The sequence below is a fragment of the Lepeophtheirus salmonis genome, chromosome 1 (genome assembly GCF_016086655.4).
Source record: "Lepeophtheirus salmonis chromosome 1, UVic_Lsal_1.4, whole genome shotgun sequence".
In the NCBI taxonomy this organism is placed as follows: domain Eukaryota; kingdom Metazoa; phylum Arthropoda; class Copepoda; order Siphonostomatoida; family Caligidae; genus Lepeophtheirus; species Lepeophtheirus salmonis.
Genome location: NC_052131.2, coordinates 7,382,779 through 7,671,136, shown reverse-complemented (window position 1 = coordinate 7,671,136; position 288,358 = coordinate 7,382,779). Strand labels below are relative to the sequence as shown.

Below are 288,358 nucleotides of genomic sequence, written 5' to 3'. Positions count from 1 at the left end.
CTAATAATTTATGGTGTTTCCAAAAATAGAACCATTCAAAATATATTTTAAGCTATGAATATAGTTTGAGTAATTTTATGATCTAATAATTCTTTAACGATAAAATGCAATGCATCTCTTTTATTTTGATACAAATGACAATCTAAAGTTAACATTAATTGTTTTATAAGAATTATTTTCTTGTTGAATGTTGATATATTCCAAGAAAATAAGTTTAGAATTCGAGTTATCTTTGCCTAAATTTGAAAATGGTTGCTAACAAAGCCTCTCATCCAGATTCATACAAACTTAATACAATAGGCTTCTATAAATTGTAGAAATGCTATATGTATATAAAAATGTTAATTAAGCTGCAGACTTATTTTCAAAGGTTACTAATGAGTGACTATGTAAATGCTATTAACTGTAGTGTTCTTTATTTCAATTATTTGAACTTGAGGTGGCTGCGCCATCTTGCGGAATAAATACTTTGTTCAAGCTCTATTATAATAGCATATGATTCTTTTTTGGAATAAATATACTTGCGCATTCTTTCAAGCAGGTATCGCAAAACCTTTCATGCATAACATAAAACAAGTTATGGGTACATTTCTATTTAATGTATTTAATCGTCTTATGAATACCTATAAAGTATAGAAGCACCTTGTGGGTTTGTTAGAAAAATTTATTGATGAATTTAGCTGTAAGAAATTATGCCAAATTTTGTTTAGGATACCTAAGACCGTCTTAAATTAATGCAGGCTCCATACACCGTTTTTGAAGGTGGAGGGGTAGACTGTAGTTTGACATTTTTTTTTTTTGCTCTAAGTTCATCCTGTCCCTAGTGTCTGACAGCCTCTTTTTTATATATAAATTCATCAAATGTCCAGTTTATATGGGTTAAGTCGATTTTGAGGAAGTAAAAAGAATAAATGTCCGTCTTATAAAGAGAGCGTTTGGTCACTCTAATAATATACAGATTTAACATTTTCGATTTAAACAATTTGATTAGTATAGCAGCATCCCTTAATTTAGTAACCTAATTAGCTCAATTCAAGTTTATTTTGTAGGAAAAAATAATTTAGTTGATACTGTGAGATATTTTGATTCAGCCTGGTTAATGCCATATTACATTCAATGTTGCAAACTATTATTTTCACGATATTAAGACGGTTCGAGTAACAAAATTGGTAGGTGAACCTATATTTCGATACTTTTTAGACTATAAATACTATAAAATATATGGGATATGTAGCGCATATCGTCTTAAACACGGCAATATATCCCTTATATTATAATTTATATAGTATTTTTCATCAACTGTCAATTCTCTATTTATTTTTCCTTTATTGTGTTCTGAATGTTGATTGGATAAAATGAAATTAGCTGCTAGTTGGCTGTTAAGTGTTCCCTTCTATGAAATGAAGAATAGTGCCACAACAGTTGGTAAGAATTGAATTACTACTAACTAACTACTACTTTTTTCTGTTTCTGTTTAGACAAGAGGTCGCTGGATGCAATACATAATAAAACTTGTAAAATGAGAGTAAAAGTGAAAATAAAGAATGAAAAATATCTCAGTATAAAAAACAGAATATTCCATCGAAAAAAAAGAATGTATCTTTTTCAAAATATTACCAAACACCCTCCCTCCCTGCTTAAACTGACACTGATTAGTATCTCTTTTTTTTAACAAAGAAAATAGGTATATATTTATCCTTACTGGAAGGAGCTAGTAACTCAAAGCAAACTTATAATAAAAAATCATCTGCAAAGTTATGTGACAGTCTGTAAAAGAAATGGCGCATGCTGGGAATAAATTTTACAGCGCCCTCTATAATGAGTAACATACATCCATAGTTATTATTTTCATGTTATTTTGCTGCAAGACGGCGTCACTATTTGTTGCTTTGTTTATAAACTACTAATATAAGCAAACAACACTCAACCCTTACATATATCAAAAGGAAACAAGAGATTTGTGTAAAGAAAAAAGCAAAGTTTAGCGTTTAGAAAAGGATAAAACAGTTATTCCGTGTGTGTTTTCTTCTTTTTGTTCATTATTTAATAGGTTTCGCGGTGTTAACTTCTGACTCTGAAGTAAGCATTATTGCCTATTTTTGCTGTGAATTGTTTTAAAAATGCACAATAAAAAAGATATAGATGAGTTTATATATATTTAAAACATTTTCTCTGTACTAATGATATTTGTAATGTAGATGTTTCTCCTCTTTATAGCAGTAATTCCTTTTCTCACACAACAACCATATAAAAGAAAGCTGATATTAACAGGGATCTTAAATCCTTAATACCAAAAATCTTACTCCTTTCTTCTCTTCACGCTCTTACAAAAATCCCATCTCTACATAAGAAAAAACTTGAGCTTGAAGCACCTCTTGAGTCTCATCTCCAACTCTCGACCTGCACCCATCGATAAAAAAACCTCGTATGTCCATCCAAATTTTTTATAAGATTCCAGCTCTTATCTCAATCAACACCAATGTTGGGGCAATCGTATTTCAAGGTATTCCTGTATTATACTTTGAGTTCTTTTATCAATTTTTATGAAACACATTTAAATACAAGATGGGTCAAGTTAACATTTTTGGTCATGAGATGTTAATAAGATATTTTTTTCTTCTTCATAGATTATATTGACGACTAAGTGGGGATCGTATTCCTCGTGATCAATCCTTCTTCCATAAAGTGGTTACAAATGTATAATAATAAAATAATATATAATTAGGTCGGTTGTTATCAAAATAGTCTACCTTAATCACGCAATTCTTAATGTATATCAGCCATTCTCAGTTCTATAATTCTTTCTAGATAGGCTAAAAGAAAAGTAAAAATCTCAATACACACCTATTCGCAAAAATACCCACGATATTTTTTTACATTCCAATAACAATGGTTACTTGTAAAAAAACAAAACAACATAGCATGCCTCAAGTCATGCGCTTGAGTTGTGGAAGACATTGAAGGAGAATATAATCTACATATATATAACACACACACAAAAAAAAATAGTTTGTTTATGTCAGACACGTCGTTACCTTTATAGGATCTCGCAACCTTTCCTCTGGAAACAAACCAAAAAAAAAAAATATTCTCAACTATATCAATTATTAGTCAATAACTGACTATTGATGGGAATCGCTCATTATTGAATGTAAGCTACTACAAGTTCAAATAATCAACGTTCAAAAAGCAAAAAAATTGATTGCCGACAACCATTAATAGAGTCTAAATTTTTCTATTAGTGGGTAACACCACAGGCCTCCGGAGGAATATATTTTAGGGAGGGCATGGTTTTAGATTTTTTTTTTTTAAAATACAATTAAAAATCCATAGCTGTTTACAAAAATTAAATTTTTTGAATAAAAATTTCAAAAATCCATAATTATTATCAAAAAATAATTTTTTTTGGGAAAAATTTCTAAAATTGAATTAAAACTATTTAGAAAAAAATTCACAGAAAACTAATTTTTATAGATAAAGATTTTAAAAGTTTACAGCTGTTCACAAATTTTTTTTTTTTTAAATTAAAAAATTAGATGTAAATATTAAATTCTTTTTAAGACAAGACGAAATAAAAGAGAAAATGACGATGTCGGACGAAGACAATATTATGACGCAGACGAAACAATTACCTTATTTTCTAGAAAATAAATCCTTATAAAAATTTGTTTGTTAAACCTTATCTTCTCATCAAAAAATTTACTATTATAAAACAAAAATTTATTCTTTGGGAAGAGGGGAGATACCACCATTTCAGACACCCTTGCTGATATATTTCATATTCAAAAGATTTTTTTGATCAGTTCACAATGTATTGGTCTCCGAAATATCCTATACCCCGTCTCTTAATCTCTTTCTAAAAAATCAACTGTGTGTCATAAATGTATTACCCTTTATTATATCAATAATTATTTATCAAAATGTCCTCTTTCTGCGGCCACCATGGATTCCAGTCTAGGCGTTAATAAATTTCACAACTTGATGACATATCATACAAGTTTTTCTCAATGGAGGCCTTCACCATTGGAGTCGGGGACTTTGCAGGACATAAGTTTGGATGCCAGAATCGATGAGATTTTCCTTGCACCTAGCTTGATTTGTTATGGCCTGATGATCGGGTGTTGAGTATTGTTGCCAAAGTTAATAAATTTCTGGTTAGTTGACATCCAACATGGGCTTTACAGCCTCTTTCACACCGGTCAAGAAGACTTCAGTAACAGTCTTGTTGTGTCGGCTTGGAGAGGCATTCCCACTCTCAATAAGCCTCCTAACCTTACAGACAAGTTGAACAGAGCAATTCACAATGTCCACAACTTCCTTTACAGAGTGATAGGCGGGGATAAGATCTAATCTCTGTTGACCTTTTGCCTCAATTATCGTTGTTTATTGAAGTCGTCATTAAAAAGCTAAGATGTGAGACGTGACGTCACAATTTTGGCACGTTTGCGTATGCCATTTTATCTTTCTCTTTTTGGAGAAGTAAAGGTTGAGAGAGTCAATAGGATAATATCTGTGTTTTATTAATTTATATTCAAAACTATTTATAAATATAAACTTCACCTTGGTCATATGTATAACGTTTGACATATTTTTTTTTGGTGAGACACTATTTTAGGTGAATTTTTACTTAATTCAAGGAATCTTTTACGTGTGACATCCATGTAATTTGTCCATTTTTTTTGATTTATTATCAAAAATAATCATGATTTTTATGGATTTGGCATGAACCACTATTTGTACCATATTAAGTCACATCTTATCATTTGAGTGGAAGAGTAAATGTGGGTGACGAACGATCTAATAAAGCCAACAGTTTCAAATTGTTTTATTGTCGTGGAATATAATAAACTTGATTATAATACCAATACTAGGTAGTTAAACCTTTAAGTAATATTGAAGTTAACTTATTAAGTTATAATTGATTTTGTGAATCATTAACTTAATTATTCAAGTTATTAGATATAATTTCAACAGTTAATTAATTCTGAAGATAATCCGTACAGCTGATCCGTAAGGATATTAATCATTGATAATTTTCTTGAGTGATTAAGTCTATAATATAAAGAAGGTCTACCAAGTAATTACACGAATGAATCACTGGGCTGACATACTTTGCAATGTGAAAGATACATATGTTCACGCACGTGTTGGTTGATTCACTGGAGGATGAAAATATGTTCAATTTTGCAGTATTTGCAAATATGCGCGGGTTTTCATTTTATTTTATACTCTTCATTAATGATGTATCTAACTAACCTCAGTGAGGTTTTTTTTTGTGTACACTTAATATTCTACACTAAACATTTGGTATATAAACAATTTTAGGTATTGAAATCATAAGACTAGTAAAATTTTCAAATAACAAAAAATATTTTTTTATATAATATAGAAATATGAAATTTACAAAAAGTAACTGTAAATTAGTTACTTTTAACTAATCCATTGACATATTTTTATTTAAAATTATGAACAAAGTTTTGAATAGCCATCAAACTTTAAATCGATTATATTGTATAATAGATATATTCTCATAGGTATAATATACCCGCAAATTAAGTTATAAAAACAATTTTACTGTTGAGTCAATTTTTTTTTAATGCCTGAACAACAATAACACAAAAAATCAAATAATGAATTTCAATAATATTTAGGGGTTTGGCCGTTTTTGTGTTAAATCATCAGGCAATGTTGTATGATTTCAACACTTTTTGTTTTTGAATGCCTGAACAACAAAATATAGACACAAAAAAATCAAATAATGAATTTCAATAATATTTAGGGGTTTGGCCGTTTTTTGTGTTAAATCATCAGGCATTGTCGATTGATTTCAACACTTTTTGTTTTTGGCTCAAGGACTCCTAGTTGGTTTGAGTTGGTTTTAAAAAAAAATATCAAGCTTTTATAATTATTCTTTCATATTGAGGATATAATATTCAAGTACCTAACTATGTGTGAGTGTGTTCATGAAAATGGAAAGAAAGACTCCGGATTTATGGAGGAGTTATCTTCTATATTCCTAAAGCAAAGTGTTCCTCTGTGTCTACGCCTAATTATTCTGGACAATGACCGGTACTACCTCAAGTAAAATAATGTAAAAGAATAAACAGTCTGACGAAAATTGAAGCATTTGTTGTAACTGCCCCTATTTACTAAGTGTTTCATTTTTCCAAACTTAACGATGGATTTAGATAAAATCAAAACAACTAACCGCAAAATAGTTAATAATTCACGTTATATCATTTATCATAAAAAAAACAATGAAAAACTAACTTCATTATTACAAAAATAATGATCATAAAAAACTACTTTTACCCCTCAAAAACCGTTTTTATACAATATCTAGAAGAAAAGTTGACAAAACCCGTCCACAGGGGGAGGGTTGGAAGATTTGTACCCCTCCGCAAATGAAGGATTTTTTGCTTTTCAAGAAAATTTAATATTTTTAAATTAAATTAAATTTTTTTTTGTTTACAAAAAAATTAATTTTCTCTGAATAAATATGAGTTCTTGAAAATTTTCTACATAAACTTTAATATATATTTTTTTTGTGAACAGCAGTTAATTTTCGATTTAAAAAAAAAAATCAATTTTTTGTGAGCAACTATGAAATTTCTTTATTTTTAAAAAAAAAATTTTTTTTTTTTTTAAGAATAGCCATAAATTTTGAAATGTTTTTCAAAAGATGAAGTATTTGAAATTAAAAAAAACAACATTTGAAATTAAATTTTAGGAATTTTTTGTTGAAAAAATCACATTTTTTAAATTATTTTCCCAAAAAAGTTAATTTTTTGATTTTTTTATTCAAAAATAAGGCGTCTTGAAAATATAATCCTTCAGACGCATTTGCAAAAATTATTGATTTTTGCTCCAATAATCTTCCATATATCTTACAATTGTGATGTAAATTTTATGGTCGTAGCTTTTTGCATGTTCAAGATGAGGAGACTCTTGAAACCGTCCCGCTTTGCAACTGTGCTCGGTCTTCCCTACGTATTTGAAAATCATCTCTTTTTCATGATATATATTTCCATTGTCCAAAAACGAATGCCCAACATTACCTTTTTATACATAATTAATGCTATTACTATTTAGCAACATAGTTTTGTTATCCTCTTCTGACGTTATAAAATGGTTCTATAACCATAAGAACCCCAAACGCTCAACGACTTTTAAAAGAGAAAGCATTTTCTTGAAAATACCCAACAAATAGTTGTGTATTTGTCTTAAAATCCCTATTAATTATTATTTAAGAACAGTTACTAATTATTATTTACATTGAATTAATAATCTTTTTAATGACTGAGTATGAAATAAGATGAATTCTAAACGAAGACTTATATTAATTCATATAAAAATCCAAATCTTATATGATACATTTTTTGAATTCATAGTAAGTAGTGTAAGCTCCTTTAAATCATATTCATTCAACTTATAAAAATTCCTGAAAATATCCGAAAGGAAAAACCATTAAGTCTTTGTTTATTTCAAAAAGCTCCTCGTGACACTCCTATTAATATTTTACTAAGTGGATATTTCGCAATCAAATTTTTACTCTTATATTAATCACCGAGAGTTTATCTGTTCATACATTCTAAATATAGATCTTAATTGCTAATAATTTCAGTGTAGCATGGCTGCAGTGGGAACCAGGGGAGATGACATGTGAGTGACAATTGAGTGCTTTTACTGATGTCACAGATTACATCATAAACTAAAGCCACACCTCGTTGTTAAGAAAAATTTAAGGTGGATATGGAATTTTGAAAAAAAAATTCAAAAAAATAATTTTCTGTTAATACCTATGAATTTTTGATTTTTTTCCCCAAGAAATTTAATATTTTAAATATTTAAAAAAAATTTCAATATTTGTAATAAGAAAAAAAATCAAAAATCAAATTTTAAAGAATAATTGTTTTTTTATTTCAAATATTGAATTTAAAAAAAAAAATTCAAAAATTCATAGCTATTCACAGAAAATTAATTTTTTTTCAAAAAGGCATAATTATTTTTTTTGTTTATTTGTTTTTTTTAAGTTTTAAATTTGAATTTTTTTCTCAAAAATTTTATTTTTTGTGTCCATTTGATAATTTTTTAATGTTTTTTTGAAACAGTTAAAAAGATTTCGAGAACAAATATTCATTTTTGGAAACTAAAAAAAAAGTAAATATTTGAAAGTTAATTTTTGAATTTTTTTTCCAAAATTTTAATATTTCAAACAAAATTCGATTGAATCAAATTATTTAAAAATAAGTATAAAATTCTGTAGTGTTTTTCGAAAAAGTGTAACATTTGAAATTTTTTTCAAAAAAAAAATTGAACATTTTTTTTTGTGTAAGCAGCTGTAGATTTTGACTTTTTTTTCTGAAGCATAGGTGCAGTGTGCACCAGGGAAGTTTACATGTGAGTGACAATTGAGTGTTTTATTGACGTCACAGATTGCATCATAAACCAAAAAAACACCATGTTGTTGGGAGCCTAAATTTGATATATATTTATTAAATCAACTGGACATATTTTAAACAACCTTTTAAGTTACTTCATCAAAGTAATATAAAAATAAATAAGGAATGAACACTTTATTGAATAGCAAAAAATTAAAAAAACCCGGCAATATTTGAATTAAAATCGAAAAGGGTAATGAAAATGCAAATGTAATAATTAATTTATTTTACTTTAGCTCGTTACTAAAGCTCATCTAAAGTCAAATTCACTTTTGATATCAAGTACTTCCTATTTTTTTCTTTTTTAATATGAGTTGAATATAACGTCTGCGAGATGTAATTCATTTATACATAGCTTTTTTATACAATTATCTACAAATAGTATTTTTTTTTCTTTCTTCAATATGCCACACATGCTTCATTGTATTGTTATCTCTTAGATCAAGTATCTACACTCAAAAATTACTTACTGTCGGCTTAAATACATACATACAGACTTTGCTTTATTAATAAATATTAGATTGTATAATGACGTCAAAACATATCTCTTATACATATAATAGGATCTAATTTATAACATAGTAAGCTGGAAGATAATTTTTTTTAAAGGTAGTAAAGTTTTTAAATCATTTATTTATAAAAGGGAATCCTTTTGACATTGAAATACACGGTAATAATTTGCCGTTTTCCTTTATCTTAACTAAAAAAAGGTTTCGTAATTTTATAAAATTTGGTCTATTAGGACTCGAAGATGATTTGACTTAAGCAATACTGACGTCATGTGGAAACACCCAATCACAATAAAAAGTGAAACGTAAAAAATGGTGTTATCTAAATGTTACGGAAAAAATAACCATCCTCCTCTTTTATAGATGGTTCCAGGGTCTTTCTACAGTGTCTGTATCTGTTACACCCCCTACGAAATAATGGCGGAGAAAAAAATGGGTTGGTCTTTCATAATTAAAAAATTTAATTGACCTTTATAATAAAAAAACTATTCTAAAGATATATTTTTCCTAAAAAATCACGATATTAAATTTAATATGGACAAAAATTTCTTAAAAAAGGACTTAATGAGGCTTTATTTTTGTAAAAGGGTCATTTTAAAATCATATGAGAATTAAAACTTAAAGCCTTTATGAAGAAAGACCAAAAAAAAAAAATCCTTGATGTGGAGAGGAATCAGCCTCTTCAGTCCACCACTTGCAAACACTTCTGCACATTGATTGTATTTAAGTTATTTATTAAACATCACATTAATGACGTCATTAAAGTAAAAAAAAAATGTGATTTTTTATATTTGAGATGGGAAAAATGGGATGTCAGTAGAAAAAAATTAAAAAAAAAACACAAAACAACCTCGCAACATCCACCAGAAGAGTGACTTACAACAGTTATGTAGTGATGTCCTTGAATACATCTACAAGTTATTTCTTCGTGTATACTATATTATTAAAAGTGGGAATCAAAATACAGCGTTTAAGTGTCAACATTACACAACTGAAGCATGTGAGACAACTCAGTCACAAGAAATACAAATATTTCATATATTTTGGATTAAATAAAATATACTAATTTGACATTAAATAGATAATTACTATACTGTCTATGAATCAACAATACATACTTTAATATAAATATGTATTATCAGTTAGTTGTTTGTAGGAACAAAGAATAACATGTACACATTTGGTATATTATTATGTAGTTTATGTGAGTACTTAGTTATACTGAATAATTGGTTCATTTTAATATGGTTAGAATATTCATCTGAAATGTATGTATGTAGACTGTGTAATACCTACTAACAGAATATACCTTTATTACTATGAACAATGCTAATAGAAATACAAAGCTATACCTTAGCCTGTGTACCACGCTTTTTAATATTGACGTCATAGTGAATGAGTGGTTGCGTGTTTTGAGAAAATCATTTTTTCTTACCGAGCAGTCGATACGATACATTGAATTCAAAATTCTAGGAGTAGTGACGTCATATACTATGATTGATTGCGTGTTTTTCAAAATCCTCTCGTTTTGCCCAGTAGCCTGAACAATACATGAAATTGAAAATTTCAGCAAGTCCGACTACATGATGGTCTAGCCTTGTATTTTTATTAAGCTTTTCTCTGACATTGTAAACTTTATATTTGTAATTTAAAGAGTTCAAAGTAATCATGGGACCATTCAAAAAAATAATCTCGATTCTGATGCGATTCTTATAAAAATTACCGATGCCGATTCCTTAGTATTTTATATAATAATTCTAAAATACCATGTTAACATGGGCGTCCACAGGATTATATATTTATGTTACAGGATATGTGGAAAATCGGGGAAATTTGAAAAATGCCCAATACAGCGGACAATGTGCAAAATGCCCCGGTAATTTATAAAATTTTCAATAGAGTAGTAAATTTTCATTTTAACTTCATTTACATTGTCAGGTGAAATGATTGTTGGTAATTTGTTATTTAACAATTGATTGCAAGCAATTTGATCATTAATGATTTGATTAAGATAAAATTTCATTGCAAGCAATTTGATAATCTAGTGCAGGAATGCCAACCTGTGGATCGCTGACCAGATTGTAATCTGCCTAATGTTTAGGTGAGGCCAACTACTCCTTCTCCAGTAGTATTTTTTAGTATAATTGTCGCAATATCACCGAAATGCATATACTCCTGCTAATAAATAGAAACATCGGAAAATATTTAATGGTATCTCGTATTTTCTGAGACTCTACCAGGGTTACCAGTTTAGCTTTTTTAAGCAGTTTGGCCTTAAAAATGAAATTTAGCCTTTAACTAAATTTGGTCTAAAATTGAAAAAGAAAATGTATTTAATAGTTTGTTTTATATAGCCAAAGAAATTTAAATTAATAGTAAGGTCAGCACACCCTGGCCCACAGGTTACACTAGTGAAGCGCTTGTCCACAATTGTGATCAAAACCATTGCCACCCCTATCCTAAGTATAAAGGACCCCTTTAATATCCTAAGATACACCCCAGCTCAAGGGTTGTGCAAGTGAACCACTAGTCCAAGAGGTAGATTATTACCCATAGCTACCGCTTCCCAAGTATCAAAGACCCTTTTAATATCCTATAATACAACCCACTCATGTGTTGTGCTAGTGAAATGCTAGTCGAAAATGTGGGTCATTAGCCATCGCCACTGCCACATTGAGTATTAAGGACCAATGTGGATGTGCAATGGCTGATGACCCACATTTTCGACTAGCAGTTCACTAGCACAACACGTGAGTGGGTTGTCTCTATAATAGACCTGAGAACAAGGGTTGAACAAATGAACTTGTGTATGAAAATTTCCATCACACACAATCTCAGGAATCATATGAGACAGCAAATGGAGACATTCCTATGTTGTGATACGTGACAACAAGACAAGTAAGTTGGCTGATAAACAGTGGGTTGTTCAGTATGCAGAGAATCAACGCTTTCACTCTGGTATTGGGCGAACATCATACCAAGTATGTAATGTATAGCCATCCCATAAAGGTTGGACTTCAGGACTTATGTACGTTCATCCAATGAGTGTGAAATAGCCACGGAGTAGTTTCTATAATATATGTATGGAAATATAGAGTAGGAAAGAGAATAACGTTTGATGACATGAAACGGGTATTCCATCAACAATCTGTATCCGGAGAATAAAATTGTTCCATCTGGGACCTTAAATACAACGCTTCAGAACCTTCCAACGGCGCCATAGGGGGAAAGGAAGATGATTGAGGATATCAAATTGATATTACCCTCATATTGACAATCTGCTCAGGATGGCCAAGCGGAAGAGAGAGGAGCTAATTACAAGTAAGAAGAAAAAACAAACAGGAGGATGCAACTCTCATCAAGGCAGTTTAAGGAGGCTGAGGTAGCGTCAAAGTCCAAGTTTCAAGTATCGACCGTAGCAAAACTGATCCTCACTACGTCTTGGCTGTTCTCATCTATGTAGCAATTAACGGATAAAATGGATTTGGGACAAGAAATTATGTCTTAAAACAGCTATATGTAAGAAAGCAGTTTGAGTCTTGCAAGGAGTCATTCCTCAGTTTTGTTAAAGTTCCCAGAGAGAAGTAAGTTACATTGCAACTGAGTACATCAATTATATCGGATGGAAATCAACAAGGCTTTTTGTACATACTCCTAAAAATCTGCAAAGAAAGAATACTTCTGTAATACCAAATGTCATAATAGAACAACAAGCTGCAAAAGTAGATTCTTTAGTGAATGTGTTTATGCTTAGAATATATTAAGTAATATATATTTAAGTAAAAAATTATGTAATATTAGTTATGTTAGGTATGTTCAAATAGATGATTTTTTGAAATTATTACAATTGATGTTGAAAAGTATATTTAAATAAGTTTTTTGTTTATCTCTATTTCGTATGACGGTTATAAGCCACCACCAAAGTTAGACAAACCTTTACAGATCCCAACTAAGTATAATGCCAAAAAAAGTTCAATCCCTTGAGTGGTGTGAGTAGCAAAGGTTCTTGTGGCTCAATGAAGCGGGGAAGGGGGGAATAATGACTCATTTATGGCAGTGGGTAATGATCCACTTCTTGAACTTGCAGCTCCTTTACACAACCCATAGGTGGGGTGTATTATAGAATATTAGAAGGGGTCATCGATGCTCAGGGAGGCGGTAACAATGTATAATCATCCACCTTTTGGACCAGTGGTTCACTTATACAACCTGAGGGCCGGAGTGTATCATAGTATGTATATTAGAAGGGATCCTTGATACTCAGAATAGCAGCGGCAATAAGTTTTGATCCCCTTTGTGAACAAGCGATTCACTTGTGTAACCCGTAGGCCAGCGTGCATTTAAATATATCCGAAGAGGTCCTTGTTACTCAAGATAATGATGGTGATATGCTTTGATGCCCCTTACGGACCAATTATCCACCTGCTCAAACTTTTGGCCAAGATATTTTTTGCAAAATAAAATGGAGTCCCACGTGACAATTGTTATCATGGAATAGTTTGATTGAGGGAATACAATATATATTTCAATGAAAATACACAAGTGTCCTAATGATCCTTAATTCATCCTTAATGATGAAATAGCTTGCAATGAATTGTTCAATAACAAATTACTAAAAGTAATCTCATATGACAATGTAAATAAAGTTAAATTAAACATTGACCCCTCTATTGGAAATTTTATAGATTGCCCGGGCATTTTTTATATTGTCCGTACAATATATATATATATATAAATAAATTTGGGGGAGGGAGGTTGGTTTTGGGATTTAAATTAAGAAAATCGAAATTTAAATTTTTTTCAAAATCCACAACTATTCTCAAAAAATTTGAAAAATCCCCAACTATTCATAAAAAAATAACTTTTTTCAAGAAAAATACACAGCTGTTCACAAAAAATATAAATTTTTGGAAAAAAATTCAAATAATAATTAATTTTTTTGAAAAATAATTTCAAAAATATCCAAGTTGTTCTCCAAGCAATAAATTTTTTTCGAAAAAAAATTCAAAAATTAAATTTGTAATATAACATTTTTGGAAAAAAAATTTCAAAATTAAATTTCTTATTTAAATTTTCCTAGAAAAAATATTTAAATATTAAGTTTTTGGAGAAAAATTTCAAAAATACATTCTTATTTAGAAAAATTAAATTTTTGGAAAAAATTGGAAATATTAAATTTTCTAGTAATAAGCAAAAATTCCTTAATTTACGGGGGGTATTATTTTCATTGTATAGAAAAGTAAGAAATAGTTAAATATAATTTCAAATTAAACATTATTTTCCTAAGACCGAATCTGTTTCCAGAAAAACAGATGATTCTCGAAAACCGATTCATCGTCCCATCACTTGTTCAAGGTACTTGTTTAGTATTGGTAATTTTTGAGATGGAAGTTAAGGTTAGGGGGTTTCTCATTTACCAGGATTTTGTAATTGTGCAGATTCTGGGAAGCACACTTTCAAATTATGGGATCCCGTAAGTAAATAATAAATACTGCAAAATGAAAGTATTTCTTATTTTATTTTAAGTAGAAATAATATATTTTAAACTAGTCCTAACTATATTATGTTCTAAATTTCCAAGTCCTTCATTATTATTAGAGTTGAAATGTTAGTAACGAAAACATTAAAAAAAAAAAAAAAAAAAACAAGAAGAAGGCGGGAAAGAGACATAAAGTACTGCTGAGGAGAAAAGGAAGTACTCCTATCAAGAGGTGATATTTCTACATTTAGTACAGGGAAAATATTGTAATTATATATAAATTCATTTACACTTATTTTAATATACTTTTTTAAAACAATTTACACCAAAGATGGTCAAAAATTCTTCTTTCAGAGGAAGATGACATCACCAAGTCTACCGATTAAATAAGGAACAAAAAAGAAGAAAGAGTACAATTAACAACCGTTGTTCCGTAATTTTGTTTAAAGGTTGTTTTTTCATTACTAACTACTGAACTCTATTTATAATCACTAATGGTGCGCGTCTTGTTTTTTTTAGATCCAACAAGATTTCAGGATCCCAAAAGACAGCAGCACCGCGAGCCTCCCTTTTTTTCGGGAGGGGGATTAAGACACCACAAAAATTTTTGAAACCCTCTTCCAAATTTTTAATCTTTTATTAATACTAAATCTATTTATACAGGTAATTATGAAACGGTGATGATCATTTTCGTGCTAAGACCCCAGATGATGAAAGCTAGCATAACCACTGCCAAGATACTTGTGATGTATCATATCCTTAAATGGTGGTTTAATATTCTGTGTGGCTCTATTTCCTATTGTTATAGACCACCACCTTCGACGAGATCCTCAAAGAGCCACAAAAACTCGAGGAAATTGAAGATTCCCAAGTCTGATTTCAAGCCAATGCTCTAACTTTCCTGGATGCCGAGACCCGGCCCTCAGGCCCCACGAGATAAATCCCTTGGACTTTTACGTCTATAATGACTTTGAGAGCAATACTTTTGCCAAGTTTCATCCCTCCGTGAAGGCCTCGAATAGTATTATGGGTGAGCCCAAGGAGTTAGAATCTGTTCATGTCAGTAACGCCTGTCCCAGCTTCGTGTACAGAATGGAGCTTGTGGTGGGGCGACCAAACCCAATTAAATATAATTTTTATGCTTATATTTTTTTAATGAAGGTCGGCCATGTTACTTTCGTTATTGATCTGGATGAAGTAAAACTTTGTCGAGTTTGATCTGTAAGACCCCTTAATTTGTAATTTTTCTACAAGTTATAGAAAATCTAAATTTTATATTTTGGTTTAAGGGGGCAAAAAGCTACGGGTTGCCACTGGGTAGAAGGTGTTACATCTAAACCCTCTTGTCTGAAGGAAAGAGAGAACACACTAGATGAATGATGCCACATTTTTTATTTTTTTGGTTTGTGGTCAGGATTCATGACCAAGTTCTTTTACCTGTTATCATCAATTTAGTAGTTCTTAAACTAGTTAAGACCCATTATCCGTGACATCCCTAGTATGTAGTAGGTATATCATTCATATTATTTTGATGATTACTAATTCTATTCAAGTGTTTGAAACACCTTGGCTAACTAACTCTTTATATCATTTACTCATTCTTAATTTATTGTACTTAAAAAGAGATTTAGAGAGCAAAATATGCCTAGATTATTTATATGTAAGTCTTGTAGTTAGGTTTTTATACAAAAAAAAATTAAAAATAATAATAATTACTAGTGTTGAGACTTAGACCAGACTACGGTCTAAAACCTTACAGAGTGCAACAAGGAAATGTTCCACGGGATAAAAATTAATTTTTCAGCTTTTTTAAGGGTTCATGTGCAAGCAATGTTCCGAAACATGTGTTGTTTTTCTTGTACATTGTTTTGATCTGATCAAAATCGAACAAAATGAGTAAACAGGAATAAAAAAGGCCAAGGGTTTTGGATCTTCTTGACGAGGATGTTGATCCAAAAATAATTTCAAACATTATCACGTGACCGTGAGGACAGTTGGGCAAATCAGGGTTCAATTTTTTTCCCCACTCAATTCTGCCCTCTACTCTAATCAACTAGGCCGTTTGAAGTTGGCGATAGAACAGAAGCATTCGTGAATAGCAGACATCATCAAGACAACACTAGCACACACACGTCTTTTATTGGGAACTATTAGCTCCAGGAGCTCGGATGGGATGTTTTCATGCATAAACTCTACATTCCGGAACTAGCAATAAGTGACTAACACCTGTTCGTGTCTATGGGCAACGCACTTGTGTGTACAAATTTGGTCTCAATAGGGGTTTGTAAAAATTGATTGTCCATGTTTGTTTTCCAATATGTACAAGGGATTCTACGATAAGGGTTCGATTCTTGTTGGCAAGAAGTTTTCAAACTGAACAAGATATACTTGGCTTAAATCGGATGATTGTAAAACTTCTTATCAAACATTGAATTACAACCAAAAATATGAAATTATTTTTTCTCCAACCTATAATGAATGAACAAACAGCCATATAATGTATTTCATTTCATGATTCTATTTTAGTGGTCATTAAAAATGTTACAAAAATAGATTAATCTTCTATTAATAGGCGTAATTTCATAATCCATTCTTTTCTTGGGGCCCAAAAACAAAGTATGTACGCAAGTTTTGTTAATTCTTCTCTCCAGCACAATGTTCGCATTCGGTAAACATAATGTGCGTACTATATTATAGCTTCTTTTCCCAATATCTAAACTCCTCCTACCTCCGCATATACATTGTACGTGGCCCCTTGGCTTATCACATATATCATGCATATACACGTAATATTTAAGGGGATGAACAATGTATTTTCAAAAACTTTGTATATTATAGTCTTCAAACATAAACAACTGTCTATATGAAAATTAAGATGTTTTGTGATTTACTATATCTCTTATTAGTAGGAGGGAAAATTCCAGAAAAAAATTAAATTTTGAAGAGTTGTTGATGTTTGAAGATTATAATATGCAATGGTACACACATGATAAACGCGGTAACTTATCTTTATTCCTAACTTTTAAAATCCATTGTAATTTAATTAAATAGCACAAAAAATTCCCTCTCCTTTCCCCGAGAAAAAAAAGTTGTAAGAGTCAATATTTTCTGTAATCTATAATAAACATTTATAATTTATCTTAATATCTTAGGCATCATTGCAATACCTTAAAAGGACTAATGATGTATTCCTTTAAAAATATCATTTTGTCTAATTTTCTTAATTTATAAATCAAACTTGATTTTTTTAACTGTTGCAATCGTTAATGTAGAGTAGATTTTGCCGTAAAAGGGTTTAAGGTAAAGCCAAAATGTTAATTTTGCAAAACAATAACAAGTATTTTTCATTTGGTGGTTGACTTGCTCAGAACTTTTTATTATCAAAATTGCAATTTCATTTATTTAGGAAAAATTTCGAAATGACATTTTTTTATATTGAGGGATTGTTGAGGGGCTCTTATTAGTTACTTAAGTATCGGCGGTACTCGAATACGCCCCCAACATTCGGGGTACAAATCGACAATTCATAAAGTCTATGCCCCGTTTCCTCATAAATGTAGACGAAGTGGTTTGATACAAAATTGTTTTTATACGAAATGTCCTTATACGGAAATCTTTTATACGAATTGTCCTTATACGAATATGTTTTATACGAAGTTACCGTACACCATTAGGAACTACTCTATTATGGTGGGTTACCACATATATATGACGCATGTACACTGTGCAGGCATATTATAATCTTCAAACTCAATAACTCTCCCTGTCAAAATAAAAAGGTTCTTTGATTTAAAATGTTTCTTGTTTGGGTGAGAAAAAATACCTTTTTAATAAGCATGGCCCATATTTTATAATGACTTTTTTTGGGGGTATAGGGAAATGCAATAATATTATGAAGTTGCAAAAAACAAAGATAAAAAAACCAAACTCATAAATCATTATTATTGCAAATTAGAGTGCATATTTTATATCTTGTTTCAATATGCAGACAAGCAAAATTATCACCTTCTTGAGGTGCAGTTGCAAATATATAAATATGATTTATGACTTATGGGTAAGTAAATGGAATATAAATACTTCAAATATATTTAAACAGCGTTATCTCAATTATATAAAAGTCTACAAAGTATTTGTTTGTTAGCTGTTGATCAACGAGCACTTGTCCCTTATTAGTATGGATATAAACATTCACTCATTTTTAACTAGGATAAAAAAATTTGTACTAGCTATTATATCCCAGTTGCCACTAGCACTTTAAATATTTACAGTTGTACCCTTGGACAAATAAAAATGCGCGCATTTTTACATTTTCAATAAATAGTGTTGTTTTTTAATGATCCTTTAATTGCCAGATACAGTTGACCTGTTTAAGTATAAATATACATTATAGTATACTAGAAATGGGATTTGTGTAAGAGCGCTAGGAGAAGGCGGGAGCGAGACATATGGCTACTACCCTTGTTTATATCAGCTGCTTGTTATATGATTTTAGGGTGAGAAAATGAATTATTTATACAAAGAGGAGAACCTTTTACATTTAAAATAACATTAGTGTTTGGAAAATATTGTAGTTATTTATTTAAATTACTATATATTTAGTTTAATATGCATTTTTAAATCATATAAATCAGGAAAGGTAAGCGATAATTCTTCTTTTGGAAGGAGATGTGAACACACACACGAGCTATTAAATCATCAACTGTTTTCCTTTTCTAATTGCTATACTTAGTTTTCTGACCTAGGAATTGTCTATAAATTCCATATACACAAAGTATATTCCCTTTTCCAGGAACGACTGAGAAGCGAACCTACGTATATTGAGTGTAAGAGAATAATTTATCCCGAGCGCGTTGTCCATTGATCTTTGTCGTTCCTTAGTTGAACTACTGCGGCCAAATATTTCTTGATAATTAGTAGATAATATTCAATGTACTACCATATATATTTATGACTAAAATAATCACTCGGTAGAGTGCAAATCTCCGCTTATAATCACTTTAATTGCAAGTTATCTCTTTTTTTTTTGTCAAATAGTTATGGTCAATTATGTGTTTTTCACTTTCTCTGACATCTTGTTCACTAACAGATAAACGGAGGCGGTAACATAAACTCTGTTATAAATTCGTTGGCGAAGGTAAATAATAGTCTTCCAATGGAATGTCAGGGGCGTCCGCAGTACTATATTTTGGGGGAGACATGGTTTTTGGAATTTTTTTTAAAACTCATACCTATTCACACAATATTTCAAAAAATGATTTGGAAAAAAGTTTAAAAATTTGATTTCTAATATTAAATTTTGGAAAAATTTTCAAACGTCAAATTTTGTAAAAAAATTTCCAAAATCCTCAATTTTTCACAAGAAAGGTATTGTTTTTAAAAAATAAATTTTAACCTTAATTTTGTATAAAATTTTTTTATCCTGAGCAAAAAAATTTCTAGTAAAAAGCAGAAATTCTTTAATTTTTCTTTTTTTTTTTTTGGGGGGGGGGACCTACATTCCTATATTTTCACTTGATCTCGATTAAGAGGACTCATAAAAAATTAAATTTATCATATAAGGATCATATTTAATCTTGTGAAGCTGTGAATTTCACACCTATTTAATTAGTGGTTTAGGTTTTGTCGACTAGAACAATGATTATCAACTCGACTGAAATGGTGAGTTGGTTTTCAATTTGAAAGAAAAAAAAAATCTACTTTACATTTTAATGGATTGCCTTGACTTATATCACTAATCATTATCATAGTTAACTAGTGATCGGAATGTAAAACAAATTCACCGAAATGAAAAATAATATATATTTTTTTTCTAATTTATCTACTTGACGACTTAAGTTTTTTTTCTCAATCTAGCAGCCTAACTTCAGAACCTTAACAGAACCCACCGTTATTGTATCAAATTTTCTTCAAAAAAAACGGAATAAAGTCCCAAAATCAGTTAGTACTCAGTCAATTCTTAGCAAATATTGAATAGTTATTCAAAATTGTTAGACTAGTTCAGAGTTTAAGAAAAGGAATTTATAATTCAACCAAGAAATTTTTAGAACATTATTAAAGGGAAAAATCGACAATGGACAATAAAAATACATCTTTTATGTTAGGAAAGTACAAGCACCGGGATGGATTTTCAAGTTGGAGTGGAGTCATTTTATGGTGACGTCCTCAGGGATACCTGAAGGATCATTATTGAAAATGGACATTTGACAGCAGTATTTTTTTTTTTGTAAGATAGCACCGCGATTAGTAGTTTAATATTTTTTTTGTAAATACAATACTTTTCATTTAATGCCTATTTTATAGAAGCCTTTTACAATGATGTATTCCTCAAAGTGTTAAATAATTTATAGATCAAGCCAAATTAAAAAACATATCTGTTTTTAAGAAAACTATATGTTTATCCACATAAATTCTTGAAATTTTGAAAAATCATTTGAATTAATGATTCTTCACAAATACCCATAATTTGATTTAATGGGAGCGTCCAATTACGGAGCACTTTTTGTCATTCTGTTACAATAAAGCATAATTAATATTATTTGAACAATACTCAGGGAAATAAAACGTTCATTTTGCTCAACCATCCTTTTATTAAAATCAAGAAGAAGAAAAAAGGTTTTAAATTACTGTTTCGATGTGTACAGGGTAATATAGAATTACAGTTCCATCAAAAGTATAATTATTGTGTGATTATGGTTTTTTGTTAGAATAATATGTATTAATCCTTTTTTTACAGGTTTAATATTATCCTACAATTCATCAATATTGGATTCAATGTGATTGGCGAAGGTCCTCCTCTCTGACTTGCAGCTGGTACTCACAACATCTTCCGTGATATTTTCCCTTGCCAGCCTTTTCGGCTGCCACGAGGGAGTCCTTTTAAAATCCGGAAACTGCATTTCTCCCCCTTGACCATAAATTTACATTACTAAATCAAGAGGGTTAAGATCAAATGAAGATAAAGCCCAAAAGTTTTTGTTGGATGCCTCAATATTTCTGACTTGTTTGAATAAATTTCTATATTGATTTGTAAAAATATGACAATAAATGAGTGTGATACATTTTATAGTTGCAATCTGGAGAGTGATTTTTATTTATACAGTAAACATTTGCGATCTTGCTAGATACAGAGCAAAATCTCTGTTCATTTCCTTCATTTTCTAGCTAAAACAGATATTATCATGACAGCTAAGCTGTTCTTCTTGTTCTCCTGTTTTAATTTTAAGGCTTGATGACGTGGATGAACATTTGACCACGGTTTGAATGCCAAAAGTGTGAAAAAAATATTTATGGTAGAAAATAAGGATTGAGAATTATTTAATCAGTCTTTTTTAGGGTAAAAAATAGATTAAATGTAAAAAAAATAATGATAAAATATAGATTATGATTTTTTTTAGTTTCAATCCTGAATTTTGATTCGCTTAGACAAGAAATTTGAATTTGTGTCTGTTTAGTTGTTTCTCCCATAACATTTGTGCAATGACTGCTATGAAAATATTTTTCAATATATTCACACTTTTGATAAATGCCTGGCTTTAAGTAGGCATATCTACTAATATGAAGGGGCGGCAGACTTGATTTATATATCAATTTAATTAGCTTTAAATTGATACCTAATTTATAATTTTTTTTATAGAAACATTTAAAAAAATAGAAAAAATATTACTCGTACTCCATAATTTTATTGACATGGGGAAAAAATGCCGACTGGCATTGTCAAATGGATGGTATGTTAGGAGCTATATACTTGAAAATTTAATCATTTTTACCTAAAATAGTATTCTTTAGCCTATTGTGTTTAATTTTCTCGTAGCAGATGTAATATTTCCGATTTTGATTTTTTTTTTAGCAATTTACGAATTTTAAATATTATGCAAAATTTTGTATTACAAATGTCCGTAACAAAAATACGAAATGATGAATATTCGTGAACTACTTAATATTTCTGATTTTTTATTTATTTACAAAGCAACATAAACTCAATTTTTGAACAAAATATCCATGTTTTGGAACGTGTGATATTACGCACTCACATGACTAACAACTACTGTATTTTGACTAAATCAAGGTTCAATTTGTCACAAAACAACTTCAGGTTCTCAAAACCACAGGTGTTTGACTAATTGATTCATTTGTAGAACTTGAAAATGGTGAAGATGTATTTTTATTTCCGTCAGATTAAACATACCTATACGCAAATGAGTATATCTAAAAAAAAAAAACGATTGCATATTTTGTATTTCTGACTTCAGCTTTGAGTTACATAAAATTTTGGTTTAAAAACATGTATTACTTTTAAGAATTCACAGGTGAATATCTTCCAAATTTTGGCCCTGAAACTGGGGTCGAATCTTCAACTATGTCTTAAATACACGTACTTAAATATATATTGCCATTAGTGCACCATCTCGGATGATTTATATTTCCTGGATTTTTAAAAGCAATATCATCCAAAACATACCCTTCCGCTATAGCATGATAAATACATATTTTTGATTTTTACTGAATTCTATATTATTTATTTGTACTTTCCTCGGACACATTGCCTATATCTTCACACAAGATTATTTACATACTTGGAGAGGTATACAGAGAGTCGATGTGTGACGACCTGAGATCCAAAATATATATGATATATGCTGACAACACAAAGCTTGTTTGCCACTCAGAAGAGGCCAAACACTACCTCAGATAATTTCTGAATAATCCACATCTACTTTAATTCCACACTACGAATCTCACGTGTAATTTTGTTTCGTTTTTCGTTTTTGCATTTATCATTAAATTCTATCAAATAATTTTACTAATCTATTGTAAATCACAATTCCCCTTGATTATTTTATTTAATTTTATTAATGTTATCTCATTGAATTCTACCATTTTAAATAATTTCATTCTACCATAATATTTCATTAGATTTTATCATATTAATTTATTATGAGTCGAGAATATTGGGATTTTTTAGTTTTATTTGGAACCAAACAAATATAAATTATACTATTTCAAATGGCTTTTAAAGCAATAAAAGCAAAGAAGGAACATGTTTAGTAAGAATAGTCAAATAATTTCTACTATGATTTTTTCCTCTTGATTTATTGTTGATGCTATACAAATCTGTAAAATCTAGTTCAGTTGTCTATGCTAGTGGTTCTTAAATGTGAGTATTTGTAGAATCTTCAGAGGTTAGATGGTCAGATTGACAGAAATATATATTCATTTACTTCCAAAAATAAATAAATACTCTGTACAAGATCCGTGGCGGAAAACATATTTCGAAAGGGATACGTCTATGAAAAAAGATTGAGAAGTATAATAATTGATTAACTACCAAACTTCAAATTTTCAAATTACGTTGCAAATTAGGTTAAAAGAATAGGGAGGAAAAAAGTATATGAGGCATTGATATATCCATTCTTTGTATGGAGCTAAACACATTTTCTTGTGTATCCGAAATTCGGCATGTATGCTTATTTTTATGTATAACATTGAAAAATAACTAGTCATATTCGATTTTCTAACTTTTTGGGGTTCTTCCCACCCTAGAGTGTATATGCCTTCATAATAGGCTATTTTTTACCCTTTTTACTTTTTATACAGAGTAACGTCACACCTCACATTTTTTAAAACAAAAGATATCCCTCAAGATTTGCGATACTGCGTTATATCTTGAGTACATGTAATGAGATTCCTGCTTAGGTATAAGTATGTTGAAGAAATCCTCTCATCTGATACAAGCAGAGATTTTTTGTTTGTTGTTGTAATTTATGACATCATAATATTTAATGTTTATAAAAATATATTATTTTTTACGAGTCATAGATTTTCAATTAATATTTAATCGTTGATCAGTTGAGACGCTTGACTAGTCTCTATTTTATCATATTAATTCATCAAAAGAATGAATACAGTTTATATATTGAAGTAACCCTATGCCAAGTATGTATAGGCTCTTATAAACTGAGAGCTATATATATTAAGGATGTTACAAAATGCCAATTTACGGAGAGGAAAAATCTTGCAAGAAACATGCGCGGAAGTTTAAATTTTTGGGATTCTCGTATAAATACTGTATGTTTATTACTTAGATTGGGAAAATCAACTTGACATCTTTTATATTTTATGTAAATAAACTTTTAATCTTTCGCTCTGTTTGATTTTTTTTTAATCCGTTGTTTAGTTTAATTGTACTATTAGCTGAAAAATAAGTCATTTTAATATAGTCTTTTAAAATCCCAAATACAGTATGCTGGATTAAATAAACATTATAATAGAGTTTAAAACATTTATTTATTTAGTATATTGTAAAATTTCCAACAAATTTGTTCATTCGGCGTACATCAATTTTAACCTGACATTAGCACCTTACAATTTTTTTTTTTACTGCGTAATATGAAAGTTCTTCGTTTTAATTTTAATATATCTTTCCTTTCAATAACTATCATTTATTGTCTGAAGAGCGAGGGAAGATATTCATATGCTCGTATTGGATATTATACAATTCCATTGCAGATATTTAAAAGTATCATCTTTTGCACAATACTGTAATCTGTAGTTCATGAAAATTTCATTCCATTCTCTTAATATTTAAGAAAATTGTGATGTTTTATTCAAATATTAGATCACAGATTTTGGTGTAGCTTATAATATAAACATTGAGAAAAAAAGGCGTAAAATTTCGATGATAAATTGGTCATAATTTATTGATATTGAAGCTAGAGACATGATAAAGTCTTGAAACTGTCCTCAGTTTCTCTTATTTATATATTTATGCAATTATTGAGTTTATTCTTTCGTGGTTAAAAATAACATTTAAGCATAAAATACAAATTAAATACATTTGTATCACATAGAATAAGATAGCATTATTTTTATGAAAATTGAGTGTGGATAACAATTGTATTTTTTGACGAATTGTCGTCAACTTTTATCAACAAATTATACTGTTTAATCCTGTGGAAGCGTCTCAAGTTAAACTATAAAATTGATTGTAAAATAAAAGAATTAAAATTGATAAATTTTATTTAAAAGGGCTCAAAATAAGTTTCTTAAATCAAATAAATGTTATAAACTAAATTTAAATTCTTTGTTATCTTAACTCATACCACAAATTCGAAAAAAAAACACACTTTAATTGACGCAAATATGTCTATGCAGTATTTATATATTAATTAAAAAACATATTGGGATTTTCTTTTACTCTTAATTTTTCTTCAAAAATCGTTTTTATATTGACACACCATATTTACAGATCAAATTTGAAACATAAAAGTTGTATACGTTTAAAAGATTTATATTCAACAACACTTTGATGTTGACGAATGAACAACACGCACAGGAAATTTTTCCACCTAGCCCTCTAAAAGAGGCCTCATATACTACATACATAGCAACATTAGGTAATTTTGATGGTATTCAATCCTACACTCAAAATGAAACTTGAATGTTCCCCTGCACTCCTGGAATTTTTGGTTTAAAAAACCACAACACTCCTTTCAACTGATTGCAAATATGCAATCAGTTGAAAAAAAAATAAAAATAACGTAACTCTCACTTTTTTTTGTCTTTAATTTAAAAAATAAAAAAATTACCTTTCTGCTATAGGTGTATATTAGGTTGATTAATAAAAACAGACTATATCAGATAGTTTTTCCAGATATATTCTTGAGCTTCTTATACCAGAATGTAAATTTCAAAATCTAATCTCCTCTAAAACTAAAATTTAGGGTCTCCAGAAATAAAGGCATTCCGGACCAAAATGATTTTTTTAAATTACTATTTATTTTCTAATTACAAAAGAGTAATAATTAATTGGCAAAAGATCACACCCATAGTTCAAAAATGATAAAATAGAAAATCAATAATACTTTACTCATACTTATTTGGCCAGGGAAGCGGGCTCATAGGGAAGGAGAATGTTTGATATATACGAAATGCATACATAAGCCATGCCTACATATGTTTCATTCAAGCTGAAATTTGTATAAATTGATTTTCTGAGCCAATCATGAAATTATTTGGTTAGAGGCAAGTAATAAGGAGAAAATACTGTGTGTTATACATGATACATACCTACGTTATACAGTCAAATCGATATTAAATTAAGCAGTCAGGCAAGGAGAAACTAAAAAAAATACACGGCCTAGTTCAGATGTTCTCTTAAACCATATGTCCTATTTTGTAACAATTATAAATGTAAAAATCCGTATATGATCTCTGATGTTATGCTTAATAGAAGTGACTGTTAGACCAAGTTTGATAGTATGTTATTTCTTCGTAAACTATCACTCCATATTTTAGTAGAATAATATATTTTACGGGGAACTTTAATTTGAATTGTTCTGCTAAAAGTAGTTATAAAATAAAAAAATATTTATTTTCAGGTAGTTTGATGATTATAATGAAAGAAGAACAAGAAAGGATTTACAAAAAAAAATCGTTAATTTTCTTGACTTTCAAGACTTCTAAATATTCCATTTTCTTAGTTTTTTGATGACCACACTGATTTTTACTATCCAATATATAAATTTGTAAGAGGGTGAGATTTACAAAAAAATATATCATTTAGTGCTCACTACATATGGATTGACACCCTAATATAATATGTATTCATACTTTCGTTTTCTATCCATGCCTAGCCTTTTCTTCTTGGGATTCTACTGCGTAGTTGGACGCAACATATTAATATATTTTGTGAGTCTCCTACGATAATAACAACACGCCATTTTATTGCCATGGAAACACATATGTATTACTCTTTCTTTGTCCTAGGGGTATGGGTATAGTTAGTATGTATAGAATTACTGTATTTCATATGTGTGTGCCCGTGAGTGGAGCAACTGCGTATTTTGAGTTTACTCTGTTTTATTAGTCAGGATATATTTAAAAAAAGAGTTAACGGGCTGAGGGGGATGAAAGAAAGAAGAAGAATGAAACAAAATATATACGTCTTTTATTCTGTACAAGTTACAATTTGTACACTTTTCGTCTATTACACTACCCTTGTCCTTACTTAAATTGTATCACGAAATCTCTCATACAAAAAAAACAACAACAGATAAAAGGCCCAAAATCAGTTGGTAGTCAGCCAAATCTTCCCAGCTATGGAATTATTATTCAATATGATTGGGTATTGTTCACAGCTTAAAAGGAGCTAATACTTATTTAACGAATCACCGTTCAGAACACTGATAGCCGACAACAAAATATATTGTGTATTTTTGTGTTAGTGAATTAGTGGCGTGTAGAACGACGGTGATCTTGTATCACTCCCACTTCCGGACTGCTGGGTATCAAAAATGATTCCACCTGTCTTAAGTAATGTAAATTAGTAAATTTGCCAGCAAAACTATTTAAAAAAAAGATTAATGAACATTTTCAATTTCTTTTTAAAAAATAACATTAAATATTTATAAAGCTTGACGGGGGTATAGAACCTCCCTTTGCAAACTGCTTCTTTAAAAAGTTGATCCCACTCAAGTTTCCATAATATATTTTTTCCAACAAGAAAATGATGCTTGAGTTTGTTCTGTTTATAGGTACTACAAGAGAAGTATTCTCTTGCTAGAAAACATCAAAAGAATGAATTCCATTATGGCTGGGTACATGTTGGATGAACATGTAACAATTGGCAGGTGACAAAATGATTCCACCCTTCTCTGAAGTAGCATTAACTTTTTTAGTATAATTAAAAATACTCCAGCTCTAAAACTTCGTCGAAGCGTAGTGGTCACACACTTAAGCAAATAGTATTTTTGATAGGACTAAAGTTTGAACATTAGATTATATTTTACGGCGACGTCAAAATGGCATAAAAAATGATAGTATAGTTGTTTTAGTATTTTTTTCTATAAAACAAATATATTTTTTGAATGCCCTCTTTTTGTTTATATTTAGTGTTAGTGGAGTATGGCTGAGTACAACGGTGGTAGTCCGTCCCGGACTCCTGGCATCAAAAATGATCCCACCTGTCTACCCTTATAATCAATCACCCAACAATGTATCCTATAGTAGCATTTATCAGTGTTTAATAGCCAATAATAAATAGTCCTTCCAATCATTCCCCCCATATAAAATAGAGCAAATCCATTATTACAGCATAAACACTTTTTGTAACGATTTTTGTATAAAACATATATTTTTTGGGATGATCTTCTTTTAACCCTTTACCGCCATAAGTATCATATTTGATACATGAGTTTCCAAACCCTTATTTGAGCCGTTTGAAAACGTATTGACTGTAATTGTAAATATATAAGTCATCATTAAATAGAAAAAAAATACAAATTTTAAACTCTTGACTTTCCAATCATTCGAGTAGGATGACAGTTAATCCGCCTAGACCAATCGTTCTCTTTTACATTCTGCCTGGGATCTAGGGACTTTTGTTATAAATTTATGAAATATTTGGTCATCGACTTAAATAGAATAAGGAGGGACCGAATCCGAAATATATATTCTTAACAATAAAAAAAAAATCAACTAGATTGGGCACTCGTTAGAGTGCATACTTCTGCCTATGGTAATTTTTCATAGATTGATTTTTTTTGCTATACCAAGGGTTCTATTGAAATTTGAACACTTACTGATTCAATAATTAATGACAGTTGATTGATTGAAATCTATTCATATGTCGATAAATTATATCAAATTTGCATTCGTCAAACTCGAAGCAGTTGGGTGTTTCCAGAACCCCCGTCTACGCTGTCAGCAAGTCTGAAACGTTGAAGAGGAAGAAGAACGCTGTCAAAAAGGCCAAAATGGACCAAGAAGAGTTAAAGAAAACAGCCCAGGCCAATCCTGTCAAGTCATGAGGGCCTGTGCAAGAGATCTGGGCGTTTCACACCAGAGTATCTAGAGAGCTATCTAAAAAAAGCATGGAAAGAGGATTGTGAGAACGGAGATACCCCTTTTGACACCAACAATGAAAAAAAAAACAATTTTTTCCATTGTGAACTCTTTTGAATTCTTTTTTGACACTTTTGGGCCCTTTACAGGCCTGATACAAACCCACTTTGTATGTGGAAAGGAAGGCCTGCAATGTTGTCAACAAAATACCGAGGCCTTTAAAGCCACTATCAACCAGCACTGTGACACCATGACAGAGAAATACATCTACAGTGGGTGCCCGGCTTCCACCGCCTCCAAGAATACATAACTACCGCTAAGGGCGGCTACATTGATGATTAAAAGAGCTCAGACACACATCTATTTATAGTATTACTTTTGTCGAAATTCAATTGTTAATTAAAATTATATGTTGTTGACATTTAAAATTCAAAGTGTTCAGATTTTAATGTACCACTCGGTATAAAGCAACTTTATTAAACCTAAATTAGTAGAACTATTTGAGTTCTTTACTTCAATATGTTTTAAAGTTTTTGGTCGATTATGTATTTTTAATGTTTTTTTCTACCTTGACTTCTATAAAATTAATCGCCTGTTACTGTGATAATATTTAATTTTTGTATCAAGTCTGCTAAAAAACGATTTGTAACTTTTGCTGCAATCCTGGTGACTATCAATAAATAAACAGAGGACAAAACATAGCCTCTGTTTTACTTCGTTGGTGAAGCTACTAACACTTTAAAATATATATATATTGATTTCAAATTATGACCCCCTTTTCTCTAGTATAAGGCAAGTTTCTTCATTTTTGGGAATCAAAATATTAGTATTAATCGAAGAAGTGATAAAATAACGTGTTTGTAAGACAATGGCTAATCTAATATTTTAGGGAAAAAATCATTAATTTTGTTAATAAACATTGGAGCCACTTTTTATTTTTCAACAAATTATTAACAATCGTAGATTTCCTAACCGACGCAACTAGATAATATGGTCAAAGTCAGTAGCTCACTATATTAACATTTATTACTTTATTGTTGCAATTGATGAATGCATTTATTGTTTTTAAAAATATTGAAACTAAATAACTGATTTTTTAAATAATATTGTGGGGCCCCCCCCTCAAAAATAAAATATTTTGCTTATCACTAAAAAATTAAATATATTAATTTTTTTCCCTAAAAATTGAAATTTCTTTGTGAACAGCTGTGGATTTTGAATTTTTTCCCAAAAATTAAATTTTTTGTGAACAAATATATATCAAATTAAAATTGATTTTCAAATTTTTCTTTTTTTTGAATAGGTGTGGATTTGCAAATTTTCTTATAAGAAAATTTAATATTTAAAATTATTTTTGTCAATGGCTTTGTATTTTTGATATTTTTTTAGAAAAAGTTTATTATCTGAATTTATTTTCTCAAAAAATTCTTCTAATTTTTTTTTCTTTTCTTTTTTAATTTCCAAAAAACTCAACTTGCATCCAAAATATAATTCTGCAGACGCCCCGAATGTACTTAAGTACTGCCTACTAAGTATCAGTACCTGTGTTTCATTAATACTTAAGTATAAGTACTCAATTATTGGATTAAAGGACACTTAATTGTCCCCATCACTGCTACAGAGTTCAGACTATAGTTAATAATCCCATGTATCTGCCCACAAATTGTAATATGAAGACCATAATGCACATAAAAAAACTCAATTTAATAGTAGGCTATTTATATTTTTTTTACAATAACAATAAATTATGAATCTATCAATTTGTTAACGTACTACCTATGTTGTACGTTAACATAAAATCAATCATGAACAAAAAATAAGAAACAGAAAAAGTACACATTCATTTTTTTACTTCAAATATATTTACTGCTAAATATTTCATAGATATATTTAAGTAGGTTGTAGGATTTTAGGGTCGTCCGTAGGATCATATATATATTTTTTCCCATAAAAAATTTCAAAAGAGATTCAAATATTAATTATTATTTTTTTTTTAATTCACAATTATTTACAAAAAAATTGAATTGTATTGAAAAAAAACTCCAAAAATCAATATTGTCAAACATTTAAAATTTTTGGAAATTTTTTTCAAATATTTAAATATTACAATTTTTTCAAAAATCCAAAGATATTCACGAAAAATAAAAAAAATTGGTAAAACATTTCGAAAATACATAGCTATTCTCAAAATGTTATTTTTTCTTCAAAAATCTACAGCAATTCACAAAAAAATTCAAAAATCCATAGCTGCTGACAAAAAATTTCAAAAATCCTCGCCTATTTACAAGAAGTTAAATTATTAGGAAAATAATTTCAAATATTAAATTTTTACGAAAATAATTTCAAGTATTAAATTTTTAGTAAAATAATTTCCAAAATCTATAGCTAATCTCAAGAATTTAAATTTTTGTTGGAAAAAATTTCAAATATCCACAGTTGGTTAAAAAAAATTATTTAAAAAAAAATTCATATTAAATTTTCTTGTAAAAAGCAAAATTTCCTTAATTTGGGAAGACTACAGCCCCTCCAGCCCATCCCTTGCGGACGCCTCTGCTTGTACACGACATTTAGTTGACTTGAAACTGTTTCTAACATTCCTCCTTCCTCCCCCTTTTTTCCTTTTAATGCCGAAGGTAGAAGAGTACATATTATAAAAGTACTCTCATAACAGGCTCCAGGGAATAGTAGGTAATAAAAAAAATAATGGCTTTTTCAAAAACAACGCCATCTTTAAATTTTCCTCGCATAGCAAATAACGAAAAGGAATGTAACAGAAATTTACGACTACTTGTTACGTAATCAAGGAATGGTTTTTTTCAAATAAAAACCATTTAATTAAAATATTTATGCCTTACGTTCACTCAACATTTATGTTACTTCATGCGTTGGTAACTTGAGTTTGATTGTGTAGGACTATATATAGATATTTAACCTCCCAAATTTGAAAGGATACACTTTTGGTTTTTTTTTGAAGAGTCGGAGTAGGAGATTTTTTTTCTTAGAACAGAAACTGCAAAAAAGTACTAACCGTTAATATATTTTTATCATTTCTTTTCGCAATTTGACTTGTAAAATAAGTGTCGTTTAAACTTTTAGGCCCCTGGAGTCTATGTCAAGTAATTTTGAATGTAAAACCTTGAAAATTATTATTAAGATTTTTAACCGTTTTATCGTACAGAAATGGCATATGTGGAAAGTTAACGCAATAAAAATCTTGATCTATTATCAAGAAATGGAAAAAATGCCCAATTAATCATTTTTTACACCATGTATCTTGCATACAGCACAATATTGTATATACATATTTCGCTCAATTATTGACATTGTAATCAAACTTTTGGGAGGATTTAAGAACCCCAAGGATATGAGCTATTGGTTAAAATTTTCATTTGATTTATGAAACTCAATTTGGCCCCGATATGATCCCTTTTAAAGAAATTTTTTCATGAATTTTTGCTACTTTCAGTGCAATTTGTGAGGGTCCCAAAGAATATTTATTTTATATAATTTGACGAAAATTCGTCTAAGAACATAAATGTGGTTAATCTATACTCGATTACGAGAAAAATCCTTCTAGTTTAGTTTCGTGTAAATGAGTCAATCATAAAGTTCTTATGACACTACAGTTTCAAATGTGTATTAATTTATACTTGCCATATGATTAGTTTGGATGATTCCTTGATTTGTTTTTCTACGCTAAACATAGGTTTGAGTTAATAAATAAGCCTTAAAAATTTTACATTAAAAAAAAAAAATTTATTAACATAAAAATTTCTTACTTAACTAACACATGAAATGTTTTCTTACATTTTTAGCAAGATAATTATTGATTGGCTACATTGTCATGATAAATAAATAATTATAATCAAGTTTTTCAAGAAATAAACAGTCATAAATAGTTCATAAAAAAATGGGATTTTTTTTTTTAATTTTTAAAAAATATATAGTTCTTACAGGTATAAAGTAAATTAATTACATCTTATTTTATCAATTAACATAGTAAAGCAAACCCTTAATCTTAAACACATCCTTAAAGTTAACACATTAAATATTTATATAGATTGCTACATAGTTGTTTGAAAATAACATGTTCATTAAGAAAATACTTCATAAATTTGTAGAATAGATAGTAATGTCCTTTCATTTGAACTGTTTCTCAGTTATGTGTGAATCCACTCCTGAATATGCATCCCTTAAACCCATAATGCAATGGATACAGGAGGGAATGATGTTCTGGGGAAGATAGTATTAGTCTTCCTCAGTTATACGATCCTTCTTTGGATGGATCCGTGTTATCTTAGTTGTTTCATTAAAGACTTGTTTGCTCTTTTTGACATTGACGATTTCCTCCAGTACCTCATGGATGTTAAATGTGTTCGTATTGGATTTGGATTGAAGGAAGGGCCAAAAATCAAAAGAGGCCATAAATATATTTATAGCCATTTGTAAGGGCGAAAGTTCTTTAATGAAACTTCTTCTCACTGTGAGAGAGCGTAATCTCTTTGACAGTGGAGCCTTGGGCACTCAGTTCCTGGACAATCCTGGAGATGAAGTCATTTCTTCTATATGTGTTTAATCTTTGGCTGACTACAACCCTTACACACATGAAATACCAGGGAATAATTTCAGATGAAATGGAGATAAGATGCGGGTATTCTGACCATCATTTTTTCTCCAGCGAAAACTTCTCGCTCCCAAGGCTCCACTGTTCACTAATCTGTTGATAGAAGAGAAATAGATTTAATTATGAGTAATGAAATTATAAATTATTAGATTGTATATTATATTTGGAAAGAATGTAAGAGGAAAAGTCATTAATTTTTTGCTAATTATATATGGTATTATTTATTGCCAAAAAGGAGCCTCCCATAAAAAGTGTCAAAAAAAATAAATAGTTTGACAGTTGAGTATTTATATAAAATGTACATCAATATTTATTTATATTTATGTAGCTTAGGATAATTCTATTTTGACTTTCCAAAAAAAAAAAAAAAAAAGAGAGGACATTAATCACTTCAAACTTTGAAATGAATCAATTGAAAAACAAAGTTGTAATTTTGTGGTTTTTGTTCAAAAAAATGTATTTTGGATCTTTTTTTGATAAATTCATAACAATGTCCCTGGACAGGATATTTAGAGAGGATTTTCCCCTAAGTTATATAGTATTTAGTATGAATTCCATGTCACTAAAAAAATACACAACTCTTTAAAAAAGGATTATACTTACAATGAATACGACAACAACTGTTGTCGAAGGACGGACGACGATTTTGGAAGTAATGTTATTCAAATAAAAGTTTGAGGCATAGCGATACAAAATATATGCAGACAATACTTTGACTCATGTATTTGTATGTACTGCCTGTAAAATAAGCGAGAGTGTACACAGTAGACAACACATTCTACGAACATGAAGAACAACAACATACGCAGGCCTTTGTAAAGTATATATTCCCATTACTTTTATTTTTTATAGCTGTGATGAAGTATATGTATGCTTGAATGTTTGCATGTTCTGTACAAGATGCGAGGTTGTACAAGTTGTGACTTGTATAAGCAAATTGTACAAGTTGCAAGATCCAAAAAGTAGATAAATAGCCTTAAATTAGTGACGTACCGTGCCGAAATGTACTGTCCTGTCAAAAATCTGGTGTAAAAGTGGTTTCATCAAACAATCTTACTGATATCAGCTGGTGACATCATCATATATATTTCGATCATCTAGGATCCAATACGTATAGGAATAATAAATACATAACTAGGCCTAAATTAAGAATAACAACAAACTATTTTTATGTTTTAAAGATACTTAAAGTTTTATTTAATTAATTCCATTAGCAAACTGAGGTAAATTACAATAATATTAATGAAAATACTTCTTTATGGAGGTGTTTTAAAAACTTGGAACAAATTTTAAGGACTAATAATGAGGACTGGACTCAACTTAACTGATTTTAATTACTATATTAAGAACTTTAATGAAGAATTTAGAATACTCAGGGGTGGACTGGAGGGGCTGTATCCCCAGTCCAGCCCACCCCACCCCCAAATTAAGGATTTTTTACTTTTTTCAAGAAAATTTAGTATTTGAAATTTAATTTTTGATAAATAATTTTTAAAATTTAATTTTTGATAAATCATTTTTAAAATTTAATTTTCGATAAATCATTTTTAAAATTTATTTGAAAAAAAAATAAATATTTTTTCTGAAAATGTATGGATTTTTGAATTATTTTTTAAAATTTAATATTTGAAATTATAATTTTCAAAAGATATAGTTTTTGTGAATAGCTGTGAATTTTTGAATTAAAAAAAAATCCAAAAACAAAGGGCTCTTCCTCCCTGAAATATAATCCCGTGGACACCTCTGGAACTTGTGATGATAATAATTCAGTATTCCGTACATGGTGCATATATAAATGGTGCAATTTTTTACTTTTTAATTGAAAATGACTAATTGCTAAGATGAAAATGAAAAAAATTACAAGGAAGAATTTAGAGCTTACGTAAAAGAGGAATATTTCTTGATAGCCGATGCATTATAAATAGTTTAATTTTTGCTTTTTTTTAACTTACTAATAAATAAATACTATGTGGTACAAATTAAAGTTCAAATGTCTACACTCATATTACTCCTAAATTCATAAAAAATGCGTAATTTAAATAGATCAAAGTTAAATGATTCTATCAATTTATAGTTATTTAGGGTGACTAAACTTCCTCTTTTTAGTTAATGTCCGGGGCATCAAGGATATTAATTCATGAAGTGTCCAGTTTATAAGGACAAATAGGTCATGCCAAAAATTTAATTAAATACATTCAATTATATTTTGTAACAAACAGGAATATAAAATCCAAAATATATTGTGTAAAAACAAGCGAGATTCAAAATATTAAAAAAAAAAAACACACAAAATTTATTTTCATAAAGAAAAATTAAGAAAAAAAATAATAATTTATGCATAATTTTTTTTTTTTGAAAAGGAAATATGCTCGCCTTAAGTTTTTAATTAAAATAAGAGATGTAATAATCAGAAGTGGGCACTTGGACTGGAGACTTGCAACTCAACTTGATCTCAAAATCAAAGACTGCCTACTCGATTCGGACTCAAATTCTATTTTTATTACTACAGGAAAAGCCTTAACAATATAGACCCATTGTATATTATAATAATGGACATTAAATTAGCTATAAAGAAATCTCATTACTCTATTAAAAAATTCAAGGACTTGACCCTATGAGCAAAGACTTGACACTATACTTACAGTATAAGAGATTTTTCCTCATGTCTCATAATTAAAATGATTGATATTGTACTTTATGAAATAAGGCATATTAAAACATTAAAATTGCAACTTGTACAAGGCATACATATCATTTAAGACTCTTAAAAGAGTTGCTGGGTATGGAACGTTGTTATTTTATATAGTTATATATATATACATTCGTGTTGTTGTTTTTTTCCATCAAGGAGGGAGAGTGAGGCCTGCGTATAATGAAGAATAGTTTAATAGGTAAAATGAATATATAGGTTTTTTTATATGCTACAGGCTAACGGTGGTGCAGAAGACCCCCCCCTCCTTTTTTTACATTCTGTGTGTAGCATGACTATTTGTTAGCTTCTTCTTTCAAATAGTTTGTTACGTTAAAAAATTAATTATACACATCATCTTGAAAAATAATATATGTGAGTATTAGGGTTTCTCTCCCGGAATCCCATTCCCACGGGAGTTTGCACTTACAGGAAATTCCCGAGAAGTTGGTGGCCGGTCAATATAACAGCAAGTTAGAATGATTTTTCTCAAAAATGAGCTTTTACTATGTAAATTAAAATACGTTCTATTCAATATAAAATAATGCTTGTGAACTCTTCAACACAAAAGCAAACTGGAATGATTTTTTTCAAAATTGAGTCTGGATTACATTTGTATTCACAAACTATCTTCAATTTCATTATACAAATTATTTTTATTACTCCTTTGAATATGTGGCAAATATAGGGTCCAATATATGTCTCTAAAACCTAATAAAGGCTCTAAACTATAGTTAACATTATTGGGTGTCTTAACATGTCTCAGAAATTTATATATATGTCCTATAATTGATTGAAATAAAAAAAGTTGGGTGTATATATGATGTGATACAATATTTTGGGGGTTTCTTGTTTCATTGATTTTTGTTCAATATTATACATATATTTCTTTCTCCAAAATATTAAATTAAACATTGAATAAATATTAAATAAAGAAAGAATATAGTTACATATTATATTCTGGTGATATCCGAGTCGGGTTGTGTTTTTTAAAGTAGTAAAACCACCAACTCTACCAAAAAATTAGCTTGTTCATCATTTTTGTATTTTTGTTGTGGGTTGTGTCGGGTCCTTTACGGAATTCCAAACAAAGGGACGCACAGATACTAAAAAATCAATCCAGGCACTATTAGAGATAATGATAAAATGAGAATACATGAGTAAGACGTGTTTAGAATTCCTTTTTTTCTTTTTTAAGGATAAAAAGAAATATAGTACTTCAATTTCTTTGTATTTATTAAATACTATCAATATCCCGAAATTTAAATAAAAAGTCCTGGTAGACGGATTATTTTCAATTTCCTGGGAAACATACAATCCAAGTAAGCATATATATATATATATATATAATTAGAACGCACAGTTGTCTATCTATATCTATAAAACGACTACATACATACATGTAAAAAAAACACACAACCTTCAATTGCTTCTTTGATGAAAATGAAGGGAATAATTCACTTTCATTAGGACATTGAACGAAAGGAAAAGTGCTCAGTTCTCTCGTATTTTGTATATTTAACATACAGCTATACAATATACATATGACTTAGTTAAAATTAAACGGTTAACATTTAAAAAAGAACATGTTCATATTATATTAGTGTTGGGTTGCGCCTTTAAGACCGTTCTATATTTTGTTGGATCGAAATATATTTTTCAGTCATTTAAGGAAGTTTGGTTTATGTATATTGTCCCCCCCAAAAAAAAAAAGATACATTTTTTATAGATGTACTAGCGGTAGTACCCGGCATTGCCCGAAATTATTAGGTGTCGACGAAAGGATAACCTTTGCATTATCAATATGGAAGATAACACCTCAAGAAATCCTCAATGATACTCTACATTTTTAGGAACTCATTCGTACGTAATTACTCAATGGTTAGATTTTCTCACCACGAGAATGGAATAAAAGCTCACGCGAAAAATGCTTAGGATTTACAATTCATTATAATGTACTCTCTTGTTCTTTTTTAGTACATATAGTTTTAAGAAACATTCAAAAATGACTCTACGGAGTACAAACATGCCAACATACATGTAGATAAACTTTGCTTTATTAATATACAAGATAAACCTCAGGGAATTTTTTTTAATGATATGATTGACATGCTCAATTGCATTATTATTTCTAAGATCAAGTACCTACGCAGTCCTAAAATACAATCAAAAATTACTTTACGGAAAACATACAAGCAAACAGATATACTTTTGTTTTTTTGATATATATTGTTGATGACGTCATGTATACTTATAAGTTAGTACTATACATAGATAATTAACGTGGTCACCCTGACAATGTTCGGGAGGAAGGCCGGCTAGTTGTAATGACGTTTTATTAGATCTGCTGCATGCAGCCGTGAGGAAAATGTAATAAACACAAATCTTACTCTATATCAAGTATGTACCGAAATTCTGTTTAAGCTAAATAAAGTAATGTACGTTTCAATTTGCTCATTTCTCATGACGAAAAATTAGTTGCGTGAACGTAAAGGCTTTCATTTTCGACCCTTAGTGTCTTTCTAGAATAATAAATAAACAAAAATTGCAATCATCGAGTAGCTAAGGAAGAAAATCACTGCTCGCATTGATGCTGTCGACAAGATCAAAGATAATGGTGAACGTTTCTGTGTCTTCAAAAGTCTGGAATACAAAGTCAAGAACAATTACAATGTCACCAAGAACTTTTCCAATTGTCCTCAGAATACAAGGTCAAGTTCAGCATCTACTAAAGCCGTCATCCGTGCAATAAGGGCCAAAATTGAAACTGCTCACCGTTTTAAAATCCGTCAGATTACCAGGATTTAAATGTTGACAAAAATGCCGTGCGTTGCAATTGTGAGGTATGACCTACAGCTTAAATCAAGAGCCTGTACTAAAGTTCAAGGGCTGGTTGGTATCCCAACAATGCAAGAATAGACGCAAGAAAGTTATCATATTACTAAAAAGAGGCCAAAGTAATGTTTTGGTGTTTTCTAATGAAAAAATATTTACTGCGGATGCAATGTCAAACTCAAAAAGTACCTGCTTCAGTCTCAAGAGACTGAAGATGCAGAAGCATTCATTTGCTAAACTGGGATGACAAAACACTTTGCTTCTGCCATGATATTGGGTGCTGTGTGTTCTAACAGGAATATGTTTGCACCATTCATGGCAAAGGGGACTGTTGACACCACGCAGTATAATAACTTGCTGGCACACAAGGTATTTCCTGCCCTTAACATAACCTCTGGGATTGGCAACTGGTGCTAGACTCATGATGGGGCTCCTTGTCATTCAAGCATTGGTCACGCAAAAGTACATCATATTAGGATCCAAGGGATTTTAGTACAGCTAATTCGCCAAACATGAATCCCCTTGATTACTTTATGTGGAGCGCTGTGGAGTCCAAGGTATGTGCAGCCCACCACTCCAATGTTGATTCCCGGAAAGCCTCTGTGGCAGTAGAGTGGAATATCATGCCCAAGTCCACAGTGAAAAACATTTGTGATAATTTTAGATGCCGTAGTGAGGCTCATATTTCTACCAATGGAAGAATTTTTGAGAAAAATTCAAAAAATAACAGTTACAAACATAATTTTTTAATTAAATACATAATTTGTCCTCAATACTTGTTTTTGTATGAATACTTTTTTTGGTACAGACTTTAGATATATTTAGGATATAAAGGCTGGAATTACTCTTATGTCGATCTTCAATTATACTCTGCGTTCACAAAGGATTTACATCTTTAATTCCCGAGCAAAACCTCATCGTTACTCTTCGTTTGAGCACAGATATTAATTATTACTTTTAACTTAGATGCTTTGTCTTCAAGAATTCAATAATAATGGTAACAGCTTTGGAAAATATAAAACCTTGTATAGAATGCTAACTAAAAAAAAGCTCTTCCTTCTTCTAGGACATATTTTATACACTTCTGTATATCTGAATTACAGAGGGTGCAGTTACCGCATAATTTTCTACCAGCTGTTGCCAGGGACCAAGATATTTAATTCGGCCCTTAAAAGAAGATTAGTCAGATCGATTTTATAGATTAATTGTTGATGACGACATTTGTACTTCTAAATCAGTACAATAGATAAATATATTGGCAGATTGTATGAGGGCGCCGTTATAGCATGAGGCCATGCGTACTGTGATGGGGGGGGGGATCAAAGTATATATGATTGGGAGCATCATTCTCATTTTAAATTTGGTTCTTGAAAAAGTTCAGTTTAAGATTAGTCTCATTTTGAATTCATTGTACATAAAAAAAGTAAATTTGCAGGAGGAAAAGAGGGCAGTTGGTACCCCAATTTGGAAGCATAAATGACTTCATGAACTATTTATTTTCAAAATTGGTCTATATAAACTCTATATGACGACGTTACCTTTATTCTATCACGTAGCCTTTTCTAAGGAAATAACCCATAATAAGGCCCACAATCAGTTAGTATATGTTTGCCAATACTTTTAATTATGGAATTATTTTCCAATAATTGTTGAGACTGGTTAAAATCTTAACAGAGGCTAGTTATAATTCTGCCAATCAACGTTGTGAAGAACATTGATTTATTGAAAAGAAGCAGAGAAATCGACAGCGAACAACAAAACACACTGATTTTTGTGTTAGCACGATAGTGTCGTCATATAGGTAAACCAATTTTATATTTGATGACGTCATGAAAGTTTCCATATTTTGAACATCAGTACAATGACGTGATATGTATGACGTTTATGAGTAAAACTCGTATTATAGGGCGATGCAATGAGTAAAAAATTGCTCCACGATTAGAAAAAAATTAATTTCTTATACCTACGCTTTGGATTAATATACTTTAAATTGTACCGAAAATAATGATCGGTCTTAAGGTCGAGTATCAGCTCTAGTTCATAGATATGTACTTACATAGACCAAGGACTACTAGTCCTTATATAAACACATATAATGAATTAATTATGAAAAGCACACATACTTTTGCGTTGATGATGAGTGATTCTTATTGATTTATTATTTTAAAATGATATATTGTAAAAATATTTTTTAACCTTTAAATAAAACTATTACTATTAGTAAGATAGTTTTTTTAGTTGATATTCAACTTAACGATCAAAATCATAGGGGCATAAAATTTCTAACTTTATTATTTCTACGAATAAATTGTTTTTATTAGTGATGTACCGCAAGCTGAGTTTTGCTACTCGAGTATTTTTGAGTTCTAAATCAACACTCGAGGGATTACAAGCTATACTAGTTACTTGCTCTAACACTTTTTGACCGCCAGCAAGTTCGATAGCCACAAAATCATATTTATGTTCCATAGCTTACCTTAAAAACTGGATGAACTTATTTGAATTGTGGTCATATATGTAATTCAACATTTTATTTAATCAACACATCAATATTTTACTTTATGTAGTTGGGTTATAACCAAAATATTTTTACGGGCACTGATGCTCATTAATATGAATGTAGTTTTTTCTAATTGCTAATTTTATTTTTTTCATTACGAAGATTTAAACTCTGGTAATAATAAGATTCTGATTGTATACATCACTTTTCTTGACCAGCTCAGATTAAGCAAATTTATTTTTTGGTTGGACGCAAAACTTTTTGAATCCGAATAAAAAACTATAGTGTTTTGAAAACATTAATATGTGCATGGGGCGTAAGAGTACACAATGGACAATAATCAACATACTTCTACAATGTGTTGCCTATGGGAAAATATAAATTTTAAATTTGACAGAGAAAAAAAGTGAGTGTTTGACGAATTATAAGTTTTAAAGGAGTTTCAAGTAAAAACTCACCGTTAAGGAAGATGAAGAGATTATTTGTACACTATTTTTGTTTCCTTAATTCAACTCGAGTACCAAAAGACGAGGTTTTCTCGTAGCACACCACTAGGATTTATGGTTTAAGAAATAATCAAAGTGAGAACGATCAGAACATGACTTTGATAAAAAAAACAAAAAGTAACTATTTTTTCATTACAAATCATATTCCTTCGCATAAAAATATTCCATTCATTAACACTTAACAATTAGTGCAGGTATATTTCATTTGTTTTTCACGTGTCTGACTCAGGAACAAGTCAATGTACCTTTGTAGGTATGACTATTTGCTACCATCATACAATATTGAAATAACTGCAATCAAATGATTTATATCTAATTCTTCAATTCATGTAGGGGACAATCCCATATTTATACATTAATATCTTTTAACCTATGATCGAAAATAATTGATAAATATACATTTTGGAAGAATTTATAAGTCATTTGTGAATGGATAATGATAATTTTAGGACTAGTTTGGAGATTGAGCAAAAAATGAGCACTGTTCCATCTTTCTGTTCATTTTTGAACGGATGAAAGGGGTGAAAAATTGAACAAATAACGGAAAAAGTCAAATAAAGTTATACCACATCTTTCATTTGTATATGTCATATATACTTGTATATGTAGACAATATATTTCTAAAAACTTTGCATACTATAATCTTTAAATCTCCAACTCTCTCCCTTTCAAAATAGAGAGGTTTTGTGACTTAAAACATTTCTTGCTTGTAGGAGTAAAAATACTAAGATAAATTATATTTTGCAAGTACGAAAATTATTAACGTAGTATTTTCTCTTCCCAAAGAAAAAAACATTTTAAAACACAGAACCTCTTTATTTTGAAATGGATCATTGTTGTGGTTTAAAGATTATTATATACAAAGTTCTTTGAAATAAATTGCACGTGCACGCATGACAAATCTGGTAATTACAAAGGTTTCCTTTGAGGTGAACAGTACCCTTTTGGCAACAAGTTTTTTTAAGTCAGTGAATAATAACTAACAATTATGTTCTAATGGCAATAAAATTGGGCTTTTTATTGTTTCAGCATCAGTAATCAGTAAAAATGTAAACTTATCATAATTGGTTATTGTTTCTATGTCCTTTTTCATGTTCAAATTTTGCAATGGTTCGTTAGGGGGTGGGTGGGTAACTTATCACTCAACTGGTGGGGAAAACTGTAACTTATGAATATTGAATATACGTTCGTACATGCCGTTAATCGTTAACAATAAGAACATGATATAGGGGCGTACGTATGATTTTTTGAATTGAATTTGAAAATTCATATTTTTAAAAATTTTTTATTAAAGATCCCAAGTTTTTCTCATAAAATTATTTTTTTTTTGAAAAAAATTTAAAAAATTCACAGCTGTGAACAAAACATGGATTTAAAAAAAAAAAAAGTAAAAATTTATTCACAAAAAAATATTTTTTTTCTACTAAAATTAAATTTCATTTATAAAATTTTTAGAAACAAATTTCAATTATTAAATTCTTCAATAAAAAAAAAAAAAAAATTAGAACTATCCACAGAAAATTAAATTTTTTGGAAAAAAAGTTTGAAAAATTACATTTCAAATATAAACAATTATAATAAAAAGCAAAAATTCCTTAAATGGGGTGGAGGTGGCTAAATCCTTCCCAAACCCTCCGGAGGCCCCTGTGATAAAGTCGACTCAAACATTTCTCAAACTACATATTACCAAAAATAACAACTTGTCCATCACATATCATAATTTGTTATCTAAAGAACCTTCTTGTTTCTATGTGGGAGGCAATCCTCCTTTATACACTGAGGCTAAACAAGCAATGGATAACAAAGTTTTAAAACAAATATATAAAATTGTATATTTTTAAAATTTTTGTAAAAATTTCAATATTTGAAATGAAAAAAAAAAAAAAAAATCTTTTATTTTTTCAAATAAATTCCAAAATCCCAGCCCCCTTTTCCCCTAAAATATAATCCTGTGGACGCTCTTGATAGCAAAATCGTATTTTTTACCTATTATTTAAGATATGAATTAATCGAATCGGTATCCGTAGTTTTCACTAAAATTGCATCAGAATCGGTTTTATTATTCTTTATTTTTTGTATATATTGCAACCATTCGATAAAAAAGAAACACATTAAGGCACAAAAACAATTATTGGTTAACCAATTCTTTCCATTATTATAAATTATATTCTTCTTATTATTAATATAATTGCTTCAGCTTAAAAACAGCTATTTCAAATTTAAATCTTGTAAAACGTTCAAAATACCAATAAAAGGAAAATAAGAAAAAACAATGGCAGCTGACAGAAACATACAGTGTATTTTTTTGTTCTGGTTATATATGAATGTGTTGCAAGTTATTACCTTCTTGTATAACGCAACCTTTCCTCCAAAAATAATCAAAAAAAGGCCCATAAGAGTAATTTCAAGTTCAACCAATCAACTTTAGAGCACTATTAATAGGGAAAAAAGTAGAAAAAAACTACAGCTAAAAAAAAAGCAGTCCCTTGCCTTTTAAACTTCTTTAAGACTTCGACTCTACTTGCACTTTCAGTATAAGGAATCACAGATATTTAAAGACTGAGAACCACTGTATAAAAGTATATTTAACATTTTACATACTTTTAATCATAAAATATATCTTTCCGTTGGTTTTTCCAACACGAAAGGGATAATATATAATTGTTGTTTATTTTTATTTTTCAAATGGAGGAAAAAACTGGTTTTTTGACCATAATATATATATCAACTATTATTTTTATTACTGCCGTTATACACAGTAGGTTATTTTCTTACATTTTGTGAAGAAAAAAAATAACAACAACACAAAAATAAACAACATGTCCTCTACAATATATATATATATATATAAAATATAAGTTTGTGTCTTATATAAAAGTATCCCTCTCTGAGAGTGAAAAATTGCTGTAAAAATATACGCATCATCCCTGGAATAGTATAAACATTTTGTTCTATTTAGTTATTATAAGTACTAAGACAATTATTTTTTACGTTATTCTGTGTAGACTCAAAACCTCGTTGATGAATCTACTTATATAAGTACATATGGGATACTGGTGACAGTTGCAACACTTTTTGTTTATGGCTTAATTGCTTCCAACTGGTTTGACTTTGAATTGCCAAATTGTAAAACAACATACCTACATAGAGTCAAACAATAATAAAAATAACAATAGATTTTTAATTTTTTTTTTCGAAAAATTTAATGTTTAAAATTTAATTTTTAAAACTTTTAGTGAACAGCTGTGGTTTTTTAATATATTTTCCTCTACAAATTTAATTGATGATTTTTTGTGAATAACTATGGATTTTGATACATAATGTAATCCTCCAGACGCCTCTGCAGTTATGTATCTTCGAACAATACAACAAAAGTTGACAATAGTGGATAAATAATACAGTAAAGGACAAAATTTACGTGTGGGCAAACATGGGATAAAGAGAAGGAAACGGAAATACAGTAATGTGAAAAAAATATACATTTATGTTGCATGCATACATATAACTCATTAAGAAAGAGTCTTTTTCGTCTAGTATTTTTATAGCCAGTAATTCCTTCTTTGTTTATTACTCAACAGTCCAGGTTAGTTTAAATATCTTACCGTTCAATGTAGACTCATTTGGTAGCTATGCAATGATTTAATTTGCGAACCCTATCCAGGGATTTTTTGGGAAACATTTACATTGGAACTGAATATGCCCACTTAGTGCAGGTGATACGTTTAAATCAGAGTGATCTTGTTTGACTGTATCTATAAAAATTGGTTGAATCAAACTAAAGATTACACCAGTCAATAGTTTTTTCACTACTTGCAATTTAATACTACTCGACCAATGTTGCAATTGCCCTCATAACAAGGGACGGGTGCAACAGTTCAAAAAAATTGAGTTTGAGTTAAATTAAAACAATTAGAATAGATAATATTCTTTTATGAACTTATAAACATACTTTTCCTGATGTTGAGCCATCAAATCCTACGACAGATTTTCTAATTTGTCACCCCCCTTCTTTCAGTATTTTTTATATATTGGTCTGACCGTTTTTTTCCATTTAACGGACCAATTGTCCCGTCCTTCACTTCTACGGTCCAAGCTATCTTTAACTTTTTTTTTCTCCTTGCTAGTATTGAAAAAAATAAAAATGAAGAAAAGAATGAATAATTGTTAGAACGTATAATACTTGCTTTTTTTCGTTCTACTCACATAAAGATGAAATAACGTAGTTAGTAACTACGTTATTTCAACTATTGTAGTTGCCATAAAAGACCAATAAGGACCACCCCTATGACTGACAAATTTGTTTAAAACCGGAGGTTTATTTTTGACTGATCCATCACTACTGATCAGTACTATAGATCAGCTAAATTCACTCTCAAAAACTCTTGGGATTCTGCTCTAGCCAAAAAATATGGTTGATGTGAAGTGTAATTATATAGAATAATGGAAAAGAATAAACAATTCTAGAACAGTTGCAACAGATGTTGCAGTTGCTTTTATTCTTCAAAAACAGTTTTTATGCAATATCTCAAAGAAAATTTGACAAAATTGTAAATTTTTTGTTGCTATAATCAATATTATATTTTACAATTGTGTTAAATTTTATGGTGGGCACTTTTTTGATATTTGTGAAAAAGGGAGTGTTGTAACAGGCCCCCGTCTCCCCTAAAGAAATATCTACGTACTTATGTAAATATGTAGGCAAAATGATACAATCGTATAACCTGGATAATAGCTTTTTGAAGATTATAGAGGGCCCCTCATTCGGTACACTGGCTTTTACGTTATTTAGAAATAAATTTTTTGATACTTTCATAGTATTACCTATGTAGTATGTAGGGGCTTGAATTAACAAAGCCTCAGATCTTAAACGATTACTCAATAATAATGTACATAATCCTTCTTTTGTGAAAATAAGTGTTGAGTTCAAGTTTTACTTCAAATTGAAAAAAAAAACCCCAAAAAACTCATCTTTACTATTAGAGTTGACAATTTTTTTCTGAAATTTACTCCAACTAACTTGAAGTACATTAAGTACCTATAGTTAAAAAATCGATTATTTAATGGATTTTACTTAATTTATCTATATTTTTTTTCCCATTATCTTTCAAATACCATCCAACGTAAACCAATTTTACTTATATAATACTAAAGTCATCTATTGAGAAAATAATAGATTTAAGTTTAACAGACCAATTATATATTTTTTGGAAAATATGAATGTACTTGAAATCGTTCTATAAACATAATTTGTGGTAAAATTTCGAAGTCCTATTTAGTCCGTTCCTAAATTTTTTGATGTGCCCTAATCGGACACAAAACCTTGCACATAGAGCAATCTTTGAAAAATGACGCCGTCATATATATCTGCTAGTGGCGTTAGCATAAATCAATCTTCCTTAATTTTATTTTACCTGGTTCAGACTTGAATTATCCCTAAATTAAGAATATTTGCAAAACATTCAAGTTTTTTTAAAAATACTTCAAGTTTTATACAATTACTTCAGTAATTGAGGTATTTAACTATGATATTGGTGAAAATTAGTGAATTAGTTTTTCAATGTTCCCATTTCAAGTTTGAATATGACATGCTTAAGGATGTCAAAAATGTTTTTGACTTTACTCTAAGTCTTTCCAAAACTCGCTATGGTCATTTTTAAAATTTTGGTTAATTTTAGTGAGAGGTTGCCATAATATATATTGTTTAAAAATTACTCCAAGTCGAAAAAAATTACAACTTAACTTTTCTACTAATTACTCGAACTTTTTATTTGGAAAATTGGATTTTACTTGAACTCGGATCATAATCAAAATTTGAAACATTCAAATAATATTAATTAGCAAGGTTAATAGAAATACAAAGTTATACCATGACGCGTTCAACCACGCTTTTCTTATTGACGTCATAGTGTATTAGTGGTTGCGTGTTTTCTCAAAAACTGTTTTTCTTACCCAGTAGTCGGTATGATAAATTAAATTGAAAATTCTTGTAATAATGACGTCATAGACTATGAGTGGTTGCTTGTTTTGCCAAAATCTGCCTATCTTGCCCAGCAGTCCGTACGATACATCAAATTGAAAATTTCAGCAAGCCCAATCATAGGATGGTCTAATCTCTTTTTTCTATTTAGCTTGATGATTAGTAATTTTTTTTATATCTCAAAGTGACAATAAAAACAGAGAATAGTTGAATTTGCATTAAAAAGAAGGAGCCCCACATTCCATAATATTGTCAGATTCTCAAAAACTCAAACTCGACACAAAACTCACAAACTCTAACTGGATAGAACTGACAACTTTATACAAATTAAAAGAGGTTATTATCTTTAAATGAAAAAATATCTTCTCCCAACTAGTTATATATGCTTTTTACAATTTGTACATATTTTATGAATAATAATTTCCTTGAAATATACAAAAATTTTATTATTCATGGAATTACGCATGCTTATCCACTGTAAATTCTCCTTGGAAAATAGTCATTTTAAAATTAATGTTGTGACAACTCGACAAATTATTGACTACGTTCAATTTTTAATTACTCAACCTTAACAAATAATAATATTATCCAAATTATTAGCTTATGTCATAAAATTATTGCTTCAAAATCCACTCCTTATTTAATTTTCTGATCCTTTATAATTCATTTAATATTTTGACCAAACCTCATTTTTTGGTGTTCAAATTGTTAATATTTTATAAAAATTATCAACATCTTTAATGAGATAAATGATAATACATATAGGTATATAAAGATAGGTACTGCTAACATTAAATATTAGGCATCATAACCCAAACGAGTCTAAACAAGTTTTATTGACCATAGTTTTTCATCTGTATCTATATATAGTTTTTTTATCACTTTTTCCTTGCTATGTAGATCTTGTTTTCGAGATATCACAGATGACGTTAATGTATGACTCTACGTCTGCCGAATGAAAGTAGTAAGCAAGAATACAGAAAAAATTTATATATATGTATTTACGTATATGAAGGTAGATATTTTTTTAAGATTTATGAATATTTTATATTCAGTTGTTGAATTAGATTTCAGCTGTTTCACAAATTACAAAAGAAGACTGTTCATGAAAATGTACCGTAATGACAAAAGTTGAGAATTTGGTATAAATATATTTTATTTTATTCCACAAAACAAGAAAATAAGCATCAAACGTCAAAAAAAAAAAGAAGAAAAAAGGTCCTTCATAGACGAATTTTGATTTGAAAATCTATAAAATGTCGAAAAAATGACACTTTGATGTTGTTTCTTTAAAATTATCGATTTGAATCAAGTTATAGGATTTTTATCTTGTTTAGTATTATAGATGAAACATAGGTTTTCCAACAATGTTCTACCCATCTTTCTCTTACTTGCCTCTTGGTGTGAGTATTTTAGTTGCAAGCATGCTGCCAACAAATAAATATTCTCTTTTGGTACTGCGTATACCCCGCAATTTATTTTGACGTTTCTCTTCATTTTAACTTTTTAAATCTCATTTTTTGATACCAAGTATCAAATATATTTTTGTTGTTGATTTATGGCAAATAAGACACCCTATTTTACCAATTTATAATTTTTATAAAACTATCTATTAAACTCTATAAATATTACTTTTTATTTATCATTCTTCAATTTTTAGGGTTGATTTGTTTTTATTAAGAATATTTTTAAATTTTTTAAAGCCTGATATTTTTCATTTATTATTAATACTTATTTTCTTTTTTTCTGATTGGTTATGGACGGAGTAATTACAATTTTTCTTGCCAAAGAAGTAAAACATTTTATTACCCGTAATCGTCACACTTTTCATTAGTATTTGCTTATTTAGTCAATTTGAACACTAAATAGCGCATCAAATTGCAAAACATCGTCATAACAATCATAACAACGTATACTTATTTCAATAAATAATTTATATTTCAGTTGACATTAAGACTGCTTGCTTTGAAAATTCTTCTTAGCATGCGCTATTACTTTTTAAACAAGAAAATATAGACAGTAACATATATTTTCAATTTACTCATGTCATATTAAAAGGGTAAATTCATGGAGGCTATATTATAGCTATAGGTACTGTTTGATGTACAAATGTGTTTGCCGTAGAAAGTAAATATTGCCAAAACATGGTTTAAACGAGTATTTTAAAGAATTAATTTAATTGCAATTGATCTCCTGAGTTTTTTATCGTTGCCATTTATGAAAATCAGTGAATTGCTTCAATTTTTAATAAAATAAAAACTATTATTTCAATTCCTTCTCCTAATTTTAAATTTACAAAATTCTTAGAGCGGAATTAACTCCCTTGATAATAATGCTAAAGAATTAAAGTTGATACCATCAGATTTGGTGTTACAAAAAAATTATAAATTGATGTAGTTGGTCCTCATGGCGTAGTTGGAACTTGCGTATCCACCAACAATTAATTAGCTAATAGCCCAACACTATTAATTATAATATGATAAGATTGTGCATCTTTTGTATATAGTAAAATAAATCTTCTTCTATAACTGATTTATAAGACTTGTTTGCTTGCCTTTTGGAAAAAGGAAGTTAAATTGTCATACATAGATTTATGAGTAGAGTTGAATAGTTTGTAATGAAAGAACTCCCTTTAAAAAATGGATTAAGAAAAACCGTTGTTGCGTGTACTCTTCTTTTTTTCATTATTTAATCGGGCGTCGTGGTGTTATCTTCTCCCTCTGAAGTAAGAATTATCACCTATCTTTGGTGTAAATTGTTTTCAAAATGCATATTAAAATAAATATATATATGAATTTAAATATTAAGTATAATATATTCCCTTCACTAATGCATTTTAAAACAGTACTTTATCCCCCTCCCCCCCAAATCATATATTAGGCAGCTGATATTAACAAACTTCCTAATTCATTAGTACCATTTGTTTCAATCCCTCCTTTTTCTTACGTTCTTTTTTGCTCACAAACATTTCAAATCTATTTATGTGACGAGATGAAACGAAATGTGATTAAATTGGACGAACTGATTTATCTTTTCCTTTTTTTCCACATTTATTGGCTCAAGATACCTTTGACGACTCGACAGAAGTCGGATCCACACTACTATAAATATGTAATAACGACAAAATACCATTATTAACTTGGTTGATGAATACACACAAAGTCCTCCTCATATTCATTTCTTGATTGATACTAATACTATTAATTGTCTTTGAAGAATGTAGAGGAATAGGGCCGACGAATCGTGTCTCAATAAAAACTTTTTATATGTAGGCATACGAAGGAATTGCTTTAACTATTCATAATATATAATAATAATAAAACATAATATAAAAACAATAAAAAGAAGTGGGCTTGAATCCCTGGGTTTATTATTATTAAAACCATCCTCAAAAATAATACGTGAGTATTAACTATGTAAATTGTATGTTTGTTCTTAGAGTATAACCACAATTACTAGTACATAAATATGGTATTCCGCACGACATACTCCAACCAACAAAAATAGCAGTTCCATCAATGTATGTATTTGTCTTCATTAACATAATAATATCTTTAGCAGATTATTGTATATATAATGTACATATGTACCAAGTGGTACATTAAGATTATTTGAAAAATATCCAAAAATTAAAATATTTTAGAAAAAATTTCAGTTTTGGATTTGTTTTCATAAAAAGATATTCCCAAGAAATTGATTTTTATCGTTATTTTTTTAGAAAAACCCATAGCTTTTCTCAACAAATTAAACTTTTTGAAAAAAGAAAATTTTTTTACATCTGTTCACAAAATAATTTCAAATATTAAATTATAACTAAAAAAAAATTTATATTCCAAAATTAAAAAATCCACAGCTCTTTACTAAAAAAATTTTTTTTAAATCTCAAATATAAAATTTTTTGGAATTTTTTCTCGAAAATACACAGCTATTTACAAAAAATTAATTTTTTAGAAAAAAAAGTTTAAATATCGTATTAAAATCATCGATTTGAATGGAGTTAGAGGTTTTTTTATTTTTACGTATTATAGATAAAACATATATTTTTCGACAATAATTTAACAACTTTTCTCTAACTTGCTTCATTATATGAGAATTTTAGTTCCAAACATACCGCTAATAAATCAATATTGTCTTTTGTTACCGCGAATTATGCGCATTTATTTTGATGTTTTTTTCTTAATTTTTAGAACTAATATCTCGTTTTTTGATATCAAGTGTCAAATATATTATTATCAAATATACTTTCAGTAATCATTTATGCACCCTATTGTACCAATTATTTTGGACTACCAAAACTCTATTATGTAACTCTGAATACGACCTTTAATGATCTACATATATATGATTGATGTCAGTTTTTCAATTACTATTATTGACTTTTTATTAACATAAATAATAACTTTTCAATAATATTGCAATTTACATTAAAACCTTTGTAATATAAATAAAGGATTCACCACTAAATATTTAAGAAAAGTAATCATGTAAGATGGAATGAGACAAAGAAAAACAAAGAACATTTTAGTTTGTAGGAGAATTGGAACATGACGTCTAAGAAGTGTTATACATCTGCTATTGTTAAATACCTTGGCCCTTCTTCTGAATTTCCAAAATTAGATTTGCCAACTCTTCGGGACTTATAGAAATGCTGTCAGCTATAAAAATATAAATATGCTTAAATAAAGCAAATCAATCCTAGAAATTAAAGGAAGATAAATAAAATGTCATATTTTTATAGAGTTTAATAGACAGTTTTCGTAGTGCAAAATTATAAATTGTTAAAATGGGGTGTTTTATTTGGCATAAATGAAGACTGAAAGTATATTTGATAATAATATATTCAAACTTGGTATCAAAAAACGAGATTTGAGTTGTAAAAATGAAGAATAACATCAAAATAAATGCCCATAATTCGCGGTAACAAAAGACAATATTGATTTATTAGCCGTATGTTTGGAACTAAAATACTCATATAATGAAGCAAGTTAGAGAAAAGTAGTTAAATTATTGTTGAAAAATATATGTTTTATCTATAATACTTAAAAAAAATATAAAACCCGTAACTCTATTCAAATCAATAATTTTAAAGAACCAACATAGAAATTTCCTTTTTTTTGACATTTGACAGATTTTCAAATCAAAACCCGTCCAATAAGGATAACTTTTTTGGACGTTTGATGGTTATTTTCTTGTTCAGAGGGGAAAAATACAAAATAATAAATATCAGGCGATACTAAATTCCCAACTTTTGTTATATAGAATGTGAAAATAAAATTATTTTATTTTTATAACAATCATGAACCTTATCTTCATAATGTTGCTTAAGGGCAACATTTCGTAATTTTTTTCTATGACCAATTTTTTTTTCTTGGTTTATTTTTCTTATTCTCAAAACATTGAAAAAAAGGAAGAGAAAATTTCTTATTTCACCTACTTTTAATTCATGAGAGAAAGGGTTAAAGAATAGCATAAAATATCAAAAATCTTCATTAATTTGATTATCTTTATCAATGACAGAATATGAAATGATATGAATTCTAGACTAAGGTCCTCGTCATAAACTGATATAAAAATAAAAATCCTACTTCATATTTTTTTAAATTTCTGAATTACTTAGAATCAGCTCCTTTAAATCATCATCAATTGAATCATAGGAATAAATAAAAACATCCAAAAGGAGAGTACATCTTTATTTATTTCTGAACCCGAGTACATCTTTATTTATTTCTGAACCCGAGTACATCTACATTTATGAAACACTTTCAATATCAGATGACATCATTGTATCGATGTTTACAATTTGGAAACATAAATGATCTTATCATTTCTCCATATATAAAATACATAGAAGCAAATTTTTTAATTAAAAACTATTTTTATCATAAGAAATACTTTGTTAGAAAAAAATTATGACATAATCAACAATAAATATTTGCTTGAATAAACTTCTGACAGTTTAAAATACTCATTGTATTCCATGCTTCAAATTAAGTCCATGTAAGATCTAATAATTATAATTACAGTGTTTTTAATCTTTTTCGGCCTTTTATACCAACTTAATTTTTTATAAATACCTAAGTATATAAAAAATGCTGTTATATAGCAAAACTTTAGGATTTACACCATTAAATAGCTTAAATCAAAGTAGAAAATGATGTTCAGACATAGTGAATATGAGATTAGAATTAATATATAAGTACTAATATAGCTGATTTTTTTAAAATCGTGTCTACTTTTTATGATGTGAATTCTGTTTGATAACCTTTATAATATCAACTACGAGAATTATTCATTGTGTTGGTAAACTAAAAGTAATTAAACTTTATTAGTGGTGTTTTAACGATATCCTTAATGATTTTCTTATCAATTCTAGTACCCATTTTGTAACTATGTGTCAATATTTTATGTGGCATTATATCTATTAATAGAAAAGAACAAGCCTTTTCAATGCACCCAATTTGAAAAAAATAAAAAAAACCCACACAATTGATGAAAACACTATATAGTGCTTAAAACTAAAAAAAACAAAAAACTATTGACAATAGAATTATTAAATAATATAAAGAATAGAAACGTAGAAGGGGGAAAAGTAATGAAAAATGGCAATGTTAAAAAAATCGCACAATTCTTTTAAACTGACGTAGGTTATAAGAAAACACCTTTAGTGAATCCTGCAATATAACAAAAAGGTGTGTTGTGGGCTTTAATTTTTCTTTTGTATACCTGGTTCTATAAAAGAAAACAGTAAAAAGTTACTAGCCTTCATTCCTCTCTGCCATTATCTCTTAAACCTCTTACTCAGAGAATAAAGTAAAAGGGAACAGTCAAAATTCATATGACAAATTTTGTATGGTAAACAAAAAAAAAATAATGACTTAGACAAGAAATAATCTTGCGAACCTTATTTCATGATAAGATAAATAATATGTTGAAATCAAGCTATTTCAAGTATTACAGGATAACTGATGCAGATAAAAATATCTCTATATACCTGGTTTTGTTTATGTTTAAAGAAATAAAATGTACACTATATGTAGGTGTCTAAATATTTTTCTAGCCCTGTACAAAGTTATTTTCTGTTTGAGGATAATCAAAAAACTGATTTTGGCAAAATTAGATAACCCTCACGCAATTTTAAATTAGAAAACATTGAATTTTGGGGTTAAAATTGTACTTTTCATAATATATATTAACAGATGGCGCCCGCGTTGACAGAGGGGAATATAAACATAAAATGACGGTAGAAGGAAAGAGAAAGGGACAAAGGAAGAAAAGAGGAGGCTAGAAACAAGGAGAAGAAGGGAGGTTTAGAAAGGCAGAATGGAAATTATATATTATATCACTCAAAAGCAGCCTTTTGATGACTTCAGAGGCCTAAACAAATTTTATAAGAACATGTTTGTTTATTTTATACGTCTGCATGCTAAATTCCAGACTGATCTGTTAAAATTGTTTCGGATTTTATGTGTGATAACATCCAAAGACATCAGTAAAAGAAAATATTGTGCACCTTACCCTTAATAATTGATGTACGGGGTCAAAGATGGGTTCAATGATTTGCAGGTTCCTGTTTTATTGTACATGATACAAGATAAGGTTCCTCCTTTTTGTTCAAAAACTATAACACTTTAACATGACCTAAATTTTTGGTACCCGACAATTTTGCCTTAGTGGATATTTCGCCTTAATATATAAATAAATGAATTTGATAGGTCGTTACTGTATATTTTGGTAAAAATTGATGTTCCCTTTGATTTTTTAAAAGTCAAATATGAAATATTTATTACAAGTAACTACATTCAAAGCTTTTTTGTTGTTGTTGGAATTATACTCTTGTCTCATATTATGCTTTTTTGTCAATACATGTGTATTTTCTAATATTTTTTTATCCATCATTTCTAATGATAATTACTAACGGAGAAGTGATTACCAATTATTCTATTCAAACTGTTACCGTATTTTTGTTTTGTTTTATTTTTCTTATTATTATATTAATTTAATTACCTATTTTGTCTCAGGTTTGAATCCATTACATAGGGAGATTTTGTTGGTATATGCATGGAAATTTTTTGGGCTTGATTCTATTATTTTCTAGCAGAGAACAACCTTTTATTGTGTTTTATAGTAATACATATTACGTATTTCGATTAAAAAATTCCAAGGGAACATTGATTTTAACCAAAAATAACAAAAACGATATATAAATCTAATTTATTTATATTTTAAGGCATAATATCCTTGAAGCAAAGTGGCTTTACGGTACCAATCCACAAATACCACTAAGGCATCAAACCTGTCCAAAGTCTGTTTTTTGAATGTCCTCATTAGAAAATGTCTGTGTGCAAGGGAGACAAATATTAGCTCGCAAGAGGGACAATATAATTTAGATATACATAAATGTGCATCTATATTAGGAGTAATTTATTTCAAGTACACATAATATATTTGAAAAATAGATATCTACACCAAATTTGATAATGTCTATCTTGTAGTGTTGGATTTGAGTATTACTCGAATAAAAAAAAAATAAAAAAAATAGACTTGAATTAAGTAGACGTAGTATTTAAAATACTGGAATTTACACAAAACATCATTTAAGAAATTAAAATTCATTTAAACTGGACTAATTAAAACACAAAACATTATTATAATGTATAGGAACATTCAGAAACCATGTGGGCACTCAGAAATAAGGGAATAAGTGCTGAAATTCTGTCTATCCTCGTTTTAGGAGGGAGGGTATGGATTCAGGGGCGTCCACAGGATTATATATATACGTATTCATTTGTTTTTTATTGTTATTATTATTATTTTTGGGGGGGAGAGAGAGGGTTGCCTGTTTTGAAAAAAATTTCAAAAAATACATTTTTGGAAAAAAATTAAAGAATTAAATTTTTAGAAAATAATTCAAGAATTAAATTTTTGGAAAATATTTCAAGGATTAAATTTTTGGAAAATAATTCAAGAATTAAATTTTTCGAAAAAATTTTAAAAAAAATACAACTATTTACAAGAAATTGATCTTCTTGCAAAAACATTTCAAAATTCCATAGTTATTCTCAAAAAACTTCAAAAATCTTAAGCTTGTCAAATTTTTTGGAAATAAATTTAATTTCAAATATTAAATTAAAAAAAAAAATCAAATATTAAAGTAAAGAGAATACTCAAATATTAAATTAAAAAAAAACAAATATTAAATTTAAAAAAAAAAAATAAAAGATTAAATTTAAAAAAAAATCAAACATTAAATTTTCAAGTAAAAAGCAAAAATAAAAAAAAATTAATTGTGGGTGGGGGGTTCTGGGCACGATATGCTCCCATCCTCCCCTACGGACGGACTTCCTAAAACTAAGTAGATTTGAATAATTTGTGACAGAAATCTGAAAAAAGAAAAAGGAAAATCTTTTTTATTTTGAAAAAAGGGTGATCTTGCTAAATAAGATTATTTTAAAAATTTGTAATTAGATAACTTTTCTCAAAATTGTCTTTGATTACAATTAGAGTTGATATTATATTAAAAAGAAAAAACTCCTATTACATATACCCTATACATATGAACATATTAAGTGGCAAATTTCACAAACTTGAACTCGATGAAACTCATTTTTTTTACTTGAACCCATAGAATATATGTAATTAATATAAATAATAGAAAAAAATGTTTCTAAATGTTCTTTTCATTTTGTATAAAAATTATATGCATAATTTAATTATAATAATTAATGACGGATTAAATTATGTTTTCTTTGCATTTCATTATTTCTTTGATAATATAATTTATATTATATTTCAAAAATATGTGCACATCAGCATAAAACAGTCAAATTATTAAAGCATATTTTTTTATTTGAAATCGGCTACATAATTATGAAGGAATCGTTTCCCTGGAACAAGAATAACGCTAGCTGACATGAGCTTAAAACCATGACTTGAGTGTCGAAAGTACATTGTCAATTCAAATGCAAATTACTTGTCATAAGTGCTACTAAATTAGTTAATACTTGTATATTTGTTGTGTAAAAATTTGGTATGTTTAATCCGAATAATCTCCTTTTATTTGAACAGATTGGAAAGATTTTCTACTGCTAATGGTTTCTCCTACAGTATTACAGAGTGGGGACTTAAAAGTGTGCAATATCATTTAATGACGATTTCATCCTGTTATTTTTAAGTCCGAGGATTGACTACGCAATCAAGCGATAGCTAAAACAAAAAGAAAACAGTTTCATTTTCATTCCATATCTTTAAATTTAAAAATGTCAAAGCAACAACAAAAAAGACAACTCGTGTGCGGTCTTCTCTGTGCCGGTATCAGTGCGAGCAAGGTTGGAGAGACCGTTGGGATTTCCCTCCACACTGCTCTCACAATCAATAATTCAATTACAGCCCAATGAAGCCAAGAAAAGCCCAAACATATGCAGAACAATATGACTGACTTGTGGTATACCTCCATGTTACCTTATTCCAGTCTTGTCCTCAACCCTATGAATTTAACAGTTTGAGGTGTCGCGAGAATAATTCTGATACACTACTCAGCCAAATTTGGATTAGCTTCGAACTGCCATCATTACAGCGTGGTACGCCATGGACACGCCCTTCATAGTCAAAATCTGCCAATCTGTACATCCACTTCTCGAGGCTATTATTGCTTTTAAAGGAGGACATATTGAATACAAAATATAGTTAAATAAAGTATTTAAACATATTACAAATTTGTTTTGAGGTAACTTTTCTTGATACCACGAAAATCACATTTTTCATATTTTAGTCATGCTATTGCAAGAGATGTTGGGAATAAGTCGACACAACACTAAATTGTTTACACCTTAACAAGATATACTTCGAGTTCCAACCATCAATGTTGTTCAGAGCACTAATATAAGGCTAATCAAGAGTAGTACGTAGATAAATCAACATTTGACAACAACCTTGCAAATTTTCATGTTATACTGTGCCTGTAATAATTAAATACCTTGATATAAAAATGTTATAATTGCTAATTTTGTGTTTGTTCTTGATTCACAAACCATTTTTGGAACAGATCAGAAAATATCCTTATTGGAATATACATGTGCATTAAAAGACATAAATTAATCGTTTATAAATATGACATGCACTCAATTAAATTGTACTTATATGTAAATGTACCTATATTCAACTCTAAAACCACTTACGTATTTAATGTACCTAATATGCCTTTATCGTATTTGCCATAAATAAAATTTCAGTTACACGGATTATCAGGGATCCCTCGTGCAACGAGGCTTAAAAAAAATAACGGATTTTGCAAAACGTAGTATTTTGAATGATTCCAAAGCCACTCATTATGTGGAGTTTTCTGTCCATCACGTACATATACTTAAATTATGCTCACACATTCAAACACCCATGATCAAAAACTCACTAGAAATGGGACTTTTGTAGAACGTGAGGAGAATAAACCTTCCATTTTTCTCAATAAAAATCCCATATCTTACAATGACGTATGTCAAAAGATGTAAATAACACAGTAGACAATTTAAAACCTATCAGAATTGAAAGTGATTATTTTTTTTTCAATTCCCAACCTCGATTGTCAATAAGGAAATGAATAATATGGGGAAACATATTATTATTTCGATACTAATTAATAAATCTGTATATAAAAGAGAGATTGTGTGTGTGTATATGTCCTTTATGCGTTCCCACACCATTGAACCAAGAGTATTAAAAGTATTAAATTAAAGTATCCGAAAAAAACATTTCGGTTAATTTTAAGATGCGTTGGCAAATAATTTTTTGTCAATTACGTTTTTTTTTAACGGATAAAAGCTAATATTAATGGAATGGTTTGTGTAGCTTTTTTCCTTTGGTAGAGGGCGATGGAGCGTGTGTAGCTAAAGCTCAGTGCGTCATTATGGAGAAGAAAAGAAAAGAGGACTACATATCTTTATTATTAAAGTAAAGTTTGTCTGTCTTTTTGTGGCGCCATTACCCCCTCCTTTTGTAAAATTTTTATAGTTATCACAATAAAACAATTTCATTTTGTATTAAAAATTTTAAATGTCATAATTTTGGAACAAAAAATTATTTGTCAATATTGCCTTTTTCAAAAACTTCCTGTAGAACAATATGAAATCAAAAAAAACTTTATAAAACGAAAGAGGTGGGTAAGAATTTAAAAAAAGTGAACTTTGATAAAAAAAATATTTCGTCTATTTTACATGTTTTAGTTAGTGTTAAATTTTGATCTGGCTCCTAGACCTGTCTAAAGCAGATATAATTTTCATTAATTTTGCCCAATTTTAGTGGTACCAATCTTGTAGTAATATTCAATCTGCGAATAAAAATACGGATCAAGTTCTGTTTTTTGGTCTGGACCTAAATATCGGTCAAGAAAAAATCACTGAAGACTTAACTGGGGGATTATTTTCCAATACATATATTTTTTAAACATTGATTATTACATTTTTTGAAAAAAAAACTCAAAAAATCCACTGCAGTTCACAAAAAATTAAATTTTTTGGAAAAAAATTATAAATATTAAATTCTTAAAAAAAATTAAAAAATCTACAGTTGTTAAAAAAATATTTAATTTTTTGAAAAATAATTTCAAAAATGACACTTTTGGTAAAAAAATGAAAAAATTCAAAATGATTCGCAAAAAAATAAAATAAAATAAAATTCCAAAATGTTTATTTTAAATATTAAATTTTTTAACTTTTTTTTCACCTGAATAAAAAAGCTTCTTGTAAAAAGTTTAATTTTTAATTTTTTTTGGGTTGGGCTACATCCCCTCCAGCCAGCCCCCTGCAGACACCCCTGTCTTAACAAGTGTTTTAGTACTAACGTACTTTACACTACAGATTTAATATAACAAGGTTTTTTTCTTTTTTCCAAAATCTCTGTTATCTGGGAGCCTCCTTTATTTAATCCCACTTAATCGCATCTACCTACCAACTTCAATTGTAATCCTTTTGAATTCAATTGATTATTTAACTCATCTAATATGTATTCAACGCATTTTTTCTAGTGACTTTAAAATATGTTGTTTATAGGTCTTAAACTATATAATAAATTGTTTGAAAGCTATCAAACTGCGTTGGTGAGTCAACATAAAAGTAATCTTGAACGAAAACAAAAATTAAGAGAAAATCCAATTTTATTAGTTTGATTTCATATATACAGTATACATACATAAGTCCCAATATTTCATGAATTGAATTAATATATGAAGATTCTTATATTGACCCAATATGGATGTTCAAATAAAATCTCTCAATTGGTTATTTTTTTATTATTTTAAAGATCAGTTTTAGCTACTTTAAATGTAATTTGCAGTGGGTCCAAAGGTTGAATGAGAAAAAATTGCTACCAGAAAGTGACAAAATTCGTCTAAGAAAAACAGATGGTCATACTCAATTTTGAAAAAAGATTATTTAAACTTGTTTTTTGTTTTATGGGCCACAGTTAAAAGAATCACAAAAAACAGTAGAAACTAACTGAAAACAAGGTCGATGAAGAGCGTTTTTTTTCTTCATTATAAAACATTATTAAAATTAATAAACAATGATCACTTTTTGTAACTTGTGGAAAAATGAACACATTATAGCTAGCAACCCACATGATAGTTACCTATGTATGTATATGTCTACTTTACAAACAACAGGTGCTTATCAAATGTATTTAGAGAAAAGTACTTAGGTACTACATAGGTAGATACTCGTATACATATGTTTTGTCACCCAAGGTATATAGAAACAGACTATAATCGGAACTGTATCAATATATGTATATACATAATATAAAAAAATCCATACATACATTAAAACATTTGAAGTTCAAGGTAAGAGTTAACTAGTTTTTTTTTAAACATGGATAAGATGATTTACATAAACATGGGCTTCCCCTTCCTCGAAAAAAAAAATAACAACTGTTATTTAAATCTGAAATCCTCTATTTTGAGTTCTGAAACATGACTATATTTTTTGTTCACTCGAAACCTCGAATTTAAATATAAATTAATTAAAACTTATGCTAGGGATCACTAAGTAGAGTTATAAAAAATCTTACTCCCGGTATGTTTAAAAAAAGTAAACATAAAATGGACATACTAATTCTAAAAATTTGATTTCACTAATGAACACAAATCCCATTTCCTATTTCGATATATAGGTATGTATATACAGGAATTAAAACGATTTCGATCCTTAATTCTACTTTGATTCCAACAAGGAGTTAAACTTATAACTCCTAACGAATCATCAATGCTACTTTAAGTCATTCATGAGCTCACATAAATGTAATTACCTTATTCTTTGATGTTCTCTCTTAAAAGAAGAAGATTTGAAAAATAAAAAAACGTTTTTTAAATTACCAATTTCAAAAAAAAAAAAAAAAAAAAAATTATCTTTCTAAAGTTTTGTCATGCTGAGGTAACTTACCGTCAGAAAAAGTTAAAAGTTATTATATTGCTTTGTATCTTATAAATATGTAGAGACAGTTACTACATGATCAGAAAGATTCACTGGAAAAAAACAGCTGAAGCAAGAATATATTGTATTTTTGTTTAACCCAAAAAAAAAGACGAGTTCTGACTATAACATGAGCAAATTAACACAACATTCATAGTTTCAAGACGGTGCAAGGATTTCTAAGTCAGAAAAATAATTTGGTTGTGTACTTGAATACACATTATTAGAATGTTAAAAAATATGACCTTTCAGCAAGTAAAAAAACAACAACTATAAATTAACCATGTGACTCTGAGAATTTGAAAGGAGAGAAGCTTTGTTGGCATGATATTTTATTAGATTAGCTGTAAGTAGCTATGAGACAGCAAAAAAAAAAGGATGCGTACTTGTTCCACTCCATATTTAGCAAGGATATAGCCAGGAATGACTCCGATGTCAATTCTCAAAAATACTCCGGGTTCAACTAGGACATACTCTAATAATTTCCCCACAAATCCGTTGTCTTTCATGAGTACATGCACTGCATACTTAGATTTTCCAGGTTGTAACTAGAGAAAGTATTGCGCTCGTATAAGCTAATACATTTTTATAGCTCTATCCATTATAAAAATATAAGAGCTGTGATATATTGTTAAAGCTCAATTAAAAAATATTTAAATTGTACAATATTAATACTATGAAACAATCTGTAAACATTTGTTTGTGCCCTATTTATGTTATAATTATTTTGACTTTTGAATAATAATAAAAAGATGAATAGGCAATATAGCCCCAAAAACATGTTTTTGTTGCCTACCAATTGACTTTTTGTGATTCACTTGCTTTTGTTGGTTTATTATTTCTCATAAAATAAATAGTTGCTATATTTTTGTGCTGTATCTTTGAATACATATTTATACTATCTTAGAATGACACTATTTTTGGTGTTGGTAAGTATATAACAGTAGTGTAAAAAATATGGCCTGTCGGTATGTTAAAAAATCCCGCAAAATAATATAGTAATTCTGACAATTTGAAAAATGTTTGGGAGGAAAGAGCAATTGATCTTTTATGATATTTTATTAGATCAGGCACAATCATTCGTGAGAGGAAGGGGATTGACACAAATCCTTCTCTCAATCTAGTTAAGAAATGGACAGGAATGATCCCATTGTTAATGCTTCACTCATCTATGACACCAACACGGACTTACAACTCCCCAATTAATCATCAGTGTTACTCTCCATTATCCGTAGGCTCAACCACTTTATACTAAAATGTACCCTCCTCAAGAATTAAAAAATAACATCTGGTAGAATATTAGAGTGAGATAAAAAAACAAACCTGACTCCAAATTAAGTCGATTTCGTGCTTTTAACTTAATGGCTAGCATTACTGAAAATTCAGATTCTCCATCTGAATAAGTACTTGAAGTGCATTGTTACTGAGAATTAATCTTTGTGCGAATGTCACAAACTCTTCCAGATTACGGTTCCAAAATGTATCTTTTGTGATCAAATCAATATGTATAAGCTCCATAAACTCTTCTTGGAGGTCTTGAGAAAAATCATGCAAATTTAAAGAGAGCAGCAGTCAATAATATTATTTCTTGTAATCGTTATACATGTATACAACATTTTCTAAACAACCCTTAACTTTCGCATCTAGGGGACACCAGTATCCCATAAACTCAATGTTAGTTACTGCGTTTGTTTTTCAACCGAATATTTTTATTTTTTTTGCAGTTAAGATGTCAAACTAAACTTCCTATTTTATCATGATTAATCAAGTAGTGAGTTTTGAATATTTTATAAGTTACTGAATATCATCACTCTTTCACAATTCAAAAAACAACAACAGAAAAACGTAAGACCTTTTAACCCTAATAAAAAGGATCAGTTAATTAAATGTAGGTATATTGAGATGTCCATGTTTAAAATATTTTTAAGTTCTTATGTACACATACATCAAAAGTTATTTCAGTTTGAGAAACTGGTATCGTTTTGTGTGTGAAGCGAATTTTTTGGGTCAAATTATCAAGTGGTATATTATAGTTTTATTCTGTGTAAGATCCTTTGTGGTACTGATGTTATTTATATACATTTAGTCAAGGTGACTATATACTTTTATGATGCCGTCACAATGGAGTCAAGTTTAATTTTACTGACTAGTATTAAGTGTTAACTCATATTATTCCAAGAATTGTGTCTTCTTCCAGAGGTACTAGGCATATTTGTGCTGTGACAACCTGCACGAATCCATCATAAAATCTATCTACTATTTTTGTATATTTATTTGAAAATTTATGGATTTACCTATTTTTCATTAAGTACAACGTTTAATTTTTTTTATCGTAATCGTCAGAGGGTAAAAAATTACACATATAGTAATGTCTGATGAGAACATAAAGTACTATATTATGGATTAATACAATTTTTTATCGAATTTCCTCCTCTGTGACGTCATCAAAATAGCAAGTGAACAAAATCAAAAAAATATATTAACCCCACACTTTTGTATTAAGTTAAATTAAATATAGATGATAGAAAACAAAGCCAATGAAATGTATTTTCAAATAAATGGTCTTCTTACGACAACTTTACAATAAGCCTGAACAAAATATGTGTGTAGTGCATGATACGATAAATAAAAATAAAAAACTTGAATTTATGACTTGTGATATACCTTTATGCTTACTTAATGATAGAAATTGCTTCCAAAAATATCAACCGTAACATTTTTCAATAATTTATTGTAGAAAAGGATGAACTGATTGTTAATGAGGAAAAACTACTATATATTACAATATAGTATTCAATAGTTTCATAGATATAGTTGTTTTGTCGAATAGAATATAAAATAAAAGTACTCAAATCTATATTAATAAACCCAAGTTTATCTGTATGAATCTTTGAACCAAATGAAGGAATTTTTGATCCAAGACAGCAATGTAGATCTTGCAATTGTTTCACATATAGGATCGAACGTCTATACATCAGGGAACACTATAAATAGTGCTTTCTGATGTACATCGTAAACCTATTTTGATCTAAGGTCTAATAATTAAGTAGTATTAATAAATATTAGAGGTGGTTGCATGTATCATCGAGTATGTATGAAGAAGTCTAAAGTAGTTGGTTATCTTACTTCAACTAATCTATATTAGAGTCCTTATATTCATAGGGTATAAGCAAAAAGATATCCTCTAGAGCTCCCCTAGATTTTACCCCATCTTAAAAAAGACAATCAATTAAAATATTAGTAAATGAGAACATGCAAATAAAAAAACATTGATAAATGAGAACATGCAAATAAAAAAAAATTGATAAATGAGATCATTCATATGAAAATGTAAAATGAGAAAATTCGAATAAATACATATTATGAGTAAATTGAATTAAAACGTAAAATGAAATTGTTGTTTTTAAAATGAATGGTAAAATCCTTGGGGGAGAATCTAAAATAAGTTTTTATAAGCAAGGAGAATGTCCTGAATACCAAAAGCAGGCTTCAAACGGTGGACCGATACATTGTCGCACCGATGACTCAGGTTTGTTTTGAGTGTCCTGTCGGACTTGGACAATACTTTGAATGGACCACAGTACGTAGGAGATAAAGCTGGCTAGATCGGCCTCTTTATATAAACAACTGACTAAGTTTTATAAATGAACTTCAAGATATTTACAAGTCATATGGTTACATTGTAGCACAACAATGTCTAGTTCTACTATGTTGTTACCTTTATTGTATCACACAACCTTTTCTCCAAGAAGAAATAGACTTGAAATCATTTGTTAGTTAGCCAAATCATACTAATCGCCATTTATATCTTTATTACTCTGAGTTTATCATTGTCATAAATTGCTTATTAATAATTTATTCATAGTGTGACTATACGTTGGTATTCCTATATGATAGCCAAAGTTTCTCCATAGAAATAAGAAAATGGCCAATATATATGCATAAATACAACGCAGCAATCCTTTTGGAAACAATCGGAGCAAAAGTATAATATAACCTATTACTTCGTTTATTTATAAAAAGAATAAATTATGAAATATTTATTACACATCAAGGGAGACGAGGGATTCGACAGCTGACGATAAAATACATAGGGTATTTTTTTGCGGGCGAGGTAGCGCCGTACTACTCCAAAAAAATGACTAATATTAAACAAAAAAAAATTTTTTTTGTCCAACCGATGCCCCGTCCGCATGGTACAATTTTCAAAATGATGATATATCCTTTTGTTCAAAGTTTTGTGTTCACACGTGTAGGAAACTTGAATTATTTGAGCTGGTTAAAAATCTTGATGTATCTTAAGGTAATGTTATAAATACAGAAGAGAAAATAATCTCATTCGGCGTGTAAAAATAAACTCCTTTTGACTTGTATAATTTGCTTATGCAAATGACTTATGTATTGTGTGTGTGCAAGTTCCAAAGGTATAAATATTTTGCGTTTCCTCCGAAAATGTATCTGTGTACAGTATTTCAAACACACATAAATGTAAGTAAATTTAGCATTGTGGTATAATTTTATTTCCCAATATATCCCCCTTAATTTTTATATATTTTTGAATGCGTTCGGCACAAGCAATTAAATTATCTAAAGTCTGGACTGTACCTAGGCCCTGTTCTCAGCTCCTTTGCACTGCAGTGGTGGGACACTTCTTGAGTATGGTCTGTCTCCACATAGTATGAAGACGTCACAGTTTCTATTAGAGGTATAAAATGAAGCTCACTAAGAGCTGTGTAGCTCTTACGATCCCAGGCATGAATTTTCAAAGGAAACGTCACTTTCGGAGTTGGTACAACATCTTCCTTCTTGCAAGCCCAATGGCGATCAGTTTGACGATTGGGATGGTGAAGCAATTCAGTGGTGGACTTGTCAGAGAAAAAAACTATTCTCCAGTCATTTATTGAATATTTTTTCCTCTCACGACAAAAAAATGAGTTTTTTTTTTTTTGAATCTCTATGAGTTTTGGCTACATTTAAGGCCTGTACGGCAGTACCTTCTCCGATTCCTTCATGTGCTTGCAGACAGTCTCGCATGATACTGGATGCTCATCTGACGTCAATCTGGTTGCTAATTATCACAAGGGTTGACCTTTTTTCGTAAGAGTTTTGGCACTGATTATTACTCTCGAAAGTGTTTTCTTCCATCCAAGTCCACCCTTGTTCTCAAGGCTCTCCTGGAAAGGTGATAGTTCCACTACCTTTGAATGGTTCGGAACGAAAAGCCAAGGTCCCGAGAGATCTCAGCCTACCTTTTCCGGCCTCAAGTTTGCCAATGGGGCTGAGGAGTGCTCATTCACCATTCTGTGACATTATATTTTTGAATAGTAGTGTGTAAATTTCAATGAAAAAAAAAATGCATAAAGGTTGCTTCCTTACTTTAAATTTGGGTCGATACAGATAATTAGGAGTCTTGAAGCCCACGTGTTTTTTTTGGTTTTTTTTCCTTTTTCTTTCTTTTTAGACAAGTGGTAAATTAAAAAAGAAGACATCAATTTCTTGACATACTGTAGACTGTACCCAAGTCTAAACACTAGGAGTTATGCCTTTTAGGACAAGTTTGAATGATTAATAATACTCCAGTCTTCCCTAATTATTTTAATTCTTATTATTTAACGGTCTTGTATTTTTGTGAAATTAAGAATAATTTTAATATTTTACCTGTAAAATATTAGCTGCCTAACAACAATATTTAAAAGAATATCATGCTCAATATACATGCATAATGTTACGTGAAATGTGTTTTAAACGTTTTCGTGTAAATTATTACACTTAGTTATACTGCATATATCATTGAAGCACGTTTTTTCATATCACGCCCTTAACAATTAATACATTTAGGATGCTTTTTGTTGCCATAAAAAAAAGCCTGATTATGATATATATACATGCTGTTTACTTTTACTTTTTGATTCTTATTTCACTAATGAATGGGAGGCGAAAATATCGTTAAGGGCAGTTTATATTCTCACCCAGGAGCATCAGTATGATTTTTGCTTGTAGGCGTGTGACAGTATAAATTTGATGCTTTTGCGAGATTTTATTCTAGTTGGTTATCCAAAGATTGTTTCTATAAATCAAAGCTGCTATCATTAAAGCTTTAAAATAAAGTAACAAAATTAAGACCACATAATAAATATTTGTACAAGGTAATTTGTAACATTGAACATTATTCCATAACTTACTAAACAGCCTCCGAGAATTATCTCTTTTAGCTCAATTAATAAGGTAAATTCTGCGAAAGAAAGAAAAAAAGCATACGTCTATAAGGGAAGATAGCAACGCCATTTGTGATATCATAAAAGATGCATCTTACACGGGACATAGATATTCGTTAAACAAAAGGATTTACTCAAGCTAACAGGTGCGTCTTTTTACTTGAAAAAAAGGATAAATTCAAAAAAAAATTTTTGCTTCATATATACGAGGGTCATCTCAGGAGTTTCTGACCTAACAAATATACTATCCATTTTTCTTTACTTTTATTTTTCAACATAGTCTCTCTCAAGCATAACTCGGCGTTTTCCACTACAAAAAATTTGTTCACCAGACACTTTTTGTTTTTAGCTCAATTACTCCAAGTTTGATTGATTTAGACGCGTCAAATTTTAATATATCAACCCTTTATATATCGTCTATTGTTTGAATCTATTTAAAAGTTACACTTTTAATGAATATATAATTAATAATAATTCCATACTCATATTTGTCCACTTTCGCAAAAACCCTCACATCAGCTCACTTATACGACTGTTACACAACAACTGTGCGTCCAAAACGGCTGAAACTTTGGTTAGATTATCTCTTTATATCACGTCTAAAATTAGATTTTTTTCTTTTAAAATATACACTTGGTTTTACCAATTTTTTGATGACGTAATACGTTTGCAACACTGGAAGTTCATACGTAAGAAATTTACATATTTTCTTGTCTAATTAATTACATATTTCCAACTGCCTATAGGAAGTTTTTGATTCAACAATTTGTCGAGTGATTTAAATAAAAGATGTCAAATCTCATGTATCAAATATGATACGTAAAGGTATAAAATTAATGTTATAAACGAAGTGGCGAAACGATGATCACGATGTGTTTTTGTTTTTTTCAAATTAAGATGGTGGGACAAATACTTTTTTATCCACTAGAGAGGCTAATAGTACCATGAATATAACTATTTATCTTACTAAGCAAACTTTATAATTAATTAAGGAAGATAGTTCTCACAAAAACATAAATTTACGTTGTATTTTAATGTCAGCTGTCATGCTCATAATTCTCACCCAACTTATCAGTTCTTTAACGTTGATGTGTTGAATTAGATCTAGCCTTTAATAAGGTGTGAACGATTCTTAACTATTATTGAATACTAATTCCATAATTTTCTAATTACCGACCGACTTCGGTCCTTTTTTTCTGGTTTTCATTGGAGGAGAGGTTCTCAGGTAAAATAAGGGTAACAAGGTGTAAAAAGCTACGTCCTATTGAGTGGAATTTTTTCATTAAACCATAAAAATATATACTCAAGCTAACAGGTGTGTTCTACCACTTTATTTTATAGCTTTGAGTAGAATGACTTAATTGCATGACAACATGCATAAATTCTTATCTTTAAAGAAAAGGAAATGAAGTTAAATCATTAAAAAAAAGCAATCACATTGATACTGTTTGCACTCATACTAAGCATGATGTTGTTAGTGGCTCCCAATGTGCGACTGTATGTTTTTGTAGTCATATGCATATCCATGGATTAGGTTACAATGTATTTGCTAGTGTTAAGGCTTGGTCCAAGACGGAGTTTTTAAAAAGTTCGGAATTAATTAATATGAACTAATTTTTAAAGACAGATTTGGACCGATAGATCTGGCCAGACCACGATCTTAAACCGTAAACAAAAATTTAATCGTTTTTAAATCCTGTGCCGATTGTTTCTGTGTCAATCTATGGACCAATTTTCTACCCATTCCATATTTATGAGCTCTAAAAATATGATTTATGCTTCAAATTTAACGTTATATGTCGTTATTGTAGGTCGATGTCCACAACTTTAAAACTTACATGACGTCATGAACAATTCAATTATAGAATTAGTCATACACCAAATTTTAAATGAAAATGATCTAGAACGATTAAAAAAAAGAAAAAAGATAAGGCCTTTTAAGTTCATTTCACTAAAAATCATAACGGTCTAGGATTTTCGGACTGAAACCCAACACTAGTTGTTTTCCTTCAGACATATGTACATAGAAGAACTCAGACATAGTGGTGTGTCGGTTCTTATTTAGGAGAGAAGACGGAGTCCAGTTGAATTTAGTCTCGTTCCAGTCCAGTTCAGATCAATAATCTTAAAGAGCTCGGTCCTTGATGACATCACTCAAATTTATTGGCACATACATTTTTAAGGACTGATTCAGAGGCGTCTGCAGGATTATATATATATATATTTTTTTTTTTTTTTTTTTGGGGGAGGGGATCCATAGTTATTCATAAAAAAATTCCTCTTTTTTGTAAAAAGTTCAGAAATTATATATATAATTTTTTTTTTTCAATTTCCTTTTTACAAACCCGTAGCTATAAACAAAAAATTTAAAAAATCCTTTGCTTTTCACAAAACATTTGAAAAATTATATTTTTTTGGAAAAAATTTGAAAAAATCATAGATTTTAATAAGAAATTAAACTTTTTGTAAAAAATTTAGATAATACAATTTTTTGGAAAAAAAAAATCGATAAACCAGAGGTATTTAAAGATAACTTATTTTTTTGGAAATTTTTTAAGGTTTTTTGGAAAAAAATTACAAATATTAAATTATTTGCCTTGTTGCTCTGTTGCATAATTTGCCCGAACGGCACACAAAAAAAATCTAGTTAAAAGAACAAAATGTTTAATTTGGGATTGGTGGGCTACAGTCCCTCCATCCCATCTCCTGCGCTAGGAGTCTTAATACTGTGCTGGACCAAATATTTAAGGACCACCACAACACTACTCAGACATTTTTTTTTTTATAAAAAAGAAATAAAACAAAGACGTGTTTTGAGTTAGAGCTGCAAGACGAGAAAGAAGAAAGAGAAGTGCAACTTGAGGGGATGAAGAAAAGGAAGATTCCACGAGTCGTGCATAACCCACAGTTTATATATATTATATTTATACTACCTATGTATGAACCAAAATGCACAATTGTTGTATCTATATAAAATATTCCAGACCCGTTATTTTATTATTCTACTTGTATGTATCGTCTGTGGGTACATATTATGCATTGCACATGTAGGTACTATGAACCATAAAAAGAAGTAATATTAGCAAACAAAATTAACATTACAAATTCAAATCTTACAAAAAAAATATTCTTATTAATGTTAGAGCGTAGGATTTTTATGATAATAATGTCTACCCCTTATAAAAATACATCTGTATCTTTAATATAGTGTTAGTTTCGTCTGTAGTTTCTCGATTCGTCATATTTTCCTACATTTCATTTCGTACATTGTAGAATGACATCTCAACTCCACCATGTTTTGCCACATTTCGTATCGACTTCGTCCATGTTTTGTCAACATTTATTCTTTGTCAATTATGGTCACATTTTGTATTGACTTTACCATATTTGTCGCATTTCCTTCCCTATTTCTTTTCATTTTTTGACAATTCGTTAGGTTTTGTCTCGACTTCATAATTTTTAATCACAGTTCTCCTCGTCTTTGTCATGTTTTGAGGCATTTAGTATCCAATTCGTTTCGCCAAATTGTATATTTTGGAAACATTTTTTGCGATTCAGTTCAGTCATATTGCGCCTTTGTTACGTTTTAACACATTTAGTCTTGACATCGTTTCGTCATATTTCGTCTTTGCCTCGTTTTTAATCATCTAGTATCAATTAAATGATTCGCCATTTTAAGTTTCTACTTCGTTCTTCCCAATTTTGGGTCGACTTTGTTTCGTCTCATTTCCTTGTGTTTTGTCCAGAAGAAAAATAAAACTTTTAATAACGGTTTACTTTCATATAAGGCAATTTTTGTTTTTGTTTTTTTATTTATGTAAAGATCATTTTTGTATTGACCTCCATGTACAATTTGTCAAAAAAAATATTCAATTTTTCTCGTTTTTGTTTCCAAGCAACTAAGGGAAGGAGTTGAGAAGGGTAGGTTTATAATAAACGTACAAAAAAATCGTTGTGGCAACTAAATATATCATAAAAACAAAGAAAGCTATTCAAAAAATTTCATTCTGGTCATGATCTCTATGTTTTACTAACGAAACATTAAAAAATATAATCTTGTCATTGTTATACCAAAACAGTCCATGATGATAAAATTAACACTGTCTTACAATGACTTTTACTAATGAACTGTCAACAAATATACCATAATAAATAATGTAGACTTATAAAATGGAGAGTTTTAATATTGATTTGAAGCTAATTGAAAAAATCCTTGTAAATGTAAATGATAAACTTATATTTTGTTTTTAAATTAAGATACTTTTAAAATAAATATATTATGTTACGAAACAAAATTATGGAATAATTAACATCTATTCATCTAAATTAATCTATTGTGGTGAAAAATCCTTCAATGTATTTAATAAAAAAAAGTATACAAACATAAGGGCTCTATGCAAAAAAAAAAATCGCGAGTTTCCTCCTCTTCTTTCAACAGGTATAATTCATAATTAAATGCAACAATATAGCTATTCAGTTCAATGGAGAATATAATTTGTGGTTCAACCGATCAATGAAGAAGCTGAATTAGGTTATTTTCGCCTCCTCTATCTCTATGCAATGACAATACTTTGTTTAAAGACAAATGCATTAATTATAAGGGAGACTGAATACTTTTTGTTTTTGCTTCAATAACTCGATCAACTCTTTCTGACAGTGTGGTATTTTTCTTTGCTAAATAAATTCGTCATGAGTAACTCTGAGAGAATCTTCATCATGATGAAGCCTGATGACATCCACTATGGACTAGTTTGTGATATCATCAAGTGATTGGAACAAACTGGATTTTATCTCGTTGCTGTGAAATGTAAGCAGACAAGCGTGGAATACTTGAGGAAACACAATGCAAATATATCATCAAAACTCTTGGACTCTGTACGAGGAACCATACGTGCAGACTTTTACGTTCAAATTAGATATAATAATTATCATTGATCTGATACCGCCGCATTAGCAGAAAAGGACATTTCTCTTTGGTTTAGTCCTGATAAACTTGTCGGCTGGAACCCTACCATATCTTGGATTTACAAATCCAAATTTCGACAAACTTTAAATATTCATTTTGTTTTCATTAATTTTCTGTTAATAACTATGAAGATTTTAAATTTTTTCCGAAGACATTTATATTTTTCTGTGAACAGTTGTTGATTTTTGATTTTTGTTTGTGAATAGCTATGATTTTTCTTTTCAACATTCTTTATATAAATAAACCGGAGCAATTGCGTAAAAAATTACAGAAATAAACATTATAGTTTACACTTAATGCTCCGGGGCTGGAATTTTCAAAAATTATCAATCTTTGAAAAACAACAGTTAACATGCAAATTAAAAATTATGATCAATATTTGTTAAAAAATTTAAAACCCTTTTTAAAATACTTCAATGATTCCGTGAAGTTGATGGAAGGTACTGGATTTCTCCCCTGCAAAATTCCAAGACTCACATCCTCATTTAGGAAGAATTTTTGAAATTGCTTACAAAAATTTTCATAATTAGTGAATATTTGTAGATTTTTGAAAAAATTTAATAAATGAAATGTCTTTTTTGAATTTTTAAGAAAGCTGTTGATTTATTAAATTTTTTCCAAATAATTTAGTTTTTTGTTAACAATTGTTGATTTTTTGAAATTTTTTTACCAAAAGATTCTATTTTTTGTTTATAGCTATGGATTTTTGAAACTTTAAACAAAAAAATTCAGCCCCCCCCCTCAAAAAAAAAAAATATATATATATACACATATAATCTAGTATACGTATAAAGCTAGTCTACAGAATTCCATTCTATATATATTTGTCAGGTAAGTGAAGCTTACCTTTATGCAATTTCTAGTTAATTCTTTTTTATATAACATATTTATAAAAATATTATTTATACTTTAAATTGTTTTTTACAATTTTACGTTGTTTTTGAAAAAAAATATTAATACGTATTACTTTTACGAAGACTAACATTCTTATATTTTACTTGTAATAACTATTTCTTGGACATTTTGAGCTTTTGGTTGAAATAAATAAACATCAGTTACAGGGCACATCAAAAAAAAAGAAATCCATTGAGGCGACAAGGTGTGCAAAATACTCAAGCATACAATAGGAGTAGAAATGACGTCACAGTTGATTTTTAATAATATACATTTATTTTAATGGACTAAAATATTATTTGGTGACGTCTTAGGTTAGGGGCATCATCTGACCTTGGAGCATGATATCTGGCACTCAGAAAAAGTATGTGCTATGGACATCTAAGGATCTCATTGCGATTGGGATGACAATAATATATCACATGCATTAGAAGAGGTCAATTTGTATGTGAAAATATATTTGTATATATATTAAGTAAATAAGGAGATAATATGCCCTCAGAGTGTTATAACAGACATTTTAGTCGGTTTTTTGGTTTAAAATTGATGATATGACTATATGGTAAAGTGATATGTTTCATTTTGTCTGTTAAGTGGTAGAATCGTTTCCATGTATTGCAATGAAGTTGGATACAATATGATAACTCAGACTCAACTCTGACAAGATCCCAGGAAGATACGAAGGTATAGTAACTTAGAGTTGTCTGGTAATCTTTAAAATAACTTGAATTTGGGAAAGATGAACTCAACTACAACACAGGATATTACATGCAAATGAAGGACTGTTCTTTTAAAGGTGATTAGGTCATCTAAGGATGTATGTGTATTAAGTCAAGAAGAACATCATTATTTTCTCAATTGTCGTTGTATTTTAACATCGCCTTTAGTGTTTATGTTAATGTATAAAACAAGTTAGAGTTAAGAAGGTGATGTCATTAGACATATGTTTCATTAATTAAATTAAATAGAACTTAAATTATCAAGTATACAACTATAATAAAATGTTTATATTATATTTATCTATAATATATTTAAATAATAAAGATTAAATATTTTTAAGATATCAGATACCAACTATTTATTCGAGAGTTTATTAGGAAAATTTGTTTATTCGTCTTTTGCGAGGTGGATCCATATTTTTACATGGAACTTAACACAGTAATCTTTTTGAAAAATATTTTTCCAATTCAAGTATTTGTTTACCAACAAAATTGAACGAGAAGTATACGAAGAACTGTAAAAAAGAATGTTCTTAATTTCTTCTTAATCCGAAAAATTTAAGAAATCATCATTATCCCAAAATGAAAGTCATGACATTAGGATTCACGTTTCTTTTTAATGATTTCGTAGCTATTATTTTATTTGGTTACCTTTTTCCACGTCAATTTGATTTTTTTAATTTCCATGTTGCAAAATCTTATGGGAAAGTTGCTATGAACAGCGTTGTATTTTAATTTGAAATTTAAACTTTATTTTCGCAAGTTGTCGCTTAACAAGGAAAAATAATGGAAATTACTACATTAATCTCCCTTACTTTACTAATACACAAATCAAGTTATTGACTGTTTTAACTATTATCATAAGATTAATTATACTTAATTATTTATGTAAATAAGGTACAGCTTAATTCCTATTTTCTTAAACATCTGAAGCCTTATTTTATAATTTAAATTTGTCAATGAATAATTCAACTTTTCAAATATTAAAGCTACTCAAAAATTATACATGGTAAAATAATATTTGTATTACTATTTGGGTACACAAAAAAAATCTTTTGAAATCAAAAGAAATGCATTTCTTTTGATTTACACATATTATATGGGTACAAAGCTGATTAAAAGGTAGGCTACTTTACTCCTAAATAATCGCATTAAGTAAAATTATAAACATATTATACCATTGGATATTCAAATGGAACGAATGAAGTAAGAGAGTGTACCGAAAATTAGTTCGGTCCAACAAAAAATCTCGGTCTGGACAAGTCTCATACAAAAGTTCGGTCTAGATCGGTCCAAAGGCAAAGTTCCATCTCGATCGGTCCAAAAGAAAAGTTTGGTCTAATTTGGTCCCAAAAAAATCGGTCTATATGACCAGATAAATTATTTAGAACATGACATCATATGTATTTTCAAGTGCAATGACGTCATACGAAGTTTAAACAGATTGCTCGCATGAATAAATTTATGTTATATGTATGTATACAGTATTTGTTCTAGAACTTTATAAATTTTCAAGGTTATTCAGATATTTATTTTTTGTTAAATATAATGAATAAATCTATGACGGTCGCTCTAGAAAAAAAATGAAATTTGGTCTCTCATAATATATAGATGAGACCGAAAAAATTGGTCCAAAGGGTAAGACCAAAAAAAAATTGATGCATAAATTGAGACAGAAAAAAATCTGGCCAAAAGGGAAACCTAAAACATCGGTCCACGGTCTAGAAAAATATCGGTCCAGATCGGTCTAGAAAAAATTACTTAAGACCGAACCGAAAAAAAGGGTGCTGGACCGAGTCTCAACACTAGTAGCTAAGTATACCGTATATTCCGTTCTACCCTAGCTATTTGTGAAACAAATATCAAAATTTTCTCAGAAGTATCTGTCAAACCTGTCTCACCCAACCTCCATACCATGTGTTGCTTCCGGTTCCTCATCCTCGTTCTGTTGATAGTCGTAACTTCAACATAGTAAAACGGATGGCAGGAGGGACTATTGACAAATGTATAGCTATATACATTAAATAGGATATTAATAGAGTATACTTAGATAATGTCTACTATTTTATGTCACAGCGTAAAATTAACATTACCACAAGGAAATCAGATAATATTAAGTCCTAATAGGTAGTGGTTCCCAAACAGTGTGTTATGTATTTCATACTTCCTTTCTTGTTCTTATTTTCTTGTATGTTCTTTAGTGTAAAAAAACTGAACGTTTTTACGTAGTATAAATAGTCTCGTATTTGAAATAAAATACTATGGTTGTGTATTATATATAATGAAATGATCTTATAAATAAGTGTTCTTATTCCTCCAGAATTTCATCTTCTCATTTGTCTCTCGGTAAAAAGGATTCTCCACCTTATAAATAAGTTTGTGTCTCTAGCTTCAAGATTAAGGAAGTTATGACCAATTTATCATCGAAATTTGACCTCCTTTTTGTCGTAGCTGTGTTATGTTATAACCTATACCAAAAACGCTCGTTTGTCTGCAAGTATGATATTTTAACTGTGCCATCACAATTTTCCTTGGAGGAAGGAAGATAATTGAATGAAATTTTTATGAAGTTACAGGGTCAGGGACAAAATTGAAAGTCGATTTAGTCCTACGCAATTTTGGTTCTCTGCTATAATATGAAAATTGGTAATGGATGAATATCTTCCTGGATCATCCAAACAATTGGATGAGGGTACATGAAAAAAAAGATGTTCCCAATTAAGACAAAGTTTTCATCTTGTAAAAAGTGAAGGTTCATTTTCCCATGGACGAATTTTTTTAAAACCTTAAAAAGGGTGAACGGTATGTGTCCCAATAAAGGGTGCTTTTCAAAACCTCAATAATTTTTATTTGTCCATTTCTCCTGTGCTTTTGAAAACTATCTTGGAGATAAAATTTTTATTTGCTAGCGAATTTGGCTCGCACCTGTTGGAGCGGATCATGGCTGCTAAAAAGGAACCTATTTAAAAACCGCCATGGATTTGGTCCTTATGATAAATTAAATGTATTTTGATATCACTTTCTTGTTCTTATTTTCTTGTATGTTCTTTAAAAATAATAAAAGTACTGTGTTTTATCGTAGTTAAATGTCTTTATTGTGTAAATAAAAAGAACATTCGTTTTGTATTATAAAGAATACAGCATTCTTATAAATAGTTCAAATTACTCCATTAAAAAATTATTTGTCTTGATCAAATTGGACATCACCATATAAATAAGTATTAAGTCCTAATAGGCAATGGTTCCCAAACAGTGTATCTTGAAGCAAGTTCAAGTGTGCTGTACAATTTATGACAATCATACATTATTATAGTAAACAATATGATTTTTTGAATTAAAACATGTTTGTCATAAAATGTTTATTTGTCTTTTGGTGTGCAATGGGTACAAAAAGTTTGGGAACCACCGTCTTAGAGGACATGTAATTAAGAGGTATCGTGCAATTTCCTCCATAGTCTGGGAGCCTGCCAACTTCTGGACACATATGATTGTCAACTTCGGCATTAGTGGATGTTTTGATTTCAGATGCAAGTCCAAACTGGCTAAAAGCTGACTGTGCTTCTTCGTTTTTCTAGAGGAGCTTTAGTCGTCTTATTTCCCCCTTCCATTGAAGGACGATTTATAGTCACATCCCATTAAGGTGTGATAGCCAGGTGGTGATTTCAAGAATGTATCGTCAAGTGCTGCATGGATCTGAGTTATGACTGAGTGTTGTTGGTTTGTAATCCAACTTCAATACATATCTTAAATGAAGGGTCGTAAGAGGAACAACAGTCTACGCCAATTACTAGACAATCGGTGTCAGATGTGCGGATAACAATGTTTTTTTTTGGAGAAAGTATGGTTGGAAGATGGTAAAACATAGGACTATCTGGTTCTTCATGATCGCTGCACATCCCAGATTTTACACTTCTGACGAACTTCCTTTTACAACTTTGGAGCTGTAGCATTTATCTCCTGAATTAGCAAAGAGTGTTTTCTTGGGCGTTTCTGTTATGGTCCTGAGCATATGGTATGCAACAGAAGATGAAGCTCTTGAATCTCTCTAGCAGTCCTTGATTGATGGAGACAGTATTTTGTCAGAAGCAAAGTGAATAATATCCCCATCTGATGAAAGCATTCTCTTGAGAATAAAGTGAGATACTTCACCAAATCCTTCCTACATCTTCAGAGTTCATCTGAAGATGTAGGAAGAATAGTGTAACCATGATAGTTACATTAATTGTTGCTGGAGGGTTGTTGAAACTGGAGACTCAAGATACTTCATGCGTGCTGCATTGGGAGTTTTCTGCATTGTTCCATCTACATGACTAATTCACAGTGGAACTGGTGTAAGTTGATTACTTTAAAACTTAAATCCACACTATGCATGGCAAATGTCTTTGTAATTTTCATTTAAATATGTATCTATAAAGTTTATAATACACTGTGACACTGAAAACATAGTAAGATTGGGATTGTTTTAATATCCTGATAAAACATAATCAACATATTAAATTAATTTAAAGGGGCGGGGGTACTTTTTTGGAGGGGGTTGACTTAATTTTTGTGGACATAAATTGGTTATCAGTAGCCCTGAGATAGTAGTTTACATTGATGCAAGTTTTGCTTTATGTACCTCAAGTTGTGACCTTAGTTAAAAACTACAGGTTTCAAAATCTTAGTAAAAATTATCGGTGCTGAAGTCAACCCATACATAAAACATTAAATTGGTGAATATTATTATTCCACCAAAATCTGAAAAACGCCAATGATCATTAAAAATCTTAAAAAAATGATATGGGTCAGATAGATCTAAAGGACATAAAAATGAATCTTGGTCAAGCCAAAATTTTAATAAATTAGCTGATTCTAATTTAAATTTAGAATAAACCATAAGCTTGTTAAAGGCATTGAGACTCACTATTAAGCTTCAACGAGAGTTATCTTTCTTAGAAAAAAATTCCTGATAAAAAGGAAGGATAAATGTCATCCTTTTTTAACTGTCTCAATAGCTCCTCCAATACCTTATCTATGGCATTTTTACCTTCTGAACATATGGGAGGATTTACTCCTACATGTGAAAATGAGGGTTCCTTTGTGAAAAACTGTTGTTTATCACATCTTACAATAATATTGACAATAAATTCACTCTTTGTTATAATTGACCAGTAATGTAAACATAAGCTTATCCTACCCGTTGTCGGAAGTTGAAAAGACGAATTAAACAGGAATAAAAATCCCAACTCTGACAGAGTTAGAATTGCATTGCGTAAAGTTTCACTATTTAAAATGTAAGCGTATTAGAGATCATAGGCTCTTTGAAAAATTAATTACAAAGGACTTCCCTTACCCCTTCTATGGCCTCCTCTTGGTGTGTTTCTAAAATAGCTAGGGTAGAACGGAATTATAAATGTTTAGCTACGCTGTGATATAAAATTAGTCCTCTTTTCGTTCGTAGACGTAATTGTTCATCTCATAAATAAAATATTATGGCCATATAATATAATAACAAGGGACGGAACTACAAAAAAAATAAATAAACAAATACATTAGTCCTCATAACAAACATAAATATAACATATAATTTTTTCCCCCGAAATTTGGGTATTTTGAAAACTTTTCTCAAAATGACATCAATAATGATTTATAACAAGTTTTAACTGTAAGTTTTTGTTGGACGGGTAATTTTTTTTTTTTAAAGGTCATTTCATCAAATTCAGGTTTGACCCGAAATTTTTAATTTTTGGGTCAACCCCCACAAAAAAATTCCTTTGGTTGTGTCTGGAAAAATTATCTAAAAACACTTTATGCAATTAAATTAACTATAATTTTATAAACTATTTATAGTCAGGGACGTGAGCTCTTTTTTTGGAAAAATATCAAATTTTTGGAAAAAATTTCAAAAAATTAAACGTTAAATTCAAAAATCCCCAGCTGTTCACAAAAATTAAATTTCTGAGAAAAAAATTCAAAACCCACAGTAGTTCACAAAAAATTGATTTATTTTGAAAAAAATTACATATACTTTATTTTTTGAAACAAAATAAAAAATTAAATTTTCTAGTAAAAAGCAAAACATCCTTAATTTGGGTCCAGTCCACCCCCTACGGACGCCCCTGATAATATATATATCTGTATGTTGTGTACAAGTTGCAACTTGTATACGCAAATTGTACAAGTTGTAAATTCTTCGTCGGAAATGCATCATTTTATTACAGCATTGATCATTCTAATTACCAACTATACAATCAAATTATCATTTCATTTTGCCCTATTAAAATTACAAAGTTATGATGTATTTATGAGTAATTTAACTTTGGGTATTTAAATTTTATAATATGCCCCAGATTACTTATATTTTAGTAATTTGTATTAAAATAGTCACTAATTACTCCATTAATAGATTGATTATCTATGAAATATTCAAATACTAGTTGATCTTCATCTCAAGTAATCTAAATTCTTCATTATAAAAATTACTTATCTCATTTTTTGGTTGCAACAGTTATATTTAAGAAGAAGGATGTTTGACTCAAGTGGGAGAAAAATGAAGTGATACACTTCCAAGTATCTATAATTTCATGGATCAATCTAGACCGAATTTCATTACAGAACTGGACCAAACAGAATAAGTTCGGCCTAAAAAAATATATCGGCATATGAGCGGTCCAAGATTCCCAGATCAAAACCCAGCACTAATGACTATTGTAAGTATAAAGTATATATAATGACTGTTTAATTTTGTAAGTCGTTTGTCTTTTTATATCATTTAAATGTACAAATGTATTTTTTATAGATACAGTTATGATTTAGCAATAATACAAGCTCTTTATTCATATTTCTTTATGACTGATTCAATTGATGAGTGACACAGCAGTTCCTTTTTTTTATCTTTATAATGTTATTTTTTGCTCCGAGAGATTTAAATATCCTATTAGTTATATCAAATGTTATATTTCTTCTTGGGGTTTGATTTGTATTATCGTACTAACAATTAATTACTGATTTCACAAATTGCAACACCATTACAGACAAACCATATTGAGAGTTCATAATTGATATTTCTATTGAATAAAATGGACTAAGAAATTTTATCAAATATTTCCTGAAGCTATCATCCTTATTATTTCATTCATGTACAGGGAACATCTAAGCATAAAGTATTGACTAATGGGGATATAATAAAAAACAGGGAGTAACAAAGAGGGGTTACTTGCGAGTTATATACAGGGGTCTCCGTATAACTATATATTGAGGTAAACAAGATTTTTTTAGTAGTAATAAGTCCCCGTGCAACGCGAATTTCATAACGGGGATTTGTCTTGTTCCCAAAAACCGCGATAAGCGGAGACCCTCTGTGGACACTTGTTGGGCTCAGAGTAGAACTGAGGATTGACATTGTTGTAATTCCATATTCTATATACGGAGTGGGGTTTGTGCATATTTCCTTCATCCCACACCGGCTTGCAGTGTATATGTATATTAAAATGGCACGACAGCGAAGCGACTTTTCTCCCAAATATTATTCAAATTGTCTGGATTACCATGTTCATATTCGGTTTCTCCTATTTTTACATACTAGCAGATCATGTTATAGGCAACTTGTATTCATTACTCATTAGTAAAGTGCAGGACATTATTATTTTTAATATTCCTTTATTTCGCCAATTGAGTTACAGAGTATAAGTAAACATTATAATATTACAAATTGTGCAAACTCGTTGTTTTAAAGATAGCCAATGAAAAAATTAAGAAGATTTTATTAATAAAACTAAAACGATCTACTATAAATTCATTATAGGTAAACAGCTATTGTAAAAACTCTTTGTATACAACATTTTTCGTTGTGTTCTGGGCATTTGAACTAAATTTAATCAAAACTTTTTGGCACTCTTGAAATCACGACATATAAAATGTGAAAATACTGATTTTAGAAAATATAAAGCATTGTGATTTATTTATTGTCATTACCATTACTAACTTGCCATGTCCCTTCTTCAACCATAATGAAAATAAATATTAAGACTAACTCGTTAATTTTCTTCTTCCTTCATTTACCTTATTCCCTTATTTTAATTCATCTGTAGTATACGGTCTCCCCTTTTCCGTTAGTACAATAATTAGTTTTTAGGATTTTGAATTTTTTTATTGCATTTCCGAATCTACAACCCATACTTAAAAAAAAAAACTTTGAGACAAGGAAAATAGTTTTTTTTTATCAAAAAAATCAACATATTAGTGAAGAAACAAACTTACTCTCTGAAGCCCAGGAATTTGATTGGATTAGAATGAAACATAGCTTTATGTACGTACCTAATATTTCTTAACAACTTTATTCATGTCTAACGTCTGTATTTGTCTCCATTATTGAAGTTTTTGTCATTGTTTTTCCAAGCAGAACGAACGGAAATCAAACACACACATAAATTATTTTAATACTATGTATGATAACGGATAACTCCATCTGACCTAGGAATCTTCTTTTAAGTCTATTTACTTAAATGAAGATTTCCTTCTCTAGGATCCACTGAATCACAAACCTACACTCATTCAGATCAAAAGAATAATTTATACCAAGCACTTATTTTTAATTATTACACACTTCACAAAGGTTTCTTTGTCATTAAGGCTATAGATATATTGAGGTACAAATTATTCGCTCTGTTCCACCCAAGTCCAAAACTCTATTATCAGTATACATCCGGTTCCAAAAAATACTCAAATACCACTCCTATGGTACTTAAAGATCTTAATGTTTTGTCAGGGTATACACGCTCTACAAAATTTTTAAAACCACTTATCTTTACTATAATAGTTTATTATCTCAACAATTAATTATTCAAACAGTTATATAAATTGACTTCTTATGAAGAATATATGCTATAAAAAGCCACAGAGAGACTCCCCAAAGAGCCTCTGTTAGTCTTGCAAAATGAGAATTCATTGTTCCAATCACAAAATGAAATGGAAGCATATTCCAGGCTGTAGAGTGTCCCAAATAAAGAAGTATGGAGTTCATGCCTGAAATATTAAACCATCAATGGATTAGGATGATGAGTAAGGATATTAGCAATAAAAATAGACAACTATGGTTGTTCTTATACTAGGGGGAAATATTCAAAATCAGTCTAATTTATCAATTCATTATAATGAATCATCAAACTTATATTTTATTGTGTACAACAGAAATACAATATAGAACCATTAGTTTGTCGTTATTTTTTAAGCATATAGGGGGGAGAGTGAGGCTAACTGATAGAAAATTCCGTTTTGGGCGTATTATGCTCTATTTAGAAGTGATATTGAGACATTATATCTTTTTGCAAGGTTCAAAACAATATACAACTTTCTTACTAATTTTATACCATAGTGAATGATTAGTATTAATGTCAATTTTAATGTTGACAATTTTTTGTGTCAATTTGCCCTGAGTAGCATTGGAATGGAATTTCATTTTATAGAAAAAAATATCTGAAAGGATTTCTATATTATTTAAATATTCTTCCCTCCCCCCTTCCCCCTCTTTCCTCTTTTATTAATACCTTTCAAGTAGCCTGTGCCAAGGAGGGAATTTGAAATCCCATGAACTGTTTCTTCTTAATGTTTAGACCCCTCAGTGTGGGCAAGCGTTAGGTTATTCTTACATACATTATAATATAGCGCCTGTATACTATATGAAATGTATTATAACGAATTTTTCCGAAAAAAGTTGTAAGTAATAATTTCGTTGATAAAATACTCCTCAATAACTGGTTCATGTGTGCAAATATTCCAAAAATTACGTAATAAAATGTTTTGGAAATTCAAAATTCACGGATTTCATTTTTTTCATATTTTTATTTTATTGTGAATAAATTTAGAAATTTTTTTTATCTTTTTTTATCTTATTTATAAGTCAACCCCTTTTTTAGTCTTCTTGAGCTCCAAAAAACAATTTTTGTGTTTCGGGTATAGAATAAGCCCCCTTATATGTCCCCTCAAAAATAAGCACACCATGCACCCATGCCTATTTTCAGCCTCCTAGGCTCAACAGTGTGGGCACCCATAAAGGACACACGCACATAAACTGTATTATAAATATTATTCTGATTGCATATTTATTCTTTGAGACATTAGTTACACGATTGTTTTAAGAAATTTATCTTTTATTTCATAACTAATATAATGTAAAAAATCATCCTTAGTTTGTCACTAGGAAGAGGGGGGGATCGGGGAGTGAAGTACACGTATTCTTATAAAGAGTATTCCTTGTTTTAAGCTACTGCAATCTATCTTTGAACATTGTCGTGGTAATAATAAGCAAAGTACATCACATTATAAAATTTATATCAAGGATACGTAATTTCATAAAACTATCTTTAAATAAAATCGAGGAAAATTAGATATTTAAATTATTAATACCTCCATAAATAAAAGGTCCACCATTCCAAATATTCATCATATCAACAATGAAATACAAAATCGAAAGCAGTATGAATGCTAGTCCTGTTGTAATGAATACGTAGGAGAGGGACCTACGGAAGAAAGATAAAATAAATGTTAATTCGAAAAGAAATATATATATTAGATTAGTTCTTATGTTATATCTCTCGAAATGTTTGAGGGACATAGTCCAAAAATGTTGCTTTGTGTAAAAATGAAGAAATATAACATTTGAGGGATATTTATCAATATTTGAAAGTTGCACAGAGCCCTTGAAAGTTTCTAAATTTTGATAATTTTCAGAATAAATAGTATTTCTATGTAAAAATAGTCAAAATAAGACAAAATAACGCAACCTATAAATAATAACAATTTAAAATAAATATGTATCCTTTGAAAAATTCTTATAAAGTTTCCCGCAAAAGGATTATTTCTTTTTTTTTTTTTTTTTTAAAAACACATATTTTTTTCCTTCATTTAAAACTTATTTTAATATTTTTTAAAAGAATTTTTTATGAGGAAAAGGTGCTTTTTTTTGTTGAATATATCCTTTATGAAATCCACCATGAGATAATAGACACATGAATTAATCACGCATGCTGTTTCATAAAGGATTTGGACTAAAAATCATATTGATTCTATTTTTATCTTCCTTTTTTCAACCACTCACTCCAATTTATACTCACCTCAAGTGGAAATAAAAACTTTGCATAATTATTTTAAGTCACTGGAATTTTTAATACTATATTACTCCAGGATGGATAAATTATATTGTTCTTAGTAGAATACCTCTAAAGAAAATCAGAAGTATAATTAAAAACCTTATAATCACCTCATATCTTTTATGTCCTGTATTTATGTCATAAATCATTATTTTTAGTGTTACTCGTATAAGGACAAGAAAAAATTTAATGTTTTTCTAAAATATATATATATTTTTTGGTAAATATGCATTTTTCCGCCATGTGTAATTTTGCCGAGAACAGTTTCGCCTCTTGGGTATTTTGCCTCTATGACTTACTTGTCATCTTTTAATTTTTGTATCTAATAGATTCGAAAGTTAATATTATTTTTTATATTTGAAATGTAATTTCTTACATTTCTTCAAGTATCAGCTAAGATCATGACTATGAGTGAGTGAGATGAACTGGAGTCTGCATTATTATTATTACTTGGGGGCGTCGGGCTTTTTTGAAGGTTTTTTTAAAATGTTCTTTTCATTAGTGAGATGGAGTTGGTATAAGTAATCATAATAATATTACATTTAATCCATCTGACCTACGAATCTTTTTTGAAATTCCATATACATATTGTATATTTCTTTATATAGGAACGACGGGCCCACAAACCTACGTGCATTGAGTTTAAGCGAACAATAAGAGCGCGTTGTCCATAGCTAAACCATTTTTCAATTTTTGTCTTCAAAGATGCTACAAAACTTGTTAGAGTGAAAATTTTGGGATGCAACTAAATTTGTACGAATCTCTTTTTTTTCTCAAAATTATGACATTTAAAGTTTTTCATGCACAATAATTTTTTTAATGCTAATAACTATATAAAATCTACAAAAGTGGATGGCCCCTTTGCCTTATTTTTCTGGCGCCACTGGTAAGGTACTAATAGTTAATTAATCCTTTTGAAATACACTCAGATTTGTGACTCCTTACTTCTTCTTTCTTACAAACATGATTCCTTCTTTATTTCCCAACTTTTTTTTTAATCTATAGGTGATATACTATAGTAAATACAGTAAAGTTAGAACGTTTAATACAAAAGCATAATAAGGCAGCGAATATCTAATGTGGCAAAATCTCCAAGAGACGAAAATGTATTGGGCAAACTTACCTAGAATCTATTTTCTCAATTTGAAAAATACTTTAAAAAAATGCCCTCTAACATTGCGAAGCAAAATTAAATAGGAACCATCCTAAACTACAGAGTAGGTAGTAGTACAAACTTACCAAAGATTTTTATTGATTGGAATCCAACCATCATTCAATGTAAAGCCACATAGAGTACCTCCAAAAACCACAAACATCAATCCCCATGCGAGTAATCGGAATAATATCTGAGTTTTTGACTCATTTTTAAATGAAAGAATTATAAATCCACCTTGTGCACCCAAAAACACTTGAAAAGCTGATGTTAGAGTTCCTATGTATATTAAAAGGGTATATAAATATATAAGTTCAATATGATGCACCAACAATTCAATGGAAAGACCATTCATAACCATTACAATTTAATAATCTATTCATATCAAATTTATCGATGTAAGTAAGAATGAGGACAGTTTCAACACTTTTTGGAGTGGTTTGGCATAGACACGTCAAAATTAATATTAAATAACATTTATATTAATTATATTCAAATACAATCTGACAAATTTTGCAGATGCTCCAAAAACAAGGGGCAGTTGCAACAATTAAAATATTGAATTTATGTTAAAAATTAAGAAAATTAGACTGGAGAATATCCTATAACTTTTAAGGGTATTGAATAATTATTACTTTGAATATATTGCACCTGTAATAAATTCATTTAATTGGAACCTTAAGATACCAAGGCATTTAGACGCTGATATATAGTAGAAGTTTACCGGCAACTTCGCCTCTGACCTTGAACATAACTTAGAAATTGGACTCATGGGATTTTTGTGAAAAATATATAGTTTGTGTTTTTGGTCACAGGTCGCTAGTTGACGTTGTTGTTTAATGGATTTGAAGTTATTGTAAAGGTGCACTCCTAGCTTTTGCTGTAATTAGGTTTTAGGGTGGTTTTATCCACAGTTTTAAGCTAAAAAGTACCCAAGACAGACATAGTAAGTAGTAATTCACTCTGAGCATTTTTCTGTATAATTTTTCTATAAAAGGGGCAAATTTATGGTAAAAAGGTAGTGGTTGAGAAAGGATTAATTCCTATCCGGTAATTTTTTATGTGGACAATTGATTCAGAACTCGACGAATTTGCGTTGGAAATGTCCAGGTTACCTTGTAATTTTTCATTTTTTTTTGCATACTGGGAGGGAATATTTTCTACAACCCTAACAATGATTATGAATTTAATTTGAATGGATTTGTCAGTGTGCCACTCAATATGATACATGTATACACTATTTACCAAGAAATCCTTCGGGATCAAATGCATTTGATTCATAAACATGTTTTGCAGTAGGGTTTGAATAAATGTGGGATACTGTGAAAATGAGTCGGTCTATATATCCAGTGGCTCCTCCAATACAATTAGCTCTCGTTACGTTGAATAAATTTAATCCACCTGGCCCTAGATAACCTGTGAATTTAATTGAGTATAATTATATATGTAAAGTATTTATAGTCTATATTTCCATAATAAACGATATCTTTTAACGATTAAAATCTTTGTCACACAATGAATTTGTTTTTCTCTTACCTGTAGGACATCCTGGTACAGGAAAAAGGAATATAATCAAGGTGTGTAGTACCATGAGAAGTAAAGCAAATATCCATCTTGGCCATAAGTTGCTAATATCTCTTATTTTTCCACCTTCATCCTGTGTAAGTTACAGTTATAATATGTTACTTATAACTAAACTATCAAATTTAAATCACAATCAAATTTATTCAGGGTTGGAATAGTGTTCAAACTTTTCCGTTCATCATTGTTACTTATATCTAGTAATTCATTATGTTCTTAGCACCTTTTAGTGGGTAAAAATATTTTTGTAGCCAACGAAATATTGGAAAAAAATGATCTTCTGGTCATTTTTCCCCAACTTTATTGAACCTTTTGTGAATAGGTAAAATGTGTGTTTGATGCACAATAAAATGAAGCAAAGTAATGTATCCCATTTAAATATTTTTGACTATAAATTGTTTTTTTCAGTTTCGCCGCTCAAAAATGAATGGTGCTCATTTTCAGCTCAATATCCATTTTTGAATTTTATTAACAGATAAAATTACTTTCAACGAGAAATATCGGAACAAAAATGCTAAGGAGGATCCCACAATAAAATAACATATTCCAAATCTTTGAAGGACACCAGGAATTCGAATTTTATCCAAATCTATCCAACCTATAAATATATTTATCGAACTTAACATTTTAAGTGATATTCTTGTACTTATACTTCTACCTGCGTTTCCCCAAAATAAACCAAGAAAAAATAATACTACAGACCGTCGAGTTATGTCTTTTAAAGTTTGCATAAGACCAATTTTCCTTTTATTCAAACTCATCAAAGATATTGGAATACAAAACCCCATGATCCACATGAACCTATGGATATATTGTTCAATATAAGTTGAAAATTTATGATTTCATTTAAGTGAACAAAGTAAATTATAAAAGCTAAAACAGAATATTTATAAGCTTAACTCTGTACGTATATTTTGAAAACTGATTTACTATAACGTAGAAATAATTTTCTGCTATTTCCGAAAAATATAACATAAAAAATAAAATCAAGGCAAAATAATTTTAATCAACAGTAAATCTGGGTTACATTGTTATTTTTCGACAAATAATTGTAGTGTTTATCAAAAAATATTCTTATAAAAATCGAAAATCAATCGTCACAATGAAAGAATTTATAAATTAATAGATCTTATTTGAAAAGGGCTATATCGGGTACAAAGTAAGTCTCATAAGTCATATAAATGTTTTAAACTATATTAAACTACTGTTTTGTTTGGGTATCTTAATCCGTCTCAGAAATTTAAAAAAAAAAAAAAAAAAAAGATCTAAAACTGACCGAAATATGTCTATCAAACACTGGATTGTATTTAAATAAATTTATATGATGTAAAAAACATATTGGACTCTTTTTGAGGATTTTATTACAGATTATATTTGTGTTAATTCAACCTATTGGTGTGAATAACTATTAAAATGATTAATTATTACGAAGTACAGTTCACTGTACTTTTTTAAATCATAAGAGGTTCTGTAACAAACGATAATAAGCTCATTCGAGTAAACGAATTCTACAATAAAGTTACTATTTATTCCAAAAAATATTGAAATCATAATGTTATCAAAAAAAAAAAAATTATGAGATAATATTTAACTATATTATGATATATTCTTCTTTCAAGTAATAATAATCTTTTTTATAAAATTAAAACTTTATTACTTTTTTACACATTATATTAATAAAAAGGTATTGTATTAGCTTATTTAAGTAATTACTTTACTTTCAGTAGAGGCAACTCTATAAAAATTTATAATATATGAAATTGTACCAATAAAATATAGATACAATAGGCTATATTTTATATCTAAATTATCAAACAATACGATGTTTAAAAAATAATTGGTAGTTATAAAATATATTCGGTACATTCAATTCCAATACACGCAACCTTTTATCCATGATATCAGAGAGTGGCAAAGTTCAATTTGCGTACGTTCTAATTAAAATCTTGGGACAATAAACATTAGATAGTTTGAATTTTAAAATTTAATGATACCTGAAAGGAAAAGTAAAAAGTTTCAAATCAATAACAATGATTCCTTTCCCAGTTTTAACTGCCCTCATAGACTATCCAAAGTTGTAATCAAAACTCATGACTTGTTTTTGCTACCTTGGTTCAAGAACCAAGGGCATCTTCAGAGATCAAGGTCATCATAAATGAGACATATTGAGATTGACAGTTACTCAGAACCTAAGTAAAGAGAACCATGTCAATGGTTGGGTAAGGAGATGACCCTGCAGATCGAAGAGGTAGACATTCTAAACTTGAAGTTTATCGAGTTCATGGAGGTCATGGTGAATAAAGATAGTCGGGCTACATCTCATATAACCTTAATGCATCTCAAATAACTATTTTAAATTGCCTTTATGAATATCTTGGTCTGTAAAACGATGTAATAGATAGACACCAATAATTATTTCACCACAACACTATATCATATCAGAATGATATGTTTGGATATAGATATCCAAACGAATGCTGATACTTTTAATATTAAGGACTTGGCTCCTGTTGACTTCTGTTTGTTTTGTATAAAAAAAAGAGATTGGCATTTGGGTCTCTGCGGGAGGTAAGGAATAATGTGTCATTAAGAGTCAAGAAACGACCTTTTAGTAAAGGCTTCAAAAAATGGAAAAATCAGTGGAGCAAGGTTATTGAAAGAAAAATCTTATCATGTCTGCATCTATATTAATAAACAAATTATCGATTCATATCCATATGGTACTTCATTACTCTCATATTACAACGTTTTCTGCAGTCTTTTAGTTGTATATAGTAGTTTTTTATGTAAATATATGTCTTTGCACCACCAATATTACAAAAACATTATAATAATTAATTAAGTCAGCTTACCATGGAAAAGCAAGATCTGCTACGTAAAGTCCATTCCAAGTAGAATGCTCCATAAAATAATAATGACCACCTCCGTCATTGACAAAAATCATAAGTGCAATGGTGAGGCCCCTAAATACATCGAGTGATACAACTCTTTTTTTTCTACTTCTCACAACATTGTCTTCATTTTTTGAATCATTATTAGAGGCTTCCTTACCCTAAAGTAAGTAAATAAATAAAATGAGTGTAATATATATTAATAAAAGATGACTAATATACTTTCAGTTTCTTTTTAATCATATTGAAAAACCTTAATCCTATAAAATATAATGGAGTTCCAAGAAGAATCAGGATTATGTATAAATATAATGGAGAATATGAGTTTTTTGGTGTAATGATTTCCTCAAATTCAATGCACCCATCAGGAGATTCTTCTGTTAAGGCCAGATTATACTCACCGAATTCATTGAAAATAATATTGTCACGATCGCATATCTTAAACCTGTAATTAAAATAACTTATTTAAAAATGAAACTGTTTAGGATATAAAGGCATAAAAGATAGATAATAATGGCGTTAAAACATATTCAAATGCTGATAAGCTATAACAATGACCAGCCTTAGTTAATACAAGACCACAGTTTGCATTGAGTCAAAAACCAGATCTGTGTGGGGATAAGGAACATGACTTATAACTGAAACTAGAGCTGGCCTTAGCGTGAGAGATGCCTGGATCAAAAATAGGTAAATTGTGTTTCCTTTTTGAAAATTTGAATTTAATTTCTTTTCGTAAGACATTTTTTTCATTTTAAAAGAAAAAAACATACATTAGTAAATAAATTTAGAAAATTGCAGTTCCCTAAGGGCGCCCTGACAATGGCTTACAAGATAATTATGAAAATTGGAAATGGAGCGCAATGTAATGATGTTGTAACTTTAAAACTGGGTTTTTCTTCTATAGAGCGTTTTTAGGTGACGTCAGAATTGTTGATATCTGCCATTTTGGAAGCCTCAATACTCAACCAAGTTTTAGAACAAAAATGACAATTTTTTCATAAACATCAAGGAAAGTATGGAATTATTGGGTATCAAAAAAGGGACAAACATGGGGGGCACAAGTGTAAAAAAAGGGTTAAAAAAGCTAAAAGACTAATTCAAAAACTCATTCAAAATAGTCTTGCAACAGAAAAGATGGGTTTCTTTCATTGCTAGTGTCAAAAGTGGCCTCTCCACCCTCACAAGGGCACTTTCCATCCACTTTTTTGGAAGCTCTTTGGACTGGGCTGTTTTCCTTAAATCTCCTGGATCAAATTTGACCTTTTTAACAGACCCCTTCTTCCTCTCCAACGTTTTGGACTTGCTGACGGCGTAGACAGGGGTCCTGGAGACGCCCAACTGCTTGGAGTGCGTGAATAGAAATTTGTCGATCACGTTCAAGTATCATTTTCTCGACTTTATGCACCCCCAAAGCTCGAGTTTGTTTAATTTTGTAACTAATTGTTTATGCTCTAACATATCGGATTTGAATGGATTTCAATCACTCAACCTTCATTAATTATTGTATAGGTAGTTGTTTAGATTACAATGGTCTACCTGGTATTGCCTGGTGTATATAGCTGCCACTAATATCAATAGAAAGTATATAATTGCATCATTATATAATCTAATTTCTATGCTGTAGATAAAAATTAGCTATTACAATGGGAAAAATAAGATTTTAATTTTATCTAATTATCCTACTTTTCTCATCTCTAATCGATAAAAAAAAATACAAATCTAGCAATCTTTATAACATATTATTGATTTAGTTCAAAAATCAGTATTTATCATTTGCATCAAGCTGTATTCAATGCAAATATGAAGTCTGTTTTCTATTTCTTTTTAAATTTATTGGAAATTTGTCTATTTTATGAGTTAAAAATATCAAGTTTGAGCACTAGAGATGCCGTTGCCTTTAATCATGATGCAATTTATCACGGCATTTTTTTATACATAATCCTTTGATATATAATAATACTAGGCATTAGAGGGATATATTTTTGATAGTCAGTAAGGTTTTTAAGTCCTTTTATTTGTTGGTCCCATTTTACATACAAAAGTTCACTACTTACCTTAATATTAAGGAAAAAGGGATACTCATTGTAATAAAACTTTGTTGATTAAGTCCCCAAAATGGCAGACATCAACACTGCTGACGTCATGTAAAAACGTTCTTTACAATCTAATTGTTAACTTACGGATCTTCGTCTAGCTTAGAGAGATACATTGAGGATCCATCAAATCGGAAGCGAAGATCCCAAGGATATTGTGTAGAAAAAACTTGGATTTTTGATTCACCAGGTTTGAACTTTGAATATACTCATTGCTCATTGGGTGAACTCTTTAATTTAATATTACATATTTAATGCGAAGTAATATAATGCTTGAAAATTACAATTGAAGGAATGAGCAATGAATTATTCATTAGCAACTACTTCTTGGATTCTTTTCAGTGGACATCCATGACAATTTTTGTTGAGGGCGTAAAGGAATATTTTATTTTGGATCTCTTGAAGATGTGCTGATATATTGACGTAACATTCATCTATTTTTAGTTTAGAATATTCAAATACACTATTGTCCTTTGGCCTCTTATCAAAAAACATGTTATGGATGACAATGTTCGATAGTAACTAATGATTTAATAATGTTTCTTTCAATACTCAAAGTAAAATGATAAGAAAGTACGAGTGTCCTTCAGAAAAGGAGTTGTATTTATATAGGTGGGGATGCGTTGAAATATTACCTAGCCTGGTCATCGTGAAAGATCCCTCACTCCACTGTATTCTTACACCATCTTCTTTATATATACGTCATTTCTTATCATTAATTATGCTTTGTAATATCATTTTTTTAAATTGTGTTTTTTTTTTGTGGTCTGAAACTCACATTTATTATACAAAAGTTATTTAAGACAATTTGAGCATCCTAGTGTTAAGACTCGGTAATAAATCTTTTTTTTATCGATTAGGTTTGAAATGAGTATTTTTAGACCAATTTGAACCAATATTTCGGCCCAGACCGCAATCTCAGACCGTTGACCGAAGTTTAATTATTTTAAAATTGTTGCACAATTTTTTTAACCTCAATATATGGGATATCTATGGACCAATTTTCTTCCCTATCCTAATTTATGAGCTGTACAAAATTTACAATTTATGCAATAAATTTAACTTCATAAGACCTTACCTATTATAGGTCGATGTTCACAGTTTTGAAACAGGCATGGCGCCATCATTCATCTGTAGTATAGACCAAATTTAAAATGAGACTGATCGAGACTGCTTATTAATTTGGGACCAATATAGAACAAGTTTTTCTTTGAGACTAATCAAGACCGAACTTTTTAAAAATATAGAATTATATTCTTCCCCTAAAAATCATAACAGCCTCAGAAGGGTAAGGATTGTCTGACTGAAACCCAATTTCTAGTGTTAACCCGTTAACGCACAGAAAGATTTTTTAAACATTATTGAATGAACCTTTTTTATTTAGCTAATATACGTGTAAAGAAGAGATACAATTATTTAGGTCCAAACATGGCGTCCTTTGGCATAAAAAAAACACTGTGTTAATATAATTACATTAGGCAGATTTATATAAATTTTAAACATATTTTCTATGATCTATAATTTTTCAATACAAAATCTTTAACCATCTGAAGAATTTTTTTAAATATTTAAGTATAACAATAGAAAAGTATTCCAAATGCATTTAATTGAATTTGCTCAAAATTTGTGAATAATTCAACTTAATGTCCGGAAAAAGACATTTACGAAAAAAATGATTGAGTAGACAAAAATCGACATGAACTACAGTAGATATTATTATTAACTTTTATTATTCATCACAGATACTCTTTGAACTATATAAAATATGATAGTACTTTACACATTCAAATCAAGAGGATTAACTTAATCTTGCATTGATTTAGATATATAGATAATTGTTGTTTTCAATTAATCACTATTAATAACTTCTTTACAATTAGTCATATAATCAGCTTAATGATATTTAATTTCTTTACTTTATTCAATTCAAATATAGAATAAGAAAATTAAAACATAAATTTAAAAAAATCATGGATAAACTATCTTCTCTGTAAGAAAATTTGTAAAACTTGTCATAAAAGGTTTCTTATCTAACTATAACTAATATATATAGCAGTTGAAAATAATATGTCAAACAAGATCCCTCATTTTATTCGACTTTTCTTGGTCTACGACTTAAATAACAATAATATATGTGGGTTCCTAGTGCATTCCAGGAGTTGAATGTTGTTATGTAATGACGTCTTAAAAGTTTTATAAATCTGTCATCAAACATGTATTTGAGTTTGTACTTAACAGTGCTAATTTGGACTATCCACATCATTAACGTTCATAATACTGATTAATTTATCACAAAATATTTCTGTTAAAATGGGAGCTATTCAAAAACAGCTCTGAGTCACAAGACTAAATGACTACAATTATGAATTCCAACAGTACTAAGTCTAAGTCAAACCTAATTTTGCATGACAGTGAGACTCAGATGAACCTATGAAAAAATAACTGGAGCCCAAGTACGGGCTTAGTTTTATAGCTTTACCTATCCAAGTCCAGTGTTATAATTAGAGTTGATATCTTTGTAAGGAAAAAAAGAGCGCAATGAAAAGGTGGGAACGATGTATATGGTATTCGTGAATTAAGATCCTTGTAACTATCAGCTATCCAGTATATGATTTTTTGTTTTGTTGGGGGAGGGGGGGGGGATGTTTTACTGCTATAGAGATGAGATCCATTTAAATTAGCACAAGTGCAGGGAAGATATTATAATGTTATTTCAATTCATATATATATATGTATATGCATTTATGCATTTTTAAAATAATTTACACCCAAAATATGAGTGAATTCTTCTTTCAAAGGGAGATGCTAACACCCCGACGACCCATTAAACAATGATAAAAAAAGAAGGTAGAGCACACCATTAAACGTTTTTCTTTTCCTAATTTTTAGGGGTTTTTTTTTTCATTACAAACTCCTCAATCTAACTACATCACTGCAATCGCAGTGGGCCTGCTTTAAAAAAAGCCATGCATAAAAAAAAGCATTTGCTAAAAATGAGGGTCCTGTTAATGGATAGGGGAAGTCCTGGTCAGTCCTATGTATAATAAGAGATTAGAAACTGTGATTAGATCTAAAACATGTTTATATAGTAATTAAATTATTAATTTTATTCATACCTAAAAGCTCTTCTTATGATATCCTTATAAGCATTTAAAGTAATTGAAAAAGTATTAAAAAATTTGAAAAAGGAAACTATACATTTAGAATTAAATACATTTATTTCTGACATGCTACAGGAACTTAATTAAATAAATTCTCTTTTTTGTTTGTTAAATCCCCCTATATCCCCTAAAAATAAATAAAAATCATTTATAATTTTTGAAGAAAAAACTTTTTGGTAAAAGGAAAAAATTTATCTTTTTTAAAAGTTATATTTTCTTCTTCAACGAAAAAACTATATATTATATAGACTGAACTGGGTAAGTTAGTGAAAAATAAGTATATTTTTTTGACGTAACAATTCTTATACATTAAGCACTCATTACTTTTGTTCAAATTTATTTTATAGAAAACTTTTTTCTGAATAGGTGACATCATTCTATGTGCCTTCAAAAACAATAAAACACAAATAATTTACTTTAACATTCTTATTTATCAAGTTATATTAATGATGTAGTTTTTAACAATAAATAATTATTTAATTATTATGTTTTTCAAAATGTCGAAGTTTTCTTGTCCATGCAATTAAAAAATCAATGATAAAATGTCAGGCTATCTTTATTTTTACTGACACTTAAGTTGTGTTGTCACGATACTTATATTAGTATCAATATTTTGATAATTTTTTTTGCCAAAAATCTATATATGTATATATTGAAAGGGTACTTTACACGTACTCCCAAGTGCATTCGGAAGTTACTAATTCTAGACTCTGTACTTAAAAAATGTAGTCATTTTGGTGTCTGGGATAGTTTAAAGACGCCTTTGGTTCTGTAAAATATTTCCTAAATTTGGTGAAATGCTACCGACTAATATTGGGTATTTTTTTCTGTTTCTTTGCCAAAGAAAGGTTGCAAGATACACTAAAGGTAACAACGTCATATACTAAAGCTTTTTACACTATTATCGTCCTTGACGAGAAACAAATTTGAAAATATATAAACTATTTTTTACGTTTTTTTTTACTTTTCCAATTTTTAATTTTAATGACGAACTTATAAAGCTTATTTTTATAAATTTTAATAGGTTAGGGATTAATCATTGTCGTAATTGTAGCATCATTATTTTCATAATGACATCTATTTCAGCCTTTGAGTTTGCAATCTTCTTGGAAGATTGATGTTCAATCATTAAAATATATATTAATTTATATTTTAAAACAAAAATTGTCGAATTTATTCTATTCTTTTTTATACTGTCATCAATCGTAATAATGACCTGACTATTAAAATGGGAAACCTAAGATAATTAGATGTTATTATCCAACTTTTATCGTCCTTAATCGTTCCAAAAAAGTCTAATTATTATACGAATATTGATATTTCATAGTGATTTTAAGTAAATATTTCTTTGAGTATATTTAAATATTAGTTTTTATCATTGGCATCAAGTAATATTCAATATTTGTGATTTGTGATCGAAAACATGTGAGAATATAATTTGTGGTGTGGTGATCGTACCATTAAATTTTTTAGGTGAGACGGAAGAAAAATAAGGATAGCAAATCATTCATCAACCCACGGACTCCATGGTATTTTTTTTTTTTTTACTTGGGACAATGACCTCAAAAACAATAAGAAACGCATTGAGAATAACAAAAGCTGAGAAATTGGACCTTGGGCATCAATTGTTAGGGATTGTTGCAGTAGACTATGGATCTTATGCTTTAACAGATATCCGAAAACAGTATTGGGGAACCATTTTGAACAAAAGTGGTTCCGATATCGAATGGCTACATCCTCACTCTTCACTAACAAATCAACCGTGGGGAATAAATACTGCTCTTTCTGTGCCTTGGTGATTGAAAATTCAGAGCCCTTTTTCTACCCATACTACCCATGTCCGTCTGTGTGCCAATAAATTAACAGAATAGAGTAGATAGTACAAAAAAAGGTACTGCATAATTTAGAAGGGTGATTGGCCTCAACCCAGAAAAATTCAAAATGGAAGCCTTGATAGCAAATATACAGTCAGTCATATACTTGGCAAGGACAAATAAAAAGGGAGTACCTCAAGGGACGGAGAAGATGGTAAAGAAATCACTATCAATTATGGCAGTTCTGATGCGAAAGGAATACTGGTTAAATAAATAAAAAGAAAAAAGAAAAGAACAGAAATATATATATATATATTATTTTTTGTTAAATTTTGAAAGATATTTTTAATTAAATATAAATGGATGTATTTATATATCCAATCTGCTTACAGAACTACGCTTTTAAAAATCGTAAATAATAAATTTGTAAGATTAATTCAATATACCATATTAGGTTGTTGTTGTTTTTTTAACTTTTAAATACATATTATGTAAAATTGGAAAATATAAAAAGAAAAAACATTAAAGAGTCTTAATTGGGATTATGAAATTAATTTTAAAAGAATTAAAGGAATATTTTCGCTCTCAATTAACATCATTCGTTACAAAGTTAAATTCCACTCCATGTGTCAGTAAGAAAGTCAGCCTTTTGAGGACTTCTATGCAGAGGTAACTCGAACTGCTAATCGTACTGAATTAAATGAACAACGTAGGAATAAGCTATGTTTAGAAGAAGAAAAAAAATGTTTAGTTAATTGCCGGTCTTTGGGATGAAGAAACGAGGAAAAAGCTAATGGCCGTAGGAGAAAAAGAGTGTACCCTACAAAAATTTATTAGGAGGTGTCGAGCTATGGAGTTGTCGAAAGGGAAAATGGAAAATTAAATTGAGTGAAAGTATGACAAATTGCAACAAAAAAATTCCTGTATCCAAGCTTGAGTCGAGGGAGAATAAGTTTTAGTAAAAAACGCGTTAAAAGCAAGATAATAGACTTCATATTCTGTTCAAGCGACCTAATTGTTAATAAATGTCCTGCATAGAAACCGGCAAATAGAACATTTAAAGAAATTGTTCATTTCAAAGTGTCTAAGGCCTGTAAGAATAAAATTGAGAGAAATTGAAGAGTCATAGTAAAAAGTGTGATTATATTTAGTCCCTTACCGGCAGTACAAGTTGAATTAAAATATCTAGACGGAAAATACTTATCTAATGATAATTATAAAATTCCAGATTCCGGTAGTGAGGCATCTATTTGGGATGAACATTTAAAGAATGATAGGAATACCCATTAAAAATTTGGATAGATATCAAAACCCGTTTGAATGGAGCTACTGGAGCTTTTTAAATCAATTAAGACCCACAAAATGTATGAGGATTTCACAAAAAGATTCCTAGGTTAGATGGAGTAATTGTAATACTATAATGTTTACTTATACTTAATCAGTGCAACTCCATCTAACCGATTAAAGGAACATTTTTAATGGAGGATTATCCAAGCCAAATTGAACGAGATAGATGGAAAAGGTCCAAAGAACCTAGTGCTTGTGGAATCAATGGAGAATAATACATTTTGGATGAAGAAATTAAAACTAAGAGAGACAAGCTTGTGGAGGAGTATTTTGATGTATTAATTTATGGAAATCAACCCTCAAGAAAAACGAAATGTGTAAAAATAAAAATATTCTTAATGAAAGAAGTTGAACCTTGAAAAATTCCCTTTCCTATTCCTTACAGAGAAGCTAAGAAGAAAGAGCTGGAAGAATTGCTGTCAAATGGAATATTTGAGCTGCTGAGAAATAAGCCTGCGTAATGGTGACATACTATGGTTGTGATGGGAAAGAAAAATTGGAACGTCAGTCAATCAGTGGATCCAACAAAATTAAATAAGGTTGTCAAAATATCCATCCAATCCTAAAAAGATAGTGTGAAACATCCAACCTGGAAATAAGTAGTTTTCTGCGATTAATGGATATTGGCAGATCCATTTACAGCATGAGAGCCAAGACTTAACAATGTAAAAGGTTGCCAATGGCGTTTAATGTAACGAGTGACGTATTCAATTTCATCATGGACCAAGATTATGAAGGATTACCAAATACCAAGAAGTTGGTTGATTTTTTAAAAAAATATCAGACATTTGGACAACATATTACAAGTGTCAAATCACTCAATAAAGAAAAATTTCAATTTGCCCATCCAATGGTTGATTGAATTGGTTATATTGAAGGGTAACATAGAATTAGTATTGATTCCAGAAAGACAGACGCCCTTGGTAAAACACCAGCTTCTCAAAACAGAACTAAACTGTGGTAGTTCATGGGGATGGTCAATCAAATAAGTGGATTTTCGAAAGAAATAGCCAACTTATCTGTTCCATTAAGACCTTTGTTATCCAACAAGAATGAGTTCATTTGAATTAAAAAACAGGATGACACATTAGAAGATTTGTGGAAGTCTTTGGTAAAACTACCTAAAAAGAGTCACTTCATGCCGAATAGAAAAACTGTTTTAAAGACGGATGCATTCTACGAAAAAAGTTACCCGGCAATATTTTAAGACAAAAAGATAGTGAAGTAAAATTACATTCGTTGAAGCAAGTTCTATATGGTTAAGTTCAGAAGAATATAATTATGGATTGACACCACTCGAGATGATGGCAATGAAAAAATTATACGTTTAGAGAGGAAAATATTTTCTGAAGAGAGAACGCGTATTTTGTGTTCGTATGTGATTTTAAATTGTTTTTCTCAAGGACATCAGCATCGGTGTTTGAATTTGTCTAACTGCAGTGTGTCTCTATTGTTAAAGAGGTGTCGTACAACTTCGTTTTTGCACTTTTGAATCTTTGGAAGACCGTTCTATCCCATTGATTGATTTTCCTCCTTGGAGGTTTAGTGATTCTTGGTAAGAATTTTCCGATATTTATATTTTTAAGATTGGTGTTTCTTCTAGTGGAAATACAGCGGCTAACTGGAATTGTTTACAAGCGTTGAAAAAGAACTTGGATGCAAAAGCTAATAGAAATCGGCTTATTATAGTTCTTAAATCTTTAGGCGATGGCCAATTTACTAATAAGCCTACTGAGACAGATCTAGAAAACACTGCATTTGAAATCCTCAAGCTTGAGAAAAGAAATATTTGGGGTATTCGGATTTGTCCAAGATATAAGAATATGATAATTGTAGAGCTAAAAGATGCTATTAATACTGGAGCAGTGTTAGCTCATGTAAAAGATGATTTCATTATAAGAAGAGCTGAAGAAAACTTAAAATGATTAAAAGGAAGTGGGAGAGGTCTAAGCCTAGGAAAGGGACCATGATGGAAATCCTATTATTTTTGAAAAGAACGTATTTTTGTTTCTCAATACATAAAAATGAGCCTCAAGGGCGTAGCTTACTAACAAAAATGCACAATTCCAAGGGTCCAGAAGTGTTCAGGCCTCTAAAAACCAGTAAATATGATGCTCTCAATTTAATAAAATGGTGTCCAATTTATTAAAAAGTTTTTCAAAAAGTGTCTAAAGGCAGTACTTGTATTCAAGGCAACCTCAAATAATTTTAATAGCCTCCCTCCTTTAAAAAAACAGCTGAAAAAACATATTTTTTCAGAGTAACCTTATTTTCTAGTAAGGCCGACCGGTGGCATAGACAATATAGACAAATGCTAAGGGTGCCTTTCATTGAGTGGGTTCTATAGTTGGTATGAAGAAAAATGTTGAGCCAATAGTAACCCCACTTTCGGATAGGTTTTAACTTTTCCAATATGATAGTTGGGGACATAACATCCGGGCCTGGTCGGGCTTTAAATTTTAGTTGCCTGGTCCTGTCGACAATAATTTTTTATTTTCTGGCAGATTTTTTTTTGGAGAGGGCTCTGATTGGTTTTAATGGCTCTGCTGATTTTTTCAAAACGCTGTAAATTCCTCATATGAGCTTATCTCCCATGAGGAATATTGGGCATTAGTTTGTCTATAGTGATACCATCTCACAGCAGGTAGGTTCTGTTTTTTTTTTATAAATAAATTTTGTAAGAACCAAATATAGTAAATATTCTTCTAGTAATAAATATTAATTTTATAACATTTGTAATCTGAATATACTTTTATTAAAAAATCATGTTTAATAATTATCAAACATGAGCAAGGAGATAAATAAATATATGTAAATCAATAAAAAAATTATTACACGTATAAAATTATCCAAATAAGAAGTATAAGGAAATACATAGACGATATAAGTATCGAATTTAAAATGAATAATTGAATATTGTAACATCGTATTCCATAAATTGTTGTTAACTAAATCATGAAGCAGTCCAACATTAATTTATCTAATGCAATTTCATACTTCTACATCCATATTGGCTTAATTTTGTAAATCTTGGAACAAGATATTTATATGGCAAATTGAAGCTCCACCAACAATATGGCTGTGAATCTAAGCTTTTGCTGCAAGACCATATACTTAAGTACAAAATTGAGGAATTAGAGAGACTCGGAGACACTCCATGAGATCTTCAGCAGGTGTTATAATACGGGAAAAAGAGAATAATCGTTAATCAGACATTGGAGGAGTTCATGGAATTAACAGCATCTCACTACACCGGTTCGATACTGTTCCTATCGTCCATTTTGACGAAAACATGATTAATAATTCGTTTGCTCGACGTAGAATATGAGCTTATGGAGTTGACGAATATTCAATATTGTCAATCTATTAGAATTTATAGAATATGAATTCTAGTATGTAGTAGTTAAGTTCTACATCATTCATCCTACGAATGCATCTTGACTCAAGTTCCAAACTTTTATATTAAAAGGGCATTCATTCCGGACGATAACTTGGAGGAAACCCCTTTTAAACATAATGTTCATCCACGTTTCCAAGTGACAACTGCATTTTCTAATCAATTCTACTCCAGGCGTATGAGAATGAGAGAACAATTAATATTCAATTGAGTCATTTATTAAAGTATGTTCACCAATGTGGGCAACATATGAAGGAATAGGCCAACGAGGACTCCTACATAACCGCGAAACCCAAGAGACTCTTTTCTCCAATGCCGTAGTCAAACGTTATCGCCTATCATCACAGATTATATTACTTGAACTGATGTGAAATGCTTTTCAAAAAACTTGAGTGATCAAAACTTCCATCATCCTTTGTTGGCATCAAATTACTTCGGAAGTCTTTTCTTTATTTAAAATAATACCTCCAACTAAGTTTTCTTCGAACTCGACTCAATGTTCAATTACTTAAACTTGTTGGTTATAAATCGTATCTAACACTAATTATTTTCATTTTTCCTCTCTTGTTCAGAGATGTATAACTTTCCATTTATGTGACAAAGTATAGTCCCCCTCTCAGTTAAAATCTTTTCTCGTCAAATAAATTAAGAATTATCCAATGAAAAACAAACAGTAAAAATCTTACAAATAAGAAATCAACAAAGATCCAAAAGCAAATTCAATATAACCACATTCTTGAGTATTTTATGAATATATATATATAAAGAAGAGAGTTGTCCATAGGATGAGATACTTTTTGACAATTTTTGTATCTTACAAAAATTCATTTTTGGATACCTTTTTTTTTAAAAAGACTAATGACTAATTTTTTATTCAATATCAAAAATTGGTTTTGAGTTGGGGTTTTTTGATTCCATAAAAATCACGTTTTTCGTAATTTAGACATGCTACTGCAAGTTCTGTGTCCTTACTTTATAATTAAAATTACGATGTAAAAAATATATCTTGTTATTAGATATTTCTAATTTTGATAATATTTTTTTTTTCAAATTATCTAGCCATTTATTTTTCTAAACATAATATTGAACCATAAGTCTTGACAAATTTGAAATACGGTTAAAAACACTTAAGATGGAAATAAAACATAAAAAAACAAAACAATATTTAACATTCAATATATTAAATAATTATTTATCTCTCCCTTGCCCTCTTCAATATATATACATATTAGCTAGGACTACATGATGAAGTCCTAGTATACATATAACATATAAAAACCGGTAGATCTGATAGGAAGCTACCACGCGAATAAAGAGAAGAGATGATCTTGACCCAGTTCTCATACATAGTTATCTATGAACAACCTTGTTCAAAACGGTTGAAGCCCCCTCAGTTGACCGTCCATGAAATCATCGAGTCTTGTCGTCTTTATTATAGAACCCACAGTCCGGGTGAAGTATAAAATGCAGATAACTTTCGTGATGACTGCGTCAGCCTTTAGGTGAGTCCGTGTCGTCGATAGCATAGCTACCAGCCAATCTTCTTTTTTTACTTCTATTCCTTGTGCGTCCCTAATTTTATCTTCCACGATTTCTCTTACGGGTTTCACTCTACTGCATTCATAAAAAAGATGGAAGGATGCCTCCGTTTCATCTTTTTTCGACTTGTTGGTAGCAAGACGATATCTTAGCCATCACTCTCCTGAATTGGTAAATGGATTTCTCATGCAGGAATAAGTTTATTTGCCCTAAGGAGACAATTACTGAATGCGTCATTAGCTCATGTCTACTTTTGTAGAGGTTAGTAAAATTGGCAGGGTCATTTTCTCCCAACAGTGGAAAAGCAACAAACAAAAAGGAACTTCAAGAAGACAATAGCCCCTTCCAGTCAGCTTTATTCTTAGGTATAGCAGAAAAAAGCTCTTCTGGACCTGTGGTAATTCTTTCCTCAAAATAATAGCCCGTATTGTTACTTCAAATAAATTCTTATTATTTAAGCCCAGAAATCCAGACTCAGTCTTAATCATCTAAGCTTGGAATAGTTTAAGGATTTCCGCTGTATTTCGGTATTACATAAACCGATCCCTAGTCCGGAACGGGAGTATAAAGTCTTGCTTTCAATATATAAGATGTTTTTTCAATCCAGATGAACTGTCTTACAACATGGTCAATGTCTCCTGTAATTCCTACCGTAGAAGGGATGAACCGAAGAATATGAACTATATATAACTAAATATATTTACATTCCAAGTCGTAACTTTGTCTAAGAAATTGAACTCAAGTTTATGGTAAAATATTGTATATTTAGTTATTTGTGAAATAACTTCATAATAATTTTTTTATGGCTTCTTCTTCTGTCGGGGAAACAAGGATTCCTAGCAACTTTGGTGAGGTCGTATATTAGAAATTTGGATACGCTTACTGCAAATAATCTTCAGCGTTTGTAATTATAATTGATTTTTGGACATTAATCGATATGCCAGAGCCTTTTTTGAAGTCATCCAGTGTCTCATGGAGTTCGCAAATCGACTTTTTCAGAGCGTTAGGGTCATCTGACAAAAATACTGTAAGATCATCGGTGTTCTCAAACGCTTGTTTATTTTTGTTTCAGCTGTCGTTTGCTTGCATAATGAAGCCTCGCAAATAAAAATAAGAGGTAGGAAATCGTAATTAAATTCTACTGCACGTTTTGTGTTGTTACTTTGTACATTTAAAAAAGAATGGCAGAAATGAAATTAATGCATTGTAAAATATTTTTTTTTCAATAAAAAAATATGTTATCTTATCAAAAAATATTTCCTTAAAAAAACGTCATAAGTCTTTTATAAAATAATGAAACCAAAAAATATGTATTTTACAAAAAAGGTCATAAATTAAATATATTATTTAACATTTTTGTAGCAAAGCTGAGCGTGTCAAATTAATAAAGAAAAGAAAAATGTATTAAATATCTATATTATTAAAGAAAAGTTAATCGACTCTGGACAATGCTGGTTACTGCTGCTAGTTCATATTAACAGCCCAAAGTGGGCCTATCTTTTGTCTGTTCATAGACACTTAATAACTCCGAGCATGCTACGTACTCTGGCTAGTCCAAAATAATTTTTTTGAATTAGGAATTATGTTTTTCTTTGTTTATTTATGTTATGCATTCAAGTTCATAAAAAATGGTAATTATGTAAATTTTAATGACTTTTTTGTAACCATCTCTTCCAATTATATTAATTAAAAAAAGCCTATTAATGCTGTTATAATGTGCATGAATACATATTTACTTAATCTAACTTGATAAAAATTAAACATACATAATTTTAGTTTCTATTTTTTTGTATAAATACATGCTTGTTTTTAAGGAGCATTCATGTCTTAAGATAGCGTTATTTTTGCAAATATAACACCATTTCAATTACACACACCCTAATCTTATCAAAATTTTACTATAGCTATATACTAGCTGTAGAACCCGGCATTGTTCATAGTAATTATAGTTGATAATATTGTAGAGAATAACGCGTGCGAGTAGAAGGGGGGGAGAAAGACATATGGTATTATTGTTTAAATACTGATGAGATTATCATCTGCCTGCTGTATTATGATTATTTATATATATTATTTTATTATATGATTTTTGAGGGTATAACGAAAGAATTTATTAGCAAAATGTTTAATAAAAATATACTACGTATAATTGACTTAGACGGTTTTTATCCGTTACAGTGGATTTGAAAACGTCACATTCTATGAAATTGTAATTCATTATGAACCATATTCTCAGAATAATAACTAATAAAACGACAAAGTAAGAGTATTTCGAAATATATTTGAAGTTCCAAGTTTAAAATAGAAGGCTTAAATTAAATATAATCTACATACTAAAAAATAAACCATCATACATTTAAGTTAAATATACAAAATTAAACAATTAGAATCATATAACTAATAATAACAATAAATTATAAACACAGAATATTGAAATAATAGATTGATCCAAATAATATTTTCTTGTTCTAACATCGGAATTCAGTTCAATATGTCATAACTTTAGGTTGCAAAACACAAGCCAGGCGTGGGGTTTAATAAAAATATCATCACCCTTTTTTCCTCATGTGCAAGTTGCATATACAATTGTGCACAGGATAGAAAAATCTCTACCGATAAGATCTTAATTATTAATAATAAAGTAAATGTCAAAATCATAAAATAATGTTAGATTTAAATCCATATCTTCTTCCAATCTTAGTACGAACAGCTTCTAGAATCCCACTTTCATTTATTTCATGTTTATCTAAGAAAAGAAAAGTTAATCCATGCAGTAAAATTTTAAACCTTAATTACTTATCTTAGATATAAAAATTATGTAGTAATATCCGGCGATATTACTCCTTATTAAGAGCATCAAAAAAAGACCCCTGGTGATTTATGCTTGTATAACAACATACTATTATAATGAAGGATACACACAATTACTAATTATAATGCTACACCCAATGTAACTACCTCCGTTGTTGTGACCATTTAAGCCGTTGTTTTTGCCTTTTATGAGTTTTTTGAACATCATTTCTTGGAGCTTATGAACCATAGCTAATCCTTAAGTGACAAAAAAGTAATATTTAAAGACTATGTAATATTGGAAAACCTAATGATCATACCAAAGTCTTTAAGCGAAGTAAGTAGTCCCAGACAAACTAGTTGCGAACCATCCAAAGCTACTACCCCCGTTGTTGTGACCATTTAAGCAGTTGTTTTTGCCCTTTACTGAGTTGTGTATCATAATTCTTGATATGTTTAGCTAAAATAAAATCATATTTTATGGTTAGATTTAAAAAAAATTGAATACTTACTGTGAGATAGTACAAAATTCAGAGTTCCATTTCGATATTCTTAAATACTTTTTACTGATAACATGATCATCATTTGGTGTGGATGACTCAAAACATTTTTATATGTATTTCTATATATGACATCAGTACCAACATCCTCCATTAATTTAATGATGGTTCCTCGGGAAGGGATATGTTTACCCTTGTATTTCTCCATAAATTTTTTGAACGTAGATGATTAGCAATGGATAAGGTTATATTACATGCAATAAGCATCGTTGTGAGATCAAAGTTAAAGTCTGACTTGATGTATTCATCGTCAAATTGATTTTATAGATGAATATCCATACTCTTGTTATGATATGAGGATAATGAGTGGCGTGTAATTCTAGACAGGGGACTAAAGGCACATTTATATCGACAAATCCGACAAACCATCTGTTTCTCATCCGGTAAGTATTTTCCAAATTCCTGGGCCTCCATTTTCATAAATCCAGACAGAAGGCGACGTCATTTTGGGGATTTTATTCAGTTCTCTATCGACTATCCCCATCTCATATTATATTAATATTGAATAATAAAGGCGGGAATGATAACGTTCATGATTGATAGAAGAAGATGTATATTATTTAATCAATGATGCCATAAGTAATTCTTCTTTTCTCCTCGCACGCTTTTGTATTCTTACCAAAATTATCACCCTTAGTTATAATCTATACTTAGATATTCTCTCCTCAGTATCAAAATAATATTGATAATACTAAAATTGGTAAAATCTATAAATGACCGTTGAGAGTTTTGAAAATACTTAGAGTGAAGCAAAAAACATTCCATTTTCATTCTTTAAATAACCATCTTCATTCTATTCATTTTCTAAAATCACTCTAATATCTCATTAAAGAGATGAACAGTTACTGTCAATGAAATCGTATAACCATTACAGTGTAGGGAAATTTTAAAATATTGGATTCCAGACTTTATTTTACCCTTATGAGCCCCTAAAAATAGAAATTTCATTAAAATGTCCTCCAAAAATAGGCTTTGTGTATCATGAGGCAAGTCTAAAGTCTAAAGAATCAAACAATGATTATATTTTCTCTCTTTTTTTAAATCTCTAAATCATGGTACTGCCAATTTTAAGTTTTCAATCCTGGGCTTAGAAAAATATTAGTATCCTTCTTAAGAAAATTAGGAATTAAAATGAAAAAAATTATTAAATTCCTAGGAGACTTCATATTTTTAATACAAGAATGAAATCATATTATATACTTTTGCAGTTATTTTGATGATTTCACGACGTTTTGTTTTAATTTCCTATAAGAAGATGCAATTTTGGGATTATAAACTACACATATTTAAGAAACACTTCATAAAAATTCCGTATATTAAAGTCTTAATATGGTCTACATCATGATGGAGAGAAAATATATTTAAAAAAGAAGAGTAAATTCTTGTGATGGGGCGATTTAAAAAAAAGATCACGAATCCAATTATTATTATTTTAAATAATAGTTAAAAATACCATTTTTGTATAAATTTCTACATAATTTTATTACATTAAATTTCCAAATAACATTTACATTCTGAAAAGGATGCAAATCCTCTGCAAGGTGATCTTATTCCATTGCAAATTTTTCCAGTCGAGTAATCCCACGGCAAACTTTCCAAAGCCCATATTTGGCAAATATGGGCTTTCCTAGATCCCTTTACAAAACTTATTCCCCTAAATAACAATATTTGCACCGACTTTATGTCTTAAGAACACTCTTGTTCACGTTTCATTTGTGTTCTATTTGTTTCTTTTTCCCAAAAAAAAAATCATTTTTTATCAACAGCTGTGGATTTTTGAATTTTTTTTTTCAAAAAAAATTCCACCCCTTCTCCAAAATTTAATCCTACGGACGCCCTTGTCATTGAATCTAAAAATGTTTTGTGCTGGTAAGGAGTACATGGGTTAAATAAACATTTTACAAGTGGTACATCACTCAAAAAATGTTGAGAATCCCTGTTCTATCAAATAAAGATACACCCTAATAACCATATCTAAAGATGATATAAAAGGAGGAGTTGAGAACTCCTCTTCTTTCTGTTTTTAGTTTCTTCCCTTCCTTTTCCTCTTTTCCACTTATATATATATATATATTCTACATATATAGTAATAACCCTTTTCTTTTACATGCCCATTTCTTCTAAAACTGCTTTCCTTTATTATTCAAAAGAGGGAAAGAAGGGAGAAGGAGAGAATAAGCATGTAATAAGGGAGAACATCAAAAGTTTAGAGTTTTCAGTCTCAAAGGGTATACAACTATCTAAATAGAGTATACAATACATTTCAACAAAGGAGTCCTTTATTCAGAGTGTATTATTTAAGAGTCCTTCTTATTTCTTCCTTAATTGTATCACTAAATCAAAACAACATTCATTTATACGTACAAAGTATTCTATGATGATGCAACGTATGGATTTTTAAAAGAGGTAAGGGCATGCTGTTTATATCTATATTACGTAATACCATGTCCTTCTAAGGCCATTAGTTGCACAAAAACCATACGGTTTTGTATCTTAAAAAACATCCGTATATTTATCTAATAACCAATTATTTTGTCAATCGAAATAAAAAGTATAGTAATACCTTGAGATCCGAGGTAGATTACGAGAAAAACTTGTAGTTTGTATACTCATTTGTTTATTGGGACAACTTATTACATCTGCACGGCCCTCTTACTGTTTATTTTAGCTTGTTCATGCCTTATTGGTTTGACGTTTGATTTGTTTTTTTTACTCATAAGCTCGGCCCAGGACCGCATAAAACGTGTAGTCAATGTATTACTGTATATATATTTTTGAACTCAGGGTTTATTTGAACACATATGTAATTCCATTATTGCCACTGAATGGTACTGATGAGACGGCGATGGAAGATTTTTGTCCTATACGGATGTAATCAGATAAATTGAGATCTACCACTTAATAAATATAAAGATATATTATTTCGAAGACTTCTACACTAGGTAAAGCGTATCTAAATAGAAAATATTGATATGATTAAGTTGGTCAAAACATTCATGTATAAAACCATACCACAGATCTTCAAGTACTTTTATTATTTAAAATAACATCTTTTGACAATTTATGAATGAAAATTAGGGAAAATTATCTCTTTTTCTCGCGTTACCACAAGCGTGACTAAAATTTAAAATGTATTTTGTTTGTCAGCTGTTGACATTCCTGCCCCCCTCCTAATCAGTGTCTTAAAAGCTGATTGGTTAAATTAGAATTAGCTCTTGTTGAAATGTGAGTTATTCACAGAAGAGCTTCAAATAATTCCTTTCCAAACCAAATCCTTAAAAAATCATATAACTTTAACGTGTCACCTCAGGGGAGTTCGTGGACCTCTAGTGGTACGCATACTACATTTTAAAACCTCGAGCCATCAAGCATACATTTGATCTTAAATAGCCAAAACATGTTTTCATAACTTAATAATTTATTATTATGTAAATGATTATAAACTAAATCACTATTTCTTGGTCTTTTTTTTGGCCCAGATAAAAGATTAATAGGACGTACAAAAATAACTAATACCTTGCTTCTTCAAGTAATAGCTTAAAAACTTTGTGAAGTTTCAATTATTTTTGAAGTCTAATAATTAGTATATTTTTAAAAAAATACCTTGTCCTTCACTAATATTGAGATTTTCGAGAATTTTCGTTCGGAATTTTTTGTAATTCCCTTAAAAATAAGTCCAATGTCTGAAAAATTGTATGTTAACTTCATATATGAGTTTCATATGGAGCATTTTGATTGTGAGAAAATGCAATTTAAAGGGGAAAAAATACATTTTCTTAAAAGATTTCGCCAAATAATGCCACGTTTTTTATTTGTTTTAAACTAAAATAAATTATTTGAAGCATAAATAATTTGTATTTTTTTTTACGAAAAAGTATTATTTGCTTCGATAAGGTCTAATTTAATAGCAATATTGATTTAATTAATAAAAAAAAATAATATCTAGCAGCTTAAAATGTGTCAACAAAAGAATCTAATATTCTTTTGTAACTATTAAAAGACAAATCAATTTTCTTTCTCTTAAAAATTTCGTATGGAAAACAAAAATAATGAGATGTAAGGGTCGTTTGAAAAGTCCATGCATAGTCTAAGAGAATACACTACTGCCGTGTATCGAGGTTAGGTTTAGTTAGTAGTATCTCTTAGAAGAACACACACCAAATTTCTGCCAAATCGGTCTATTTCTGTCTGTTTGGCATTCGTTTGAATCGACGAAGTAAAGTTATTTTCACAAAATGGAGGAAAAATAATTTCTTGTGTTGATTAAACATTATTTTATAATTATGAAAGGCATAACGCCTCAGGAGACTAAAAATATGCTAGATAAACACTCTGGGGACTCTATTCCTTCTATTATAACAGTTTATAAGTGGTTTCAAAATTTTCGGAGTGTTTAAATGGGCACAAGTGACGCTGATCTTTTACTACTCCAGAAATCATAGGTAAAATCAAAGATATGGTGATGGATGACAGAATAGTAAAGATGTGTGAGATTGTTAGTACTGTAGGCATCTCGATTGAACAAGTACACATATTTTGCATCAACATTTGGACATGACAAAGCTATACGCAAAATGGGTGCCGCGATTGCAGACGCTTTACCAAAAACTAAATCGTGTTAAGTTTTGTAAGGTTGGTTTTTAGCTGTTCCCGAAGAATCTGCAGGACTTTAACTATCGTTTTTTGTCACTGAAGCAGGGATAAATCATTACATTACTGAAACCAAACAACAATTTAATCTATGGGTTATCAAGGGATAATCTGGGCAAAAGAAATAGAACGATCTGACTGAAAGTTAGTGTGTGTTCATCCAATATATGCTACTAACTAAAGATAACTTGAATACACGCCAGTAGTGCTTTTGACAGACTTTTCAAACGACCCTGGTATGTATTTGTTTGTAAAGCGTGAGCACTTTTGTCATGTAAAAAAACAAAACAAAAACGAAAATGTCATTAAAATTTGAATGGTTTGAAGAGTTGTCATGAGGTTTCATTAGATTAGATACAAACAGCTATGGAAGGAAATAAGCACTAGAATCATGCAAATCATGCAAAAAAAAAAGGATTTATTCTATTGTCGATCCTCTATTATACCATGAGGCCAACTGGAACTTACACTTATAACTAGAATTGTAAAATATATAACTGTAGACGAATGAGATACATACAGATAAAACAGTTTTTTTTTTTTTTTACTTTTTAAGACTGATGATTTCTCGCAGAGTTATATGTGTACGTCCTTGTTGGACTCACAGTAGAATTGAAGATCAACATCCGAGTAATTCCTCTATACGATATACATGATAACTTTCTCTCTCTTATAGCTGCTTGAAGCTAATGTAATTAAACATAATGACATCCAAATATATTTAAATATCACTCAATCGTAAGGATTTAGGATCTCCACATATTCAATAAATAAATTACAGATTACATTAAATACTTATAATGTAACAAAACTGGATATTAATATGACATTACAATTAAAATTATTTTGTTATTTATTAATTGTAAATAAAGGTGTAATTCATATATGTATTTATTTATGTGCTTTACTGATTTAAGTTTATATTTTTATTTTGTCTTCATTGTTTAGTCGTTTAATGTATGTGACAATTGATTAATTTAAACGATTTACACTTATAATAATGATATACTTCTAAATATTTAGGAATGTAGTAAAAAAGTAAGATTTTGTTGACTACTCTCATTCGCCTAAAGTTTATTCGTATATACTTCGTTTTGATGCCCTAGGTGTTTCAAGGCATCGAAGTCTTATAAAATTTAGTATTGTTCTTACTTTTCTTACTGTGTACGTTTTTTTATTCAATATTTTCATTTATTAAAAAAAGGATATCTTCAACAAAATTCCAAAATAATATTTTCTTTAATTGTAATCTTTTAAAACCGATAACGGTAACCAATTCGGTCAAATTCTGAAGTGCAAGACAAAAAAAATAGTTTCTGAAGTATATGATAATATTAAAGAAAGATATAGGAATAAAAATTAAAGAGTAAAAAAAAAAAATTAAAAATTGAATAGTGAGGAATATAATGATGCTTTATTCTATTAGGAATATTCATAATGTCCTTCAACCTTTATACAAATTTTGCTTGTCTAATTGTATTGTACAATATTATTATTAATATTGAATAAATTCCCTACAATGTATACTTAATTGCAATAATATGTATACGGTAATGTACATATCACAGAAGCGGAGACATTAGAAAATCCCTTACCGTATCTCTTTCTCTTCCTTTAAAGTAAATATTCATTGATCAGATTAATTTGTGGAAGTCGTAGGTCTAATAAATATACACAGCTCATGTATTAATATGTTTGGGAAAAAAGTAATTTCGTTTTTTTAGCTCTAGAGGAAGTGTTACAATAATCTAATTTAAGCCTAGTATGCCCCGTTCTGTTTGATAACTTCTTGCCAAGATAATCCAACTTCATAATGCCCTTAGAATCCCTTGTCCCTATTGGGAAAAAGTGGTACAACCAATTATCACAGGCCTTTATTGAGAAAAATTTCAGCCACAATCGCGCTTCCCATAGACAGGAACAGGTGTTAGTCACTAGGTGCAAGGCCTCGACTGAAGGGTGGATGTATAGGAACTTCCCATTCGAGCTCCTGATGCTTCTGACGCGTCATCAAATATGTGTGAGGGCTAGCAATGTCTTGATGTACGATTCCTTTCCAACTCACCGATGCTGACCGCTTCTGTTCAATCGTAAGCTTCAAACACTCAATATGTTCACAAAATAGGGAAGAATTGAGAGTTTGACCATAAGGAAGCATCTCATAGTAGATTATTCCCTGTCAATACAACCAAACACACAGTAAAACCTTCCTGGCGGTTAATCCTGGCTTGGCCACGGTCTGAGTTGCTTCTTTGGTTTTTTTCAACGATATTGGTCTACGACATTGACTTAAGTTATCTATTTTTCATCCCATCACAATTTGCTACCCAAATTATGTGTTTTTCTCTTTCAGGTAGCAAAAATGTTAAATATTGCGAATTACTTCCTTTGAGACCTCCATACTCAACGCTCGATAATTATCGACTGAGCCAATCAACTGCAATACTTTCTAAATGACTTTTTTTAGTATACACATGCACCTTTAGAACAATTTATCATATGATCCGATGTCATCAATAATGAACAAGATATAATTAATGAAAAAAGGGGTTGGAAATACGAAATTAATTTTCCCCTAACACATTATATTAAACTTATCCCTTTTTAATAAGTTTATACTCTCTTGATAACATAGAAAAAAAAAGGAAAGAAGAAGTCCATACATACCTAGGCATGTAGTATTTAGTTGTATACAAATAGGGGAGACTGGGAACGGTTGTAGAAGGTTCTTTTTTACATACAAAGATATATACTTATAACATTTACATACTATTTAAAGAAAGAAAAAAAAGTTTATTTGGTTGTTTTTCGAGCGTGGCCAATTGATTTAAAAAATAGTAATGCAGCATTTAGCGCACTTCGTCATATTAAACAAAAGATAACATAAAAACAATCTTGATCAAAATAAAGAAAGTGTAAAAATCCCAAAAATATTTTTTTACTTCATTTATACATACAAGTCAATATTTTAAAGACATATTTAAGTCAATTTTAGATTTATTATTTAAGTTTGTTGGAGGAGATGGGATAACTAAGAATTTTAACTATAGTTTAGAACCTTTATTTGTTCATTAAAATTACTTTGGCTCAAACATGGCCTTTCAAATGCATAAAATCTGTCAATTTCTTATTTTTTTATTGTGATGATCAATTTTGGCTACTTTAAGTGCAATTCGGACAAAGTCCAAAGGGTTATTAAAGAAGGGGTACTCATTACAGTGAAAAAACCTCCAGTTAAAATCAAATTGACTTATGGATCTCAGTTTGTTTAAAAGTTATGGTCAATTAAGTTTTGTATTATCTTGAACCCTCAAAATTTTAAGGTCTATTATTACCACCATATATAACTTCCGTACAAAGTTTGATCAACATCAATTAGTAACTTTTGCAATAATCCTGATGACTAAAAAAAAAACTAATTATCAAAGAAAGAGGGGCCAAAAACCTTACCTCCGTTCAATTTTTTTTTGGCGGAAGTAATAACAATAATTTGTTATTAGGAATTGTCGTCAATTTGTCCAAGAACAAAAATTATTTTTTAGGGATAGTCATTCCAATTTGTTTTTTTTTTGTTAACAGGCCACATCTGTTAATAAAGCTGTAATACGTTTATACAATTATGTAGTTACTATTGATTAGCTATCATATTAGTTAAAAAAAGTAAAATGTTGAGTTCATTGGATAAGAATATATTAATTTAATTAGGGAAACTTTTTACCAACTATAATGTGAACATACGTTTGTATATTTAAGAATATAGATATTCTTGTGGCTTTCTGGTAATAAAAATCAATACACTTATCCTTTTATTTAAGATGTTTTTAGTTTCATTGAACATTTTTTTCCTGTTGTTTATTTATTAATTATTAATTTATGTTAGTACTTATTATATATGGACAAATCTAATGATAAAATTTGATTTTGGAAGATAAATGTCATCTTTTTATAACATAAAATTTGCAAAATGAGTTTGTGAACTAAATATAAATATTGTGATTTATTAGAGGCAGAAGTACAGAAGAAATGATTACTTCCTGGCTGAATCAAGAGATCAGATAGAGGGAACCTTCAGGACTAAACATCCAGCTCAGTTTGTGGTCTTCGGCGTTGTGGCGTCCGACAGCAACTAGATGTACTTCTTAAAGCGAACGAAAAAGTCAACACGGACGCCCACTAAAAGGTCTTCAGATACCATGTCTTGCCATTATTGAAGAACACAATTCCCCGGGGATAACTATATGTTTACCCAAGAAATAAAAATAAAATATAACAAGTTGTTATGTTTAAACTCTAGTTGCGTCGAAACTAGATCAAAACAACCAGTTTTGAATAAAATAACAGTTCTGTTAACCACAATGGAAACCAAAAGAGAGGCTATAATCAAGAAGTGCCATAAGGACAAATCTTGACCAGCCATCTTGAGGAACCTGAAGAGCCTGGAGGTCAACCCCATACTCATCAAGAGAACCCTTCAGAGGTATGAAGAGACTCAATCTATCAAGTACATACCTAAATCAGGCAGACCAAGGTAAAAGAGGACGCCTAGATTGCAAGAAATCCCAGGAGGATCATCACCAAGATGGCCCAGGGTTTCCACATTGGTGCAACAATAATGAGATACCTTATTGGCATCTGACCTTAAGGTGTATTCCTACAAAATCAAGAGACAATAGCATCTGTCAAGCAGGGTTAAGGCTAAAAGACTTGAGAAAAACAATGTCATTCTTCAGAAGCTGAGGACTGGCACGGCTCCAAACATTGTCTTCAGTGATGACAAAATTTTCTAAGTGGAATAGGTTTTTAACCTCTAAAATGATCGGATTCTTGCCAAAAAAAAAAGTGAGTAGGTGATCCTGGGATCAACAGAGGGCAGAATCCACTGTCTGATGGGTGCCCGTAACTGAGACAGGGAAGTTCTACTTTTGCCTAGTGGGGTGAAGATCAATACCAAGGAGTACATCAGCACATTCCCGGAAGAAGGTAATGTTCCATGGGCTGGACAGCACTTCAACATGGGCCAAAGATCTTCCAACAGGATGGTGCCCCCTTCAACACATCCAGAGAGACGCAGCTGGTGGTGTGAGGCCAATTTGAGTGGCTTCTATTACAAGATAGTTTGCCCCACCCCCTCCAGCCCCGTTCTAAACGTCATGGATTACTCCATGAGTCCATTCTAGAGACCAGAGCTTGTGTGGCCCCCATCAAGAATTTGTAAGATATGTAAGCCAAACTTGTGGCTACCAGGGCAGCATACCTGTCTTTCTAGAGATAATTCGGGCTGTGGTCAAAGCTAAGGGTGACCATTTTAAATAAAAGTTAGATCACAGTTTTTGAAACTTGTGTCGACTTGTGTTTCTTTCATAATTAATGGCGGATATAAACATCTATTGACTATTTCTAAAAAATTGAAAACTCTTAATTGAAATACGAGAAAAGTAGTTGTCTTCTCCATTAGGGGTGCATACATCAGAAAGGGGATTTATACCCTCAAGATTAAAACAAAATTGTTATTTATATTTTTTATTAATTATAACAACATTACCACGATTTCATCAATGGTTTGGTTCTTGAACATAAATTGAGCCATTTTCATTTATTTTTGTTCAGCACAATTATCATTTACAGGATGTTTCAACCTCCTGCGGTGTCGTTCTTCTTTTTTTATCTTATGGCGTATAAAATATACTGTGCCTTTTTAAAGACTTTTTGACTGACTGTCTTGCTAAAAAGGGTCAAACAGTGATCCATCTGGAGCTGGGACTTGAAATAGTTATCTAAAAATTAAAAAAAAAACATTTATATATACATATATTCCATTAAAAAGAGGACTTTTCTACTAAAAATGCTCAGAAGTTTCGAATAAACAGTAAACAGAGCAATTCTCAACGTTTTTCTTTTTTTTATTATAAGATTTATTTCTAATATGAAGGTAGATGATAGTTTAGGATAAGTAAATCATTTTTATCCAAAAGTTAGAAGTTTACTCCGATAACTTTAGAAAAGACCTTATTAATACTTTTATGGACGGTAAAAATGCCTATTAAATCAATTATAGACAAAATAAAGAATAAAAAATTATTGGTTTAATAAATAACGTTTGCGTTTCTTCTAACTTTGATCAAGATGTTAATCAAATTTGTAAAGGTCACTTTCTTACCAAATAAAAACTTTTCTGCACTAGCCGTAGTCATAAATTAAAAAAAAAAGAAGTTAAAATAACAAATGGCCCCATTGTCCGTGTAGACGTTAGTCCTAGTACGATATTGTTATTTATATTCAGTGAAGCTAATATGAAGCATTATCAAGATTTTTAATATCTATAAAAATAGGAAAATCCTATATACTTAGTTTTAGATTTCTGACTTTTCCGGTATTTTATGTTTTGCTTTGTTGATGGTGTTTTTTATTAATCTTATTTTTTTATTGCATAGATTTTTAGTGTACTTTTGTAACTAAAGAGGTGTTTGTCTTTATTTAAATATGTATTTTTACGATATGTAATTACCCAATTTCTTATAATGTACTTTTTCATTTCATATATTGTAAAATAACCTTAAAAAAATATAAACAACTTTCCCAAAATTGGCGAAAATATTACACTAATCCCTTTTTATATTTTGTATCTATCCCTGGACTTTTTTCTTATCCATTTTGTTAAAAAGAAATCAACAATTCATGTTAGCTTTATTTAATGTGCATTTTTTTTTAATGTAGGAAATAAAAAAAGATTCCTAAGATCTTATTATTTTTCAAGATTCACAGTGCACATAATATGCATTTTACCTTCTCTTCAATCTAATGTCTATATTTATTTATAGAGACTCTTAGTTGTATATTTATTGAGAAAGCAAGGTTTTTAAATAGATTACTGCCTTTTTTACAATTAAAATAAGTGGTAAGGTTTTTTTCACACATACATATCAACAATATATAGTTGATTCTTTGGGTAAAAACGCAGGCCAACAAAAATTCTTTAATGATGAATATTTGTCTTCATTAATGATTACATAAGTCAACAAATATATACTAATTTAAAAATCTTTACAATTCTAAATACAATTATAGAAATAATTGACATGCTGATCACGAATCTATAATTATTTTTTTTCTTATCAAATCTGGTTTTTCTAGAATTTTTGATTTTACTTTTTTGATTATTTTCATTCTTTTTATAGGTTTGAGGCAACTTTTGAGTAGAAAAAAAATACTAAGATAGTCACAACAATATATTTATTTTTTGCAAAATTTATATTGATTTCAAATGTGTGCTTATATTTCATATGCAATAAGCTAATATTGAGAAAAATGCCATTGAAAGGATAAAAAATCACCATTTTTAAGGGGTTTTGTTCAAGAAGGAATATCACCTAAGGGTTTAAACTGTTTCTGTGTCAAAAAATTCATTTGAAGCAAAAATAAATATGGTGTCAAGAGTATTTGCTTCTAAAAGGTCTACTTCAGCAGTAATATCAATAAAATTATTAAGTTTAAATTTATCTGTGTTAATTAAATCCTTGGATAAGGAATTATATTGTATAATTAAGGAAAGATATATTTAAATATATATAAATAGGTAGACATAGGACTTTCTGAATATTATATCATCAACATCTTTTTGATTTATTCTTATGTTGAAAGAATTACAGCCAAGTAGGGTCACACTATCTCAATCCAAGGGGTAATAGTTCAGATGAGGTGTAATGTGCTTAACTGGATAAAGATGTGAAAAATGTCGAAATCCTCACGAGTATAATAAAAAATATGTATATGTTTGTAACTTGCCAGATACATTTATTTATTATACTATTCCGTGTATTTGGATATCAAGCAGGGTAACACAAATAAAATGACTTCAACTTTACCATCTATAAAAAAACTATTCTCTAATACTTTTTTATTAGTTTCTATCATAAGCTATTATGCATTAAATTATGTTTCCGTATGGTAGACTATAATGAAACTATAATAATGGAAATCATAATTTATTAATTCTTTCATTACTTTACTTTTCTTGTTCTTATTTGATCTCAACAAAATTAATTGTACAATATAACCATTTAAGAGGGATTTTCAGTATCTATTATTTAATATGATTCATATTTCACTTTCTTTCTTTGGTATCAAGTAGTATTCAATAGAGTTGTTCAGATTTTTTATTATTCTTAAAGCCCTATAATGGAGTTTCATAATGATTTATTAAAAATGTGTACAATCTATGTATGAATATGAGCTCCTAAGGTTTAAAAATAACGTAGATTATGATGTCAATAAAAAAGCTCTATACATTTTAGAAAAAAGTATAAATATATTATTTTTCTTATTAATTATATCCCTCTAGTTTGATCATTCAAAAGTCATAACAAGCAAGGAGTAGTATAGTTAAAGCTGTAAATAATGTAACTTTAACAGCTGCAACTTTTTATTTTATAATGATATTATCATTATTGCTAAGATCAAAACAGCAAAGTAGGAAGTCTAACCAGGAGTGTGTATTCAGAAAAGATTGATAGAAACACTGACGATTTGTTCCGGAGTCATAAAGTATACGTCCATGTTGAACTCATGAGTAAGGAGCAATTAAATATTGAATAAAAAAGAGGGTGATGAAAAGGTGGGAGGAATACTGATGGCATTACACAATTAAAACCCATTTCAACTGCCTTTTACATAATTTTTGGTGAAAAAAAATGAAGTGGAGAGCCTTTTACATTTAAAATATTATCAATATATTATATATTTCTAAAACAATTTGCACCAAAGATAGTCCAAAATGCTTGACTTCAGAGGAATATGATAATACCACAACGTCCTATATAAAAGAAAAACACGCAAAACCCGTTTTTCCTTTCGAACATCTAAAATTAATTTTTTTATTACAAAAATGACATCCTTACTTATAAGTAAAATTGGAGGATTGAGATCAGAGTAATTCACTGCCTACTAGATATGTTTTTGCTAGCTACAGAGTGTGATTTGTTTGTGTTTGGTTGCTCTCGTTTGTTGCTAATAGAATAAAACGTAGCTAAGCTGTTTTTCTCACAAACATTTTTCAAATTGTCAAGGCTGTCACGCTCATTTTTTGGATTATTGTTTTATTTTTACATTCCGGTAGGTCATATTTTATACAAATCTATTCATAGTTATCTCTATCTACGGATATGTCAAAGTAATTAACATATATGTACATAAATATAATATGTACACCAGAAAGGACTCCGACAATTTTTCCATCTCTATTAATGGCCTACTCTTTATTGTGCTGGAAAATACAAAATACACCGATTTCATATTTTTGTAAAAGTACAATTTTTAAATGTAGAATGTGTCATCAACATGTTAACGGTTCTGGAAGCATATGTTACGTAATACCCTTATGTAAAAAAAAAATACATATGTACATATATATAAATTTTTTATCCCATTTTATTACCTTATGTACAATTCTCTGGTTCTCTAATTCTGATTTTTGACACGTTTCTTCACTTAATCATTCTTTATCATCAGTGTCTAGACAATGTGTTCCCAAATTGATCATTAAGTCATAAAAATCCCTATATACATGGAATGCGTACTCTTTTTTTTTTACCCTTTTTTTTTTGTTATACACACTAAAGGCTATTTTTTCCACCTTACACTAAGTTTTTATTTTATTTATCTCTCAAATTATGAAAGTTATGTGTTTTTTTGAAAACATGATAAAAAAAGACATCATTTGGAAGAGGTTTAAATTATTCAAAGGGTTGATGTTGTGTCCTCTTCAAACATTTCCCTTCCTTATCCAATAAAAATCATAACATAAAAATATTGTGATTATTACAAAATCCCTTAATCGAGTCGAACCGAGTTGATAATTGTTCCAGTCGGCATAATGTCATTGTTAATTATTAACTGAAAAGTATTTTTTTCCCCTAATTCTATTGCCATTATTATTCCTGAGGAGTGAACATCCTTTTCTACATCATTAAAAAATGTTGCGGAGTTAGAGTTGAAGATCCATATCTGAGTAATTCTTGTCGACGTCCTTGTCTATTTCTTTCTCCTCTCCCTCTCGTCACAGCTGCTTGTAGCTGTTGTAATGAAATGTTATGATGGCTAAGCTGTTCTCCTCTAACAAATGAAATTGTCAGTGCAACCATCTTGATTTTTGGTTTCTTTTTTAACATGCCCAAAAGACAACCAATTTTTTTCAATATTTGTAGTTCTGAGTTACACGGGTTTGTATGTATGAAAGAAAAAGTTGCATTGCGGATGATACTCTAATAAAAAAAACTTTAGCCTCCGATAAAAAAGATACATTACTGACTAGTTTCATATGTTTATAAAAGGGATTTCTCTTACAAAAAAGAAGGAATAAAAAAAAGTAGGATGATTGATCTACAGGAGAAAATAATTAATTCATTCAATGAATGAGCATTCTATATGTATTTTGTCTTAATAAAAGTGTATAAAAAACCAAGTGTTTTATTTATTTTCTACGTTGTACTAGAACTGGTACCTACTACGTCATAAAAACATTAACCTACCTAAGACATACCCATCAAATAAACTATGCGTTGTCATTGTTTTGTTTGCATTGATGTCTTTACTCCGATTGGAACATGTTATATATTGAAATATAGTCAATACTAGTATGTTGCTCTTGTTTTTTTTTTAATATGTCAAAAAACAAACAAAATGTATCGAGATAATATTGATTTTTTGAAAGACAACTTCCTGGAATAAGGCAATACCGTGAAGCTTTTATCCTTTTGTTCTGTTTATATTTAAAATCATTTAACTCTTTAACAAGAGAAAATTTGTTATATTTTAATATTACAAGCAGTTTACTTGTCTGACCCTTGGGTTGGGGTGTATTATAATATATTCGAAGGGGGTTCTTGATACTCAGGATATTAGTGGCGATAGATTTTGATTCACCTACAAAGCCTGTTGACCGAGGTATATTTTGCAAAATTATATGAAGTCTCTTATGACAATTTCTTATCATACTATAGCTTGATTGTCTGAATTTAACAAGTATTCACTAAAAATTAAGTTCTGTTCGAATAATCCTACATTTAACCTAAACATATATATCGTCATAATAAGAGTCCTTGATCAATACTCAAGGAATAAATTTATCTTACTTACACATGAAGTTTATTTGTTAAGTTAGCGGTATTACCATAGTTTTTTTTAGGTAAGAGTAATTAAGTATTTACCTCATTTTTAATTAAAATTAATTAATATAACTTTAAAAAATATGTTTTTCTATAAGTTTTTAAGAATTTCTCCTTTTCATTTTTTAAAAGTCGAGGTTTCGAGTGGATATTAAAGCTTGGAATGGTAGAGATGTGAAAAATGCTGAAATTTTCGTAAATGTAAATTAAAAAAAGTAGATGTTGGTATATTCTTTATTATTAATTATTTTTCCCTATTTTGAATGTTCAAGCGTATTAGCAAGCAAAAATCAGGTCTCACCGGGGTATTACGCTTGCAGAAATTTTGACAGTTTTCACATCCCTAATTATATGTTAAACTGATTTTTAATGAAAAAGCAATCTAAAATATTATATAAGTTGTTTAAAATAATATAATCGATCCTTTCTTTTCAACTCAATCTTTAACTTTTAGAGACATCAATGCATAAAACTAAATATTTCATTATCTTTTTTTTTTTACAGATTTAGAGTAAACTGCCGGAATTGACGTCGAAGGATGACCAGTATCAACAAAAAATATCCTTATAATAATGAAAGGACACCCCAATATATTAATTGATACAGTACTTCTCTTAATTCTTCATGTAGGGAGTTCTAAATCCGCATTAAAATTATTAAAAAATGAGTCTTCAGCAACGGAGTTGTATCAATTACCAAAAGAACCGTAAAAAAGAGCTTTTACCATCAGGACTGTGACTAGGATTTTTCTTTAGTGGGGAGATCTTAGGCAAATTTTTTAATTACTTTATTGATAGAATGTTTAAAAAAAATAATTTAAAAAAAAAGACATAAATGCCGTCTTTTCGTCGAAATATTTAAAATTTGACAACAAAATTTTATTCACGGGCCTGTTGCTAAAAAAAAACGTATCAAATTTAAAAAAATATTTATTTTATTTCAGAACATACTTCATTCTATCAAGTGAAGCTTTGGAGCTCGATAATGACTATCAAGTCATTGTATCCCTGTTTAAAACGAATAGAGGCTCTGCAACCTCCTCCTTTTCGGTCCCATCTTTTCCTCATACCGTTCGAGCACAAATTTGGAGAGATGGATCTATCATTGCCTCACAAATAATAGACTGTTATGAAGGAATGACTCAGACTATGAACATCAAAGTATCTGATCACTCCTTAGCACAAAAAGAATATGAATCCCCTCCAAAATTTAAACTAGTTGTGGAGGGTCATCGAGATGGACGAATCGATGGTATTCTTTTTAGGGAAGAACGACCTTTAATGCTTAAAAAACCTGATATATGGATTTATGTAGAAACAGAGAGACCTATATACACTCCTGGGCAAACTGTATCTGCTAAAGTCATACCATTTGAAACATCCAATCAACGACCTTGGACAAGTGGTTCCATTGATGCTTCTCTCAAAAATCCCTTGGGGGAAATTGTGGCAAAGTGGAAGGATAAACGACTCATTCTTTCGAAATTAAAGCAGGGCAAAGATGACTACGTGATTTTACTTAATTATGAGCTTGCAGATATCACAAGCCTTGGTGAATGGACATTTGAGTTGTCCTCTCATGGCTATACAAATGCTTCTAAAACCATGTTAAAGTCATTTTGGGTTGAAGAATATTTTCCTCAAGATATTGAAGTAAGGGTCTGGCTCCCTCCAACAGTTATACCTGGTGACAAATTCGTAAATGGTTGGATTTCTGCAAACAAAGTTGTAGGGGGAGCTTCTGTTCCTGGAACATTAAAACTCTACGCCATTTTAAAAGGTATAATTACAAATGAATATATAGGTACTTTATATCAAATTTCTATTTTCGTTTTCCATTTAGATAATGATACAGCCACCAATTCGTTTAGAATTCCAGTAAACTTTAAGGTAGATAATTTAAATAATACTTATGTAAACCGAGTGTAAATTTAATTATGACACATTTTAGATTAATGAAACATTTTTGTACTTATCACGTAAATATATTTTACTTGACACTTGATATTTTGTTAATTTGCACACTTAGGCATTGACCAGCAACATGCAGATGTCGTTTGGTATCTCAAAAATGCATTAAGATATTTGAAAACTGTTTTTTTTTCTTTCTTTTTTTGGAAAATGCTCATTATCATATTCAAAAAAATCATTTAAATGTGTGTCCCAGAATTAAATTCATACCCTGTTTACATGAGTATGTTTATCTAATACAAATATTTTGCAGTTTGAGGGAAAAAGTATCTTCTTAACAAGCAATTCTGGATATTCTGAACTAGAAAGTGTAAGTTTATAACTTTCAAATTACATCGTTATAAAAAGACAAGTCTTATATGTATTTATAATTATTTTATAGTTTTCTGGCTTTGTCGAGTTTCGATTTTCATCTAATGAAATAAAACGCATCCGCTTATCTACAAAATCCAAGTTTGATCATAATTCTCATATTTTAATGACTTTAGAAGCTCAACACCTACCTGATACAAAGTTTGCAAAGTCAATTCGTTCAGAAGACCTTTCTTACTCTTTTCAAAAGGGTTCTAGTAATCAAGATTCAATCATAGGCTATGCAACTACAAGATTATTACCTAAAAATCTTGAAATGAAAATATTAACGCCCCCTAATTCATTACCCTATAGACCAGATTTACCTTATATCGCTTGGGTACGTGTTGTAAGATCAGATGGCAGTGATTTAACGTTGAAAGATCTTGAGCAAGGAATCATGACTGTTGAATCCTTCCTTGTTTTTCATAATAAAACAAGATTTAAACTTTCACCAATACCCCTTAGAAGACAGCACAAGTTTTTTACACCAGGGTCACAACCCCTCTGGAAGCTCAGTTATTCTCTTCGACATGTATTACCACCTGAGATGGAGGTTATTAGCCCTACTGAGTTATATGGTTCCTTGCTGATGTTCACGGAGTTAAAGGTGAAATATGTAACTCGAGATATGAAGGTCGAAAAAAAGATAAAACTTGTACCTGATCGAGGACTTGCTATGGATAAGCAAAGACAAAGGATAATTCAACAAGGGCTTCGTGTTTCGGCGTCTCCCATGGTTCCAATGGTAAAGTCAGATTATATATGATAAATTTTGAATTACTTGTAACTCTTAAAAAACCATTTCAGATTGGTGACAACATCATTTTTCATGTCCACTCCAACTTTTTCCTGGAAGGTTTTCAAGTAGCCATCATCAGCTCAAGTAGAAACATCATTGAAACTCGTTACATTATGATGGGACAGTCAAGTTTAAAAACATTTCATCAAATTGCTACTGAAGCTATGGCTCCTGAGTCGACACTCATCATTTGGGTTGTAACACCAGAGGGAAATCTGGTTTCAGCTGCAACAAGGTTTACAGTCGATGCATCTGCTAGTACCTCCTCTATTAAAATAAACACTGAGCCTGTCATAACCTCTGGCTTTGGAGGCTATACTGAGGTAAAAATTCAAGCAGCTTCCAATACTCGATACAAAACATTCATATCGTTTCATGCTCTCGATATTTATTTGAGAGCCCGTTCACCACAAACATCATTTCCTAAACCAGATTTAATTCATGGTGCTCAACTTTCTGGAGATTTTAAATCTCATGGTTTAATTGTCATGACAGATGCAGAACTTGGACCCACGATCGATTACAAATCATCAAACACAACTTCTGTATCCCCTGTTGAACTCAATGGGTTTGTTCAGTTCGAAAACGAGTTTGATGTGTCAAAAGTTATAAAATATCCACGAGCATCCCCTGTTTCTAGCGAGTTGAAGGGTAATGGATTCTGGAAAACAGTTGTTATTTATCCTGGGAAAAATTTAACTCTTAAAATCCCATTTGCTGGAAATGGTGGGAAGTTGATTCTTGCACCCGTTGCATTTTCAAGAAACACTGGATATTTTCTGCATCAAGAATTGACCGTTTCCATTGGAAATCCCTTTCATGTCACTTTGGAAGTTCCAGAATATTGTCGCTATGGAGAAATTTTGTCTGGAAGATTGACATTTATCAACAAACATAATCATGTTGTATTTAAGCACGTTCGGATTTACAAATCTATAGAGTTCACATTTGTAGATTTAGAGGGAAATACCCAGGTATACCCAATTACTTATAATTTAATAATAATGGAATAATAAATACACTACTTCTTTTTTTAAAAGGGGGACTCATTAAAAAAATTCAGTCTTCACATTCCGGCGAATTCTTTTCGAACTTTTCAGATACCTTTCCGACCTTCTAAATCCGGAAAAATTACTATACAAGTACAAATCGACAACTCTCATCATTTACTGAGTGAATCAATTTATGTATTAGAAGAGGGGATATCAAAACACTTCCATGAGTCTCATAGTATTGACTTGGTCAATCATCGATACTTTATTGATGACTTAAATCCACCAAGTATGGGTAATAAGGAGTTGACAGTGTCTGGAGGATTGCACGGCCCATTGCTTTCCGATTTACCTCTAAATTCATCATCAATGATTCTAAATCTTCCTATGGTAAACTATTTATTTAATCATATCACACCCACTAGGTTAAATTGAAGTTAGAATCCTAATCCATTTTTAGACCATAATCTTAATTGGAGATTTTTGAGTTTTTGGTAACCAATTAAGATTTTTTTTATTATTCAACGTAACTGACTGAAGCTTTATATTAATGTTTTCTTAATTTTTATTATTATTTTCTCCATATAGCACCACTAAAATGTTATTAATAATTTTTCAAAAAGCACATAATTCGATGAGGCAATAACAGTGGAAGGTCGCCAAAAGAAAATAAATCCCCATTTTCTAAATTTTTCATAAATTAGTCAGACGGAGTTGCACTGATAAAATATAAGTAAACATAATAGTATTACAAAAAAATCTATATGACATGACAGTCAATGTATATTTTGGATTTTTCCTTCTCTAGGAGGGACAGTGAATCAAACCTACACACATTGAGCTAAAAAGAAAAATATCTACCAAGTGCTTTTTTCACTATTCTCATATTTTTATATTAAATGATGATATATTTAAAATTTGCAAACCATAAAGTTTTTAATGCAAAAATTGCTAAACTGCTCAAATTGACGATTTCAAAACTTGTATATAAAATATAAATATAATACGAGGTATTGTGTTATAGGATGGCAGTCGAATTAATCATAATTTAAGTTAGTTATATTTCTTTATTTTCACAGATGTCAGCGGATGAAGCGATTTTCGCAATACTTTTAACTTTACTACACAAAGAGGAAAGATCAAATTATGTGATATCACTTCCTTATAAAAAAATAAAAAATAATCTACAAATTTCCCTTCAACGCCTTCTGTCATATCGAACCCGTAATAACGCTTTTACATTTACCAGAGGAAGGAGGTAATTTGGTTATAAAATTAATTCAAATAAGATAATATTTTTTTATAATTTGCGAGTTACAGTGGATCTCCGTGTCTTTGGATCACAGCATTGGCCTTAAGGGCACTTCACAAATTATCTATTGATTCTATTGGTATTTTTGTGGATCCCTCTATTCCTTTAGATATACAGCTATGGCTCATCAAACAACAGAGAAATGATGGATCATTTAGTGAAAGTTACTTATATCCTAATATAAAAGACCATTTTATCCCTTTGGAAATGCAAGAAACTGCTCTAACTGCGCATGTTCTGTTAGTTTTAGCTGAGCTCAAAGACGATGTAAAGTTCAATTTTTTTATTATTTTAAAAAAACAAAATCGAAATAAGGCTAATATATTTTAGGCAAGCAGTGCTCAAACAATATTTACCATAGATAGAGCGTTACATTACTTAACATCAAAGCTGGGGGAATTAGATATCTACGGATCAACTCTAGTTGTTGCTCTAGTGTCAAGGGCTCTTCAGGTTGCACGTGCATCGGGCGCAGAAGCTGCTTTTGAAATCCTTGCTAAAAGGCGTAAGGAAACAAGTGAGGGCTTCCACTGGGATTCTGGAAAGGAAAATAATTTACTTAAATCTCGAGACTGCGATGATTTGTTAGATGTACGGACCACAGCATTGGCTTTACTCGTGTACACAGGTATTTCTCCCTATACATAAATGTAATACAATTCTGACATTTAAAAATGACTAATTACTAAATTTTATAGAACGCGGAGAATTTATGACAGAGTCCATAATTCGATGGCTCAACTCGAAGCGAAAGTTCTTTTCAGGTTGGTCATCAACAATAGATACTGCATACGTAATAGAGGCCTTCAATCTTTGGACTTCAAGACATACACATCATATACGAAAAACGATGAGCCGACAACAACCTCAAGCAAATCAGCTTCAAAAGAATGACAATGTTGTCGTTGAAATTCAATCCCAAGAATCCTTGAATTCAGACCCATCAGAGTCCCTTAGAATAATTGTGGAGGAGGGAATGAGTCGGAAGGTATTACTCAACTCCAAAATAGGATCTTCATCCATCAGAGTTGAAGGAAATGGAAGGGGTCTGGCCCTAGTTCAACTACATAGTGTCACAAAGACCACTACTCTGGGTGAAAATGTTATTTACAAAGTTTCTAATAATTCAGGAGCTAAGTTGGATTTGGATGTGCAAGCAGATCCAAACAATGATGTCTCTGAAATTCGCTTTAGATCATGTCATAGGTAGTATGAATTCAAATACAATAATATGAATTAAAAAATATTTGTTATCAGATGGTTCTGTTTAAGCGATCAAAGGGTTTCTGGTCCAGTAGTCTTACAAATCCAACTTCCTACAGGCTTCAAAATTATCAGAAATGATTTATTGGAAGCACTCAGACAAATTAAAACGGAAGAAATAATCGAAAAGCATAACCAAATTAGTATATTTTTTTCTAAGGTATAATTAATTGTGCTTAAGTACCTTATTCAATTACTGACAATTAGTTAATTATTATTATTAGTTAAGTCGATCTAGGTTTGACTGCCTCAATTTCTCTATGATTCGTCATTTCCGTGTAGCTCATATATCACCCTTTATCCACGTTAAAATATTTGACTATTATTCGCCAGGTATGTCAAGTCTATTAAGTTTAATACAAGGTCCGGCGATGAAATTGGTACGAAAAATCTTCTTACAAAAATGTAAAACAATCTTAATTTTTAATATCCTGCATCATCAACTCAATCAAAATAATTTCCTTCTTCCTCAATAACCTTCCCAATCCTACTTCTGCACAGAGTGCAAGCTTTCTCCATGAGGCTTCTCTCCATTTTGACCATCTCCTTTATGGAGTTTTGGTCCTGGTACTATACAAACCTCTATTGGTATGATATTAAAGATAGCCCCCACAACAAACAGTCCATTGAATTAAAATATGTACCAATGGCCAAATGTCATCATCATCTCTGCCTTTGCAATTGACTACTTTCAAGAATTATTAGTGTTTTCTCAACCTCTTAATGATAATCAAGGGTACAACTTAAACATGGGCTGATATCAAAATATTTTCGCATCTGATATCATGATCCAATCTGATATTTGACTAATGAATAGATGTATACCCCTCAAATCATTTTTTTAACCAACAGATTGATATCCTAAGGATACAATATTGTAAAATCATTTATAATAAATATTTATTTAATAGATATTTAAGTAGATAGCTAAAAACCTACACTTTTTCACAGCAAATTCAACGAATTTCTTCTATTTGCTATCTAGAGGATATTAAAGATTAAATTTTGCTCTAGTTTCGTTGCTGGACTTTGTATGTTACACATCATCTATATATTAATTTTACAGCTATTACATTTGATGAATTAATATTATTTCAGATCGATACAACGAAACTTTATTGTTTTTACCAAAGTTGGTGGAATTGAAGATATGTGATATCTGTGGCTCTTCAGATTGCCCAAACTGTGCTGAAAAAGAGCCCTCAACATTTTCTGCAAATGAAAGCTCTTATCCTTGTATTAAAAATAATGCCTTCTCTCCTATTTATGTGACTCTTATTGCTGTGATATATCTTTACCAATCCTCTCTTTCAAAATGTTAAAAATACAACTACAATAACTAAATCATTAATTTAAATATAAATTATTTTCCGCTTTTTTAGTATCATTTCAAGTGTTTTTAAAGAAAGTATAAATTCAAGTCATACTTTTTATTGTACGAAGCAATGAAATCTGTTGATTTTGACTGAAAAAATCCCTATTTGGTAAGCAAATGAATACGGCCAAATTATTTAGTTGTATAATCATTTAAACAATAATGTCATTTAGTTATGCTTTAAAAGTTCAATATGTGTATATTTTTTACATGTGTTGAAACGCAGTATTTTTTTATTTGATAATATCTCATTATATTTATGCTTAAAATACAAAAAAAAAATATATATTTAAATTTCAACAAATAAACAAACTTTGTTCTATAATTTGTTTATACTATTTTAATTATTTCACCAAAAATATAATTTGGTTTATTCGGCAGATGGAAACATAAAACAAATATTTTATGTAAATTATGTATAATTTTTCTTTAATTTATTATTTCACTAGGCAAATGCACAACTAGAAACATATATAAAACTTGTTCCCGGACGTGCGAAATAATCATAACAATTTAGTTGCCAATCTGCTTTACTACTTCACTCTCAAGGATCATTAGAAGTGCTGTTCGGAGTAAATATAAAGGAGCGAAAAAATATCATAACTAAATAACATAAAATTTGTTTTTATGACTTAATTTGCTAACTTTTTTACTTTATATACCGGCAGTGCATATTTTTTACTAGTAACCATCTAATTAGAGTGTACTTTAGTACAAACCCTGCTATTTTGGTTTTCTTATTGGCTGTAAATTGAGCAAGAAAAGTGAATAAGTAAGCTGCCTACTAATGTGATTACTATTTAAAATGCATAGGGCTGCATGTTTTGTTGAGGTGAGTGAACACACCGCCATTCTATTTGCTTTGTCTGTTCCATTTTATGAGCAACTTTTTGCACACGAATGGCGTTCACAAAAAAATATATTATTATATTAAAAATTATATATTTATATAAACTTATTTTGTTTATTTATGACTTTGCACAGTTCATTTTGTGATTATAAATAATTTAGTTTTGATTTTCTCGAATAAATTAATTTTTATTTTTCTAAAAATAACGATAGCACAAGTTTTGTTCTAACATTTTTTTATACTTCTAATCTGAGATTAATTAATAAATAATGAATTATAGAATATATAAAATTAAGAGGGAAGTATTATCATATAATAGTTTTAATCTTCTTAAAATAGAGATTTAAGTCGTGGATCTTCATTTAAAAGTGCTAACACACTAGATTGATTAGAGTCAAACTCTCTTCCAGTTGGATTCATTATGTTGTCAAAGTTGATGGGATTTCCACTAAAAAGAAAGAAAAAAATATATTAATTAATTAATATTAGTGAACATCAATATTGTAAATAGATTTGAGGTTGCGTTACTTATTAAATTGTTCCGAGGGATTGATTTTTGTATTAATTGTATATTATTCTTGGCGTCATTTTTATTTTAAGAATGAAAGAGTTAAAGTCAAACAACAATTGGAAAGCAATTTCCTTGACCCATTGTAAGTCAAATCTCCTCATCAAAGTAATATTCTGTTAAATAAAAGCTTCAAAGCCTATAGGAAGACATTCCCCTAAACATCTAACAGCGTCAACTATGCTGAAGACACAAGTAATTAAAAAGTCAACTTTTTTTAAATAATTTAATTAATCAGTTTTATTAATTTTTACAAATGCCCTAATTAATATTTTTTTGGATTTTTAGGCGGGATTCAATATAGAACATAACAAGATAGACAGTTTTCATTATGGAATAAAAATTGCCCTGTCTATCATCTCACACATAGTGATGAAAATTGCATGTATTTTGGTTACGTTAAAAAAATTAACCGAAAATCTGCATGGTTTCCCTAACGATTTAATTAATCATTGCAGGAGATTATCTTAGCCGTCCTGACATTTCATTACATTAGCCCCAATCAGCTGTGACGAGGGGGGAGGAAATAACCCAAGTCAGATGCTGGAATTACTCTGATACTGATGATCCTGTGTGCTACTCATGGACTTCAACTTAAAATTCCCCCAAAAATTTCTAGATTAATCTCCGTCTTTTATGAGCAGACATGAATATTCAATGAGGTATAGAATATAATTGAATCATGTAGAAAAGCAAGTTCACTACTCAGGAGATAACTTTTTAAGTTATTAAAAACAAGGCGCACAATATATTTTACTGATGAACCAACTCCTAACAAATATAAAAATGACAACGTTTTACTCATATCAGCACATTGAAGACGCTATAAGAGGCTTAGAATGGGATAATTTCGTGAAAAAATTATTTGAGGTCCCTCAAACTGTGTTAAATTCAGTGCAGAAAAACTTTGTGAGGGGTTAAAAAAATATTAATCCAAAAATGGTAATAATATATCTATATATTTTTAACATATTATTTAGGTAACTCTATCAATTTCCTTTTAAGTTTTTTTAAAGACTTCGTATTTATACTATAATTGCAACGTACTTTTTAATTAAAGAGTAAAAAAATATTAATTGACATAATATTGCGTCAATAAATAAATAAATAATTAATAAATATATTAAGCTCATTAAAATTTAAGAAGCTTTTTTTAATCTTCAAAATAAATTATTTTACTTTCTTGTTTAATTAAGAATAAGTATTTTTCTATATATTCTACAAGAGTTATGATAGTAAATGAAAACACTTTGGTGTTGACGTTTCACTTATTTGAATAGTCCAATAGAAAAATATAGAAGCGATTATTGTAAGTTTTTCCAATCTTTAAGTAGAACTTGTTATGGCACCTCTGTAGAGCTAATCAAAATAATCTATTTATGGAAATGGAAGATAATTAAAATAAAGAGTCCAGATCCCTCTCCTCTCACTCCCAAAATATATAATTTACCGTACAACAGCATTTTCACCTGCTGGCTAAAACATACATACTTTTTATTGTTATTTAAGTCATACAAATGTTCAATTGAAGTAAGGTTGGCGACTAAAGCCTTTTTTAAAAGTGACGTTTTTAGAGTATAATTTCAATTCTAAACCATATTTCGACGTGAAACAAGTATATAAATGAAAATTAAGGGAAATAACAATTGATGAAAACATTCAATAATTTTAAAGACCCTTTTTTTTAAAGTTAAATTTAAACCGGTTCCTACAATAAGTGTCTAATCATACAAAACTCAAATAAAATGAAGGATCATATTTAGAAGCTAATATTTTTCCATATTATAACTGCTTTGTAGCATAATTACAACTACAGAAAAAACGTTATATTACAACCTTAAAAGATTTGTCGTCAACAACAACGAAAAAAAAATCTATTTTGATTAATATTTTCTTTTTAACTTTAAATTTTCTTATATAATACTAAATAGACAAACAAAATAAGGTTGTTTGAAAATGTTCCGAAATTAAATATAATTCAGGCGACTATTTGACTAACTCTAACTTTAAATATTTTTCAGATCCAATTTATTTGTTTAGTACTTAATACAGATTAAGTCATCTAATCGATTTATTCATATTTAGTTTCGGAACTTATCTTTTTTAAGTTTTTTATTTTCAATTTATTTAATATTCCACAAGATAATTAAAAGGAAAACTGAATATCTCAATCAAAGTTGAATCTATTGTAAATCTTTTAAGTAGTATTTTAAGGTTTATAAAATTATTTTTATCTAAAATATATAGCGAAAAAAGAAAAACAAGTAAAAAATTTTAGCTTCCAAATAAGAACCTTCATTTCATCTGATTTTTGTATGACACATTTTGTAGGATCTATGTTCAAGATAACTTAATGAATATCTTTTCTTTCGAATGCTTGAATATTTTTTTATCAATTTATCAAATGTCATACCTTTAATTTTTATTGATATAGTTATTTCACTTCGAAATATGGCTCAGAGTCGAAATTATACTATAAAAACATGATTTTAAAAACAAGTCTTTAACTGTGGTTCAAGATTTATGTCGTAATTTTCGTGTTTTATGGCTTAAATGATAATAATAATTGCTTATATTTTATCTGGTGGGTAAAAATGCTGTTGCAAGGCAAATTATATATTTTTTGAGTAAGAGGACGGGGATCTGAACCTTTTAGGGTTACTCAGACAATTAGCACATTTGAGGATATTGACAATCTAGATAGAAGGTCTAATTATGTGGAGGAAGTTCTGAATTCGTATATAATGGAGTATCGAGAGGGGAGCTTAGGGATGTTCACAAAGATGGCGAGTACATCACTACCCCCCATCACCCCTAGATGGGGTATAGTTTTGTTTAATTGTTCAGAAGTCCTTTTTTTCCCCAGCTTTTTTTAAAGCTATTTTCATATATTCTAATAGGGTGAAGTTCTAATTGTATTCTCACATTGGGGGTGTACGAGGGGTTGTCATTAACTTGTTCTCATCATGTATAGTGTGCAAGGTAAAATCGTGAACTTTTTTATAAAGAACAAATAGGCTAAACTTATGCAAGAGTAAAGAAGAGTACAATATTGAGGCTTTATGTGATTTCCTTGGGCTGCTACCATTGCTCCCAATTTGGGCCTAAATACCTCGCAGCACTTCTTAATGATGAAATCGGACATGGACGCCCATTGCTGCTCGATGGAGGTCTTAAGGTAATCCAAATTTGGGTGAGGGGTATCACAAGGTCTTTTCTCGAGTACGTTCTAAATTGCATAGTCGAGGGGAAACAGTTTGGGGAGTAAGGAGTCAAGCAGAGCGTTATACTTTAAGTTAGTCAACAATTTTTGTCCTCTTTTGACCCAACTGGCATTGGTTGCTATTGAAAGAAATTACTGATGTCGTTGTAAATAAGATTCTTGCACATTTGCACATACGTCCTCACAGTTCAATAACTGACATTTAGAGCCTTGACATGCTGCTTCATCGGCATGGCCGGACTTCTGGTGATAACTATGTTTACATCCTTCATGATTCCGATTTTTGGGTGTCTACTGCTATCAGGGATCTCTTAAGGATCTGATCCGAAGCTACCATGTTTTTAATCTTGTAAACAATACTCGTGAAGACCCTATCACCTTCATTATCTCCTTGACATTCACTTGGGCATGGAGTAAATCAGACACCCTTTGTTTTTTCACCTCCATGTTGACAACTCTAAATTTTTGAAAGTTTTTTTAAATTAATGGAACAGTCTTTACTTTTCATAATTCAACCTAGTATTTTAAAATATTTGCTCTAAAGTAATTAAGATTGATTTAAAGTCAAGTCCACAATTTTACCTCGCACTCTGTAATGTATCACGACTCTTTCATATGTACATTATGAACCATGACAATATAATTACTCTCAGGAATACCTTGTATGGGAGTCAATACGTGCAATTCTGTATCTCTCAATGTATAATGATATATATGGTAAGTTACGCATCGTCGGGCACATCGAAGAGGTGTTTATGTTCATATACTTTATATAGACATCGTGCGTTATATTTGAGATTTTTTAAAATAAACACATTGATCATTATGTTAGTAAAGAGTTTTGTATCAAAATATTTTCATTAAAAGATCGAATAAATAGTTTTTAAAAGATTTAAAAACACTATCAAAATATGGCCAAAATTCGGACAATTTTCAAATCAAAATTTTTAATTTTGGACGTTATTCGGATCAGGTTTCTTAATTTCAGACACCATGAAATAGCAAAATATAGGAGATAAATATACATAGGAGTGCAAATGCTGTTTGAATATTTATCTCTTGGGTGGATAAAATTCAAAATACAGCGTACCTACTCTTGTACGTAGTGGAATCCTGGATTATTCGGCAATCCTTGAGATGAAGGATCTCATATTATGTTATGAGAACGAATAGTGGGAGGAACAGACATACGGTACACCAATTAGAAGAAGAAATTATAAGAAGAAAAAGAAGAATCACCACTCCTCCCTTTATCGTATTAATAATTTATAAAGGATCATGTCTGTGTTTCCAACTCCGTCTCGAGAAAGAATATAATGGAACCAGTTCTGCGATATGATACCATGGATACCTACAATATTCGATTCATTGTTAAATTTCTTCTCAGATTCTAACTCTAGCCAAGTATCTATGGAGCCTTTCGGAGTACAAGTCGCTTCACTTCAACTCATGGAACCTCAGGAAGTAATCAACTTTGCAAAAAATATGCTATAATTATCGTGTCTTGGTTGCTCCTATCATCCACTCCAGAAAGTTAAATCCTCATTTCCAATACGATCCTATATTTCATTGAGACTCTTCCATGTCAAAATTTTTAATATCCTGATAATATGTTGGATCAATTATGAAGAGGAATTGTCTCTAACTCTAAATCCTTCATTTACAATCAAGAGTTATCATTTATATTCCGATAGATGATGTTGATGTTATGGGTTTTTACATTCTTCGGTAACATTTATTAATATTAATTATTAATTACAACACCACTTTCTCCTTTAGACATCTTTGTATTACCGTTCTATAAAATCCAAGTTATCTTCTTTTTTTGAGTAAGGCTTCATTCACTAGATTGAAAGATTCGTGTTCGATTGATTAATAAGCAAGGAAGTCAATGGACTACCTTGCACCTCGATAACTCTTATGTATTTAAGAATACAAAACGAAGCTGAGCTCCTACAGGATTAAAAGAACTAATAAATTACAATGTGACATTCTGTTATTGCTAAATTCAGTTTCTCAATGATTAAACATTGTTTTCATATTGTCTAACTTATTGTTTTATTAATCAATTAATTTAATATTATAATATAAAATTCATAAAGGAAATTATTTGAGTTCTTAATTAATAAATTAGTTCGAAAATATCACCTTGATTGAGTAATAAACCATTGGAAAAGGCGGATCATAATATTGGCTAAAGATTCTTCTGTCATCTTCTCATATTTTTCCATCAATAAAAGGTATTCATCCATATGACTTCAACTCCCCACATTGACAATGATTCTAGTGGAATAGTCTCGTTAATCCAATTAAACATAATGTTGGTATGAACAACTATTAGGGGATCTATAACAATTATTTATGCTTGAAAACGAAATGTTTATAATTTGTCAAGGAGATAAGTAGGAGTGAAGCTACTCGAACTGTGACAGACGATACTTGGACATTTCTAATGTGGAAAGAGATTTAACCGTCAATCAAATATGTATTGGAGATATCCATGGGGTAAATGAAAGTATATTGCCTAAGTGTATCCGTTATATTCCTTCTCGGGACGGAGTTGGATGAACGGAATATAAACGTGATCCCTTTTATTAATTATTAATATGATTAATGTGTGGCGTGAGGGAGTTAAATGTACCGTACGTCTCTTCCTCCTTTTCTTCTTTCTGATCAACAGCTATTTGAATGAAATATCTTCATATTATCACACACCATAAAATATCGAAGTGTTGAATTTTAACTTCAAACAATTCGAACGTCGAACTTTAAACTTTTTTTTCTCAAAAACGATACCATCAATCGATTCGAAATTTTACAGGACTATTTAAAAATGTGTGATGATTATGTAATCTACAATCGGTTGCTCAAATGTAAGCATTAATTAATTTATTTGAAGATACTTTTTTATGATATACCTAATTATTAAATTATTATCATTTATATTTATATCTCTGTTCGTTGGAAAGCTTACTATATAGTTATTAAAAAAACAACTATACAAAATGATAGTAAGTAATAAAAGAAAGAAAGAATGTTTTTGAAATGGAATTTGTTAACTGTGAAATGTCTTGAGTGTCTTCTAGCGTACATATTATATACAAATATACATTTGTGTGTATATATATATATATGAATGTTTTATCAGTTCAGCCTCTAGGGAAATTACTGATATGTGCATATATCGAATAATATGAGTCTCTGCTTCCCCAAATAAAAAAAGTTAATAAATAAAGTATGATTTAGTATAAAATATCTAAAGTGAAAATAAAAGTTTTTTATTAATGAAATTCAAATATATATGCTTGTAGAATACCGTTTGAAGATTTTTTATTCGCAAAACGACAGATAGTAAAATTTCTCCAAAAAGATAGCTTACAATAATATTAGTTTGGATGAAGTAATTTCTTATTTCCCGCCATTTTTTTAAAAACTAAGTATATCTTGTTCTTTATTGGTCACATCGGATCATACGATAAAGTGTTGTGAAGGTGTAAGAGTACCCTAAAAATACATTTTTATAGTATTGTGCTTTGTTGGTTAAGTCCTGAATTATTGTGCGTCGAATATGGAGTTGTAAAAGAAGAGATTTGCAATATTTCACATTTTTACTACTGAATGGGAAAAACGTTTCAATAGGGAGCAAGAAAATTTGCAAATTATACGGGAGCTCGATTGGGAAGTTCTTATGCATCCATCCTACGGTCCAAAACTGCCACCATATGACCGCCACAGTTCTTGTCTATGGCCAACGCGATTGGGGGTATAAGTTTGGCCTCATAAGAGGCCTTTGACATTTGGTTGTCAGAGTTTTTTTACCAATAGGGACAAAGACTTCTACGAGAAGGGCATTATGATGTTGGATTCTCGTTGGCAAAAAGTTATCGAACAGAACAAGGCATATTTGGCTTAAATTGGCTCCTTATAAAGCATTTCAATTAAGCTAAAATAAGAAACTACTTATTCTCCAACCTATTATAACAATTTTCTGCTTTTGGTCTATTATTTGGATCTGTTTTGACATGGACATAGCATAATGTAACACATTATATTAAAATACTTTATGGTATTGATTGAGTTATTAGTATTTTTCCACTATGTTATGATATGACTTTTTTCTTAATATTTGGCCATCTCATTTTTAATAAATGCTTCTTTTTATTTTAGAAAATAATGTTTTATTGTATTTTTAGAAGGACCCTTTGTTTGAATAAGGCCAAGCCTTCTTTTGTCCTTTTTTTATAAATTGTATCCATATTTCATGTAATGACATTTCTTTAGAAAGTAATCTTTATGTTTATTTAAGAAAGAAAAAAAAAAGATCAATTCAATGACCACTTTTATTTTTTCGTACTCTTATATGAAATAACAACTATAATGAATTACCTTTCTTTTTCTAATCATTAATTTCTAGGTAATTTCACCGCAAAAAAATTTTGCCGCAGGTAAATTTGCATCGAGAAAATTTTTCCGCAAGACAATTATGTTTTTAAATGATCCGTTCGATCTTCACAAAATTGTATACAGATCAGATTAATTGTATAGCTATGAGAAGAGGAAAAAAGGAAAATAATATCAATATGTTGGACTTATCATTTATCAACCATTAATTAATTATTTTTATAGTCAGCTCGGTTCTTCTTTAATTTTGAATTACATACATTCACTAGATACATCTTTTTTTGGCATTTAAAATCTTATCCAAAAATGGAAGTGTTGCTTAAAGTACCACGTGATGCTGATACAAAATTACAACTACGACAAATATTCTTAATAGTTCATATGAGTTCACCAACTTGATTTTCTCATCCAAACTGATGTTTTTCAGTATAATAAGTTGCTTGATTAGATGTTATGCTCCTCCAGAAAAATGAGAACTCATTGAATATTCCTTTTTTATTAATTAGTTTCTTTTTTTTACTTCTTAAGTTACAGCAAAAAGAAAAAAAGTGTACAACTGACTCAATTATTACAAAGTATATACTTTTGTATCATTTTTTATACAAAATCTTGAAGAAAAGTGGACGAAAGTTACTGATTTTTTCAAGACAATAATCATCATTAAATTATACTAGTGTAACTGCCCCGCATTGCTCAGAGTAAACAGCCGACAAGATTTGGGTGTGTTAATGTATAAATGTACTCCCTTTTTTGATATGACGTGCTGAGCTTTAGCTATACACACTCGTTGTTACATATTTATTTTCTAGAGCAAGTAGTCATGCAGTTGTCAACACTCAAAATGGAAGCCTCGACCGACAAACATGCAAACGTTGTTTTATTAATATAGAAGATAGTTGTAATGTAAATTTTTTGATTATAGTTTTTTTGATTTTGAGAAACACGACCTAATCCCGGTCTTACCTACTGTTGAAATGTAAAAAAAAAAAAAAAAAAAAAACTACTATAGATATTTAGCAACTAATAGCTATTCTTTCAAAAAAAGTCTATATTACAATAAATGCAAATTTTTTACTATTATGCCCGTAGACTAGAAATATTTTTATAGAGCTGGAGGATAAGTTTTAAAAGAAAGTTAATTCAACACACTAAGTTTCTTATAGACAACCGAAGAGCTCTTATGATTTGAAAATGGTTTTTTTTTTTGCAGATATTTATACTATTCGATCTTATTAATAAATATAAACTCTTTTTTGTATAAATAATGAGTAACAGACGGGGGCAATTTTGAGGGATCTAAAAATATCTATTATATTATATTATATTCGGGCAAGTATATTCGATAAATGTTATAATTCATATATATATATAAAAGTTTTTCTTTAAAAATGTCATCAAGAACACATATTTTCTACATAAAGGTCAATAATTTTTTTTCCGAAAAAAAGATAAAGAAAAATAATAAAGTCACTCAAGGCTTATTAAAAAAAAATGCAAGTTACAAATATTTTTGGCAAAATTAGAATTACCTCAAAAAAGTTCAACTCCTTACGCCTATAGATTAGAGCAGTGGTTGTCAAACTTTATAGAGTCTGAGCGCAATACCATGTAGAAATAATATCTTATATCCTTCTGAGAGAACGTGAAAAAATTGTGGGGCACACCACTGGGTTAGAGTCATGTATAATTAATAAATTGCCACTTTTACTATAGAAGATACCATATTAATTTATAATTAAATAGCTTTTTTAAACGTCCCCTTATTTTTTATTATAAATATCGCTACAAGTATAAGGACTGACGTTTAGTTGATGTCATAACAAAATTTTGGATAAAAAATATCAGAGCAACAAGAAATCTGCAGAGGATGTGCGATCTCCTCCGTGCACAAGTAGACAAGTGGACACTGTTTTGAAAAGAAGAAATGATTACTTCCTGGCTGAATCAAGAACTCGGTTTGACGGAATCTTTAGGCTCAACCATCCAGCTCAAGTCATGGTCCTCGGCTCAGTGGCGTCCGACGGCAGTAAGATGCATCCCTACTTCTTCTATGTCAACAAGAATGCCAACATGGACGTCTACTACAAGGTCCTCAGGTAACATGTCTTGACATGGTTAAAGAGCACGTTCCCAAGGCACATCTATAGGTTTATTCAATGCGGCACCCCGGCACACACGTCCAAGAAGGTGCAGCATTGCTTCAGGGAGAGTATGGCTGCCTTCCGGCAAGCTGAATTCTGGCATTCGTCCTCACCCGACTTCAACCCCCTGTACTTCTCTGTTCTGTGCGTCTTGAGGGGCAAGATGGCCAAGACCTGTTACCCCAATGTCGATACCCTGAATGCCTTTATCACCGTGGAGTGGATAACTTGTCCTTGGACATCATTAAGGTCAGCTGTGCTTCTGTTTGCCCCCATATTGAAGCCATTATGTGGGATGGAGGGAGACATATTGGATAAAATGTGTAGAAAATTGTTTAATTACCAATTTTTGCAATATAAGTTTGACATAAAAATGGCACAAAATAAAAATATATAGCAGTAAAAACGGTTTTTAAAATTTTTGAGTCCTCAACTAGTAGATCGGGTACTAGTATGTAGGACCTGCACGCGGTTCAATACCCGAATCGAGGCCGTCATTGAGGCAACAACATAGAGCCCAATATATTATAAACATATTTTGGTCAGTTACATATTTATCCTGTTTTCAAATTTTCAGTGTAATTTGAGATGCCCAAGAGTAATAATTATAACTTAGGACTTTTATTTGATTTGTAGGGCTAAATTTGGCCCTGATAATTTAGCCCTTTTCAGATAAAATCAATCAATTTCTAATTTATTAATTTTACTATGGCTTTGTGCTACGTATAGTATAGTTTCTAGCACCTCCAAAGGATTCATCAGAATAATTTTTTGATAGAAATTGCCGATAATTCGTGGAAAAATAGATATATGAGCAATCATTATTAAAATTTTGTTGATTTCCAATTGAACTAGTCAGAGTGCAGAAGACAAAATATGGATAAATAAGTAGAAAAATCGACAGCTGACAACAACATACACCATAAATGTTTAATATGTAAGAGTTAACGTAGTGACAGTCCACCTCAATTGACTACTTACAATATATGTAATTAATGATGAATTAAAAGTTTAAAAATTCGAATAAAAACAATTGATTTATCAACAAAGTAAAATTAAAAACTACTAAAACTTATTCAAAGAAAATCATAGTTTTTTTTTACAAGATTTAATTCATAATTTCAAATAGTGGGGAGTAAAGTACAATTATTTTATGGAGTATTTCCCCAGAAATTGACACGTAAATAAATATAGTTTTTTCAAATAAAATAAAATAATTGGAATACTCAAAAATCCATATTTAGATCCGCAACTTAATTTAATTCTGAAATTAGAGCTTATTTTCATGAAAAGTAGTATTAAAATTGTATTGAAGATCTTTTTATGTAATAAATTAACAAGTAACAACATTAAAATAATATAATACGGATTAATACAAATACTTTTTTGTATCGTGAAAAATATGGCAGACCTAAATCTAGTTAGTTCCAACACTTTTTGGCATATAAAATACATCAAGTGGGATTTTGTTATGATATAGATTTATTTATGTACAATATACACCGTAAATAATGACATCCGGATATACCTAGTGATAACAACCCAAATCCCATTTTTTTTACAACAAAAATATCCCCATTAAAGACTCGGTTATATTGACTATTTTTATAAAAAAAAATTAATATCCTTCTCATCTCTAAAAGTCAAATTTTTGGAGTTATCATCCTCATATAACTATTTACAAGATGTCCTTTCCTCCCTAAATTTGAAAATTCTAATCTCCTGCACGTTCTGTCAGAACCTTGTTAGCGAGGTAGAGGTATATATTATCGGTCTATATTTCTCAATAAATATCTCATAGATCCAAAGCTTGTTGATATACCAGAATAGAAGTATCATATATTTTGGTTCAAATATTATTAAATTTGGAGGACAATATATGGGTGTCAAGACAAAAAAAATTCTCTGTACATAACATAACATAGGTAGTGTGGATTATATTTGTATTCTTCGACAAGTTCTCGTAAATTTCTATTAAGAAACTATTACTATTAACCCTTTGAAGGTGCTGTAAATTGCACAAAAAATAGCCAAAATTGATTGATTTATCACTGATCAGAATAATAAATTGATTGATTTTATTTGAATGGCCATATCAGGAACAATATAATTCCGTTAAATCAAATATAGGTTTTCAACTATATAGCTGAAACTCTTGGGCATATTAACTCATCGTAAAAGTTGGAATACAAGTCAATAATAATATATACATTATAAATTGATATATATTTTTGCTATACTTAAAATTACATTCGAAAGTTTTTTTTTCTATATCACAACTAATCATATCATAATAATGATTAAACTTTTCAAATATAGAATATTATCTTTTGATCCCAATATTTTAACTTTTAAATCTATAACAAGTATTATAACTTTTTTTTCCTATGATTTTTGATAAATTACCTTTTTTTTTTAATAATGTAAGAATACTTTATTTAATTTCTCAAATTTATTTATTCAATCATGCAAGTTAACTAAAGGAACTTGCAGAGCCTACTGCGAGATCAATAATGGTAGTGGCTGAAAGCTGGTGCTGTTTTTAGTTAATTTATATGTTCTTGTTAATTACAGTCATTCGAAATCACATGTAACTGTTAACTATTCTTAATTTTTTTTGATTATTTATTGTTGATTAACTAAACCTAATGTAGAATTCAAAACATAGACCAAGTTGCTATTCTGAAACTCTTATGTAATATTACTCAAGATGTAAAAAAGAGCCCTTCTCAGCGAGGGTCAATTACATCAAAATGATGTTAGTTATTTGTATATGTGGTGTGTTTACAAAAAAAAAAAAAAAAAGCAATCTTGAAAAAAAAATCAAGAAAAGAACATAACCCAATTTTTTTAAATTTATAAAAATTTAAATTAATTTTTTTATTTGAGTTAATTATAGAGTTTGTATTTAAATTTGTATGACGAATTGGGATACCTAAAAAAATTTAGCTATAATTTAGAATATTTATTTGAATTAAGTGACTTATATTGGCTACGAAATGGCATTTCATTATACAGGTTGTCCACGATAAATTGGAACTACTTTAAACTTCATTCAGATCCATAATGTGGATATTCGGGGTTAAATCATACTAATATAAAAGGTTGCGTGAACAATACACTATAACTTCCACCACAATTGTTTTGACAAAAAACAATAGTCATCATGGAACAAGCAAGGAGAGATGCCATCCTCGAATTGGCTCGCGCGGGACACAAGCCCTCTGCTATCTACAAGCTTCTTAACTAACCCACGACCACGGTGTACCGGGTCTTCAATGCCTGGGAGGTTGAGGGGAAGGTCTGTTGCAAGGCCCACAATATGAGAAGTGACCGAATCCGCACTCCCCGCTTCCTTGAAGGTCTCTGGAAGTCCATCAAGGCTTCGCCGGGGACTTCCTTGTCCAGATTGGCCAAGAATCGTGGAGTGAGCAAGCAGCTGGTCTCCAAGGCTGTGAATGAGGACCTCGGGTACAGTTCATACCGAAATGCCAAACAACACATCCTCATGGCATCCATGAAGGCCACCAGGCTCACCAACGGTAAGCGTCTCCTCAATGACCTGAAGAGCCATGTAGGAAGAGTCATCTTCTTCTCTGACGGGAAGAACTGGACTGTCGACAGAAGCTACAACGTCCAGAATGACAGGTGGCTTGCCAAGTAGAGAGAAGAGGTCCCTGCGGTCTTCACCACAATGTTACCGGCTCCATTACGAGGGAGTGGAATGCTGTCGATTCCGAGGAAGTTATCAGGGCATGCAAATCCTTCAAGGGCAGGAGGGAGAAGATGGTGGCTGCTGAGGGAGGACATGTTGAAGAAATTTATTGTTTAATATCATGTCTAACTTTTTCATATTAACAAATACACTCCCAATTCCATTTTTATCAAGCAGGTTGAATTTTAAAATAGTTCCAATTTATCGTGGAAACCCTGTCAATCCTATCAATTTCTCATTCTTTTATTGCCAATTTAAACTTATTCAAGTTCAATTTTCAGCACCTCTATAGGGTTACTAAGAATAATTCGATTTTGGAAGTTGACCATAATTTATCAAAGAATACGAACGTAGTCCAGACTCACTCCTTCTGGATTGTATTGTGTTGAATATTTTGTAAGCTGTATTTTATAATTAAATCAGTCATAATTCCTTTTTAACTATCTTAGATAACACATCTACTAAATATATTCATGTTATAATATATCAATGAGTTAAAATAAGGCTTAAATTATACCCTCTTAAGACAAAAATATGCCTCAAAAATAGACATTTTTATAGTGCTCTATTCTTTGGAATGAAACAGCAAAATAATAAAATAATCTCCATTCTGTTCCTTAATTAAGACTTGATAATATGAGTGGGCTATTAGAGTATTTATATTTACCATAACAACCTTAAGGTCTGGGTTTCAAGCTCACCAGGAATTACCCTTTATTTACACCTTTATTTAAAACTGGATTCTTAAGAGTCAATTTAAAAAAAAATCACAGTCGATTTATCGGTTATCAGTTTTTTTTTCGCAACAAAAAAACAAACTCAGTAGAGCTTTACGTTTCAACAGCTCAATTTTAACGATAAAAAATAAGGCATAGAACAGCTTTAAGTTAATATATATAGCATAAATAGTCAAAAATGATTTAACAGTATTTTCATTTTTCTCCTTATTCATAATGAATCACTTCAAAAAGAAAACAGAAGAAGGTTCTTGCCCATTAAGACAACAATGCATATTGTTGAGCACATCAATCAATATGAAACAGTATTTTTTATTCAGAAAAAAAGATTAAAAGAAAAACGTTCCTTCGAACAAAGGAAATTTAATGTCTATTCAAGACATTTGAGCCATTATTAAATACTTCTACTACAAATGTATAATCATTGAATAATTTGTTGTAAGCCAATTAATGTAAAACGGTCTAGGCCTTACCTTTTTTCTACCTGTAATATAATAATGCAATTTTTTTCTAAAAATGTGGCCCATTAATACTAAAGGAAGCTAGAATGATTCGATTCAAAATTGAGTGTGGATAGTATTTGTACTCTTTAATGAATTATCAAGAATATCTATCAAAAAATTATATTACTAACCAATTGTATGTGTTGCAAATTTTAAATTAAACAAAATTTGTAGTCACAACAAAAGAATGACAAATTGCAAGATTTTATATGAAAGGGGCCCTATGGGACCCACTATAAATCTCTTAAAACAAATGAAAATTAGCAAAAATTCTTTGGAATCATAGCAAATCTTATAAATTTAAATACAAAGCCTATAACTGATTCAAATATGTATATATGAATTACAAAATACCTGGGATTTTTTCCCTTTTTCGTTTTTGTTTATGATTGTTTTTATGTTGATGCACTCCGAATTTATTGAAATTATTTACAAATATACTAATGTAAACTAATCTTTTATTTATAAAATGAATTTTTTTTCTTCACAAAAATCATGTATATATATTTTGATTAGTGAGTGCTGTGCAATGAACAAAAAACAAAATGTTTATTTACTAAAGGGTATCAAAGAAGCAATGTTAACAAAATGTACATAAATAGGACATAGTGTGCAAAGATTCAAATCTTACAAACTAAGGAGCAAAAAAAAAAGTTTAGATAGATTTCTAAAACTGAAATATGGCATTCAAGATATCATCAATCTTGGTTTGGAATTGCAGCATTGAATCAAGATAATTGATTTCAAATGTTCATCAGTCAATCGCGTTTGATGAGTGCAGATGTAACTCAATTCATTTTGGGAAATGTTTGCTCATCACTGCTCATATATTTGAGTACTTAAAAATTTAAATGTGTGAAGTAAAAAAATTAATAAGGATTTTGATTCAGGATTGTTTTTATATTGACTCACCACATTTGATAAATATTTTAATTGGTATTATAGTATCAAGTGCTTTAAATATCTGTTTTTGAGATCAAGTGCTTTAAAAAAGATGAAGGAGCTTATTTTTTCTCCTCTCACAAGTATTATTTTAAAGAAACTTATTACGCTCTAAGATCTTTTTTACGTTTTAATGTAATAATTTTATTCTTAAATTAGTATTATTACATTTTCTTAATTAAAACATTTTAATTCTCCACTTCACTTTTAGTTTTTTTAATTACATATTTCGCAGAATTTAGTCCTTTGAAACAAATTAATAAATTTTTTTATGTACAATGCTCGAAAATTGTCAAAATGTTTATAATCAATCAAATTTACTTTGTGCAGAAAATTGCAATTTATTCGCAAATAACTTATTTGTAAAAATATAATACAAACAAGGTCGAAAGAAAGCATGTAATTAATTTAATATATGTTATGCATTTATGTTGATCTATTGAGGACAATATTTTTAACTGAAATTTTAGAGGCTTAATATCACAAGTCAAGAAGAAACATTTTTTTAAATTCCATATTCAATTTTAGTACATAGTAATTGAAAAGTTGTTAATCAATATGTAGTTAGTATTTTTGTATCAAATCTAGTTTTAGAGATTTTTGATTTGAAATTGCTGAGTATTTTTACTTTTTTTATAGGTTCGAGCCAATTTTTGTGTTTAAAAGAATCCATAATTGATCTAAAAGATAGTATAATTTTTCGAAATTGAATATTAATTTCAAATATGTGCTTATATCTTATATACGATAATCCAATCCCGAAAAAAATGTAATTTAAAGGTTAAAAAACCATGATATTTAAGAAATTTGTTTGAAAAGGAATGACACATCGGGTTATAAATTGTTTTGACTTCAAAAAAACTAATTTGAAGCGTAAATAATTAGGGTTCTATATAAAAATAATATTTCTTTCTTATAAAATAAATTGATTATTAATATGGGATTAGCCATGACGTGTGTTTAATGTATTTTTTATTGGTATAAATAAAATATAATATAATTGTGTACATAATAATCAGTCGGCAACATGATCGGATCGTTCTAAAAATAACACTTATTACTATTTTAAAATTTCAAATCAATGTCGCAGCTGAAATAAACCTTATAGAACCAAATACTTTTTTTTGTCAATGAAACCCTGATGATTGACGCTTCAACTAAGTGTTTTTGGTATAAAAAACAAATTTTTTTAGGGAGAAAAAAATTAAAGATACACCATAATAAGTCGTGTACAGCCAGATTTTGATATGAAATTTTATATTTTTTGGCTGCTTTGTTTTATTTATAATGACTTTATTTTTGCAGTTTGTATTAAGTTAATTAACTGTAAGTAATAAACAAAATGTTATTTATTTTAAAAAAATGCCAAAACATTATATATGTACTTGAATGCATATTTATTTTTAATTTATCACAAAATTAATGACTTGGAATCGGCATGGGCGTTATTTATTTATACTAGTTTGTTTGTAAAACGACCGAGAGTGGCGCCACTCTCGATTATTTTCTGATGAAATACTACAACTCCCTAAATGTTAGGATTATTTAATTATTTTTAAATTCTAATTTAAAATTGTTTTATGAGCACAAGAAACATAAATTAAAAGGAATACCCTTTCTTATTTATTTAATTTGCGCACTTAAACTACATAACATCACTTCACCATGCGAACAAAATATTTATTATTAGCTCTTGTTCATGCCTTATTAACTATTTAACATATTTGATCTTCTATACTTACTCAAGTGTACCTTCTTTCATAATTTCATCGAGAGCCTCTTCTGAATACATTTCAAATGGGGAATTATATTGCTTTGCTGATATTTTAGGTTTTCCAACTGTTGTAAAACCTGAGGAACTTCTTACTCCTTGTCCACTCTCAATTGATCGAATCCAGTAGGGACGTGGCTTAATAGACTCTGAGCTGTTCTCCGGTGAAGCTTTTTTCTTAGGGAAAGCCAATTCTAAATTAGGGATTATGTTATCTCCTCTAAAAAAAGAAAAAAAAAAGAAATTATTTTGATATCCTCAACGATACACATGAAAACACAATATGATGTAAAATAGGGGTTCTGAATCGGTGGGTCACTTAGTTATAGAGAAGATGTGTCCATTAAAAAAACAAAAAAAAAAACATCAAATTTATTTTTAGCCAACTTTTATTAAGGCCATATATTTTGCGAGTATTTTGTTAAAAAATGAGTTAAAATCGGAGGCCAGAACCAACCTACTCCCCTTACCTCGAAAATTACTTTTTCAAAACCTCCAAGAGGTGAAAAAGTATGTAGTAAAATTTTTCGAAACAAAATTACATTGAACTGTTTTTTTTGAATATGAGGTTCAATTTCAACAAATTAATAAGTATTTCTCAAAAGTAAAAATATGCAAAAAAAAATAGTTTTATTTCAAAAGCATTTTCATGTTTGCTCCTTTGAGACAAATAATTTATATACTGACCTTGGCTTTTCGATCAAAATTAATCTTGGTCAAACTGTATATATTTTCACTTTTAAGGGATTTGATGTGAAATGACCCTGCAAGAAAATTGAGGCTGCCGATAAAAAGCACTTATTGCGTGAGGCGTAGCTCGAGGTTCAAACTTAAAAAAAGAAAGATCCTGGCTTATGAATGGCTGGGAACCACAAATTTAAGCTTTGTCCTGTCACTTACTAGAAAATATGTGTGATATATTTTATATAACAAACGAGCCCTGTAAATATGTAAGATACACAACTATTATCCTTATTTTATTTGTATGAAATTGACAAGAACGATGGTTCGAATATATGAGCTGATGTTTTTTAAATTTCTCTAAAAATAATTTAAACTCTGCCGTATTGAGTAGCTGATGAATAGAGTGAGCCGTTTTATTGTATCATGTCATGAAAAACAGAATGAAATTGGTATTTATATTCTAGTTGATAATATTTTTCGGGTAATTGTTTAAAAACTTAAAAATGAACTATTAAACTTACGAATTAAAAAAAAACATAATAAACTATTGCAATACAATGATTTATTTAAAAGGTCGCAAAGATCCGAATGCTTCTCCATACATAAATAAAATTTTTTATGCATATCTTGTATTGAAATAATGACTTACCAATGTAAGCAAAATGTTATGTATATATTTCTTTCCTCCTGTTCTCATAGCCCATAAATATTGTTGCTAACCTAATAAAGTATAAGTTTCTTCTCCCAAACATTCTGTAAATAATTATGGTTATGACGGGATTTTTTTGGTTTCTTTAATATCAACTTGACTTAGATTTGAACTAGGAGCTTATGGTGTTATCTCCAATCAAGATAGCTTGAATTTAAGTTTGGCTGAAGCAAATTAAGTGCTACTTGTACGAAAAATTTGTTCTTAACACTTGAAGATGTAATGTAGCATATAGCTTGACAATATTTTTGATCTCTAACATCTAAAATATAGTATCTTAAGATTGTCATAATAAATTATTATGATAAGATCAAATCAATATAGAGGTGAGTATATAAGCTTGGGAGATATCAGAAGTTTAATTAGTTCATATAAATATAATTACATATTAAAATAGTACATTTAATGGTTTCTATTACTTTAATACATATAATTTGATGTAAATCATGCAATTGTTTTTTAAATTTACTTTATATATTTAGAGGTGGTATAATTAATAGCTGTTATCTTTGGTTTTAGAGAGACAACCAATGGCTTTGTTAAACCACTGGTTTTGATAAAGGATCCATTTATCTAAACCATTTACGACTACAAAAATTAAAATTAAAAAGGTTTGTTTTACGGGGTGCATAGTTGAAAACCAGACATGTAGAATCTGGAACTTTTAGAAGTTTAATTTTGGAAACTAGGGGAGCAACATTGTCTAATCTTAGTACATGTGTTGTCATATTTAATGCACCCCCCATTTATATTGATAATGGCCTTGACGCAACGCCGGAAGCTTTGACTGCTAGTAATAATAAAATCGGGGCCCATGGAGTTCTAAACATTTCATTATTCATCAACAAAAGCCTTGCTACCCTTATCTGTTTTGCTCTGGTCTCCACATACGGCTAAAAGAAAAAGTTAAGCGAGTTGACATCTGGAACATATTGTGGTCACGCTGATTTCGGCCAGCGTCAATTAGTATTATCTAAAAAGGACACTGTAGCCTTTGCTGTGTGTGCTGGTGTACTATCGTGTTGAAGCTATTATCGATACCAATACCACCATGAAAGACTAGTTAATCAATACAAAGTGTAAATTTTCTATGGAATGAATACTATATATATATTGTCTAAATATGTCTTTGAATCGTAAATATGCTGGTTATTTTTTCTGGTTATTTTTGTGTTTTCCGCTTCATAGCAATTGTGGTTTTCAATCTGCGTACCAAAATGGTGGTACATAGTGTTCACAGCACGCAAAATTTCAAAATCTCGAGTAGAGCCTTCAGACAATTACTCTTTAGTTTTTGGTAGGTAAATGTTCCACAATCTAGTGTATATTTTTAGGTTTCCCGTCGGACAGAAAGTATAAAATTATAGTCGGGCAAGGGAAAAAGTACTGGGCCCTGGGACGTCGATACGAGTAAAGGTACATTACCCTTATAAATAAGTTGAAATAAATAAAATAAAAATAAAATACTCAAAGATAATTATAAAATATGTTATGTACTACTTTTTCTCAACAATAAAAATAAGTAGTTTTATTCTATTTTACGTATATTGCTTTTTTTATACTTTATTCGAATGATTCAAGCAAAGAACTCTTCATAAAAAACATTGGAAAAAATTACAATGCATGAAATAAATAAATATATGTACTTTAGACTGGTTCAAAGTTAATACACTATTGAGTTTTGCATGGAAGATAACATTTTCTCATGATTTGGAACAGTCCAATATAATGTAGATAAATAATATTTATGAAATTTTAATATTAAGAGAGCAATACAGCTGTATAGATTTTGGCATTTTGAGGTATGAAGACAACACTTCAGTGATTTGAAATTATTCATATTTCCTTTGGTTGTTAAAATCCAAAATTCAGTAAGATTGTTAACACGAACAAAATATTGGTGTTTTTTTATGTTCCTTTAATTGTTTGGATAGAGTTATATTGATTAAGTTTAAGTCAACAATATAGTATTACATTTACTCCATCTGTCTTTGAAGTACATTTTTTATAAATTATATTTCCTTTTCTAAAAACGACAGAGACGCAAACCTACGCATATTTGGTACAAGTGAAACATTACTCCCGAGCGATTTGTTCATTGACCTATGCCGTTCCACTGGTTATTTATCATAAATTGTAAACAAACAAGTATTCCTAGAACTTAAATGCACTTAAAATTCAATTGTCAATATATCACCACAGTGATTACGAGGTTTGCTTAGTGTAAAACGCCAATTTATACATATTTAGAGGCATATTAATGAAATTTAAAGTTAAGTAAATACATTCTATAAAATTGAATAATTGCTATGCTATAAAAAAACTAAACTAACCCTTATTTAATGCATTTATTCAATGTTGAGTTTTAATCATCCTTTGATAAATAATGGAAATTTGAATACTTGGCATATTATTATCAACTTTTGCAACAAACATCTTTCTTAATTATGTAGGGGATATATTGATAAAATATGAGCCAAGCTGTTACTTAATTTTATAGCTTAATAATAGTTAACTGTTAATTAATAGAGCAACTATAGTATGTATAATACCTCCGTTTAGGGACTGCTTGTATCAAAAATAATTTCTCTTATTTTTAAGCTATAAAAATTAACAAGTTTGAATATTCACAAGATTATTTCGAAAATTAAAAAATAAATAAAATATTAATGAACATTTTAATTTATAGCTTTAAAAATAATAGTGAATACACAGTAGGACGATGATGGTCATGTGATCAACCTGAGCATTCATTAAATTGGCTGGAAGCAGCTATGAGATGAAAGAAATACACGTAAGCCTTACTCAGCATCTGGAAATCACATGAGGAGGAAGTACAGTAATGTGGATCCTCCATTCCATTATGAGCCTAATATGGAATTACACGCATAGCTCCACAACAGTGTTATTTTCATTTTTATACTTTTGTGATTATTTTATTCTTATTGTTCTCTCTTAAAGAATACTGACAACAGATTTATTTATAATAAAAAAACTACTTTCAGAAAGCAATTACAAAATGAGCACAATCTTCCTTTTGCCTATTTTTTTACCTTTGGTTATAACAACTCCCTTCGCAGACTGTCCTTCCAAAGTTTCAAAACAATGCTAAAAATCAAAACCATCATAATATTTGAGTATGTTCTGATTAATATAATTCGAATAAATGTTTTATTTTCTAGTGGACCATCAAAAGAATGAATTACAATATATTGGAGTACAGGTTTGAACATGTAAAAATGGGTGTATACAAAAATGATTCCACTGTCTGCTCACGTTGCATATTTTTTCCGAATAATTAAACAGACTATACAAAACTTTATCTATACGTAGTGCTCATATGTCTAATAAAATACAAAAAATTTTTAAAGGCAAGGGTCTAAACATTAAATAAAGTTTGACTGCAAGTTGAAACGGTAATAATAATAATACCATCGGTTTTTTAGCGTATATCATAAATTATATTTATCCACACTATCTTAGACTGACCTAAATAATGAGAAAATGCTGTCTTCCATATAAAATCCCATTATGACTACATTTTGGAACAGTCTAATACTCATAAGTATAGCATAATAAAATCAGTGTAAGCTTAACACAAATAAATGAAAACAAAAGCAGGAACCTATTATGTAGGTATGCATTTCATATAATGATTGAAAATCGATAAAAATTTTATTTGTTTACTCTGCTGCTTATAAGCTTTTAGTTTTGTTTCATTCATTATACATTTAGTAAGTGAATGTATGTACATTATATACTGGCTATATCTTTTCCTCCTAAATTGTGTTTGAGTGAGATCCGGGAAAATATTTTTTGAATTTCGGGATTCCTTGAGTAAATAAAAAATAAAGTGAAATTTATGTATTTATTTCTATATTTTTATGAAGAATGAATACATTTTTTTGGCAAGGTAGAATGAGTTTCTCAAAATAGAGTCTAGATTAGATAATCTTTTTTTAGTCACAAATAGATAAACTATATCTCTTAATATTTTCTGACTGCAGTTTTTACGCTTTGCGTTACCTTGACATTGACCTCTGAAAATTAAATGGTCTTTCAGGGTCATCATATATCATCTTCGTATTGAGTGAGATCAAAATCGATTTGTAACTTCTGCTGTAATCCTGGTGATAAACAAACAAATGCGAAAACATAACCTCAGTTCAACTTCATTGCAAAAGTAATAAGATATTGATTGATTTTATTTGAAATGGACCCTATCGGTAATGATATAAGTATCATTAATAAAATATAAGTTTTAAACTACAGATAAAATCCTAAGGTATCTTATCTCATTCTCCAAATTTGAATACAAAGCCTAACATTGACTTAAATATGTTTATGAGTTATTGATTCATATGTATATATAAACAGAAAAAAGTACTTTCTATCAAGATTCTTTTTATATTGACTAACCATATATTCCCAATTATCATTTTATTATTATCACTTATAGTGTGAAGGTTATTTTTAGAGCCCACATGTCCAATTTTTCAGAATTTTGTAATATGTTCCGACTTGCAATGTAAAACTTGAATAGCAACTGATCAAAGAGCTGATTTTTTTTTGGACTAGTGTTGTATAATTGTGGAATACAGAACCCGACTTGCGAGTTAAAAGTCAATTCTGTATACATGTATGTATATATATATAGAATATTTAAATGAAGCTTATACTTGAAAGCTAATAAAGCAATGTCCCGGGTATTTCCCCTAGATGTAAAACTCTGATAAATACCATGAGATAAAGGCTAATACCTACAATATAAGTATGAATCATAATAAAACATTAATTTTTAACTTTTCATAATCGATATCTTCAAAAATTTATAATTTATTTATTTTTAGAAGAACAAATATCTAGAATTTTTTTTTATAAAAAAAATAATCCTGATATAAATTTGTTTTCAGTATATATCAATACTTACCTATGTATATAATAAATAAGCTTGTGACGTATCGTAAGATTCGAGGTCTCATCGCGTTTGTTGATTTATCTCTTCTTTTTAGAGACACCTATCAACATGTCCATCAATAACAAATTACAGCATGCCAGCAGCAAGTTTCGGTACTTAGAAAGGGTTTTGAAGACTACATCATTCGAATGGTTGACGTAACCTTAGCAAGAAACAAAACAGCCATAAGGTATGAAAACCAGTCCAGTGCGGATGCCACCAGGGAGATCCACTGTCTCCAACAGTTTTCATCATATGCTTCGACAAACTTATTCGTGATGTTAACTTATAAGCCACTATAGAAGTACTTCAACTATCTGACAGAACTTTAAAATGTATGTGCTATGCAGACAACCTAACTATGGTGTTTTCAGAAAGTCCTGTCAAAACTTTAAAATCAACTAAAACATTTACACGCGTCCTTAAAAGTTTTTCCGACAAATTTGGTCTTTTTGTGGATGAAGAAAAACCAAACTTTTATGTCCTTATGGCCCCCTAATGTTCAAAAAGTGGCCACAATTTAGTTTTGGAAGAAATCTCAAATTATTAGGATCATAGGTTTGCCCCTATAGTATGTTGATGAATTATAAAGAAATCCTCTCAAGAATAAAAATAACTTTTAAGCCACTATGGTTACCTAAATGGGATAGAATAAGTAGAAGGGAACCTATACAATGTAATTGAAGATTCTTCGCGTTTTTTGATTTTTCTCTTCTTTTTAGAGACACCTATTAACGTATGTATCAATAACTTCACAGTATACCAGCATCAAGTTTCAGTTTTTAAAGGATACAATATTTGGCACCATTATAAAACTCTGAATAATGCTAAATATATATCTTATGTTGTTCAAAATATATTAAATAAAAGGAAAATTGATATAATAAAGATTTAAATTAATGATTATTTTACTTGGTACTAATTATTAGTATGAGTGACTAATACAAAAGGGCTCAATAAAATTATGGTTAGTGTATGTAATTTTGCAATGATTTTACTGACCGACCCGCTTGAGATCATAGTAATCTGCCCCCAAACCATAATGAGTTTGACACCCCTTACTTATGAGTTATGGCTCTTTAATAGTTCAAAATGTATCATATGATACTTTGTAATAATCAACATTTAGGTGGACACAGTTTCAAACAGAGAGTTTTACCTAATTAGTAATATCCTTTAACAACATAGTCATTCAGGTGGCCCTTCAATATCAATTTTAACTTTGACTTGTCTTCTGTTTTGTGCCGTTCGAAATTCGACATCCATATTTCTTTCTAATAACATAAAGTTAGAATACCAACTTTTCCTGTTATCATGAATAAATTTAATGCTGGTTGAGTAGTTCTTTTATTTTCAATATTGAATCCTTATTAAGAAATAAGATTATATCATATTTATTGTATTAAAAATTTATATATCCATAAAACGATCCATCATTTGATGCACTTTTTTCTTATTGGGAGTGCTCAAAATTTTAAACTATCTACGTTGTATTTGAATTGCAAAATAAAAATGTCGTCAAATGTTGAGAAAATTTAAACCCATTCAGAGAGTGAGAAAATGGAAATAATTCTTTTTTTTTGTACATTTAAAGAGTCGGAAAAATAGTCAAAATATATAAAATATTGGGAAAACAAAATACACGTGCGTACATAATCAAATAAATTCATTGTTCTCAAAAAAAAAAAAAAAAAAAAGATCACGTTATGGTTATGGTTCTAGGGAACTATAAATTTATATCAAGGTTTTCCATTCGTTTGAAAATTTGTCATTTAAAATGCTATACAGCAATTCACAATGACTTCTATCAGGACATAATTCCCCGTGGACAATATCCCTTGAGAGAAAATAAAGTATTTATATATGTAACTCCAGTTCATAAGTCAGAATTGTTTACTCAAAATCTCCTATCAAGTAAAATTCTTAAGATTTCTAGTTTCGTATCTACTCTTGAATTGGGAGTTTTAAAAGTATTTTTTACCTTTGGAAACTCTTAACTGAAATACAAAAAGTAGTTAGTTTATATTACAGTAGTTTAAATATGAGGAGATGGACTAGTAATGCTTATCGTTAGCATTATTTAGCTTTTTTTTGGAGTTGGCAAGTTGAAGAGTGTCTTTTTCTAAGAGATTAACATCAATATTCAATCCTTTAGAATTGAACATCATTTTCTACTACGTACAATTATTTACAAAACTGGTGTTTTCATAAGAAGCAGAGAGTAACCATGATAATTTTTGCGGAGTTATAATTGTAAGTCCTTGTTGGACTCAGAGTAGAATTGAGGATCGGGATCTGAGTTGTTCTTCCCTATTTCCCAGCTTATGTCATTCTCCCTCTCTCCTTCGTCACATCTGCTTGTAGCTGATTTAATGAACCGTCGTAACAGCTGAGCTGCTCTCCACCATAACATTCTTCATATTGTCAGGGTTACCATGTTGATTTTCAGTTTCTTTTTTTAACAAGTTCAAAATGCTTTAGATTTGCATCGCTACACATAACCACGGATTTGAAGTGAGCATGGGAATATGAATAAGTTTGGAAATTGTAAGTCTTTTTGCTATTTAAAGAAAATATAATTAAATGAATCAGGTAAACCTTTTATTTGAAGAATGTTTGGAAGGAGAGTAGTTTAGTTGTTGTGACGTTTCATTAAGTTAGCTGCAAACCGCTGTGAGATGAAGGAAATACACCCAAATCCCACTCAGTATCAAGCAAGGACATATCTCTCTGTTTTAAATCATTTATTCTACTCTGAGTCCAACAGTGACTTATAATTATAACACCCGTACGAATCCTCACTGTCCCACTTCTTCATTCGAGAGTAGACTCATTCATGGTTAATCAAACTGAAATATACCCTTTCGACCACACACTACTACACTGCATACATTAATTCATACAATTTTCTTTATGACCTAAATGTTGAAAGATACAGTATATATCCCCATGTATTTTCATACTTGATAGGAGACCTTCTAATTAAATGCTGCACTAATGACTTTCAATGTTACAACCCTAAAAAGATCCGGTCCTTACAATATTTTCTAGTACAGTGTGTAGATGAAATAATCTTCTATTATAATTACATTTACAAGCTAGGAAGTAAGCTTTCATGAGGTCAAAAACATTATAGTATTCAAGTTGAATCTTTTCTCTTATGTATAATTAGAAGATAAACAAATTAGAAACTTTCCAAACTATTTTCTATAAAAAGAATTTCAAATATAAAAATATTCTCTAGAAACTTCCTGAAAAGTATTAATTGGCTTTCACTCCCATTTAAAACTTAATTAGATAACTTTTACATAATATTTATTATATTGTTGGTTGAGCCCACATATTTTATAGGTATTCCTGTCTAACATAAATAATAATTATAATAATTATTATTTGAAAAATAAATGTTTTCAATTTTTAATCCATTTAAATTACAAAGGAAATTGATCAAATGTACATTCTTCACTATTCAAAAAACCACCTACATGAAAAATAAGTAGAAAAGACCCGGAAAAGTTAGGTGTATAAGTAAGTCTTGTTAAAAAAATATTTTTTATTATATTATTCTTCAATCATTTGCTATAATTTCATCAAAATTAAAAGCTCATTCAGTCAAGAGAAATTGGAAATATTGTAACGCTTACTACAAAATAAACAGTTGCAATAGGTGTTGGAATTTTTCTGCCATTGTTTATTCAACATTATTACATCACATCACCATGACTTAAGCGAGATCTTGAAGAGGTTTTGCGAGAATTTTTTTTCAATGTATAGTACTGATTAGTGATTACTGGTCTATCAAATAAAATTGACTTGATCTTCATTTACAATAATGTATTGAAGTTTCATAATTCAAAATCATTAAAAGTATATTTATTTATTCATAAAAAAATATTAATTTTATTTTTTAAAATTTATAACTCAAATTTAATATCTTTAACTCTTGCAACCGTCCCTGTATCCAGAGATGGTTTTTATGTATGACAAATTGCATAAAGTGCCATTTGTGGAAAATGGATTAACGTGCAGAGCCTGTAAAAAGATACAAACAAGACCATGTACCAGCTCCGACTAATTGAGATATAATTTCAAAAGTTTTGCAATGACCCCCAGTATTTTTAAATAGCTTACAGACATTCTAATCAATTAATGTTTTGAACGGGTTTTATAAATTGAATTTTAGTTAAACTTGTTACGGTTTTGTAATTGTAGGTTATTTGCAAATTCTACAAGATGACAGTTACTGTTAAGTTTTTGGTTTGATGTTCTTAGATCGGTCTAAGACCGTTGTAATTTTTGTAAGGACAAACGAATTTGCCCCAAATATTGAAGTAAAATGACTTTTTTAGGAAAGAAAAAAATAAGAATGATATGACCTTTGTTTTTATCGAAGGAAATTTCCATCCTTGGTTTAAATTAATGTTTAGACCGTTCTGACCAAAAATTACATAAAAACGTACAAAACCAGTTTCTAAACTAAAGACTACCCAGTTTCAAAATGGTGTGATAATATTATGAATATATTTACAATTATTAGATCATAATACTAATTAATATTAATACCAAAATAGTATATATACCATTGAGGAGGATTTATATAAATAGGTATATGGCAACATCTGTTCGAGTTTAATTAAATATGAAATTTCAAGGTATAGGTAAAGCAAAGGTGGAAATAAAGTTATTTTTCAAGCTTTTTTTCGTACATTCTATCATTCTTTTGTGCGTCAGGAGAACGAATACTGATTTCTTTTAACTATACAGTTTTCCTAATTGTCCTTGATGGGCTCTAAAGCTGTGAAAATTGTCTAACTTTGAATTTATTTCATAGTTTTGAAAATAAATAAATATTTTCTGACCTAATTATATTAGAAAATTTAACTAAATTAATTACTTGAACACATTTGTATAATATGTTCATCTAATTTTTATCTGTAAATTTGAAAGTTTCAAATGAAATATCAAAGAAAAGAAAGCAATACATTGTTTCCTATAAGCGGTACCAAAATAGTTTTTTTCTTTATTGTGCAAAGAGGCTATTTCCCATACATATGCATGTTACGTAATTATCTAAAAAAACTTCCAAAAACTCTAAACTACAAAAAAAAAAAAAAAAAAAAAAAAAATCAAGATACATACTTCCCGAAATCATGGGAAAAAGTAAGACAACATTAAGGAAATAATAAAAAGTGTTTTTTGAACAGGTATAACCACTTATGAGGTGGGTATTATCTGGAGTTGAAGTAAATCACATACGTCTATAAATTGAACTAATATATTTGTGTGCATCTAGTTCAGGGACCTTGATCTAGTCTCGTATCAAGGACTATTTACAAGTGATGTGACATTTGAAAATGATTAGGTTATTAACCTAATGGAGAGACTATGTAAAAGGTACTCACGCTGGTAAGAGGGTGTTTGAAATTGCAAGCACAAGCTATAATAAAGTACGCGAATTATTTTTCCAAATGCGAACATGAGGAAAATGCCAAAAACTTCCGTACACAATTTGTTTATGGTCTCAAAGAGTAATATATAATGTATAATGACGTCATAGTAACGGTTCTGATTATTTTTAAGATAATAATTTCTTTTAAAAGACATAAATTTGAAAAAAAGTCAGTAATTGCTTTATTTTGAAAATGCCTCATTTTAAATTTATCCTTAGGGAATAAATAATCTTGTTTATAGTCATTAGAAATACTAGGTATAATCAGAGTTTTAAGGAAAACATTGACTAGATAAATGTGTTTTGAACACAGATACCCCCCCTCATTTTGTAACTTGGATAAAACTGGCATTATTTAATTTTTATTTTTATCCTTCTTCGAAAAGCATAAGCAACCATTTATAAAGTATATCTTAAAAATATTGTGAAAGTTAGGGCAGACTTTCTTTTTCTTTTTTATATGAATATTTAAAGTTTAATCTATAATCTTACCAACGCTCGCCGTTATGCAAACCCTACGTTAGGTATAAATTTGTAGCTAAAGAATACATGATTACTATTTGTTTGTAAAAAATAAACTAAATGTGTGGTGTGACAGCATGAAAACAATCTTGAACAAAAATTAAGAACAGGAGACAATTTCAACTAATTTTTCTACTTCATACACAATACATACAGCCAAATATTTTTAATAACAATCGAAGCAGATCTGTATAACTTTATGATCAGATGCTAAGTCAGGCCTATATATTTCTTTGTCTATAGTTTGTTTAGCTTGTAGTACATGAAAGCCAAGTCAATCCGAGAAGACTGTTTGTTTCTTTGCCCTCTTTCAGGATACCGATCTCCCTTAGGATTGTTATTGCTATTACCTTGATTTGTCACCCCATTTCTTTCACCATCGTGGAAGTACTCCCTAATATGAGTATGCATTCTTTTTGACGCTCAAATTCTAATTTTTTTCATATTATTGTAGCTTGAATACAAATAATAGACTAAACAAAATACCTATTTATATATTCTATAAAATATTTACAATAATAAATAGGAAAAATAATCTTTAAACAAGAAAAAGCAAGTACAGAGGACTTATAAATAAATATATATATTAAATACAACAAGCAACTCAAAATTTTTCCAAAAATTTGTCTGAAGATTATGAGAAAAATGTAAAAACTTTTATAATAGTCGATTTTAACAGAAGCATCCATCTTATTCACTCAGACTCTTATAGCAACAATTTTAAGCTCTGTGTCTCCGGTTATTAATAATTTAGTGACTCAGACTAGATGGAGTCAAAGATCTTGGATCAAAAGTATTCGAATCCAACTCCACACGTCTGATTAAGTAATCTAGAATTTTGATTTCTTTTTTTTTCAGATCATAACGCTAGTTCTATTTCGACTATTTTATAACTGGATTGTACAAACTAATAAATTCCCCTCAATGGTCTTCTTGGCGATACGAATCGGCTTCATCTCACGATGTTTATTATATTTATATAGTTTCTTCCTCTTTTCTCTCATCAGAAGTACAACGGCTTATAAGGAAGTCGGTTGAAACTCCATCGATAGATGATGGATCATTAATGCATGCATCCATTTCCTACCTTTTCTACCCTATGTGTCGAAAGAAAGTATTTTTTAATGTCCATATTCGATTTAAAATCATTGGATAATGGTTCCAAATAAAAATCCTTGATTCTCGTCTTTCTGAGAATATAAAGAGTATAGAATGGTCATTATTTGCAACCTCTCCATCTTGCTGGGCACTGCCTTAGTATTTAGACTGTTTCTCCTCCTGAGGCGGCACAGAATATGGTTCTTGGGGGGGGGGGGGTAATAGAATCAGCATTCAGATCATCATGCAGAACTTTGCTTTTGTGTTAAAATCCGCTCATATTATTATCTTCCAGCACCCCCTGTTATAACTAATGTTATCAGGGTATTTTTCTACTTCGGATTTCCCTTGTCTTGTGAGCACTTTTTTGAATTAAAAGATTTTCATGCTTTTTCAGAACAATATTGCTTATCATGGCCAAAATTGGCACTGATCTTTGGCTCCCCAAAATGTAAGCTTGACTAATTCACCTTGAATTGGTACATTTTGGGGAATGGAGGACAAATCTGCTATTACATATTACAACGATATAATAACTATCTCACCAAATTTCTCTGTAATTTAAATATTTTTCCTCCGTTTTTTTGTATATCAGATTCTTTTTTTGATCACCAAATTGCTTCAAAAGGATAATTTTTTTTATTCATCAACCTATTTGAACGTATTGACGTTTTTTTTCTTTTTGTGACCGGAGTACTTGTCTATTCCTTTCAATTTAAAGTTAACCTCCTCGAGTATGCAATCCATATTTTTAATTTTCATTTTTTTAGGATTTTGTAACTCCTTAAGTGTACCTCTAATATCCATTTGGAACCTTCTATACAGACAAACCTGGCCAATTCCAAATCTTGGGTTGGCCCCTACAATGTCGTGTTCTTTGAAGGCGAATTGCATAACAACATCATATATTACTCAACATGTTTAACATAATCTGCTTTGAAAGCTTTCTTCATCAACCTTAGAACAAAAATTTCCATCTTCAAGTTGCAAATCAAATTCATTTGAGTTTTTGCATCTTTATCTATTCTATCTTTTCGTTTAAAGACGGTGGCATATTGTCTACGTGGAGATTTCAAAGAGTGAACGTTTAAAAAGTTTTCAAAAATATCCAGCTTTTATCGGAGTTGACTTAAGTTAGGTATTCGATTCGACTAATTATTGTCGTTTTTTAAAGCTATTAAAAGACTTCTCCTCAAAAGTTTTTAATACGGTGAGGGCACTTTTACTTAATGGTTCATCTACTATTTCGTTAAATGGAGTAGAAAGTGAACCAATTTATCTGAAAAATGTGCAGACTGCGCCCCTTTTATGCATTGTATCCATAGAAGAATTAACTGTACATATTTTAAAAAAGTAAGGCGGATTTGGCATTTATTTTGATGACAAATTGCATTATATACTTATGCAGATAATGTCACTTTAACAGTACAAGGTAATTCAGAGTCATAGCTTCTCAAAAGAATCCTGCTGGACTTGTTCGAAAAGTATGAGAAAAGATCTGGTTTAAGACTCAACAGGCAAAAGAGATCCATTCTTCCTCTGGGTGATTGGAAGCTAAGTCAGGATGAAAAAGTAAGAAATCGTCCTGTCTAAAATGAAATTGAGATCTTGGGCATGATTTGGGAGTGACAAGGCGTTCATATTTTGAATTGGTATGCTATAAATTGTGCTATTTATCTAAACCTGTCCAGGTCAAGAAATTTGAATCTTGGGAAAAGAATTGATCTATATAACCCTTCAATCTTCAATCCCCTCTATCTTCCCTCCAATTTACTATGAGGGCGATAAAAGAGGAACAAAAGTGACTTAAAAAGTTATTTTATCTATGGTATTTGACACACATAAAAAAGCCTAAATCACTGATTGGAAGCGGAATTACACTTTTGTGAATATATTAGCGAAAATTTGTATAAAGATTTTTATCGTTATGTCTAGGGAACCGGATATCAATTGGAGGATATAGGTTTCATCCAGCGGACTCTAATATAAACACATGAGTGCTATGGACCTCACCAGTGAGAAAATTGATGCTCACTCTCCGGTATGGGATGAAGCTTCAATAATTATTTGGTCAGCTGTTTCTTTTTTCAATGGGAATTCTATTCTGGATATAATTCGTGGGCAGGGTTAAGAAGTCACTCTTCTATAAGACTCTTAGTACTCCTAATAGTTTAGAGGAAGAAGCCCTGGGAAAAAATACTTTAACCTTCTATGACCTAAAGATGCAAACCCCCTTTTGCAACACTTGTTTTTACTACTTTTTAAAAAGAGTGACAAAATACTTTATTGTTCCTAGACTTTGGCCTCTTAAAATGACTTTTATTAACCCAAAAGACGAAGCTCAACCTGTTTGTAAATACTATTTAAATTTTTCAGGACTTCGAGAAAATTAGAGAATAGGAATGTTATTTTCCCCTATATATATTTCAGATGGTAGGGAATTTAAAGCCCAATTTCAGATCTCTGCCAATTGTATCAAATTTTATAAGCCAGGCAAAGATTGTGGGAAATTTTTTAACAATATTCTGCATGCCTTTGTGGATTGCAGAGCTGTCAAAATTCTGCAAATATTCGTCACCATCACCATCAAGAGTCTAGAAAATAAACCTTTAAATCTAATCACAGCTTCTTTACTCTTCATATTATTTAAAAGGAAGAAGTAGTGTCCAAATTAGTCTAAAGCAATTGATTTTGCTTTATTAAACTCTAAGGCATTAATTGCTGGAATGCTTACATCCTATGAGGTAATAATCCCTTACTAACTTAAATCAATTTTTGTGGCATTCGCTTTTCCTTGAAAATCCCCAACGTTGATGATACGTATCGGATTCCGGCGGCAAAAGAAGTAAAATTATATCCATCAGTACCACTCTAAAATATGAAGCTACTAAAGCCAATTCTCAGAAGTTTTAGGAATTCTAACCCGGACTCTTTATTTGCTAGTATTTATTTTGGTTTCAATTATTTTTATATCGTAACTTTTATGGGTGTGTTTTATTAGTGATCTTTTTTTTAATTATTGCACTCATTTTTCATTTGGCCTTTTTAATAGAAAATTTAGAAAGTTCTTATATGCAGCAATAACTTTAAACTATATTATTTATTTACTTAATTACTTTGTACATATAAAAGAAAAGTGAATAAAAATAAAATATTTTATATATGTAGCATGTGAGTACATTATATACTCAATAATTTTGGCAATAGTATAGAACCTGTATTGGATTTAAGAGACTTCTATTCGCCCCGATATGGCCCATTATTCTTGCACTGTGACGACGATCAATTTTGTCAATTTTAAGTTTAATTTATGACCCCCCCCCCCACACACACACAATGGGTTGATAACTGATAATAATATTTTTTTCATAGAAATGGATAATATTCTTGGGTATCTGAAACATCCATCAAGTCTACTACTGTCTTAAATATGTCTAAGAAATATTTGTTTGTATGTAGGTGTACAGGTGGACCCATAACTCTTAGGACAACTTCAACATCCAAGAAAGTACACAAATATTTATTTCTCGAAACATTTTTTACACCATTGCAATCAGCGTAACATTTACTTCAAAATGAGTGCCAGTTAATTCTACATGGTCTCAATTTGCTGTAACTACAGCTATCAGACGCCTCGAAACACTGAGAGCTCACTCTACGGATGGTCTCCTCCAACAGGCTGTCCCATACGGACACTATGGTCTAGTATATGTCGACGACTTAAAGTCGTCGACACTTTAGTAGGAAGTCACACTCATCTCCCCCTCCACAATGAATTATATGAAGAAGTCCAATTACGTTGAGATCTGGGGAATAAGGAGACCATGTCTTCTTGCTCCATTAGTGCTGAAAATTGGTTTGGTACCACTTTTGCACAGACTTTGCTGTCTGTGAAGGTGCTTTGTCCTGCTGGAGCAGTAATATCCATGGCAGTGCTGTTTCTGGATCCAGGGAAGTACTTGGGGCTGTAACATGCCCAGATAGACAAGTTGATTGACCTTCATAGCCTCTGGCATGAAAATCAAGGGCGTCTTCATTCTGCAGGAGGCAACGCCCACCAGGACAGTCACTTACACCGGCTTTTGTTCCCTTAACACACTGTGCTTGTTCCAAGGAATGTCCTTGATGCTCCGACACGGATCCCAGTCGTTGTGGCTTTTGTACTCCAGCTCTATAGTTAAGATCTTCACATCAGTCTAAGTTATTAGAATGTACAAATTTTAGAAGCACCTTTACCTTGGTCAACAACTAGGCCATTGGGGCCTCGCTGAGAAGGTGCTGTTTTTGTGGACGATACGGCTTCATTCTTAGGTCCTCCCTGACCACTCTACCTATAGTTTTTCGAGACAAACCAGTATCATGAGCCGTCTGTCTCATTCAACACTTCTACCTTGTATTGCATGAATCAATGAAACAAATAAAGTGAAAAAAAAAAAAAAAAAACACGTCTAGAAGACATATTAAGTTGAAGTTGATGTCATTATACTTTTGATCACCCTGTATATCAAGTAAATTAGGATTTTCTCATTTTCCTTTCTTTTGATCCAGTTATTTTTACATTGACGAACCACATAATCTCAATTGTCATTTTATTATTATTATTAACAGTGCACGGGTTGATTTTAGAGCTTTTCGGAATTTCGTAACCCAATCCGACCCGCAAATGATAAAAGAGCTTAATTTTGGCAGGTTTTATCTTTTTCTTGATTGTTGTTCATTATTGTTCTTATGTACAACAAATTACCTTTTCTTAATGAAGACAAACTATTGTCAACAGGTTAGAAACTATCATTCCGCATGTATCCAATATCTTAAATATTTTTAAATATAAGACAAGTACTGAACATTTACAAACGTTCTAATTAGTATAATTTGAGGGTTCTTGAACTTTCCGTTTTGATCTACGTACGTGATAATCCCCCTCCTGCCTCTTTCCTTTTACATCCACTAAAAATCTAATTAATTTGTTGGTTATAACGGGAAAGATTAATGAATGCTTCACAAAACCGTGTAAGTTATAGTGTAAATACAAACGAAGGAACTGAAGCAAACAATTTTTTTAAATTGCAAAGAAAAACAATTATTTTTCACTGAAAGGAAAGAAGAAAATTTGATAAATAAAATTTATGTCTTATTTTTTAAATTTTAACATGTGTTTCTATTCATAAAATATATTTAATATTATTTTTATAAAGAATAAATTTAAATTATGAAAAGATTTCACTCTCTTTATGGATTCGTATTTACTGAATAATAGTGTTGAAATGAGTACAACGTGGAGTAATACTTTATTCTTTAGAAACCTATTATTTATTTATTTAAAGAGATATTAATAAAAATTTGGCATTGGTTGAAGGGAAAAGCGTTCATTTCGGATAAAAGAAATATTTTTCCACGCTGTAAACCAAATTGCAGACTCAATATTCGTCTCCTTGGCATTCAAAAATGACCAACGATAGGTCTTATAATGTTTCTGTTTTGCTAACAATCAGGGCCAGTTTTAGTGTGAGCAGGGCCTTTTTCTTTTTTTGAAATGACCCTGCTTTTGAACTATTTTATATTAGAACTATATATATGTCTATATTTCATTTGTTGACGGTATTTTTAGATAATTAAATATATTTCTATCGTTAAAGGAACCTATTAAACAACATAGGGGAAGTTTCCTTTTCTAAAACAGGTCAAACTACCAATTAAGAAATATAAGGCAAGTCTAAGTCTACTCTAGTCCATGGAAGGTAGAATTATGAGCTTCCTTTTTTAATATTTATGAGGGGCTTAAGTTCACTGCACCATTTCAAATTTCAGTGGCACTTATCTTTTATTATTTTCCCTTTAAGAAATGCCAATAAATATTTAACTTCATGCATATGCAGACTGCCTTTCTATCAATATTTTTAAAAAATCTCGCAGTTTTAAAAGATTACATCATCGTAAATCTAAATGTTTGTGTACTTTGATATTCTTTGGACTATCGTCCAGACCAAAATAGTCAGATACATGGTATATCATTAGGGTTGTAAATATTGTCTGAATTGCGGAGATTGTAAATTAAAAAAACAAAAACATATATTGCTAATAGAAAAATATGAATGTTCTGATTATTTATTCCTACATTAAAAAAATAAATGAGGAAGAAGATCAAGGAAGACCTCCCCAAATATATAAATTACCTCGTACAAGACTTCTCTGTGGTTGATAGGACCATCAGGAGAGCCGTGTAGGGGACATAAGATTGTCCTTATACACAAGGATTCCATACCATCTATTGACAGACGTTATGAAGGCCAGGAGGCTCAACATATAAAGATATGTGGCTTCTTCTTCGCCATATTTGAATACGTTGGACTTTGTTGTGTGAGGTACTTTAGAGAGGGAAAACAAGAAAACTTCACGCCCAAATATGGACTCACTGAAGGCAACCATAGTGGTTGTGTGTGGCAAAACGTCTGATGAGTTCGTCATTAACAAATAAAAGGCCTTCCGGAGACTTGTAAAGGCTAAGATTGATGCTAAAGGTGGCCATATTGAGTGATCAAATTTGAAAATACCTTGTTTATATGTCTTGCTAAAATTATTTGAATAAAAAATTATTGAAGTATTTCTAAAGCAACCTGTGGCATACATATTTTGCTGTCCAATCATGAAGTCCTTCTCATATCTTTGTTAGCTTTATACTCATTACGTCACAAAATTCGGTATATCTTTCAATTTTGTTCATGAAAACTGTATCTTCATGGACTTTGTCTCTAGTTATCTTGGTTCCAACTAGGGAGCAAAAAAACTAAAGAGCCTTTTTGTATAAATGCAAGAACATTAATAGCACATAAGGTGGTAAGAATGGTACGAAGATAAACCATTATAAAAGAAAACATTCCCTCAAATATAAATACGGGAAAGCTGGTCTATAGAATAGTCTTTGCTAAAAGACTCAATCATATATCTAATTTATGATATCTCATAAATTAATCTTCACCAGTTTGTACAAAAATAATAAATTATTTAATTAAGTCTAAATTAAAAAAATGACAAAATATTTTTGTACATTTAAGATGCTTGAAGTTTTACTTAGTTGTCGTAATAAACAAATCTAATTGAGCTCTAAATAATTTCCTGATAAAAATACAGCTATTTTTTTGTAGTAATGTGTTGATGATATACAGGTTTTCTAATTGAAGCACTTAATTTGTAGAGTATTAGTTACTATGCCGTAACCATTCATGTTTTTCATTATGAATATATACTTTTTCGTAGTAAATGCACTCTCATTAATACACTTTGTGAAAATTTAAATGTCACACACTTTCAATTATTCATATAGAGGGATGATGAATCGAAATACAAAAATTTCATGAATAAGAATTAGTCAACTGTTATTGTTCTGCATTGAGATTTCAGAGATACTGCTACGTGCCAATAGAAAACTGTCTTCTAAACTTTTAGACAATACACGGTCCACGAATAACAATACATCAAATAAATCGACGTTTTATTAATGAAGATGATATTGGGAAATAAAGACGTCAATATAGCCGACCTCCAATTAATAATATCGTCGCTTCGAAAATTAAAAACAGTTTTACTTTCAATCCGTGGTAAATAAATGATTCTCTCATTTTGATGTGGTTAAGAATAAACTGATTCCCTGAACTTTGGACGATGTTGGGAATCTGTATATATAATTCAGTAGGCTAGGTCTTTACCCCAACTGCTAAAATCTCCGATAATTTTTTGATGAAAAACAGAAAACAACACTTTATTTATTTTGACATAAGCCACCTTCATTACTGTATATGGGGGCGATTATTTAGATCAAGACTAAACGTGGGTCAAATTTGATTGTTCTCAAGGAAATATTAGCTGAGGATTTGACGAAGCTTCATCAAGACTATATAATCAAGGTCAGTTTGTTACTTTGAGATAGGCTAAAGATAATTATTATTGAGGCCAAAAGCCTTCATGTTGAATCAATTAGGAGTTGTATGTTCTTGATACGATACTTCAAAATATCATGCATCCTGTAATGAATTATCTTTAATATATAACTATACAAATGCTTCATTTACTCTAATGATTCCCAACCAGGACACCACAGTGTATCGGCTAGGGTCATGTGAGGCTACCAAGAAATTTGATATGATAGAAAAGGTAATCAAGAAATGTCTATGATAAAGAAATTAATCAAGAACTGTTTAGGGTGGGTGAAATGATTGAGAATCACTGTATTTATCTATAGTGTCTCGCCAACTAATATTTTTATTCTTTATACTAAGTAAAATGAAAAAGATCATTTAAATTCCTTTAAGAAATGATATTATTTCTACAAAAAATGGGAAAATTTATTTATTTTGTATTGTATATAAACTGAATACTTCAATGATGTTTGGATTAAATGCAACTTAATCAAATAATGTGTCACTTCTTAGAGTGTAGTATGTCATAAAATACTTTCGTCAGTTGCATAAATGAAAAACATTTCATTTCATGATGTAAATTTGTGATTTTTATGTAATAATATTACCTTTATATACGTATCATTTATGATCTGTCTAAATTGATTGAGTTTATATTATTGATGATAAATCTTCTTTTTTAAATGGAACAACAACTACGTAAAATGAAAACCGTTCAAAAGTTATTTCTCTTCATGCACTCAAAAATGAACGGAAAACGGTAACAACACTCACTTTCTTCTCAATAAACAAACTCGCATAAAACAGCACTTTATTTATTGTGTTTTTAGACTTTTGCATTATATATTGACAAAAAATAGATAACTTGCTTATAAGATACAATTGTTGTCAATTAAGATAACGTTGGTCCATAAAAAGTTTTACTTTATTACAAAAAGTGTATAAGAATGGCTTATTCAAAATGAGAAACAAAAAGTTTTTCTACTTAATTTACAAAATATATTTTTATAAGAAACTTATTTGGTATAGAGAGCTTCGTTTACGTACGAAGATAAAATGGACGTCATTCATTAAACTTTTCTTAGGAAGCATTAACAAAATATTAATAGTCCCTTTTTTATATCCAACAAAACAATTAATATTTGACAATAAAATGCGGTTTTTATTACTTATAAAAACTTTTATTTTCCTCTCTAAACCACAAAATAAAGGAATTAATTATTATCGAAATAATTGAGGAATATGAAATTGTGTCGTCTATATTTAAAATACATTCGCTACGGAGTTTTGTCATATATGCATGAATACATGCTACACACTGAGTTTTGTGTTCCAATTGAAGTCCCAAAACTTTTCAAACTAGTTTCATACTCCATAAATTCTAAATTTAGTAATAAAAAAAATGCTTCGCAAACACGATGAAAAACTTCAAAGGGGAATTAAAGTATCCAAAATAAATAAAAAATCAACTTTTAATTTTTTTTTAAAACCTATTTCTTTGTTAACATTTTTAGGAGTTTTTAAATTAACCATAAATATTTATTGGTTTAAATTTTTCTATGAAACTCTGAATCCAAATAAAGAGGATCTATATACCGGGCCAACCATTATTATTTACTTTTCTCTATTATGCCAAATTTGAGAGTTTAAGAGTCTTTTTTTACAAAATGGTGCAATGAGGAATGTTCGTGAAGACATAACTAGTTGTCGATTGCTAAAAAAACATTGCCATAGTCGCTAACATGAGCACACAGTGCGAGACGAGGATTGAGATTGCAGTGCTCATCCGCGTGGGATTGTCCCAGAAGGCGATCTGGGAGCAGACTGGGGCCACGAGAAAGACGATTTATAATGTCTCCATGTGGTTGAAGGTCGGGTAGGAGTTCAAACACTCTTCAGGAGAAAGCAAGACATCCTACGTGACCATCAACCACCTGAAGCCAGCCTTCAAGAAAAAGCTGAATTCCTGAATTGCTAAAATTGGCTAGGAAGATGAATAAGTCCCCATCAGTGGTGTCCAGGGCTCCGAAAAAGACAGGAGGAAAGTATCTGTGGTGTATTCCGAGGCCATTGTTGACAGAACAGGAGGGAAAAGTCCATATAGAGTGTGCAAAAAAGATTATGAACCACCTCAAGGGAACCTGTGGACTCATTAATATCTCTTCCGATGAGAAGACCTTTACTGCTGGGCCTGTTTTCAACAGGCATAATGACCGAGTAGTGAAATTTGAAAATGTAGTAGAAGAGAACCGATATGTCTGGCTTCAGTGATGATTTTAGATCTGGTTTAATTCTACTAGAAGGTCATGTATCGCGTGAAGTTTCCGTTAGGATACAACCTGATGATTAGGTAAAAATTCTGGACTCTAAAGTTATCCTATGGAATAAATCCATCCTTGTTAATTATCCCTTGATATTCTAACAATATGGATCACCTGCTACACTACAAAGAAACCCCAAGAGTGACTCCTGCCCAACGTAGCACAAAGGTCAGACCTCAACCCACTAGACTATTTTATTTTGGTGTACGTGGTGTACAAGGGCTGCAGTTGCCGCCACAACAGCGCTCGTACCCTTAAGAACACCTTCAACAAGGCCTCCGTGAATGCCAAGTACATCCAGAGAGTCTCAAACAGATTTCGCCCCCACCTGTACCTCACCATCAATTCTGAGGCGGATACATTGAAAAAAACTTGTTATTTGGGTTTCAATTAATAATTAATAAACTTGTTCCTAATTCAACCAGAATAATGCATTGGACTACAATACTTTATATGTTAAAAAGGGTGAATAACAACGTTGGCCCGGTGAACCCTTTTTATATACATTACAAAAATGCTGTAACCCCTTTTGCATGCCTTAATTTACGCTTGAATTCTTGAAAAAAAAAAAATACTATGTACGAAACCTTGATTTCCTCAAAAACTGTAAATTGTAAAGAAAAACTCATTTCAGAACCTAAAATCAGTGACTCTCAAAAAATTTACTAAACGTATCATACAACACAATGAGGTCCAGCATGGCTTAAAATTTAACAATCTTATACCATTACAAAAGGATTATCTTTTTATATAAAAGGCATGACTTTTCTTTGACAAATATTACACCTAACCCCCCCCATCCCGAATAAAGGCTCCGTGTATCACAGTTTGAGGATCAATGATTATTGACAAGACTTTGCATAGTTATTTATGCCATCAAAAAATCTTTTTAAACAAATAATTTCACAATAAAATTTTAATCTTAAAAATTGTCTTCGAAAATAATAAAGAAATTGCCTTTTCTGAATAAAAGTTATACAAAAGATTAAAAATATAAAGTTCTATACCCAAATATTCGCCAAAAATTTGATGTATCCTAAAAAACTCATAAGGGGTCCAAAATGGATAAAATAGTTAGGAATGCCTAACTAAAGTATAAAAAAACCAAACTAGTTTCAAATGATTTAGAATTTCAAACCAATTATAAATCACTGATTTTTACACTTCTGTGCCCATAAATTAACAAAAAATATTTTTTTGACTTAAAAAATATGATGATGCCTTCAAGTTTTATTCTTGATCGGGGCTAAAATTTATCACAAATATCCTAAATGTGCTTTAATTTTTCTCTATATATTAACAAATCAATGTTTTTCTGTCGGTTTGTCGACACCTCATTTTTGAGTGTTTGCTTCATATCACAAAACTGCTTAACTAAAGCTCAACACGTCAAATTAAAAATAAAAGAATAGGGAATTACAGACAAGGTGTGTCTTTTTGTCGACGCTTAATCACTCCTATGTCGGGTACTCCTGCTAGTAAAAAATAAAAAATTTGAAGGAATTTATAAAATTATCTACCTCCAAATACTAAGAATATGTTTTTTTACCTTTCTATTTTTATTGTAAGAGAAGTTCCCGCTGTCTTGATGAGACATGCACACTGATTATGCTCCAAATCAAATACTTCTACTCCATTGACCTCTACAATATAGTCCTTTGCTCTTAGACCTTTGGTATATGCAAGGGATGGGCACGTCACCTAGAATTTAAAAAAAGAAAAATAGATATAGTAATGTTGAAAAACCCCATGAAAAAATGTAGCAATCAGGACTGTCATAGTTAAACGTCATACAGGCGACTAGAAAAAAAAATATATTATAAGTTTTAAATGAGCACTATGGCTACTAATGAACAAAATTATTGATCTAAAAATATTTAGCAAAAGATTTTAAATATCATTACTTCTACATGTTTAAATGAAGTTAATTGTAGAATCTGTGATGAAGAACCTTCAATTGATTAAAATTATCGTCAGAATATTATTTTCCTTTTTAATATTTCTTACTCTTCTAAAAAATGCAAGACTAAAACTAGAACACACAATTACTTTATAAATCATTCATCGAATCCTCAGTAGTGACGAACAATAGATGATTGTAGTAACAGGCATTTTGTAGAATACAAGGAAAAGGTAGGAAATATACTTTTAATTGATAAACATTTACAATTACTCTTGTTAAAATTAGCTATCCGTGAAATATATATTTATTTTTGGAGGGGGGAAGGGGGAATGGCACTAAGGATATTTTAAGGTTCAACTTTTGTTGTTTTTGGTAACTTGAACAGTGTTTTTTCGTTTCTAACGCTTTTGAAATTATTATTTTATTCTTGAAGAGGAACCATCAAAGTATAAAGTAATAACTAAAAGACTAATAGTAACAATGATGATTTTTTCCAGAGTTATAATTGTAAGTCCTTATCGGACTCAGAGTAGAATTAAGAATTGTCATTTACGATCCTACCAATTGATGTCTGCAAAACATCACAGACGCTAAGGTCCTTTCAATTTATATAATTACATGTAATGCATCCTTATCTATGATGGTAAATGGGGGTCTTTCAATAATAATTTATAGCAATACTCATTCGATGTAGGTATATCAATTATTAGACTCATAAGTATTTTTAGCCTTTAATTTAAGTTAGCGTGGAATTGACATATGTATTTTTAGTTTTGCATCGTTATGCAGAATATAAATATGGTTTTATCAATATTGGCTTTTTTAAATAAAAATGATGTGCAAGCAACCATTTGTTCAATAAAATATTGATTGATTGAGGATTTTAACTAATAATATGTCCATGGCAAGGGACTCCAAGCTATTTTAAACATTGAGCCACCTTTCTCCATCTGCACAATGTAATATACAACATAATGTTATTGTTGTGTATCTTTAAAAGTTAGCATAAACACAAAATTTTTTAAAATAAATAAATATTAAGCATTGCCATACAGAGAGATTTTAAAAGTCTCCGTATCTCATTCTATAGGAGGTTTTATTATATTATAAAAGTTGAGATTTTGCTTTCCTTGGATATTCATCCACCCATCGAATTCTAGAGTAATCCCATATGCATGTTTGCTCCTTTTCTTTATTTCCCCTCTAGAAGGAACTGACTAAGATATGACGTTGTATATCACTTCTTTTATTTTTCCCTCATGTGGGTTTAAAAATTATGTGTTATAACTCCCTGACAATAGAACTCCATGCCCATTCCAGAGACTAAAATATCTATGTAATATCTTCTGTGCATCATATTTCTGTTTCGTCTTGTACATAAATTCTTTATACCTATACTTATCGAAAATTTTCTTTAAAATTTTACATCATTAGTTTTTGAATTAGTAACAAATTATGCAATTAATTATTGAGGGTTCAAAGAATGTTATTTATGTGTTCTTATTATTTATCTACTCCAACTATGAATATGAAAAAGGTGGATATATGCAAGTTTTTTCTGTATAGAGCAGTTCTTGTTTAATGCAAAAATATTAATTTAAAAATGTGATATCTTCTATATACAGCCAACAAAGTTTAATATTATATTACCAACTTTTTTTAAGATTATAAATTCACAAGTCTAAATTATATTTTATTTGTTCACTGTTTTTTATAATAATATCATAATATGCAACAGCTACAAAAACTAATTATTTTTTCTTTTTTGCAAAAATATTCATTTTAAGGCTGTAATGACTTAGCACCCATTGAGAGAAGAACTTCCTTTAGGATTTGGGGAAGTAATGTATAAAGTGGGACACAAAACTTGTAATAGCATTTAAGTACTATTTTATCATTGTTATTTTTAATAACAAGGTTCATTATGTAGTTAAGTGGCAGCTGAAACAACAACAAAAAAGTTACGTTTTTTTACCGGTGTCTCTAAGTATACAAATATTGGGCCAATAACGGAAAAAGCAACACGTGTGCGATTTCCTCCGCACAGGCGTTAGTCCCAAAGACTGTTAAAATCTCCATTCAGACTTTCTACAACATCTAAAAGTTTATTACATCCCCATACAGCCTAGAAGAAACAATATGGCTGACTTCTAGCCTGCCTCCATATGAAACTTCTCTAGCCCTGATCTCAATTCCCAGACTTTTCTGGTTAGGACGCCTTAGAGATAAACGTCCCTTTAAAATCTCATCTAAATTTGTTTTTGTTTTGAGCTGCAATCATGACAACGTGGAGCGGCATTCATTGTCAAGAGCTGCCAATCTATTTTCCTGCGTGTCGATGAGTTGTTGCTTGTAAAGGTGGACGTATGGAATAAAATTAAATATTGTATTTAAACAGAACAAAAATTGGCTTTGAGTAGTCTCTTTTTGATTATATGAATATCACGTTTTTCTTAGTTTAGTAATACTATGACAAGTTTTGGGTTCCCACTCTGTAGGCATAATAAATTATGACTTGGGACCATGGTGACTGTCTTGTCCGATAGTTTGAGATCCCGTTGAATCTATTAAGACTCCTTCTAGTTCTGTTATATTGAAAGGTCTATTAAAAAAAAGTTATTTACATAATAAATACTGTATTCTATAAAAGATATACGAATGCGAAAAAGAAAGTTCTTTTTGCACATCTTTAATAGGCACATACGATAGAATTTGCACTTAATTTATATCTCCAATAAAAACATAAGGTCATGTAGTTTTCGAGTCTTGTAGAAAAGTATGCCAAATTATTGTAAATGTTGACCTTTTTGGAATGACTTTCAAGTTAGATTGGATTTTCAAACTGAACCCCATTAGCAACGGTCATTTTAAAGGGGATCATTTAACAATTCATATTTAGGATATCATTTAGGATGCTAGATAAAAAAAATCCGTTAAATCAAAGTATGTCTGTCTGTTGAGGCCTCTTTTTTGAGCGTACATTTAATATCTTAATCTACATGACTACTTTATTTAAGACATAATAACGTAGCAACGAGCTAAAGCTTAGCATATCTTCATTTTTAAAATAAAATTTGTGTGTCCTTTTTTATACGTCTAATAACTTCGAGCAATGCCAGGTATTTTGGCAAAAGTTATATATTTCCAAGCTTATTTATAACAAAGAAATGCTTTTTTTGGCAGGAGGGGTAGAGGCCCTTCTAATCCTCCGCTAGTGACATCATTTTTTAAACCAGTTAATGAACTGAGATACAATGTTACTCCAAAAATTATAATAGATTTTATTACACTATTCACAGTTTACATCAATTCAAAGTTATTCTACTTAAGTTTGTAACATTTTTAAAAAAATTTGTAAAATCAATGAAAATGCTAATATTACTTGATTGAGCTCAAGGCATGGCTAAAACAAAAGATATTTTATTTAAAAAGTAATCTTAACACTTTTATTCTGTGGTCTTAAGAGGATACAATTTGTTATCATCATAATTAAGATACTATAATTTCATTTTTAATAATTGATCTTTTTTATGAAATATTTTTTATTTTTAACGAATTTTTAGTACAAAATAAGAAATTATAAATTTTGATGAGGTTGAATGTGATCCATAATATAACAAGTCAATTTCAGTATAATTATAAGAAAAAAAATTATCACAGTAATAACAAACTTCAAATTTTTCATGTTATTGATAGGACGTTTCAAGAATATATATAAAAGTTTTGCATCGTTATTTAATAAGAAGTTAAACATAAAATTAAGGGTATAGAAAATCCTAGTTTACTGAAGAAGCGGTAGTTATCAAAATAGTAAAAATCAGTCTCAAAAATTAACAAAACAAATTAGCACCAGAAACAATTTTTCAAGGATTATTCAATTTTTTTTATTAGACTAAAATTGTTGTAAATAAAGGATTTTTTTTTTTTTTCCTGACAATAAACGTCCATTGCGCGAAAAAAACAACCTTTGTTCATATGAATATACATTAAATTCATTTACGACTATATTTAATTTACTATTAGAAAGTCTTTAATTATTAAAAAAAAAAGTTTTACACATCAACGTACTTTAGTTGAAGAATTTTCCATATGTATTTCGGTTCATTTGATCAAAATTTGGGATTTGATTTAAATTTAAGTTAAGAATTAGGATGATTAGGAAATTAGGAAAAAAAAGTGGATGTTAACAACATAAAATATGAATCTTCATAGAAGCCTCTATGAAACTCTTACACGTGATCAAAATTTTTAAAGCTATATGTAACAAAAACAATTATGACTTAACATTTTTTTTTGAATATGAAAAAAAAAAACCTCCTTTTTTTTTTTTGGGGGCAAGAGATAGAAATAGAGCAACAAATCATTAGTAAAAAAAGAAATGAAATAATAACTTTAATATACTAAATGCTTTCTCATTGTAAATATACAATATATTAAGGTGGAGCTTATTTTTAAATTTTCGAAATGTTGGATTATAAGATCCCAAAATGTGTATATTGGTCCAAAGATAACATTTGGAAATTTTGAATTGTTTTTAAAGTATTTAAAGATAGTTTAACGGCTCACAAGTCTTGAAAATTTACACTTTAAAAAGTCATCTATATACAAGAACTTTTTCATAAAAACAATATTTAGTTTAGTTGAATTATACTTTATACATTTGTTCAAAAGAGTGATACTTGTGGTTAAATGAATTGTAACCTTCCGCCCATCTACTTGTTCTTACGCGTTTTATAGTATAAGGATTTGAAAGGTATTTACCAAAATGAAGATTGGAAAAGTAATTGCAAATTTCGAATTACGTACATTTTTACTCAGATTAACCAAAAAGTGTTAATTTTGAGGACGTTTTTATTACCTGTGTTTGAGAGAAAATATATATGTATACAACCAAATTTTATAAATTTATAAAGAGTTATAAAGAAAATTTAGTAAGAGTTACGTTTATTAAGAAATTATTTCCTAAGGCATTTGAGGATGACGTCAACAAAGGGCACAACAATTTACATCTATATTTTCACTATAACTTTGAAATCAAATAATTACTTTGTTAACTCTTACGACATTTTCTCTGCAAATTTTTATTTTATGTAGCATACATTCTTGGTTTAATTCCACCTTAATATATATGCATACTGCTTGAGCTTTAATTATGGGAGAATAATGCAAGAATTAGTGCAAAAAGCATGACTCTATTTTTTAATAAGTAAATAATCCTTACAATCCCTATCTGAAAATACAGAAAATGTAGAAAAAGCTATTTACAAAAACAAACAAATGTTCTGGAAAAGAAAAATTATGGGATTAGAATTCTCATTTGTTTTAATTTATAAAAATGAAAAAAAGAAAATATAAAAGACACAAATTGTAGTATGAAATCCATTTAGCTTTTCATAAATGAAAAAAATGAAGCAGATAAGAATAATAAATCATTGTTATTATATAATACAAAGGGGAATTTTTTGATAGGTACCTTGAAATAACATATACCTATATAAAAAAATAAAAGCCGTGGGTCAAAGGAACAATTTAAATTTACACCAACTATTTGGAAATAAGTTGATTTTCTCCAGCCTCATCCCATTCCCCTACAAACCGGTTTGTATACAAACATGCACTAATGGAGAGTAAATCCGTTACAAATGTCAGTCTATTACGCCAGTTGCTCATTATGATTCCTTACGACAACAAACCCACCCCATCCCGTCTTCTTTTAATCAGGAACAAAAACAGTGTGTCTTTTGGTTTATTTTGTGTAATATAAATGGTAAAATAGATAAGCATGATTGACTAAAGCGATGAGGTGCACTACTCGATTCGCACAAAAATTAAGAAATCGTGTTGAACAAGATAGTGAGGACACATTGATGATGATTTCGGGGAAGCCTTGTGACCTGAAAGCGGCCAAAATCGTCCAAAGTCCTACTTTGTTGAGGAAGTCAATAACAAAACTGAGAAGAGTCCCTGCCAATCTATTAATGCGATCGCTGACATGATAGAAGTAGTGTCCTGTTCAGCAGTCCATAGTGTCATCATTCAAGACTTACGTTAACACAGCATGCACGTCGCAAGGGACAGCTTTTAACTACGTCAAAGACAGAGAAAAGCGTACAACCCAAGAGCTTAGATCAAGCTCAAACAGAAGCATCCAGTGAAAGATATTGTATTGGGTTTCTCAGATAATTACACTTCTGTTAAGTACGGAAGCATAACTTGGGGAACAATATATGATGGGCAAAAAGTCATTATAACGTCCATAGAATAATAAAAGCCAAGAACCTAGACCAAGTTATGGTGCTTGGTGTTGTTAACAGTTATTTCACTCTTCATCTTCAAGTTTGCCTGAAGGTCAAAACCAAGGTTTGGTGCATCAGTATCTTGTGCGCCAAAGACTTTCTCTGGATCTGCAGAATCCTGAAAGATCGACAAAATAATACTCGATGTTCTTGATTATGAGAATGTGATGTTAGTCCTGCCAAGTTCTTAGCCTCTTAACTCGCTGGAAATGAACCCTTTAGAATATTTTTTCTGCGACAATAATGAATGGGGTTCCAATGAAGGCCTTCACATCGCCAAAAAATCCCTAATAGCTGGGTTAAGAAGGGCATTACGGACTTAAACCAATGTGACAGTTAATGTGGTATTGGGACGTTGTGAACGTTTGTTCCGAGCTAACGACAATTTTATTGATGGAATATCAAATTTATGTTGTAATCTTGATTTTTGTGAAAATTTTAATAAAATCGATGATAAAAAAAGTCAAAGCAGCGTTTTACTTTTTTTCTCGGGTAGAAAACACTTAGATTAACCACCGTATAGTATGGACACTCTGTTCAAAACCGATTTCCCCCGGTTTTATCTAAACTCAATTTATTTAGATGAATTTCGAAAGCATATTTTGATGCAGACCCATATTTCACACTGTACATCTAAATTTCATCGTTTTCGAATTTTGTACCAATTTTTTTTTTTGGTCTCAATCAATTTTCTCCCCTATCCTCATTAATCTGTAGGACAAACATGATTTATGCAACATATTTTACTTCATATGACGCCATTGATTGGATGTTTACAATTTAGAAACACAGCTTACGTCATCAACAGTTCATCCATAGAATCAGTCTAAATTGAATTTGAGACTGTTATAGACTGAACTTCTTTAAAAGGCCGAACTAGTTCGGACCACTAAAAATCATAAGGTTCTTGGACAGGTCTAGAATATCCAGGCCTAAACTGTACTATTAGAGATGTAAATTTATAGAGAGTTTAAAGTATTATTTCTTCGCATAGGTGTAAAAATAAATAAGTGAAAAACTCTCATAATTATATGACATACAATTTTTAATTTTAACGTCATTTTGCTTACTTTTTTGTTTAACGTATTTTTTACTACTCACTGGTATAACAAGGAGTCTTTTAGAGCTCTCCTAGCTTTGTCAATGAAGAATTCTCGTTTTCTTATTGGCTGTAAGTTGAACAATATTATGCTAGGAACAGGAAATAATAAAAGTAATTAATAACATTCCTCTAGAATAAACAGGCTGCCAATTTGTGTATTTTATTATTTTACACGCACCGGAATGTAGTTTTTATTTACGTCTCTATAGGTATGTTAAAAAAAATTTAAAATAATTAAATCAGAATAGGTTCAAACAATATAGATTGGTTATACCATTTTTTTGATAGGAAAATACTCTTTCCTTATAATTCAATATACACGGAGTTATTGAACTATAAAACAAAACATAAAACTTTTTTTTTAAACTTACTAACAGTTTTCTTTTTGAATTAGATAAGTCTTCCAATTTTTATATTCTCTTTATCATTGACCACACAGTTCAACAATATTTTGTTCTTTTAAAATTCATTTAAACTCCATATTCAATTTTTATAGTACTTGGCAAATTTATATATAATCTAAAAATAGATTTTTGTATTAAATTTGATTTTCGAAAAATATTGTTTTGTAATTTTTGAGTATTTTTACTGTTATTATAGGTTTGAGCCAACTTTTGAATATGAAAAAGAAAAATCAATAATTCACATAAGAATTAATTTTTTTTCTACAAAATTTTATGCTAATATTTGATTTACAATCATTCAATCATGAGAAAATTTAATTTAAAAGTTAAAAAACCACCATATTACTAGGATTTTGTTTGAAGAAGAGTAATATATCGGTTTATTTACATATATATATTTTTTTACAACAAAATAGTTTATTTGAAACATGATTTCATTTACAAAAAAGTATTTGGTTCTAAGGGGTTTAGTTCCAAAGTAATACAGATTTGATATTAATTTTTGTTAGAAGTAATTTATCATGAATTACTTTCTAATATTTCGAAATCATTATTAATAATATATAAAAAAAGAAAATATAAATGTAACTAAATAAACAATGGAGTTTTCATATATTATTGTAAAACCTCTTATTGATTTTTTCAAAAAAAAATGAAAGCAAACCAATATCGCAGTTGAAATATATCTTTTAGATCTAAAACTTGTTTCTAAGCTAAAAGTTAAAAATTTACACTTTGTATAAAGTGAGAGTTAAAGAAAAATATTAAAACTTGTGAATTAATAATATTTCAGAGTTTTGAATGTTCACTTAAAAGGTTTTTTTTTGTCATATATACATATATTTATTACTAACAGAAGTACCTAGTAATGCTCGGAGTTATTAGGCATTGCCGACCAGACACATTTTGTTTTAAAAATATAAAAGATAACTCCCCGACAAATCCTTGGTGGTCCTCTCCATTTTTCATGAGGATATCCGCAAGTAGTTACTTAATACTTAAGCGTTCTATCCTAATCAATTAAATAATCTTACCAGTTTGAGAAAGAAAAAAAAATATATAATTTAAGTTTTAATACTTAATCTCATTTCTAATCCTCATCTACAAGTAACAAATTTTTTTTTAAATTTTATATTAAGTACTTTCCACCCTGTTTTATTTTGATATGAGTCGCACTAAAAACCTGTTATATTTAATTTATTTTTACATAACAGTGTTTATAGAACTCCTGACATATACTGGAAATTTACATAAATTATGAAATACATACATCAGAGAGCAATATCAATATACAGTGCTTCCTGCATACAATTTTGTATCCTGTATACAGTGTACCCTGTACACACGCTCGATGCTTCATGCATGAAAGACTTCATTAATATGACAACTTTGTTACTTCTTAAATTAAAAAAAAACCATACATTTATACAAACAAATAAACATTGATTTATTGATATATACCATTCATTGAAGAAATTGTTGTAAATTATTATTTGAAAGTTGTATTTATATAAATTGAAGCATTTCATTTGAATTGAAAAGCTTCAGCCATGACACGATAAATAACTGATTGAATTTTTTGGCAATGAGTTAAATGAAATTAAATAAGGAAAATGACAGAGAAATTATTTTTCAGTTAGTTTTCTCCCCCACTTTTTATATATTTATTTTTAAAATCATAGATTTTAAAAAAATCATTTTGTTTTAATGTCAAATCTGAATATATATTCGATTAAAAATAATAGATCTTAATTATTTTAGAATAAAATATTTACCACTTTAAATGGCAATTTTTTATCCATCTTAAGTTCTGTCAAACTTTAAAAATAATCAGCCCCTTTCACCTTCCCCCTGCGTACACCGCTTAGTTTACATTGCTAATATCGTTCATGGCCCCTCAATACTTGAATCAATGAGAGGTATTTCTTTAGTAAGTTGCATAAAATATGACCTTGATACTTGGAAAAATGTTTTGGAGATGAGAAGCTTAGCTGTCAAGACTTTTTTTATATATCAAGTGCAATTAGAGATGAGAGGAACGAAAAAAACTTGATCACTATAAACTCCGTATTTAGCAAGGTCATGGGTTGACAATACTCCGATGTCAATTCTCAGTTCTACTCCGAGTCCAACAAAGATTCACACTTATAACTCTGGAATAAATCATTTTTGATGTGTGAAAACACAATAATTAATGACTACTGTATTTTTAGATTCTCTCTTTTTAAGATATATATAATATATTATTAGGATTGCTAACTCAAAAAAAATTCACGTGCGCTTTAGATCGTATTTCTTAATATTATATCCTTAGCTGAGATATTGAATACTGATAGTCCACTTTTACAAATAATTATAATGCAAATTTCATGCCTCAATTGTTATTAAAAAAATCCTTGATAATGGCCAAATCAGAATCACTCTTGAGATGACAAATGATGCATGAGCATTGAGCGTCGTAGAGCTAATAAAATATATCGTACATAAAAATGGGATACAGTGACACTCGTTTACAGTTATATTATTACTCTGTTCCTATCGTTTTAGTATATATTAGTATATATATTGCCATATCCAAAAATATATCATTAAATAAATACATTAATTTTATAATCTAATATATATACGGTATATCTACATATTAACAATACATTTCTAAATATTATACTTTAAGAATTTCAAAATGTTTTTGTTCAAGAAAAATTGCGTATAATTTGTTTATCATATAACAATTTACACATTTTTTAACAAATATGAACACATATAGGTATTTGAATTTTTTTTCATTCAATTAAATATGCATATGCTTTTTAATCTAGGTACTAAAATATTATTAAATTGAAAATAATTTAATAATATTTAAATATGCTAATCCTTATTTTGAAAATTCATTTTCTTTCTACATGAATAAAGCATTATTTTGTAGCAAGATATTAACAATTTCTTGTATATATATTTATAGTAGTACCAAGTTGTCATAAAGTGTTTTTAAAAACATTATTTTTTAGAATTAATATTCATGAAATAATAAATCGTCCATTATTTATATTCAGATAAATGGGCCATGTCTTTTTTTTAGTCACTGCAAAAAAGGCCAATCAATCTTACTTCAAAGGAACAATGATGTGATTTTTATTTAGCATCGAATAACATGAGTCATTAAATACCTTAAATATGGAACATGTAATCTTTTTTGACTAGATTTTTTCTTTTTTTAGATTAGTAAAATAGATATGAAAGGAATGAGAATATCGAATAAAATTAATTGTTTAATGAATATTATATGTAATTAAAATAATTTTTTTTATTAATTATTATTCTGATAACAGAAAATAGATTAACAAAAAAATTTATTTTAATTCTTTAAAACATTCATTACAAAATTGTTTTATTTCAATTTCCTCTTTTATTTTCTTACTTTTTTTCATGGGTAGAAACTTGATTCTTACACACTTGGAAATAAGACAGAAAATAGCCTACCATTCTAAGCCCCTGCCCTTTGTAGAGAAAGAAATATACTTTATGTATATGGACTTCATCAGATGAATTAAATGTAACACTATAATGTTTACTTATACTTCAACAGTACAACACAATCCTACTAATTACTTAAGAATATAAAAAGAAAGGAAGAAAGATTGCCCCATGGGCAGTAAAAAATAAGCCATACTCAACAAGATGTAGTGAAAAAAGTGTAGAACATTATAGCTGAAATATAGATTGGTGGCTTAAGCTTAGAGTTTTTTCCTAAAATATATATTAAAAAAAAAATCAGAAAATGTATTATTTTCTAACAGGATCCCGATATTGTTCAGGATCCCGTAGGCTAAACATTTGTTTCTTGGTAAAAGAGAAACCCTATTATATATGTCGTGTCTTATGTGAAACATCTCTAAGAAATTGAGCCTATAGTTATTTTATATTAAATAGTCAATGACGAATAATTAATCTATTTTATTATCGGGATTGTTCAATAGTTGGCTCGAACCGCTATTAGATCTGCTGTTACAAAAATGATGACAATTTCCCAATAAATATATAAATTAGAAATATAAAAAATGTTTCAAGAATAGTCTGAAATAAATCAATTATCAATTAATACACACTTAATCATTGTAATTTTTTGATTTTAATTACATAAGTATTTTAACCTTTAAAGTTGGAGGAACTTGAATAGTAGTTATAATAAAAAAATATTGCAGCATGAATCATCGCAAGGTATATTTGTTATTTTTTTCTGTAAATGATTCTAAAACCATAGAAAGTGTTACAACTGTGCACAGTTGTCCCCTCGTATTATTTATTTTCATTATTTTTATTAAGTTTATAATTTTTCACTTTTTATCAAATCCCACACCTTAAATTATCCTTAAGTGCAATTTTTGCTTGCTTATATTTTATAAATTTATTTTTATTAAGGCTCCATCTTCAAATGAGGTATAAAATGCATTTTATTAAATTGTCTACAAAATTTAAGTACATCTATTTCTATATATAAACCAATTTGATTAAAAGTATATATAAATTTTACTTCATATAATACACCAATCCATTAATTAAAATAGCTAATCAATCAGAGTGTATATTGATTTCATTCAAGCCTCCTCTAATTCAACAGCAGCTAAATATATTCATTCCAATATATTTTGTAGGCCCATTAGGACTCAAAATATAATTATGTGAAAATGACTGTTCAAATAATGATGATTTTTTGTTGTCACACCACTATAATTCATGAAAATATACCAAACGTAAAGTTATAAAGTTAAAGTCGGTCTACCAGTCACTTGATTTAAGTCTAACACGGCTCTGAGCAGCCATATAAAGTTGTTAATTACTAATAAAAACAAAACTGCATTTCGCTCTTTGGTGGACAATATAAAATTAAATAATAACGACCCACATTGGAGGATCAACAAGATCTCTCTAGTGATACATGGAGAAAATTTATAAACAGATTAAGTCTCTGCTATTTTATGATATTCAGCTTGATTGTATAAGTGGTACTTGAAGATTCGGCTATTTTCTTACTTGGTACATACTGTAGAAAATTTGAGGACAACTGTAATACGTATATGTATCATTTTAATTATTGAATGACATTTTATGGTGAATTTTTCTAACTAACATTGAAATAATTGATTTAAAAGTAAAAAAGCTACAAAATTGCTATTTTTTCAATATAATTTAAATTTCTACATATATTTAATTTTATTTACTATTTATTTTTTCGAGCAGTGTAACTTGATTGTTTTTCACAAATTATTTCTTTGATTTTATCCGTTCACATATGTACAAGATACTTTAATTGTTTCAATGCTCACTTCATTTTTATTAACTAATTTTTAGTTAACAAGTAGGTTTTAGGACATACACTAAATTTTATTTATGCTATTAATAAATTTGATCTATTTTTTTTTTTTTGACTTTGTCGAATTTTGTCATATATATATTTATTTGAACAAGTCCTGTGATTTCTATTTCTATTTGATACTTTACAGATCCATAGACCATAAACTATAGTTAACATTCTTGGGTATCTCAACTAACTCTTCCCAGAAATTTGAATATAATTCCCACAATTGAACCAAATTTGTTCAAATAATAGTCCAAACAATTAACAGAACGGTATTTGAGCCCATTCTTTCCAATTCTTGAGTTTGTTGAGTACATATAATGAAGTTAAATTGATCATAGGTAGACATATATTACTTGTAAATAAATAAGTTATTTAATAGATTGATTAAAATCGGCCTTATTAGAATGGTTGGTGTCATAAATTCATAAGGCGTGACAACTGCTACCATTTGATTGTATAAGTTAAACATTATTTATGATGTGAGTTAACAAAAAAACAATTTTGAACAAAAATCAAGAAAATTTTATCTGCTCAATTACTGTTTTTTATATACAAATGTTCTAACATTTATCAAATATATTATGGCCAATTATCGGGTTTATATACAAATTTTAAGGATGTTTTTTAAATTTTCAGGAAATAAATTTAAATGTTGAGTCTTCATTGGATATATGAGACTTAATTTGTCCCGATTTGCACCATAACAAATAAATAAAACATATCAATTTCTATTTTTTTACTGTTATTATGATTTTTTTAATGTTCCTTTAATTGGTCAAATGGAGTTGTACTGATTAAGTAATAGTTTGTTCATAGAAATTAACGATAATTTAAAATTACTGTATCCTATTAAGAATCATATTCAATATATATATTTCAATTGATACAAACTTTACAGATATAATCCTGATTCAATTTCGACAAAAATATTCTGGCATGTTTTTGTGTTTATAGAGCACATACCAATATATAAATATAATAATAATGATCTACGTAATTATAGTACTAAAGAAGTTAAACCATATAAAATTATAAAAGAAAACAAGTTATTTTAAGTACCTATAATCAAATTAATCTACGAGCTCCAAGAAAATAAAAAACTGATTTTAATAATCTAATAATTATGCAAATATATTTTTTTTGAAATTTACAACACTTACTAAACTATCTAGATAATATTTTTTTAATATATGTCTCGGAATAATGACAAAGGAATAATATTAGATAGAGATGTGAAAACTGTCAAAATTCTCGTCAGCGTAAATTATGAGTTGCGAAAACCCAACCTAAAATTTTAATTAAGGCTCTGTATTTGATTTAATATTCACATTAGGAAAATGTTTTAATAATACAATTTGAAGTTCTGATGCTCAATTTTTTTAATACTGATGAAATTTAGTAAACTGGAATGAATAAGAACAAATAGGAAAACGTTTTTCTGAGTATCCTCCCGCACAAGAAGCCCCAAAAATGTCTTCTTACCTTGACGGCATGTTCTTGACCACAGTCTTCAATATGAGGAAGGCCATGGATAAATGAAAAGGTGTGGGAGGACATTATGGAAGTGCTAGATAAAAAATAAAGGTCCAAAAGTTTTGTGCCAGGAATATGACCGATTTCAGGGACTTTAACTTCCAAACTAGTAATAGTCAGATATTAATCCATTAGAGAATGCTGTGTGGTGCGTTTTGGAGTTCAATACCAATGGGACCTCACCCCCAAATCGTGGAGTTTCTAAAGCCCGCCATCCACATGGAGTAGGACACCTTTGTTGACCAGTTCATCATTACCACCTGCTTGAACTTTAGACCTCGTGTGGAAGCTGTTATTGAGGGACAATATATATTGAAGAAAATATTTTTCTTAACCATTCCTCTAAATATTATTAATGTCCTTTGTCTCTAAAATCATATATATATGCATATTATACAAAGTTATACAAATTTTAAGTTTAGCTTTCGCACCCAGTTTGTTGGCAATATTGAGAGACAACCTATTTGCTAATACAGATAACTATATAAGCTATATTTCTCTATTGAAGCTATAGACCAAGGAGCCAAACGAAGACCACGTGATTAGTGTCCGTACAAAGTAGTAATCTATGCAACACTTTTGATTCTTAGCTGGAGATGTTGAATATTACTCCATATCTGACTATGAAGCCTCCATTAATTAACCCATTGAATTGAATTAACAGAGTAACCTCTATAAAGGAAGGAATCATTTGCATACATCAAGAAGAAAAACGACAAAGTAACATCTTTATTGATATAATCAAAAACGTTATCTTGCAACGAAAAACCATACACATAAAGCAAGTTATCTAGTCAAGCTAGCAAGCGCCTGTTGCCACTTGCTTTATAGCTCGTGTGATCTTCGGTCTCAACTACTTTTTAATTTTCAAAATATGGAGGATCAAATCTATAGAGCAACTGATCCTACAAAAACCACCTTAAATAAATATAATTTTTTCTGGGCTAAAGTACTCTTATTGCCAAGTTATGAAGAAAAATATAAAATGACGTTCTTTATGTAGTATGAAAAGATACATATTTTCAAAAGAAAAAGATAGACCATGAATATTCTCAAGATAAATTGCTCAATTCCCCACATAGTTTTTAGCATTGGGGAGGAATATCACAAGTAAAAATGGGGAAAAAAGTTGTAGGAAGAATTTTTTTTCTAACAAAAACCTTAAATTACAGAATTTAATTTAACTTTTAAATTGACCTTTCTAAGAATTGGAGGATTGTTTATGATATATATGGACACAATCGAAATCAAGATAAAATTTAGCAAATTTTTATGTACTCAAAAGTTGTATTCAGCCTATAAATAGAGTAAAAATACTGAAAAAATCATAACAAAATTCTTGAAAACCACATTTAATACGAAAAAAATAATTAAATATATAAAATCAATGCCTAAGTATTCCTGGAATTGAATAGAGACTATGATTTTTTTGCCTTGTGTAATTAATTACTAATAACTTGCATTTCACCAACAACTTATACTTTTTTTAATAAACATCCTAGAGGATTTTAACAATTTTCACATGATAATAAATTTGAAGTACAACCTATTTTTTAAGAACGAACCACTCACTAATATTATTCACTGTTTTTCTTGATTATTTACGAGCTCTTGAGTAATGTGAACAAAACAGCTGTGTCCTTTTACAATTTTTTTATTGGTAATATATTGGGCATAATATATGTATCTATGTATTATTGGAAAAGGATAAAAAAAGGATGCCTTAAAAGGTTGTTCCACTAAAATATGTTTTAAAAAGTTATAAAAATCATCATATAAAGGAGTTATCAATATTTTATTTATTATATAAATAAAATACCCTTTTTCTCAAGGCATTACATTTTGTTTAGGAGCCATGATATACGAATTTATTTCTATATGTACCTTCAACATAGAGATGGATCATAAATCAATTTATGTCTTGCTACAAAAATATGCATTTCTTTATATAATAATTTACTTCATTCAGATAGGGACATTTTGGGAAAGGACATTTCAAATATATAATCAAAAGGTTTGGATTATTTAAAAGTATGCCATTTACATCTGGTATTTAGTATACCGGTACTAAAAGTGATACCGTTACACGACCCACAACTTGAAATTGCAGTCTTCAAATTCCAAAAAATGTAATTTATATAGAATCAAGAAAATATAACTAAAAACTTAATTTTGATAATTGTTTAAATACTTTATTTAGTTATATACCTTGGAGCAAATCCAAATTTTACTGAAGAGTGCGGCAGACATTCTTCTTTAAGACGCCTCCAGCTACAAAGTCAAGAGGGTTGAGGTCAGGGCTGGAGGAAGGTCACATGGGGGGAATCCAGAAGACAGTCATATTGTTGTTGCTGACGTTTTGGTCGTTGTTTGTTGTATATGGCTGTAACGGACTTCTACATATTCTAGGCAACCTGGATGGACATGGAAACAGTACCGAATAGATTGTCTACGTGTTGCCTTTTGTATTTTTGATTCTACATTTTTACACTGAGTGAAATGGAAACAACAAAACTTGTTTATTTTTGTTTGAGCTGTCGTTTGGTTGCCTAATACACCCCCTAATCTAATGCCACTGCTAGTTTTGGGTCCCCACATTACAGAGGAATCTTCAATCTCATATTATTACATTTCTAACCACATAAATACGAAAATATAATTTTAGAAAGCCACTATATACAAATACATTTAAGTATTAAGATATTATGTTTTAAAATAATTTTTTTAGTTCATTTGACCACTTATACCCAAAATTATGTCATAGATAATTCAACTGCAATATGCTCGTAGGTCTAATAGTAGGATTATCATAACTAATTTATGTACATTATACAAAAGTATAATCGTGCTGAGGGTATTTTTTATCATCTTTCATTTTTAGACATTACATATATTGGCCTAAAAAGACTTTGTTCTACAATTTTTGTTTAACAATGAATTATGATTATATTAATTTTTTTTTATGTAAGATGATTTACAGCTGCAATTTATCATTGTCTATTTATTTGTAGTATTCAGTACACTGGTACAACCTATAGTGGTACCGGGCTACTAAAGCATTTAAAATAGTAATATACTGAATTGATATTAGAACCGATTCTTGCAGCCCGTTACGTCATAAAACTGTCCCGCCGATAAAATAATCCCCAAAATATTTAAGCTCGTAAATTGTTCTTCTTAAAACATTGCTATAATGAAAATTGCATTTTGGTAATGTCACCAAATTTTTGAGCTAACCTCCTCCCACTAATTCAAACTAAAAATCTACTGAAGCCTCTCTAAACGCATGTGAATTTCACTTAAGTTCAATTTTTTAATGTTCGTTTTAATATGGTCATATCGAATTGCACTGTCTACGTTTACGTAAATATTATAGTGTTACAATTATTTCATTTAGCTTAGAAATGGTCATTAAAGTGAATACACATAATGTATATTTTTTCTTCTAGGAGGAAATGAGTATTGAAGCTACAAACTACATTTTAGCTGCATATTTTTAGCCGGAAAAAAATAGAAAAAACTCCATATACCAATACATATTTTAATACTGGAACTATTGGTTAATAAATTTTAGTGTATTAAAAAACTTAAAGTTGTGGATTGGCTAAAACAATAAACAAATAAATTAACACTAACCAAAAGAGAATTCATGAATAAGAAAGCTGAGGAACTATTTCTTTCTTTACAAGAGTATTTAAAAAGGTATTTATTATATAGTGGAAATAGTTTCTGATCCTTCTTCATTTACCCTAATGATACTTTTTCGAGGAATTCTGGTCAGGTTTAACCTTGTGGGAGTTAAATTACAGTGACAATTTTTTTTAAATTTCGGCTTTATAAAATACTTTTGTATTAAAAATGTAGGACAAATTCTTGATTAAGAAATAACAATAACGGGGCTTATCTCAAAGAGAAGAAAATAGGACGATAGAGCTGAATAAAAATGGCCAAAAAGAAGCATCCCTAAATAAAAAAGGGATTTCCGTGAATGAAGTTTATGAAGAAGATATCGAGAAGATGGTGTTGAAAGAAAAATAACCATGCTCAGTGTATACAAAAATCGAAACGAAAAGAAAAAATTACGGATCATCAATTAGCAAGATTTTATATAATAAAAATACTTTATGTAAAACAACGGACTTCCAAACACCTTTCACAATTTGTTCTAATCGTTAGTTTGGTAAAAGTTATCCAATAATCAGTTAGAAAAATAGGATAGGAGTTTATACTCCAGTTTACACTTTTGGGACTATAAATGAGATTATTTAATGATTCTGAAAAGAGTGTCCAAAGAGATTCAAATACAAAAAGTCAACTTAATTCATTCAACATTTTTAGAGTCTATATGCCAAAAGAAGTAACACAGAACTCTATTAATATATGTTTCAGATTTAAATAATTTAATACCCATTATTTTCTCTATGTAAATACACTTTTTTGAGGGAGAAATGATATTTAAATAGATTTAAACATGTATTTAGCTTTAATAAAAACTTACTATATTTTTTAATAGACTTCTAATTCATATATTCCATAAGAATTTTTTAAAATTGCTACATTGACATAAATATATACTTATTCATTTCAAATGACAATTTTGTTAAAATTTGTTTACTCTAATCAAATTGAATGAATTATAATATTTTCTGATTTTTATTATTTAAAAACAAAAAGTTTGTTTATGTCATTAATTTATGGCTCAATTCAAAGTTTCTGAATCTCTTGGCAACCTAAATTACAAATTTCATACATTCGTATTTATATGTATCATAAGTATTTTTAGACTTTTTAAAGAATTTTTCTAATGATTAAATTTGTAAATCGTAAGGATTTTTGGTATGTTAAAAAAACGAAAATTAAGCTGGAAACGAGAGTATTGTGATGTTTTTGTCCTTTTTTTTTATGGAAAAGTAATTTTATAATAAAATGTTAATTTACATATATGTAAGATGCAACTGTTCAAGAAACAATAACAAAAACGGGAAAGGACTCAATTTGATAGGATGTGGTACGTGACCGATTTCTACTACCGAATTAAGAACCCGTACAACAGTAATCAACATTTTTCTAAAAGAGTTCGATCATCACAATTAGTTTTAGTGGCGAGAAAAGTAGTATGATTGGAGAAAAAAAAATTATCCTTGGAAATATTTAATAACACTACGGGAACAAGAATTGTAACATTATATTTTTTATACATATTAGGATCTAATAAAAAAACTAAATATTGTAGAAATATATATATATATATTTGACATTAATGGTTAAACGAGCTCGTTTTATTTATTGGTCCCCTTGTGGTATCCATAGACACGGTTGTAATTCACTATTTTCCTAATCTTAATGAAGGAAAAAAAGATCTGATAATTATTATGGAACTTGTTGGTTAGGTCTCCAGAATGGCATATATTAATAATGCTGACGTCATATGATAACGTTTGATCAATGTATTTATTTAAGATCTGAATACAATATCTAAAATCTATTAAAATTCAAACGTTATTGAAATATTTTTTGAGATCCGCTAAAATCAATATATAACGATGCATTTAGTTACGCTCGTCAATGTATATCATGTCCACGACTTGTTTCCATATTAAATTTAATGTCATTTAATATTAGTTCCTTAAAACTCTGTTTTAGAAAAATATCGTGTTTTCTTATTTTTTTAATACGCTTTCCAAGTGATGAATCAGACCCTCAAATTACATTCATTTTTAATTACATAGTCTTGTCATTAAAAAAATTTGAAAGTCAGTTCAATAATACCTAAACATATTAGTTTTGAATTTTATTAAATGTAATATCGTTTTTCTTAAAATGTCAGCCTACAGTCAAATATAATATGTAATAGGTATGTTAAAGAGAAATCCATTAGTTTTCAAATAAATGGTTTTATTAATGTGTCGCTTGCATTGTATAAGTGCGTTCAGGGGATACGCTAAATGATGTAAGACAGATAATATTTAGTACTAAAAAACTTTTGTGATTGTTTGAGCGCGTGTCAAAGATGGACACCAACATAAAGAAATTACGTCATATTTTAGAATTGTTCTTCGATAAAGTCAAAAATGCAAATCAGGTACCTATTTATGGTCCTGATATTGTAACATCCAATCAAGTTCAATTTGGGTTTTGTAGATTCCGTTTCGGTAATTTTGATGTTAAAGATGCACTAAGATCGGGAAGGCCAATGGTCGAAATGTGGATAAAAAAATGGAAATTGTCGAGTCCACCGCTATGTAAGCACAGTTTTGATTGGCAAGGAGATAAACATAAAAACGAATAAAAAATAATGGATTTCTTTTACTATACTATTATTTTTTTTACAATAATCTGATATCATAATATGTCAAAAGTAGTTAACTAGCAATATTTTTATATAGAATGGTTCCAGTAAAAACACAAATTCCTATTTATGTTGTTTGTAGTAGTTTGTTTACATAGCCAAAATAGCCAATATTATTAAATTAATTAACACTCATGTCAAGTTATGTGAAAATTCTGGAAATCTTCAGGAGTGCATATTTTAAAAAAATGCCAAAGTGTACGATATTATTTCTTTCTATTTGTAATATTCAAATGTATGCATTAGCGAGGAAGACGTAGCTATAGTTTATTTAATTATCTATGTCAGCAGATATATCACCTTTCGAAATTACCAACATATAATTTTTTAATGTACACTTGCAAGGATTACGACAATTTCCACATCTCTACTCATGCCTCATTGATACATTCTTGCTGAACTTCTGTTTTATTTCTGAAACACCAAAATATACCTACAATTAATACTTTATTACTCCCCCTATAATGTTAATCCTTATAATGATGCCATGGGATGACAAAACAACATTGTAATTTTAATCCAACTTTAAATTAAAAAAATTAAACAAAATTTCGTCAGGTATTAATTTCACAACACATTAATTATAAAAGAAAAAAAATGACTTGTTATTCAGTAAACATTCTGTAAAAAAAGTACCAGGAATTGTTAATTTAAATTTCCCACGCTGAAGAGATTTAAAAACATTTTTTTTAGGTCGGCTGCGCTACCTTTCATTATGATGCCAATTTTGTGCGTGATTTGTTGACCAGTTTGCTTGTAACAGCTGGATAAGTCAGTTTACCTCACTAGTACTCCACGATTTTTACAACAATTTTTTTTCTCCCTCCATTGTTATGATTGTTGGCTTGTTTGCATGTCATACATGTAGACACACGTCTCATCACCAGTTATGATACGTGGGTCTGCAAGTATGACATGCTGTTTTTCCAGAAAATAAAGCTCTTTTGGAACAAGCCGTGCAGCGACGCGTCTCATGTCCAAATGCTCAGTCAGAATGGAACAAACTGACACGTGAGAGATGTTAAGGAATTGTAATAACTCCCTTCAGCTGGTAGGACGATGTTTTTGTTTAAAAATTTGGTTCATTGTAAAATCATGGAGCATTAGTGAGGTAGACTGACTTCTCCGGCTGCTGCAAGCAAACTGGTCTACAAATCGTGCTCAAACTTGGCATCATAATGAAAGACAGTGCTGCCGATCTAGATTTTTTTTTTAAATCCTTTCAGCACGAGAAATTTAAATTAACAATTCCCAGTACTTTTAGGACAGAATATATATAGAGCTGTAAAGCCCAACCATTTTTAAGCGTGCAAGTTTTCATATAATTAGTGATTTAAAATAATCTTATTTTTTTCCGAATGTCAAATTGACCAATTTCCACAAATTTGTTATCACATGGTCTTTTTTTCGCTATTTGACATATATATTAGGAGAAAATATTCAATTATAAGCTGTACCTACGAGGGGTTGTGCTAATGAATGGCAGAGGATCTGTAGGGGGTGTTATAAGTAGAATTGTAAAAAATATTACCATGGAAAAACGAAATACTTTGTTGTGTAGTTGGAACTTGAATAAGATTTTGAGATTAGATAATGGAGAGTAACGCTAAGGATTGCTTAGGAACTTATATGTGCAAGTCCATCTTGTACTCGAAATAAAATTGAAAATCGACATTGTGGTAATTACTGCCTTTGTCTATTGTAGCTACGGGTTGGGATTTGTGTTTCTTTTCTTCCCCTCATACATGACTGCAGCTGGTCTAATAAAACGTCATGTTAGTTAAGTTATTCTTTTCTGAAGCATTGTTATAATTATCCGGTTACTACCTTGGTCATGGTTGGATCATAAAAATTATTTCATGAAGGGCAACGAAATAATTCCTTTCTATAGTATTTTAGATATTGAGTTATGATTTGTGTTTATTTCTTTCCACTTATGGCTGAAAACCCCCCTCCTGTAGTTGGGTAGATGGAATTGCTCTGATTAAGTATAAATCAACATTATAGTATTGAAATTACTCCAGCTGAACTAGAAACCGTCTTTGAAGTAAATACACATTTTTTCAGTGAGCATTGTTGATCCATTAGGTACATAATATTAAATTCATTGTTAAAAGCAAGATTATTTATTGATTCTTATCGATACAATAGAAACTAGTTTTAAAAGCGGTAAGTGCTAAAGAGATTAGATCTTTTTTTTTTGAAATTAAGTGCATCATTTATATAAATAAGAAATATATTTTATTTTCAAATTAAACTGCAATTACACTTTAACAGACTCCTTTCTGTAAGTCATAGTATATATATTTCTTTATCTTTTTTTAATATCGATACAAAGATTTTAAGAATGTAACATTAGTTATACTACATCACCATTAAAATTCCATTGAACAAAGTGTTCTCTCGCAACTACAGGTCTAAAAATACTACATACATTTATACAGAATGTAAAGTCAATAAGTGAATTTTGTAAATCCTGGACATTTTGTATGTGATTTTTTTTTGTTATTCTTGGCAACTTGAACAATGCGTTATATTTTCTAAAACTGATATAATTATTATTGTATTCTTGAGAAGAGAAAATTTAATCATTAAGTCTAACACTTCAAGTGCCTCTACTCATGAATATCGGAGATTAACAGAAAGGATTTGTGAGAGAGTTATAAGTGTAAATCCTTGTTGGACTGTTAGTTGAATTCGGAATCGAAAATGGAGCAACTCTTGCTTATGTCCTTAGTTGATACGGTGTTGAATTTGTGTTTCTTTCTTTCATTTGTTAATTACTTGTAGCTCATTTAATGGAACTTCATGAGAGCTATGATGCTTTTGTCTCAAACATCTCTTACCAGGTGGTTCATTGAAGTTCAAACACCTTTAAATTTAATAATTTATAAAGATTTAGTAATTAAAATGAATTTATATTTTGATCTATTAAAGCATAAGCAATTAGTTACGTCCCTACTTTGCGAAAATTTAGATATCGCGGAAGAGTATGGAACAAAACACCTGAAATATCTATAGTAAAACTAAATTTTTAAATTATTATTTTTGAAATTTGCACAGTTGCAACGCTTTTATTTTTGGCTTAATTATTCAAAGATAGTTTGCCTCGGGCACAGCAAAATTTAGCACAGTATACAAATTTATATCTATAATTGATCGAATATATTTTAAGATTAAACTAGTTAATAGTTTTTTTTGTGTGTAAATTATATTTAAATATGTTCCCCATAAGTAAGGAAAGATTGTAATAAAATAAAAAAACTAGTTTTGATTTTCATTAAAAAATAACGTTCTGTTGCTACTACGGGAATAAAAAAACGATTATTCTGCATTTATCAAGGATAAATAGCTCATTGAACGTTCAATTATGAGTAAAAGGATTTCGTTATAGATCATTGTTATCTTGTTTTTAATTGGTAACGCTCTGAACAAAGAGAATCAACTTCACGGATCAATGCAATTAATATCAATATATTAATAGGCTTGCGAGTTATGGACAGTCTTTTATATAATAATTTTATTTGATTTCAAGAATAATAATGAAAGAAAGAGAATTGATAGATATGGAAATGTAAATATACATCGTTAAAAAAATTTAAGTATATATCGATTTTCACTAAATATTTCAATTTTTGTATTTACAAGTTTAGTATTAGCCAATAAAAATAACTATAAGTTGTTTCAAAATAAAAATAAAACACATGAAGGTAAAAAGAAATATAAATTATAATTTTATTTAATATTATAACTTTTTATAGTTATATATATATATATAGTAAATTTAAATTTAAGTATTATTCAAGAGAGGTAAAAATTGTAAAACAGATAATTTTATATATAATATGACCAAATAATTATTTCCTCCAATGTTCCACTCCATGTATTTTTTGTAAAATTAATGTAAATAAATACTAAAAAAGTCGTTCAACCTTGCTACGACATCATCAACTCAAGTACGGTTGCCCAAGATAAATAAAGAACTTAATAGAAAGGTTATCTTTCTCACTACCTAGCTTTATAGCGATCCATGACAACAGTATTGAATGGGACTCTATTAGTATTTAAATTTAAGAGAGGTGACATCAAAAGGGTTGTAATCAAAAGAGTTAACTTTTTTGGTTCCTATTTCAAAGGCGAATTACTTATCAGTACAAAATTATCCAAACACCTTAAGAATCATCTTCAAGTGATTATAAAATCGCTTTTTTTGCCCATGGCTTGAAAAGAACAGCAACGCTTAGTGCTGATAAAGTCTCTAATACAAACACTTTAATATTTTAAGAAAAGAACAAAATTCTGATAGTTGGTGTTTACAAACGGAAATTAACAATGCCATGCATTATAATTCTATCAAAGATTTTTTTTTTAATGCAATGGAAGGAAATAATAACGCAATCCAAAAAGATAAAGATGATTTGAATAATGAGTTTTTTTCATCGTAAATAGTTATGATTAAAGACTATTTGAATATGATCTTAACAACCATTAAATTATTGGAAGAGGAAATCTTAATACTCACAAGTGTAGCAATAATTGAAAGTATATTTCAAAATTTAACAATTGCTTTGTTCAAAACTATTCAAATTTGGAAATTATTGCTTGTAAATAGAATTAAATCAAACTGAGGGAATGGGCGCCAGAAATCATTAATAACCACAGTGTATTGTAAACTGATAAATCAAGATGGATTTGAATTTAATATGAGTTTGAGCCCAGGAGATTCCTAGAAAAAGAAATATACTTTATGTATATGAATTTTACACAAGATTTCTAGGTCAGATGGAGTAAATGTAATACTAGAAGGTTTATTTATACTTAATCAGTGCAAACCCATCTAACTAATTAAAGGAACATTAAAAAAAAAGATGGATTTAAGTATAATTAAGAATATAAATGTTCCAAAAAGGTATGTGCCACCAGGTATTTGATAATCGTCAAATGGAATATGACCTTCTTATAAATTGTAAATATATATAATATAGATGTACAATAAAGACAATACAGTAATCCCATATATTCTATAAATAATATCATTAATTATTGTTGTTTCCTGCCGGGTCCATCTCCAACTAAATGAATTATATCTTTCGGTAGACCTCGAAACATATCTTTGTAGACCCCATAGAACCGGACTAAGTTTAATCCTTGCAGTATAGAAGATTCCATGCACTTTGGATATGAGGTCCTCAATCTTGACTGACTCCACTACGTATCTAAAGGACGTAGCGATGAGACAAATCGGAGCAAGTAAGGGGTTGGTCGTATTCTTTTCTTATTAAAGTATTTACCGTTTCTTTTTCCTCGGTAACTTTACAATAATCATAAAATAGATGTGAGGACGTCTCAATCTCTTTTCGACACAATAAATATACCTTTGACTTATTTGTGGACAAAGAAAATGTTGTCATTCTCTAAGGAAACCATTTTTGGTGGGAGTCTCTGAAATGGTTTTTCAAAATAATTATTGGATCAATGGACTCAATATTGTTGTTCAAGTTTCATTTTCCTATTGTTTTCTTAATTATAAGTGAAGGGTTCTCAACATTGAATTAATTAATCATCGCCATTTTGATTTTGTAATTTGGAAGAACTTCAATTGTCATGAGGAATTGTTTGGGGGGACCAAGATAAACTGAAGTTTCAAACCCTCACCTCTATAATAAATATATTATTGTTTTCATAAAGTCATTACTTTGAAACTTTTCTTCATTCTTATTAACAAAATGGTTTATGAAACACGTTTTAATGTAATTATTATACTTTCAGAAATATTCATACCTATATACAAAATACATTAATCCAAAAAAAAACAACACATGTCGATGACAGTTATTAATTATTAATACTATAAAATAACATTAATAAAAATTAAACTTTCTTTAATGTTTTTGTTATGAAGGTTATGAATTATGTTTGATTAATAGTAATTATATGATGTAATGTTCTTCAATGTTTATAATAATAATTATATGCTACAAAATCACACCTTTCAAAATCCATATTTTACCATCATATAACTTCAACTTTTCACCATTTAAAAATTAGACTAAATATATAACTTATATATAAATAGAGTTGTAAAACATATGCCCTTACAGGGGCCTCCGCAGTATAATCTATCTATATTTCGAAAATTAAATTAAAGTTCAAATAATAAATTTAGTGAATTAAAATTTTAAATATTAATTATTTTAAGAAAAAAATTAAAAACTCCACAGTTATTAGAAAAAAAAATTAAGAAATCCTTTGCTAAAATTAAATTTCTTCTATTAAATTGAATAGAAAATAAGTCCAAAAGTCTACAGTTATTTACAAAAAAAAATTATCTTTAAAATAAAAAAAATCATAGCTATCTATACATAGAAAATTAATTTTTTTACAAAAAAATTAAATTTAAATTTAATGGAAAAAAATTTGAAAAATTAAATGAAATTTAAATTTATTGGAAAAAAAATGAAAAATAAATTTAATTTAAATTTAATGGAAAAAAAAATTTGAAAAGTTAAATTAAATTTTCGAGAAAAATCCAGAATTCATTGGCAGGGGAGCTACATCACCTACAGCCCACCACCCAGCAGACGCCCCTGACACAAAAACAACGTAGAATGGTTTTTCTCATAATTGTAAAATTACATTTGTATTTTTACAAATTATTTGTATTCATATCAACAAATTATTATGACTGATCCTCTGGAAGTGTAGCAAATTATATATTCAATCATCCATCCTGTTCTCATTATTATTTTACTTTTGAAGAGAGAACAAAGTAACCATATGTCTATGAATTGAGGATCGATGTCAAAGTAATTCTTGCAAACATATGTCCAATATTAGACTGGGATATGTGTGTATTTTCTTTCTCTTATAGTTCGTTGTTGCGAATCTAATAAAACGTTATAACAGATGATCTGTTCATCTCCCAATCATTCTCTAGTTTGTGAGGGTTACTAGTCCATGCCATTTTTTTTTCATATACAAGAAAAGCTTTTTTATACAGCCTTATTCATAAATAAACTAACACTTGAAATAACATTACTTTTTTTGTTATCAAAATCATTCCTAAAATTTTTGGAAGCTATTCAATATTCCTTGATGACTGTTTTTATAAATTTTGAAAATTTAAATAAAGTTTATCGCGATTTAATTTTTTTCAGAAAATCGATTTTTTATATTTCCTTTTTTTTTTAAAAATTAAAAAATAGAGCTGCAATAACTCGACAATAACAAACAGTTTGCAAAATATTTATAAAGTTCAAATTGTAGTACTACATTATCAATAAAAATAATTAAAGTGTTCAAACAAAAAATATTCAGAAATCTAAATTCTATTAAGGTTTTTCTTATGTATTTTCTAAGTAAAAGTAGTTATTTTTCTTAAAAGTTTTTTTTTTTTTTTTTTTTAAATAAAATTAAATTGAATGTACTTATCTGTAATATAAATTGTATAAAACTACACATAATCTGTTATAAATCATATTTACATTATTTTTTTAGAATTATATCTCTCTATTAAAAAAAAAACATTACTTAAAAATATATTTATGAACAAAAATAACTAGTTTCTAGACATAAAAGAAAATGAAACAGTTTTTAAAAGTTTTGGGAAAGGTTTTTTGGAAAAAATTATGTTTTACATGGGTGTACTCTAATATAAATAAATATAAATATTGAATATAGACAAATCCTGTTGGCTTCGCTCGTCATATCCTATTTTATAATATTATTTTTTTTAAACTTTGTAAAATTCAATTATTTTTGTTTACTATTATTTTTTCACAACTAAGATAGGACAACATAATTATTATCAATAAATAAGTAAATAAGGCCATAAAAATAATAATATATACATAAAGGCATAGAAATTAAATTATAATTTTACAAATTCATTCATATATTCATTAGAAAGCTTCTAAACGAGTCTAAAAATAAGAAAATTTAATTTATTAAAATGGTAGTTTCATTAATTTTTCCCCCTTCTTTTTGATAATATTTCACTTATTTATTAATTTTACCAATACACTGACCACTTTTGTATACGCCAAGCATCAAGAGGCGTATGCAAATTCTGTTAATATTTAACTTCATGTATGACTTTTGATTTCTACTATAAAAAATAGTTTTGTGCAAACATATTAGCATTTAAACGCCCTTGGGGGTTAAACGATAAAATTAGTTGTTTATTCTGTGTGAGACAATTTTTATTTTATAATTGAAATATTTTTCACAGTGTTACTGTGAAGTTCTACTAAAAAAATGGTGTAAAATCTATTTATGTAGACTTAGTGGCCTCATTTATCTCAGCTATGTAGTATAATCTTCAAACAAGGGCCTAATGATCTATGCCCAACATTTTTGCGTGAAAGATTTTTTATTTGGCAAAGTTTAAACACTCCTAGAAATAATAATAATTGATAAATAACATAATATGTAAAAAAGAAGTATATACATCAGTTACTCTATTTAGTAAATAATATATTTATTAACAGTAAATATAATCAAATAAGGAGTTTAATCTTAAACTTAAAAATTGATTAAAATCATCAAATGCCCCCCCAAAAAAAAAAATCACAATTCAATCGAAAATTCCAAATGGAGCATTTTCTCGCACATAGATGTCATTAAGGGATATTATATCTATTTAATTTTCTATGCATCATTCGAAAAATTTAATTTGTATTTCAAAAATAGTATATCTTACATTACAAAGTTCTTACTGAAAGAATCACATCAAGTAGTATGAGTTAAATTATGAAATTAACCTCCAGCTTTGGTTGGAATTTTAAAATAAGAATAAATTAAAGGGATACAATTTTAGTTTAAAAGTTTTTTGCATGGTTATTCAGGATTTATTACTCATGTGCACAATTAAAGATGATAAATTATCGATCTTTTTGAGATTCTCGGGAGTCCGAAATGCTTTAAAAAGTTATCAAGAAATATCGAAACATATAAGTTTTATATTTCAGATGTTAGATCATTTGAATTGACATTTTTGCGTAATATTAAAAATCATTTTCTCAGTTAGAAGAACTTAGAAAAGGTTTATACTTTTTTTTAAAAGGACTTTGGTAACAGTCGAATAAGTACTCCATGATTCATATATTTTATGCAAATGGGTTTAATGCCCCCAAATATATTCGTAGAGCGGGTCTAATCCTTCGTTGCAGCAATCAATTCCAAACTTTATTAAATATTCAGTTACAACAACAGCGGGTTTAGTACCTATCGTAATACCATAAACACGTACAATGCCTAGATTGAATTGTTTTCCTTTTCTCATATCAAGATTTTTATTCATGTAACGTCTGAAGAAAAAAAATCATTATTTTAAATTTTTCTAAGCTTCATAAAAATGAATTCCAAAGCCAATTAAAATTAAAAATAACAATTTTGCATTCATTTTAATTCAAATTAGTGACTACTGATAACAGATACTTGTTTATTCGCCCAATTATATAAAACACTTCTTATTCATGTTTTTATTTATTTTATAATGTTTTTGTTTTTTATGGAATGGGGGACATCTTCGGCCTTGTAAATCCCAACTTTTCTAATTTTAAAGTGATGCTTGGGTAGAATATAACCAGTTTTCGTGAACACAAATTCTTAAATTTCACTAGAAGTAATACAATTAAATGACATTATATCATGAGAACACATCCTAGCAATTGTTTTATGGATAATATTTCTGGTTCTTTTGTTTGGTTAAAATATTTTTCGAAAGCTGTTTTCGTTTTCATATATTTGATTTCATTTTTTCTCTTCACATGTCCAAGAAGTCCAGTTGTATTTGATTATTCAGCCATTAAAACTTTGCCACAATAATTGTGGTTGACCATTTTATTTTTCTATTTTGGCTAAAAAGATCCAAAACTTTGGACAAATGAGTATTGTGCACATCCACAAAGTCCAACATTGTGTTTAAAAATAAGTGGCAATGGGTTGAAAAATAATTAAAGCAATATTGGACTGGTTGAGTTTGCATCTTACCACTATTTGCATTAGACTACAATGAAATTACAAATTAAAGGTATTTAAACCCCAAAGTGTACACCATATATGGACATATGGTATTAGATATTAAAATTATTCTATCAAGCGAAAAAAAAAAGAACTTATGGACTGGACTTAGGGATGATATATCTGGCATAATATAAAATATTTATCATAAATTTGAATATTAATACCAGTCTCATACAAATATCAATTATATTTACGAAACAATAAGATATGCGAGGTCCGAAAAAACAGAAGCCGTTATTTCCTAATTCCATTTTTATTCGATTTTCTAATTTATTTTTTATTTTGTTGGTACACATGTTCACAACGTTAGTATTATTGTTTTGTAACGGATACAAAGGTAATATGATTTTTGATATTTTTTCAAGTGGTGATAACACAATAAGGGGTATGAGTCATATATGAAGGAGTGATACAAGGCTAAATTCAACAGCCGTTACTTCACATTCAAATCCACGGAGTATTTGATATCTAAAAAAAAATATATATACCTATATAACACCTTATTCCAGACTGGCTGGCAAAGCTGTGCTACCCGGTAGATGTATCAAGTAAACTGAACGAACTGAATACATCTCGGCAAGGTAAGGGCACCAGCATGACAAGATTTGAAGCTACCTGAAGAAAGCAGACCTGTGGAGAGGGGTTTGTGCAGAGGGTAATTTTACTTGCTTTCCTCATATTTGGATGATTTCCGGATAACTTCATCTCTCCCCTCCCCCCGTCTCAAACATAAATCATGGAATGCCCCACTGCCCTTTTTTCCTTTTTCCTTAATTTTTTTTGGGAATAATTTTTGAATAAGTATCAAAGTACCCAAATCTATTTTGTTATCAGAACCGGTTCGAAAATATTTATATCGTGACAACACTAGACCAGGCAAAGGGGTGTACAAAACATAGATAAAAATAGTAGTTTTATAATTAGAAAATAAAACACAACAAGGGCTATCAACCCTTTTTCTCTATTGGTCATTTTTGAACACGTCGTCTTAGTGTTAAATTCTCCCTCTGTATATTTTTGATTATGATTTTATAATGTTTGTTCTCCTCTAAAACTAATTTGGATATAGAAAGTTCTCCTCCTTTTAGGAGTCATACATTTTCTCCTACCAACATGATATAACCTGCAAGTAATGTTAACAAGGGTTTTATATGAGTATAACTATTTGTGTTACTCTTACCTTCTCCTTCAACTCTTGGAAATGTCCATCCCTAGTCATACATAACATTATTTTTCTATTCTTAAAAAACCTAAATTTTTTGGAGCTATCAAGAATTAAACGGACTTTGACCGAAATCCAACACAACTAAAAGGTACTTTGTCTTTATCAATACATTTTTTTAGGTATGATATTATTTAAATTGGAGGAAGATAAAGCAAATTTAATATTCTTTGTATTTCATTGTTTTACTCTATATTTTCTACTGCAGGCAAAATTTAATACAATATAACTCTCTACTGAGTTTTTTGTTATTTCTTTGCAAGTGTTTTATTGCCTGGGGCAATGAAAGTCATAAAATATGTTGGGAAAGGGGGGAGTAGATAGGAAATTATAGTCAGTCCCTCAAAAAATATACAAAACCAAAATACCACATATTCATTCATATAAATATAAATGAAGACATTTGACAAACATATTTTTAATGTACAATACAAAGGAATTAATTTTATTTCCTTCTTTACTATTAATTGCTTTTTAATATAAAACAGTTATTTACTGGCTGGGAAAATAATGTTTAAACAGCGATCACAGATAACTATAACTTTATAGGAGTGCTGTTATTATACCGTTTATAAAAATTATCTAAGCATTTTCTAGGGATGATAGAATGGTTCTAATATATTTGTCCTAAACCTTAAAAACGTGTCTGAATCGGACGTTAAAGCCGTTTCATAGCTTTAATCTATAAATATTAGCCTATGACGTCATCGTTTATCAATTTTTATGAGAATAAAAAATACTTTTAGTACGTCGAAATTAAATGCATGAAAGATACTGAAAGCTGTACTTAAGTAGTTTAATTGTTTGAATGAAGTACTATGTTATAATATTAGTGGATAGGATTTCTATAGTTTAACAATGTGGGGTTTTTCAAGTGGTGATGACACAATAAGAGACATGAGTCATCTATGAATGAGTGATATAATCCTAAATTAAACAGCCGTTACTTCACATTCAAATCTACGGAGTATTTGATATTTAAAAAAAATATATTTATTCCAGAACACAGAATGCTTGCAAGGCTGTCCTACCTGGTAGATGTATGAAGTAAACTATACGAACTGAATACATCTCTGCAAGGTAAGGACACCAACATTTTAAATCTACATGACAAGGTGAAAAGCTTGCTGTATAAAACAGATCTGTGGAGAGGGGTTTGTTCATAGGGTAATTTTACTTTCTTTCCTCATATTTGGATGATTTTATCTCTAGTGCAGATGTGAAAAATGATCCAGTCAATTCAATTATAGTGGTACATTAGAGCAATTTAATTCAAAATTTTCATTCTTAGTTTCCTGACTTAAAGAAGAAATCTGCATAGCTGGATTAAGTTGGAGACCCATTTCTCTTGTCTGAAGCAAACAGGAGCAAGCTATCTATCACTGATATGGATTAAGGGTCAGCCTCTAGTTGAAGTTTACCAAATGCACACACACACACAGTTTTGGGTGTGTGTAAAGCAAGAGTATCCTGATCTGGGACAGAAAGCTTTAGAACAGCTTCTGCCTTTTTCCTCCCCATATTTATGTGAGACCTCCTTCTATACAATGACTCTAATAAAAACAAAGCAAATTGCCTCCTTACCACCAAGATTGAACAAGCTCCTAAGTGATGCTCAAGTTTTTTACTAAAAAAAACGAATTTATATTCAGTTAAAAAGTTTAATAAAATAGACAGTGTTATCAAAGTGTTGGTTGAAAAAAAAAATTACAAGTGGTACATCACTGAAAAAAAGGTTGGGAATCTCTGCTGTAGATAATATGTTTTTTCTAAAATAATAAATTATAATAAACAAAGACATGTTCCATGAAGAAAAATACATCTCCTACTTCCCTCGTTTCTAGTTTTTTCACATTTATTCACTGTTTGTGTAGATAAATAATTATAAGAAACCAAAAAAATATTCTTTAAATTTTTAGTATCATTAAATACCGGAATTTCATAATAACTCAAAAAATAAAGACGTACCTTCCCCGAAAAATAAAAATAAAAGAAGACACAATAAATATAAAAAAAAGAAATAATTTACCCAAAAAATGGATAAAATCATTATGCATACGGGAATTTACAGGAATATTTCAGTCTCTTGGACCTATAAACATCACAGGGAAGTAATGAAGGATTTGATAAGTAAGTTGAATCTTTTTAACAAGCTTGTTGTCAACAATATCTAGTTTGATTAGTAGTATTGCTAATAAGAACAACTATTTATTAAGTTGTCTCTTATTTTGATTCTTATATCAATAAAATATTTATCAAAAAAAATTTCGACTTATGAATATTTTTTTGGGGAAACATAAATTTAAATGATTGCTTTTGCTATGTCACTTCCAACTCCCATAAAATATTATAATAAACGAATATCATAAAGAAAAAAATAAAATTAAAGTTATCACCCTATCAATTTGAAGAAGATTTAGGAGAAAAGAAGTTCAGCTGTTATGACGTAATATTAAATTAGTTGCAAGAAGCTATAAAATGAAGGAAATCAACACTAATCCCACTCTGTATCTAGCAATGATATAGGAAAGAATTACACCGATATCGATCCTCAATTCTACTACGAGTCCAGCAAGTGGTTACCCTTACAAATCATCAACAATTCCTCAGAACTACTTCTGTTGTTTATGCAGTAATTACTACTTTATACTGATATGCTCCCTCTTAAAGAATAATGATAATAACTATGGTAACAAAATAACTCCTTACAGGGTGCAACTACTAATAATAATCGATCCCTCTTCTATTGTTATATTTTTTTCACCTGCACAATCTGACATACCATAAATTACTGAAATATATTAGACATAGTAACGGCAAAATCTTTAGTTCCAACTAAATAATTACAAATAATTGTTTTTTCAATTCTGAAACCTACTGACTGAACTGAAAATGAATTTGTTTTTTGCTAAAAAATGGAACAGTAAATATTAACATTTGCCATAGAATGAGTTTACACATGCGCTCCAAATTCTGAATAATTGTAAATTGAGTTATGTTTAACTCCTTATGAGAGCTGCAACTCTAAAATTCCATCATTTGTTGATATTATTTCTAATTTCAGTTTTTGATTATTGTGATACGTTATTGATTTGATTATATTCAACAAGTTAAAATTACATAAATTGTAAATTTTTAGTTATCCTCTCGGATACCTATTAAATTGTTGTGAATGATTTATCACTTATTAAGTATAAATCATATAGTTTATGTATTGATAACTTAACATCTGGATAAATTATTCGTTTTTAAAATCCCATAACATATCTATTAAAAGTATTTCTGTTTTGATTCAATCAGTTATAGAAATATACTCTTTTATCGTCAATTAGTTATAAATCAATATTATTATACATAGAAATTGATTATTCTTCCTAGAAGTGAAATATGCCTTCTAACTTTGTGGCTCCTTGTTGCCACACTGATAAAAAATCTGAACAAAAGCTCAATGATATTAAAATAAGAACTTCTTTACGTAAAGCTCCAAGATCAAAAATGGAAATTCTTAATAAATGAAAATCAGTTATACCAATAAATGAGAAACCTGGTAAAAAATATTATATATTTATGATAGTAATATTTGATGAGTGTTTATATACAACTATTATTGTTTATATGTATGCTTACAAAAATAAGAGTAGATAGAATGGAAGATGAATTTTAATTTTATATACATAACAAAATCAGATTCAGGTATTTTGCACAACACACAAAATTAGGGAAATCATAACTGTTTTTTTGAGAGGACGATTAATTATTATTTTGATTTCATAATTATATTTTGATTTAATTGATTATTGATAAATAGTATCAATATATTTTAGGTTGTCCAGATATTTGATTTATTGTAATAATTCAAAGAGACTTGAAATATCAAATATAGAATACTATAAATAAGATTTTAATCAATGCAATAAGTCATTTGTGGTTGAAGAGTGAATAAATACATTATGCAAGCTTGAAATTTACATGCTCTTTTGAAGACTAACTATAAGGACGTTATCGAACAAGATGCATTTATTAGAATAAACAACTTCAATCAAACCATTTCCGAGCTAGGTCAAATAATTTCCAATGAACAAATATCTTTTGTTTCTGAGCAATACATTATAGGATTTTCAAATAAAAATATAATTATAGAACTGATCAAGAAATAAGTTTATTTGTTACTTTATAAGTGAATTTCTCTACATCGAGTGATTAATGTAATCATGATTTATTCCAATTATAGATTCATACCCTTCATGTCTAAATATAATATATTACATAAATATCCAGAGGTAAAGTTGAACTTCCTATCACAATAAGTTATCAGAATCAATTTGAAATAATATAAATATCAACCCAACTTCATTATGATCCGTGTTTTCAGTTTGAATAATGGACTAATTTATGCTTAACGTGTTGAATAATCCCCACTCAGGTTCTGTATCCATAATATAAGTTTAAAATTCCTAAGGTTAGAGGTACATATTCAAGCAGATATCGTATATATATATATACATATATGTACAGGAGAGGAAGATGCATCATTGATAATAAACTCTTCAAAAATGAATCACAAACATATACTCATCTATAAAATCAAATCAGAAACATTCTTTGCAATAATATTTTTTTTAATGAATTAGAAAGGGGAGATCAAATCCAAACATAAGCAGTGAGACAAGAATTATTGTATGTCAAGTCATCTATAGATAAAAAAAGTTTCATCAAGATACTTTCTTCTCCAATAAAAGAGAAATATGATGAACTACGAAGGAGCTGACAATTTCATAACTATGATATGAATATTCCTTCAAAAATGTATTTCTCCTTGCTCCATTCTCACTAATAAAGGCGATCTACGATAAACAGCTAGATCTGAAAGAAAAAAAAAAGAAATCTTCTATAAAAACTATGTCTTTTTCCAGTAGAATTGAATCATACTTGATCATTGCTTTTGACGGACTCTTTCAAGTTTCACGACCAAAAATTAAATTCTCTGACAAAATCTTTCACTAGACGATCTACAATTCCGTGATTGATAACAAATTACAAATGAGGGTTTTCAATGAACGATCGGATAAGTCCCATATCAGCGTTCACGATTCATCACTTTTTAACAAGAATTAATTCTTCTTATCTACAATTGTTATTCAATAAAGGAATGATTTATTTTAAAAGTTCTAATAATGAACTTGAGGGGCTTGTGTCTATCCAAATGTTAAGTAATCTATTTTTTATGTAACCACATCATAATTACCTAAATTATTAATAAGTAATATTATGTTCTAACAATCAAAAAAATATTTTGGGGCGCCATTGATTTGAAATAGTTATCTTTTATTCAAATAACTAAAAAAATAATAATTAATAACTATTATTTTCTCTGGATTATCCCTTAGTTTATTTTATAGTTTTAATCAAATCGATGGTCGATTATAAGAAAAATTATAATGAAAATTAGGTTCTTTACAGTTTCTTGATTTTTGAATTTTGGTTAATTCATCAGCATATCTAAGAAAGAGAGAGAGCGAGGGTAACTTTCATATTTTTTGTATATTACTCAGCTGGTAGCAGCAATATCAGGATTTTAGCTTTTCTTTTCTTGTTCTTTTTTTGTGCAAAATATGGTACTTCACCTATAATATCAATGTTATATAGTGCTGAAGCATACCTCGTAGAAACTTGTTAGAAATGGAAGAAAAACAACCTGTCCTGTGTGCAGATTACTCTTTTTCTCATCCAATTTCAAAACTTTAAATTTATCAAGAAATAGTGGTGATAAATTTTATACTTTCCACGTAATAATATTGTATAAATTTACTCAAAATATAAGTTTATATACCCCATATATTGGAGAAAGAGACAATGTGACCCACAAAATTATTGTTTCCTAGAACTATAAATACATTTCAAATTTTGACCGATCCATTCGAGTCAATGACACTTTCTGAGATAATATTGAATTAGCCCTTACCTTCTCTAACACTAAAACCCTTCCTCGGTCCTTTCCTCCGCCAATTCTCAACCCCCAAGGGGTTCTTTCATTGGGACGTATTAATTCAACTTCGATAAACTCCTTTGACATCTTATTTAATTTAACTCAAAAATAAATAAAACAATAGCTATGAACACCTGAAACTTTAATTTTAAACTGTTTAATAAGTGGGGTGCTTCGTTGAATATCGTAGGGTAAATTTAATTCTCTCTCTCATTTTTATTATTCACTCATTATAGACTCTAAAGTATGTAGGTCAACTAATATATGTAAGACAGTTGAAGCCGTTTTCTCCCTTCCATTTATATATCTACTAACTTACTGCTTGATGCAATTATTTGAAAAGAAAAGCACACCCTGTTCTTTTTAAAAAAAGATAGATAATATTTTTTTGGGCATAAGGCCAAAAATCCTTATCACCATCAAAAAAAAAAAAAAAAACAAGGGGAGAAAATTGCTTTGCCTTTATTTCATTATATTCTTCTCCTTTGCAATATTCCTCATTAATAGTGTGGAGTAGTGATTCCCAACTTTTTCATCGTTGTGGAAACATTTTTTATTACCCTGCAGTTCCCCCTCCCCCACTTACATATATTTCATTTTACCACATAAAACAAAAAAGTCCCAAAATAATACAGTAACTAAAATTCGAATCGTTTGTCATTTGGTGTGAGAGTTAAGCCAGTTTTCCTTGCACGCTCATCAATTTCTTGTAGTATTTTTCAAAAAAAAAAAAAAAAACATGTTCCTGCTCAGCCTCGAGTGACTGTATATGATTGTCTGATTTTGGTTAAGGTCAAAAAATTTATTAGCTCTTGAGGATGCATTGACGAGAAATTGCTGAAAATAAAGGCTCCTAAGAGGTCGTATGAAAAACCACTAGCGTAGAAGCTTCAAAACATTATTGAACCGTCTAGTCTTGACCTGTATTGTTACATTGGCGTAGGCAGCCTTTGTTACCTTTATTGTATAACACTACCTTTCCCCCGAAAAAAAACAATAAAGGTCCGAAATCATATGGTAGTTAGCCAAATAAGTCGTTCATACCAACTGCTATATCTATACCATGAAGTATGAACTCACATACTTTTACCGTCATACTACTTTTAGACCATTTTTAAAATGAATTATATATTTGTTTCTTATAAAATGGCATATATATACAGGGAGCGGGGATCAAATTGTCGCCTACTTTAAACCTTGATAACTTGAAGACGATATTATCAAATAAAAAACCGGTTACCAAATAGGATAGCTATTTTTGTCAACTGATGATACGTAGTTCAGTTAGCGTCATGCCATCATCATATGAGGAGATAAAGAGCTATAAGTGGAACGAGGAGCTTTCGAGGCCCGCCGTAGTCATAGCATTGGTTAATAATGGAGGTGACTCCCCAATTCAACAATTGCTTCAACCTTTGGAGTGAATTTACGGACTGTTCAGCGTATCCGTAAGAAGCTAGAGGACACGTGGGATGTTGATGCCACCATAAAGAGGGCACCCAAGGAGGAGGGCATCGACAGGAAGGTCAGGGACACCGACTTTGTCGACAAGGCGAAGAAGATGGTTGAGGATGCCCTACCAGGTTCATGAAGACCGGAGACAGGCCTTGGGTGCGGCAACAGGACTCAGCACCCTGCCATGTTTCCAAAATCTCCATGCAGTGGTTAACCGAGAACTGTTATGACGTCGTAACCAAGGATTTGTGCCCTCCTAACTCTCCCGACCTTAATCCTTTGGACTATTTTGTCTTGGGCGAGAGGCATACCAACAAACATCCCCATAGCACCAAGGCCAGCCTGATGGACTCCATCAAGGAGGTATTCGGCAACATGGACAATGAGATGGTCAGAAGAGCCTGCAGCCAGTTCAGAGGGCGTATTGAGGCCGTTATTGATGCCAACGATGGTTATATCGAAAGAATGGCTACTCTATACCTATATGCTCGTCATAGTTTTGATTTTCAATAAAAAAGTTAAAAAATGTATATTTTGTGTTGTTTTTTGTAGAAAAATATTTTGGCAACAATTTAATCCCCGCTTCCTTTATATATATATATATATTATAAACAACAAAGGATCAACAAATAATTGTATTCCTGTTCTTTTGGAAACGGAGCAAAAGTATATAATAACTTATTACTATGTTTATTTATTAAAAAAGAAAAATTGATGAAATAGCCATGACGTATCTAGCAAGAGGAGGGAAATTACAGCTGACAACAAAATATATAGGATATTTTGTTGTCAGCGAGGTAATACCGTGCTCAGTGACAAAACCCAACAATAATTAATTATTAACCACCAAAGTTTTATGATTTTAAAAATAGGTACATCAATATATAAAATAGGTACATAATATATAAATAAACATAGTATTTATACATCCCCACACAAAAAAACATTATATCACTTTCTTATTATTGGATAAAATCTACCAATGAAGGAATCTTCTTACCAAACATCCATCAAAAATTATTTTGTGGTTGGTATTTTGATATGGATAATGTATGTACACATAGATCAACCTAGATCCTTTCATATGATTAATCATTTGATAACATTTTCTTCCTGTAGGTTCTTAGATTGATTGTCTATGAGAATAATGAACATATATTAGATTGGCTTTTCATATTTCATTGTTTGAAATGTTCAACGGACACGGAGTAAAAAATGAAGGTATGTTAATTTTAATCAATATTTATCAATGTTTAGAAGTTTGTGAATTAACAATTTTATGAAAATATAGAGGTCTTATTTAAAAAATAACATATAAAAGTTAAAATAAAGCATTTTTAATAAATAATCATTTTAAATAAACAATGGGAATCTTTCACAACTTTTTATTTGTTTTGCTTTGAAATAATCATTTCTTGTTAAACAAATGAGAAAAAAATATTATTAGGACAACTTTTTTGTGCTTTATTTAAAAGAATTCATCTAAACCTTTTTTGAAAAGGTTTTTTCAAAGAGAAAGTTTTCTTTCTTTAAAAAATATATTATACGAGTAGTACTAAAAAAATCTTTATTCATGACATTAGCACATAAAATATCTGAGATGGTCATAGGGGTTCTTAAGTACTGTTTCTGATTTTTTTTCGTGGTACTTGACAACGAAGAATGTAATTCAGCCATCCCAGAGTCATGTACTGTGCTAGTTGGATGACATAAAAAAGATATTCAATAATATCACCTACGCTGCAAGACTCTTATAAATTAGTTTTGAGTGAGTCGTGTGGGTTCTTTGAAACTCTATTTTGACAATTTTGGCCCGCCTAAACCTCTGATGTAAACCCTCTCAACTTCAGCTTTTGAGTCCATTTTGAGAGGAAGACCTGCAGTGTCCATCATCCAAACACTGAGGCCTTCAAAACCACTGTCATCCATTACTTGGACCCCATCACAATGGAATATATCGTCATCGGCTGCTAGCCTTCAACTACCACCTGGAAGACAATATTCCCACTAAGGGCGGCTACATTAATGATTAAGAGAGCTCATACACACATTTATTTTTTGAAGTTCTGTTTTTAACTAATGAATTATATGTTATTGAAAATTAAAATTCAAAGTGTTCAGATTTTAATAGAGCCTTCCTTTATTATCCAAGATAACGTTTATCTTTTTTGTTCAACATTTATTACTTCAACTAGGGTTAAATTTAGTAATGTTATAATGTATAACCAAAAATTTCTATTTTTCAAATTAAAATGGCATGTACCATGCTAACAATGACATGAGGTATTTACAAAGTCAGTTTTTTAATTGTATTTGACAGAAAAAATCTTTGTGAGGGGAAAAAATATTTATCCGAAAGAGGGACTGTATAAATATAATGTATAAGTACATAAAGGTGATGCGGGTAGCTAGCAAATTCTTAAATTTTTATAATACATGATCTTTCTTTCGTACCTAATGAACACTTTTCTACATTTTTATTGGAATATATTAATATTTACCAAGAGCACAAAGTCAATTAAGTTTTTTATAAAAACTACAAAACTTGTAAAAAATCTCATTATTAGAGTATGGCATGTACCTAATATTTTGTATATTTAGCAATTTTGGTTCACACTTTGCATTTCTGTCAATATAAATTTCATTCCAAATTTTGTATAGTAAGGATGTTCAGAGTGGGGACCCAAAACTTGCAGTAAAATTTAAATAAAATCTCATTATGTTATTTTTTATAGTGAGGTTTCATTACACAACCAAACAAAAGTTGAAACAAAATAAACAAATTTTTATTGATTATAAAATTTTTGGAGCAACAACAAAAAGGCAACGTGTGTGCAATCTACTCGGTAACGGTATCAGTGCCAAAAAACTAGAGAGAACGTTTGTATCTCCATTTAAACTCCCTTCAACATCAAAATAATACAGCAAATAAGATCCAAAACTTCTACAGTAACAATATATCTTACTTCTGGCCTGCCTTCATGTGCCCCTCATCCAGCCCTAACCTCAACATCTTGGACTTTACAGTTTGGTGCGTCTTGGAGGAGAATGCCTTTCGCACCTCTCATCCCAATTTGGAGGCACGCCAAGCTGACATCATCACAGCGTGGATACCCTGGAAATACCCTTTATCGTCAAGAGCTGTCAATCGCTTCGCCGTAGTGTCAATACTGTTATTGCATGTGAAGGAGGATATAATGAATAAAAAATGCAGCTATATATAGTATTTAAGAATATCAGAAAGCGTTTTCCAGTTGTCTTTTTATAAAAATCACGATTTATGCTGTTGCAAGTTGTAGGTTACAAATTTCTAATAGACTCGAACCTTCTGTCTTTGGCAATTAATATCAGCTATGGAAAATGGGAGAAACGACGATTCATTCATATTTGGTGATACAAGTACCACAACATTCCCCTTTTTATTAAGATCTGAGCTGGTAACCGAAGGCAATACCCACTTTTTTTTTTTTTTTTTTTGTAATTTATATTGAGATAAATTACTTTGACTAACGACATCCAATATGGAATGAATTAAACTCGTATGTCGAGGTTTTACTGCATTTTATTTTATCTCTAGGTGTATTAATTATAATTTCAACATCGTTTTAAGAAAATAATTTTACTGCTTAACTTTTTATTTAAACATTAGAGTCAATCACAGTGTCACATAAATTCTGTAGTTGTAATTGCCGATTATTTACTAATGTAAGAATTAAAACAAATATTACAAGATTATATCCTTTTTGTCAGCTGATATATTCCCTCCATCATTCGTGCTTCATGTTTTTTTTATGTGTTTCTTTGTATGTTACATTCACTAATATATTTCAATGAAATTGGACAGATCTGTTCTGACGGTACATACACAATACCTAACAAAGGTCGGAACAAATTCCGGGTATCATTTTTATCCTAACGAACATACATATAGAAATTTAACATGTCTGTTGCGACAAGGGTTATTTTTTTATTTTTAAAAATATTCTAACGCAATATTCTTTATTCTTTCTAAGACATTGACTTTATAAAGGAAGAATATACTTAATAAATTGTATTAAAATATTAAACATCTTTACATTAATTATTCAGTCATTTTAACTTATTTTCATTATGTATTGATAAATACCCAGAAGGTTTCCGTTTGACTGCTTTTATTAAATTTATAGGTAGATAAAAATATAATGAAAATTTGTGCATGTATTTTCAAAACTAATATTGACACGTGAATAAATAATATTATACTTTTAATAAGTATTACCGAAGAAGGTGTATTTTTAATAAAAATATTGCTCGAAATTTTTTTAAGTTTCGTGATAATGAAATAAATAAATACACATTAAGACAAAATATCCTCTCTAACTTTGTATTTTGCTGTCAACTGTCGATGTTTCTAACTATTTTCCCCTGATCAGTGTTTCAACGTTGATTCATTGTATTCAAATTAGCTCATCTTTAGTTGTGAATAATTCCCAACAATTAATGAATAATTATTATTCCATATTTGGGAAAAATGGGGAAACTACCAAATGATTTCAGCTTTTCTTCTTCTTGGAAGGAAGGATGCAAGATACAATAAAGGTAGCCACGTGATAAATTAGTAAACAATAAAATTCGTTCATATACTATCGGGAGTATTGCTCGGAGAATATACAAAGAGACAGACAAACTTTTTTTGAAATAATATAGATTTTCACTCCCCTTTTCTTTTCTTTTTTAATATGACAAGCTGAGCTACAAACGCTCGTTGCAATACCTAATCTAAAATAACAATTGTTATTTTAAACCTGAACCTAATTTATTTAATATTACCAAATGAAATTTACCATCGCTGTGAAAAATGAGCTCTCTTAATAATTCATGTATCCACCCTTAGCAGCAATGGTGGCTTCCAGGTGAGAATGGAAGGCTACCAGCCGATGTCGATGTATTCATATGTGGTGGGGTCAAAGTACTGGCTAACAGTACCATTGAGGGCCTCGGTGTTTGGATAATGGACACATCTGGCCTTCTCCTCGACATGTACTCAAAAGCTGAGTTGAGAGTGTAGGCATCAGAGCTGTAGGGAGGCCAAAATTGTCAAAAAAGAGTTCAAAAGACTCACTCAAAAATCATTCAAAAGTTTTTTTACAACAGAGGAGAGGTTCCGGGGAACCAGGAATTACCAGTAAGTGTAAGTCATAAGAGAAAGAGAAGAGTAATAACTCATATCATTTGAGGCTCTCATTTTTATTCTTCAAAAATAGAATTATAATAAAGTTTTGCATTGAATTTGTCTATCAATGAGACCTTAGATATCTTCTTTCTATATTTAGTGAGATATATATCTTACAATGTGGAATAGTTGTTAGAAAAAAAGTTATTTTATAATTTTCGCATATCATCTTTAAATTCTTATTGGCATTTATCAGGTGGTAAGAGGTTTCGTATATTTGTATATCGCTTCATATAAGAAAAAGTTCCGACATATTTACGTTTTAATAATGAACAAATCATATACTGGGGAAATTATATGGCCACATAGCTATTTACATGCATTGAAAAAGATTTGGCTTCAAAAGCAATTAGAAGGAAGATAATAATGGATATAACATGCATCGATGAAGGTTGCATTCCTAAACGGCCAACAGTTCCAGAAGTTGATAATTTAATTTTTGGAACTCTTTAGAGAGACACACTCCTTCTTCAATGAATTCATATTGGTCCTGGATCTCCCCTTATGGTTGTTATAGTAATGAAAAAAGAATTGGATATTAATATTGCATTTTCTCATGTAGAAGATACCTTTCCAATAAGAGGAACAAATGACAGGGTGGGGAATTAGACGAGTTGTAAGAGGGTTAAAAGGCAACGTAAAGACGAGTCCCAAAATCTTATTGTATTTGATTTAACAAAAAAACAATTAACTCTCCCCACGAGGATGTTAAGCCCCGCCAGATAGATGATACATTAAAAGATTTTGGTAAAATTGTAAAACCTGCAAAAGAGACTACTTTTAGGTTACAATATCCAAAAATACAACTCCAACGGACACAAATTGTAATATAAAAATCATTTTGGTATCGAATATTTGCGAAGAAATTAGTTCAATCTATGATGATATTAGCAGCTCTAAGGACCCAAATAAAAAAAGAATAATTAATACACCCCAAGCTTCTTAATGATGTTAATAAACAGCAAATTTTGTCACTGTGTTTTTGTTCCCAATCAGTTCGGAAACAAATTAAGAAATGGAGGAGCATTGAATAAATAATTACTGTTCTTTTTTTTTATTTTGTTTGGAATATGATCCCATTCGAAGAATTAGAAGAATGATATGAAACTAAACACAAAAAACCCTCAAAAGTTAAAAGAATAGTTTATATTGATTTTCAGGCCACGATGGAGGGACGGATAATTTCCTTTCCTAAATATTCTAACAAATCTACGGCTGCTGTTTTTTTGTGAAAAAAGAGTTCAAACTAAATCAAAAGACTCATTATTCTAAAGAGTTCTGCAAACCGTGTTTCTTTCATTACTGGTGCTAAAAGTGGCCTTTTCACCTTTTTAAGGCTCTTTCCAGCTACTTTTTGATAGCACTCTAGACAGTCTAGTGTGAAGCCCTGAGATCTTTCGTACAGGCCCTCATAGACTTGAGGGAATAAGCCTGGGCTATTTTATATTAATTCTCTGGGTCTAATTTGGCCTTTTTTGATAGAGTCCTTCTTTCTCTTCAACGCTTGGCAAAGACAGCGGTCCTGAAGACGCCCAACTTCTTGGAGTGTATGATTGGAAATTCGTCGAGCACATTCTAGTCTTTTTTTTTTACTTCTTCGTAAGCTAGAGAGCTCAAATTTTAATGGAACACCCCGTAGATAAACCAAATTTGCTCAGTTAATACGATTTTATTAAAACATAGATTTTGTTTCAATAAAATTAATAACCAATCGATATTTCAGCTGAACATTTGCAGAATAGGGCACATTATAAATATGGATTAATTTTATATTTTCACATTATTATCTTATCATTTTTATGGTAAGCAGTTCTTTAAATAATGTGATTAATACTGCTCATCACCAATCTCTTTATTCAACACACTTTATTTTAAGAGTAGCTATAATTATTGTACTTTTTCTTTTACAAAAACTTTTTTGGTCTAAAAAGTTATTTGTTACTTACATATGTAGTTCAAATAAAAAAATGTTAAAACTTTAGATTAAATTAAAAAATATATATATTCAGTTGAGGTGGAAATAAGGTATTTAAAATAGTTATGTTATTCAAACTGTTTCAAGCTTCATATTACAAGATTTTTTGATCAATTTGGTTCTCAATTAAATTAAGACAATTTTGATTGGTTAAACTACATAAGCGATCCATTATTCAATAATCCATAGATGCTCAAGAACTCGTATTGTTTATGTTTAAAAGACATTATATTTTAACAAATTTTCAATATAACAAACAACAGCTTACTTCAGTTTTCATCATGTGCAAATATTTATGCGCCTTTCTACTTAAATTTGATGCCCCTTAAGAATTTTATAAAAAAATATGATAATCTTAGACAAAAAAATTCTTGGATGGAGGAGAAGGCTAGTGTCAAGACACCCAAAGATGTTCAAAATAGAAGCCTTAACATAAAAAACAAAGCCTGTCGCGTACGCAGCAATGCCACTTATTATGCATTTGACCATATAATTACAATTTTCTATTCAGTAAACACATTAGAAAAATTTTTACACCAAAGGGAAAGTAAAAATTAATTATCTTGATAATGTTCCCTGCTTGTTCAAGATACGATCTCAAGCTTATTTTTTTTTTTGTAAATTTGAAATCTTGCGTGAGTGCATTACTATAGTTGTTTAAAAAACCTTTTAAATCTAATTTTTCAAGTTAGTTAGTTAATACAAGTGAGTTGTATATGTGAAAATAGCATCAATACATTTTTGTAAAAGGAGGTTATTCGAATAAACAAAAATTTTAATTCTAAAGCAGATGTCACATTTGTAAAGTAAATTAGTATTCTTACCAAAAAAACTCCAATTGGGAATGTCCCACATAACACATTATATTGTTTCATTTTGCGGAAATATTAATCTATGGATCATCTAATTTTATACCTTATTTCATAAAAGTCTTAAAAAATATAGACTATTTAGGTACTTAAATAAGATAATAAGTTCTTCCTCAATGTGTTTATTTGCTTTACTTTATCATATCCTTGACATGCTTTAAAACATTAAGCAAATATTATTGAGTTTTTTGTGACGTTGACGAAACCTTATTAGTTTTATGTAGTTATTTATAAAAAGTGTATTTATTTATCTACAATTTCTATACTTCAATAACATAGTTGTTGTATATTAGAAAAATATTGTAACAATGCTCAATGATATGATGTTTTTCTGAAAGTGTAAGCAAATCACATTCAAAACCAATTAATACACTTCTCACTTTAGTATCAGAATAAGTGATTTAAAAAATTACACCCCGCATAAAAAATTTATATTACACATTTTATTAGTTATGAATTTAGGGTTTTTTTTTTTGTCACCAAAGCATTAATTGAATAAGTTTTGACAACAAAACTTTTAAAATCTAGAGTAAGTGGAATTGATGCTGTTTCCAATATTCGTATTTTTTCACAGTATGTTCAAGTAAATTAAAATCTTAGTTTTTATTGCTAAGTTCAAAACACTGTGAAACTTTTTGCATAAATTTCATAACTTATTTGAAAATATTAGCTGTAATACTTATTTTGACGCTGAGTTTTTGGTGGATTTAGATAAATAGTATTAAAAAGTAATAACATTTATCGCTATAATTAATACAAAATTTAATGCAATCAAAAATATATATTCGTTTTTAAATAGTCTAATATAGAAAATAATAAATATGTTAAACAAATTAATATAAACATAACTAAATTAATATCTCAATTTAGAATTGATTTTAAGTTATGGGATTTTTTTTGTTTTTGTCCCAATTATCGTGGGCTAATTTGCCGCAAAAGCAATTCTTTGACTTCAACCACAGATATATCACTAAATACTAAACTAGATAAAAATAATATTAATTCTTAAATTAATCCCATATAATTTACTCTACAAAATGAAAAGAACTCAAATTTACGGTAGTACTTGAAGTTGAGAAAAAAATTAATTTACATGAAAAAAAAAACTAAGCCGAGGTTGTAAATTCAGAAGGTGAGTGAGTCTCTTCTCAAGATTGGATGAACTCACCAACCTCAAAGAGTATAAGTAATACACAACACTTAGATTGGATTATTCCACAAAAGTGCTGGAATCCAACTCGTACAAAAATACTAGAAACAGAAAAACGTCATTATGTCTTGCTTTCCCCCTCACGGTGCTTTTTATGCAGAAATTGATTCGGAAAGATCTTCATTAAACTTGTTTTTAAAAATATTTTTGAAATTGGGATCACTTTCGATGCACTCTGTATTTTCAAATATGTTAAAAATTTTCCAAAAAGAAAGGTTGTGAGCTAAGTCGGTATTCAGAACAAGCATATGAGAGGTTTTTGTTCATATTGGAATAATTGCTGGAGTAATTTCTCGGTATGGAGTCACCAACGTAAAATTAAAATAACTTTCTTGGCTGGTATTGCTATGCATTACTCATTTTATCTTTACAAATCTACAATATCTTATTATTCCATTTTCAGCGCGGAATAAATACACTTTGAAACTTAGATCTAACTTCTAGAGTTGTTTCTTTAATTACTGTAAAAATAATTGGAATAGAAATGTCAGTAATTTTTTTGTGTATAGTGTTAGAATTTGTTTTTGAAATCTTTTCAATTAATCAATAGAAGCATATTTTATTACTATTTTTATCGAACCTTTTTCTGTTAAAAAAGCTTCATGTCTTTCATTCACTTTTGAGAGTATAGTAGAAATATTCAAATACTTTTTCCAATTAGAAGTATAAAAAAAATATATTTAAGGACAAATCAATCAGGTAAATTATTCTCCTGAAATCAATTTGAGTACCCTGTCTATATAGTTGGTTATGTAGATGATGTGTATTCTTTATTTTGCCCATTTTTGGAATTGGCAAGCTAAAGAATAAAAAAGACGAAGGGTAATCTGAAAGATTTGTTGCCGATTTATAATTGTAAACCCATGTCGGACTCAGAGTAGAATTGAGGATAAAAATCGGAGTAATTCTTGTCAATCTAATTGTTTATTGCCTTCTCTCCCTGCTCCTTTTTCACAGTTAATTATAGTTGATCTAATTAAACACTATGATGTCAAGACTGGCTCACTATTTAAAGAAACACTTTTCATTCTTACTTTGTTTGATAAAAGACAATTTCTAACTCCAAAATGGTAGAGTTATGCTATGGGTGGGACAATTTTTGTAAAACGTAATGACACTACAAATACTTTTTTTAATATCCGTTTTGCAACCCATTTATCACTATAGTATAGATATACCAAAGAAAATTAATATTAATTAATAAATATTGAAGTTAAGAAATGAAGAAAATATGTTTTATTCAAAAATTTATTTCGAGATTTTTTTCATTTTTATTATTTAATTATTCATTTATATATATTAAATTAAATTACTTATAAAAAAATAATAATGATGGATTAATTATTCAAATGCTTTAGGTATATAAACTTTGTATTTAGTTTTGTAAAAAAGATATACTTCTGTACTCATTTTATTTTTATGAATAATGAGTATAGTATGTTTTATAGATTTACATAATCCTTAAAGAAATTATTCTTCTTATAATATAGACGTACACAAATATAGTTGGGTACTTATTATTATAATATATTTGTTCTGAAATGAACAACAAAAAAATAGGGAAAAGTTAAGAAAATTATATTTAGTGAAGCATAAAATATCCCCATTTTGAAATAGTTTTTTTTAGATGCTATTTATTTATGTATGTAGTTGATTTATTATTTTGTTTTTTCTCTCCAAAATATTCAAGGTTCCTAAATATAGAAAGTTTTCAGTATTTCTTTCACCTATTAGCTCAAAAATATAAAAATAATTGTTCAAGTGGATTTTACATATTGTTTATTAGTAAATGTACATTTCGTAACAAGTCCAAGGAGATTGTACAAATTAACTATTTGCAGGTTTCCAACTATAAATTTATTTACGTAAATACATGTTATGAATTAAAGTCAACGCTTAAACCATCCACAATACTTTAACTAATTAAAATGTTTATAGGATAAGTATCCAAAAAAATTATAAACAAATTTCACCACTCTATATTATATATATATTTAGCTAGTTTCCTATGCTCATCGAAACTCTCTGAGGTATTGCCTATTTATTAGTCCTTACCGTGTACATGAATGACTGTAATTTTGCTATCCAGTCTTCTATTTTGAATTTTTCTGTGGGATTTGACGCCTTTGACCCTATTCAATCCCCCCTGTAATTTTGTAGTTACATTGTTTTTGTGCTCTGTTGACTAATTCCTGAACGGACGGACATAGGGAGCAAAGTGTTCGGAATTTTCCAACGCCAAGAAAACAAAAAAAAGCTGCATTTATTACCAACAGCCTTATTAAACTACAAAATTAATCATTCTTTGTATGAGTCATTAGTTGATACCATCCTTTATTTTGATAAATTGAAATGACATATTTATTACGCATTAATGAGAAATACAACTCTGCTCCTTTGAACTTTATTATGTGACATGACATACTTATCTATAAATAATTTCTATACAATTGTAAAAAATTACAACATTAATAAATTATATCAACCATACATTTTGAAATATTCAATTATTGTATTATTTAATCACAAGTGATCTAAATTATTTATTTAATATTTCTCCAATCAGTTTTTGGTTGTAGCTTGTAAAATATGTGTATACAAGTTGTTAATAATTTAAGAAGATTGTGCTATTTTAAAGGGGATAAGCCCACTTTTTTGGAAATTGATAAATAATTAGTGATAACAGTAGATATTTACTCCTGAAAAACAGCATGTAAAGTTTCAGCTCTAAAAAATAATTTTTTAGGATGCTGACGCTGCATTACATTTTTTATGTTTTATTTTTGCTAAAATGTTGACTTTTATTATGTGGAAAAATATTCGAAACAACAAGATTAGTTATTACTTATGGATTCTTGCTTATCATATCAATAAGTCACTTCCTATAAATTATTTTATATTTAAGTAACAAGCAGAATTGAGACTAATAAAGATATTATGTACAAAATATCTAAATATGAATATTTTCTAATTTCATTTAGTAATTTTCGTATTACTTTAGCAATATTTTAAAAACAATAACAACTCATAATGTTGGTTTACAAAGGGGGTACTTATCCCATCCCCTTACATTTTCACGTTAATATAGGGACGCCGCAATGTATTTCTATTTTAGATCTCACTCACCGTTAAAACAGCCCTAGAACTTGAATTTTTCGACTTACCATACGATATACGCTTAAAAATGAGGTATAATAAAAATAAAAGCAGACATTTATACTTCCATCCCGTATCGGCAGCTATAAATGCTTACCCATTCCTTTAAAAATCAATATATTAATTGCGAATGTCTCTGTGTGGGTGCGTGTGTTGGTCACACCCAAACCAATGAATGGATTTTGCTGAAATTTGCTATGTAGCTTTTTAAGGGTCCAAAAACGGTTCTGGTAACAATTTTTTTAGTCGTCAAGACCATAGCTGGCTTTAAAACGCATTTTTCTACAAAAAAAAAAGAAGAAGATTAACAAAGAACTATTTTATATAGCACAAAAAATAAAGAACTTAAAATTCAAAGAAATTTCCTTGCTGCATGTTGGTATGTATTTATGCAAACATTTTCAAAAAGACATTATAAGTTTTAGAGAGAAAAAGAAAGAAAAAAGAGGACAAAAGACAATGGATTTTTGATAACTTGATAATAACATGAAAGATGAGCAAATGACAGTTCGACTTGAATATTTTTATTCTTTAACCCTTAAATCCTCCTTTTAAAAAACATGCATCAATAATAATTAATTAGTTTTTCTTTCATATAAAGCAGAAAAGTTCAGAATTAATCTTAATTTATTAATGTTTGGGCAACAGAGGGCAGACCTATTCTACCTTATTTTTAAAAAAAATTATGCAAAGGTAAATAACAACAGGCATCGAGAAAAAATCTTTATTTTTTTTTTTGGAAGCCAAAAAGTTCAGAATTAAATTTGAATTTCTTATTTTAATGCCAGGGAAACCTACTCTAGTTAACATTAAAATATAACTAGCAATATTCCATTTTAAAATTTTTAGTTTTCCACACCCCCTATCGTATAAGTTTCATATCAAAAATGAGATGAAAGCTTTAAAAACCAACTATCGAAAAACCCTTGTTAGTTCGAGTAGATTCTTAGTCGTATTGATATTTTTTCCGAACACAAGATGCCGCTTATTATAATACAATCAAGGACGTCACTCTATCATTTTTTTTTTCATTTGCCCTTTTTACTTCTTTTTCAGTTTACCTTGTGAGTTCAGTCAAAAGGATGAATTTATTGGTGCTGTGTATTTTGGTATGGAGTGTTAGTCAACAATTAGTCAACTCTTTGTAAACAAATAAAGTGGCGCCAAGAAGACCACTTTGTACAAATATTAATCACGTGGTCTTCATATTGCCACTAGGTTTGTTGTTTCGAATGTGATTAAACATTTATAAAAGGAGAATTTACTGTAATTTTAAAAAGTATAATGCATTATTGATAATTTCATTATATATTCAATGGATAAACAAATTAAATTTTTGCATTATTTGATGATAATTATTTTTTCTATAATTGGCATGAATATTTTTGTCTTTTTTTTAAATAACCAATATTGTACATATACATATATGTCGTGTACAAATAGTATTGTTATGTATCTTCATCCTTTATTTAATTTTATCAATATGACGTAGGGATTAGTTTTAACCATAGTCAACGAATCTACTTTCTTAGCAAGTGTCAACTTGTATATATATTTTAATATCATAGTGTGTGTACATCATTTTCAATAGTAATCCCTGTGTAAAATATAACTTAATACATGATTGTACCCCCAATCCAATTGTCTATTTTATTACCCCTTTCTCCTATTTAGATAGTGTTATGTATTTAATATGTCCTTTCTGGTTTTTATCTTCTTGTATATTCGTCTATGTATTATAAGTACTGAGTTTTACGTATTATAAATAGTGTCGTCTTTTGTAAATATATTAGAGTATAGTTAGAAGACACATGAGCGTATAAACAGTGTGTAGTTTCATTCCTCCACGTCATTCTTCCTCTCATCTCTCCCGGTCATCCTGGATCTCTCCTATTATAAATAAGCTTGTGTCTTTCCCTCGTCAAGACGCAACAGATAGCGTTTTTGGAACACTACAAGTATTTTATTATTTTCCTGCACTATTTAAAGCTGTTAATCAATCCAATTAACCAATATTCGCTTAATTGACAAATCCCTACTGATATCTATGGGAAAATTCTCGCAAAAGGACAATTCAACAGCAAGTTCTCGTTTAGGTTCAGTTTCAGTCGATAGAAAATATATTTCAATGAATCTTATTATCATGTAACTCCATAAATAAAAAACTTGTTAACACTTATTATACTATTATAATGTTAATATGCGTTGCTTTGAATACACAACGTGTGGTATTTTTGCAGAGGCTCAATATTAAGCTGGTGTTGGGCGTTGGTCTGGAAATCATAGAACATTTAAATCTTAACTAAGTTGTTCCCACTCTGGTCTGCAACTGGTTTGGTCTGGTTTTGTAGTAAAAAATCGGTTAGAAAATAAGTTCTAGGAAAATAATAGTTTTTTTAGGAAAGAAAATTTTGTTTGAATTTCGTTCGGGGTCGAAAGAATGATAAAAAAATTGCTTAAGGCCGAACAAGAAAAAAATTGGTCTCAAACCGAGTCCCAACACACCATAATACATATTTCAAAATCATTATATGAATAAATTGATATCACATATAGATTAGTAATTTTCTTTTCTATTTTCTTAAATAACATGAAATACAAATTCATCAAACAACCTTTTAACGTTGTACTGATGTATAAAAATCTAAATACATTGTATATCATGTCATGGAACTATGTATTACATCTCAAATTATTTGTACATTAATGAAAAACATTAAATCCTTTTTTCGGGGTTGATATATCTCATTAGCTAATTATTACAAAAACTAATGTAATAAAGGATTTTTTTTCCCTTAAATATATACAAGTCCAAACTTAATGTTTTTACTTTTAAACTTAACCTTCCATTATTTATTCCTGAGATCCTAGAACAAGTATATAGGTCGTCTGTTTATCTACCTGAACATAAAATCCATATTTTATATATATGGATTACTGTCCAATTGTATTGTCAGTCCTTATTTATTGGGTCTTGTCACTCCTTAAGTTTGTATTTACTTCGGACTATCAGTACTAGAACTGATTAAAATTGAAGAAATAAAGTTGAGTGACATCATCAAGGACCGAACTTCATAATTTTTAGGACTGATATGCAGGACTTAACTGGACCGGACAGAGACTGAACTGGACGCAACCGCTGTTTTTTATAATAAAACTAATTAATTACATTTATCCGAAAAATTAAAAAGGGTAGTATATTTTAATTTAGTGACAGGATCCTCTGTCTAAGATGTAACCCTTTTTTATATGGCTCACCTTTGTTTTATTTCTTATTTTTTGATGTTTTAATCAAATAACTTAATTTAAACAATTTTCTGAAGAAACTTCAAACAAAAATGAAGCAAATTCAATTAAGAAATAATTACATCATAATAAAGACATGGAGCAACGCAGAGCTTCAATTCTGGAGCTATCTGCGTGTGGAAAATCACCATCAGAGATCTCTTAAGTGTTGGACTGTAACCTCTCTACCATGTACTGGGGGAGGCACGCCAAAAGCTACTGCAAGGTCCAGATCAAGGCCAAAACAATTGATTGAGACAATTCTAGGCACCTTTGAAGGCAAAAGAGGTAAAGTAATAATCAATGGCCTTGACTATGAATTTGAAAGCAGCCACATCACCATGCACCGCTTTGTGAAGCAAGACAACCTTTATGTTGAAAGATAACTCCTTAACTCCTTGTCAGGGCATAAAGCCTTTTCATCGAATAAAGCGTGTGAATCCTTGAAAAATACTTCTCATCAAAAGAGACTGTTTCAAGATTTCCCACTAGTACCTTCAAAAAAAGAAAAATAGTGCTGACACTTACTTTGCACCCTTTTCGAAACAAAATTGGTCTGAATTTTCTAGAAGAAATTAGCAAAAAGTCTTTAAACATTCAAATCTATCATGGAGTTATCTCTCGTGGACGTATTAATTACAATCCTCCCAAAAATTAAGTTAGGTAGTATATGGTAATTTAGTGCCAGGATCCAATTTAAAAATATAAAACTTTTTTAAATGGCGCACCTTTGTTCTATTTCGTATTTTTTGATAGTTTAATCAAATAACTTACTTTAAACAGTTTTCTAAAGCCACATCCTTCTGCTGCAAGCGTAATTCGGCAACAAGTTGATAAAAAAAACACTTGTTAAACCCAATGGAACATGAAACGCACTATACTTTCATAATACGCGTTCATACACGTAAAGAATAAAATTATTATTGAATTAGGTGAAATATCAGAGGTGGTCTTAAACATTTAAAAATAACTGTATATGCAAAATGTCAGAGATTGATAGTACCAATTGTTAATATATAACTTCATTTTGATGCTATTATTTTTTTTGGGTTGCCATATAGTTACGAGTAATACAACTGTGTACATTTGAACTTTATATTTAGCCACATAATAATTAAAAAAAAATTACGTCAAAAGTAACGCCATTAATTTAATGACCATTTAAAGAAAATTATAACTTTGCTGCTAAGATAAAAAAATATATTGTCTCTATTTATGAGAGAGACATTTTTATGCAATCATTACTGTTATAACATAAAATGACAACTTTATGGGGTTTTTTATGGGAAAATACATATAATCAAAATCTAACAATATGGTTTAAAAATATGTGTGTATATTTTGCATACCTTGTATTCTTCATATGTGTATGCAATTATATAACAAAACTCATATGTCGAAAGAGTAATAACTATCATGCAGTGCTGGACATCCCCTGAGGCTTTAAGATTCTGTCAACATATCAAAATTCTATCCATATTAAAGTAAATAGCCCCAACTATTATGCATTTACACGTTACTTGTTTCCAAGATCTTTTTATACTATAATTTTCAAATTTTAACAACTCTCTGTTTGAATATAAAAAGGTTTTATGGACAAAAATGTTTCTTATTTGGTGGAAAGAAAATGCTACGAGTACATTATCAATTTTTGTGCTTACAAAAAATTATTTATCATGTTATTTTAACTCCTACAAGCAGAAAACAAAATGGCAACGACTCTTTATTTTAAAAGTAGAAATAGTTGTGATTGAAATATGATAAAAACACGATGTTTTTAGAAATAAATAGTCTTTTGGCCTGTCCAAAATTATAAACTTATATACGTGTACAGTGTACACGCATGATAGATGTGGTATTTTTTCTTAATTATTGTACATTAGTGCTGTCAAGATGCTAATATTTACTTTCAAGTCCAGTACCAATATAGGTCAGTACCTATATTGGTACCTACTTTTTGGCGTAAAAACATAAATCAAGAATCTTGTGAATAGCAACTAATATACATTTATTGTAGGGCTGGGTTTGCTCATAAATTTGATGACTTTTTGTAAAGGAAAGTTTTCGGTTTCCTTTGCATTGCCATATATTTAAAGTAATAATCAAAATGGTGGACATCCTCTGAAACTTTAATAATTTGTCAACCCATGCCACTTTTCTTCTTATTATTGTACTATTGCGTGAGTATTCTGAATTATTAGAGTTATTAGGGGTCGAGAAACAGTCAAAAGGTTGACTCACATTGCTCTAATGATATAGAAATGTAATCTCCTTTGTTTTTGTTTTTTTAATATAGCGGGCAGAGATTTAGCTACACACGCTCATTGCTACATTGTTATGTCTTAGACAAATTAATTACGCAGTTCTAAGATATTAGCTGCACACCCAAAATTATATGTGGACAGACATACATGCATTGCTTGGTGAATATCATTAATATTAGTGCTCTCACGATCTCCATCTTTTTGTGCAGGTTCCGGTACCAATATAGGTATCCTTACTTTTCTATACTTTTTTGGACTACACAAAAGTCGTCAATGACAATTGACATTCACTTACAGCATGATTATTTTTTGGGTGGTGGTTTGCTCAGAAGTTGCATGACTTTTTTAAGAAAATGAAGTTTTAATTCCTGTTTTTATTATAAAGGACAGTTTTTATTGCAAAGAAGTCTACGTTATCGGTGGGGTAACTTCGCAATTTCTAGTGGAACTGCAAGTTTTGATTCCGTTTAGTAGAGAACCGTTGTAAATGCATTACTAGAGTAGTACAGGGGTGCTGTGCAACACTATTGTACAAAAATAAATATATTTTGTATGCACTCAAAAAATCTGTAAAAATATTATTCCTGTCACCATGAAATATGGAATCTATTTATCCTTTATCTACCTTTGAAGAGTAGCAACTACCAAAAAACAATGCATATCTTGATTATAATACATGTATACAATACAGAGAAGTGAAGGAATAAAGCCCTTCTGTACCTTTCTCTAAAATATATGAGAGGAGAACAAAAGAAACAGGGAAAATAAAGGATGAATATTTTTATTGGAAAAAATATAGGCAGTCCTACAGAATCACAATGAAAAGGTATGGACAAATAATATCTGTGTCTACATATTATGTATGTTTTACATCTATTGGGAATACGAATAAAAAAATATATAAACATATGACGATACTTTTTGTATTATATTGTAAATATCAGATTCATTTTATGTAGTACGGAGAAGGCAAGGAGAAGAAGTTAAAGCGCCCATGGCAGAACTATAAATGTATACAACCTCCAATCAAAGTTATTGTCTCTTAAATTTACCTATTTTTTAGGGGAAAAAATAATATATATACATATTAGAAGAATTATAGACTTACCTCAATTTCTTATCTCCGGATAATTTTTCTAATACCAATTTAAAAATCAGAACTATATAGCTTTTAAATCATTTTAAAACGTATTTAAAACTCAAACCGTAATAATATGCAATTCTCTTGTATATTTCGTACTATCTGACAACACATTCACAACCATTGATTGCGCCAGTTTAAAATCTGGCAGGGCTGACTTGGATCATTTTGGTGTATCTACATACACTATTTGTTGCAACAGGATGATCTTCAGATTTAAAATTAAATACATGTCATCATTAATTGGAGATCCTTATCCATATGCTGCACTACACTGGGATGGGAAAATGTTGAAAGATTTTCATAAATCCAACACAAAGTTTTTAGCAGTTCTTGTGTCTGGACCATAGAGATATCCAGACGGAAAACTGTTGGGAGTGTCAGTGATTAGCAGTTCAACAGGGGAATGCCAAGTCCCTGCATCACAAGATATATTAGAGACATGGAAATGCACGATTAGCCCTAAAAAAATAATTTTTGAAAAAAAATGTAGACACATTTCAAGATTTAAAAAAAACAACAACATATTTTTGAATAGGTATACCTCCCAAATACTCTTTTAGAGCTGGTCGAGAAAACCCCCTCTTGGGATAAACATTGTCATATTGTATTATAGTTATTATAGCATTGTAGTTTATTAATAACTTTGAAGGCCACTCACTCCCCAATATACTTATTTGTCTTCGTCTTCCAGAGAGTTGGGATCCGGGCAGTAGGCGACACATTAGGTTTTTTTTCTATTTTCTTATACTTTTAAAAGGAACATAACTTTTTGCCCACTTTTGAGTTTTAAGCTGGGGCACCATTCTGCTGCAAGAACTTTCACCATTTTTTATTATCGTTCTATTGATTGTCTTTTTAAAACATTTAAGTTATCTAGATAAGCCAATACTCTCCGTTAGAGAAGCCTTTACAGACTCAATCCCAAAATGGGGCTACCATTTGGCTTACTTCCAGAACCAGGATGCATATCTGTGTCTTCCTCGGATTCCATTCTCTTAATTCCCGCATTGAAAAGTATTTCAATATAGATTCTTTTGTTGTTGTTTTGGAACATCTTTGATCTGACAAATTTTTTTACGCAATATCTGATTTTATGTTAATTTTTAGTTAATGAAATTGAAGTTTCATAAAAAAATCTCATAAACAACGCAAAAATGAATACGATATTTGTCATTTTTTTTCTGTTACACCCTGTAATAAAAGTACTTTTATTTATCCAGGTTACAGAGTAATAACTAATAGGAAATTCAAAAGAAGCTATAATAAACCTAAAAAGCATTAATCATTAAAAATACCTTTATTAAATCATAGCCTCCAGTAATTTTGTTGTCTTGAATGAAAAAAAAAAACCTTTCATGTTATTATGCCAAGCAATAATTAATTCTCTATATATTTTAAGAAAAAAAGATTATGAATAGATAATTGCAATAGTTGAACCAAAGTTATTTCAAAATTCCTAGTTGCTAGCACACCACAACTTTTAATTGCCCAAAATAAAATGAAGTGTGCTTTTTTTTAATGCTTTAATACATGTGATACCACATTTAACACAAATATACATTTGAAACTTTTATTAACACAGACTAAGAACTAGTAAGAGGATTTTTAGAGATAAACTAGAAGATTCTAGTATACAAATAACAGACGAGAGAGATAGTGTTCAAGCACGAGAATGGGAGAGGCAGCGAGTGCATGGGTGCCCACGCATCACACAAAAGTATGGTGTTGTCTCCTCCCATTCTCAGCCATCCAAATTATCGGGTATCTTCAGAGTTGTATAAAGTATGACCTTAACACGAGCGAGATTTGACAATTTTAAGAATGTTATTAATTTAATTTTTTAAGTGACAATTTCTAAATATAAATTAATCATTTGTGCTTGTGCTCTTGAAAGACATAAATAAATAAAGATCTTTTTGTTGAGTTATATGATTAAATTTTTGTGCAATTTACAGTAAAATTGACATTTAATGCCTGCCTTTATCGAAAACAACCCAGAAAGTTGACTATGTATACGGAGCCTATACTCTTTCTTTTCATGTTACACTATAGTCTTTAAACAATTTTTTCCCTGCTCAATTCTGCCTTCGACTGGGAATAAAAGGACCGTTTTACAGCTGTTGATCGAAAAATAGCGGGTAGAATTAGTGAATAGGAGAAAACAAGACATCATATAGACAACACCAGGCCAAACACATCTTTGATGACGCGCTAGAAAATCGGGAAGCTCGTATGGGAAGTTCTTATGCATCCACCCTACACTTATACCTGGTAGCTTTCACCTATTTCTGTCTATGACTAACGCGTTTGGAGTTACGAATTTGGACTCAATAGAAACTTTAAAAATGTGGTTATCCGAGTTTTTTGCAGTTAGGGACAAGAACATCTAGGAGAAGGGCATTATGAAGTTGGGTTCTCGTTGGCAATAAGCTGTCCAATAGAACTGGGCATACTTGGGATAAACCGGAGGATTGTAATACTTCTTATAAAGCATTAAAATAAATTGAAATATATTAAATTGCTTTTTCCACAGCCTATTAATATGTATAAGGTAGTACATTTAGCAAAATGCAAGTACCTAGATACAGGAACGTCAAGCTAGTGATTTTGAAAGCCCTGTTATATGTATATTTTTGTTAACAAAGTTAGTATAAGTTTGTATCAATTTATGACGTTTAATACAAATCAATCAATAATAATTCAAATTGTAAACCTATAGAACGTAATTTTAATTGATTTTATTTTACGGTTTTTTGATTGGACCTATGAAATGAACTCAAATGTTTTTAATCAATGTTACAATGCATAAAAAGTTCTTTAAATCAATATGTATGAATGATGATTTACAAAGAGCCGAAATTTCAAAATATACAATATTAAGTAGGTTGAAAAAAGAAAATAGGAGAACAGAAACAGATAGGACAGTTTTTGTTTTTAACTCAAATACTCACTGTTTAACTTAGAGTCACCAAACTTTCAAATAACATACATTTATATGTTTGCTATTATTTTGAATCCATTCAAAGGTTATATGAGTCAATAGTTTTCCCAAAAATTGCATTTGAATACGACTTGTCAGATGTTGTAACTGGCCAAGTAGTCAGGGACTGTTGTAAAAGTAAAAAAAAAATTTTAGGAAAATTCGTCGAAATAATATATTTTGATGAATATATAAATATACTTTTTATGATGTTCAATTATTAAATTAGAGTTTACTATATTAGATTAAGATACAGATAATACCATTTTTATTAAAGATTGACGAAATTTAATTCCAAAAATCTCTTCAGGGCCTGCTCTATTCTCAAAAATATTCCGCGTGTGATGTTTAGTTGTTTAAAATAATAAAGAATAATATAGACACGGAGGAAAATTGAGGCACTTGCTACAACTGTTGCCTTTGTTTTAAATCTACCTACAACTCAAATTTCTCTTCACAAAGTCGATTTTGAATTTTCATGAAGTTATATCAACATTTTATCAAAAATAAAATCAATAATTCAAATGTTATCAGTTACAAGAAGATCAATAAAACAATGAGAGCAGGAATAATGATTCTTAAAAAAACTACCTTTTCCCTGTCAAAAAAAGTTTTTATCCAACATCTAAAAATAATACGACAAAAATTATTTATAATCTTCTCATAATAATCTGTATTATTATTGGTGTAGTAAAAATAAATTCATTGTAAAGCAGTGCTTACTTAACGATCGGACTCGACAATTTTTATTATCTTATCCACATGTTCGACAATTGACCTTCGAGAGCGTGGTACATGTTTGACATCAAAATTTCCGGAACAGAACCAAAGAAACAACAAATGCACGTGATTAGCTGTTACAATGTCCAGATCATAAACTCTTTTCACATTTTCAGCCACCTGGCTGGCATTTTTTCCTTTATCGTTGAAAAACCTACAAATATGTTTTTTTCTTCTCTTTGTTGATGTCCATCAGACAATACTGAGTCAAACAATCACGAAACCGTGTAAAAAGTTTTTTAGTAAGAAATCGTATCTTTCTAACACCATATAGTGTAAACCCATTGAAGTTATATAAAGTAAGATAGCAACTAATAAAGACATCTATTGGGACAATAGATGTCTTTCTGTTTACTACACTTATTAATATACAAATTTGCTGTTAATTTTATAATTATACCCGTTATGATGTTTGAGAAAAAGAAAAAGTTGCAATCATCCCGTTCTGCAATTGTCCCGAGTCTCATCTACGTATAATATCATCATTTTAATTGTTTTCTCCTTACCATTGAATAAAATTATTGATTGTAAAAGCCTTTACAAAATATTTTCGTAAGTAATACATTGTGGAAACACAATTATTAGGACAAATGATTGATATGTAATAATATATTAAAAAATTACAAATAAGCAGTAACACAAAGCATTTTAGATACACTTTATATATTTGGACAAAATTATGATATGTCTGTATTTTAATGCATTGTTTTTTGCACAAAGAGCTCATTTTGAATATTTTTTCAAAATTGATTTTGGCACTTATAAAACTCTTTAAATTAATAGACAATTGTAATTACAAATTCACTTTATATATTAAAATATATCTACATATTTTTTAATATCTAAAGTGAAGGTGTATAAATTGTATACTTATACACTTTTAAGTTTAAATATGTATACAATATGTCAAGAAATGAATGCCCTCTTTTTTAATTTGCTGCTTCTATAAAAAGTAGTACAAAAATGAAACGGGGAAAAAATAAAAACAAAAACAAGTGGACTTAGAGACTCCGTAATATCTGTATCGACCCAAATTTAAGGTAAGGAATCAATATATATGCATTTTTTTCTTGATTGAAATTTACACAAGCCTATTAAAAACATATGATCTCACAGAATGGTGATGAAGCACTCCTTTAGTACCCATAACAGGGCCTTAGGAAGATGAAGGTCTTGCCGTACAAGCTTCAAATGCAGCCGAAACGAACATAAATTTAAAAGAAAAAACGACTTATTTCTTGTCATGAGAGAAAAAATTGCTTGGTAAATGTCTGGAGAAGAGTAAGTTTCTCTGACAAGTTCACCTTTGAATTGTTTCACCATCCCAATCGTCAAACTGATCACATTTGGGCTTGCAAGAAACAATATGTTGTGCCAACTCCGAATGTGAAGTTTCCCTGGAAAATCTTGTGAGCTACTGGGCTCTTAGGGTGATTCATTTTATATCTCGAGGACAAACTGTGACATCTTCATACAATGTGGAGACCATCTTCAAGAAGTGTCTCACCACTGCGATGCAACGGAGCCTATAAAACATCTCAAGTATGGCTGCAGGACAACTTTGACTCATTTTGTCCTGACTTATCTCCAATAGAAAATCTATAAACCACAGTCCAAAATATGATCAATAAATTACCGCCTGCAATCACTGAAGAAACCATCGTCCAGAATGTAAAATTGGCCTGGTTGCAAATTTCAGATAATACCATGGATAATTTAATTGCTTGAATACCCGAACACATTAAAAAGTGTATAAAACTTAAGGAGATATATATAAGGAAATAAAATCATGTGACAATGCTGAATTTACTTTCATTTATGTGTGTTTGAAAAAGGTAGGACATCAATTTTTTGGCATAGTGTTATCCTATGGGTATAATTATACGTCGGAATATGATGTGTACAAGTTGCAATTTTGTGCAAGTATATAATTTAGGTTACTGACTTTTTTTTTTTTTAATTTATAAAAATATGAATTTGTACCTAAAAATGGTGTTGGTCATATATATTTGATAAGTATTATGCATTTAAGGTCATTAGTATGAATGTATTACTATAAATTTTTTGTAATATTGTGGTACGTAGCTTTTTAAGATTCTAACTGGTCGGATGTAGTTGTAAGGATCCAAAATAAGTAGACATTTTAATATCAAAATGTCTTTAATTTGAACTAGGAAATTGAAGTTAATAAACATATTATATTTACAAAGACTAACAGATAAATCCTTACAAAGTTTGGCTTCATCTCGATGAATAAAGAGGGCATTGCAGTAAAGTTGACAGGCATGTATGAGAGATTAAGAGTCTTAGCTGGAATTTAGTTACAATTTTGATCCAAAAATATGAACAACAATTTAGGAAGCAACGAAAAGTGCGACTATTGTTGAATTACCTAGAGTAGGAAACAGTGCCAAGACTATCATTGATCCCACCGGGTATCCAAAAAGACCCAAAGCAACCAAAAAGAGAACACCCTTATTCCTGGCTGGACTGAAGTGAAAATGCAATTATTTAATATTTGATGAGTATATTTATCAAATCATTCTTTTATATTTTTGAAAATGACGAAATCCAAAATAAGGGAAATATTGATTTTTTTAAAGTACAGCTTTTTTATGGTGGAGCAAGATGTATTTTTCGAATCAACACCATGATATTTTAAATTGATTCATCAAATTTTATTTTTTACGGATTTAATCATGACGAATATAAATAAACATTAATGCATTTTTTTACTGGTAATAAATAATTTTATATTGCACTTTTCAATAAATGAAAATGACAAAAATTTAATAAAAAAAGTTATATTTGCATTTATTTTTTAATGAATAAATTTAGCTCTAAAGGAATACATTTTCAGGACATGGTATAACCAGAGAAATAATACTTTAAAATATGTGTTGTTTATAAGATTGTATTCGTCCTTTATATGCAACTTAAAATTAGTCCAGTATCAATATGTAACTTAAAATCCGTCCGATCCCATATCTTGTCCAGTTCAGTACCTTCTCATCTCTCTTTTCGGTCTTTATAAACCATCCTAAATTTTAAAACACTATCTACAAGGCAACAATGAAATGTTAATAAAGTATCTTAATTTACCATTTGAGTTAGTTTAGTTAAATTTCAGTAAACTCTTGCATATTTTGCCATTATTCTTCATTTAGTTCTAATAAAAGTAGAATCTAAGCTTATTAAACAATGTCGTTATCGTAATTCTTTATTGAAAAGACTAGATTTTTTATAGAGCCACCTGGTTGGATTTATTACTGTAGCTAGTTTTTGTGTTGACGGGAAACATATCTACTTATATAAATAGAGGAAATACAAGAAAAATAAAAGGCAATCAGGTTTATTTTAATAATAGTACTTCACATGTTCACGTAAATTTGGACCTTGATTTTTTCTGTCAACTTTCCCTTGATCTTTCAAAAAAAATCACTCTTCAATCTTTTTTTATTTGATTGTACTAATAACCTTGCATTTAGATAATTTCTCTCACATTTCTAAAGTCCATATCGCCATTATTGCTCTATATTTTTACCTTATAAAAACGAACATTAAGATTAAAAACATTGGTATAAATATATATATTAGACTGTATAGTTGATGGTTTAGTATTTTTTTATATGGAGCAAAGAATCAAGCCAAACCCGAGACAGTCTATTGTGTAATGTGTATATACTACTTAAGTTTAAATATTCATGAGAAATATTTGAACTTTTTCTTATAAAGGTGTCGGAAAAAATGTAAAAACGAAGGTGAAAATGAAAACATGAACTTTTATTTTCCTTCTCTTTAACATAAATATCAAGGATCGAATAATTTGATTTACATATCATCTATTTGCTTTGAGAAATACATTTGTTTTACTCTTAATGATAATGAAATAAATATATGTATTCCACATGTTGAGTGAGATGTCTAGTAAACATGGAAGTAAATTATTCATTTAGAAAATTCTTATACATAGTGGAAACAAAAGAATTAAATACTTTACAATTTAAAATTCTGAGGTTTTGGGGAAGTGATTTTAAAATTACGTTGCTACTTAGAATTTATGAAATATCAGCTATAAGCAAACAATTACTATTTTTTAATTAAGCTAAATATTGTTCATTTTGAGTTCGACATATGACTCAAGGTCACAACTTTAATGTGTGCTAGATATATATTCCCATTGAGATTTCAATGCCAATTTGAGTGGCCATGCTAGGAATATTAATTACTGAGAGAAGTCAAAATGGCCACTCCATGGCCCACATGCTAATCTTTTGCATATATCTTTATGTTTAGTTAAATGCATGTGTATAACTAGAGGCATCCGTATGACTATATTTTTATATATTGGTTTTTGGATTTTTTTGGAAAAAAAAATCGACCCCTTTGACGCCCCTGATAACATGATGGAAGTTTGGAGTCAATGAAGTAGTTGTCGACTGAACTTGACCGAAATGGATCCAAATTATAAGTATCACTCCTTAGTCCCTTTCTGTTAAAGGATTACTATTATAGTAACAGCTGATGGTGACATAATTAAATAAAGAAAATGGTTGACAGTATTGGATATAGTCACTCTGAAGTATGAGTATTTTTTACTTATTATCACTTTATGCCTTAGGCTGGTGGCACTACCTGGCGTGTATAATAAATTTCTTATCAAAATACTTATTGTGGGTGGACTATATTAGACAAAATAATATAAAATATATTGATTTTCACAGTTGTATATTTCATCTCAATTTGAAATGATAGTACATATGATCATTTGTATTCGTATTGTTCTTTTGTAATATGAACTTTATACTTCAACTTCAATTATTTCTAAATTGAATATTTATTTTAAATAAATATCAGGTTATATCAGGATATCAGGTCCTTTATATTTCTTTTCACATTATTGTATATTAAATGATTTTTTATTTGCTCAAACATTCATAAATCTTTTTTATTTATCTAGTTTGGAACTTACATTTCAAATATAAAGAAATGTTATTATTTTGTTTTCCTTCCAAATAAAACTTTAATAAATATAATTTTTTGAACAAATGTCGGTTTGGTAAATTGTACTTTGGTCCAAATGCTTTTGCTCAATAGGTCTAAAACCATATATATATATCCCCACATTTCATAAAAATATATAAGTTAATTATTGGCTTTATATTCCAATTTGTGAGATATGTTAAAATACCCAATAATTTTAACTATATTTGATATAAGATACTAATATCTGATATTCTAATGTTTAAATGAAACTGACGATAATTTGTCGAAAAGTAAAAATATAGCCCGCACCCAATTTTGAGAAAATTAATTATACCATCCTTTTGTGTTGAGGGGCCACATATATGGAATGAATAGCTTCCTAATATCTAACCTACTAGGTTATTGTATGCTTTATTTTTACTAAGCTACAGTTTCTGCTGATTTACAATGTAGTTTATGTGGTACACTTAAGTAAATGATAAAATTAGTAGGTACTGCTTTAATAGAGTATAAATAATTAACTAATTTTTTATTTGATAATATAGGAAAATATATGTTGGTGAAACTATAGGGATTCAAGGGAAAGAGCGGATAAACTAAAAATCAACAACATAAATAAAAGGAAAAATATGTTTCTCATCTATTACTTATTGCACGGACTGATAGTTGTGGTTATATAATTATTTATACTTCAAATTGTTATTTTTTTTTGTAAACTAAAATAAATAGCAGAAAATATTCCATTATATAATTTTAATGTAAGAATTCACTTTAAATATAAATATATCCTGCTACGGAGACAGGTGTAGCATTTCATAGGTATTTAAATGCAATTTGTAAAAAAAAAAAAAAAAATAACTCGAGGGTCCATACACCCACGAAGAACCAATAATTCTTCAACAAAGAAAGAATTATGATTTGGATGTGAGGTGTGGTGACGCACTTCTCATCAAAATTTGTATTACTTCAAAGCTGCCCCCATGAGGAGCTGTCAATCTGTTTACCGGCGTAAGTAGACTACTATTGCTTGTGATGGATCGGTTTTGAGTTTTTGTTTTTTTAATTCCATAAAAATCACGTTTTTTGTAAATTATTCATGCTTCTGCAAGCTTTGTCCCCCCCTCCACCTGTTGTAAAGTAGTTATGAATTGAAATAAGGATTTATGTATAAAAATGTAAATTAATAACTTAAATTATACTAATAGCTATGTTTTTATTTTATTCTTGTGACATAAAACAAACAGATTAAATAAAAAAAGTATTTTAAATTCGTCAAGTCATTAATTAGACACGATTATTTTGGTTTAATTCGTTCTTTTGTATATGCTTATTCTGATATAAAAAATTAAACATGTATATCTGGCATACTTATATATAAATACCAATGAATTTTTAGATAAGAAATGGATGCTTCAGTTGTCCATCTCCGAACTAGGAGACAAACAAGAGAAGAGAAATATGCAGTTCCATGTTTTTGTAAACTGAGTGGAATGATTATGAAATTTGGTCATAGGGAATTAGAACTGGAATGATCGATATCGATTAAACCTCTGATAGACAGTAAGTCCAGTACCTCGACAGATCTGAAACCGTGAAGTCGTATGAAAGGCCTTAGATAGATTTAATGTAGTTGACTAGTTAAATTCATATATTATTTTATATTTAGTAAGCTTTCCCTCACTCTTCTTTTTCAGACCCGGATTTGAAGAACCAACCGCCATTATAATTAGTCTTGGGCTTGATAATACGCTATCTCTTTCTCAATTGTGGACTATGAGGACTTATCATTGACCTGGTATCATGCAGACTCTTGTTATTATGATGACTCATCCTATACTCGATACTACGATGACTCTTTCTTTGTTGTGTGCTACAAGAACTCATTAACCTGCCACCATCACCTGGCTCTTCTTGTACATGATTTTATAATCACTTATCCTATTCTCAGCCACATAATTATTCGTCCTGTTCGATGAAGAGTTGCCTACTCTTGATGTAGATTATATTTACTTACTCAAATGAATATACTTTTTGCTTCAGATTCGAAATACTTTTTTTTATAAGAAAAGATTAATTTTTATTGTGTTTAACAAACAATACATACTATTTGGAGTATTGAAGATATTCTGATAATAAAGGCTTTCTGCTTACTCGCTTTTTAGTTTTTTACCTCTTCTGATTTATTATATTGATGCCCAATTATTTTCTTGTTCTCATGAATTTTATAAATTACCTCAGTGATGAAATTTTTCGCCATACATTTGAAAATTTTACATACTATACTTGGAATATATTTGTTAAAAGTATGATTCACCAAATTATGCCTTGGCAATGCCTGAAGCATAAGGATCATGTCAAAAAATATGTAAAAATACTTATATAAATATTTTTTCAGCTTTTTAAATGAAGTTATTTGATTGAATATTGCCGGGTTTTAAATTTAAAAAAGTTTGAAAAACATAACAAGTTAGAAACATGAGATCTGATGGACGGGTAAGTCCACCTCTATCAATTTCATTGGCCACAGTGTTTTTATCCTCATCAGAGGTACAAGAGAACAAATCTAGATGAACTTCTCGTTTTTTATAAGTGAACATACTGCATCGATGAGGTGTATCTCCTCTGTGAAGGATCTTTTAGAAGTAGAGATAATTGTTCTTTCAGAAAACTAAGTTATTGTTTTTTCTTGATATGACTTAGAAAAATAGGAGGGCATGTTTGGAAACTGACTTGGTATATCATCTTTGTTTAAAATTTTGATAGAGATATCCTTACACCGATATTTATTTGTATCCTCAGATTGAATTTTAAAGTCGAAAGATACAAAATGAGGTCACACAAAGCAGAATGTTTAGAAGGCCCCTGATTGTTATAAGATAGAGATTTGATCCAAAGACTTTGTCCTTCCTTCAAATATGGAAATTTCTTTTGGCAGGAGGATGAACCTTCTTGTCAGACTTGGTTAGCCTATAGCCACTACGGTATCCAGGTGCAATACAAAGTTTTCCCATTACTTTGATGAATTTTTACTTAAACTTGCAGTGTATTCAAATTTTCCCGTAAAGTGAAAACGAATCCTACTTGGTAGACTTGTCTTGAAAGGCTGTAATAGTCTTCCCTTCCTTATCGAAGAATTCATTTGATAGACTGTATAAGATGCAGAAAAGAGAATTCCCTTGCCAAAAAAAAACCATACTATAAACTTTTTGTTAATTGTTTATAAATATTAAAGTGTATTCTGTTTTTTAGTGCCCATAAATGTGAATGCCTATGAAAATACAACAACTATGTATGCATGTTATTATTATAACAAGTATTCAAAAATAAAGAACATTAACCCATAATCCTTCCCTTTCCAACACTTATACATATAAGCTATAGTTGAACTAATATGTGCTTTTACTGAAAAGAATAGGGAAAGTGTTTTTGGGTCAAATACTTGTCAAAATAAAAAACAAATGGATTCATTTATCAATTACATACTTTCTTACTTTAGATATTTTAAAATTTTAAATATCTTAATTTAAATATTATTTACTAGTAGTAGGGATGGGTTGGGATATTTCTTTTTAATCAAACAGGCACAGGTAAAAAGAATCTTCAGAAGTACAGATAAATACAACTAAATATGACATTCAAGTTACTTAAGGGTCATGAACATAAGTGGCCTCACTGTTTTTTATCCACCCGGAACCTTAATTTTCAAACAGGGAAGTACCAATTTGATTTTTTTTTTTTTTGTATTTTCTTGTTACAATATGTTGATTCTAGGTCAAATATTAATTCTTAATAATTACATTGATAATTTTATCAATATCAATGTTGCAAATGACACAATCTCTAAACATCTGACCCTAATTTTTTTTATAATATCAAAATATATAGCATATATTATTCCTTTTATGAGTCCTAGCTACTAAAACCATATAATAATTCATTCTTCTGAGGGGCTGAAAGAATAGTATATTTTATTTTTGCTTATTTCAAAAAGTGAATCATGTCTAGTGATGTGTAAAGATGGAAAAATGCAGGGCATTTTTGAGTAGCTGAAAAATATTGTACAAGTTACAACTGAAGCATAAAATCTAGTAGAATTTAATGTTACAAAAGTATTCTCGCACGTGATGAGTCAGAGTTGGAGAAACGAATTCTTTATAATTCTATGTGAAGTTATCTTCTTGAGTTTTCGAAACTGATGATTAGTTCCCAAAAACTATTAATTATTTATTTGGCTCACTCAGTCGAAAATAGAAGATTGACTCCACATTACCAGTCAACAGTGAGTGTTATATATTTGACAAAAACCAATGATTAAAAACTGATACTCGTCAATAAATAAAATTTATAGACGAGTTTTTTTTAAATTTTAGTCGTGGATAAGTAATTAGCCGAATAACATTCGAGAGTTATCAGGGCCGATCCTTTACCAGTATCATCTAAAATATATCAAATAGTATTTTTCTTTAACTTGTTCAAATAAGTTGATTATAATATACTACTATATCTTTATTGTACCACGCAATCTTTTTTTTATAAAATAAAACAGAAAAAAGGCCTAAAATTAGTATTTGTTTTGCCCATTCTTCCCGTTTACATAACTAATTTTCTATAAATTTTGAGAATTGTTCATTATTTGTTTTCAAATTCAACCAATCAACGTTGAAAATAGTAATATGAAAAAAACAAAGAAAAAGCCCAGAAAAATCGATACCTTAACACAAAATACAGAGTCACATTTCAATGTTACTGAGGTATTAATAATTTTAAAAAATAGTAAAAATTAACTTTGAAATGGTTATTTTTGAAGCCATTAATGTTTTTGGGGTTCCCTTTAGAGTATGTACCTATATAAATGTCATATTACTTTCGAATAAATGTTACTCGTATACACATTTGATAAAACTAATCGTGAAAAATGTCAGTTAAATATTCAAGAGTATTGTGTATATATTTACAGGTTGACTCATAGTTAGAGTTCCATTCAAAAAATTAAATCAATTACTTAGATTATGGTTTTGTTTTATAATATGTAATACTACTTTTATCAGACATAATAATTTTTCTAAAATTATGAGTTACTGATATCAAGAAAATGGATGAGATACATCTTAAAGTGTGCAATGATACAAATGTAAACTTCCCTATATAATTTATTATAACCTAGTTCTAGCTTATACAAACAATAGTATTCTCGTAAGGTTAAAAACGCTCTCATCTCTACCGATATATTACTGAACGTGTTTTCCTTGTTTCAAGAAGAAGTTGGCGGAAACACCTTGAGACTTACTTATACTTAGTACGCTCAACGCTTCAGAAAAAAAAAATCCCGACACTGCCTCCATGGTTTTCCTCAGAGACTCCTTTACTGAGTATGGTAATTGCCTTGTCCTTCCTCTCAATCATACCCTACATTGAAAAGTCAAAATGGTTAAGATCAGATGAAAAGTGAGGCCAAAAGGTATCGTCACTAAAGTGTTCAAAACCATTTTTGAAATACATCAGTAGTGTGTCCGAGGGCCAGGTTCGTAACAACCCTGTATCGATACTTTATTCAAATGGCGCTTAAGATAATCTTGGAAGAGAAATATATTATTGGGCTAGTGGACACGAAATTACTGTTTTGTCATACTAACCCTGATTAAAATCTTGTTGTCAAATTTGTCGAACAGGCAAGGTTTTTGTCAAATAACGATTGTATGCAATCATTTTTTGTTTCATTTTGTTGACACAATTTGAAATGAAGGATAATAATTGTTGTCAAATTTGTTTCTTCTATTAAAACAGTTCATTTAAAAAACATTCGGTAAAAGTTTTGTCAAAAAACTCCCCTCTCCTGAAAAAAATTTATAGTAACGGCCCTAATTGGGGCACCAGCCCACACTGCAAGATATTTTTAGACATTTTGGTTGGTACAATATTTCTAACTCGGTTTACAAAATATTCACGCAAAATACTTTTAATTTAATAATGCTAATGTTAATTGGACTTTTATTCCGGAGCACCCTTCTACTCGTATATAAATCCTTTTAATAGAGTTTCTAAAAATAGGGAAATATATCTACAAAAAACACATTTATTATCAATTTATTTTTATTTTATACAGTTATCTTTATACAGAGATAAAAGGTTTTATATTAAGCACAAAAAAAATAATTTTTTTTAATCAACAATAATTTATTTGAATACTTCTAAAATGTCATATTTTTGAAATTAACGAAAAAAATAGCTTAAAAAACATCGTTTCTTTAAAAAAACGATACTATATAATGAGAGCTTGGTTTATCGGAGACAATACATAAAGACTAGCGAAAACCTCCCATTCTAAGTATAAAACAGGTTAATCATTGATTTTTCCAGACAAAACGATGATTATCTTTGCCCTGAACTTTTCCATAATATGAAGTTATTTTCCGACCAATTGATAGAGGCATGTAAGAACCATGGCCTTATTTGAACGTATGGAGTAAAGAATAAATATGACTTTTTAAATGATTAGTTCGAGTTTGTAGAAATTTATGTAGAAGGGGATGACATCTTCAAACAATTATTATGAGAGACTGATGTTTCAAACGAAGCCTCCAAGAGACCCACAGTCATGCATACTGTAGAGGCTTACTTTCGAACATTCGTATAATAAATGACAGGAGGTTTTCTTCTCCAAGCCACAGAAGGAGTAATTTTTCATCAATTTCTCTTTGAAAGATTAATTGGTGAATAATGAAAAGTTTGTGATCCTGTCGAGGAAACATTGCTCTTTTGGCTTGTGAAGGGGTTTCAGAAGAGATTAGTTGAGCCTTCGACAATATTTTCATTAACAAGAGATCCGAGACGCTGGAGCCTCCTCTTAACAAAGTTTGCTGGAGTTTCCTTTATAAGACTTCCATTAATATAATTATAAAATTGCTCCAATGGTACGGTCTCCAATGCAATATGAAAGGGAGTTGGAGGACAAGGAAAGTAATGATTAAACCTTTTTATAATGTTAATAATTATGTTAACTTGTAGAAACGTCTTGGAACAGCTCTTCACAGACTCATTATACAGTTCCCCGACAGAAGTAAGCTGAAGTTTGGCTAATAAAAACTCTTTTGTCGGGGATTAATGTTGAGTAGTTCATCTGATACCAAGAGTGGGAGAACTAATCCAACAGAATAATTCCATGAGCGATAAATATCCCTCCAAAATTCCCCATACTTAAGAGTGGTCTTAAACATTTCTTGTGGTCCAATAAACAGTTTTTAGTTATGTTTGTGCTACGTGAACCTTCAAAAACTTTTCTTTAATTTTGATTCCAAGAAGTCGTTGCTTAGCCTCAGCCAACTCAAGTTTAACGTTCTCCATGTCGCTTTAATATTCTTTAAACCAACTCTCCTATCCGATGAAGGTATAAAGATATACTTTGACATAAATCTATTTTTATTGCACCATATAAACGGAAGTTGAGTATAATGGAGTTTATCTTTCACTTATTCTGAGTAGAGAGTAAACCTTAGAAGATGCACCACCAGAGGAATAACTAAAAAAAAAAAACTATGAGAATTCTTTCCAGATTGTGAAATACTCTATGCTCGTATTGTGTAACAGCCCTTGAAATCGAATCTTTTACTTCTTGGTTATTCCGATTCCACTGTTTGAGCCTTGAGATGCTATCATAAGTACAAGAAGCACAGTATTTTTCCGATATTTAAAGCACGTGAAATACCTCCTCAACAGGCTTTTGATAGAGGTTACAACAATAGTTTTTCTTTCATTAAATTATAAACCAGAGTTTAGATTGTTTATCGTTGTAGAGATAGAAGAAATCATTTGCTAAAGGAACCTTAGAAAACACTGTCGAACAACAGTGTATATGAGAATCAGATGATAAGCTCATGATATCGAATTTACATTGAGTAGAGGGCTAAAGTCTTTGACTACTATTAAAAAAAGGATCGGAGAAATAGGGTCTTTCTGTTTGCATCCCTGCAAGATGTTATATCTATAATAACAGTACCTATTTGAGAGGAGGAACTTATTAGAATAGTGGCAACAATATTGATAAAACCCAAAGAGAAGTCATACTCACTTAATTCCGAAAAGATCATTTTGTGTTTAAAGGAATCGAAGGATTTTGAAAATCGATGAGGACGTTAGCAAACACTTCGTTGTTGCTAGGAACATTGCGTTTTGTATTGAGCGATACATATCTTCTGCACTTTTATTCTTCATGAACCCTTTTGAGAATCTGAAATTATGAGTGGAAGAACTCCTAGTATTCTTTTGTTAAGCATTCTTGCTAAAATTTTATAAGAAATATTTATGACAGTGATAGGTATGTAATTTCATAAATAATGTTCTTTGTTCTTTTTAAGAATTAAGGACATGAGTCCTTCACTTATAAATTTGACCACAAACGTCAAATTTTACGGAAAGAAGCCTCATTGAGAGGTGCCGGTTCTATATCAAACTAGTTTTTAAAATTCAAAGGGCAAACAGTAAGTAACTGGAGTTTGAATTTGTATTTATACTTCTGTATGTATGTTTGAGATTTGTTATTTATTGGATTGTCTAATTATTCAAAAGTCTTGTCAGAATGCTGCGAGCATTGGTAATCAATAATTTCAAACATTTCTAGTCTTTGTTTCTATACTCTCCATAGATGACCTTGCAATATACAAGTTTAATATGATGGGTAAAAGGTCAGATATGAAAGAAGGAAGTGTCTTGATGTTACTTTGATACTTCAAAATGTTTAAAGACAAGAAAAGGTAGTCTAGTATGCTGATAAACCTTTCACCGTTCTTAAATTTCTTTGCTCAAGGCATATCTGGTTTTTTTTCTACCCTAAAAAAATAGACGTGTGTCTTCAAGGCCAAGTTTAGTGATAATTGTTTTTCCAAGTCCTTCTATAATTGTTTTTAATTTATTGTAATCTACTTTATTTCAAGAGAATCATCAAATAATACATATATTTTCAACAACATTATCTTTCAAAAGATAAATCAAACTAACAAAACATAATACAAAGAGTAAACATTTATAAAATGTAAATAACATCTTCAATTCTCTCATTTCACACTTCTTTTTCTTCGTTCCTTTTTTAATCAATTTAATTATACATTGGTATATGCAGGTAATAGTTCATATTTAGCTATGAAATAATGTAAATCATATCATATTTTTGTCACATTTAACAATTAATTCCTGTTAACAAAGTGATTTACTACTTTTTTATCACTGATAAGGCACTAGGTATTATTTTTTTATTTTGATTTCAGAATTTTTGATTACCTTTATTTTTAAAAAAATATAGTTTTTTGTCATTTTTTGATGACTTACTTTAAAATTTCTTGATGAATTTAATAAACTTGAGTGTCGCAATGTTAATTGTTTAAGCAATTAGCATGATACCCTGGTATATTAATAAATTTAACTACTCAATGGATATTTATCATATCATTCATTTTCAATAGACAGTTTTTCATTTATGTGCACACATTGTACCTCAGCCCTTTTTGATATCTTTTTATCTACTACTATTATCTGCTCTGCTTCCACTCCTTTGCATCCATGACGTAACTATTAACTTCTAAAACAATATATTGTAATATTGAGAAGCCCTAATTTCATATCATGTACTTAAAGGCTAAGTACAAAGTAAGGATACAATTGCAACAAGGGGAATATGACTTGTAAAAACAATCTATAATTAGTACGTACCCTGATGTAAAAATAAGTAAAACCTTGCACTGATACTTTTTACACATTATCCTTAAGGAGTGGAATGTTATGTGGCTAATTGACACAAAATTCTTTTTTGGTCAAATTAAGTTAAAAAAAGAAAAGTTTTTAGAAGGTGATACCGAGACTGAAACTATTATATTTGGCTGCTGTAATATCAAATGAAGTTTGAGTAATTTGGTTGGCAACCTATACCCCCCACCCTATTGAAGAGTTGTTACTTATCTAGGAACGTTGAAACGATAGCAATTATAGATAATTAAATAAAAGAAAATAGTCTATATGTGTATAGTTGAAACAAAATATGTATAATTGATCAAAAACATTTTATTATTTGATTCGTTGTCGTTTTATAATTTCCAACCTTATCAATGTATAAGGGTTAGGTAATTTCCTTGCTAACAAAAAATAAAAATATTTTACCGTTCCCTTTTACATATAAATTTTTCATTTTATCTTAATAAACCAAAAAACCAAACGAGGTTTAATTTTTGAAAAGTTTAAATGAGTATAAAAATAGTTTTTGGAACATTAGGAGCTCTGAAAGTCCTCTGAATGACTCTATTACTAACACCACAACCTTTATAAAATCATCCTTTTAATTTAATATTAACAAGGGAATTCTGTGAAAACCAAAAAAATTTGTAATCATCACGAGGAAAATGGTAAAATATACAACATTGTGACAGTTTTTATATAGTACTGAAGAGTCAAGTCCCATCTAGTTTAGTCTTGTTCTTCTCCAATTCAGTCTTCTTACAGTCCAATTCAGTCTTATTCCAGTCTAATTCAGTTCTGCATATCAGCCTTTTAACTTAAAAAGTTTGGTTCTTGATGGTGTAACTAAATTTGATGTCTTCTTTTTTAATCAGTTCTAGTACTTACAGTCCTAAGACTGACATTCTAAAGTACCGGTCTCAAGGACCCGTCTTTAGCATGGACTGTACTGTACCAAATAAATAAGGACCGGTACAACACTACTCAGAAGAGATATCTTGCAATATATTTATATATATATATTCAAGTAGGCCTGTAAATTTATATTTCGTTACTCTATTTTCAAGCTTTGACTTCAGCTAGCTTGCTTTAACTTGCTTCCTCGCTATATTCTGACTTCAAACACTTATATCTCACAAAAATAACTCAACCAAAGACTGTGGTAACCACATTGGGCCAAATTTAAAGTTAGCAAACAGTGAATAATATAGAAAAGGGGAAAAAATAGGCAGTGAGTAGAAATTACAAAAAGAACAATATATCTTGTAGAAAATACCTTCGGATTGGGTTGTATCTTAATATTCCAGGATATAAAAACATTTTAAAGAATGTCTTGGAGGAAATTAGATTAGCTGTCATAAAACAAGGATTTACAATTATATCTCCTATCGAATCCTTGGACTTACTCTTTGCCTTTTATGAGCACACACGAATATCCAATAAGGCTTTTAATATAATTTAATGATGCAGAAAAGGAAGTCCACTCCTCAGTAATTAAATGATAATGACAACAGCTGAGGAAAAGAAAATTCATTCTTTAGATTGCACACTCCATAGAAACGGGAGAGCTTAAAAATAAATTGTGAATGTTTATGAATGTTTTGAATTTCAAATCTTGGGTGACAACTCCCGTCCCTTGGAGCAGAAGACGGATAATGGGTCATGGATATGTATTCACGCACGACAATACAACGTAGACCTAAGCAACAAAGGAGTGGCTCAAGAAGAAATATATTAAGTTCATAGAGTGGCTTAGTCAGTGTCTAATCCTCAACCGTAGGGGAAATCTTTATTAGTGGGTAACAACTTAAGGATAGGATCAAATACTTGTGTCCTTTAATGTACAACATTTAATACATACATTTTAATATACGTATTTTAAAGGTTGTGAATCATAACAATGATTGAAGGCTTTTGAAGAATTAAACATTTTAATAGTTTAGTAGCATATAAAGTATGTAGGTAAATTATATTTATGTAATAATAAAACAATTTCATTGTTAACCTGACAATATAAAATTACTCGTCATGGACTTTTAACGTGTTTGCGTACCATCAACAAAGTGGTTGTAAAACGTAAATGAAAAATAAAAAAGACAATAAACAATCAAACATAGTTCAGTAGTAATAATTGTGATTGAGAAGTGAGAAGGAGTTATACATAATAGAAAATCCATTTTGTAAATTCAAGTAAATATATTAATTAACTAAAATATTATTATAAAATTATATTTTTTCAAATATTTTACAAGGCATCATCCAATTAATTCATGTTTACATTCATTTTAAATTGTGTCACATATGTTATGAAACTATTTTGCATATGGTACGTTTTTTATAAAAATGTTTTAATCCTTTTCATTAATTAATTAATATATATATAAGTGAAAATCATTAATGACTTTCTTTGTTATTACCAACAAACATACTTTTATATTCTTTTAAATAATTACTTGCTATGGTAAAGTGTAAATATATTAAGCTGATTTGTTTTTTAAATTAATATTACGTAAAAGTTGTCTTGTGATAAGAAAATAATCTATACAAAATTTAATCTGGAATCATTATGATCTTATGATCGTATGTACATCTCGGTCAAAGTTTCAAAATGTAGAAGTTAATAAAGGCTTTATTTTATAGTTTGCAAACAACAATTTTAATACATATATTTCTTACCAATAAAAATATTTGTAAAGTTTTTTTTAAAGATATTTTATGGAGAATAAAAAAGGCAATGGGGAAAGGAAATTTAAATATTTCCTTTCTGATAAGCACGAGCATCGTTTATTAAACTTGTTGGTTTTGAAACGATAGTTATGTATGAAAATAATATAAAATATGAAAAATTCTGAGTCAATGCAAATTGTATTTACAAGAAAAGGATGCCACAGAGTTATTTGATGTTTTTACGGAAATTTAACTTCCTCTGAGAAACCAAATTGGATTTGTTATCATATTTTGATTGGAAAGGGCTTGATTATTGGAAAAAATTTTTAGAACAAAATAAAAAAAAAATTATTAAATTTTCTCAAAAATCCAAAGCTATGTACAAAAAATTTCATTTTTTGTAAAAAAAAATCTGAATAATTAAATTTTTTGAAAAAAAAAAATGTAAAAATTCATTGTTATTTACAAAAATTTAAACGTTTTGAAATAAAAATTGAAATTTTTAATTTTTTTGAGAAAACAATACCCAATATTTAAATTTCAAATATTATATATTTGGAAAAAAAAATTCAAAAATTCATACCTTCTAACAGAAAATTAATTTTTTTTCAAAAAACAATTCAAAAATAGAATTTTAAACATTTAATTTTATAACAATTTGTTTTTAAATCTACAGCTGTTCCCAAAAATTAATTTTTTTGGGAAAAAATTTCAATCGAAAATTTTTGAAAAAAAAAATACTTATTAGCATAAATTCCTTTATTTGAGTGAGATTACAGCCCCACCAGCCCACTGTTTGCCGACGCACTTGTAGTTAAAAGACGCCCTATTGGCTATTTTTGTACATCAAACAGTCTTTATTTGCATAATACCAAAAATTTATTATGTTATTATCTCTTTTTAACCCATAGAATGAATTTTGAAAATAATTTAAAAATACTTTTTATATGTAAATAAAACAACTATTAAAATTATTTCATTAACTTATTATTTTTTTTTTTCAATATTTATGAACTAATTAACATGTTTTTCAAACTTTGACCAAGATTTTCAATCAAAGTACATCATCGTAAATCAATGAAAATTTACATCTGTTATTTTTTTTTACTAAATGACAACTTTTCTGCACTAGTTATATTCCAAATTAGAAAAAGGTTGAGAAGACAACCTCTCTAAAGTATATTGAATATAAATGCTAATTGAATTGATAAATTATGATAAATGATAAACAATTTATACGCTTTCCATCTGAATAGTTTTTTTGTTAACCTGATCAATAATAAATTGTTTTTCAGAACAAAAAAAAACTCAAATGAAAAATGGTTTTGTTTTTTATACGGATATGGATCTTTGTTCAATTTACTTATTATACTCAATGCCTCGTTAATGAATCAGATGAAAGGAATTTATTTAGTGATGAGTCAAAGAGTAGTAAGAATGGAAGCTATTATTTGCCTGATGGGTAAGCATACTATTACGTCTTTAGCATATTTATTCTTCTTTGCCTTATGAAGTTGAGGAAATGCATAAATCAAAAATTAATGATGAGTAATATTTTATGAGTAGTTTTGGATTTGTGTCAAAAATGTTCCATCTTAAGTTTTAATAAATACAGTATAGCTTTTCCCTTTTCGGACTGCTGGTATGATTCCACTCTAGTTTCAAAACTATGCTGACGAATAAAATGTTAAATATGTTAGATTGGTCCTAGTACTGATTTTCGTAACATTCCCTCCCTCCCCCCTTAGTCATTTTTTATCGGTTCGATCTTTTTACCATAATAAAGGTCAGAAAGACCAATAGTAGGTCTTTCAGTCCAACCGTCCTAGCTATCTTTTTATATTTTTGACTACTAGCTTGGATTGAAGAAAATAAAAACGAAGAAAATAATTAATTATAGCTAGGACATATAATAATAAGTTCTAGTCACACACTTCTTACTTCAAGCTACAGGCATCTTGTCTCTTTGAAAGAGAGGATGGTGAAACTTCACAAACTGAAAGAACGTACCTAGTGATTTTGTCATTTTAGCTTTTGTGGTTACTATAAAATATCGAGAAGGAAGGGTCGTAGGACAGACAAATGTTACTAGGCCCGGTCTGATTGGAATGTGTTTTGTTAGTTTTTTTATGCCGATCCAACACTACGTTTGAGTCTGTTCTGATTAGCATAGCTACAATACAAGTAGTATTTTGCTTCAATACATCAAAATAATAAATTCCAATAGTCTGAGTACATGACTGATAAACAAGTAAAAGTTTGGAGGTGTAAAATTTTCGAGAAAACACTGTTTGTTGAAGTAGTATCAACTGTTTTAGAATGATTAAAAAAGTGTATGGCACCAAAACATAGTCTAGTCCAAGGTTAATAGAAATACAAAGTTATACCATAGCGTGTGTACGACTGATGTTTGACTTCAACCACGCTTTTTAATATTGACATCAAAGTGTTTGAGTGGAGGCGGGTTCTGTCGAAATCTGTGTTTCTTGCCTAGCTAGCGTTACGATACACTCTAGGGGCAGTCACTTATTGCTCTCTACAATCAAGGAAATTAGAGTCACAAAAGAATGATAAAAAATCATAATCTTTTTTTTGTTCAAAAAAATATTTTGTTGCAAAATATGTTTTTAAAATAACACACAATTTATGATTATTTATAATTTTTTTGTGGTTCTAATTTCCTTGATTGTAGAGAGCCATAATTCATTGCACCTACATGGTTTATTAAATATAATAAACATCATTAAACTTCAGTACAGAAAAAAAAATATTTCTTCAATTTTTTCTGATTAATTATCTTTTAATATAATTTAAATTTAAAGTGTAAATATTGTATTATATTCTTACAACAAAAATAACTACGTCTAGTGTGTTACAGTCCTCCAACCCCAAATATATATATAAATCATCGTCAAAATCCGATGGTTATTTCTATAGTACAGCAATAAAGTAACTTGAACACATATAAAATGACAGTTATTAGTACATATGTCAAGTTTTACAGCCTAGTGCGTAAGTTTTCCTTTTTTTGTTTCAAGTAGGCATAACTAATTGACGAATTTGCTTCACAGGGCACGTTTTGTTGATTAGTAGGATTTGTCAAAATTTCACTGTTAGATTAAACTATGCTTTCGCCTTAGTCATTATTTTGTTGTGATATCATGGACCTCAATTATCCATCTCTGGACAATAGACTAGAAGAGAAAAAGAAGATACTTTAGCTTTGCAAAATGTTATCCGTTAAGTCTTTTGTTCGAGGGATTGTAAGAAACTGTAATGCTAAATTTTGTTAAGGGAGGAAAATAATAATTGTTTTGACAGTTCATCTGACTTGGTGACTTACATAAAGCAAGGGGGATGTCTAAGCTTCTTTGTGCTATAAAGATCGATCTGCCTAGCAAAAATATTGTTCAAGAATTACCTAAGGAGACTTGTGACTAATCAGCAGCAGAAATTAAATCAGTTTTTTTTTAAATTTTTGGTTACATTTCTTGGTGGCTTACAGCTCCATTTCCTTCAGCAGCCCCTTTGAATGATTTCATATCCTTCTATAAGTTTTATGAAAATTAATAAACCTTTGTAATGCTGCAATCAAGGCATACTCGCCAGATTTGTTGTACTCATACCATAAACATTATTTTTTGATCAAGTTAGAAATGAAGTCAAAACATACATGGTATCGAAATTACTGACTTTAATAGAAAGACTCTACAACAAGAGGCATTGCTCAATATATTCTCTTCCAAATCAAATAAACAGAAAGCAAAAAAAAAAAAAATAGTTGGTATTTAAAAATTGACGAATTATCTATATACTAATTTAGTTATAATTGAAAAAGGATATTATTGCATAAAGATGATAATTAGTAAAAAAGATATAAACTAAAGAAGAAAAATAATATATAAGATAATCTTTATCTGATTAACAAATTATGTTATTTTTAAACATCATTTTTAAAATACATTCTTTAATTTGTTATTCTAGGAGTTTTAGATAACATTGTATTTTTCAAATAACACTATTCATCAATATTTATTGACTGGATTTTAATGGTTGAATTTAATCGATCCATCGAGTGAGACTGAAAAATTCTGACTCTTATTTGAATATGAATAAATTCCATTCAACGGTGTGAGATTACAGTTTCAACCCGAATAATGATCCAAATTAGTCCAGAATATATATCAAATTTTAATATAAGTTACAAAATTTTACATTTTAGCAGTTTGACATTTTGTGATCTAAAAACTTTATGAATGAAATTGCAAATATATAATCAATGGATCATGGATAAGAAAAACAATTTTTTATTCCTTATTTATGACCTAGAAGTGTTGCAAAATTTGACATCAATAAAAAAAAGAGAATATTAAGTGTTTTTGAAAAACTAAAAATCCCTTTTTGAGAGGTGAGTTGGCGCATATAATTCATTTTGTTATATAAAAATCAGAAAAAAAATTATTTAATTGAATTGTATATTCAAAAATTCTCTATTCATAACTAAAAATCCACAATATTGAGTTTGAAATGGACAAAAATTATATAATGTTAACCACGCATTAATCTCAATAAGATTAAGACGGAACCGAGAAAAACAGTCTTGGATTATCAAAAATTTTATATTCTATCTTTACTTTAATTTAAATATTAGTGATATGTTGGTATGTATTTGAAAAAATATTTAAATATAGCAAAAAATACGAGAAAAATGAAAAGTCTTTTTGAACTTTCCTCAGATTAAAAAGATCAAAGTCCATATAAAATATACATATCAACTCAACAATCTCAATTTCTTTAAAATTGTGCTATTATATATAGAGTTTGAATAATATTTTTAAAGTGGAAAGGAGATGTGTCTGCTCACATTAAGAACTAAATTTCTATACGTACAAACTTTTAAAACAAAGTTTGACTTTGTTGACAAGCAAAGTCCACGAAATGAAAAATGAATTGAAGGTGTCAACATTTTGCTGTTGTAGTAAATCTGAAAATAGATGTATAGGTGCAAATATATATCTTTTACAAAAAAATAAAACTTTCTCACAACTTGAGGTTGCATAAGAAAAATGAACTTTCTCATGATGAATTAAGGTAATATACAAATATGAACAGATTAAAACATATTTATCAATAAATTAATTAATAACTAGTTCTAGGGATGAAAATGGGTAATACCCATATTTGTGGGACATTTCGTTACAAGGATAAAACGCCGAAAAAAAAAAAAGAAAAAAAAAATCGTCCTACTTATAAAATATTGAACAAACAGATTAAAAACAAATATGAAATAAAGAAATTCAAAAACAAAGAGATTAGAACAAGTTTTTTTTAGTGAACCATTATATATTATATCAAAACAAGCCTTATATTAGTTTGATTTTTGATTCTACGTTTTTTTACATTCGACATTTCGCCAGTTCAACGTTTTGTCCTTTTATGTTTTGCTTTTCGAAGTAATGTCCAGGCACTGTAATTCCCTTTTTTGTGTGAGTACTTCTGTACATACAAAAGGGATCGCTCAGAGAAAGAAGTAGTTTCATGGTTTTTTATCATGTCATTATTTATCTGTAAAACTCAACAAGTAATGCTTACAACTACGTCATGAACAATTATAAATTCATTTCTTCCCGCACTTTCGTTCATTACAAAAATGGGGGTATCTCTAATATTTCTAAAATTACCTCTTAATATTGATAACAGCATAACTACTCAACTTTTTAGTGTTATTTTATTTTAAAAAGTGAGGGGTTAATGCCTTTCTTCTGGTTGATGCGACTATGCTCAATACTTATCAGCAACTTATTTGTATTAGAGCATTATTCTGTTTTTTTGAAGGTTCATTGTAATTAAGACTACTTAGCTACAAAATACTTGCGCATATTTAAATATGCAGCCTTACTCGAGTTTGAAGTTCAGCTACCTTTTTCTATTTAGTTAAAAAAAAGCCCGAACCCCATCCTTCGTTAAAATATTTCATAATTATAATTTTATACCTTGTGATATGTTTGAGATCAATTTGATGCACAATAATTAATCTTATTGATTATACAGTTCGCTTTATTAAATTTTAAGACATAAGTATAATTTTTGGCAAACTACAATTAAACATTTATCGGGTAGCTGCTAATATAATAAAGTCACAGTATATATAAGTTTGCCAACACAAAAGTAATCAAAAATGATTCCCTTCAAAATTGGGTCTGAATTACATGTGTATTCTTCAACTAATTATATTATATTTTTGTCGTTAAAATATTCTGATTAATCCTTTGAAGGTACCGTAAATTGCACATAGATGTTGCAAAAATTCAACGTCATAGTTATAAAAATATAATATAATTTATGTCATTTCAAACGTTATATTGAGGGAAAATAAAGACTCATAAATACAAGAAAAGTTTTGTGAAATTATTGTACACATTATTAAGCATTTAATCTCATCCTAGTAATTTAAATATAAAGCCCATAATTAATTGCAATATGATCATAAAATAATTTGGTTGAAATAATTTATAAACTAAAGGAATATATTATAAATTTATCTTTTTCCTGATGTTTATTCAAGATACATTTTGTGTTTACGTGCCAAGTATTTATTTGAATAGTTACAGGAATAAATATTAAATTATAGTCGAAGCAACATTCATTTAAGGTATTTTATTCACAATCTTAGCCCTATTAGAATATATATACGGGCCAAGAAGCTATTGAAAGCTTATGAAAGACGATATTAATGAAAAATTGCGTGATTATATTGTCATCAATGTATAATTTTCTTATATAAAACTGCCCCATTCCCGTTTATAGATTGCTACTTGCACTCCTGCTTATTGTCAGCCCAACATAATGGTATATTCGTGCGTTCCTAACTTTTTTATTAATATATATGTATGTATACTTTAAGCTCCTATCATAGTTATACCAACAGAGTTCTAAAAAAATGCACTCTCAAGTAAGCCTTTGCTGGTAGTGTTAGATACAAAAATTGTATACATTAGTGGAGATAAAAAAATTGAATATATGTACAAATTGAAATACAAAACTTCTCGAGCCAAAAGAAACTCCTAAGTTTTTTAATAAAATAGTTTCATAATAATTATCATATTATTAGTTTTTTTAACATGAGAAATATGTGTAATAACTGTTCCCTCAATCAGTCTAAGGAAAAGTTGTCTATAGACCCAACTGACAAGAAAAATATATCATTTAATTCTGAAACGCAGTCCACGTCTCTTGGTGAGGGAATTGACAATAAATAAGTGCATTTCAGTTTGGCTCGAAAAATTGAAACTGCAAAAAAAAGTTGCTATAGATCAATTTCATACACACGCTCCAGAGTATAGGCTTGAAATGTACTCAAAATAAATTTGAAGTCTGGAACTGGAATCTATGAAAATATTCATGTACTTAGACTTGACATGGATTTGTGAACAAGGATTGGAGACTCGACTTGGACTTGCAGAATAAATAATTGTTGATATTGTTTCATTATTTGATGGTAGTTTATTTACTTAGACATTTATAGTGGTGCCTTCTTGTGGTTCAAAGATTGAAACAAAGTATATACATGTATACTTTTTGTTTATTAGTAGCTTGTTTAGTAGTTGTAGTACACAGAATTAGTCGGAGTTACTTATGTCGACCACAGGCGAAAAGAGAAAAAAAGTTTGCTTTAATGATATAGATTTGCTTCAATAATTAGAAGATTAAAAAATATTACTCAGGTTGCAAACAACAAAAAATTCGCACACTAAAAACTTCTTCAGATTTAAAATCCTAAATTATAAGTTGAGAAAAAAGAAATTTTGTTATTTTTGCTTGATTTTCAATTATTTATAACAAGTGTTACAATCATCCGATTTAAGCCAACTATGCCGCATTCTGTTTGAAAACCTTTTATCCAACTAGAATCCAACTTCATGATGCCTTTTTCGTAGAAGCCCTTGTCCCCATTGGCAAAAAACTTGGACAACCAATTTTCACAAGCCTCTGTCGAGCCCAAATTTGAACCCCCAAGTGCTTTGGCCATAGACAGGAAAACTCCATTGAAGATACAATCATAAAGTGACAAATATATTTATGAGAGGATTATAAGTAAACCATCTAAGTAGTAGTTACTACTAAAATAATAAGAATATATAGAACTGTGAATTAATGTGAAAAGGTTCATCGATTATTATTCCCTACTTCATATGACTAAAAGAATATTAAAAAAATGGTGATAAATAACGCTTGATTCGTAAAAAATAGTGCACTTATGCAAATAAATTATTAATGAGTGATACACATTGGTGCAACATCAGGGGGAAAGGTATAAGCTCATCTTTTTTTAAATAGAATAATAGTGTAAATTTGCCTGGTTAAGTTGTCATCAATATTATGACGTCTTATTTATAACATTGCCTAGAGACTTTAATGATGGATGAGAGTTCAGTATGAAAAATTATATTTAATACATATATGTGATGTTATTGTGAGCATTACTCGATAAGTTTTCAAGATATATGATGACGTCACAGAAACTATAAATTTATCGTTTGCTCGTTTATTTCTTTTATACATAAGTACCATATAGAAGTAGATATATAGAGAGAGAGTTTTTAAATGAGATACCATTTGGGGGTCCAAAGTTGGTAGTTTTACAGCATGAAATATCCGATAAATCTTAAGTAAACTTCATCAAATGTATATCATAATAAAAATGACTTTACGTATGAATTAAATATTACTTGCTGCCTATGATAACAGTGTTATTTCAATTTAATCAAACTACTAAAAATCACCATAAATGTTTAGATTTGCACAATTTATTTTGATAGATTCAGGGCAAGAAACGTAGAATAATAACACATTATCATTTCCATTGTACTAGTTAATTTGTTTATACGGCACGGAAATAAGATTAACGATTTAATAACATTTCAAAACAATTTAGAGTTAGATAACGAGAAAAAACTAAGTAATAGAGAGATAAATATTTAATAGGCAATAATGTTTAAGTTCTTTTATTGGTCACATTTTGTCCTTCTACATATATTAGGTTGGGTAAAAACTTATTTTGTTTTTCTTTTTTACGCCCTTTCTACTTTGTTAATAAAAGGGCGTAAAAAATAAATACAATATAACTTTTTTTCCCAACCTAACATATGTAGACGCCTTCCCTTTTATTTTTAATATAACGTGCGGAACTCTAGGAACGTATTTTTTGGGTTAAAATTGAATCTTCTGCACCCAAACAAACAGAAAAAGTTTGTTTTATTAAATAACAGAATAGCGCCACCATGGGAAGATTAATTTATCGTAAAGTGAATTCATTTATTCTTAACTCTCTAACTATCCAATAAAAATATTTTTTTGCAATACTGCAATTAGTCCCACGAGCTTTGATTACATAGCTTATGAGATAATAGCAATTAAACTTTAGAAACTATTAAAAAGTAATTTAAATAGGATAATATTTATCTATCGAAACAATTATTCTATAAAGAAATATATGTGAATTCTTCTACAGAATTATTTATGTAAGATATTGAATTATATTCTGTCATACATATCATAATTTATGTGTGCATACATAATATCCTAAGAATTTCACAAAGTTATACTAAAATTAATGTATTTTTGGGCATTGACTAAAATATATTAAAATATACTAGTTTATAATGTAGATATGCCAGGGGCAGTTGCAACACAGAGCGGTTACATCACGCTCTTCTTCTCGAGTATAAAAACAATTCACAGCCACAAAATTAATTATTTTGGTCAACTTTTATACAAAGTATTAAATAAAAACTAATTTTGAGGTGTAAAAGTAATTTTTCATGAAATACCAATATTTTTGTAATAATTTAGTCAGTTCTTCATTGTTTTTGTTGTAACTTATATATAATAATTGTTGGTGATAGTGCTATTGGTTGATACTAATTATCAGAACACCAAATCTCCTTGGCCCTTATTTAATAGAGTTTTAGGTATTGCAGTTCTCAGTTTAAGGGACAGCTGCAACAAGTGATGCAGTATTGATCGTGGTAATTAGTCGTTGATGAGTTGATTCTATTATCGAGTGCAAGACACCATCCCCAGAACATGTTCAGGACAGACTGCAGACTTCAATAATCCGGCAAACTATTGTAGCACAAGTTAAAATTATTTTTACATGTGCCCGCACTGATTGTATGTTTTATATGATGTGTAGCAATAAATCTTTTAATAATAATAGTCGTTGATGAACATAAGAAAAGGCCAACAATTTTGTTTTATAAAATATGGCTCCAAGACAGTTCCAACGGATACACATTGAGTTTGAGTTAAAAATTAAGAAAATTTAAAGTAGTAATATTCTTGAAATATATGCAACTACAACTTTCAGAGTCTTCAATTATTAACTTTAAATGTATAAGATAATATTTAATAAGACTCATATTAATTATAAATCAGTGTAGAGTCGACTACTTGATTTATGAAATAACAATGTAGCAACGAGCGTGTGTAGCTAAAGTGCAGTTCGTGTTCTTAAAAAAGAAAAGAAATGGGAATACATATTCATGTTTAGTGATGAAAATCGTGCTTATATTGGGTAATTAATAAAAAACCCAGAATATTGACATTGTAGCCTCTGACAATTTGAAAAAACCTTTTAGAGCAGAGCAACTATATGCAATCACGTTTTATTATATCAGCTGTAACAAGAGAGGAGAGGAAAAGGAAATAAGTTAATTATTAAGAATTTCTATGATGTCTATATTCCACTTTACTCTGAGCCTAACAAGAACTTAAAATTATAACTCTGCAACAAATCCTGAGGGTCACTCTAGGTTACTTTTATAAACAAACATGTATTGTTCAATCAATGTTTAAATGTCGTAGATACGAAAGTTTGCTATCCATTAACAACGCTAGAGATACAAAATACACCGGATTTTCATCACTATTTATATTTTTGAAGAATAGATTGTCAGCGTTTTTGTCTGTTCATCAATGACCAATAACTCCGATCTATGTGTCTCTGTGTACTACCGCAAGTAAAATAATAAAGAAGAAAAAAAAATAGAGATACAGCTACACCACTTGTTGCAACCGCCTCCTTAGCTTAAAAGCTACAATCCTTCATTTTTTTACTAAATAAGAACCTAGGGGATTTGATATTATTATATATAATATCAACTTATAGGAAAGTACTTTAATATTCTATATATAATTTATATCAAAAACTATAAAAAACTGTCAACATTATTGGAGAAAAATGGTTCTTTAAGGAAAAATTACTTCATACCTAAAAATCAGTTTTTATCTAATATTTTGCTGAAAAGTGGAATTAAATTATTAATTAAAAAAGTTACTGATAAACAAAAAATTAGTTATATATTTTGTTTCAATCTTTTAACTGTAAGACTATACTTTTCTATGTATACAAACTACTATTAAGTAATCAGTGCTCATACTATTGACAGTTCCAACATTCTATGGTATTCCAAGGTACAAATGCTAAATGTCAGTCCTAAAAACATATTTGGAGGTATTTAAATGAAATTTGTGGGGAAAACTAGGCATTGTTATTTCTTTTAAATATGAAAACTATACAAGAAAATTATTGGTATCTTGTTTTAAACTTTAAAGTGTCTCAGTTGAACCTACTCTGAGCAAATTTTATCAAAAGCACCATATATTGTTTAATTATTCATCGATTTATGATTTATTAATAATTTATCAGAAAATATGACTATCATAAAAAGTTTGAAAAATAAAGATGCACACATTTCATGTCTATCAAATTGAATTATTTTATTAAAAAGTTTTAATTTTGAACCTTGTTTATTCCGATCAAGAGTTGAACTAACTCATTTCTTTAATATTTTTTTTCGATGCTTCAAAGAGAATTCAATACATATTTATTTACTGCAAAAAAGTTATACAAAGAAATTTCATTTTATTATTAGGTATTATATTATTGATACAAAAATGAAACGTTGGTCTCATATATTGATAAATCAAGCAAATAATTTACTTTCATTGTCGACAATTTTCAGTAATATTGTATAATAATAAAATTTAGTTAATTATTGATAACATAGCATGTCTTTATTTTACTATATTTTGCAACCTTCCCTCTTAGAAATGCTAATTTAACAAAGAACTTTTTTTAAAAGAGGCAAAAAACTTTATGGAAGAGACTCGAATTAAGAAAAATCTTAATAAATAATAAATAAATAAAATAGAGTGACTATTTTTTAGGGAGATAAAATTAATACGAACAACCCTTTTTTATACAAATTGAAAATTATTTCAAAGATTTTGACATAATATATAAAAGGCCATGACAATATTTCAAGGAAAAAACTCATTTTTGAATTGGTCTCATCTTATAAGTGCACAAATGCCCGAGCTAGAAGAGATAGAAACAAAGACAGAGAAGAAAAAAAGAGAGAAAAAGAAACAATATATTTTACAATTTGTTATAACATTAAGCCTCATCTCTCAAACAGTATAAATAAATTATTTCAAGCTTCATGGATACAAGATGAAGCGTAGCATACCCGTAGTGAGTGAGGGATTCCAAAAAAACGAACATTTAAAGGATTTCTCTTTTATTCTTTGCTGTCTTTGTTTCTATTTCTTCTAGCTGGGGCATACGAGTACTTATGCACTTTTATTATGAGATCAATTCAAAAAAGAGTTTTTTCCTTGAAATATTGTCGTGGCCTTATCTCAAATTGACAACAATATAGACTGTTTTTGGATAGGCTCTATTTAAAAAATTAAAGTTTATTCTTTTAGCTATCCAATGCAATACTTTTAAACTTTTTGAATCTATTCATCTTGAAGCTATGAGTTTCTGAATAAAAAGCACCTACTTTCCACTTTAAACAAAGATTATTTGAGTTATAAGTATGATGCAGAAATTTTAAAAATGGTTTTAGAATTTTTTAACATTCGGCATTAAAATATATTTAATTTAAACCTATCTTCAACACCGAGGGCTTAAAACAGCTTTGAGCCTTAAAAATAGTCAAAAATAACAAAAAATGTATGGGTTTTTGCTGAAAGCCACCGAGCTATGAGAAAAAAATAAGGTCATATTTGGAACCAGGGGATCAAATTGTACTAAGTTGAGCAGATACTGTTTTGCACCATTTTTGCTTTTGGACAGTTAATCATTTCAAAAATAAGGATCGCCTTAAGGGCCATAAAAACACTTGACAAATTTATAATATAAATCTGGTTTCCTTTCAACTAAAGTAAATATTCATTTTACAATCCTTTCACGTAGTTTATATTAAATTAAACTCATTAATTTTATTAATATATTACTATAGTTGATATAAAACTATATATACGATCTTAAAATATAATATAACTCTCATGAGACAAAAAAGTAAAATTTTATTCCACATATATATAAAGTTTATACCATTATGATATATATAGACTAAATATATTATTTAATTTTGTCAAGATTGTTTTCATTTTCAAACTTTTATATATGAAACTAATTTCAGGATTATTTAAATACACAAATATAATGAGTAATAAGGGTTTTCAAGTTTTTCAATTTTTTAAAGAGAAAATTGATACTTATTGAAAGTTGTTCCAAGGTATAAATATATGCTCTGCTAAATTTCAGTCCTAAAAACATATTTGGAGGTTTTACAAAGTAATTGAAATGACAAAATTTTATATTCTCTCTTAAGTAAGTATTACTGTTTTTAGAAATAAATAACATTTGCCAATTTTTTTTTGTTTTTGGATTGAGATGGATGTTTTAATTTATTTTACCTCAAAAAAATATGAAAATCATCTTCATAACCCAAAATTTATGGCTTTGTGCTCTACAAAGAACGAAAAATTTTCATACAATCAATAAATTTTGATAGCTGAATTTATGTATAAAATATTTTCTCAAACAACAAATTTAAAAAAAAACTTGAAAAATGTTAAGATTTAAAAAGTCTAATAAATTTTTCATTTTTGATAACAATAATAGAAACTATTTTTTGAATATAATTATTATTGAAAAAGCAATTTGTAGGCCAAAAAACTAAATGTTTTGTTTTATACAGGTCATTTTCATGTTTTTCAATGTAAAAGCGTTCAGAAACTTTCCATCGTAATCAAAAAACGCAATTTAAATAAAAAATTGCTATAATTAAAGGTGTTTTTTTTACAAATATATGCATATCCAAGTATACAATAAATATCATACCCATCTTGAAGGTATTTTTGATGATGAAATTTAGTCATTGCCTGTAAAATGGAGCCTTTTTTAAATGTAAGTTTGATATTTCATAATTTCAAACTTCAACCTTCTTTATTTTCATGCAAGTTACGTCATATGATCATTTTCACGGCGTGACTACACAAAGAAAGAAACTTGGTAAATATATTGTTTGTCAGCTATTGATTTTTCTGTTTCTTTTACCCTTTATTAGTGTTGTACGCGTGTTTGATTGGTTACATTTAAATTAGCTTTTGTTCAACACTGATGGAATGAAACGGACAAATAAAAGGACATATACCTTCACGGTCTTTCCAAAGTAGACATCTATGTTTCTTAAAGCTTTGTTATAATTCAGATCCTAATATCTATGTCTGAAAACCTGTTAATAGATCTTTAAACATAATGTCGCTAAAAATCAACTATTACATTTGAAAGGATAATATATTTGTCTCCAATTATATAATATTCCTGTCCATGATCGATGAAAACCAATTTAGGTATAAGACTCTATCTATTTCATTGGGGTTCTTAGTGCTTATTAATATATTTTTATTCATATATCACTATTTTTTCTAGGGATAAAGTTGTATTCAATAATAGGGTTATCTTATTTCCATTTTTGAAGAAAATTGATAAAGTTTTTCACAATATTTTTTCAAAGTTTTTCAATTTTATAAAAAAAATATATCAAGTATAGGCCCACAAAACTTTCCTTTTATGATGCAATCTGATATACATTGTGTTTTGTTGTCCACTGACGACGATATTTCTGCTTCTTTTCCTCTAAACAGTGTTCTGAATGTTGATTATATAATTTTAATTAGCTCCTTTTAGGCTGTAAGCAATAATCGAAAAGTAATTCTATAGTTAGGAAGGATTGGCTAACAACTAATGTATTTTAGCCAATTTTTAATTTTCTTTTCGAAAATAGGTTGCTTGATACAATAAATGTAATTATCTCCTTTTTGAATGTTGTACCGGGTTGTCAGCCCTGGAACATTTAGGTAAAATAGGGAACATATTTTTATTTTTGAAAAAGTAAATTTGTTTTTTTATCAAAATGCAATTATTGGAGTGCCCCTCATTCAATGGCCTTGTAGTAGCTCTTGTTTTAAATTTCAGGAATACAAATATGTGTATACATAAATAAAAGTAATGAATGGGCTACAATATTTCATTACATGAAAAAATGTGACCACAAAGGATATATATCTACCATCAGTTCAAGGACAAAATTTGTTTGATCGTCTAAGGATATGTTAGACCATATATAATAAAGTTAGATAATTTACTTCTTAGATCTGGGAAATTATATCATGATGTGTTTTTTTATTATCTTAAATGAAATATTTTTTTTTGGATCCTATTAAGTATTTGAACACATTGGTATACCTATTTCTACATTAAAATGTCCCATTTTCTGGCTTAATATTTATATCCCTCTCTCCTACACAAAGAGCTTTTTTACTGGGAAGAATATAAAAAAACATTAGAATGGGATTTTGACTGAAGTGATAGTTGTTGAAAAAAAGGAAAAAGCATTATCTTTTGTAACGTTTGATAAAAAATTGGAAACTGCAAATCATTAAGCACAATTAAAAATAAGGTGCTCACCATTTTGAACTGATGTATTGAATACAAAAAAATACAAAAATAATATATTTTTATTCACAGCATCATATATAAAACAGTATAAAAGGACTAAAAATTGCCTATTTTGACCCAAAAATACCACTAAATTGTTCTGTACGACGTTCTAACTGGTCTTACAGTCTTTAAACTTTGCCAAAGTAAGTTTTTGATTTTCTTTGTGCTGTGTTCAAAATTATTAAGCCCAAAATATGGTACAGTCTAATATCTATATACGTATGGAAAAAGAAAGAAAAGAATAAAGGTAAATAATTTATTAAGCCCATCATGATATAAGTATTTTATTCTACTTATTTTTATTCTTACACATTTATATCCTTAAAAAACCCTTTTTGTGTAATGAACAAACACACACAAAGAGAAAACTTTAAAGAATAATTGTTTGTTCCCATAGATGTACATTGTACAAATAATATAAAACGACAGAAATATCCTTTACCCTGTCTTATTCACTTCCAATTTTACGGTGGTGTTTAACACAGGGTATAGTTTGAGGTCCTCTAACCCTTTTTCTCATTCAGATTAAGGAATATGGTAAAATACTTCGAAGTGAAGCCTTACAACAAAGTAGCAAAACACACCTGTTAGTTAAAGTCTATTTTTGTACTCAAATCGGGTTTCCCAAGTACAATATGTTTTTTTATAATACAATTGATGACATTAGTATATCCTTTTCCTTCAGGCTACATGTAACTAGTACTTCCTTGTACAGAATTCGCCATGTCAATTCAGTTAAAAGGGTGAATTCATGGAGGCTGCATAATTAGTTATGGAGTACCATTCAACTCTCCTGCGCAAAAAAAAACAAAAAAAAAAATCGATGCCACGACCATTACCCTATAAAATTATTGATCATGGGGGGTCTTCATTTCAGTTGGTTTATAGCTTAACTGCCGTGCATTTGTATCAAATTTAATAGTAAAAGTTGCAAAAAATATGATCTATAATGAGTGTTATACTTTATGTTTTATTTGATGGTGAATGACAAAAGTTGCACTAGTTATTATCTGGGAAGTGTAAGTCCTTGTTGGATTGGAGTAGTTCCCGCTTATGCTCTTTCAAGATCAAAAGTAGGATTTGAGTTTAATTCCTTATTCTCATAGCTAATCAAATAAAACGTCAGGTCAGCTTTGTTGTTTTTCTCAAAAATTTCTTTAAATTTTCAGAGTTACCATGTTGATTTTCCGGTTCTTTTATGGAGTAATATTTTCTACAACTCTTTTTATACTCTACAAGTACCACAATTATTTAACACTTTGTATTATTTGACCGTATATTATTTATAAAGTAAATTTTTTTTTAGTTTGAATCGGAGTTAAACTTTCAACTTTCTTGACAAATATTTTTATTTTCTAAACAGTTTTTAATTTTTTAAAAATGACAATTTATTAATAAAGTTATAATTATATACTATTATGATTACGGTTTTTTAAAATTAATAATTTGAAAAAATTACAGTCATTTTATTCTTAAATACTTTGATTTTTTTACTTTCGTTGTGCATGACCTTTATATAAACGTATTTAAAAAAAATTAAATTAAAATCTCATTCCATTATTAATACCACTTTTTGAATGAACTTCTTCATATAAAACACAATATTTTTTCTAATGTAAATATTTCTAATTAATTAAATAAATTCCCTTCTGCTGAAGCTTTCGCGTACCACTACATTAGAGGAGCCCCTGCTCTATATATATTTTATGTTCTGTGATGAAAAACATGCGAGGATGAAGTAAAGTTCTAAAAAAGAAATAAAAAAATAAGTCAACTTTTTTATTCCTAATGAAAAATCTACAATTCTTTGCCAAAATTTTTACTTTTTTTCTCTCTCGAGTGGTTAAAATTCCAATTAAGTTCTTACTTTTTTTTTATGAAACTTTGAATTTACATAGTTAAGACCTATATCAATCATAGTTTTTGTTATGAATGTCACATAAAATTTAGATTAAGAAGATAATATATAAATATATATATATTTATTTTTTTTGCTTATAGAGACTCAAACCGAAGACAGCTCATATCAAACTATGGATCAATCGTACAATTATTAAATCCAACAAAAGAGAAAAAAGATACATTTTCATCAGAAATTGAAGCCTCATTCCGTTCAAGTGACCTGGAACCATATGGTATAATGAACTTTAATCAATGGCTTCAATCTTCTCTTTTTACTCAATATGATACTCCAATGGATCCCATAAGCCCTTCTGTTCATGAAAGAAGTAATAGTAAATACTCCAATCTTCCGACACCGTCTCCCCTACCAGACTCTTCGATTTCCTTGACATATCAAACTCCCCCTCCCCCACCCTACTCAACAAATCATCTGAAAGAAATACACGAACCGGAGCCTGAACGAAAAAGAAACAATGAGGCTTACATCCTGGATCAACATCAAGAAATATTAAATCTTTTGCATATAGTGTTAGACAATCAAAAGACTTTGCAAACTTTAGGTTAAGCCTTTAAAGTCAATAATTCCCTCATATACCCAATAAAACTAGGGGTCATACATACTTCATTCAAATAATTATGAAGTTTTGTTATCTCTAACCTTATTTCGTTCATTTAAAAATTCAAAAATTAAACTTCCTTTTTCGAATAGTCTTTTTTTGTCCAAAAATTGAGAAGAAAATAAATGATAGGTTTAATACGAACTACTCTCTTTTCTTTCCAGGATCGCTTGTGAAGGGCTTTATTGTTTTTCATAATTTAAATTTATAAATTTAGTATTTTTAAGAAAATAGTTCTGTGCAACGCATTTATATTATATGTTGTTATACGACAGGGCATTTTTGCTGTTAGCAAAACAAAATGCAAACAGTAGAGGAAATACGTATTTGATCCCTTGTCAATCTAGTATTCTTGCCCATTAATAAAGATTAAAGATTTCATAAGGAATTGAGGTCCAAGTCTGACTTTTCAACTCCATAACCTTTTTATATTTCTTCTTGATAACTTCTTTGTTGATTTGGCCGAAGGCCTTGGGCCATGGTCGTGTTTTAAGACCCATTTTTAGAGTACTTCACTTACGGTAGGAGGTTGTCTCCCAATATTTTAGGGTATATATTCCCGTTTATCCTTACTTCGATGCAGGTAAGTCGTCCTTTCCCTTAAGCTGAGAAAGACAACCCCGCCCCCCAAAAAAAAAAAAAAAAACATAATGTTTCAATAGTGTTCCTGGGGTTGTACTCATTATATTTCTTCAAATAATGCATTTCTTTTCAAAAATAAATTTACCATTAAAATTATACACCTTTTTTTTCTTTGTCAATGGTCAAACTTACAAAATCGTTAAAAGATAAAAAAAAACAAGTTCTTATGTCTTTTTATTATTAAAATATATACAATTTGTGGTTCCGTATTTCTTATAAAACAAGTTGTCCCCACTATAAAAAAATATCATTTTTTCTACAAATACTTCAAGAACTCCCAGGAAGAATATGTTTTTATCAAGATAGTCAATATGGTTTCCTTTACTTTAATAGTCAAATCCAAATACTAATTGAGTCTAAAAATAAATAAATATATTTTTACCTTGATCTATCTTTGACCTAGCTGAAAATTCTTTCATTCACAATGATACTTGCAAGGATTTCCATTTTTAACGACCACATAACTTCAAAATTATCATAATCCTTGTGAGAAAAAATATTTTCTTAAACGAACAGAATCCTTTTATTTCAAGGAACAAAAATAAAAGATTACAATGGATGTCTAATGCAAAGTCGTATATAACATATGTCATGCCTTTATGTAAAAATAAAGGAAATCGAAAATTAACGTGGTAATCCTGACATTTTGAAAAATATTTAATAGGAGAGCAGCTTAACTATCAAAACTTTTTATGAGACCAGTTGCAATCTGTCGTCAGAGAAAGGAAATATCTACAAATCTATCTCCTTATTCGAGTATAGTAAGAACATACGGTATGGAATTATTCTGGATTTCGATCCTCAATTCCTGATCAACTCCCGATCAAACCCTCATTTTTACTCTCTGTCCTTCATGAAAACACACACTGGTAATTAATTTATATTTAGATGTGTCCTTCTAAAGAATGAAATGATAATGATAAGAACTGTAGAAAATAAAAAAATGATGTTCAAGTTGTAATACAAAAAAGTCACTCCCACATTCTAGGACATATTTTATACACCTCAAAACATAACTCACTCTTCTCCTCATCATCTGTAATTTGGTTTATTTTCATAGACTCCTTCTCCTCAAAGGCTAGGAGATAATAATTCCTTAAAGGGGTAACTTCAATTTTGTCTGTACATTAATACTAATGGAATACAAATTGGAAATACATAGCCGTGACTATAATTTTTATGTGCTTGTCAAGAGAGGGGTTGTGGGAGGATGAGGTTGTTACTTATTTTTTTCATTATCGAGGTTACTTTTTTTTTCAAGAAACGTTTTGATTGACTTTTTTTTTATTTTTAGTTTGACATTTTTTGATAGAAATTTGACAATTTCTAATAAAATGTGATTCTTGAATGACACTCTTTAGTTTAAAAATACTCCATATCATTTGACTACATGAATTACAATTTTTTTATTTTAGTATGTAAAATAATTTGGTAATGTTTTCTTCTGCAAGATGTTGCTTTTGAGATCGAACTAATTGAAGAAATGTAATACTCTGATTTTGAGATATCCCAGTGGAAGGAATATGATATTTGTAATTTGAGGTATTCCTGTCGTCACCAAATGAGAAGAAAAGAAGGATAACGCATGTTATTTAAATACAGAAAAGAATAATCGTCCCTGATCAGTGATCATAGGTTATTTTGTTATGGCTTTAGTTAATTAACAGTTATGTATTTATTACACTAATCTTTAATTGTAAGTTTGATACATTTATTTAATTAATTGTATAATAATAATTTATATTTATATTAGCAATAATCATCTTGAAATATATGACGTATTCAAGAGGATTTATATTCACTAATGACGTTACTTTATCATTTATCCTAGATAACAATTTATTCTTCCTTTACAGAATTCTAATTGTCTTTCAAATTAAAAGATGAAAGTATAGAAGTTATGTTGTATGTTATAAAGTAAAATTCATGGCATCATCAGAACCATAGAAAACAGAAATATTATCAACAGTATTAACACAATTATTGAGCGAATGATTTGTTTTGCTACTTGGTTTATCACATTGCTTTGCATTAATCTCCTATATCCATTTAATCCCACCTCATTTTCTGGACACTATAAATTTACGTTCTAATTTATAATTACAATTGTACAAAATATGACCTATGACAAGTGCAATACTCTTTGTAGTTCAACAAGTTTATTTACTTTACAAACCTGTTATCATGATTCTAAAAAAGAGAACATCCATTAGGTTGGCGGATTAGTTTGTAGGCTGACACCTAAATGACACCACTATAATGAAATCTTTTGATTTTTAATTGATACTTAACCTTCAAAGGATATGTGTACAAGTTTTTGAACTGTCAGACAGTTGATTTGTGGAATGTATTTTGAAGAAAAATTGTTATTTATAAGTGGAATTCCTTGTTGGAAATGAATTGAGGATCGACATCGATGTGATTCATGACCATGTTTTTAGTAAGTGCAAAGTGGGATAAGTGTTATTTTCTTCCTTCTTATATGTAATGGTAGCTGATCCAATATAACATCATGACAGCTAGGCTGCTTTTCTCCTAAACATTCTTCAAATTATGAGGATTACAACGTTGTTCCTTGTTTTCTTTTTTAAAAATACATGAAGGTCATATTTTTCACAATTCTGTGTATGATGCCATATATATTATTGAACATGAAATAGATATGAAATCTGACACAAAGATTTATGTTGTTCAACAAATATTTTTTATCAAACTGTGTATAAATATTTTGTTACTCTACTTTCGTATAAACACCAATATTGGTATTTATTTTAAAGGCATATATTACAAATATTGACAAATACTTTAAATAAAGAAAAAAAACTAATGCATTATGTGTTAAAATATTATCTCTTCTATTTAAAAAGTTGTTAAGATTGTATAGGAACCATCTTGATATTGTCCTACACAAACTTAACAACGGAGATAAGTTGAAAGTTTATAGAAAAACATACAAGCTTTTGTTAGTCAAGCTTCCCATTAGAGTATCCAATATTAGACAAAAGAATTTACAATTAACACTTACTCATGAATATATATGTATTATATACTTACAAAACACTGAATTGAAGAGTATAAATAGAATATTTAGTACATTAAATGAATTAAAGATAGAAAGTATTAAATTTCATCTTTGTTATTAGCATTTTATTATATAAGTAAGTAAATAAACCTCAGTTTCTTTCCCTTCAAAACACAATGTGAATACTTTCCTAGGGTTTTTTAAGAATTGCTGAGAAAATAGAAGTTAGCCAAAGAAAGGTGATGAATTTAATAAGTTCGAAGATACAACAAGTGCAGGATGACCTCCCTATGACTAGATATTGAGCGAAAAATGAGTTCCACTCGCACTTTAAGTTCATTTTTGAGCAATTAAGCATCCAACAGGGAAAACAATCCATGAAAAAAACTCATCGGTAGATGTAAAGACAAGCCAAAAAAGTGGTTGTCTTTGTTCATTAAGAACTATTTGATAAAGAATTTAGTAGAACCATAAGCAATTAATGTCCGAAGTGGGGTCAGAAATCGGAGTTTTGGAGCCATTCATACATAAATTCGGTTCGCAATGATATAACAATGAATTTTTGTAAATCTATAGAACGGTCAATACCTTGAAGAATCTATACGAGTCAAAAGAATGGAAAAGTCAAAACAGTTGTTGGGAATTTGAACACAAAAGCTCTGCAATGTGCTTTAGTGACGAGCCAAAGGGGGATATGAATAAAAATGAAGCGCCAAAATCCTCCCATCACCTAACAAACTGTGTGTATTGAAAGCTCCCCCCCTTTTGCAAAAAAATTAGCTCAATCAGTCTAAAAATGACCATTATGAAAAAACAAAAGAATCAAGCTAGCTGCTCTACTTCATGCGGAACGTATATCACCAGAAATTTGAAACTTGAAAAGAAGGCAGACTATTTACAACATCAAAAATGTCATAAAGGCTGATATTGCATCGAGATGATCTTCAACAAGAGAATGTACCAACTCACAAGTAAAGGTCACGCAGTCAACAGTAGAAAACAACACCACATTCTGGCCTAAAACAATGTGGCCGCCATACTCACTAGATTCCAACCCGCTTAAATTTAGCTTCTACCTGCATTTTGAAGCCAGGGCCTGGCAACAAAGTCACCAAAAAATTTCAATTCAAGTTTTCAATTATGCACCCGATATAAAAAAGAATAAAAAAATGCCCTCAGTTGGTTAAAAAAGGAAAGGGGAAAAAGAGTGTGCATGTTTTATGTATGTATAGAATATTCCTTGCATATTATTATTATTATTTATTCAAATAATATTAATCGAAGAGCATAATATTAAAATATATATAAATCATACCCTTATAATAATTTCCAAGTTCAATGGGTTATTTTTCCTACATTTATTCTGAACGATGAATATAGAAAATAAGTCTTATAGTACATATCCTTTATAATGAAGGTATTTGGCATGTAATTCATTATTCCAAACCATTTCAATTCTTCTTTTTTTCATTCACGTTCAAATATAGAAATAGTAAAATAAAATTAGATTACTAGATAAATTCGTATCATTCTAAAATTATATATAAAAACATTATAATAATATTTGATTAATCTAATTACATAAACGAAAAAACTACTTCTATAAAAACTTTAACTCAATACGTTTTACAAACATTATTTTTTAAATATTTGGAGTGTCAACATATAAAGAATCTTGAAAAAAGAATGAAGAAAAGTAGAAATCCCTAATTTATATTTTTTACTTTGTTGTCATATACTTACAGCCCAATATTTTATAGACATATTTGAGTTATTTATTGGGTTTTTATTCAAATTTTTGGGATGATTTAAGATACCCAAAAGTTTTAGCTATAGGTTAAAAAAAGGGTTAATGGCCTTGATATAGCCCTTTTCAAATAAAATATATCAACTTTTCATTGTTTCCTTGTGACTATTAGTTATTTGTTAATTAAAATGCAAAAGGGCTCATAAAATATTTTCTTTATAAAAATTGTAGATGATTTGTTCAAAAATGCAAAATATAATGCACACTCAATTTTTAAAAAATCATTTTAGCTTGCTCTTGTCTTGACGGGCCACTATATCCATGCTCAATTTTGGGGAAACAATTATATCTAACTTTTATTTTGACGGGCACATTGATAATGTTATTTTTATTAAAGTCATTAATTAATTTTAGTTAATTGTAGTCGAAATAAAAACAATCAAAACATAAACTCTTATTTAAAATGTAACTAGTATAGAACTGCCCAAGTTTCCGGGACTTTTAAAAACTAAAATTAATTCTGATGTTGTTCTGCTTTATATGGAAAAAAAATAAATACACAATAAAGTTAACATAATTTTTCTTGCTGGAGAGATTATAAGGTTTGGAGTCGAAAAAACATTCAAACGCCTATTTCAAAAATTATTTACTTTTTCTCTCTTCTTTTTTCTTCTCTAAACATTATTAAGTCGTTATCTGGTGGAAATAAAACTATGCCTCATTGCCCTTTGGAATCTTCTCTATTGCTTGTATCGTTTTTCGTAGAGTCATTAAGGAAGAGATTGAGTTCCTCATTCGGTTCACAAGTTGTGCTTTCTCCGTATGTATCTTTAACTCAAACATCAAAAGAAATCAATACTTATTTTGGGGCTACATCTATCATATAAAGATTCTTGATTGAATGAACAATAATTTATCACGTATAATGAACAAAAAGAGAACTTTTATATCTTTTTGTAGATATTTAAATCATAAAATAATATACAGGTATACAGGTAATTGTTGTAATTTTTGGATGATTAAATAAATATCCCCAGTAAAAGACAAATCTACCAAGTTAATTAATTCTTATTAAGTACTCCATCTTAATATTTAATAGTTCATTCTAAATAAATTTTTTGTTTAAAAAAATATAAGTATAGGATCAAAATCATTAGAAAATGTATGTATATATGTCAGTAAATTTAGAAGTAAAATCAAATGTTACATAAAATATGTAGGAGTTCGACTTGTATAGATGATATTAATTATTCATTATATTCCTTTTCTAATTTTTTTCCTTTATATTTTCGTAAAAAGGAATGATAATTTCACTCAGTTAAAATAAAGATATTTAAATCTTAATATTGGTGACCCTGGCGTGATATCATGCCTTCTAAAAAATGTCATTCTGATGGACAAGACCGAGCAAAAAATGTACCTCAGATAGAACAAAAGTACGGGACGGAAGAGATCAGCAACTTAACTCTTATCGTAGCAAAACTACTTCTTCAAAAATTCTCGCTGATGGATCCAGAAAATTGAATTCGAAGAATTAAGCTGGATTTTTATATGAGGAAGATCAATGAAGATCAGACCAAATATTGTTTAATGGCTTTCATTACCTGGTGATGTTTTTGGTCTATCCCTATAATGAAGGAATGTTTCATGTATGATGGTGCAAAAAAGGTAATTTTACAGAAATATGGTTTCTATCCTTCAAAAACAATTAAAAAAAAATTATTATATGCTGTGCGAATCATCGGGATTTTCCGCTGGGGAAGTTAAAAATGAAGTTGAGCTTATCATTGACGAGAAATACATCCATGATTTGTGTCCCTATTTACTAAGGGAGGCTCTCATCAGAAATGTGCCTAAAGACAAGCAAGAATACTTAGGAGCACAGTCCCATTCGATTGAAGAATTTAAGTAAATCTGTGTTGCAGACAAATAACTTTTAAATACACATATTTCCACTGTTGCAGGTTCGTCTGTTTCGCCTCCTATCAATCCTTTTTTTCAAAAAAACCTCTTCATAAGACGTCCAAATTTACTAATTCTAAGGAGAAAATAGATATCTGCCATTATTATTCTAAATTTCTAAGGAACGCAACTACCTGTTCAGGAGCTAGTTGCCATATTTATGTAATTGTTTCAAAAAACTAAATTGCCCTCGATTGCACGGGACTGAGGTTGTAAATAAACCATCAAACTTATTTTTCATCAAAGACAATTCAAATTTGATTAACTTTCTGGTAGATACAGGAGTGCAAGTGTATTTTATTGCATTTAAAAAATGTAAAAGTCTTGTTTGCGGAAAAATCTCCCCCTATTATTGGATATGGAGGAGCCCACGTTGATGTAATTGATACAACAACTTTAACTCGCAATCTAGAAAATCTAGGATATTTCCAATGTAAATTTATTGTGTACAAAGTGATCGTCCCTTTTTAGGTGCAGATTATTTAAATATAATTTCAGATTTATAATTGACTTTTTCAATAAAGAGTTATTCCGAGATGAACCGAGTTTTATTACAGATCTATAGAAGACTCAAGAAATCAAAATGAAATGTAATGATGTCTTTGATAATAAAAGTTTCATTATAACTTATCCAGCTCATGGAGTCGTACACCATATTGAGATGAAAGGTCCTCCTTGCTTTGCATAATGATGAAAAGTAGATGGTGAGAAGTTAAATTTTGTACGAGACGAAATCAACGAATTGTTGAAAAAAGGAATCCTACGATCGTCTTCTTCTAATTTTTCTTCTGCTATTCACATTGTTCCAAAACCCATAGAAAGCTGGCAAATGTGCAGCGACCATTGTCAATTAAATAGAATGTGGACCTTGATCGGTATCCCCTCCCAAATCTAAGAGATTTGGTGGCTAATCTAAAAAGTATGACTATTTTTAGTAAAATGGATTAACACAGAGTGTATAACCAAATACCTATGAATAGCACTTCTATATATAAAACTTCAATCATTACGCCATTTGTTTTATATAAATATTTGAAGATACCTTTTGGTCATAAAAATGCTGCTCAGACATTTCAGAGACTCATCAATTCAATTCTACGAGGAATTCCTTATGTGTTTGTTTACCTTCATGATATCATTGTCACTTTGGAGTCGATGGATGAGGATTGGGAAACGTTGAACGTGGTTTTTTCAATACTTAAAACAGCTGGTATGATCCTCTCCCATGAAAAATATGAGTTTTTCATGAAATCGGTAGACTTCTTTGGACATTTTATTTCATCGAAAGGTTTTAGTCCTCTAGAATGTAAGGTAAAGGCAATCCAAAAAGTACTAAGTCCAAAATCAAAAGATGAACTGCATAGATTTTTGGGCATTTCACAATATTACTCTCAGTTCATCGAAATATTGTCTTAATGCACAGTTCATTTGTACCCCTATTAAAGAAGAATGTAAAGTTTAATTGGAATGCAGAACATGAATACGCCTTTCAAAAAAAAAGTTTATCTAAAAGTACTCAACTTGCATTCAGATATAGTTTATGAACTCTAGCCCCGACAATTGATGCATCTTATTCAGGGATGTTAACTGTTGTCGCGCAAAAGATAAATGGACACTGGCCACCTCTGGCTGTTTGGTCTCGGACTCTTTCAACGACACAACATAAATATTCTACGTTGTATAAGGAATTATTAAGTGTTAAGAAAAGCATCAAACATTTTCTATGGACATTGGATGGAAAAGTTTTTACGGGCCACAAACCTTTAATCACTGCGATTGACATCCGCAATCCCTCCTGGATACCCAGAAAGTTCTGGACTTTTACATTCAAAGCAAAATTCAGTTATAATATCGAACACGTTTCTAGAAAATTAAATCACACTGTAAACATTCTTTTTGGAAGTATAAATAACATCACAATAGGTACAACCTTCAACGAAGATATAATTGAGGAACAAAAGAAACAGGATCCTAATTTACTTAAGTTTAAAATTAAGCCTTCTTTTAAATACATTGCAGGAACAATACTTGCTGGTTTTTGCAATGTTGACGAATTGAGTGTGGCTGCGTCATAGAATTGTGCATTCTCTACACAAGGACAATCATCTGGGATTCAAAGAAACGTTAAGGAGGGTTTCACATTTTTATGCTTGGCCTAATTTGCGAGCTGACGTCAGATTCTTCACTGGATAATATTTAGTGTGCCAGAAAACCAAACCTTTCAGAACATCAAAACCAACGTCGTCTTTCGATCCTCCAACTAAAACACTTTCCTTTATTCACGTAGACATAATTGGTCCATTGACACTAATTTAGGGCCAGCGCTATACCCTGACTATTATGGATCGTTTCACAAGGAGGCCAGAAGTGATAACTGTTCCAGATATAACCTCTCAGACAATAGTCTATAATTTTTTGAATGGATGGATTTAGAGGCTTGGAGTTCCAGAAACTATTGTGTCTCACCGAGGAACACAGTTCACAGCTTCATTATGAATAAGTGTTTGGAGGACCATCGGGGTTGCAAGCAAGAACACACCCTCGTATCATCCAGATTTCAACGGACTCATAGAACGTTTCCATAGATCTTTTAAGACTGTGCTTGTAGTACGAATGCTGGAAGAAAAAGAAGACTGGATCAATGCACTACCTTTAGTTTTATGGAGATTGAGGAACTCAGAACCAATAGACCCGGGTGCTAAATATTCACCTTTTCAATTACTCACATGTCACGTGGGATCCATGGATTTAAATTTCTTTAATGCGGCCACTTTTACTTCTGGCAACCTCGACGTCGAAAGTTTTTGAAAGTAATGGAGAAAATAACACACGTTCCTCCGAGATACTTTAATGAAGGAGCCATTATCAAATAATTAAATAAACAAATATATATTTTTTTAATAAACCCATAAAAGAGTCTCTTTCTCGAACAAAAAGAAGAATTAAAACAAAATATATTAAATCAATTTTGATTATAAGAGTTCTTTAAGTAATGAACCTAGTGAATCGGTAAAATAGAGGAATAATGCTGAGCTCCATGAATCAAGCCAAATTCTAGTCAGATATGGACTTTTAGTTCACTCGGCTGCAGCATATGGTAATTAATGTAGATCCTGGAGCTACCAAGTTCTCCAAGTTCGAGTTTTTTTTTTTTTTTTTAGTCTCTTGGTCCTTCCTTTCTTGAGTCTAAATAAATTTGTCAGACTTTTCTTCATAGGATTGACTTGTTTTCTTGTCAGTAGAAGAATCTATCCTGAGCTTCTTAAAACAGTTTTCATCTATAGAAAAAAAATCATACAATGAAATTTTTCTGAATGCCTCACAAATACAGTTTTTTAACTTTACCATTTCTCCAAAAACTCAGCAACATATTTATCATTCGATCGATTTAAAAAAAAGGATCTTCTTTGTTTTGTCTTTGACCTCTTCAACGAATTTGTCAACTTTTTGTTTCAATTATTTAGTGTTGTTAAAAGAAACGCGTGCCCTCTCCCAAATACTCATGACATTAGTGGCAATTATGTTATTTTCCTGATATTTTTCTTCCATTCGGATATTGATTTTTAAGATTTAGATAATATGTTGTTAAATCAAACATACTTGAAAAAATGAGTTCCAAACAAAAAATACACTCGGATAGGCCTTGTTTTCTGAAGCCATTACAACAATAACTAATATGCATTCTATGATGTTATTTTTTTAGAAAGAATCTACGAGTTCTCGTTTTTCTGCCCTACCCTGTATATTCTTGTTTAGCAAATGTTTCTCAAACATTAAGTGTATCTCAAGATATTAGTTAATCAAATTACTAATTATTGAAGTATATTAATTATTTATAATTATTGATCAAACCCTGCCCTTTGCAGTTTTATTTAATTGTAGACGCTTATATTTTCCCGAATATGGCATATTAGATAAAATCTAAATTTTCTCTTTTTTTAAAATGCAAATCAATTTTAACTACTTTTACTATAATTTGCTGCGTCTTCAAACAGTTTTAAAAAATAATTTGTTATTAGAAATTCACGAAAATTCGTCAAAATGGTCAAAAATAATCTGCAACCAATTTTAAGAAAAACCTTTCTAGTTTACCGAAGTGTTCAGAGGTCACATATATCCTTTGATTTTGGAATTATTACTCAACAATAATTAACTGCATCTAATAAAGTTGAGTGCTAACTCAAAATTTAATTTATAAAATGTAGAACGTTTACAAACCAGTGAAAAATTCCAACTTGTAAATAATATAAATGTATTTGACGTATTTTGGTGCATGCCCTTGAATACGGAAAAATGAACCTTTGTCCTTATTATTCAAAAAATAGTTAATTTATCTTTACTTTCTATCACTTTATACTAAATTCACATTTTCAAACTTAAATTAATAAAAATTAGTTAATAAAGACTACACTAAACTCAAAACAAGTAAAATGAAACAAAGGAATAGTAATATCAAAGGCATTACCTCTTTCTTAAAGGGATTATGTTGATTGTTAAAAATTATAATTCTAGATACATGGAAGTCTGTGGACGTCATCATGTTTATCTTTATTCCCACTTGAGTCATAGATACTTTTTCTTAAATATAATTTATGCACTTAGAGTGGAAAAGTTGTTTATGTAAAATTTGAATTTTTTATCAAAAATAATTCATAAAATTAAAATTTTTTATCAAAAATAATCCTTAAAATTAAAATTTTTTATCATAAATAATTCTTAAAATTAAAACTTTCTTATCAAAAATAATTCTTAAAATTAAAATTTGTAATTTAAAAATTGTGATGAAGTCCAATATTTACTTAAATTTGTGGTTTGCCATTTAAAAAATGTTAAACAAAAGATATTTGGGGCTTATTTTACACTAATATATTAGTTTATTGTATGAAAATAAATTATTTATTTGGGAAAAAGGAGAAATGTTGTTTTATTTCCCGGTATCTAGTCCCCAATTATTTAGTTTTTTACTAAATTATTTTTCCAATCCATATATCATTAACTCTCTCAGGAAAGAATTATCAAGTAAACTCTTTAACTTTATTTTCTTTATAATTGAAATGTATATGTATTTAAATGTGTACTTTCATAAACCAAAAAGAGCATTACTTGAAAGGTGATAAAATGTTACCAAATCTTGTTCATTCAGAAAAGAATAATATGCATGTCCCATTTCAAAAGTGAGTTCGGATTACGTTTATACTCTTGTATAAATAGATTTTATGGCAAAAACATAAGTTTTTGCTACTTTA

General features: G+C 29.5%; 4 protein-coding genes and 2 long non-coding RNA genes across 9 annotated transcripts; 2 read left to right on the top strand and 4 right to left on the bottom strand.

The window, feature by feature from the left end:
- Nucleotides 1-33,004: 33,004 nt before the first annotated feature.
- Nucleotides 33,005-48,748, bottom strand: LOC121115670 (uncharacterized). Of its 3 annotated transcripts, XR_011779644.1 has the most exons (5): nt 42,377-42,504; nt 37,534-37,709; nt 36,537-36,757; nt 34,498-35,034; nt 33,005-33,987 (listed from the first exon to the last, which is right to left on the bottom strand). It is a non-coding gene; the product is annotated as an uncharacterized lncRNA (long non-coding RNA). The 3 variants fall into 3 exon arrangements; XR_011779648.1 differs by lacking the exons at nt 36,537-36,757; nt 42,377-42,504 and adding an exon at nt 48,374-48,748; XR_005863641.2 differs by lacking the exon at nt 36,537-36,757 and having other exon boundaries at nt 42,377-42,494.
- A 35,679-nt stretch (nt 48,749-84,427) lies between these two features.
- LOC121115662 (heparan-alpha-glucosaminide N-acetyltransferase) lies at nt 84,428-95,050 on the bottom strand. 2 transcript variants are annotated; one of them, XM_040709763.2, is made up of 11 exons: nt 94,817-95,050; nt 94,580-94,689; nt 92,622-92,844; nt 92,361-92,560; nt 90,167-90,309; nt 89,994-90,106; nt 89,464-89,584; nt 89,173-89,343; nt 88,014-88,206; nt 86,032-86,144; nt 84,428-84,651 (listed from the first exon to the last, which is right to left on the bottom strand). In XM_040709763.2, the coding sequence occupies exons 1-11, from the start codon at nt 94,985-94,987 to the stop codon at nt 84,470-84,472; spliced, it is 1,740 nt and encodes a 579-aa protein (XP_040565697.1). In that variant the 5' UTR covers nt 94,988-95,050; the 3' UTR covers nt 84,428-84,469. The 2 variants fall into 2 exon arrangements, with proteins under 2 accessions (XP_040565697.1, XP_071743738.1); XM_071887637.1 differs by lacking the exons at nt 94,580-94,689; nt 94,817-95,050 and adding an exon at nt 93,228-93,885 and having other exon boundaries at nt 92,622-92,859.
- Nucleotides 95,051-108,011: 12,961 nt separating this feature from the next.
- On the bottom strand, nt 108,012-109,743 carry LOC139905140 (uncharacterized). The gene is made up of 4 exons (XR_011779638.1): nt 109,053-109,743; nt 108,861-109,000; nt 108,709-108,798; nt 108,012-108,649 (listed from the first exon to the last, which is right to left on the bottom strand). It is a non-coding gene; the product is annotated as an uncharacterized lncRNA (long non-coding RNA).
- A 1,521-nt stretch (nt 109,744-111,264) lies between these two features.
- Nucleotides 111,265-133,299, top strand: LOC121115654 (CD109 antigen). Its single transcript, XM_040709752.2, has 15 exons — nt 111,265-111,506; nt 125,414-125,615; nt 125,853-126,688; nt 126,752-126,798; nt 127,133-127,189; nt 127,262-127,978; nt 128,041-129,006; nt 129,073-129,414; nt 130,104-130,282; nt 130,345-130,603; nt 130,667-130,964; nt 131,035-131,542; nt 131,594-131,759; nt 131,824-131,932; nt 132,698-133,299. Exons 2-15 carry the CDS (start codon nt 125,482-125,484, stop codon nt 132,919-132,921), a joined length of 4,842 nt encoding a protein of 1,613 aa, XP_040565686.1. The 5' UTR covers nt 111,265-111,506; nt 125,414-125,481; the 3' UTR covers nt 132,922-133,299.
- Nucleotides 133,300-133,995: 696 nt separating this feature from the next.
- LOC121115645 (PDZ and LIM domain protein 3) lies at nt 133,996-215,822 on the bottom strand. Its single transcript, XM_040709739.2, has 4 exons — nt 215,635-215,822; nt 177,028-177,179; nt 151,797-152,045; nt 133,996-134,272 (listed from the first exon to the last, which is right to left on the bottom strand). Exons 1-4 carry the CDS (start codon nt 215,743-215,745, stop codon nt 134,155-134,157), a joined length of 630 nt encoding a protein of 209 aa, XP_040565673.1. The 5' UTR covers nt 215,746-215,822; the 3' UTR covers nt 133,996-134,154.
- A 40,989-nt stretch (nt 215,823-256,811) lies between these two features.
- LOC121122014 (uncharacterized) lies at nt 256,812-275,883 on the top strand. Its single transcript, XM_040717054.2, has 3 exons — nt 256,812-256,881; nt 258,654-258,820; nt 275,222-275,883. The coding sequence occupies exons 2-3, from the start codon at nt 258,678-258,680 to the stop codon at nt 275,685-275,687; spliced, it is 609 nt and encodes a 202-aa protein (XP_040572988.1). The 5' UTR covers nt 256,812-256,881; nt 258,654-258,677; the 3' UTR covers nt 275,688-275,883.
- The last annotated feature ends 12,475 nt before the right edge of the window (nt 275,884-288,358 follow it).

What these genes read in the sequence shown, in the direction of transcription:
- LOC121115662 (XM_040709763.2), bottom strand. Translation starts at nt 94,987, where the DNA reads ATGTTTTTTGATAAGAGGCCAAAGGACAATAGTGTATTTGAATATTCT. An exon ending in TTTATTTTGGGGAAACGCAG is followed by an intron (nt 90,107 to 90,166) that starts GTAGAAGTATAA and finishes ATATATTTATAG; the next exon opens with GTTGGATAGATTTGGATAAA. An exon ending in TGTACCAGGATGTCCTACAG is followed by an intron (nt 89,344 to 89,463) that starts GTAAGAGAAAAA and finishes TTAAATTCACAG; the next exon opens with GTTATCTAGGGCCAGGTGGA.
- LOC121115654 (XM_040709752.2), top strand. Translation starts at nt 125,482, where the DNA reads ATGAAAGGACACCCCAATATATTAATTGATACAGTACTTCTCTTAATT. An exon ending in ACTCTACGCCATTTTAAAAG is followed by an intron (nt 126,689 to 126,751) that starts GTATAATTACAA and finishes TTTTCCATTTAG; the next exon opens with ATAATGATACAGCCACCAAT. An exon ending in TGATTCTAAATCTTCCTATG is followed by an intron (nt 129,415 to 130,103) that starts GTAAACTATTTA and finishes TTATTTTCACAG; the next exon opens with ATGTCAGCGGATGAAGCGAT.
- LOC121115645 (XM_040709739.2), bottom strand. Translation starts at nt 215,745, where the DNA reads ATGTCAAAGGAGTTTATCGAAGTTGAATTAATACGTCCCAATGAAAGA. An exon ending in CTTACAATAAAAATAGAAAG is followed by an intron (nt 152,046 to 177,027) that starts GTAAAAAAACAT and finishes TTCTTTTTTTAG; the next exon opens with AGGAGATAACATAATCCCTA. An exon ending in ATGAAAGAAGGTACACTTGA is followed by an intron (nt 134,273 to 151,796) that starts GTAAGTATAGAA and finishes CTTTCTTTTTAG; the next exon opens with TGGAAATCCCATCAACTTTG.
- LOC121122014 (XM_040717054.2), top strand. Translation starts at nt 258,678, where the DNA reads ATGGTTTTGTTTTTTATACGGATATGGATCTTTGTTCAATTTACTTAT. An exon ending in AGCTATTATTTGCCTGATGG is followed by an intron (nt 258,821 to 275,221) that starts GTAAGCATACTA and finishes TTTTGCTTATAG; the next exon opens with AGACTCAAACCGAAGACAGC.